At 42.4% G+C, this 277,595-nt stretch overlaps 2 protein-coding genes across 3 annotated transcripts in view; one reads left to right on the forward strand and one right to left on the reverse strand.

Annotated features, from left to right (window-relative positions):
• NRSN1 (neurensin 1) overlaps positions 1 to 13,116 on the forward strand; it is a 17,350-nt gene extending 4,234 nt beyond the window's left edge. For both annotated transcript variants that reach the window (XM_012526585.3, XM_004462054.4), the window contains exons 3-4: positions 2,493 to 2,689; positions 11,377 to 13,116. In XM_012526585.3, coding sequence (XP_012382039.1) covers positions 2,501 to 2,689; positions 11,377 to 11,775 — 588 coding nt within the window. In that variant the 5' untranslated portion in view covers positions 2,493 to 2,500 and the 3' untranslated portion in view covers positions 11,776 to 13,116. The remainder of the gene's footprint in view (positions 1 to 2,492; positions 2,690 to 11,376) is intronic.
• A 20,444-nt stretch (positions 13,117 to 33,560) lies between these two features.
• DCDC2 (doublecortin domain containing 2) lies at positions 33,561 to 221,825 on the reverse strand. The gene is made up of 10 exons (XM_004462055.4): positions 221,420 to 221,825; positions 216,447 to 216,501; positions 157,504 to 157,580; positions 157,227 to 157,358; positions 152,428 to 152,574; positions 150,745 to 150,799; positions 140,487 to 140,649; positions 70,545 to 70,645; positions 41,167 to 41,469; positions 33,561 to 38,556 (listed from the first exon to the last, which is right to left on the reverse strand). The coding sequence occupies exons 1-10, from the start codon at positions 221,704 to 221,706 to the stop codon at positions 38,452 to 38,454; spliced, it is 1,425 nt and encodes a 474-aa protein (XP_004462112.1). The 5' UTR covers positions 221,707 to 221,825; the 3' UTR covers positions 33,561 to 38,451.
• Positions 221,826 to 277,595: the final 55,770 nt, after the last annotated feature.

Consider the following 277,595-nt stretch of genomic DNA (forward strand, 5'->3'; position numbering starts at 1 on the left):
CCTGGCGCTGTGTGGTCAGCACAGCACAGATCATGTTCTTTTGCTTTGTGTTCCAGGGGGGGAAATAAAGTTTGTTGGGATTCCTTTTAAGTCATCTAACATCATTTGAAGTCCTTACCGATTTAGTGTAGAATCTTCCATTCCTCGGATTCAAAAGCATTCGTTTTAGGATACTTCCCTTCTCTTTTATGATCTTACCCATACTGTTTTTAACAAAGTTGAGCTACTGAGTATCACCATATAAAGCTGAGACATGAAACCTATTGTGCCGGAAACAGGCTGTGCAGGGAATGAGTGTGTGTCACATTGTCCTGTGCTGTGTCAATGCTGAGAAAGCATGGCTTCATCATCAAGAGAAATCGCTCTTACTGTTGCTATGAGGAATTTTTTACTCCTATCTTATCTATTTTTGTCCTTTTTCATGTTAAAATCTCTGATGTTTTATAGAAGGCCTGAAAATATATATGTAGATGAGCTGGTACTGATTATGCAAGTATGATTCAGTCCGTACTCCTGCTTGCTGTATTAATTAACTAACATCTTTCATCTGCTCCCTGACTCATGACATAACCTTTAGCAGATGATTTTCCTATGCCTCAGTTTCCTTAATGACAAAGCAGAGCTAGGAATACTAATCCCATCTCCCCTTGACTGAAATTTCATTAGAATGCCTTAAAGAAAATGCTTTTAAAATGATTCTACTTCTATAGCACTAGTAATGGGCTCTCATTAATCATCTTCATTGTATTAGCATTGACTAGAAGGTACTGAAGAGATCCTCCTGGCATTTAAAATATGAAAACCAGGTTAACATTCTTTTGCACGGTCAGACTTTGATGCTCTAATCAGGCAAAGTACATTGTAAAATCTTGATAGTTTCAAGAAATAATATCCTTCTGAAATGTTTAAAAGTGAAAAAAATATACTTCGACCTCCTCCGCACACTTTGCCCAGGTGACTGCTTTAGATGATAGCCAAACCTGAAACAGCTAGAAGGAATGAGGAGGTAGGCACTAAATGTAACACTGACCGCCTGTTAAGAAGCCAAGGCGACTTGGCCACCACCAGTAGCACCTGGCTGCTACATTTCTCTAAAAGCAGGGCCATATTTTTTGTTTCCAAATTTGGCTACACTTTCTAACCAAATCCATTTGCGGCTAAGGGCACACATTTACCAGACGTCCTTAGGAGTTCACTTTGTGACCACAGGACAAAGTAACGCCAGCACTCCTGGATTCATCTTTGATTTTAGCTCCATGGTTCTATCCAACCAAACTAAGGGCCACACATGGAACTTGACGAACTCTAGATGGCTTTAGATTGCTTTTTCCTCTTTCAGAAAAACATTACCAATTTCTTTCTTGCAAAATAATTGGGAGCGAATAAGCCTTCTGTTGGCCCTCTGCACAGGCCTTGAGAGAACCTGTAACTATGTCTACACAAGGAAAACCATCTCAAAGCTACTCAAAAAATCCAAACTAGTTCATCCTCCCAAGTACACACTTATTTGCTTCTGGAGATTAGAAAACCAAAGAAGAAAGGGAGACAGAATTCACTTACCAAAACTACCGTCCCTCCATAATTCCATATTTTCCCATGAACCAACAGCCATGTCCATATAAATTCCTATCTCTAAGCATGTTTGTTGGGTCAGGTCAAGTTGAAATTTCCATGTTAAGACAGAGTGCCAAGCAGCCTACCAAAGACATAGTTTCATGTGGCCAAACTCTGAATTCTTATTGATTCTCTGACTTTTCACAGAAAACAATGAAAGGCTAGCTCTACCCTCCACGTTACAATATAGCATCCCACGTGGACAGATGTATCCATAAATAATGACCAAAATATGTGGTGTCAGAGTTAATGAGGTGTAAGTTATTGACTAGGCCATTTGGGATTAATAAAGCATGAAGTGGAAGTTGCTCAGCGGCTTTCCAACAAAGCTTCTGTACATATCAACAATTAGTTAAAATGTCAGAGGAAGATACATAAGGTCAGAAAGCAAAATTTCTGACTGCTAAGAGGGGCACCATGTAGATTCCACAAGGGAAACCCTGAAGAACCTGAGAGCAGAGTCTGAGACAAATTCTCTCTGCAGCGAGGGAGAGCACCTGCCTAATTCTTTAACGTCTAAGTGTAAAGTCTACTGCATTCAGAAAGATTAAAGGTTTCCTGTCATGGCAATGAGAGTCTCTGCTTCTCTGCTGCCATTTTTCATGTGCCGCTAGCTTCAAAGTTTGGCGTAATTTAAGTGAGCTGCGCTGTTTGTGTCTTTGTTTCATTTATGGAGACCCAATACCCATTGTTGAGTGTGTGGGGATAATTTTGCATTAAACAAAAAAGAACAGCTTATAAGAAAGAGAGGTCTTTAAAGGTGTCTTTTAGAGAAAGAAAAGAGGCTCCTACTACTCCGCCTGGTTGTCACCTTTAATCTGCCCTTTGATCCTGAGGGCGAGCCCACAGGGCTGACCCCGTGGGTGCTGTCGTTCCAGCTGGAAGGATGAGTTCTTGCAGCAGCGCCTGTGGGTCCAAGCAGGCACAGCCTGCCACCGAGGGCGGGTACCAGCGCTACGGCGTCCGGTCCTACCTGCACCAGTTTTACGAGGACTGCACCGCCTCCATCTGGGAGTATGAGGATGATTTCCAGATCCAGAGATCACCTAACAGGTGGAGCTCCGTCTTCTGGAAGGTAAGTGAAGAGCATGCGTTTAACTCAGGAAATGGGAAAAGTCATGGATACGGCACATACTGTAGCCAGAGAGAACTGAGAGGTTTAGTACTCTCTGTGTGTGCACTGCCCCTGGTGATAGTAAATATATTTTTCTTCTCATGTAAAGAAGACTATAAATCTCAGGCAGAGGAAAATGTCTAAACACAGCACAATTGTTGATTAGTAGGTTAAACATAAATAGGTGTAATCACTCTCATTTATTATTATTATTGCTACTATTATTTACATGCCACCAAATTCATTAAGTATGAAGTCATCCATAGACAAAACATTATGTGCTGTCAACCCCCCATTCAGGCTCCATAAGTATCATTTGGCACATGCTGAAATGATTATTAAAAAGAAGTGGTTGGGTATCACAGAGAGTTAATGCCAAGACGTAGTACAGTAGTCAAGATCCCAGCTCTGCCTCTACCAGATATGTGATTGTGAGAAAGTTCATCTTTTTGAGCCTCAGCTTCCTCAAATGTAAAAAGAAGGGGACTGATTTGACAATTTGCTCAGCCCATCAATATACAGTGAGTGAACGCCTACTCTATGCCACATAGTTTCAAGGTGCTAGCGGTTAAAGCAGTAAGCAGATAGAATAAGACCCTGCCTTCATGGAACTTTTGATCTAACACAGGGAATAAACAGAAACAAAATAAACCACAAAACAGAGTATCAGGAAGTCGCAAGTGCTACAAAGACAAATCAGGACAAGGGATAGAGGGAGACGGAGAGCTGATATGTAGCTATGCTGGCTGTAGAAAGGTGCTTAGAGGAGATAGCATTTGAGCAAATATCAGAAAGAGCTGGGAGAGCAGACCTTAAAATTATCAGGCTGAAGGTCACTCCAGGCTAGGAAAGTAGCAAGTCCAAAAGCTCTGAAGTGGGGAAAAGTTTGGTGTGTTTGAAAAATACCAAGAATTCCAGTATGGTTGGGGTGAAAAGAAAGATGGGGAAGTGGCAGGTGTTGAATCCAGAACGATAATGGGGCACAGATGCTGCAGAGCTTAGTAAGAAATTTGGCTTTGACCCTGAGAAGCATAGATAAGAAGCCATCTGAAGATCTTAAGCAGAGGAGTGACACGATCCAACTAATATTTTAACAGGAGCATTCCGGCTGCTATATGGAAAGTAGGTTCTAGAAGGAGGATAGATGCAACCAGATCATTAGGAGGCTATGACGATATCCAGACAAGAGGTGATGGTGGTTTCGATAAGGGTGGTGTTAGTGGAAGTGGTAAAGAGTAGCCAGGGTTAGCCTCAAGTTTGCAGACTGGGTTGCCAGGACAAGCTAATGAATTGGGTATGGGGTATGAGAAAAAGAAGAGTCAAGGATGATTCCAAGGCTTGCAGCCTGAGCTACTTAGTGAATAGTGTTACCATTTACTGGGATGGAGAACATTGGGAGAGGAGTGGGATTGGTGGGGAAACAATTACATTGGAGATGCCTATTAGAAATCCAGTACAAATCTATAGTGGCACTTTAACTATACCAATCTGCAACTCATGGATTATGGTTTATTGACATATAGAGTGTATTTAAAGACACCAGACTAGATGAGATCACCAAGGAAGAGAATAATGACATAGAGAAGAGGGCATCAGGACAGACCACATTTAGAAATTGAAAAAAAAAAAAAGAGGAGGGTTCTGCAAGCGATACTGAGAAGATCCAGCCTTAAATGATACCGAAGGTCCCTTCCAGCCCAAACTTCCTGTGCTGATGAGGCAGCAATCATCTCCAACTTTCCTCCCAAAAGCCCAGAAGTTTTAACATTGCTATTGCCATGAATTTGCTATTTATGGGCAATAAAGTGTAACAAGAGGCAATAAAGCATAGAGATTAAGAGCATGGGCTCTGACTTCAGACTGGGTTCAAATCCCAGATTTTACACTTCATAGCCCTCTCGCCATGGATAGGTTAATTGGCCTTAATAGGCCTCAGTTTACTTATTTGTAAAATGAGGATACTTATAGTACTTCCCACATAGAGTTGTGAGAATTAAATAAGATAGTATTACAGAGGCCTTGGAGCAATGTCTGATAGACAGTGCACTGTCAGTAAATTTTGGTGGTAGTAGCTCTCATTACTAGATGCCATACAGAACACTGGGTTCTAAAATGGAACTGAGTTAGAAAGCTAGTGAATAAAGTAGAGTAACCTAGTTGTTAACGTGGGTTACCCAAGACCTCCCAGTAATATTAAAATCTAACTTGTGTGGCATACTCTGGGTTAGAGCGGGGTGACTCAGCATCCATGCCTGTAGGACTGTCATCTCTGATGCATCCTTATTGGCTTCGTAGATGAATATTTACCCAGATAAGTGGGTGGTTGCTTCCCTGTTTGTCAAAAAAACAAATATTTGCCTGACAGATCTGTTGTGCCAGGAGCTAAAATGCCACTGACATACAGAATATTGCAAGCATTCACATGGATCCAGAGCACTGGCAGTTCTGCCATCTGTGAAGCTATAAACCCACCAAATAATACACAGCTAGAGTGTAGAAGAACTCATGGTCAATTATCAGTCCAGAATTCACATTTCAGTATATCTGCCCTTCTATTTTATATAAACAAGATCCGAAAGTTTGTGTTCCCTGATGTTCCAGACTTACTTCAGAAGAAAAAAAACGCAAAAACTCCTGCCCTCGTGGGGATTATATCCCAGCAAGTTGCAATTCTGGGATTCATATCCTCATCATAAAACACTGGACAGGGAATTCAGAAAACTACAGTCAACCTGAATAACCTAAAATCTCACTGTCTTAAGAGACCTCATCTCTAGCAAGGGAATAAACCAACTCTTCTTAGATGTCCTCAAAGGGAATGTGAGAGAATTCATCCCAATGGATTTATAAAGTGCTATGTAACAGTGCAGGTGAAAGCAGTAGGTATGTACTTATGTCTACTCTGGTTTCTGTTTTGGTCTGCTAAGGCTGCCAACGTAAAATACCAGAAATAGGTTGGCTTTAATAATGGGAAATTTATTAGGGTGAAAGCCTACAGGTCCGAGGCTGCAAAAATGTCCAAATCAAGGCATCGTCACAGATGCTTTCTCACCAAAGATTAGCTGCTGATCCTGGACTTCTGCCATGAGGGGAGAGAAAATGGCAGCTCTCCATCTGGGTGTCTGCCTTCTCCTCCAGGGTGCTTTCTCTCAGAGCTCAGCTGTGGGGGATCAAGTACATGGCAGGGCTCATCTCTTCAGTTTGAGCTGCTCCATGGGCTACCCTCTTGGGGGGCCTCTTTCCTTGCCTCAGTGCTCTGACGATTTAGAGTATACACAGCCTCTGGCCTCAAGGGCCTTTCTCAACATCTCGGCACTTCGTCTTTCTGCAACTGCAGGTGATCCTCTCGCACAGGGCAGGGCCAAAATGGCCGCTATCTTTTTCTGTTTGTTTCTGCTTTTGGTTCTTGGTTACGTAAGACTCCAGAGGAGGGCAGATACCTAACCTGGGTCATGCCTCAAAGGCCCTCAAGTGATCTAATCAAAGAGATCTAATTAAAGGTCCCTTAACTGAATCTAATCAATAGACCCCATCTATACTGTATTTACAGGCAAAGGAATGGGTTAGCTTAAGAACATAACTTTCTGGGGTCCACAAAAGACAAACCAGCACAATTTTTATCATGTTTTTCCTTTCATTTCCGTTCATTTCAATCTGTGTCTCCAGATGATTCCTTAACTCAAGCCAGCACCTTTGTATAGGCAGCATGGTGTGGGGTGAGCAGGTAGAGAGAATGGAGATTGGAGTCTGTCTTAGTTTCCCACCTGCTAAAACAAATACCATACAATGGGTTGGCTTAAAAATAGGAATTTATTGGCTCATGGTTTTGAGGCTAGGAAAAGTCCAAACTTCAAGTGTCAGCAAGGTAATGCTTTCTTCTTAAAGATTGGCATTTTGAGGTTGGCTGCCAGTGATTCTTGGGGTTCCTTGAAGGCTTTTCTTTCACATGGCAATGTCCTCTCCTTTCTCTTCTGTCTTCTGTTGACTTCCAGCTTCTAGCTTCTTTTGACTTCCTCTCAGTGACCTAATCTATAAGACCTCTAGCAATGGGATTAAGACCCATCCTGATTCCATTTCAAAAGGTCCTATGTACAATGGGTTCACACCCACAGGAATGGATTACGTACCAGTTTTTTTCCAGGGTACATAACTCAATCTACTGCAGAGTCAAGTGGACCTGAGCTAGAATCACATACTGTCTACACAATAGCTACCTCACAGTGCTATGCTGCCTTTCTTTCTACAAACTTCCACATGTCGACTATGCAGTAGGCTCTGCAATCAGCTCCAGGATTCCACTGAGAGTAAGGTACTATTCTTGACCTCTGGATATGACCTGAAGGAGTTCACAGGCAAACCTGGGAGGTAGATATGTGCATGGATTGCTGCAGTACAAGGTGACAAGCACTCCCCTAAAGGTAGTCACAGTATTTGCTGAGAGCCCTGGTAGGGAAGGGGGAAAGGGGAAGAATAGGAGGAAGAGTGGGTTTCTGAAGCAGCCTGGGAAAGAAATGGATCCATGAAAGAGATTACCTGTGAACAAGGAGGAACAGAGCATCCCAGTAGCAGGAACAACATTGCAAAGGCCGAGATTTATGAGAGTACGGCACATTCAGTAGACTGTAAATAGTTCAACATGGTTGGGGTAAAAGTTTAGAAGCTGGGGGAGAGGGTCAGAATATGAAACTGGGAATCTATGCAAGAGCTAGATCACAGACAACTTTAAAGGGCTTTATAGTAGAAATTTCTCCAGAACCCTTTGGCTTGGGTACACTGAAGTGATATCTCATGATCAGGTGTAAACACACACACACACACACACACACACACATATTACACATGTTCTCTGTGCCTCAGAGGTTCTGGCTTGCTGCATGGTTGGCTTGGCCACTTCAGTTGATCCCTGTGACATGGTCCCACCTGCTCCTACCACCCATCTCTGCTGCTTGAGGATTGAAAGGGCTGTCATGAAAATTTTCTTTCTTATCTTTGTACTTGACCTTGACTGAGGCTGGTGCTCTTGATTGTCTAAGCAGCCTCAGTAGGGCAGGGACTGAGCTACTGGGAGAAGGATTCTCACCCTCAATCATTCTTCCTGCACCTCAGAGTTCTCTTCCTTCTTCCTTTCTCCTCAACCCATATTAGAAACTTCTCAGAGTCTGTGTGTAGATGCAAGGCAAGACTGCTTCCTCTGTGGCCTGAACATGAAAGTGAGTCTGGTCCTTCTCTTTCTTCTGGAGAGCCCCTTAAACCCTCCTATCTGTCCTGACAACTCCTGTTTCCCATCAGCCATTTCCCTAGGGGTGACTCAGAGTTCAAATGTTAAGTCTTAGATATCTCTTCAAAGTTTTGCTAGACAATAAGGAGTTGGATTTTATCCAAGAGATGAGGTGAGGAAGACCATTGAGAAAAGAAGCCATGTGGTATTATTTCTGTTTTTAAAAGATGTCTCAGATGGCACCTGAAGGATGAGACTAGCAATGAAGACCAGGCAGGATACTGTTGCAACAATTCAGGAAAGGTATAATAAATTCTTCACTGTAAGAGGAGCTATGGTGATGAGAAGGAGAGAAAGATTCAAGAGAATTTTATGAGGTTGCGCCCCCTGCCAAGTGCAGTGGTGCTGTGAAAGCTGTATGAGCTCAGACATGTAGAAGGACCTAGATGGTAGCCTGCCATTGGCCTTTGCTTTGTAATGCTCAATGTCCCTACAAGCAAGTAAACCCAAAAAGTAGGATCAGAGGAGCTGGAATCTTCCACCACTGCTATCAGTTGACACCACTCCAAGCTCATGCTCTGCTCAAGAGCGCTCAGCAGCAGTCCTCAGTGCTAATGAAGAAGAAGCCATTCATCCTTCTTTATGCGTCTCCTCTGAATTACCTCCAACCCAGATGGCTCCTTTCACATTTAGCTCCATCCTGCTTTTTCTCTATACATAATGTTCTTCCCTGCCACACTCGTTCCTGCTTCCAGCAGTCATTACTGCCAGAACAGCTGTGTTGCTACTGCTGCCAGCTCTGCCTGTTGGTGGAAAGTGCATGTTCTGGCCTCATTAGCTCAGTAAGATACAACCAAGAGACTGTTGGGTCAAAATAACAATAGTCTGTGTGGCCTGTATCCCCTCACCACCATAATATCTAGAATCCAAGTTCTGCTCCTTAGCCAGTCCTTCCACCAGCATGGTCTGGTGTTCATACATCCTGCCTACAACCAACAGGCTCTGCAGAGTCACAACACAAAGACTGTCCTTGCCACTGTGTTTGGGGTTTCATGACCTGGTGATGTCCTTCTCTTTCACCTTTTGTGTTGACATAGCTGCCCCACAGTTCCATGCTTCTCAGGTCTAACTGGTAAGGTGGCAGCCCTCTCCCAGAAGCATTCCAACTCTTCTGTGTGGCCCCAAATAGCTTTGCTCTATAGTCCTGGAACCATTTCAACTTAGAACTAATTCCAAAGACACTTTTTGTGATACTGCAAGGTATCTCAAAATTGTTATTCCCTCCAATACTCTACAATGCCAATAATGTACCAGGATTATGCTGACGTATCCCAACTCCCTCTCCCCACCTCCATTGTACTTGAAAGGAGTTAAGGAGCAGCCTACTCTTGATCCTTTCTTCAAGCTTGCAATCCCATCCTCTCCCTGATGTGTTTCAACAAGTTTGGATTCCCTCTATGGGCACAGAATATGCCTCCTGGAGACCTTCATTAGACTTGCATTGATGCAATGCAATCCTTCAATTCAGTTCAATTCAGAATCCTTCAATTCAGTTTTTCATTATGCCATCGTCCCCTCCAAGATGGCAGACCTCCCTCTGGTACTCTGACATAAATAGGAAGATGAGAAGGCTAAGTGAGGCCAGATATTTCCCAGTTCTTGAAATAGGCAGGAGTTCTGCCATCTGTAAGTGACATGGTTTGCCTTTTAGCATCTGAATGATATTCCAAGAGTTATGTTAATCCATAAAGCGTTGCTCAACTGAGGAGCAGACTGCTTTAAGAATCAGTCACATGGCTCCATACTCAGCGGTGTGGTGGTTTAAGCTAGTCAGTCAGGAATATTTATTGAGCCCAAAGCTGGAATGAGAGCTGTGGAGAGGGAAGAGAGAACTAGAACACAGACAGCGTTGACTTCAATTGCTCTTAAAAATCCCAGAAACGAAGATGGATACAGTTTTGTTACCCTCAGTTTTTGAGAGTTAGTGCTAGTTCTTGAGAAGGGAGAAAATTTGCTAACCTAAGACGCATGTCACCATGGATATTTAAGTTAATTTAGTTGTGTATTCAGAATTTTCAGGATAAGTTATTTTTAGAAAGTGGCAGTGGTTAGTCTTGGAGGTAAATTTATTTGTCATCATTTTTAGAAGAAGGTGAAAAATGATCCAAAATGTTATTATTTTATAATGCAGTTTTTCCTGTGGTACTTATATTTTGTGTGATTTCCATATTGTTCTTCCAGAAGATATCGTATTGACTCTTTTTGTTTGTTTTAATATATTATTAAATATATATTTGTTTAAAATAGTATATAAATCTGTCCTTATATGATGATAAAAACTCTGTTAAAACTCAAATAAAAAGTAAAATAAAATACAGAATAATAATTGAGGAAGTATTCTGGGTATAACGAAAACTGGAGGGGGCAGTCTTTAAAATCACGCAGACCAGTTATGCCCCCTACTAACTCTGGGTCTTGGGACAGTGATTCTTTGGCCCCTTAAACCTCAGTTTCTTTGTAGTTGAAATGGAGTGGAAAAAAGGTTTGTGAGAATTAAGTGAAAACCATAGGGAAAGGATCTAGCTCTATGGCTAGCTCAAAATAGATGCTCAATAAATATTAGTTCTCCTTTCCCTCCTTTTGTTATGGTGGTGGACTTACGAATATGTTTTCCTCTATTACCCCAACTTTCTTTATTATTGCGTTACCACTAAAATTTAATAAGTGCATTTTAAATGTTCAAATTAAATGGTGTTATGTGTTTGGTTGTTTTTCAAATCTTGTTTTTCTAACGAAAACCAGTTAGAAACAGGAGGAAATGAAAAAGATGTTTAAAAAAAAATAACTATATGAGTAGTTCCTTACACAAGTGTGCCCCGTAAGGAGAGCCGCCCAGCGCGAAAGAAAGTGCAGCCTGCCCAGGAATGGTACCGCACACACGGAGAGCTGACACAACAAGATGACGCAACAAAAAGAAACACAAATTCCCGTGCCACTGACAACAACAGAAGTGGACAAAGAAGAACATGCAGCAAATAGACAGAGAACAGACAACTGAGGGGTGGCGGGGAGGAGGGGAGAGAAATAAAATAAATAAATAAATCTTTAAAAAAAAAAAAAAAAGACCAAATGAGGCAATGTAAGTAAACAGGGGGCTTCACCAGCGCTAAAGCACGGCTCAACTAGAAAACAAAGGAAAAATCAAGACTCCGTGCTGCAGCTTCCGGTTGGCGTTAAACTCAGAAATGTCCTCCTTTCACCTGCCTTTTTAACTTGGGAAATCATTCATTTTTTTCCCCCGCAAATTTGGGGCCACTGGAAGTATTCACGTCTCTCAGAAAACAAGTCCCCCCACCCTCGAAGACTCAGGGGAGAGCTGAAGCGCCCGGCTTCTTACAGCTAACTTGCTTCTGTTTGTCTCTTTCACTAGGTCGGACTCATCTCTGGCACAGCCTTCGTGGTTCTTGGATTGACTGTTCTGGCAGTTGGCTTCCTTGTGCCCCCCAAAATCGAAGCCTTTGGCGAAGCCGACTTTGTGATGGTCGACACGCACGCCGCCCAGTTCAATGCCGCGCTCGACGTCTGCAAGCTGGCGGGAGCGGTGCTCTTCTGCATTGGAGGCACATCCATGGCCGGGTGCCTGCTGATGTCGGTGTTTGCCAAAAGCTACTCCAAAGAAGAAAAATTCCTCCAGCAAAGGTTTAAAGAGCGAATAGCAGACATCAAGGTCCACACGCAGCCCATGACAAAAGCTCCGGGCCCAGGGGAAACTAAGATCCCCGTCACCTTGTCCAGAGTGCACAATGTCCAGCCTCTCTCGGCAACCTGAGACATTTCCCAAGGGCCCCTCCCCACCGTGATTGTTAAAACGAGAAGGCCGGGCTGGGCGATGACCGGAATTTGGTGTTGACTTGATCCCGGCCGTGCTCTGCCACGGGCAGGGCAGTGAGCGAGCTCAGGCTAGCCCAGTTCAGGTGGCCCTGGGGAAGGTCGACGCCATTCTTCAACCTGTACACGCGCGTCCAGCTGCGTAAAACGGGTGCCTCTGTGTGCCCACCAGGAGCCCCTCTGGGTCTTTCCTCTCATGTATCGTGACTTGGTGTCGTGTCCCGTATTATTTGAAAGCGCAGAGCACTTTAGACCAGCCTTACTCGTGGCTCACACAGTCTGTTTTATTTTCCAATCTTGGTTTTTCTAATGATCCCTGCTCGGCGCCACCTTCCGTTCCTGTCTCCTTGTGTGTAAGATACTGTCATGTGTGCTCATAGACAAATGGAGTCTCCTGATTTTGACGCAGATGTTAGTCCTGTAATTATATCTTAGCAAGAGGTTCCTCAGACTGGACACATTTATCAGAGTTCTCCACACATCTTTTTGTTCTCTCCAGCTGTTTTGCCAACTTTAGAATCTTGAAACAACAACAACAACAAAAGAATATTAAGAGTTATCTGTTTACGCTGTGTTAAAAAGAGCTGAGTTAGCAACCGGGAAATTTAAGTTCCTATTACTGATCAGCTGTGTAACCTTGGGAAAGTCCTTGGACCTCCCCAGACCTGTTGCCCCATCAGTAAAATGGGGCCCTGCCTCTGAGGTCTCAGGACCCTCCTTGCCCAAACACCTGCAGTTCCTTTTTTGCCTCGTGTCTTTGTGTCTGTCCCTCAAGGATGTTCATGATTTCCTTGTGGCTCTCACCATGGGGGATTCTGTGGGGAGTCACCAAGACAGCAGCTTTGCCACAGCCCTGACCCTTAAATATCCAAATCCAGCAGTTTATACAATGCTGTCATATTTTTATAAAGACAAAAGCAAGCCATCCTCAACCTATAAAAGGGTTTTCTTTCTCAAATAAGTAGTATTTTCCCGCAAGATGGTCATCTCATCCCTTTGCACTTTAATCTGTGCATTTGAATTAGACTGAGGAAAATGGAAGAAGTGACCTTGGTAGTCTCTAAGAATTTGTGCCTCCATAGAGGTCTGTCTTTTGTTTGTTTCCCACCCACTCCCCACCCCCACTTCACCAGATAAATAAAATATAAGCAGAACCTGGAATTGCACTGTCATTCCTTCAGTGTGGCTATTTTCTCTCCAACATGTAATTTCCCATTCTAAGGTTGAATGAGCTCTGATGTTCTCCTGGCTAAATGGAAGAATAAATGAAGTAATTAATGCCTTTTGTGTACACTGTTTATTTTTCACAGTCCAGCATAAAACACAAGACAAATCAGTATCCTCAACAGCAATCACTGGCCAGATTTGGAAGAAATGTTTCCAATTTCCTCAAGTTCTCTACCTTCCTGTAGAAACACTTTTTAGTAGTTCACCTTTGATGCCTTAATACATGCCACCCAGCACCCATGAGCTTGAAGGTCCGCGTGCTTGCTTCTGTGCTATGTACCAGTGAATCTTTGAGAATGAAACTTGACCTTTGAAAGCCTCCAGCGTGAACAATAATGGCTGACTGGGCTTGGAAACGTTCAGGTTAGAGCAGCCATAAAAGAAGACACTGTGGTTCTCACACCAAAGGCCTAAAAGAAGCCAAGATACACTGAGTGGCCACTGGGCCTGAAAGAGCAATTCAGCATGCCCTGTCCTTGCTGTTCCACCCAGGCTTTGTGGAACTGGGTTCTTGTAAGAGCCCTCCCCAGCCAAAATGGCAGGAGTTGGGGGTAACTGTAGGAAAGCAGAGGAAGGAGGCAAATGCCATTAGGAGATACTGCTTGGTCTCGGGGAGGTATGCGGGCCAAGCAGCGTCAGAGGGTGGGAGCAGGGAACTGACGGCTGTAAGGCTATTGTCAGGCCTGGGCTGGGCAGACACCAGTAGCATGGCAAACTAGGATGGTCCCAGGCCTTGGTCTTGGGGTAATCGTTTGCCGCTGATCCACCTCTTCCCTCCAGTACTGAAATCTAAATCAAATGGAAACCAGATCTACAACTAGGGAGGGTGTTGGGGGAAAGGGTGCTAAGCATGCAACTGGAGAAACTTAGAGACATGCTCTGGCCTGGAGATCATGGAAGCAGAGACACGTGGAGCTGGTGGAAACCTTAGCTAATAGGAGCCTACCTCAGGCCAAAGCTCCACCTCCCCTTCCAGCCACCTCGATTTCCTTGGGCCCTTCCAGTGATTGGATGACGAGAAATGGTTATAAAACTCATCCCCGTGATTTTCCCAAAGTCTGCCCTTCCAACATTGGGCAAAATCCCATAATTCAAATTTACATGCAAGTCTAACACCTCCTAGGGGATATATTAGTATTTCTTCAGGGAGACATTTCTATATGTTCTTATTTCCTAATTTGTCCCTGTCACCTATTACATGAGGCCCCCAAAAGTATCCAAAAAGTATTTATGAGATTCCCTGCTTCTGCACAAGCATTACTTTCTATCCGCACAGTTCCTCAAGGCTGAAAACTGACCACGGAAAGCCTCAGGTGCAGCTCTTAGCTTACTCATGAGGCTTCCTGGGACCTGGCCCAGTGCCTTTCCAATTTTTTTCTGGTACATTCCCCAGAATGTGCTCTTGTCAGACTCCACCACTCCCCTGTGCTAATGTGCCTGCACTTTCAAACCCCTCTGCTTTCACTCACAGAGTTTATCCCCCCAGACATAAGCATCCGCCCATTCTCTGGCTACTGGGCTCATCGTTCAAGGCCACGTCAAGAAATAATAGCAATATACTAAGAATGAACACACATTGACTGCCAGGCACTTTCAAAACATAAGATATATATATTTATATATATAGTTATTTAATCCATATAAAGTCTTTTATAATAACAGCCATATAATAAGAATGAACACACATTGACTGCTGGGCACCATTTGAAGCATGAGAGAGATATATATATATAGTCATTTAATTCTTATAATAACCCTATGAGGTTGGGGCTACTATCATATGCCCATGCCCATTTACAGCAGGTGAAACTGAAAAAAAGAGTGGGTAACTTGTCCAGTAAGTGGCAGGGCAAGCTCCAAGCCCAGGCGGTCTGGCTCCAGAGTCTACACTGCTCTCCTGTCTGCTCTTCTGCCTCTAGAAACGCCCCCGTCATTTCCTTGCTCTCTCTTACACTCCTCCTCAGGCTTCATGACTCTCCCCTAGGTGCACCCAGCACTCTGTGCAAGGGCGTTCCAGGGCACGTACGCCTCATTTCCACATCCGCTTCTTCCATTAGAAGCTACACTGTTAGCTGCCTGCGTGCAGGGGCGCATCTCAGTTGGGGGGTGAGCACTCCCAATTGCAGTCTCACCCAGAACCAGGCAGAGCACTGGCACCAAGGACCCTGAAGGATGATGGAGAGAGGCACTAAGGTTTCCGTGTACCTAACGTGTGCGTGTGTGTGTGTACACGTGTATCGGTAAAACACAAACAGAATTTGTGGGGAGGACGGAGATTTACGGGGTGGCTATGGGCGCCCCCGGTCACAGCCCCTCTCCGTCTAACCTTGGGCGGGGGAAGCCCAGTCTCCTGGCCAGGCAGCCACTCCTGGGTCTTAAAGCACAGTCACCTGGCCCACGAGCCCTGCCCACTGAGCCCAGCACCCGGACGTCCCACTCCATGGAGAAGCTGAGAGCAAACTAGACCTGCCAGGTAAAGACCAGAGGAAATGGTCTCCAGCAGTCCTGACTTAGCAAGCTAATTCCCCATCCTTAAATAGGAAAGCATAACCAAGGACCACCAGACGCCTGAGCAGAGCCAGCAAATGGGGAGCGAAAGGCTAAGCGTAGGCAAAGAGATGCCAGAAATCATAGGAGACCCCAATTAGCAGTGAAGAAGAAATAATACCAATAAAACAAAAATAGAAAACTATGAAAAGGAACATCAAATAACTTTGTAAAACAACAAATTACTAAAAAAAAAACAAAAAAAAACAGCATTTCCCCAAATGTAAAATCTCCCTTCCCATTAAAAAAAGAAAAAAAGAAAAAAGTTAAAAGCCATAGATACCCAATCAAGAAGAAAACAAGGACAGAAAAATGGCAAAGAAAAAATTATCAATAAAATAATAAAAGATAATTTCTCCAGGCTTTAGAAAACATACATCTCCAGATTGGAAATGCCTACTCAAAATTCAGCAAAGTGATCGGTTAAAAAAATAAAGACAAATTTTTGCAAAATTTTAGGACACAGGAAATAAAAGGATATAAGCCATTTCTAGAGAGAATGGGCCACCCACAAAGTGATAAAAATCAGAATGGAAAAATGAAAGGAAGAAAATGAGATTACATTCAATAGATTAGTTGATGGTAAGGTAATTTAAAGTCTACAGGAAATACATGTTACTCTTATCAAGAAGAAAAAAGAAATGCAATAGAAACTCCAAGAAAAATTAAATCTGCACAAGAAAATCTGGGTACAAATCATAAACTAGGTTTTGGTATGTTGGGGAGGAATTGGAAAAATCCAAGACAAGAGAAGTCATTTGAAATTTGACCTTCTCAATGGGTACAATCTGCTTTTCAAGGGACAGGAGATGGGACATTGAAACCACAGAGAAAGAAAGACCCACAGTAGTTCTCCAGTGACGAATATTTACAAAGTCAAAAGAATGCAAACTCTGTTTATTTTCAACCTTCAGCATGAAATGATAGGCCTAAAGTTGGGAGGCAGAAGGAGAAAATTAGTGGAGATAATGAGTGATACTAATATCCTCATCCAATAAAATGAAGAGTCAAGTAAAGTTTGTGGAAAGACATAATGGTTTAAATTTATAACTTACAGTTACAAAGACAACCCAATGAAAGCACTAAAGAGAAAACAATGGAAGAAGGAAAAGGAATAGGATAAGATGTAGGGGAAGTAAACAAAACTCACGTCTCGCATTGTAGGAAATCAAGTTATTGTCTCAAATTAATAAGTCAAGTAGGGAGTATATTATTTAGTTATAGGAGAAGCCATAGAAGAATTTCAAACGGGAAGTGTCAAAAGAAGTTGCCTCTGAGAAGGACCAGCGAGGTCAAGAATAGGGGAGGATGTTTTTTATTCACAGAGTGAAGACTAAAGCAGATTTATATAGATTTTAAGCTAATCACTGTTGTGTTAGGTGCAATGAAAATGAGGATCCAGGGCAGAAGGGAATTTAACCTAGCTGAGGAGGTGATGCCTAATCTGAGCCTTGGAAGAAGTAGAAGTCAACCAGGAGCTAACCCTGGTTTTTAGGAAGGGGGGAGGGGAGTGATGGGAAGAAAGAAAAGGGCTTTTCAAAGCAGAGGCAGCAGGATGTGCGAACACAGAACCAAGAGTGCAGAGGGTGCTTTGAAAGGATGAACAGAAGCCCATTCTGACTGAAGCAGCCCAAGAGCGCCCTGGAGAGCGTCTGGAGGTGACGGGGCCACAGAGCTGCCCCCCTCCAGGAGCATCATCCATGGTGCTAGCAGCTCTAGAGCTGGGCAACAGGGCATAGTGGGGAGTGCGGCTGAATAATCGCCATGGGTAAGGTTTTCTACAGAAGGCAAAGATCAAATTAGAGGTGGTGAGGGAGCTGAGGATTATGGACAACACCTTACAGCACTGCCATGGGGAGGGCAGCAGGAAGCCCTCAGAAGGGAATGAAAGGTGGTGGAGATCTGGTGCTCTGAGTCCAGTCTTTGGGTGTGGTGGGCTTCTCTCAGGGTCCTAGGCTGGACCATATCTCCAACTTACAGGGGAATCATTTCTCTCATCACTTCCCTTGCCTTCTGAGGAAGGAAAACGATAGCAAGAAATGCTGTTGTTTTGTTTTTTGTTTTTTCAGAATGTGACCTCCAATAATTGCCACTCCTATATTTTGCCCCTGGGCTGATTTATTAGTTAAGGGTGGAAAAAAGGCAGGGAAAGTATCTACAGGCTTTGTTTTGCTACACATTCTCTATCCAGAGGAGAAGATGAGCTGAAGCTCAGGCAAACAGAACAGTGCAAAGAAGATAATAATAATAATAATAGCTGACATTTATCGAGGGCTTCTCTGTGCCACACAATGTGATAAACCTTTTTATGCACCTTTGCATTTACTTTTATTTAGTCTTAAAATAATTCTAAGGATGACTACTCTTACTTCTTCCATCTTATGGATGAAGAAATCTAGGCTCAGAGAGATGCAGTAATTCACCCAAGGTTACGCAGCTAGGAAGTGAGCCAACCAAGATTTAAACCAGGTATCCTGTCTCAGACTCCCTCCCTGTGCATAGATTCTGCTAGAAAGGATGAGAAAGTAGCTGCATCTCATCTCTGTTCAAAATGTCTCAGATTCTAGAGCAGACGTACATCACTATTGAAGGGTAATGGGAATATGGAGAAGCAAGAGAAAACTATAATCGGTGCAACTTATAGACTGCGGTTAACAGCAATACTATAATATTCTTGCATCAATGCCAAAGCTGTACTATGTTGATAATGGAGGTGTATGGGAAAAGTGTGCCAAATGTATGCTATGAACCGTGATTGGTAGTAATAGTCTGATGATATTATCTCATAATCTGTAACAAATGTTCCACCATGGTGTAGTGTTGTATGGGAAATCCACACATCTGTATGATCGTTTTGCAAGTTCACAACATCTGTAACAAATATGTATATATATATATATATTTTAAATAGTGTGGGTTGGGGGAAAATACACCAAATGTAAGATAAGGGCTATAGCTGGTAGTGATATTTTGACGATGCTCTTGCATAGTTTGTAATAAATGTTTCACAACAATGCAAAGTGTTGGTGGAGAGGTGATGTATGAAACCCCTGTGTGATGTTATATATGTTTATTTTGTAAGTTCACAATCTTTACTATACACTTGTTGTTCATGCGTGTTCATGTATGAATAGTATGCTTCAGCAAAAAATATATTTTGAAAACTGTCTCAGATTAAAGACCCCTTTAGTTGCAGAGTGCTGCACTTTTACAGAGCACAAAGTGGGCAGGAAATATATACATCTATTAGACTACATGGGAATTCAGTCTGAGTCCTTATGGGGAAACAAAGGCCAGACTCTTCCAAACTCAAGAGCTGAGCTTACAAAGATCAGTCCAGACTGCCAATTTTGTTTTCCCAGAAATTTTATTAAGGGTGAAGCCACTCATCTGTGAGCTCCTTGAAGAAAACAGGAGTAAAACCATGTTTTACTCATATTTCTTCCCAGCACCTAGCACAGGGTTTAATTCATACTAAAAGCTCAGTAAATGTTTGCTGGATGGAGGCATCTGGGTTCAGGAAGCTGTGGTCGCTCTTCGTAGCTCCCTGGCCTCCTGGCGACCTACAGTAAGAATCGCGTTTCCCACGCAGCACCCGAACGCACCGCAGCTGATGACCCGGCCTCGGATGCATCTGCTGAGTCCGCTGGTTGAAGGGGGCAGCCCGCCCGGGCCGGCCCTTCAGTCAGGCTCCCTGCACCCAGACTGTAGAACCTCTCTGCAGACTATAGAACCTCAGTCAAACCCTCACAGCTCCCCGTGCCTCAGTTTCCTCATCCGTCAGGAATTACAACAGCATGCACGTAGCAGGGCTGCTGTTGCGGCTAATCTGCGTGGAAAGCATTTGGAGGAAAGACTTGCACAGGGCTGCACTTAATGCTGCTGATTAGCTGGGGTGTGGCCCACTTAGAAGGCACCTGTTTAAGGCACCCGTTTAAGGCGATTTGCTTTCACCCCCCACCGCCGGGCCTGAAGTGCTTTGGAACCCGCCAGGCAGGGCGCTGACCTTTCCAACATCAAGTTTAATTAAGGCTGGCGAGTAAAGTGCGGCGCTTCCTGTCTTCCCGTGAAGTTCGTGAGAAAGATTTATTAACTCATTAAAATGTCTTCTTACTTATTTTCAGCAACTCAAAATGACCACTACTTCCAGGCAGCTACTTAGCCCAGCAAAGACCAAGCACACGATCTGACTTTATTGACTTGGGCGTCACCCGATCGTGTTACTCCAGCAGGAGGATAAAAAGCTGAAACAAATGTGGTGCTTGATGTAAACTCTGCCCTGGGAGCATGCAAAACGTTCCCAGGGTGTCAGCGCGGGGCCGTGGTGCAGGCCCCCGTGTCTCCTGCTTCTCCTTGCCCAAAAGCAGAGGAGCTGGCCAGGGGGCTGGGCAGGGCGGCTCCCGTCCACGCAGCCGGGGCTCAACTTTTCAAAGCTCAGGCCGCTGCCTGAGCCGACTACCCTTGTCTCCTGCAGACCCACTGCTGGAGCCCACCAGGCTCAAGCCAACTCGTCCATCTTCCCTTTGGCCCGTTAAACCGTTCCATTTCTGAAATGTAACCCCAGCTGCTGCCCCACCTGCCTCACCCAACTCCTTCGTCCAAGTTGCAAGCCTGTAGCCTCCTCGGAGGAAGTTCACTTTGTGGGAAGACAAAAGAAATTCTTCTCCATGTACAGTTCCTGAAATTCTATTCTCACCCCCAGCCTGCAAAGTGGGTTCAGCCCGAGCGTGCAATCGTAAACGCACGTTTACATTGCAGTCTCGGTGAGTGTTTGCTCTCATCTTCCTCATCTGGTTATATTAGAAGCAGTAGAGCACAGTGGGTAGTAAGAGGAGTAATATGAGATGGTAAGTGCAAATATTGACATTATTAACTAGTTGCATGACTTTGAGCAAATTATTTACAGTGCACCCTTCATCAATGAAATGGAAGTAATAATAGCCCCTTCCTCAAAAGACCCTTGTGAGGAGTGAATGAAAATATCCAAGTCAGGTACTATAAGAGTGCCAATCAAATAGCTAAATATTAAATTCGTAGAGTCATTTTTGTATTTGCAGCTATTTTTTTGTTATTAGTGGTGTAAGCCCCCAGTGGGCAGGGGCCCAATCGTTCACTCATACTGCCAAGCAGAGATCAATACTTAACAAATGCTCTTTTGATAATAGTTGCTGATGAGCATTAGAGAGAAGAAAATGTCAGATAAGGCCTGGATTTTTATCAAGTAAAGTAGGCAAAAAAGATTTCCCTAGCAACCAAATTTCTGAATGCATCTCCACCATCATTTCTAACTTCCTATTTATTATGACAATCTCCTGCTTTCAAACAGTGAACACTATAAACAGGAAATTAGTTTGAGGATGACAGTCTCCTGCCAAAGAGAGGAAAGCAATTTCCGTGGCAAGTAACCAGACACCCTTCCTAGGAAATTTTCTTCTGAAACTGGATGTAATGAACATGGATTTTGAAGTAATCGCAATGGACTGTAAGCCTGCAGTCCTAGGAATGAAGTTGCATTTCCTCCTTTGAAATCCCCAAATCATCACGACAATTTTGTTTTATGCTCTAACTGCAGACAGTCCGTTGGAAATGCCAAGGAGGGGCTGATGATGCAGCTGGAAGGCGATTGCTCTCTGGGGAACCCTCCTCGTTGGGGGCCACTTGATGGAAAGAAGCAGTGAGGCTGGCAGTAGGGTGACTCTGGCAGCTGGCAGTGCAGTGCTCTACCTGGCAGGCGGCTCAGCAAACGTTTCCTGGATGATGCGGATGCCAATGTTTGAAACTCCGTAGTAACGTGATGCCCAAGAAGATGCCTGGGTGCACGCTCCTATTTCACAGGGAGGGCGCCTAAGGCCTTGACTCTTCACAGTCACGCTGACATAATCGACACGTACCAGTATGCCGTTCCCGTCACCTGTGGCTGCTCCTCTTGCACCACTGGTTGGCACCAACAGTAATGAGGCTTCAGGGTAGGATGAAGACAAAACCCGATTTTTACATGCAAACGGTCTGTGGTTCAATGCTGTGAAACAGGCCAAAGCTAATGCCAAGGCAATAAAGCAGGAAGTGATAGGAGTTTGATCTACCCCCACGCTCACACCAACATCCACCATCATCGTCATCGCCATATCATCTCCCCTTTTTTGATAGAAGACATCCTGAAAATTAATCAGCAGTTCTGGTCATAGACAAAGGCCGTGAATGGACCTAGCAGGTCCCAGCTGGTACGGGGCACAGCAAAACTGAAAACAGAGCTTTGGCGAGTGTTTCTGTCAATAATAGAAAAGCATCCAAGAAAGATTCAGTTCTGACTCAAAGGTGGGTAGTAGAGAAGCAGAAAGAAGCCATGGGGAGGTGCCAGGAGTTTCAAAAGAAGATTCTAAAAACCAAGGAAAAACGAATAATCCTCATATCTAATAGTGTTGAGTACTAATTATGTGCTGAATACTGTACATGCATCCCCTTTTTAAACCCTTTCAGGTTTAAACCCTTTCAGGTTTCAAAGTAGCTGCTATTATTTTCTCTTTTGCATAAGTAAGAAAACTGAGAGTCAGAGAGGTTGAAAAATTTCTCGAAGTCATGTAGTTAACTGTTGAAGTCAAAACTCAAGCCAGGTCTGTCTGATGCTGAAAGCCTGTGTACTTAAGCACTGGGGAGAGTGGAAATGATCTAGGATCAGAAAGGAAGAGAAAGGAAGAGTAGCAAGAGCTGGGCAAGCCCTGGGAGGTCCACCATCTCTGGCAGAGGGAGGGATTTGGGCTCAGGACAGCGTGAAAAAAGCCAAGCTCACCCCTGCACGCCTGCCCATGGCACCTGTGCTAGGAGGGCTGGTCTGAGAAAGGAGCTGCCCTACGCTTCCCAGAGCTGCCATGTGCAAATCCCACTCGGGCTTTCAGGCTCAGTTTGAGTGCCTCCTCTTCCAGGAACTCTTTCCTGAATCCTCATCTTGAAATAAAATCTGCTTCTTCTGAAAGGCTTACACCCTTTCTTAGTTTGGCTGGGCTGGGATCACAAATACACAGACTGGCTTTGGCTTAAACGACAGGAGTTTACTGGCTCGTGGTTCTGGAGGCTAGAAGGCCAGCTTCTTCCCAAGGTCGGTAGCCTTCTGGCTAGCTGGCAATCCTTAGGTTCCTTGGCTTTCCCGTCACATGGCCATGTCCTCTCCTTTCTCAGCCAGGCTCCTGCTGACTTCCCCATGGCTTTTTCTCATTATGGATGAATTTTGTTCAGTTTATTAAGGACTCCTGTAAACTGGATTATGACCCAACCTGATTCAGTGGACCACACCTTAACTAAAAGTAGGAGGTGTGCTACCTCCTAGCATAGGTGTATGGGCAGGCATGCAGGCATGAGCTTGGCTTTTTTCAAGCTGTCCTGAACCCAGACCTCTCCATCTCCCAGAGATGTTGGGTCTCCCAGGGCTTGCGAGCTCTTGCTACTCCTCCTGTCTCTTCCTGTCTGATCCTGGATCATTTCCACTGTCCTAATGCTTAAGTACACCTATTTACTATAGTAAGTAGGACCATAGTAAAAAGGTCCTATTTACAATGGGTTTGTATCCACAGGAATGATTAAAAACGTGTTTCTTCTGGGTTATGTAACTCAATCTGTTTTATGTCCTTCAGCACTGTCTACATATATGACAGTTATTTAAATACATGTCACCTGCTTAAGCAAATATTGGTTACCCGTTTAGGAAATGGCTGAATTTGATGATCTCCAGTGATGACAGAGACAGACAACTAGCTGGCCACCGGAGATGCAACTCCTCTTTCATTAAGCAGAGTTGGGAAATGGCTGCCAAGCTAAGGTCTCCATTTCCCAGCCCCTCTTTCATCTGGGTGAAGTCATGCAACTGATTCTGGCCAATAGTATGTGGGCAGAAATAGCTGCATACCTCCCCCAGGCCTGGTCTTTAGGACTCTCCCATATGATTCTCCTCCCCCTCCCTCTTCTGCCATTGGCTGGCAGGACGACAATAAGCTGGGCACTGTGGGAGCCATGTGTGAAGATACAATGCCTTGGTCAGCCTGCTTCCCTGATGGACAGAGTGGAAGACAGGTCCCTAGCCCACCCCCAACACCTGGATTTTATGTGAGCATGAAATCAATTTCTATTCTGTTAAACCATTGAGATCGTACCTATTATAATCAACCAGAAGAGTAAATACAGGAGGTATCAGATCTGGACAGGACTCCTGAGCCTGGGAGCTTGACAGTTAACACACCTGTCAAGAAGGGAGCCAGACAAGGCAGAAGGGTGGAAAAGTGAGCGAGACCTCTTCCTAACATTGGATCCTTCAAACAATAGTCATTTAAGGAACGGGGACTTAGGAAGACTGCAGCTAGACACTTAGAAATATTAATAGCATGGAGACAAGGATCTCGTACTCCTCCCCTAGTGGGGTGGGGAGAATGGGGGAAGGTTTGGGAGCAGAGAAGAAAAACGTAAAATCAAGATCCAGTCCTGCTCCCCTTTCCTCCAAGGAACGGGTGAATGGAGGCAGGTGTGTAAGAGCCACTCGCATACTTGTTTCTAGCCCCTGAAGCCAGCTGCAGCCTCCGAGCCACGGAGCCGTGTTTGACCACGTATTTCAGGTTGGCCAGATCGACTGCGCTCGAATCAGGTAACATTGCTTTTTATGGACTGGTCTTCCATCTTCAGACATATGCTGGGATATTCATTAGACTACTGTTGAACTATTTTTTATCAAATGCTTTACCCCAGGCTTGTTTGTACTGGGAGTTCTGGACCAATAGTGTGTCTCCTTGTGACACAAATCTGAGCATCTGTCGATTACACAGCCTTGCCCCTCTCCAAAATGTCCCAGGCCATCCAAAATGCTATATTACGAATTAAATAAGTATATGTGTACTTGTGAAAAAATACTAGCCCTCAATGTGTATGGGAGTCTGAAATGTATACTACCCCAGCGGTCTGGGATTCTCAAAAAATTTATGTAAAACTCATCTGAGAACCATGGAATCTCTAGGGCCAATGCAAAGGAAATATGAAACCTCTCCAGAGACATTTCCACAACCCAACAACCCAGAGTACAATGGTCTCATGCAAAACAAAGAACCAAAAGACGAGCTCATGCTAAAAATGTGCAAGCCACACAGGAAAGGAGCCCTCATCCAGTGCAGTTGGCAGACACACAAACAGGGGAGAAAGTGTCCTAGACAGCAGAAATAACAGGAACAGTATTTAACATCTTAGGCAAATGTAATTAACTAAATTTAAATATGCCTAAAATGATAAAGGGAATGGAAAATATAATAAAAAAAAATGAGAGCTCCAAACAGATAAAAGAACAAATGAATTTGAAAGAAAGCCATATAGGTATCCTAGAAATGGAAAACATAGTCATTAAACTCAAAAACAAAATGAAAGAAGCAAATAACAGATCTGATCCAACTGAAAAAAATGGGGGAACTGGTAGAAAGACCTGAAGTAATATCCATAATCCAGCAATTATAGATAGGTAAAAAATATTAACAATCAAGACTTGGAAAAAGATAGAAAAGATCCAATATGTATCTATTATAAAAAGAGTTAGAGATGGAGAAAATAAATACGATGGAGATCATATTTGAAATGATAATGTCTGAGAATTTCCCAGAAATTAACTTTGAGAATTTTCCAGAATTGAAAGAGAAAAAAATTATGAAAAGTGTAGCAGTTTGATATTATTTATGAATTGAAATAGGATATTTGATTATGTTTGTACCCTTTGATTGTATTGCTTGTATTGATTGTATTGATTTGATTGCTACCCTTTGATTGTATTAGATTTGATATTATTTATGAATTGAAATAGGATATTTGATTATGTTTGTACCCTTTGATTGTATTGCTTGTATTGATTGTATTGATTTGATTGCTACCCTTTGATTGTATTAGATTCAGCTGAGATGTCTGATTCACTTATGTTCAGACTAGGGCTTTGATTCAACCATGTCATAAGGGCATACAGAGTCACCTAGGTGGACCAATAAAACAGACTCTTACACAGAAGTAGACACACGGGGAAGAAGATACACAGAGAAGAACACAGAGGAAGAGAGACAGCTCCATAGACATGGGAGAGGCCCTGGGAAGAGAGATCAGCCTCATAGTTTGCAGCTGAAGAGAAAAGAGCTGCTGAGAAGCCTGAGAGACAAACCTTATGCCAGCCTACAGTTGAGATTGGAGGAAGCTGGGACCATGGAGTCTTAAAAGGAAGGAGAAAGGCTGAACCCTCACAGACGTCGTCCGCCATCTTGCTTCAAGGCGTGGCAAATGACTTTGAGTGAGAAAGTACCTCTTATGGTACCTTGAGTTAGACTCTTTAGGGCCTTATGACTGTAAGTTTATACCCCAAATAAATACCCTTTATAAAAGACAACAGATTCCTGGCCCTTTGCATCAGCACCCCTTTTGGCTGACTAATACAAAAAGTAAATAGAAACATCAAAATATGATAAAAGAGTCAAACTACATGTAAATTGAGTAAACCTCTCTTTTTAAAAGGTTACAGGTGAAAAAATTTTTAATTAAAAGTTTAAACGATCCAACGCATAAGTTGTATTTTTTTAAAATCCCATTATATGCCATTTATAAGGCATTCTTATAACATGATGACAGAGAAAGATAAAGGTAAAAGAGTGGAAAACAATATGGTCAATCTAATACTCACCAAGAAAAGCTGGAGCAGTAATAATAAAGTTTAAAATAAACTTTAAGGGAAAAAAAATCATGTTATGATGATGGTTATACAAAAGAGTTGAACATACAAGGTCAACTGGACCAAATAGACAAGCCATAGGACTTTGACAGATGTGCTTCAGAATGTCTTGAATGAGGTAATGGGGAAGTCCAAAGGGTGACTAAGGAAAGAGGGTGACTGATTTTGCATAAATATGTAAATCCAAGCCTGCTCTCTAAAGACTGTGTGGGTACTGCAGAGTCAGTGCCTCCCATTAACCTTGTCAGTGCGAACGCATCAGTATTTGCAGTATTCTCCTAAGTCTGCAGGAGAAAAGAACCTTTTGAATACTGCCAATGAGTCCCTCTGAATTTCACACTGTGTTTTAAATTGTTTTTTAATAGATCTGAGCCTGTCATTTTCTCTCTTCAATGCTTATGGGACACTTAGCAAGAGCCACCTAATTCCATAGTCCTCAGAGTTAGTCTTTCCCACACACACTTTTCCAATTCCAGAGACATTGCACCATCCAGTGCAGGGGCTCTTAACCTTTTTTGTTCCACAGATCCCTTTGCCAGTCAGGTGAAAACCACAGACCACTTACTAAGTTCACACTCTACTGTGTATTATTTAATAAATATCTCACACTTGCACCAACACATCCCCAAAAGAATCATGTTTTTTTGAATTTCAATTCAAGCTCACAGATCCCTTGTTAAGAACCCCTGCTCTAGTGCATCCCTTCCCACCTATAAACTATCCCAGGTTATCACAGGGGGAAATCTTAGCCATCACACCACTGCAGCATTCCAGAGATTATCAAAACTCCACCTACCCCCAGTCGTGGGGTGCCCATTGTTGCCTAGCCAGCAAGTGATTCATTCCAGAAATCCATCCTAATAATTTATATCTAAAGCACAGGTTAATTCTGCTACCCCTGTTTTTATTGTATCCCCTAGAGAAAAGAGATGGAGATTCTTGTATGACTCATTGAGGAGTGTTCTTAGAAGAGAAGTGGGAGAAGTACAATAGGGTAGGGGGAGGAGCTTAGCAAGGATTTGACTCAGCTGAGCAAATTGTACCAGATTAGTCCAATGTTAAGTCATGATAATTTTTCCTTCTATGTCAGCCAGTTATTGCCAGCAAGCTAGTAATACCTCCTGGGTAAGGGAGCTTTCATTGGGCTGAAGGCAATTCTCTTTGGAACATGGTAGCTTTGAGCCATTACCATTCAACATGCACAGCCTTTGGTAGAAGAGAACACCAGCCAAATAAAATGGGATCTGGATGGGACACCAGCATCATCCCCTACCCATACCCTAACCACCTTTGAAATAACTCATCAGTTGATACAGAAGTCATAGGGGGGAATTACAAAATCCATTTGGAGCCAAATGAAAATAAAATAATTTATATCAAAACTTATGAGAGAGATGGGGGGCAAGATGGCAACTGAGTAAGGCATTCCAAGACTCAACTCATCCTATAGGAAAGTTAGTAATCTAAACAGAGCTATGTAAAGCATCTGTTTCGGGCGCCCAGGAGACCAGAAAAGCATCCTACAATACACTTGGAAGAGTGGAAGGAGGAGACTGCCCAAGTGCAGAGAAGATTCATGAGTAGAGCACTCCACACAAAGGAGGCCAGTATCCATCCTCCAGTGGTGGTGCAAGGTGCCTCAGAAGCTATTCTGTGGCTGGACTTGGAAGCTCTATTTACCAAAAACAGGGGAGGAAGAGATGGTTGGGCACCAACTTCAGCTACTGATTAGTAACTTCGGTGGGCTAAAGTGTAATCCTAAGAACAGCGGAAGTTTGAACCTATCCAAGTCGGAAAGAGGCCATGAGGGGAAGCAGAGCTGATTTAAAATCACAGTGATGGTAGGGATGGCCTTCTTCCCAGGCAGATGAGATTGCTGCCCTAGCCTAGGCTCCAGCCCTACCTCTGGCAGGGAAGAAGCTGGAGGGGCCTGCATCAGCCTCTCCCGGTAACTGCAAGCACTTTCAGCCAGCACAGGGTGAATAGACAGACTGTCTTGTGCATGACTTGGATTATTACACATGGCTGTAACTCTGTCCCTAACTCTGGAAGAGGAGAGAGGTGGGAGAAGCTTCATCAGTTCCTGGGGCGATGTGGGCAGCTTCAGCCTCCATAGCTTACAGCACCAACTACACCCTTGGCTTCTACTACACAAACAGCAAGGGAGAAAGGGCAGGAAAGCCCTAAACTAAAGAGAAAAACTGCACCCAGAATAAATACATGTAGGAAGCCAGATGCCAAGACACCAACAAAAAATTACAATCCACACCAAGAAACAGGAAGATGTGGCCCAGTTAAAGGTTCAAAATAAGTTTAAAGGAAGCAAGAAAACTTATCATAGATGGTCATCTCTCCTTAATAAATTCAATGAGATGGCTAAAGAGATTAAGGCTATTAAGACGACACTGGGTGAGCACAAAGATTTTGAAAGCATGCATAGAAAAATAGCAGATCTTATGGGAATAAAAGGCACTATAAATGAAATTTAAAATGCATTGGAGGTTTGTGGGAAGATGGCATTGAATTAGGCAGATTCAACTCTAACAGAAACAAGAGGGAAAGAGCCGAAAGTTGCCCAAGGGACCTGCTCTGGGGGTCAGCAGACCAGGACAATGCTACACAACTCCCAGGAGGGTGAGGGACAGAGAGACAAGGAACCCAAAACAACAAACTATGAGTTACTAAACCTCCTGGCCAAAGGGAAAGGCTCCCCTCCCCTAACCCAGAGACGTTCCATGTGGGTAAAGCCCCTGCTCATTGCAGTTGCCTGAGGAGGGAGCCGATGTTTTCCCCCGTCACTGTTATGCAGGAAAAGGGAGGGGAAGTCAGGGGGCTTTTCTTCAGTGAATTCAGCCAGCAGAGCCTACTCTGAATCTCAGTTCTGGCCAGACCAAAACAAGGGAAACTGAGAGACATACTCCTCCATGGAAAGGTACACTGACAAGCATCATCCCCTGGCCCATCTGGAAATTGCATGGCCAAAAACTGCAATGGGCTCTCTCTGTTCTCTAACTTTTGGGAGAAATCTGTGCCCTATTAGAGAGTCCCTGACATGATTGTGATAATTTAAGCTGGGCAATTTTAAAGACTTAGGATAAGTTGAACCAAATTTCAGAGAAGATATGTGAAAAAATAACAATAGGAAGAGAGAAAATTACCCATCCATAAATTCACCAACATATCAGATGCCTAGACATCAACAAAAAATTACAAGCCATCTTAGGAAACAGGAAGACATGGCCCACCCAAAGGAACAAACCAAATATGCTGAAGAGATACAGGATTTGAGAAAATTAATCAATGATAATTTTACATGACTCTCCTAATCAATTTAAAGAACTGAAAGAAAATATGATTAAAGAGATAAAGCATATTAAGACAACACTGGGTGAGCATAAAAAAATTTGAGAGTCTCAAATAAAAGTAATAGACCTTATGGGAATGAAAGACACAATTGATGAGAATAAAAATACATTAGAGGTACGTAAGAGCAGATCTGAATTGTTCAAAAGCAGAATTAATAATTTCAAAGACAGAACATCTTAACTGGAAAAGACAGAACAGAAAAAGAAGAGAATGGAAAAAATGGAACAGCGTCTCAGGGAATTGAATGACAATGTGAAATGCACAGACATTTGTGTTACTTGTGTCCCAGGAGGAGAAGAGAATGGAAAAAGAAAGAATATTTGAGGAAATAATGCCTGAAAACTTCCCAACCCTTATGAAAGACAAATACCAATATCCAAGAAGGATGACACACCCCAAAGAAAGTAACTCCAAATAAACCTACCCCAAGACACCTACTATTCAGAATGACAAATATCAGAGATAAAGAGAAGATTCTGAAGGCAAGAAGATAAAAGCAAAGCATCACATACAAGGGAAGCTCAATAAGGTTGAGTGCTGACCTCTCATCAGAAACCATGGAAGAGAAAAGAAAGTGGTATGGTGTATTTGAGGTACTGAGAGAGAAAAACTGCCAACCAAGAACTCTGTGTCCAGCAAAGCTGTCCTTCAAAAATAAAGAATAGTTCAAAGTCTTCACAGACAAACAAAAACTGGTAAAATACGTTACCAAAAGGCCATAATTACAATACACTAAAGGGAATGCTGCAGCCTGAAACAAAAAAACAAGGGTGAGAGACTTGGAGAAGAGTGTAGAAATTAACATTATTAGAAAGGGTAAGTTAAAGGATAAAAAGGGTAATGAACATTATTAGAAAAAGGTAAGTTAAAGAGTAAAAAGTAGTATGGTATGACAACAGAAAGCCAAAGGTCAAAATAGATGAAGTAATGCCTTACTTCAAGTAATAACATTGAATGTTGATAGCCTGAAGTCCCAAATCAAAAGACAGACTGATAGAATGGATTCAAAAGATAGGAGTCATCTATATGTTGTCTACAAGAGACTCAGCTCAGACATAAGTGTACAACCAGGTTAAAAGTGAAAGGTTGTTTGAGGGAAGTGGATGTGGCTCAAAAGATAGAGCATCCTCCTACCACATAGGAGGTCCAAGGGTTCGATACCCAGGGCCTCCTGGCTCATGTGGTGAGCTGGCCCATGCGCAGTGCTGCTGCACACAAGGAGTGCCAGCCCGTGCAGGGATGCCCCCACATAAGAGTGGCCCCCATGCAGGGAGAGCCACACCACGTGAAACTGCAGCCCACCCAGGAGTGGTGCCACACACATGGAGAGCTGATGCAGCAAGATGACACAACAAAAAGAGACATAGATCCCCAGTGCTGCCTGATGAGAATACAAGTGGACACAGAAGAAAACACAGCGAATGAACACAGAGAACAGACAATGGGGGGGGGGGGGAGGGTGGGAAGAGAGAAATAAATTAAAAATATCCTTAAAAAAAAAAGTGAAAGTTTGGGATAAAATGCTTCACAAAAATAGTAACTAAAAAAGGGCTGCAGTAGCAATACTAATATCAGACAAAAGAGATTTGAAATGCGAAACCATTGAAAGGGATGAGGAAGGTCATAACATATTATAAAAGGGACAATTCAGCAAGAAGAAATTATTAAATATTTACGAACCTAACCTCAGTGCCCCAAGATATATGAAGCATAGGCTGGCAAAACTGAAGGGAGAAATAGATGTCTCTACAATAATAGTTGGAGACTTCAATACACCATTCTCAGTATTGGATAGAACATCTGGACAGAGGATAGGAGAGCTTGAGTAATATGATAAATGAACTAGACCCCAAAACAGCAGGATGTACATTCTTTTCAAGAGCTCATGGATTCTTCTCCAAGATAGACCACATGCTGGGTCACAAGAAAAGCCAGCCTTGCCAATATCTAGATTTTGGACTTCTCCTAGGCTCAAACAGCTTTGGCAAACTAAGACAATCCTCATGTCCAATAAACATACAAAAATATATTCAACCTTAATAGAGATCAGGAAAAAAATGTGCATTAAAACACAGTGAGCTAACATTTCTAAAGCATCTGATAAACAAAAACTGGAACTTAATGGCTCATGTGACAAAGAAAGATGGGAATTGAAAAAGAGGACTCCTGGGTTTCTAGGTAGGGTGGTGACTGACATTGTTACCCAGAATGGGCAATACAGAAGTAGAAATGCATAGAACATTTGACCTTGGTACCAATGGGAGATCTACTTGAGATATACATGCTGTCGTGGAGCTCAAAGGGCAAGGTCTGCCTTGGAGATACTGATCTGGGAGTCGGGAGCACATACGTGACTGTGTGGCTTGCCCAAGGACACTATGAGGATTTTAAGAGAAGGACAGAAGCCACTGAATTTTCAGCCAGAGTCAGGGGAGAGTCAGAACAATACTAACAACAGAAATCTTTATCTAAGAAGAGCAAATGCAGTGACACAGAGAGCATCCCTACATCATTTGTCTTTTTAATGGAAGATCAAGATGGTCGAGGGCATTTGAGAGACCTGTACACAATGATTTAGTAGATTAAGGAGATGAAGGTCCCATTGAGGGGGAGAGAGAAACACAAACCTCCAGGGAAGCCCTATGTTTATTTTTGTAAATAAGTGTTTTATAACACATGCATGCCAGCAGTTTTGTAACACCTTCTAGAAATTACAGTCATTGTTGGGCAGGTTAAATTTCTAATGCCAATGATTAATTGGCATTTGCCCAAGAGATTTGACTCTGGCAATTGAGATGCCTTCTTTAAAGCGAAGGTTTGCCTTTTCACCCTCTGGACTAGCAAGGTCACGTGCACAAGAGGTATACTCACATACTCTCCTTAGTCATGGTACCCAAATCACACAAATCTTGCTATTACATACCAAGAAGGGGTGGCGGACTTGGCCCAGTGGTTAGGGCGTCAGTCTACCACATGGGAGGTCCACGGTTCAAACCCCGGGCCTCCTTGACCCATGTGGAGCTGGCCCATGCGCAGTGCTGATGCATGCAAGGAGTGCCGTGCCTTGCAGAGGTGTCCCCCGCGTAGGGGAGCCCCATGCGCAAGGAGTGCGCCCTGTAAGGAAAGCCACCCAGTGCGAAAGAAAGTGCAGCCTGCCCAGGAATGGCGCTGCACACACAGAGAGCTGACACAAGATGACGCAACCAAAAGAAACACAGATTCCTGTGCCGCTGACAACAACAGAAACAGACAAAGAAACAAGACGCAGCAAATAGTCACAGAGAACTGACAACCGGGGTTGGGGGGGGAAGGGGAGAGAAATACATAAATCTTTAAAAATAAAAAACAGAAACAAACATACCAAGAAGGCAAAATGCTTTTTGCTTAACTCTTTTTCTTAAACATAGAGGGAAAAACAGAACTATTTTAATAGAATAAAAGCAATGACTATGCCACAAACTGAAGCAGAATTTTAGCCAAGCTCTCTTAATACACCTGTAAATTTGTATATTTATTCCTACAGATATATGTACATAAAACAATTAACATATATAATCTGTTAAGGATATCTTTATCATAATGAAAATTGTGGACCTGTGACTGTTCTAATTTTTTCATAAAAGAAAAAAACCACTGATTGATTCGAAATATACTCCAGACCTTTTATCCATTAAACATGTATAAAAACCTATTAAAAATTTCTCTTACATAATGAAGTTTAATATCCATGTCAAATGAAGTAACTTTTAATGTGCTCAATTTCCATGTGGTTTAGATCAAAACAATTTCTATCATGTCTGTGAAAAATGTCACGCCAAAAGGTTAATACCTGAAATATTAGCAACACATCATAAACAATAAACCATCCAAACACATTTTAATTATATAAAATACAGATCTATTTACTCAAAGGATACAGTAAACTTTTGTATGGTAGAGTGATCAGTGATACAGAAATAAAACCTAAATACCCATAATTCAATCCAAAACACAATTTTACTTACAAAGAGAAGTTATAAACATAATAAACGATAAAAAAAAAATGAGCTCCACTTAATCTTTACTCCTAACATCAATGAGCACGCATTATCATTGTACATATTGAAGATTTAAGGCACAGGAAAAAGATAAAAACAAAAAAAACAGGCTTTCCCCAAATTTCTAAAATTGACTACAGTCATTCACCTTTCTCATATGTCATTACTTTTGTGATAATAACTGAAACACTCAAACTATTTGATTTAAGCTGACAAAACTACAGACAACCCATTTGGTCCCATTCAAAGACTAAAGTTAACTAGTTGTTGGCTTAAGTCAATCAAGCGCCATTAGTTACTGCCTGGTTATAAAAATGCTTTATGGATATCCAGACATTTTTTAACTGTTCCCTAATCCCCCAACTCCTATGAAAGTTATGGTTCTTCAAAAACAGTATTTTTTCCTCACCAACATATGGGAACCTTCCTTCATTCTTTATCTGAATCACTCAGACTTCCTTGGTAAGAGATAGACAAATTTCAGGTGATAGGAACAAAAATCAGACCCATCTCTGTAATGGAACATTTAACATTTTTAAAAGGTAAAAATTCTTATGGTATTCAGTGATGAATGCACAAATATGTGATTATACTGAATACCATTGATTGTGCACTTTGGATGGATTTAGGTTTCATTAGTATGTATCAATAAAATTAACTTTTAAACATTTAAAAAGGGTATTTAATAACAAAGAACTGTATGTACTCATCGCTTCAAAAAACAGACTAACCTTAAAAAAAAAAGGTTCCATTCCAGGAGGATATTAGAGTTCCAGAACATGTGAACAGGCTTCTGCACTGAGTATGAATATTAGATAAACTACTGTACTGATAGTTAGAATTTTATTCTATTTTTAATAACACCTGGCTACTTTGTACCAAAAAGGGCCCTCAATAAACTCATATAAATCATACACACACATTCACAAACAGTAATGAAAGCCTTTCAGCAGAGCCTGTGTTGCATGAAATATTCTGTACCTACAGTGTACTGGACTTGAGGCTGAAGATAAAGAAAGGTACTCTGTAGTTACTTCAGGGAAACAAGATACATAAATATCCTGGAGGAAACTAGATCACATTTTAAAAACACCTAATTTAATACCCTTCCCTAGAATAAAGACTTCCTTTACATGCTGGTAGTTTTCTTATTTTGAGAAGAATTTTAAGTTTTCGTCTTCTTGAAGTCTCAGGCAACTAAGTTTTAAAGCACCATGATAGCTATCATTTCTTAGCATTTCCTCTCTACATTTTTAGGCATGTTTCTCTCAGCTTCACCCAAAAGATTCTTATTCTATTAATAATGCTGTGCCTGATCAGGACATTTTTAATGTTTTAAAGTGTGTAAGTGCATCATTGGTCTAAATATTTTATACAAATAAGTTTACCTATATACTATATTTTGTCAAGATTGGCAACAGTTCAGCTATGATGCTTTCTGTTTAACAATTAATCTACTTTTTTAAACTTTGGTTTTGCTACCTATTGAGAAAAAAAAAAATCAAGAGTAGGGCTAATTCTTTAGGAAAGTCAGTTAACAAGTAAGCTTCACCTTTGTGGATAAGATAAGGCCCCTGGATGGTAAATTTTGTCAATGTTGGTTTTTTATCTATAAAGTGGAAGAGTTAGCATGAATAATTCCCTCCTAGTACAGATTCACATTCTTGAGCTTACAAAGATAGCTGCCTGACTCCAAGTCACAATTACAATGGATGGTTGCCTCTATAGACCCACAATAGGGAATAAAATTTGGGAGTAACAAAAGGCATGAGTCTAGTAAACTAAGTTTGTCCCTGAAAGCATAAGAAAAAAAAAAAAATCTTAATTAAAAGTTATCCCATGACTTTTGAGCAAAAAGAAACTCATCTTTTGAGCACAGTCTCCTATTTTATAACCTGCAAGTCCAAGAGCAAGCAATAGCTATTTTAACAGAAGACAGACCGGGTGAAATGTTCTCAGCATGAACATGACTTTACTTATCATCTTCATTTGCTCTGCAAAACGCTTATGTTCCAATTCCACTAACAAGTTATTTGCAAGTGTGCTAAAGTTCAAGTAGGGTTAAGAAAATAGTTCCATAAAATTAAAACCGTGACATGTACAGAGCATCACAAAGAACATTTGAAGATATTTTATTGGTTGCTATGTAAAAGCTACCACGAGTTCTTCACAGCACCCTCTCTACATAAAACAATACATGAAGCCTACCCAAGATCTCTTGGGCCCATTCCCATAATCGGTTCACAAATCTGTCCAGAAGTATCATTTAATTTGTGGAGCTAGTTTGTCATGGAAGACATCAGCGCCAGGAGAAAACTTCCACATGTGGGAGGTGAATTAACTTTCAACATTTATGTTAATGTCATCTCCAAAATGAAGGCCAAAATTTCAGTTCTCTGTAAATGATTTCTTCCATGGGTGGATGACATATTTATTTTTTTAAATAACATATATCTGCAAAGTGTTTTAAATTGATTAATTAGTTGTTATTCATTCCTTCAAGGTAGGCCACAATTAAATCTTCTTGAAAAGTTGTAAAATACACACAAAGAAAAACAAGTCATTTTATCTTTGTGCTACAGTTCTTGTGGTCGATTACTTTTTTAAAGCATCCTTGAATTATCTAACTTGCTTTCATGTGAAAGAGCAGTATTGTGCCTCAGTGAAATGACTCTTCAAGAGTTCCTTAAAACTAAGCTTTATAGTATAATGAAGAAAGAGACAAGAAGAAAAAAAGAGAAAGAATATCTTTATTAAAGAAGATAAACCCTATATATTGTCTGTAACATTTATGTAATAGAAGTATCTTTTAAAAAATAAAAAAAAGTAGGGAAAAAGGAAGATAGAGAAACACTTAAAGAGAATAACCTTGGTGATTAGTTATAATTTCTTGTTTTTATAAACCTATAAAATTATTAACCTCAGGCCCAGTAATGGTATGGGACTTCAACATTATTAGAACAGTTTGTCTGTTTCCCTAACCACCAAGATTATTGCTTACAGGTCACAAGTGCTTTATAGTGTCCCATGAGAAAGCCTACCAGTAGAAAGCACAATCGACATTTTTCACTAGAAATACAGTACCGCGTGTACAATTCATCCTCCCAGATTAATATATCCTTATAGCGTTATCTCTTGCCAATACTGTTACATTATAGTTTCTGCTTATACTTCCTATATGTAGCAAATATTAAAATAGTCACTAGAGAAAGCACATCTGTTTTCTGTAGTATTATTAAGTTCTTATATAACCACCAACTACCTTGATTCCAAATAGTCGGTTATGAAACCTAGAGCAGGAGAAGCCTTTAAACTTATGATTAATAATGAATCTTATGAAAGCATGAGAAGTTAAATTTCAAATCTACAACCTCTACATGATTAATAAAATATTCTTTAATAGAGAAAATATATTATGTCTCTATTTAAGGAAGAAAAGCAACATCTGATAAGAATTCAACAAAACTAGTTCAATTATATTTTCCCTATATGTACTTCACAAGGCAACTGTACCTAAATTTAAATAGCCTACACAATGTGTAATCAGGAGATGGTTTCATTTGGACAATTTTTTACTTTTTCCAACAATTTCTATCAGATAACTTCTAATTATACAGAAAGGAGTCTGCTTGAAGGCTCAAATATAACAAACCTTGAAAATAAATATTTGCTGATATACCCAGGGGCAAAAATATGACAAAGGCAGACTTAACAAAAATAAGGCACAGAGCAAATAAACTTGAGCAGTGACCAACTCTTCTTACAACCTACTCTCTTCTTTCTATTGTGTTGTCTTTTGTTTTCTCTAAAAAATTATTTGGGTAGAATTCAATTTTTGGAGTAACCCAAATCGAATTTTCTAATATAACAAGATGAGGGCGGACAGAAGGTATTTTGGTAAAGCGAGACTGGATCAGTAAAAATCCATAGGATACCAGCGCCTGCAGACCAGCTAGCCAGCCTTGCTGTAATCTAATCAGGTGCTCTGTTATAATTCTTTCCTGAGTGTGTGCCATTAAAAGCCATAACCATTAAAACCTAAAAGCACTAAAGAGCAGGGCATGACAATATTAACCACTAACACTCTGAAAGAATGCTTCCTCCCTTCCACAAAATGAGTACCTTCCTTTTTTTTTTTTTTTTTAAGTGCATTTAAGGTGGATTTGGGTTAAGGAGGAAGATACAAGGAACATCAACAAGTGGTGGAAGCATTTCACTCTGTTGCCACCTCCAAATTATCTCTGAAACTAAATGGGTAATTTGTTCATTAAGAGTTTATTGCTTAAGAAAATATTACATGTTTTCCTATTACCATTTCTTTAAAATTCTTTGCCTTCCTATATAAGTGCTTGAAAATAAGTCGCCATCTAATCATCTGGGCGTCTAAATTTTTAAGGAGTATACAATAGGAGTTATCCTATTCTTTTTCATCCTTTACAAACAGGAGGGGTCAACTGTCTTCCAGTGCGAATTCCCCACTGTCCTCCTATTAATTCTTCTACATGACTTTTAAAAACACGTCCCACAAAATAAGTCACTTCCCTCTAGTAGCATTGTCTATTCTTTCCATTCGGCCCTGAATTTTACAGTTCAGCAGGTAGTATTCAACCACATTGTCACGTTATGTTTAGCAGTAACTACATGCTTATTTTTCAAGTATTTGGAGCCTTCATTTTTCTTATAATCCATAGATCCTTTTTTTCTTTTTAATCATCTACGCCACGACAGCATAGTCCTTGTTTTGCTCGTTGTTATCATTTTCTTGTGGACCAGTGATTTTTACTTCAGGCCTTGGTGGTGCTTGAGGTTCTAAATCAGCCTGGAGGAAAACAAATCAAAACACAGACTCTCAGTTTGCAAAGATAATAAAGTTTACAGGGAAAAAAACATACAAGATCCCATTAAGTCATATAAATAGTCAACTCAACGCAGGTGGTTGGGCTCCCTCTGCTTCTTGGTCTGTCCTTACCCAGTGGACATGTCATTCCCAACACCTTCTGGGACCGTAACCCAGTATGTGTGCTAAGGACACAAACTTATTTCTTATGCTTTATTTTCCTCATTTTTTTTTCTTATTTCCCTGAGGTTTTTTTTTTCAACAGCACATTTATTCTTTTCATTATTGCATATTCAGAGAAAAGAGAAAAATGCAGAAACCATGTCACCCCATAACATGGTTGTCCCTGCCACCCTTCAACTTCTCATTTGTTATAAGTAATATTGTCTCAATTACAAGTTTTCTTTCCCCCCTTAGACTGAAAGCTGAGGTGGGGGAGATTAGAATTAGTGGTTTTCAAATCCTGCTCTTTAGAATCCTGGGGATTCCCATCAGGGACACCCACCTGGAGGAAACAGGAAGGCAGCTACGGGCCACAATTTATGTACCAAAAAGGAGAAAAAAAAATACTCCAAGGACTAGAGTTAGTTTACACTGTTATCCTGTTATCCTATGAAGTGTCTTAAATACAACCTTGAATATATAAATGTCAATTGCCTATTGTGTGTGTGTTACGTATTCCCCACCGTTTCCTACAGTCATAGCTCACTTAGCACAAGAGATGTTTCATGGAACAAAGTGTTCCATAGGAAACTGAATTTTGAATGATGTAAGAATTTTTTTTTAAGTTAATTATTAAATTCTGATTTACAATTCATATAAATCTGGGTTTTTTATGTATTTGCTTTGTTTAAAGAATAGCTGTACATTAATACATTAGGGAAAACAAAAATAAAAGATATTTTCGTTATAAGAGAGACGAGTCAAATAATACTGAATCGCTTTGTGGATAAATGCTTTAAATTTGGCATAATATTCCCTAACTCATCACATATAGGGACATATAAGGATTCCTAAGAATCTGGATTTGTCTTCCATACATACCACAAATATCTGTACTTCAGAGGCCCTTGCCAAATTATATAATCTCAAATTGATGCTCGTTTCCTATCAAAGGCCTATTATGAAGAGTTATATTTATGGAAGATGGAAGGACAGATAATCCATTCATCTCTGTGAAATCAATTTTAGGTTATAACATTGGATTAACCTAGTCTATTGGGAAAACGCATACTCAGATCTTATCTATGGGTCCCACATAGATATGCACTTTAGTCTCATGCTATAAACTTTCACCCAAGGCCACAACTAAGAGCTCCATGAAAATTACTATTGCAGCTACTATATAAACAACACTGAGGAACTGCCCCCTACTTTGTTTCCTATATGACTCCAATAGCCAAGAGATTTAGCGCCCCTCGAGAAACTTTTTATTTTTTGCTCTTCTCAAGAGAAGCTCATTTTTTTCTTATGAAGAGAAAGAGAATCATATAATTGACTGGGTTTTTCTTTTCCTTCTAACTACCAACAAATTTGAGATCTAAATTTTAGCTAAATTTTAAGAACTATATAAAACTACTTATGGGGACTTTTTTTTACAGAATAAGACTGTGATTATCTTGCTTTGAGAAAAGACACAGTGAAAGGTTGAGTACTTTCATCTACATGTTAAGAATGTTTTCATATAAAATATACAGTGGATTACAGATTAACTTTGTACTGGTCATTGAAACCTGACCACAAGAACATTTTGCCATTACTAACTTGGGTCTCTCTGAGCAAGATAAATTGGATGAATCAATGATAAGGAATCAAGAAGGTCCCATTCATCTTGCTAAGTGTCAGGAATAAAAAGACCAAGGCCCCCTTTAGAGGTTACACTCTGGAGGGTATGGACCCTAATGCAATAGAAATAAGGGAAAATGCTGTAGATTACACCCTGCCTTGTCAGATGAGGCTACGGGCCTCATCTCCAACCTGGCAGCACATCATTTCATCTCTGCTATGAAAGAATGCCAGGACTTGAGAATACCAGTGGTCATCAGCACAGGCTAGAATTGGAGGCTTTATCACCTATTTCTTTATCCTCTCTATATATTAAACAGAACTGTATATTACTGCATATCTGGTGTATTGAATGCTTATTCAATTAATCCATGCAAGGAGAACTAAACAAACTAGTGTGTAATATCTCTAAGGAGCAAAGAGGCCACCACACCTATTATGTTTGTTCTCTTCACATCACGGCTGCCTTGATAGGCTTTTCTGGTTTGTATTTTCCCTGTGCTTGACTTATTTTTATCTGTCATTTACATTTTCTTTTTTATTGTGTATGTTCTTAGAATGAGGAATGAGGAATGCATGAACAGAAGGCTTGATGGATGTCCAAAGGACCGACACACAAACTATCAGCTAGATAGATGGCAGTCCTTGTTAACTGACAAGTAATGTGGACAGTGCACGGTGCTGGATAGTTCTCTACTCATAAGTATTTCAAATGCAAGTGCTAAGTGCTTAGGTTCCCGTAATCACACACGTGCGCACACACACATTTCACACATACACACAGAGGAGCAAAAGCAACAGAAGTACCTCATCTTGTCTACCGCCGGCTCCTTGAGACTTTGTTTCTTCATCGCCTCCTGGTTGCAGCTCATCAGTAACCTGGTCTAGCTCCTCACCATTTTCTTCATTGGTGCCTCCACTTCCATGAGCAGGACCTGCCTGCTCCTCACTGCCATCCAGGGTCTCCTCAGTTTGCTCAGGGTCCTCTGTAGCCCCCCTGCCTCCTTCATCTTCAACTTCACCATTCATTCCTGAAAAATCTTCTTTCTGTTCTGCATCCTTGTTTTCTTTCTCTCCATCTTCTTCCTCATCTACTATTTCTGCTGGCCTCTGCGGATCAAAAGGAATAGTAAACCAAAACCAAGTAGTATCACATTTTCTACCACACAGTACAACAGTTTCATCATTACTGACTTGCGGTCAAGGAAAACGTCCTTGCGTTTGTACTGCACTTTACAGGATATAATGTGCTAACCTGCACTGAATGCCTGCTGTGTGTCACACTTCACAAGTCTTTTCGCATTTAAGACTTATAACAGTCCTGTGAGGCTGGTATTATTCCCATTTTGCAGGTGAGAAACCTAAGGCACAGAGAGACACAGATCTACTCCAAGGTCCTACTGCTTATAGGTGGAGAAGCCAAGATTTGAGCTAAGCATGTGGCTCCAGAACCACTGTTCTCAATTCCTAGGCCAGGGAGGAAATGGAGCCACAGCGCCCTGTGACCAGTGTCTCGGGGGGTGTCTGGCCCAGGGAGTCTTTGCAGAAAGATCCTCATCCTTCCCACTGAGGGCGACTCTGCCAAGATGCACAGTCAGGTTGTCTGACGCCAACTGGGGAAAGCTGTCCACGTGGTGCCTACAAAAGCTTGACCGTGCATCTCTAAAAGCAAAAACCGTCATGCCGATCCAAAGCCAAGAAACTAGATGACCTTTCTATGGTACTACTGAATGCTAAAGTACATTATAAGCACTAATTCAGTATTTTTACTCATAGTTGGATACATTTAAATCTGCTTTAAAAGAGACCAGGAGCCCGAGCTCAAGCGCCAAGTCTTTAGAGAGAGGAAGGCCCAGGTTCAAGTCCTGACCAGACCCTTACAGGCCGTTTTCTAACTGCTGTGAGTTTCAGATTACCCACTCATAAAGTGGGACTATAATAAAACTTCTGTGCTGACTAAATGAGATTAGAGATGAGAAGTGCCAAGCAAAATATCTGGGAGATCGCAGGTCCTAAAAAAAAATCATTAAAATTCCTTCCCTTTTGTTATGATACATTCTCTTCTGTAATTATATTCCTTAAACCACCATCGCCACCACCACCCCTGCAAGGATGGGGTGGAAAGAACACACGATTTGTTTGAAATCCCATACCTTTAATATCTAGAACACAGAAAGAATTCCTACAATGCAACATTAAAAAAGACAAATAATCCAAATAAAATATGGGCAAAGGACTTGAATAGACAAAGAAGATATACCAATGGCCAATAAGCATATGAAAAGATTATCAATATCGTTGATATTGACATCATCAGGGAAATTCGAACAAAACCACAATGAGACACCACTTCACACTCACTAAAATGGTTATTATTAAAAAAAAAAAAAATAGGGAAGTCAATGTGGTTCAAGCGATTGGGCTCCCGTCTACCATATGGGAGGTCCAGGGTTCAATTCCCGGGGCCTCCTGGTGAAGGCAAGCTGGCCCGCGCAGTGCTGGCCCACACAGGAGTACTGGCCCAAGCGGGGAGTTGGCACAGCAAGATGACCCAACAAAAAGAGACACAGAGGAGAGACAATAAGAGACACAGCAGACCAAGGAGCCAAGGTGGCGCAAGAGATCGAGCGCCTCTCTCCCACCCCAGAAGGTCCCAGGATTGGTTCCCAGTGCCACCTAAAGAGAAAACAAGCAGACACAGAGGAACACACAGCGAATGGACACTGAGAGCAGATGGGGCAGGGGGGATAAGTAAGTAAATAAATAAATCTTTTTAAACATTAAAAAAGAAAACAAAAGGAAAGTAACAAGTGTTGTCAAGGATGGAAAGAAACAGGAACTTTTGTACATTGTTGATGGAATGTAAAATGGTGGCCCACTGTGGAAAACAGTTTGATGCTTCCTCAGAAAGTTAAACATAGAATTACCATATGACTCAGCAACCCCACTTCTAGGTATATACCCCAAAGAATTGAAAACAGAGACTTGAACAGATATTTGGACACCAAGTATTATTCACAACTGCCAAAAAGTGGAAGCAACCCAAGTGTCCAGCAACAGATGAATGGGTAAACAAAATGTGGTATACCCACACCACGGCATACCATAAAAAATGACGTTCTACACCACAGATGAACTGTGATGACATCAGGTTGAGTGAAACAAACCAGATACCAATGGACAAGTACTATATGATTCCACTTGCAGGAAAGTGCTAGAATATGTAAATTCAGAGACAAAGCAGATTACATGCCTCCAGGGTAGTGAGGGAGGAGGGGAGGGGGGGATATTGCTTAATGGGCTGTTTGGGGTGATAAAAAGTTTTGGCAGTGGATTGTAGTGATGATAACACAATATTGTCAATGTAATTAATGCCACTGAATTGTACATTTAAAATAGTTAAAATATACCACTGTTGGAAAACCAATAAAGATTAAAAAACATAATGGATACTCAGCAAACATAGAATGTAAGTGTGTGTTGATAAGAAGTCAATTAAATAAACATTTAATATTACTAAAAATATTTTTGTGTTATATATGTGCTACCATAATTTTTAAAATATTTTTTTTAATTAAAAAAAGAATCCCAGTCCTGCCTTTTTCTAAAGTCTGACCTTGGACAGGTCACGTAATCCTCCCACCTCTGTATACTACAGGCTTGGGACTCAATCGTCTCCACCCTGCCTTCCAGCTCTGGAAGTCCATTCTCCTCTAAATTGCCTGAATAATTGTTATGGGCCCATTAATGGTCTTCGCATAAAGGTTAATACAATGCTCTCAGTTTGGGAAGTAAAGAAGGCAGGAAATGAAAGGAAGTAGAATAAATGTTCAGGATAAAATGCCACACAACGTGATTCTGAAGCGGAAAGAGCAGGAACTATTAATTCTTATATCCTGTCAAAAAAAAAAGTCTCAAATTTGATTACAAGATACCTAAGATGCACTTAGAAAAATGAAGGGAATTAATTAGTTATTCTTAGGGTGATCCAAAAACCACCATGTGTGGTCCATGGGCTAACAGAGCACAGGGGGGTCCTGGCCAGCTGGACCGCAGGGTCCAGGGCTTGGCCCTTGGGGAGACCCGCGCTGGACGGAAACTCGGGTGGGAGACGGGGATCTGCGGCCTGTGCCGCCCAACAGGCCAGAGCTTGTGGCCTGCGACCCCCGGTGCTCTGGGAGGACTTCCTGGTTTTTAGGGGTGAGACCCAAGTGACTGGAGGTGACAAAATCTGCAGCCTCCGAAGAGGAAAACAGTATCTTTCCATCCCCGCCCCGCACCCCTGCCCCACCCTCTTGGCAAGGCCTCGAGGAACCCCCTAGAAGGGCTGCTGGAGGGCTGGCCGGGGAGGTGGGGGCAGAGGCTGGAGAGGAAGCGGCCCCCGGGCCTCAGGGAGGAGAGCAGGGAAATCCCAGCACCAGAAGGTCCAGGGGCTTCCTCTCCGCGGACTGAGGCTGAGGGTGGGCTCCACAGGGCGGGCAGCGGCCCTTCAGGCAGGGTCACCGGATTTCGTTTAGGTTCTTGGCAGAAATGAATTCCAAGAGCACGTTGGGTGAGTTAAGCCAGTAATTTATTCAGGGAGGGAGGGAAGAGAAATGTTAGAAAATAACAGAGCAGGGGTCCCACAAAGAAATGAACGGGTAGAAAAGTGATAAAGAGGGTTGATTTACAGGCAACATTCCCCCATTATAGGTTATAAATGCCCAGGTTTACTTGCGTGGCCACGTGGCAAAGGAAAAATGGCGAGAGCGGCACGCAGACGGCAGGAACAAGTCCAGAGACAAGAGAATGGGGTGCGAGAGCTCGTTCAGGGGCGCTTGGCCTTTTCAACTGTTAATCATCCCACCCCTTTGCTAATGGCAGGGGAGGGACTCCAGCTGTTTGCTGTTGGAATTGATTACGCCACCCATCCATCCCTTAGTGAGGACCCAATGATAAAGTCCCTAGGGAACATCCAGGGCTTTTCTTTACATCCAGAAGAAGTCTTTGTTCTGGAGAGCAGAATCCTGGGGGTGGGGTCTTCCAGCAGCCACCTTGGGGGTTCCAGATGTCTACATGGACTCTCTGCCAGATTCCAGATCCGCCTTTGATTCCCTACCTTACTACCCTGCTTCAGTAGTGGGGGCAGCCTGCAGCCAGAGCTCACACGTTCTGGTCACTGAGGCCTCAAAAGCCCAGGTGTCGACAGTGTTTGCAGAAGGAGGGTCACCACGCTCAGTGCACACGCATTCGTGCTTTCATTCAGTCCACACAATAGCCCTGTGAGGCGCATTTCTTGGACCTGTCACACAAATGAGGGACGTGAGAAATAGCACAGCAGGTGAATGCGTCGGGTGGGGATTTGAACCAGAGCTGTCTCAGCACAAAAGCTTCATACTCTGCCGCAAACGGGGGACACAAAAAGTTACTTCACCCACGTACTGCTCCAAGGACATTCGTGTGTGCTGGCAATGGTCAGAAAATATAAAGCTGCTGCTGGCAAAGTTACTTTTACTGTTTAAAGAATTGCCAACCTGTGCACAACACATTTCTTGATGCCCATTGAAGACTTTTGGAGTGATATAGAGAGGGAACGTTATGAAGATTGTTAGGCAGAGTACTTGAAGCAATGCACAATAAACACACAAAAATATTAGTGTGCATAAAAGATAGAATGCTAATAGCCTAAGAGCAGATTTCTCAAAATTTTCTTTGAAAACTGGATAATCATTAATCACTCTCCGAGAAATTGTTTTGATTCTCCCTGCATTTAAACTTGCCCTACTTAGAGCAACTTTTATTTTTCATTTTAAAAAGAAGTTACGGTGTTTTTCTTAATCAAAAATAATGAACAATAATAACAGAGAACACTCATCATTTCCTGGGATTATTTTGGAATCTAGCTAAGTTCCTTGCCTGCAAATACATTAGGAAAGCTTGCTAAAGCCTACTGAAGCATCCACTTCTAAGAAGTAAAAAGCCTGTTTTCTTAACATCTGATTTTATGCCTAAAAATTGCAAAATGATCACATTATTTTTAGCTTTTAATTTTGCATTTTTCCACCTCCCCCTTGCCTCACCCACAATCTCTAAACACACAAGCATTTTCCTTCCTTTAATGCAGGGCACTATCATATACATTAATCCCTTCTAAAAGAAGGTACAGCAAAGTGGAATACAGCAGCCAGAAACCCAGGCTTCTGTTCTCTTCACCACTATTACCTCGACTACTAACAAGCAGTATCATGTTTTCATCCCATTATTTTTATTAGACTCTCCCAGCACTGCTACTTCAGTAGTCATCAAATGAAGCCACATCTGGTTAGCTCACCTTTAAGAAAAACAAGGTTATAGTGCAGAAATACAAATCTGACCAATTTAAATAAGACAGTAACATTAGTTAAAAGGCTTATAATCCTTTAAAATACCCTGAGTCTGGAGCAAAATTTATTACACTACGACACTGCAATTCAGGGGGAAAAAATGCCGCTGTGACAGATCTGTAATGAATAAATGAAAAGCAATGTGCTTTTTGGTGTAATCTCCTTTGAAGCAGGCATTAAATTATTTAAGATGTTTCCAGTGTATACATCAATCAAATCACCCCCAGAAGGAACAGTGGGCTTTACGCCCATACATACAAGCACAGATGCAATCTATACCATGGTGAAGGCCTGCAAAGAAGTGAAAAAGGGCACTCCCTGCACAAGAGGGTGGGTGTCCGTGGTGGGAGGCAGCTGTTCTTTAGGGTAAAAAGAAATGCAAGGTGTAAAGAGGAGCAAGCTGCACACCTCCTCAACCCCTTTTCTAAGTAACCCCCAACTCCTGCAGCGGGACTCTCACTAAGAACGAGCCAGGGCAAGTGGCCCCCCTGGGAGGCCACGGCAAACCACGACTTCCATCACTTCCTGCCTACAACAGCCGGCCTGGGAGTCGGGCAGTGAGTTAAAGAGCTCAACGCCAAGCCACGTGCACGACCTTTGGGTTCAACAGAATCTGACTCAGAGCAGGCAAACCCGCAGAAAGCCGACTTGTGGTTGGCAGGGGCTGGCGGGGGGTGGGGGGCGTCACTGCTTAATGGAGGCTGGGTTTTGGGGGGAGCTGATGTTAATTTCTTGGACCTGGATAAAAATGATGGCTGCACAATATAGTAAATGTACTAAATGTCAAGACGTGTACACTTCAAAGTGGCTGATGATAAATGTCATGAGAATCCTACCTCAATTTAAAAAATTAAAACACTCTTGACCACCAGGTGCAGCTCTGTGGCCCCTCACTGTGATCTCCTAAATCACCCACAGAATGAGTCGCTTAACTGATGCAGCAGGCTTCTAGTTATTGCCCTGCTTTATTCTACCATTTGACTCCTTTATTACATTTTATGTAATTTGAAAAAAAAATCACAAATAAAATAAATTATGGAGGCATTAGTTGAATCAGTTTGATTCTTGACAGCCATCTTCCCAGGCCAGGTATAAAAAGTTTCCCTTCACAAAATATCTACTGATTCTTAGTAGGAAGTCCATGATGTGGTTGAATGAATGAGAAAACTGAATGAATGTACAAATAGACCTGAGAATATCAGCTTACTTAGAATTAAAATATATAAACGCCAAAAAATATTTATTAGATAACTATATTAAATTTTTTAAAGAGTCCACCATCCTGCTGCTACCAAAAACATAAAGAATAAAAAAACTTTGCAAATTTTTAAATGCCTCAAAATTCTCAACTGGTTCTCAAGCTTCATCCACCTAGGAGGTTACAGGCCAAGCTGCCCGACGTCAGGGCTCAGCCGCTGGGGCAGGAGGTACTGCGTGCACACCATCCCATGCTCCACCCCATCTCCAAGAATCCTGCAAAGGTCTTTGGTGATGTTAAAAATGTTAACAGTCGAATTTAAAATTTCAACAGAATGACGGGAACAGAGCAGCCAAAAGGGAGGAGCTAGGCGACGTGGGGAGAAAGGAATAGAGACAGCCAAAGGAGAGGTGAGGACTTCCGGGGAAGGTGGCAGAGCAGGGAGCTGCAGGACTCAGTCCTTCCACCACCACAACTGTTAACCAGGCAGGAACTCGCTCACACAGCTGTTTTGAACCTCCAGAGGCCGGAAGAACAAGAAGAGCAGAAAGGCGAGGCTGGTATATCACGGTCCCGCACTGTAAGTTGCTCTCTCCATGTGGCGGCTGCTGGCGCCCATCCCACTTCTCACCACAAGCCTGGCGAGTGGCTCTTGACAGGAAGGGACGGAAGAATCCTCTTCCGAGAGCGTGGGTGTGCGCGGCTGACGACGGCTGTCACCTGGTGAATTTAGGTTGCCGGGCCCTGGCTCAGAGGGCGGCTACTGTTTCAACATGCCCTGGACAGAGCGGGCAGCAGCCGCTGTTTCAGCCCTCGCAGGATGGGGCAGAGGCCGTGGGGACTGGAAGACAAGGGGCCTCCTCAGAGCTCCTGGGGAAAGTCAGCCGAAGGGCTGCGTTTGCTGGGCAGGCCAGGACAGCTCGGTTTTGGGGAGCTGGTGGAGCAGTTTCTGGGCGCCCCTCCTGACCCCCTCCACAGGGCACTCTGGAGCAGTCTACACCTGATTCGTGCATCCCTGGCCCTTTTTGGCTGGAAAAGACAGAATCCGGAAAATGGTGCCCACGGCGATCCTCCTCCAGAATTGGCCCTCTGGGCAAGCTGTGCAAGACAACGAAAGGAGCATAAAGAACTCTAGAGGCAGAAAGTCAGGGACAACGGCCCACAGGCTTCAGGTACTGGGGAGCAGGAGGTGTGGCCCTGGGAAACAGAGGGGACAGCCAAACTTCTGTCAACAGGGGAACTCCAAAGCAACTAACATGCAAAAGCCCAGGACAAGACAGAGGCCAAACAGGACAGGGGAAAACACTGCACGCTGCATTCGCCTTGGGCGAACCTTCCTAATAGGAGGGCTGAAGCTCAAGAAAATCTCTACCTTACCACCAGCTGGCTGCAAAACAAAAAATCAGACATCCCAGGGTGTAAATCCCAGAGTTAATTAACACTTTAAAATATTAAAATGTTCAGTGTGCAACAAGAGTATAAGACAAACAGAGGAACAGGAAATGATGGCTCAGCCAAAGGAAAAGGATGAAAACAAAGAAAACACCAAAGAAGAAGATGAGAGTGTGGGTATACCAAACAACATCTTTTAAAAGACAATCTTAAACTTGCTTAAGGAGAGGAAGGAAAGTACAGAGAAAAAACTACAGGATATCAGGAAAACAATGAATGAACAATATGAGAGTCTAAGTAAAGAAATAGAAATTTTAAAAAGGAACCAAACGGAACTACTAGTGTTGAAGACCAAAATAACAGAAATGAAAAATGCTGAGGAGGGTTTCAAAAGCAGATTGGAGCTGGCAGAAAAAAAAATCTGTGAACTCAAAGACAAGACACTTGAAACGAGTCAGGCTGAGGAGCAGAAAGAAAAAAGAAATATTGAAAGTGTAAGTAGCCTAAGAAAGCTTTGGGACTCCATCAAGTGCTAGAGTATATGTATTATGGGAGTCCCAGAAGGAGAAGAAAGAAAGGGACAGAAGAAATAATCAAAGAAATAATGATGGAGAACTTCCCAAACTTAGCAGAAGATGAGTATGCACATCCAAGAAGTTCAGAGAACAACAAACAGGATAAACATGAAGAAAAATACACCCAGTCATATACTGACCACTAAGAAATGCAAGGGACAAGTAGAGAGTTCTGAAAGCTGCAAGAGAAAAGCAATGTGTTCCATACAAAAAAGTCCCAATAAGATTGAGTGCTGATTTCTCATCGGAAATCATAGAGGTAAGAAGGCAGAGGGTTGAAATACTTAAAGTGCTGAAGGAAAACAACTGCAAGCCAAGAATTTTATATCTGGTGCAACTCTCTTTCCAAAATGAGGGAGAATTCTGGGGAACTCTGCTGCACTCTCTAATGAAGCAGCAACAACCCTCCAAGTGCAAGGCAAAGACCAGTTAAGAAGAATGGTCCAGGGATGGGCCCTTGATACTGATGACTATGCTTGGGAAATTGTGTGCTGGAAATTTCAACTAGGCCGAGAGCTGCAGGGTGCCTAAGAGTTACCTCCTGAGAGCCTCCATGTTGCTCAAATATGTCCACTCTCTAAGCCAAACTCAGCAAGTAAATGCATTTACCTTCCCCCCGCAGCGTGGGACATGACTTCCAGTGATGAACTTCCCTGGTGTGAGGGATTTCTACCAAGCACCGGCTGGTGATGCAACTAGAAAAAGACATTGAATAAAAGGGGGAAATGGTGGATACAAATGAGTTTATATGGCTAAGAGACTTCAAAGTGAGTGGGGAGGTCATCAAAGGGGTTGCACTTATGTACACCTCAGCAGGATCTCAGAGACAGACAAAATAGATGGAACCCCAAGTACTTGTGCTCCTGAGGGCTACGGGGACACCCAGGTCCTACCATCATGACAAATGGCTCTGGAGTTCACTGCCTTGCCAGTAGGTTCTACTTTGTGATTGGCGCTGGGGTTTGCATATGCTCAGGAGACTTGAATCTCTGGACTGTCCACAGGCCAGCAGGGCCCTGAGACTCAGCAGAGTTGCAATACCTACTCTCTGGGTCACTGGACTTGCCCATGTCAGCTGGTGGGGGGTGGGGATGGTCAGCCACCACCCTGGGGAGCCGAGAGTCTATAGCTGCAAGAAATAGAGTTCCATCCATCAGCCATGTGGGATCTAAGCCGCCTCTCAAGTTAGAGGCAGAGTGGGCATCGCCATCCCAGGGTCCTCAGGATGGAGGAAGGGAGTATGGATTAGAGTGGACTTGCTGGTATTCTACTATAGAATTATTGTGACTCTGGTGGGGGGGACACTCTATCATTGGTATGGAGACAGTGGCCACAGGGGTTGCTGGGTACAGGGGGAGGGAGGAAGAGGTGTGATATGGGGGCATTTTCAGGAGTTGTCCTGGATGGTATTGCAGAGACAGATGCAGGGCATCATGTATCCTGCCATAACCCACTGAATGGACTGGGGGGAGAGGGTAAACTATAATGTAAACTATAGTCTAAACTGTGTAGCAGTGCTCCAAAATGTTATTCATCAGATGCAACGAATATGCCACACTGATGAGGTAATTTGATGATGTGGGAGGAATAGAGGGGTGGGGAGTGGGGGTATATGGAATCATCTTATATTTTTTTAATGTAACATTTTGTATGATCTATGTATCTTTAAAAATATTAAATGAAAAATTTTTAATAAAATTTTAAAAAAACACCATGATATTTTAAGAACAGTTTCACTTAAAATCACTCCTGCCACCTAAATAGCCATTTTAAAACCAACCATTATTTAAGTCACTGTGCATTTATAAAAATGTGAAAGGAAAAAAAATGAGGGCGAGATTAAAACACTCTCAGATAAACAAAAGCTGAGGGAGGTTATCACCGCTAGACCTACCCTACAAGCAATGCTAAAGGGAGTTCTTCAGTCCAAAACATAAGGATACTAAACAGCAGTTCAAAAAAACATAAAGGAAGACCTGTGGTAATGGTAATAATTTTGGTATTTACAAATGCCAGTGTTGTTGTATTGTATTGTTTGGTATGTAACTCTGCTTACTTACTTCCTTCAGGTGCTAAAATGCAATGCATAAAAAGTGTATTTTAAATCTATGTTTTGGACATGCAATGTACAAAGAGAAAAGTGGTAAAAAGTACAAAAAAATGCTGATGGGATAGAAGGGTATAGGAAAAGTTTATGTGCATGCTATTGAAGTTAAGTTGGTATCAAATCAAATATAATTGTTATATATTTAGTATGTCAATCTTTAACCCTATGGTAATCACAAGAAAAACAGATGAAAAAAATATACAGACATAAATGAGAAGACACTCAATATGGTACAACACAAGAGAACAAAAAGATAAAAGTATGCTTTAAAGGAAATTATGGACAAAAAGGTATAAGACTTATAAAGGCTAAATAGCAAAATGGCAGAGGAAAGACCTTTATTATCAGTAGTGACTTACAAGGTAAATGGATTAAACTCTCCGGTCAAAAGGCAGAGATTGGCAGAATGGGCAATGACAAGATCATATGCTGTCTGCAAGAGACTTACCTTAGAGTCAAAGATACAAGGAGGGTGACAGTGAAAAAATATATCATGCACGTAGTAACCAAAAGAGAGCTGGGGTGGCTATACTAATAAAGGATAAAATAGACTTTAAGTCAAAAACAGTTATGAGGGACAAAGATGGTCATTACATACTGATAAAGGGGCCACTTCAACAGAAAGATGCAAAAATTATAAATATATATGCACCTAGCAGGAGAGCTCCAAAATATATGAAGCAAATACTGACCGATTTAAAGGGAGAAACTGATGGTTCTACATTAACAGTAGGAGACTCTAACACATCACTCTCAATATTAGAATATCTAGTCAGAAGATCAGTAAGAAGTATAGTACTTGATTGATACACTAACCAACTGGACCTAAAACACATACACAATACACTGCACCCAGCAAAAACAGAATACACCTTCTTCTCGAGTGCACATGGAACATTCCCCAGGATAGACCGTATGTTGGGTAACAAAACAAGTTTCAATAAGTTAAAAAATATTGAAATCATATAATGTATATTCTCCAACAACAGAATGAAGCTAGAAACCAATAACAAAAGGAGAAAGGGAAAATATGTGGAAATTAAACAACATACTCATATACAATTAATGGGTTAAAGAGAAATCAGAAGCAAAATTAGGAAATACTTTGAGGTGAATGAAAATGAAAAAACAACATACTAAAACTTATGGGATGCAAAGAAGGCAGGGCTAAAAGGGAAATTTATAGCTTTAAATGCTTACATTTTAAAAAAAAAAAAAAGAAGAAAGGGAAGCAGATGTGGCTCAAGCAACTGAGCTCCCACCTACCACATGGGAGGTCCCAGGTTCAGTTCCTGGTGCCTCCTGGAGAAGACAAGCAAGACAGTGAGCTGGCACAACGGGCAGGCACAGTGAGCTGATGCAACAAAGAGACACAAAGCAGGCACCTGAAGTGCTCAAGCAATTGAGTGCCTCTCTCCCACACAGGAGGTCCCAGGTTCAGTTTCTAGTGCCTCCTAAAGAGAAGACAAGCAGACACAGAGAGCATGCAATAAATGGACACAGAGAGCAGACAGCGTAAACAACAAAGGCAGGGAGGGAATAAATAAAAGTAAATCTTAAAAAAAAAAAAAAGACTTAAAGCAAGCAGAAAGAAGGAAATAAGAAAGATCAGAGTAGAGATAAATGAAATAGGAAGAAAAAAAAAAAAACCAATAGAATCAACAAAACCAAAAGTTGGTTCTTTGAAAAGATCAACAAAATCAACAACCTTTTATTTAAGACTGACAAAGAAAAAGAGAGAGAGGATACAAATAAAGAAAATCAGCAATGAAAAGGGGGCATTACTACCAACTCCCCTGAATTAAAAAGGACTAAGTAGATACTGTGAACACCTATATGCGAATAAATTAGATAACCTAGATGAAATGGACACATTCTTAGAAACACATAAACTACCTATACATGGACTCAAAAAGAAAGAGAACATCTCAACAAATCGATTGCTAGTAAAAAGATTAAATCAGTAACCAAAAACCTCTCAACAAAGTAAAGCCTGAGATCAGATGGCTTCACAGGGGAATTCTACCACACATTCCGAGAAGACTTAATAGCAATTCTACTTGAACTCTTAAAAACAAACAAAAAAAACACTGAAGAGGAAGGAACACTCCCTAACTCATTCTACAAGGCCACCATCATCCTCATACCAAAGCTGGATAAAGATACCACAAGAAAACTATAGACCAGTCTACCTTAGGAATATAGATACAAAAATCCTCAACAAAATACTAGCAAAACGAATCCATTCACACATAAAAGAACTATACACCATGGTCAAGTGAGATTTATCCCTGGTTTGCAAAGCTGGTTCAACATAAGAACGTCTGTTAATATAATATACCACATTAACAGAATGAAGGAAAAAACCACATGATGATCTCAAATGATGCAGAAAACTTATCTGACAAAATGTAGCACACTTTCTTGATAAAAACTCTTAGAGCTTTATCCCTCATTGCACCCTGAGAGCAAGATGGGTCACCAGCAGCTCTACCGCAGCCATCCACAAAAATTCAGCCAGGGTTCCTGCTCTTCCCGTGTCTGCTCAAACCAACATGGCTTGATCTGGAAACATGGTCTCAATATGTGCCACCAGTGTTTCCGTCAGTACACAAAGGATATAGACTTCATCAAGTGGGACTAATTGATCTTCCTTGACTGGACTATTCAAGACATCTACCTGACTGAAACAATGCTAGGTCTTTGTATATGAAATAAAACTAAATAAAAATAAAAATTAAAAAAGAATTCTTACAACACTAGGAATAGAAGGACACTTCTTCAACATTATAAAGGGCATATATGAAAAGCCCACAGCTAACCTTCTACTTAATGGTGAAAGACTGAACGCTTTCCCTCTAAGATCAGGAAGAAGGCAAGGATGCCCACTGTTACCACTTAACATTGTAATAGAAATTTTTACCAGAGCAATTAGGCAAGAAAAAGAAATGCAAGGCATGCAAGTTGGAAAAAAAGAATTTAGCCTATTTGCAGTTGATATGCTCCTATATAAAGAAAATCCTAAAAAGTCCACAACAAAGCTCCTAGAGCTAATAAGTGGATTTGGGAAAGTGGCAGGGTTTAAGATCAACACCCAAAAATCAGCAGTGTTTCTATATACAAGCAATGAACCATCGGAAGAAGAAATCAAGAAAAAAATTCCATTCACAATAGCAACTAAAAGAATCAAATATCTAGGAATAAATCTAACCAGTGATGTAAAGGACTTGCATACCAGAAAACTACAAAACATTGCTAAAGGAAATTAAGGAAGACCTAAATTAATGGAAGGATATTCCTTGTTCATGGAGTAGAAGACTAAATATTGCTAAGTTGCCAATATGACGCAAAGCAATTTATAGATTCAATGCAACCCTAATAAAAATGCCAACAACTTTCTTTGCAGAAATGGAAAAGCCAGTCATCAAATCTATATGGAAGGGCAAAGGGACTCAAATAGTTGAAGCCATCTTGAAAAAGAAGAATGAAGTTCTTCACACTTTCCTATCTTCGAATTTATTACAAAACCACAGTAATTAAAATAGCACGGTGTAAGCTATAGACTATAGGTAGCAGTAATATTTTGATGATGTTCTTTCATCATTTGTAACAAGTGTTCCATAACAATTCAATGTGCTGGTGGTGGGGTAATGCCTGGGACACCTGTATGTTATGCATGATTGTTAGGTAAGTTCATAACTTTTCTAATTTATTAAAAACAGCATGATACTGGCACAAGGACAGACATATAGACCAAAGGAGTAGAAATGGAAGCTCAGAAACCAACCCTCTCATTCATGAACATATAATTTCTGACAAGGCGGCAAAGACCACTTGATTGGGAAAGAATAGTCTCTTCAACAAATGGTGCTGGGAAAACTGGAGCACCATTTGCAAAAAAATAAAATAAAATAAAAAGAGGACCCCCTACCTCACACTATATACAAAAATCAACTCAAAATATATCAAAGACCTTAATATAAGAGCCAGAACTATCAAACTCCTATAAGAAAACATAGGGAAGCATCTTCAGGACTTTGTTAGACAATGGTTTCTTAAACTTTACACCTAAAACACAAGCAACAAAAGAAAAAATAGATAATTGGAACCTCATCAAAGTTAAAAACTTTCGTTCCTCAAAAGACTTTATCATGAAAGTAAAAATGACAACCTACAAAACAGGAAAAAATATTTGCAAACTACATATCTGATAAAGGATTGCTATCTAGTACATACAGAGAAATCCTTCAATTTAACAACAAAATGACAAACAATGCAATTAAAGAATGGGTAAAAAAATTGAATAGACATCTCTCAAAAAAAGATATACAAACAGTTCATGAAAGATGCCCAACATCATTAGCCATCAGGGAAATGCAAAGCAAAACCACAATCAGATACCATTTCATACCCACTAGAATAGCTGCTAGAGAGGAGGTAAGGGAAGGGATTGGAAGGGGAAGGGGGAGAGGAGGGACATGGGGGAGGGAGGGAGAGACAGAGGGAGGAAGGAAGGAAGAGAGGAAGGAAGGAAGGAAATAACAAGTGTTGGAGAGGATGTGGACAAATAGGAACACTCATTCATTACTGCTGGCAATGTAAAATGGTGCAGCCTCTGTGGAAGACACTTTGACAGTTCCTCAGAAAGGTAAGCATAGAATTACCATATGACCCAGCAATCCCACTACTAGATATATACCCAAAAGAATTGAAAGTAGGGCTTCAGACAGGTATTTGCACACCAATGGTCTAACAGCAATATTCACAATGGCCAAATGATGGAAGCTACCCAATTATCCATCAACAGATGAATGGATAAATAAAACAAGGTATATGCATACAATGGAATATTACTCTGTCATTAAAAAAGAATGAAGTCTTAATATATGCAACAATATGGATGAACCTTGAAGACATCATGTTGAGTGAAATAAGCCAGACACAAAAGGACAAATATTCTATGAGCTCATTGATTTGAACCAATTAGAATAAGCAAACTCATAGGATCAGAATCTGAATAGAGTTTACAAGCAGATGGAGTAGGAATAGGGAATGGGAAGTTTCTATTGGAATGCTGGAAATATTTTGGTAAAGGATGGCAGTAATGGTAGCACAACACTGTGAGCATAATTCAGAGCACTGAAATATATATCTGAATATAAGTGTGATTGTATATATGGTAACAGAATAATTTTTTTAAATCTATGGACCTATACCATACAAACAGTAACCCTAAGTTAAACCATGGTCTTTAATTAATAGTACAATTTCAAAAATGTGCTATCAATTGTAACAAATGTTCCACACTGATGCAAGGTGGTAGTGGTGGAGGGATGGGATAGCAGTTTGAAGTTATTTTATGAACCCTCAAAATAGAAAGATTATGTTCTTGAATTAATCTATACCAGTGGGAGTGAAGCCCTTTTGACTGGACTACGTCAATGAAGCAGGACACAGATTGGGTTTCCACCCTCTTGCTGAGCCTTATATAAACTATGAGACCCAAAGGAGGAGACACAGGGAAAAAGGAAGCTGCTATGTGTGAGAGAGAACCCGAGGATCTCTAGCAGCCAAAGCTTACGCAAGAAGGCCTAAGAGGCTGGGCCCCCAGAGCAGCTCATGGCTGAAGAGATGATCCATAGGCTGATAGCCCACAGCTGAACTTGGGAAGCAAGCTGGGCAGCCGAGCCTGAGAAGGGAGGTCCAGAAAGAGGGAAGCCCTGGGCCAGGTTCCCCACAGTTGAGCTCCAGGAGCCAGTAGATTCGGGAGGAAAGACAGGGACCTCCACGGAGGACAGCCGCCATCTTCAGCACACGGCAGGACCCCAGGATCACCAGCAGCAGACTCTGATGAGAAACCATCTCTGATGGTGCCTTGATTTGATTTCATGGCCTTGGGAGTGTAAGATATTCCTCTAATAAAATTCCCATTATAACAAAACCAAAAATATAAAATAAAATTCCCATTATAAAAATCAACCCATTTCTGGTACTTTCCATCAGCAACCCCACGGCAAACTAAGCAGGTAGTATATGGGAATCCTGTATTTTATGCATGATTGTTCTGTAAACCCACAACTTGACTAATAAAGGAAAGAAAATAATAACTTAAAAAATAAGAAAGGAAAAAATAGGAAATAGCAAATTCAAGTTGAAGGGATGGGGGAAGAAAATGGAAGGAGAAACAGAAGGGAAAACCCCTCTTCCCAGGACCAGTCACGCTGTCATTTTCCAGTGAAGGAATGCAGAGCTTCCATTTGTGGCTTCACCCCCCCTCCCTCTAGAGCCCATTCTAACCCTATCCCAAGAGAACATGTTCATATGTGGGGAACATCACTGGAGAGTTCCAGGACAGGATTTATGCCTGATGATGGTTCCTGCAATGGTGAAGTCAACTGGTAAACCCAACTGGTAAAACTGTGCAGGCTGAGGTGGTATGGTTTGATGGAAAGGCAAGGGCTGAGAGTTAGGACCCCAGCTCAGCAATGCCCACCTCTCGCTCTTCCCTGAATTCACCTGCCCTGGCCTCAGAGTCCCTACTGGAATTTGAGGATGCGGTAACAAGGACAGAGGACTGCAGTAAAGACCAATTAAATGGTACATGGGAAAGACCACTGTAAACCGAACAAACTACAGAAATGCTTGTTGTTGTTAGCCCTACATTTTTCTTGCCATTTAATGGAAAGAGTTGGGAGGTTCTCTGATGGAAAATTCTAGTACAGGGTTAGTACTAAGAAGACTGTTTTCCAGTAGGCCACTTACAGCAAGCATCACTTCAAAACCTTGCTCACATGAAAAGAAACCAACAAAAAATGATACCAAGAACTTATCAATTGTCTTGCCCTTTGGGGTTAATACAGTTAAAACACAGTTTGATGCTCAAATTGTGGTCCATTCAGACCATTAAGTCTGATTTTCTTACTAATCAACCTTGCTCTAAGTTATATGTTTCTTCTTTTATTCCAATTTCCCTGGCGTGCATTTTTTTGTGACAAATAAAATAAATCTTTAAAAAAAAATAAAAGCTTTTTGTTGTTTCTCTACTGCTATAGCACTTTCCAAAGTCCTACAAACGTGTCAGCAAAATACACCAAACAGGGATAATTTCTATAAATTAGTATGAACACTTAGATTACATACAACTTTGTCTTCAATTGGAATGATAGGTTGGCAGTAGTCAGTTAAGGGTATCGAAATGCCAGACATTTAGATAGCCCTTTAGGCTTCTCAAAGTGCTTTCCTGTATATTTTCTCATTTCACCTTGTCAAATGGAGAAGCAGGCATTATTTTCTCCATTGTCTAGAATGAGAAACTGAGGCCGAAGAACAGTCAAGCACCTTGACAAGGGTTACAAAGCAATGCGTAACAAAGTCTTTCAAGAGCATCATAAAAATAAACAAACACAGGTTCCAACTGAAGACGGCTGTCCCTGGAGTTTATAAATTGGTCACCATGGTAACCAGGAGTGGATAAGCCCCACCCTAACATATGACTAATGAGGCAGAGGGGCCAGCTGAGTTTGAGTCCATCGCTGCCCCCCTCCTTTCCTCTCGTTGCTGATCATCTTTCTTAAAAGTCAGCTTCTCTCCGTGATTATTATTCTTTTGACCTATTAGGCAGCATCCAATCAGACAAGGCCTCTTTCTTACCAAGCATCACCTTCCCTTCCCTCCTGACTCGCACACCTATCTATATTCATTCTCTCTCTCCTTCTCTGTCTCTCTCTATACATCTATATATATTTCCTTAAAGAGCACTGCAGCACAAACTAGGGAAGTTGGGTTCTGCAATAAAGGGAAGAGGGCTGGCTGGACATGGCCAGGAAGGTGGGTTCTGCAATAAAGGGAAGAGGGCTGGCTGGACATGGCCAGGAAGGAGGATCAAACCCAGGCCTTCCGAGACACAAGAGCCCAGAGATCTTGTGTGGGAGGAGCTGAGCAGAGCCAAGGCTGCTCCCCCAGCACCTACTGTCATTCAGCCTGTGCCTTGTGCCTTACTGGATGGCTCTTCCCCTTTGTTAGAGACACCTCCTCCGTGAAGCCCTCCCGGCTCCCTCGGGCAGTTGTGGCTCCTCATCTGTGCTCCCACAACGCTTGTTAAATTCCTTTAGTCTACTCGAACCACGTTGTGCAGTTATTCTCTTATTTGTACGTGATAGAAAATACTGAACATACATTGCTCCAGAGTGGGAACCTCAAAATATGTTTGCAATGATTGTGAAATAATGGGAAAATATCAGCCCAGACTCTTTAGAGACCTCTGGAAGTTTCTGGAAGGCAAGGAGTCTTTTTTTAACCTTCTTTATGTCTATCGCCAGATTCCCTGCAGGTCCTTGCCTACTGTCCTGAATTAAACACGAATGTGCCTCCTAAAGACAGAAAGCGAGCGCAGTGTGCGGCTTCAGGAAAGGATTGATAAGGCGCAGCCTCACGGTTAGTGAGCTCTCCCCAGGTACCGGCAACGATGCCCCAGGCACCTTATATGCATAATCCTACTTAAGCCAACCTCACAGCAATTATTTGAGGAAAATACTACTGTTATCCCTTTTTGCAGATAATGAAACTTAAGAATAAGAAGTTAGGTAAACTTGGCCAAAGTCCCGAGAGTAGTGAGTGGCAGAGGGATTTGAATTCTCGTGTGTGGGCCAGACTACAAGGACACGGGGAGCCAAGGAAGAACTTGCGCTGAGCTCCTACAGAGGGACTCCCTGCCTAGCGGCTCCTGAGCCAGGGCTTCCTCCTCACTCCGGGACCTGATGGAACGCCAATTCGGCCGCGGGGGGCCTGAGCCTCTGCACGCGCAGCAGCCCTCAGCCGTGGCGAGGCTGCTGGGTCCCACTTGGCTCCAAACGACACGGAGCATGAAGCGGCCAGAAATGCACCACTCCACCACCACTCCACGCAAAACTTCCGGTTAAGACTTCTAATTGAAGTAGTGCCTGGAAATAAAGTCTTTAAAGGAAGTAAGAAGGCATTTCAATCTTTAAAAATATCAGTCAATAATTTATTGAAAGCTGGGAGAACACAGAAGGACCGACTGTTGAAAGAGTGATTTGGGGCCAGGAAGACAGTTCTGCCATTTATGTGAATTACAGCCCCAGGCCAGCGTTCATCAAAGAGGGACCCATCGTTGCTAAGGCCATCAATCAGGAAGACAGTTTCATCTATACTTAAGGTCTTCTCCCCTGGCATTTATGTCAAATTTTAGTTCATCAGAGACCAAAATTTTAGGAGAACCAGTTTTCGGGTAGGAATTGTTTCTACTTGAAACAATCCAACCTGAAATTTCAGATGTAGCTCATAGATTATCTAACTATGTAACACCATATTCTATATGACGCTCACGTCATATGTTCCACTGGAGTCAAAACGGGTATTCCTTACGCTCCGTCTTCTATGCTCGCTAAACTGGTAGTAGGCATGATAACATAATGAGCAGAGGCACCTCAGTGTGGAGGATTCCAGCCTCACCACCCAGGGGGCGGCCAGATGGAGGGACACAGCACACACAGACGTACAATTACAGATGGGCACGCTGACCTAAGAGGCTTTTACAAGAAAGTGGAGATGTTTACCTTTTAAAAAGCACGCTATTTATCATCCGTAAGTGCTCCTAATATTTGTTATTAGCAAAATTCCCAGATTTTCTCCTGACCGTGATGCTGGCTTTGGCATTTCGAGCGCATTCTGCCTGAGTGTTGACCACTTGCCTGTCTTGATATTTCTTTTCTTAACTGGCATCCTGAGGAAATGGTTGATGGGTATGGCAAGACAGAAAAGGTCTGGTGGTTACTACATCTGGGTACCCACTAGCGGGGACAGCTCAAGGGAAGCCCTAAGTATTGAGATTTTCTAGAGAACATGCAAGCAGTGATGGAGGTTAATGCGGGATCCCTGAGTGGTGAAAGCAAAGAAGATGGAACATGGAAATCATATGGAAATAAGCCACAGCATATCAAAAGCATCAATTACTTGGAAGGCATTTTCACAGACAGATTGGGCTGCCTAAATGACTTGCACTTTAAACTCACAGCACTCCTCTGGCAACCACAGCAGCACCAAATTTAGAAATGGGAAAGGCATCCAAACAGAGACTACAGCTAATGCCCTGCCACTTTAGAAGTCAACGTTGACTGTCCCAAGGACGCATTTTAATGTTTAATCCCTTTGGTATCTAAGATAAAGGCACAAGTGAGAACTCCTAGGCAAGGCAGCCTTCTCACTACCCAACCCTCCTCCCCATTCTCCCTATCGATTTTTCCTAGATCTGGAAATTGGACATAAGAATGAAAAAAGAGAAAAGAAAAGAAAAAACTACCTTTGATGCCCATTTCTCCATGTAAAGTTTGCTACATTTGAAATCTGGGAAAGCGTGTGGATTTATGACAGGCTTTTGGACAGAAGGGGTGGCTGTGGATTTTATGGCAGGGTACAGACAAGGAAATGGAAAGTACAGAAGTTATCGCACTTGTTTTTATTTCTGTTCCCATGGAAACTAAAATCATCTCCTGCCCAAGTTGAATGAGGTGTTTTGAAATAATCAGTTTCAATTTTTCATGATAGCAAAGTACTGCAAAGGACTGCTTCTTGTTTTCAGCTTTCAGAGGCTTACTTTCACAGGGAAAAAAAATAGTTTAGAAATGGTTTGAAGGCACAAAGACCTACTGAAAAGTGTGCTTTCACTAAGAGCCATGGCTCTGGAAGGACAGAAGGAAAGGGAAATTTTGGCCAGCCGCCTGCTGAAGCTGTGACAGCCAGGCCCGTCCAAACTCAAGTTCCTGTGACACCCTCAGAAGAATATACAATACATTGCAAACTTATATTTAGATAGCATGCGCATACTTACTCGTCATTAGAAAAAACATCCCCCTTTAAATATTCTCACATTAGAAGTAAATGTTGACTTTCTTTTATTTACATCACAAATCCCTGCCAGCTACATTTAAATGTTTAACACCATTTCTATCAATTAAACACAAATCTACAAACACAATGTCACGAAAAGCCTTGCTGATGGTGCACTGAGAAATTAAGAGCCCAGCTTAGCCCTGTATTCTCTCCTCCGGCTCTGCACAGTGCTGAGAGCACCAAACATGAATAGGATTCACTAAGGGGGGAAGGCTTGAAAATAAAGGAGGGCAAACCCGCTGTTTGTAATTCCTCGCGGTGCAAGGAAAGCAGGATGAGTGGTCCTCCACCCAGACAGAATATGTAGCTATATATGGGAAAATTGGGAGCCCCAAACCTCGCTCCCGCCCTTCCGTGAGGTTGGGAACACAGGGGAGGGTACCCCACCGGAAGCCAGGACTCCTGAGCACTGTGTGGCTCCACATCAGCCGACTGTGTATCTGTGGGGAAGTGGCTTCCCCAGCTGTGGAGCTGGTGTGTCCAAGGGCAATGTAAGGAGTGAGTGCCAAGCTCCCTTTTGGACTAGACATTTTGTAATTCTGCTGCCAATGACGGCAGACCTGAGAGGCTGATCTCTCGGCCCGCAGGAAGAAGCAGCAGCAAAGCCAGACCCCACACTTGAAACCTGGAACAGGCCTGGGGATCAAGGCACCATCTGTCTCTGGCAGAAGGGGCACAGGTGTAGCAGGAGACAGGTAGACTGGTTTAAAGTCTTTAAAAGAAACAGAAGAGGGAAGCGGATGTGGTTCGGCCAGTTTGGTGCCCACCTATCACACGGGAGGTCCCAGGTTCAGGTTCCGGTGCCTCCTAAAAGAAAACCAGCAGATGCCGCTTGCACTGCAAAGAGCAAGATGCTGCCCTTGCCTCAATGAACAGATGCCACAAACCAGCAGATGCCACAGCCCACAGGGAGCAGATGTGGCTCAGGCCGTTGGGCACTGGCCTCTCATGTGGGAAGTCCTGGGTTCGGTTCCCAGTGCCTCCTGGAAAAGACGAGGAGACAGAAGAAAGAACTATGTGGAGAAGAGGGAGGGGAGATAAAAAAGTAAATAAATAAATCTTTAAAAGAAAGAAAAAGAAGAACCCAAGATGCCCTCTCTTGCCTTCAAGGCTTAGCCCTGGAGATGACCTATTGGGAAGCAGGCCTCAGGCAGAGCTGAGAAGAAGGGTGCTGCAATCAAATCTAGAAGAATAAATCTCCTTATTTAATGGGGAGGCCCTCCAGCTCCCTTCCCACCGAACCCAAAATGCTGACTGCAGGCTCAGCCAACCCCAGGCAAGAGACTGAAAGACTTCTCCCTTGAGCAAACCAACGGGCCCAAAAAAGAAAAGTACTTACAGAAAGTAAGTGAAAATTGGGGGCTCTGCCAATGAAATGGCCAAAACCAATCACTCCCAACCTAAGTTTGCCTCTGCACACAGTTTTCTCAATGCTGCACTCTAAAATCTGAACAGCAAATGAAAGCCTCTGACCTGGAGACAGAGAGCAAAGCATATAAGGAAACAAAAAAAAGAAAAAAAAGACACTCAGAAGAAACAAAGTGCAGGAAAAGAAAATTTAAAATGATGTAGCATTAATCCTTGGAGAGATAAGGGAAGATAGCACATCTATAAAACAAAATAGAATGCTATAAAAAGGAACTTTCAGAGAACACGAAAGAATTCTTAGAAATTAAAATATGATGGCTGGAAAAAGATCAATAGAAGGGAGATACAAGTTGAGGAACTCTCCCAGAAAGAATTTAAAAAGATCTACAGAGGAGGTCCTATATCCCAATACTTGGGTTCCAGAAAGAAAATAGACAAATGTAAGGAAGGAAGTTATCAAATAAATAATTCAATATATTTTACAGATCGGTAAAACAAGTTTCAGGAATAAAAATGTCCACCAAGAAGATGGACAGAGTTGATGGTAGCACATTATAGTGAGTAAAACTAATGCCCAGGTTTATAAATGGGATTGTGACTGAAAAGGGTAGTCTAGGGAAGTAAATGTCAATTGAAAGAAAGCTAGAAAATAATCCAGGGACTGAATAACACAGTGAACCTAGAGACCGATGAGAATTGGGGTTGATGGTACAGTTAAAAGAGTGTTCTTTGTGAACTAGAAAAGATGTGCCTCACTATTGCAGGGTGGTGGGAATGTGGAGAAGTATGGGAAAAATACAATTAATGTAACCTATGAACTAGAGTTCACAGCAATACTGTACTATTCTTGCATCAATGCCAAAGATGTATTGTGTCAGTAATAAGGAGTATAGGAACATACACTACAGACCACTGGCAGTGGTAACATTCTATGGTGTGGTGTGTTGGGGAAAGGGTGCTGTATGGGAATTCTACACATGTGCAGGATTATTTTGTAAGTTTACAACTTCAGTAATAAAAATGTGTATATTTTTAAAAGTCTACAAAATACTCAGCCCAGAGATTTAAACAAAAAGACTATACCAGAACACAACATTGGAAAATTTCAGAATACCAGGAACAAAGAAAGGACCCTAAAAGCTACCAGAGAAAGAAAAGGGGTCACAGTTACAAAGCTTTGGGACATGGATTGGCATCAAACCTCACCACAACCATTCTGGATGAGAAAGACGATTGAACAAGGCCTTCAAAATTCTGAGAGACATTATTTCCAACCCACAATTTAATACCTGACAGAATTTGTAGTCAATTTTGAGTAGAGGGGAAAAAAAAAAACATTTTCAGATAAGCAAGGTCTCAAAAAATTGTGGCTCCTATGAAGGCTTCCTCAAGAGGCTACTAGAGGGAAGCAGACTTGGCCCAGTGGTTAGGGCATCCATCTACCACATGGGAGGTCCAGGGTTCAAACCCCAGGCCTCCTTGACCCGTGTGGAGCTGGCCCATGCGCAGTGCTGATGCCCGCAAGGAGTGCCCTGCCATGCAGGGGTGTCCCCCGCGTAGGGGAGCCCCACGCACAAGGAGTGCGCCCCGTAAGGAGAGCCACCCAGCGTGAAAGAAAGTTCAGCCTGTCCAGGAATGGCGCCGCCCACACAGAGAGCTGACACAGCAAGATGACACAACAAAAAGGGACACAGATTCCTGATGCCGCTGATAAGGATAGAAGCGGTCACAGAAGAGCACACAGCAAATGGACACAGAGAGCAGACAACTGGGGGGGGTGGCGGGAAGGGGAGAGAAATAAATTAAAAAAAAAAAAAGAGGCTACCAGAGGTGCACTCCGTGAGAAAAGAAGTGTCATCAAGAACGAAGACGGCATGGCAGGGAATTCAGGAAATGGGGGCCAACGCTGGAGAACAAAGGAAGTAACGGTGAAGGAAAAATACCACGGAAATCAGATCTAGAGGCAGAAGTCTGGAGAACTTGAGAAGCTGAGAGGCCATTGGATGTGTCTGAATGTGTGGAGGGATTAACAGCGCCAGCAGACTTTGGGGATGGCTGAGTTAACAGGTACACAGGAAACTACGCAAATGAAGGGGGCGGGGAATTGGTAGTTACTAACCTAGGAAGGAGGAAAAACAGGATTGCACAAGAAAAGAACCTAGAGTTCACTATATGACTCAGCTAAGAACAGTACTTACTGAAAATAATGGAAAGAGCAAATAATCGATTTAGCAAAAATTTATTATAAAACTATATTACATTTATTTGTGAGCATGTGGCCTTAATGGGGCAGGGGAACTGTTAAGAAATCTAAATAATCATTTTCCATAGTCATTAGATAGTAAGTTAATAAATAGCATCTAAATTTGAAGAATAAAATCAAGAAATAAGCATGTTGCCATATCTGAGATGCCACCGATTAAAAGGATCTCCGTTATTTTTATGTCTCTCAAAGAATCGAAAAAAAAAAGCCAAGTAAACCATGACCGCAATCTCAGTAGCTAAAACTGGAGACAGGAAGGAAGGAATGGCTTAGAAACATGGCTCTGTATTCCATGGGACATGGCTTAACCGTTCACATCGGTTACCTCTGAGAAGCAGGAACAGAACTGAGGGACTAGGGCAGGTGCCTTTTATTTTTATTATTATCCTTGTTGACTTTTTAAAATATTACATGTACAACTTTGATTATTTAAAAGTAAATTTCAAATACATAGATCAGAAAATAGAATAAACTGCAACCTCTCCTAAAGGAAAAACAAAAAGCTGCTTCCATTGCTTTAATGTTGACGCTGGGTTAAATGTTATTTAATGATAACTACTTAGCATAAAAACATTCTGCACTTATTATTTTACTACTCAGAACCAACTAACCACGATGGGAAAAGCTATAAGACAACAATGCAAAACCACTCTAAAGTTGCAGATTTTAACTGTCACCATCTTCTGTTCTCTTCTGTCCAACGGAGCAAAATAATTGCTAATAGCATTTCTTTGCCCGTGTTTCTGAGATGCCGGATTCTCTTGCCTGATGCTTCCTTGGGGCAGTTTGCTGAAAGAAATGGAGCAGCCTTATTTCTTGCCTCTACAGCTTTAGAAAAGCATCATTTTCTCAATGGAGCTTGGAGCATTGTCTTCTAAGAGTCGCAGGGTGGTCAATGCCGGGTAGGAACCTGGAAATCAGGCTTTGGCTCCAGTGCTTTTTCTCCTAAGACCTCAACTCTCCCCTAAGAAAGGTAAAGGAACATGAACATCCTTCTGTTTCCCCTTGAATTTGGAAGTAGTCCGAGAGCTCTGATCATTAACTTCTCTCTAACGCAGGGAGAGTCTGGGCCGTGGGGCAGAGTTCTGCCTCTTTCTTAGCTGTTGTTATTCCGCACTGCCTGACGGCGTGTAGTCATACATTCAAACACATGTCAAAGAACTGTGCAAGGTCTGAAATTTTACCCTACTTGCCCGCAAACAAACAAGTCTGCCGCAGCTTCACAGATGCTGGCAGAAAACACGAGTCTACTGGATCAGAGAGAAAGGACTCTAATACTCTCAGCTATAGCAGCAGGATTTGCGCCTACTCCCCAAGGGCTGATTCCCACAGGCCACGCAAAGGGGAAGAGCCAAGCCTAGGAATTCTGCTCCTTTATAATGGGAAGTCGACCTACCCGACCTTCGTTCCACATAGAGACACCGTCTTTATCACACTGGACAGTGGACAGCCCTGGCCCTTGTGTTCTCAGTCTCAGCACTACCGACATTTGGGGCTGGACAGTGCTTTGTCGTGGGAGGCGATCCTGTGCACTGCAAGGTATTGGGCAGCATTCCTGTAAATCCACTAAATTCCATGCTATGATGACCGAAAATGTCTGCAGACATTGCTAAATGTCCCCATGGAGGCAAAGTTGCTCCCCGTTGAGAACGTGTGTTCCAAAGGAGATCACGGGCTCTGTCTTCCAAGGCTATTCACTACACAAATGTCCTTAAAAGGATGGTCTGAACGAAGGGCACGAGATGTGCAGAAGCACAAGAGGTCTGGAGAACTGTCCCAACAGGAGCCTTCAAGCATTATTTTCTTCTAAAATTCAATCTGCTCTTCAAGCATAGATAAATTACTTGACCGCTTTGTGTGTGCTATTTACACACACACATACACATTCTCTTCTACATGGTCCTTGGACTGAAATTACAACTTGAATCATTTAAATGAAGGGAACCAGTTCAAAGAGGTTAACCAGGTACTGCCTGAGAATGAGTGTGTTATTTACAGCTGAGCCATGTAGTATACTATGGCTATGTTTCATTTCTTTTGCAGGATCTCTTTTTCCCTCCCTAGGCTAATAACCAGCTGGCTTTTTTACACTTAATACTCTCCCCTCAGATCACTCTTCTGCTTTGACCCGAGTAAAAATCCCATCTCCTCTACTCAGCAAGTAACCTTAGGCAAGTTATTTCACCCATTTGAGCTTATTTTTTTTCTAAATATACAATGGGGTGATAAGACCTCTATCACAGGGTTACCAGCATAACTGTATGTGCTCAAAGTGCCTAGCACAGTGTCGGGCACTCAACAGACACTTAGTGAATGGGAATAATTGTTTAATGAAGATCACCATTAGGACAGATCCTTGGGGTGGTTCTTACTACAATGGAGGTGATAGGTATTATGCTAATTTCTCCACATTCTCACTTAGTTCTTCACAATATTTATAACAAAAAGGTCACTAGATCATAAAGAAAATTACTCCAAGACCTGCCTTCATGGGTGCCTCATGCAAACCAACTGAGCTAGACAATCCAAACTCCATCACCAGTAGGGTCAACAAAGAAAGTAATTCTGACCTTTCGTTACCTGGTTTTATTTCCTTCAATCTGACATCAATTTGTTGATTTTGCCCAGCTTTTACCAGTCCAATTAATCATTCTCTCTTGTGTAGCTGCATTTTAATAAGCTAGCACTCTCAAGCAGAATGAAAAATCAAGCTGTGCAGGCCCCTTATCCAAGGCTGTTCAAGTATTACCAGAGATCAAGTCTCCCTCCCAACTCCTTTTCCTTGTGACCATCAAATTTATCCATAAAGAAACACCCATCACAGATTGTGCAATTTGTTAAATCAGTGATTAACCAAGAGATTACTCTTTTGTTAATAATGCTATGATTTTCTCTTGATATTTGGCATTTTGACTTTGGAATATAAATTAGTCTTGGTTTCTGAAGCTATTAGGTATTATATATACATGATGATTACCCTTCCTTGTCTAAAAATATAATTACTATAGGTTCACAGAAGACTTAAAATTCCATTTTCCCTTGAGAAAAAATATCTACAACGGGAGTTTACGAAAAATGATTAGCTATGGCTAATCCTGGATAATAAATTGGATTTTTGAAATCTGTGTGATTTTAACATGTTAGGTTTTTCATCAGGAAGGTGATGCTGGCAGAAAATGCCTGTGGGATAATCAAGCAGCAATTTCAATGCCTCGCTGTTAAGACAAATATAATTGAGAAGAGCATCTGTGGAATTTGCTGGATTGTGAAATTTACTTTTTGAAAAGGAAATATCATATAATAGGGAGAGGACAAGCGGCAATTCCTCAAGCCTCCTCCCCATTCCCCTGAGCCTGGGATTATGATTGCCCCCTCCTCCTCTAAATTTCAACCCTTCACTTAGGATGGTAAGAAACACTGTTGAATTGTAGTAAAAAGCATGTGACTTTTATTTCTTGTATTATTTAACCAGAATTAACTCCACTCAATCCCTGTTACAAGCACATGTTAGCATTGTACTACTGGCCTAAAGAAGAAAATCCATATACACATAGCCAATACTTGTGTTGCATTTAGAGAAGCAATTCCTTATGAAAAACAGATTCGGACCACAACCATTTTAAGGACTAAAGGAGAGAATATCATGGCATTTAAAAAAATTTTTTTTTCGAATAAGAAAAGGACTTATTTTCCAGATAAAGACCCCAAGCCCATCCTCTTTACTGTATCAAACTTTCCCCCTTTGTCTCTCATACCTAACTCCATCCCATCTTGCTTTTCAAGGTTTTTTATTAAAGGTACCATCTTCCATGATTAAAGACGACAGTCTAAATGGTTGTTCTTTCTAGGAAAACTAGGGAGAACTAAAAGGTGTTTTGTCTTTCAGATCGTCAGCCACATAGCACCTGAGTGTTCAACTAACAGACATGCAGGAATGGCATGGAGCAGTGAGCACAAAACTTAAAACCACAACAGTAGGAATCGGCTTATACGTGTTTTTCAAAGGCATTACCTGATCGACTGGAATCTCAACCTGAGTATCTTCATCTTCTTGGACTTCTGCTGCCCCCCGCATTTCAGACCTCTCCGCTCCAGCTTTGAAAACGCCTTCATCTATTAGTTGAGACAAACGCAGAGCGAGAATCAAAATCCAATACTGACATCTTGTGGCTGCTTGTTGAAATTACAATCGAATACCTAATGGAGGTTTCTTGTTTGTTTAATAGGTGTTTTGGGTTCCCTTTTTAAGGACAGGATTTTTGGACCCCTCAGTTCTTCTACATTCTCAGTGGCAAAGATTCAGTGGCCAAAACAGGGGTCGTCCTGCAGAAAAGACTCCTGTCCAAAGCTCTGCCTAATCCTTCGTCTACTGATGTGATAGCACAACCATGTGCAGGTATTGAGATGGGAAGGATTTCACACCTATCCCCTCAGTACCACTGAAGTGAAATATACACTTCTTATAACACACTGGAATAATCTCCCTAGTTGGAGAAATATACTAAATATACTGCAACAAAATCATAGAGCTGACTTTCCCCATCTCCGAGGGACCAGTATCTCTCTTCTGTTTTGCAGATTTCCAAAAGATTTTCACAACTTATGACCTAAAATCCTCAACTATAAAATGTAATCAAAATCTCTAAGACTTTAGGTGAAGTTTGTCCATACTCTAAGCAATAATAGCCTTTTTCCTTATGTGCGATAGTTGTAACGTCTTCCTCAGCCTTCTCTTCTTCAAGCTAAGTAATCACGCAATCGTGGGACCATTTGTCATTTCGTCCATCTACTTGCCTCCAGACAGGTTTAATGCTTAAACCATTCCTACAGATGTTTCCTCTAATTTTTAAGGATCTCCAGGGATGGAGATTTTACCTCCTTCTCTGATAATCTATTGCAGTATTTGAATACCCTTACAATCTAGAAAACATGTTTTTATCTTTTGCCTTAAAATCCCCTCTATTTCACTAACGGCAGCTTGTTTCCCAGACAGCAATTATTCAGCACATTTCCCATAACAAGACTTTATGTTTTAAAGTTATGAAATCAGTCCAATATAAAATCTGTTTTTATATTTCCTGGTAACCGAATATGTGTAAGCCACGGCATGCACCGCAGTGACATCCTGAGGCACGAATGAGATGTAGTTTCTTCCCTGAGGTGGCTGAGGAAACAGATACGTAAACCACTACCAGGGCAAACTGAGGTAAGTACACTATACTAGTTAATGGGCTATTTCAGAGAAGATGTAAGAATGTAGGCTGAGAAGATGCAGCAAGGTGAACAAAAGGGATGGAGCGATCAAGAGAAAAAGAGGGAGGGAGGAAAAGAGGGAGGGAACCAAACTCAAGACTTTTTGTTTTTCCCTACAGACACTGTTTTCCTTTTTATGGACTCTCTTTGTAACTCCTGACTGGGTGTTGGGTTCTTGACTCTTTTTAGGAATCAGCGCCAACAGAGCTACCCTCAGAGCTGATCATGCATGTTAGATTAATTCACATGGGTTAATTCATTTTGAGGATTATCTACAAGACTGGTTTTTCTCACCACTCAGCAGAATCTTTCCATTTGTCAACTCCTGTATGCTCCTCAAGCTAAAGTAAACTTGTATTCACTAGACTTTGCTGGGCTAAATTATGTTCCGTGTGTATGTAAGTTGAAAAGATACATGCAGGAGACAGGAAAAGATCGTTACCGGAGGAGTTCAGTGCCGGAAGTTGTTTGGGATCTTCTCTATCGCCAACCGCCCCCAAGCACGTGGCGCCGCATGTTGGAGGGCTACAGTCTACCTCCATCATCCCTCACAACTGAGCACAAGGGTCCAAAATGCCATCGCGGCCACACGGAAAGCAAAGCAGGGGGCAGGGCCGTGTTCTCACATTTGCAGGCCTGGAGTAAGAGTGCGAGCACTTGGCCACGCACTCAATGAGGCAACCCCTGGGCTAAGAAAAGAACAGGCAAGGCCGATGGAAAATTGGGGGCTAGGAAAACAGGTTACAACCCTTCTGTCCTAAATGAGGATAAACAAGCACGAGTAACCCAAATCTATGCATCTGCAGTCAATGGGGACTGCAAAAGCCGATACTCATCTCTTACATCAAATTTTGGAACTTGGAACTCAAGGAAATAATGGCAAAAACAAAAAGAGCAGTAATATCTGCTTTATAAAAAGCACGTGCGGTTTGTAACTCAGAATTTGCAGAGACGGAATTAAAATAATTTCAAACAAGGGGTGAGACAAGTTATCAAATGTTATCTCAAAATGGGGTAAGAAGGGGAATTAGGTACGTTTGACATTCCTGTCTACCTTCTGAATCATGCTCACCCACAAAACTCCCCCCGGGTCCATCTTCAGAGACAGATGCTGGACTCAGTGGACTAGGGTTCGGACCTAAGCACGTGAATTTTTGGATGACATTTGGTAACAAGTGTTGTACTTGCTTACAAAGAGAATAGAGAAACCTACAGATACAAAAGGAATCTATTCTTAATACTCACATTCGATGGAATGTTTAGCTCTAGTACCCAACCGAGCTATGAATGCTTTGAAATCTGTTTTGAAATAAACATTTACCCGGAAAGAAGAATAAGATCAATAATAACAAATAAAACAAAATTGAAAGGGCCCTGGAATGGAAAACGGCAACCATAAGAATATAAACAGCAAGCAGACAAGCTGACAATGCTCAACGGTGTGTACAGTGACACGAGAATTCAAAGATAAAAGCGTCTGCTGGGGGGTGGGGGGCTTAGTTCATCAGTGGATCGAGCTATGTACGCCATCTGCTCTAGCAGCAAGAAATGAAGGTCAGAAAGAAATTCATGGGAATAAACGGGCAAAAAGAGGAGGAACACTGGAAAGTTATTTGTCATAGAGGAAAGACAATTACGGTTTTGATATCTAGTATAAATGTAATATGAAATTAAGATAACATGAACTTTCAAAAGAAAACAATTTTCAAAGTAACATTTTTCTGATTATAAATTTAATGCATATGCATTTTAGAAAATTCGGAAAATGAAGAAAACAGATATCCTTCTAACCCCTGTCCCAGAGATGACTGCCATCAGGATCATCACCTCTGCCTCCAGCTCGCTCGTGCACTCTCTCCATCTCTCCCTCCCCCCTTACACACACACACACTTACACTTACACTCTCACGATACCTACACACAAACACGCATCATTTTTAAAGTCTTTTTTCCCTCTGAGATATCATGAGCATTTCTAAAGCCGTTAAAAGTCACTTGAAAACGTAATGGATGGCTACGTGTGGAGGTATTGTGCTGTAATTAATGGACGAGACGGTGTAGTAAAAAATAGGAATTTTAAAGGAATAGGTAGATTTTCTTCATTTTCTTCATTTTATTGGTTGGTAAATATACATGAAGGCCTATGATCTCATCGACACTCTGGGAAACAGGAAATGGCTGTTCTTTCAGGGCTTATGATGTCACGGGGTGATAGCCCAGAGACGGGGCTCTGTGCCCCTCGGCACTCACACTCACGTCCTGTAGCTCCTTGACTGCCTTAGGAGAGCTCGTGTTTCCAAGGCTGAGCAGCTGCGCGGAGCACGAGGAGTCCTCGGTGAGTGCTGGTGGAGAGGGAAGGCCAGTGGCGGCTTCAGGTCCCCTTGCTGACGTGCTGTGCCCTTTCCTGCGCGGTGCGCCCCGCCACCCCATCCTCACACGCGGCCCAGCTGCTCACTGTACTTCCCCTGAGCTGGGCGCTCTGGCATCCTGGGTTTGACACAAGCCGCTCCCCTAACTCCTCAGCCTCCTCACTAGTGGTGCCGGGCTGGCGCCACCTCACCTCAGAGGAAGCCCCGGCAAGCTCTCTCCATCCCTATCCTACCTTCTGAGGGACGCCAAGGGCTGTGTGAGGAGCCATTCCTCTCCGCGGCCTGAATACTTGGCTTTCCAACTCCACTGACCATCCCCTCACCTCTACCTTACCACAAATCCTTTTCATCCCATGGAGTGGCTCCAGTCTAGCGTCTTAAATCACAGCCAGCACCAGAGAGCTTGCAGGTGATGGTACCACAGTGCCATCTCCAGCCCCAGGCCTTCGCCCTCACAGAGCAGTTGGCTGCCTCTGCCCCTGACCCTCCGTGGCTGCCCGCTGTGATCCTAGGCATGGTTCAAGATTCTATTCAGCTGCCACGTCCCTAGGAAAATTGCCTCTGATCTTACTCGGTAACCCTCCCGACCCATCTTAACCAATAACTCCCACCTCAGCTCCATGTCATCTCACATAGTTCATTTGGTCATGTAGCACGCTGACTTTTTACCTCTGCTAGATTATAAGCTCCTTCGGGCACAGACCGTCACTTCTGTCTTTTTAAATCTTGTGCCAAGCGGTATCTCAGGCCACGTAATAGGTTTTGAGAAGATGTTTGTCAAACTGAACTAACAGTATAAAGCATTACATAAATACCAACCTTTTGGCATTGCCTAGAAGGGTTATTTGTAATAGAATTTGTATGTGCACATACTTCATTGGGGGCCAAGGTCAGAGGGTCGGTGAGAATGTCCGAAAGTGTACTGCCTTATACCAGAAGATGAAAATCATTTTAATACCCAAGGATGGCCACCAACATCCAAACCACAACAGAAAAGAGTTTGAATACTACAATAAGATCATGTTCCCCTCTGTTAATGCCATAGTAAAAAGCAACACCCCTGCAAGAAGTCCAAGTGAAACACTGAAAATTTAAAACACTCGCTTGCAAGGACAGATTGCACAGGAAATCCGCACAGGCATTAAGTGATTCATCACAGGCAATACCGGTGGAGCACACTGAAATCTTACCACTGTTGCTCTACTACTACTAATTTAAATTTGCATAGGAAATTGGTGAATTTACATCGTAATGGCAATAATTTTGTGGAATGATTGTGTAGTCATGGCTATAGCAGCTTCAGACCTCTAACCACCACTCTCTAGGCGCAGGTGCTCTCTAAGGTCCGGGGTATTTAGCCTCCAATGGAACACTGTACTTTTAGAGTCTTTCAGGGTTTTTGTAAAAACTATAAGAAGTTGGGTTTCCTCATTTCCTGGGTCAACAGATAAGTAATTCTTTTTGCCACAGACCACCTAGCTGTGAACTTTTGGCAGACCAAAAACAGTCCTGCACATATTCAAGATTTCTTCTACTCCTCTTTGTAACAAGCATTAGTACTCATGGAATTTTCACACACTCGTGGATTTATTTGTTTATTTAAAGTCTTAACAATTTGGTTTCTTCTAAAGTTAATTGTATATGGTAAGTGTGAAAAATAATGCCTTCAACACCAGATAGAAGCAAACTTTCCTTCCTATAGCTAAGGCAGTACGTTCTTGGGTAGAGTGATTATAGGATACTGCTTCGTCCTGAAATGTCCTGCTCTCATAGAGTCTGTCCTGCTTCGCTGACTGAAGTCAGTCTCCATCCCTCACCCACACACTTTCTAGTCTCTCTTCCATACCAGCACCGCCTAGCGACTGCTCTTGTCAAAATTATCAATGATCTCAATGGTCAATGATCAGCTTTATGCTTTCATCTTACTTGATCTCTTAGCAGCTTTTAATACAGTTGATTACTACCCCCCCACCACCCCCGTTTCCCTCCTACGTCACCTGCCACTTCTCAGCCTCCTTGGCCAGCCCTTCCTCATCTTACAGCTTCTAAGTATTGGACACCCCAGAGCTGCAACATGGGTCAACTTCTCTAACTCCACTCCCTAGATAATCTCATCAGGACCATGGTTTTAAACAGATCTTCAGCCCCAACATCTTTTTGGATTCCAAAACTTTTCTGTCCATCTAAATGCCTAACTTGTCATCTCTGCTTGGATGTCTACCAGGCGTCTCAGCTTTAACATGGCCGGATAGAACTCTGATTTCTCACCCTCAAGCCCCATGTTCCCCACAGGAAATGGCACCATCGCTTAATCCCAAAATGTGGGAATTATCATTGATATCTATTCTCCTTTATAATATGGAATTATCCCCGCTTTCTATATTCATTCTATTGTTAAACCTCATTAATTCAATCTCCTTTTAAATATCTCCCAAATATAATCATTTATTTCCATCTCCCCTGCTATCAACTCAGTCCAATTACCATAATCTGTTGAGTGGGCTATTGCTACAAATTCATTCTCTTCTTGCATTCTTGCTCTCTTATAATCCATCCTCCACATATAGTCTAGTATAAACTTACTAGATTATAAAATTATTTAATATCATTTTGCACCCTAAAAATCCATCACACGTAGAGTCCAAGCTTCTTTCTACGGCTTATAGAGAGGTGATTTGGCACTGAATTCCCTCTTGAACCGCATTTCATTCTATTTTCCCTTGCTCACTAAGCCCCAAGCCTCTGTTCCTCCAAAAGAAATTTCATTTCTACCTTATAGCTTTGTACTTCCTACACTCTGCCTAAGTGCTCTTTCCCCTTGTGACACATGACTGGCTGCTCCCTGTCACTCACACTCAGGAAACGCCCTTCCTTCCAATCCCATTAGTTTGCCAGTCGCTCACACTGCCCTGTTTTAATTCCCTGCCTAGCACTTATTAGTAGCTGATACATTTCTTGTTTATTCGTTGATTCTGTTTGTTGGCCTCCTCTAAAATGTTACAAGAGAGCAGGTGGCATGCCCATATTGTTCACTGCCCTATCCCCAACACCGAACAAATCTCAGCTGGTAGAAAGTGCTCCAAGGTATTTGTTGAGAAGGGTAGGCAATTCAAAAACATTTGCTGCATTGCAAAAGAACATAAGGAGCCAACAAGTAAAAGCCACTAGTTCAGTGGATTCATTGTGATGGTCTTGGATTTTGCCCCAACCCGGTCACACTTGGCAGTAACAGCATTTGGTTGGGGAGACCGGGGAAAAGGAGCATTGAAGAGAAAGAAGTTGGAGTCCAGCCTACGCAGAGATCAACAGATCATGCCATGTGTAACAGGCAGAACAACGCTCCCCAAGACACCCACCTCCTGATCCCCTGAAACTGTGACTATTTCACGTCACATGGCAGAGGGGAATGAAGGTTGCTGATCCGGTGGCCCTAGGTGGGGAGGTGACCCTGGGTTACCCGGGTGGGCAGGATGTAATCAGTGAACGAGAGGAGCAGGATACTCAGTGTCCGCGATGTGCCGTGAGCAAGACTTGATCCGCTGCTGCTGGCTTGAAGGTGGAAGGGGCCACCAACCAAGGGACGAGGGCAGTGTTTAGAGGCCAGAACAGGCTCGGGCATGGATTCTCCTGAGTCTCCAGAAGAAACGCAGCCCTGCCCACAACATTTAGCCCAAGGAGACCCACTTCAGACTTCCAACCTCCAGGATTGTAAGATAAGAGGTATTGTTTCAAGCCGCCATGTCGGTGGCCATTTGTTATAGCAGCAATAGGGAACTAATACACCATGTACCCAGAAATCACTGCCTAGAGAGACCATCAATGCAGGAGCCCCTGCAAATCCCTGTTCTGACCTGCAGAACCTGCTGGGCCAGGGCCCTGTCGGCCCACCTGCTACTGAGGCAGGGCTGCAACTCCACTGCCTTCTTTCCTTCCCCAGCTGTCATTATCTCTTCCCCAAAATGCACCACCACCACCCCCAAGACACCCATATGTGTGCCCAAGGAAAAGGGATTCAATTTTCCTTTGTTTCCCCCTCCCCTAAAATCTTTGTAATGAAAGCCATTCGCTAACAAACCAAACAGCAAGGATAAATTTGATACACAATACTGCTCGCATTCAATTACCCTATTAAGGATCAAATTCAATGCTTGGATGCACACTACAGCCAAATTCAGCTCTAATCTTTTTTCTTTGAATCGTGAACAGACATTTTAGTGTATATTACACACTAAAGCAATAACAAACACTCTAGCAAAAATAAAAATGCTCCTCGATTACTTTTCACTTATCCCTTATGAATTTTATTGCCTAAAAAATGAAAGCAGAGCTGCTGAGGTAGGGCAGTCAAATCATCACTGTGATGCGCATAATAAATATGAATCTGTTTCCCCTACAGAAACATGAAGTAAATGCTTGTGTATTTTGAACCTTTCTGCAACTAGAACAGCTGAAATGAAAGCATTTCTTACTTTACATGCACCATTTTTTAAGTTGAGCAATACCACAATTTTATGTTCTCAAATAAGGGAAGTTAACAAATAATAAATGAACACATCTTCAAGTAATTGTTGATAACCAGTATTCAAGCCCACCAATCTTTTTAAAAAATACATTCTCACTAGATTCTTAAAAAAAAAATTTAAAGTAGCACTGCAAGCCATATTTTTGTATTTTTTGTAAGACATATTTTAAGGTACTTAATGTCTGAAACTGACTGAGCTTAAGTAGGACAAATAAGAAAATATATAATAACGCACATTCTGAATATTTTATGGAAATCTTAGATATCTATTAACCAGAGGCTCCATAGGTAAGCAAGAAAGTTTAATGTGACTATCAACATTTTGCTATGATTTACTTCTGAGACAGCCTCATAAAAATGTTAATTCAAATTTAAAACAAGATTTTAAGGTAATTCATTAAATCCAGTGGATTACTAGAAAAATGTGGGTAACAAGCAGTTTCTGGCTTTGTGTATATTAGATAATATTCTATGAAGGAGAAAAATGTAGATCTATTTACCATACAAAAAAAAATCATCTACTCATTATATGGGTCATATCAGTCACCAGAGGCAGAATTAAAATTAAAGTTGGTAAGAAGGTGATATAAAAATGATTTTCATTAGCTTAACATTAATGTGGTCTACATTCATATACGAAAACATGTTGGATTTCTAATATAACTCTTCACAGAAACAGATTTTTGTCAACACAACATCTCATTGAAAATTAAAGAAAGCACTTCCAAAAGCTGACCCAATATGAAGCAGTCTTTATGAAGTTTAGCAAGTTGTGAGCAAGAGAGGAAGAGAAAATTCACATTTCTCTAAGAAACACTTGCTTATGAAAGGATCTCAGCCAGCCCAAATCTGATCCTTGTTATAACTTGTATATTATCATTAGGAAGAATGAAAAATTAATCAAATGACAGCTAACATTTTAAGTGCATCTAATTTAATAAAGTGATATAACCCAAATGTTCTTTAATCACTAATTTCCATCATCTGTTTTCATGCAGGCCCATAAACTCAAATGTGCAAATGCTACAGAATCAAGACTATAACAATTGGCAATTTAGATTACCTGAAAATAATTTTACCCATACACTTCACTGCAGTTTAAAATATTTGGCTTCTTTCTATTCCTACTCTCTCCCACTCCAGGGCATTAAATATAGTCTGTTATGCATTTGAAATATAAATTTAACTATTAACTCTTTGCAGAGAATTGGTATTAACCACTATGGGATTTCACCTTGACTTCAAATGGGTGTAACAAAATTTTCTAAGTATAGAGGAAAAGCAAAAGCGGGATTATTATCATTGATTTCCTCAGATCATGGGTAATTTTGTTCTTATCCCAACATTTCCACTTTATTCTTTTTAGATACAGATGTTTTAGATTTTCATCAGAATCAGAAATATTCAGAGTACAATGAGTAAAGCACATATTTGTAAAATGTATAATTCATGACTCCTACTTATTTTAATACCTGCATAAATCTTTGATATAATTTCAAAGTCTATACGAGATATGTGAGACTGAGAATAATAAAATACCTCTGAGCAGGTTTACCTAAACCAACAAGTATATACAGTTCTACTTTTATATTTCTAATTTTGTATCCTTATAAAAAGTACTCTGCAAACTCATCAAAATAATTGAATTGTACCACCCCAGTGGCTTGCAGTTACTTGAAAGTGGCCTAAAATTCATGATTCAGGTTCTTTATTCTAGCTGGGCCAACTACCTCTAAATTCCCTTGCACATTCCAGTCTATAAAAGAGCTAGCAATGTTTCTCTATTCCAGAAAGTTTATCGTGGTAACAAATAGAGTATTTGCATATAACAGAAACATGATGCTCTTTTTTTTATTATTAAAGAAGTTGTGAGTTTACAAAACAATCATGCATTTCATATGGGATTCCATATATCATCCCACCAACACCTTACATTGTTGTGACACATTTGTTAAAAATGATGAAAGAACATCGTCCCAATATTACTATCTATACTCCATAGCTTATATTTGGTGTATTTTCCCACAAACCATCCCGTTATTAACACCATGTATTAGTACTGTGCCCTTGTTACACTTCCTGAGAGAACATTCTCCAGTCGTACTGTTAACCACAGCCCGTCACCCACCACGGGGCTCACTGTGTTGCACGGTTCCCTGCCTTGCAAATCCATGCAAAGTGCACATCAGCGGTTCTCAGCTTCATCCCACAGTCGGGCTGTCATTAGTTCATTTCAGAACATTTTCACATAACGCTCTTTCAAAACCCTCAATTTTTGATTTGTGCATTTAATATCCCATACAAGCGTTTCATGGGTCTCAGCGTGGAAAGACGAATAAGACACTGGCCACAGGAGGCTTATAATCTACAGGGGGTTAAACGTGGAGCCCGGCGGCACAGAACGATGTACACAAGCTGCTGGGGAGTGCACAGAAGTGGGAAATGGGAATGGAAGAGGAGGGCAGTCAAAGGAGCTTCCGAGGGCAGGAAGCTCAGCGAGGGAAGAACGAGGAAGGGGCCTCCGGGCCAAAAGCTCAGCGCATGTCCAGGCTTGGTGTCTTCCAGGAGCTGCAGGCGATCGGCAGGGGCCACATCAAGATGACGGGGCAGGAGGGCGGCAGGTGCAGACGAGACTGAGTCAGAAAACCCTGCCTGCTGTGACCAAGAGCATGAACCTGAGCCTGGAGATGATGATGAGTGACTGAAGGGCCTTGAGCACGGAGCCGGGCCCTGGAAATCGGGCTGCCTGGGCAGGTGGAGGGGGGACCCGCCGCGAGGACATGGAGAAGGAAGCTAGGGAAGATGACCCAAGGCAGCCCAGGACAACACTGCTGAGGCCGAGATGCCAAGTCAGAGGGCGGAGACAAGCCGAGCCTGCAGGAGGGCAAGCCTGGAATGTGGGTCACGCTGTAGGAAAAAAGGCAAGATTACAGAAGGGGGGCAGTGGGGTAGTCTGCAGCATAGACCGGTCAAAGGAGTGGGCTGAGAGCAGCAGCATGGAATGACGGGCTGGAGAGGCGCGGGCAGAGAGAAGGACGGGGGGGACACGAAGGTGGGATCGGCAGGAGCCCCTGACTGGTGGATGTGGAAGGTGAGGGAGATGAAGAGCTCAAGGAGGACCCTAAGGTTTGCGTCGAAGGGGCAAGCAGTGATAGCCACCAAGACTGGCAGACAAGGGAAGGAAGAGAACGAGTTGGTATGAAGGGAGTGGCTCAGTTCTGATTCTGATGCATCCTGATAGCCATGTCCAGTAAGCGGGTGGAAATACAAGCCTGTTATTGAGGATGAAGTTCTGAGATGAGGATACAGGGTGTGCACTTCTGAACATCGGTTACTAATCCCAACTATTACTGAAAACACAGCTTCAATAATCCAAGGTGCCAACAAAGACTTTCAACCACTAGCAGCAAGACGCTTAGCAACGCCAATACTACTGTAGTAGAGAGTAAGAATCGAGCCCTTTTGGGGTAGGTCTAATCCTGATTCGGTGCTAGGGGTTTTATGAGCTGCAGTCCTCACTCAGAGTAAAGTGACCAAGTGCGCATCAGCCACTTACAATAAAGGGACTGGGGTCTTTCTTACCAAATATAATTGGCATGGGTAACATGCCTGAATTGTTCATTAAATCTGAGTGAGGAAAACGATAAATCTTTAAAAAAAAACCAGGGAAACGGACTTGGTCCAGTGGTTAGGGCGTCCGTCTACCACATGGGAGGTCCGCGGTTCAAGCCCCGGGCCTCCTTGACCCATGTGGTGCTGGCTCATGCGCAGTGCTGATGCGCACAAGGAGTGCCCTGCCACGCAGGGGTGTCCCCACATAGGGGAGCCCCACGCGCAGGGAGTGCGCCCCGTGAGGAGAGCCGCCCAGCGCGAAAGAAGGTGCGGCCTGCCCAGGAATGGCGCCGCCCACACTTCCCGTGCCGCTGACGACAACAGAAGCGGACAAAGAAACAAGACGCAGCAAATAGACACAGAGAACAGACAACCGGGGTGGGGGTGGGGGGATTAAATAAATAAATCTTTAAAAAACAAAAACAAAAACAAATTTAAAAAAAAACAAAAAACAATCTGAGTGAGGGCGTTCTCAATTTAATCATTTCAGCGTTCCACAGATCAGTATACTTCTATATGCTTTAGACAAAGCAAGTTCTTCTGAATGCTTAGCAGGTGTTTCTATCTGCTCCATAGTAATTTTTGAAGAGGATGATACATTTTTATCACAGTAGATATCTTGGTAAAAATATAACTTTGGTAGCTAATCTTCTATCTTAAAATGGAAGTTAACAACATTCTCAGATTAGCATATCTCCTTCGGCTATGCATAAATACTACAATTCAAGGAACTGCTGACACTAAATGCCAGTTAAAAACAATTTTTTTCATAAAATTTTCTGAGCAACATCTACCATATTCAAACCTTTATTCAAAATAGCCTGAGATAAGACCATTTAAATAATTCCTTTAGACTCCATTTTAAGTTGATCACCTAACCACAAATAAGCCCAGATATCAGCAACTGATGTAGACATTTGGATATAAAATACACCAATTTAGTACCAAACCTGAGAGACCAGTTAAAACTAAAATGCCAAACATCAATGGGAAAAAGAGCTCTCAAGAGCCTCAATTAATGACAGGAAGCAGACAAATAAGATATGAATTAATATTATTTATAACAAAATTATCAAAGTAGAAAGTTCAAAACAAATCAGCCAGCATTCTTCCCATTTTGGTTTACTGTTCAAACAGGGAGTATTAAGCAGCCACCGGGTACTGTGCTCTTTTTATGTGGCGTGATAACCTGTCAGTTTCGTCTATATCTCTAACAGAAATGCATGGATGCTGTATTTTAGCAAAGACAGAAAACATTCTCCTCTAGCTTTTTAACCTACCATGGGAGTTGATCATCTAATAATTTCATTTGCTAAGTAATAATTTGGGTTCCTTAAATTCAAGGAAAGCATTTTTCAGATATCCTTGCTTCTCCCTTTAACTGATAGTTGAAAAATACTAATTATCCACTTGTTTTAATCCTGTGGGGAGGGAAAGAAATAAAGTAATCTTACTTTGGACTTCTCATTAAACTACAATTTTAAAAATATTTCCATTGTATGAAGTGTGATGTAAATTAACTTTCATTCAGTTAATATAATATTTCACGTACTTCCAGATAAGAAAAAATACAAATATTGGTAAACCTAAGAAAATATCTAATTTAAGATGTCTGGAAATGCTATTGAGTCAAGAAGCATTTCTTTAGCTTTTATCTACAGCAAGACATAAATTAATAATAGTAACAATGCTAAGGATGATTAGCTAATACTTATTGGATGTTTATTATATGATAAACATTGTTCTAACCATGTTACATGTATTAGCTCATTTAATTCCCATAAAAACTTTATGGGGAAGCAGATGTGGCTCAAGCGACTGAACTCCTGCCTACCACACGGGAGGTCCTAGGTTCAGTTTCTGGTGCCTCCTAAAGAAGAGCAAGACAGTGAGCTGATGCAATGGGCTGGCAAGGTGAGTGACACAACAAGATGATGTAATAAGAGGCACAAGGAGGAAAACATAATGAGACACAATAAAGCAGGGAGCAGAGGTGGCTCCAGCGATTAGGTGCCTTCCCCACACATAGGAGGTCCCGGGTTCAGTTCCCCATGCCTCCTAAAAAGACGACCAGCACACAACAAACAGACACAGCAAAATGCAAGCAAGAAGGGGGTGGTAAGAAACAAATGACACAACTCTTAAAAAAAAAACTTTATGAGTAATTGCTCTTTTCTATATTTTACACATAGATGTAACTATAACTGAGATGCTCTCAAGTTCATATACAGCAATCTGAGTCCAGAGTCCACACTTTTAACTTTACCAGTGTGATTTCTACTCACAGATTGTGACATCAGTTTCATGGGTTGCAACTAGCATTTTTAAATGAAATGGAATAATCTAAAAAAATAGAACATAGCACCCTGGTGGGCTTCACTGGCCTGAGAACTGTGCACAGAGAAAGACCCCGTGCTTGGTTTAGCGTCCTGCTGTTGCCATCTTGAAATCCTTAAAAATTTTATCTTTGAACTTCTTTCTGTAAGTGAAATCCAATGGGACAACAAAGCATGTGCGTGAGAAGAGGAGATAGGAGCAATACGCAGGCGCACTGCTCCTTGCCCCTCCACTCGCGCAGTCGTGTTTGCGATGCCCCTTGAGTCTAGAATTCTGGTGGATTCTAAGTGAACCTAAGGTAAGCATGGTATGCCTGCATCTGAGGAAACCAAAGACCACGCTTCCCATTGGAACCAGGAAGGCAGTGGCATTCTAAGGAACAAGAACGACAGGGAACTCTACCGTGCTTTCTCCCCTGACTACTTCCCTGTACTCGCCAGCCACTGAAGCTGAAGGAAACCAGGAGACAGGGCAGCCGCAGCTGCTTTTGTCTTTGGGACTTCCTTACTCATCAGTAAGCTGGAAATACAGTGTTGAGTTAGTTTTGTGCAGCGTTTCCTCTTTTCCGGTAAGAAAAAAAACATGTATGTACGAGCTATGAAAGATGAATTGTGCAATTTCAATTTTAAGGACAAAAACATGCATGTATGAGCTATGAAATATGAATTATGCAATTTTGACTGTAAGAACAAAAACATGCGTGTATGAGCTATGAAATACAAATTGTGTGATTTCGGTGATTCCACACGAGTCAAATGCTCTTATGTTTGCATTTAAAATTGGCATGGCACAATATAAGGATAAATGGTAAAATCCATGCTAATAATTGAAAGTTTTCACTTAATTTATCTTTTCTTAGAATGTCATTAAATAGTAAATAAAAAACGCTACAACAAGTCAAGGGAGAGACCATGGGAGAAAGCTTTCTATTACAGTACCATTAACAGCGTTCATTTCCTGCTTTTTAAGCCAGGGGTCCCACGTTTTCATTTTGCACAGGACCCGGCAAATTATGGAGTCGACCCTATGCAGTAAACACAGTAATGATAAATATTGTTTCACAAAAATTTTATTTCATGAAACAAATATACGTAAGCAAATGTGAGGGGAGTGAGGTAAAATTTTTTTCCTACTGTGGGTCACAGTCAGAAAGTTTAAAAACCATTTTACGATGAAAAACATTTTACGGAGAAAAACAAAAAGGATGCAAACCCTCTCTCCTTGTCACCCTGGAAAATATCCACTTAAGAGAACAATAGGGTAACCAGAATTCCAGCTTCTGTTATGTTGTAGAGCCTGCCTAAATGCTTCTTTTTTTTTTTTTAATATTTTGCCAATGTTCTTTATTTTTTTTTAAGATTTTTTAAAATTGTTTTCCCTCCCCCCTGCCCAGTTGTCTGCTCTCTGTGTCCATTTGTTGTATGTTCTCCTGTGACCACTTCTATCCTTAGCAGCAGCACCAGGAATCTGTGTTTCTTTTTGGTGCATCATCTTGCTGTGTCAGCTCTCCGTGTGTGAGGCACCATTTCCTGGGCAGGCTGCACTTTCTTTCGCGCTGGGTGGCTTCTCCTTACGGGGTGCACTCCTTGCACGTGAGGCTCCCCTACGCGGGGACAACCCTTCGTGGCAGGGCACTCCTTGGAAGCCCGGGGTTTCAACCACAGACCTCCCATGTGGTAGGCAGACGCCCTAACCACTGGGCCAAGTCCACTTACCCCTAAATGCTTCTAAGAGCATCCTAATCTGACCTGACTTCACCTTTCCAACACATCCCACTCCTCTGCAGCTTGACCCCAACTCCAGGGGCCCCGTGATTGCTGCTCACTTCCTGCCCTCACGCCCCTCCCCCAGTCTTCAAGCAGCCCAGCTCCTGCTCACCTCTGCACCTCAACTTCTGCCATGACCCCAAGGCCGCAGGGCCTGCGCCCTCTTCTCCGGCCTCCAAGACTCAGCGCTAAGGCTACCTCCCCAGAAGCCGTTGACTGCCCTGAGAGTTTTATCCTTACTATCGTACCCTAAAGAGTACCCCATTATAGAAAATTTAGATACTGACAGAGAAAGACAATTTAGATATTGATTGATTGGCAGGTTGATAGCGAGAAACGAGCCCGTGACACTCAACGTGCTAAAGCGACACACAGCATTCCATACGGGGCTAGGAGAGGGAAGAGAGACTTAGGCTTTCGAGCGCCTACTTGGGCTAAGCACTTTCCTCCGCGATTGCCCTGTGAGGCAGGGATAATGATCACACTTCTGGAGGAGGAGCTTAAGGTTCAAATAAACTTGCCCGAGATTGCACAGCGAGACAGTGGTGGGCCCAAGCTGCCCCCACCACAATGCCCTTCAAAGGGCACCTGCCATTACCTCCAGGCCCTCTGGGAAAGCTGCACCACTATGAGGATACCGGACTGCAAATTACTCCAGTTAGATCCACCTGAACAAACACTTTAAGAGTTACCAGGGAGAGATAACTTCATTTTTAATTTTCAGGTCGTCTTCTAAGTTACAGCAAGAAGAAGCATATTCAAAAGTTAACAGTGGAAGTGACAGCCTTGAGTGGGGCGGTGAGGAAGGGGGAGTCATTTTGAGTTCATTTTGGATAAACAAATGAGAAAAAAGAGAAGGATACCATTATTTTAAAACAGATCAAGTGGAGAGGGTATAGCTCAGTGGTTGAGCACCTGCTTTCCATTTATGAGGTCCTGGGTTCAATCCCCAGTACTTCATTTAAAAAAAGAATCAAAATTTTAAATAAAGAAATTAAACTTTGGATGAACAAGGGGGAACAGAGAGCTGTCAAATAATGGGGGGAAATGGCAACTCAGACGCAGAACACAAGTCATGATTTTAAGTCTGATGTGTGCCTTGGAGAGAACTGGAGAAAATAAAGTTTCATTGGTTTTCTGTTTAATGGATAGGAAGTCAAGAAGTCTATCTGTGTGCTTTGCTTATAATTTTTTAAACTATTATTGAATCTTTCAACCGTCTTTTAGGATAATTTTTCTTCCAGATGAAGTAAAACTATATTTTTTCCTAACTTAAGGTTTTACTGTTGGATTCCTTCCACAAAAGGCATAATTGCCAAAATAACCACAGGTTTAATACTTGATTATATCAGAAACCCCAGTGGAAATAAAAATGTAAATGTGGATATGAGTGTAGCATGCACTAATGCACAGTATGAGAACATCCATAACAATTTTATTCTTAGCTCAAAACTGAAAAACAAGAGATTAATTTCAGGGTAAAGAAATTCTGAAAAACCATCTGTTTTCCTTAAGTGTTCCTGAAGTTTATATGCATTCTTTGTCATTGAAAGGAGAGTTAAACCTAAGGAGAGGATAACAAGCTTAGCTACAGATATAATAACAGCATACCTATAAGGCAAAAGAATAAACCGGAATACAAAATAAAAACAATCAAAACTTGAATAACTCTTGAAACAGTGAATTCACAAGTTTCCGTCTTAATCAAAGTCATTTTTATTTCCAATCATTTTTGCTTATTTAAATAGACTTTTCATCTACTGGGGAAAAAAGCTAAATTTTTATGAAAAAGACTGATTAAAATGTGTATTTTCATACACACATTTTATTAAAAAAATGATTTACTCCTTTGCAAAAAGTCAGCAGCCAAATGAATTAGCATACATTAATGAATTCCACAGCTGGGTTTAAATGGAATCTGGCAAACCTCTATCAGAAAACTTTTGGAAAAAACCTTTTAAGGGAAGAGGGAGCTCACAATATTGAAACCGTGTCTAACTGAATTGACTTCGTTATGAATCCTATTCTAAGAATATTCACACAATCCAATTTTACATTTAAATGTACCATATGCTGTTCTTAAGTACATTTTAAGCTGCACATTTTAAAACGTGATGATGAAACCACATGCAGTGTTCTGTGTGGGTACGAAGGGGGCAGGAGAGCTTGCATTTCTGTACACGCATGAGGGGGACTCACTCCCTACCAACAGACAAGAGAGTGCCCCATTTATCCTGTTCAAATGGCGACCACAAACCCCACATTTGTTTATCAAGCATCCACTCTCGCTTTCGCGATTTATCTCTTTTGCAGGGCTGTTTTACAGGTTGCAACCATTTTACCTTAACTTTGGAGAGAAAATGAAATGAAATGAAAAGCTACATAAACAAATGCATAAATAACAGATGGCCCCCAAAAGAAAGTTCTCCATTAAATAAACAATCCGTGTAAATGTTTTGCACATCTGACTTAGCCCTTGAATTTATTAGCTTTCAAAATGAAGCCATAAATTGCACGGCATAGCAATTGCGCCAACCAGGCTTCTTGTATATTATCACGTGTCTGAGGATTTGCAGCCAGGAATATTTGCCATACTTGTCTGTGTGTGGCACTGACAAAGTAAACTAACGTTGCCAGAGTGTGATAATGGCGAAAACTACCAGTCATATGAAAGAGTTTAAAAGTAAAAACTGTTCTTAAATTTCACTCTTCTGAGAAGTTGCTTTTTCTAATGCACTAATTGACCTTGGCTTCATCCTTGACCGTCCTCTTAACACGAAGAATTGAGACCAACTGAATCATCTGCAGATGCCCACCCAGCACACAAACTCCCACAAACCCTCTAGAGAAAGAAAAGAAGAGTTCAAGAAGGTTTCTCCCAGATAGCCAGCATGGAACTACATTTCCCCAGGAGCTCTATGTGCAGGTTGTACCTCATAAGAACTTCCATTCATTCATTCATTCATGGGAGCATTCTCTGGTGGTATGCCAGGTCCATACCACCCATGGCTGCTTTTCTTCAGGTGCTGAGGATACAAAGAAAACGACTGAGACCTTGCCCTACGGGGAAATGGCTATGTTTTCATATTAGCACACTAAGACTTCTGGTGGTCTGAGGGACGTCTGCTTGGGGCACAATAATGCACAAAGGAGAGAATGATGGCACATCCAAGGAGAAGGGGTGAGAGGAGATGCTGCTTAAGCTGGTGTGGAAGAAAGGGCAGCATGAGCAAGGCTGCGAGGGTTACAGCAGCCACTTGGTGAGGTTCACGGGAGGAACGGCCAAGGCTCCTCACGGATGAAGCACGGGGAGAGCGGAGTGGCAGGTGTTGAGTGATAAGGCCTGCAGGGTGGGCTGGGACCAGATAGTGGAAGCAGCTTTGTAAGCCCCAGAAGAGAGCTCGGTCTACATCCTGTCATGGGGCGCCCCTGGCAAGATTTTAAGCAGAGGAGGGACATGCTGAGAATGGACTTTTAGGAAGACCACTCTGGAAGCAGTTTAGATCCGAGCTCCTACCATCTGGTTTCTTGGACTTAACCTGGCCAGCTGAAAGGGAGGTGAAGAGGGTCAACCACCACACCAGGAAGCTAAGAGTGCCTACAGCTGCCAGCAGGAGAACTGCATCCATCATCCAAGTGGAATCTAAGCCCCCTCTTGATGTAGAGCAGGACTGGACATAGCCATCCCAGGTCCACAGGATGGAGGAATAGAGTATGGATTAGAGTGGACTTACTGATATTCTACTATGAAGTATTGTGATTAGTAAGGGAAGAAATTGTAGTAGCGATGTGGAGAGGGTGGCCACAGTGGCTGCTGATGATCAGGAGAGGGAAGAAGAGAGATGGTGTGGGGGCATTTTCAGGATTTGGAGTTGTCCTAGGTGGTGCTGCAGGGATGGATGCCAGACGTTGTGTGTCCTGTCGTGGCCCACTGGGTGGCCTGGGGGAGAGTGTGGACTACAATGTGGACCATTGTCCATGTGCTGCAGCGGTGCTCCAGAATATATTCGCCAGGTGCAGTGGATGTGCTGCAATGATGGAAGAGGTTGTTGATGTGGGAGGGGTGGGGGGTATATGGGGACCTCATATTTTTTGAATGTGGCACTTAAAAGAAAATGAAAAAATAATAAAGGAAAAAAAAAAGAAGGATACAGTAAATGTGACCAATGTTAAATTGGTGGATCTGGGTATCGGGGGGCTGGGGGGTGTTGGAGTCTCTATATGGGGTTGGTATTATTTTTGCAATTGCCCCCTAAGTTTGACAGTCTTTCAAAATAAAAGGTTAAGAAAAATCATACGCGCTCCCATTATTCCCAGAGCAACCAGCACAGTACGTTCCTGCGAGCCATAACGCAGGGAGTCTGCATACGTCTGTGCATCACGGCGACACGCTGGCATCTCCACATCTGCCCCCTCCATCCCACTTTCTCTAGCTTATATCCTTAAGTACAAATTAGTCGACAAGTGTTTATTTAGTCTCTGTCCCGTGCACTCAGCATTGCATAAAGACGAAAGAAGTTTACGACATAATACTTGCCCATAGTGGATTTCTATTCCAACGGGAAGCCCATTGCCAGCGCTTCATAGACTTTTATTGAGGTCCCCACTCCCCAGGACCCAGGTATTGAGCTGGTAGCACTTGGGATGCCAAGATGGAAAGAAGTCTTAGGCCCTCAATACATAGGCTTTACATGGACTCCAGGGATATACACCAAGTGCTTACGGGTGCCACAGCGCGCTAAAGAGACCGGGCCCGCTCTTGGAAACAGCTCTGAGAAAGGCAGGGGGATGGCCGTGTCTGTTCTAGAACAGTCGATTGTGAAAGGCCAGCCGCCTGCAGAGAGGACCTGATCTAGGGCAACGGCAGTGGGATCAAGGGTGGAAAGTGACTCCAGGGATGGGTGGAAATGCACCAACCTGCACCTGCTGGGTGGAGAGTGAAGGCCCAGGGGCTCAAAGAGGACCCTGCAGGACTCACGTCGGCATCCGAGGAGGCTCTACTGAGGAATCCGCAGAGAACCGGTGGGATTCGGGATTTGCGGGGGAGGGCTGTGGGGGCAGCTGGGCCGCGGGGCCGGTCTCCAGGGAGCTACGGAGGCTGCGGCGGTAGAAGCCAGGGCCCCGTTTAAAGGAAGGTAGACAAGGGGCCGACCTGCTTCTCCACCTGAAATTGAACAGGAAGAGAAACCAGCAGACCAGAGCTTCCCAACAGCCGCGGGAAGGTGGCCGCGAACTCACAAAACCACCGTCCGAGACACTATTTAATGAAGCCGTAATAGCCCCGACCCCTTTCTGAGGACGTTGATACCTGTTTTGTGGCACAGGTAAGTAAATGTAAAAGGTTCAGATCAGCGTGGGCGGGGGTTACAGAGGCTTCCCAGGGGAAGTGGCTCTTAATCCCAGCCTTGCGAGTCTGCAGATGAGGGAAGAGAAATGGGGGGGGGGGGGGGCAGGACCTTCCAGGAAGGAATTAAAATCTGAACAAAGCGCTGGGGGACCAGGGATCACCAAGGAGCCTAACTCCGGCGACCAGGCCTCTTGGATCAACGTGGGGGGGCAGCAGGAGCTGCCGCAGGGCTGGTGCCAAGAGCTCTCTAGTGGGAGCTTTCAGAGTCAAGTGGCGACGCCACACGCATTCAAGGTCAGGCTGCAGCTGGCCCCCCGCGGCCCATCAGCCAGGAGGTCCCTGCCCTGAACCAATTGCCCACCACAAGAGCCCCAAATTATTCCTGTCGGCTCTCCCCATCCTGGCTCCTGACCTGATAACCATCTGGGCACGAAGACAGAGTCCGTCTGGTGACGTCTCTATAAAATCACACCGTTTTCCAACGGGCCCTGCCTGTCGGGGGTTCACAACCAGCTGACTGTACCCCTTCATCTGGTAAACAGAAAGGGGGCAGGTCAAAGGTCTGCAGCGCTTGCTTACCTCTTGGAAATTCTGATTAATCTAGCAAAAGAAGGAAGAGATAGACGACTTTTATTTTCTTTATTTCTTTTATTTGCTTTTAATTTGCTCAAAGGTGGTGATTCGGATACCTACCAGGTTTTATCTTAAAAGAGCCTTACAAGGCAAGAAAGAGCAATGTTCTCTCTTTCTCCTACCCTCTTTCTTCTCTTCTATGGTTCACACACACAAAAAAAATTACACCCTTGTTTTAATTCATAGGTAGAATGTTGGCAAACTCCGACAATCTTCTTTCACAATTCCTCCTAAACACACATGGCAGCAGATTATATGTGAATTATCAGTAATCTTAAATAACCGTACCTAATAAATGGAAAGGGGTTTACCTCTTAAATAATTAGGTGAGAATCAGTTCTGGGTTCTTTTTGGAATCTGGAAGGCTCCTTCTACCGCAGACAGGAGCAAAAGGTTACAGTAAATTTGAAGAAATATCTGCACCCAGCTTGGAGAAATTTACACATTGGCTTTTTAAATGAAGGCACTTTTACGGCATTAATTGGAGATTTTAAGCAGCAGGTGGTGGGATTTCATTTTATTTTGTAAGGAAAAGTTTAACAGTTGTCAAATGGCCTGGGTAGAAGTGAATTATTTTGAGTTTTTTCTCAACCTCTCTGAAATGAAGCTTTTACTGCCTGCCGCGTAATGGCCTTCTTTTGCCATGTAAATGTGGGATCAATCTACTTTTAAACAGAAGGATTTTTCTAATGCATTTTTGGTATTTTTCAAGCTGTGATACAGCTGATAGGCGTTCTTATAAAATGTGAATTACAGGAAATTCATATTTATAAGCTTCTGCAAGTAATTCTGGAGCACTGACTTTTAAACATCTGCTAATGAAGAATTCCAAGAGCAGCCCTGCACGCTCGTGCCTAAAATTCCTTACGCACACCTCTCCCCTGACTCAGGCCCTGGTGATGCAATCGCATTCTGAGGCCTGCCTGGCCTGAGTCACATTTTTGGCCGCTGTCCGAGGTGTGAGTGCGACCTGGGGCAAAGAGGGCGCAGCGGCGGCAAGGGGGCCACCTTTCCTAGAGGGGGGTCTGATTCCCTTCAGGTTCTGTAGTGGGCACGGCCAGACTGGACAGCACATACTCCTAACCACCTTGTGGTTTTGCTTTTACTTATAACCAGCCCTTGGAGGACACTTGAAATCACGGCATTGGAAAGTATCAGTTTCCTCTTGCTGCTATAATAAGTAACTAGAAAATTGGCAGCTTATCTTGCAGCCCTGAAGGTGAGAAGTCTAAAATGGGTCTTCCTGGGCTAAAATCAAGGGGTTTGCAGGGCTGATTCCTCTCTGGGGGCTCCAGGGAAGAGGGCTTCTTCTGGGTTTCTCCTCATTCCCTGGCTCATGGTCTCCTTCCATCTTGATGAAGATGGCATCGTCTTTCTCTCGGTGCCATCTCCCTTCTGGTTGTGACTCTTCTATCTCCCTCTTCCACATTTAAAAGACCCCTGTGATTCCACTGGGCCCATCAGGATAATCTTATCGTGGGACCAGCCAATTAGCAACCTTCCCTCCCTTTGCCATGTAACCTAATATTGTCACAGGGGTAGGGTTAGGACACTCGTCTTTGGGAGCCATTAGTCTGCCCACCATACCTGCATTTAATCTTCTAGGAAAACGGCATAAAATGTTTTCATAGTAGACATTTTAAAGTAAACCAGTGAGTCAAACAGAAAAGCTCGTTTAGTCCACAGAAGCTGTCCCCTCAGGATGCTCCCATTATGATATTATCAAAAGTCCCAACGCTTGTGCCCATGTCATCATACAACCTGGAAATAAAGGCGACTGTAAATGGCTTCTCGATTATGTTATTTTATATGCATGTCCCTCAGAACAAAATAACCAGATGGATGAAATTCATTTTCACATTTGTACCTGACTGCCTCTCAGGACTGAGGACGGTAGGAGAAATCAGAGTCACTTATCGCAAACTCCCCACAACGGCAGCTCCCAGTCACATCATTATCTTTTTAAAAGGCCTCTGGGGATCAGAACAGATTTAGCAGCTCTCTCCCAACCAAAAGGCAAAGAAACAGCCCTAGGGAGATTTTCCTAAGAGACGTTACTGTTCTGGATACTTAAGAAAATAAAGACAAAAATTTTCATTATTCCAACAACATATACTGAGCACCTAAAATTCATCTGAATTCAAAGGGACTAGATCTGATCTTTTCAAAATAGAAAAATTTTCCCCTGCAGCCATCTCCACATTTCTTGCCTCCGTCCAATCCATTTCTCTAACCATCAACAGGTCTGCCGAGCTCATGGTCCACTTAATAAGTGGGGATCCCAGCACCACGGACCTAAGAGGAACTGGAAGAAGTCATCACCGAGGAGGCTAAATGGCACCCAACAGGGGGCTTGCCCAAGACGTGCCTCAGCTCGTGCGCTCCCTCTTACAGGCAGAACTGCCAGTGCAGAAGAGGGGACCAAGAGAAGGGCTCCTGCTGCTCCACGCGCGCGGCTCTCGGCTCTCGCCTTCTTCCCGCGCCTGTGCCCTCCTCTGCTGCCTGCCTCCCACGCCTGAACGATGCTCTGAGAGCAGGGGTCTAGTCTGACTTGTTCACCCCCTCCGCCGAGTCACCAAGGGGCCGGCTGGCCCAGGGTGGTGGTCAGTAACAACAGCCGGGGCATGCTCTTCCTCAGGAGCCTTGGTTGTGCAAGGAGACCCACGAGGAGGGGAAGGCATCACGTCCAGAGTGGATTCTTTCTCTGGAAAAATACTGCAATTTCTACATGCGAGAAGTTTACTTTTAAAAAAGTACGAAGGGAAGCGGATACGGCTCAGCTGGTAGAGCGTCCACCTACCATCTGGAGGGTCCAGGGTTCAAACCCCAGACCTCCTTGACCCGTATGGTGAGCTGGCCCACGCGCAGTGCTCATGCGCGCAAGGAGTGCCATGCCACGCAGGGGTGTCCCCCATGCAGGGGAGCCCCATGCGCAAAGAGTGCGCCCTGTAAGGAGAGCCGCCCAGCGCAAAAGAAAGTGCAGCCTGCCCAGGAATGGCGCCGCACACACGGAGAGCTGACACAGCAAGATGACGCAACAAAAAGAGACACAGATTCCCAGTGCTGCCGGCTAATGCAAGCGGACATAGAAGAACACACAGTGAATGGACACAGCAGACAAAGTGGGGAAGGGGAGAAAATAAATAAAATAAATCTTTAAAAAGAAAAGTATGAAGAAGAGAGGAGAAGAGCATACACCTGTTTCCCAAGGCAATCCTTTCCAGCTTACTCAGATCTGGGTCCTATTAGCGCACCCCCCGCCCACCTCACCCCCATCCAGGGCCTGCCTTTGGTCAATACTTGGGGAAATCTTCATCTGAGGACAGTGCTCTCCTTCCTCCCTCGAAGAGAAAGCGCTTGCCAGGGAGAGGGAAGCAACGGCAGGAGGCATTAAAAACACAGAACTGTAATTATTTATGTGCCGAAGAGATTGTTCTTGGGATGCTGTGCAGAGGCACACTGTGACAGAACTATTCCCATCACATTAATAATAATAATAAAATGCCTTCACCTCCCATGACAAGAAGTTGCAAATCTAAATAATTTTATCTTCTCCTCTGAATATTTCCCAGGGTACAAGAGCAGCTCTCAGGCAGAGAGAAATTATTCACTAGCACATTAAAATACTCCCTTTCAAAAACGACTTCAAGATAATATTTATTATGTGCCTTTGGTAATTTTACATAAATATATGTATGTATACACACAAACACATGTATGTATATATTCACAAGCACCAATGTATAAACTTTTATAAACATAGCATATATATGTTTCTTTTACTAAAATGCTCAATTTTGTTGATGGAGCAGTTCAAACTTTATACAGTAATTTAATCCACTATAACAGAGATAAAAATATATATAGCTATGTCATGTCTGAAACATCAGTAACATCCATGTACTCAAGCAGTGCTTTTAAAGATTTATTCATATAATTTGCCATAAAATCAAAGTACCACACCTCAGTTAAACAGGCCTAGAAATGTTTTAACTATTTTCCTATAGCATAATAAATATTAGTTCATTAAGTTTTCAAACACCTTATTAATGAAAGTTTATTCCTTCCCTACACATACAAGGATGTTGTCTTGCTGAAATTAACTCATCGTTATGATTCTGTTTCAGAACTTTATCTTTTTGCAAATTCACAAAGTCAACTCAAATCAGCATGACCGGACATTAAACAAACTCACAAATACCAAAGTGTAAGCCAGAAGGCCGCCAAAATTAATTAGATCATTATATTTTAGAGCCTCAGAGGACCCTATAAAGCAAATAGTTCAACTCTTTCATTTTACTTGAGACGGAACTGTTGAAAAATTTGCCCAAGGCATGACTAGACCCCTGCTTCTCATTTACATAGTCAATGCTCTTTAATTTACAATAGGCTATATCTGATTGGTAAACAAAATATTTTGGGGGGAAGGGAAGGGGTGGGACATGGGAACGTAATTCATGTTGTTGATTTAGCAACCATGGAACTATCTCTATAACTTAATACAGTGCCTTCCAGAGATGAGTGCTCAATAAATTATTGCCAAACATGAATGAATGGACAGATGGATGGATGGAATTGGAATTCCTTTAAAAATATTTGCTTCAAAGTATACTTCCTTCTGACCGTAGGAAAACCTAGCCAATCTTCCTTCCTGTGCCTGCTTAGGAGCAATTTCGCAGTGCTCCCAGTCTAAAGCACGTCAGAGTATACCTATCTTGGGCAGCCCTGGATGGTTTTCTCCAAGTTGAGTTCTTTTTTTCTATGTTTAATATTTCAAAGGGATATGAACTCTGCAGTCATAAGCTGGTTCCAATGGCTATCAGACTTCATCACAGAGTTCTAATAAAATTGTGCCCCCCATTCCAAATGTGTAATTTTTAAATTTAGGTGCACTCACTCATTTCTAGAACTCTTATTTGCCTCACAATTAGTTCAACAAGAAATCAAGGGAGGTTCTATTTCTTAGACTTTTGCCTGATTCCCTTTATAAATAATTTATACTCTTATCAGTAGCCTCTGCCCACTCATTATGTGCTATTGTGTTCGGTTTGTTTTTTGTTTGTTTAAATCACCACTGTTTCACAAGAATGCTGGACTCACAGTCTGTACCATTCTACTTGATACCTGCCCACCTGCTGTATTTTCCCGTTACCTGTTTCAGGGGTGTACCCCCTTCCCCCTATGAGATGATACTCAGTTTAGTGTCGGGGGCCATGACTTAACAATGCCACAGTGAGGACTCAATAAATCCATCTTGTTTTGCCACAGGTTTAATTGTTTAGCGTTATTGGAGAGAGTCATGTAAAAACTTCCCTCCAATGAGACAGTTTAATTAGAAACACACTCCTTTCAGACTTGTTTGTGAGCATTTAGGAAAGGATGAAACAAAATAAGTTCACTTAAGATGTCATTAATGAGAAAACTCATTTCTTTTTTTTAAAACAGCGTTATGAGTTTGACGAAGACAATGTCAAACATACAGAATACTTGCATTTCAACATAATAGCTACTGGATTCACGAGCCCACCAATCCACATATCTTTATGTAAATGATGGTGAAATTTCGGTTGGGAAATAAGATGACTGTGTGGACTTAAGTAGATTCATTCATCCATTTACTCAACAAATACTGACTACCTACTAAATTCCAGGTTCAGTCTAAACTATACCAAAATGAATGAGCCAAAGACAACATCCTTAAATAGCTCACATTCTAATAAGCAGTAAACATAAAATAGTAACAGCATTATGCACAAAGGCATATACTAGAAAGCAATAAACCTGACTGGGAGGGAAGCAGGAGTTAGGCTACACAAGAAAGGTCTGGGAATATTTTGGCTTATTTAGGGAAGAAGAACCTTTGGGGAAAAAGAACGAGTAAGTTTTGAAAAAATGAAGTTGGGGGTAGCAGCATGAGTGGAGAGAATTTCAAAGGAGACCATAAAAACAAAGACATAGCACCGGGCGTGGAGGAAACTGCAAGCCAAATTTAGTGTTGTGACAACATCAAGCCTAGCTCAGGAAGCACTGGAAGATCATGACGCAAAAGAGTGATATCATGACCTTGAGTGCTCTGTTGAAGACTTGGATTTTTTCCTGTGGGTGACAGCGAGCCATTGGAGAGTTTTCAACGTGAACTGCACAAGTGAATTTGTGTTTCAGGCAGGTGACACTGGAAATAGCGACGAACAGAGTTTAGGGGGAGAGGACACCTGATAGGGGGCTACTATCATCTGTTCAAGGAAACGGAGAGCGTAAACAAGGGCTGTGGCAGAGAGAGGAACATAAGGAAACTTTCCTAATGTTTACCAACTGAAGTCAGTGAGATCTGGTGAACAATCAGGGATATGCGGTAAGGAGGAAGAAGAAATCAAGACTGTGAATAGCAATGACCTCTACCAAGATAGAAAGTTTTGGGTGGAAAACGGTTGGTTCCGTTTTAGACATATTAGATGCAAGGTCTTTGAACCAATGTCCATGTGTCCCAAGAAAACTGTCTCTCGTTGACCCCCATTTATTAAAAAAATAAATAAAAATAAAAATAATTGGATACCACTTGGACAGCACACCTACCAAGTATCCAGATTATGGTAATCTGGAAGGGATAACAAATAAATAAATATAATCATGGGGCCCAGTGATCCTGACAAGCCGAAATAGAGATCAAGATTAAACTGAAGAGGAAAACATGAAAAATCCTGCATTACAGGATGAGAAGACAGGACTTGACACCTGTTTGTGTGAAAATAAATGGGAATTTTAGCAGAATTTAACCTATATTCAGTCTGAAAATTTGGAATCCATTCAAAAGAATGTTAATACATTTTTTTAACAAAAGAATTTTCAGATCAGGGTGGGCCACAGAACCCTTGGAGTCACATCAAAATATTTCAGTGACCCCCACAGCATATGGGGGAAAACAGCACGGGCAGGTGGGCATCCCCACCTGTGTAGAAACTCCCCTTCAACCAGAGAAGATTCACATTTATTTATTTTGCAAAGTGGATTTTATGTAAAAACTTTTAACAGAAGGGTCCCGCTTCCAAAACTAATCATTGTAATCATAGAGCATAAACATCTCATGGTAAATTCTGCACAAGTCAAACCACCTCTTGAGTATTTGTGCTCAGTTCCAGGCATCTCAGACTTAGGTGGCTGTTGACAGACCAAAAGTTTGCAGACAGAACGAGACCAGGAAGGGAGAATCCAAAAAACCTTCTTGCTGAAGAATGGCTAAAAGAATGAGAGATGTCTCAACTGGAGAAGACAAAGGTGAGCATAAACATCAGGCTCCAAACGTCTAAAGGACCATCAGATGGAAGAGACGTGTTCTTCAAGGAGCTCTTTTGATAGCTCCATCAGGAGCAAAAGGTGGAGGGTTGGGTGTGGGCCACTACAGGAAGGGTTTGCTCACATTCAGAGTAATAGAATGACTGCCTAGAAGGAAGGAAGGGTCCCAGAGGTATGCGGCCAATTCTGTCTTCTCTAGAAAAGATGGTTAGCTTTAAGAGTTTTGTGTTGTGATTCTAAAGTAAAAGACATGCATAATCCAACTATATTCCCATTATATGTCTCGACTTTGTGACGGGCAGCTGTACTTCCCAAGTCATTCATTCAGCAAGTGTTGAGTACTATGAGGGCTATTTTCAGAGTTACAAACTTGAGGAAGGCCTGGTGGCGGCACTCAAGTGGCTCTGAGTCAGGGAACAGGGGAGACCTGCGGACAAATTATTACAGTACCCAGACGAGGTACAGTACCTGCTCTGAGGAGGAATAACGCGAACGCCCTTCCCTTCGGGACAAAGCGAAGAGGGACAGGATGCCCTCCTCCCACCTGACCCAAGTCCCTGAGAGGTGCACCTCTCCTCAGCATCAATCTTATTTTCCATTGGAGGTGGACCTTCCCAGGCGGGCCTAGGTCTCACTGCACATGTCTGCTGCGGGCACTACCAGGGATTGCCGTCTGGCCCCCAGGCATTCCTCTTTCCTTCTGGTCATCAATGCTGCCCCTCCAAACACTGAGGCGGGCTCGTGGCCCAGCTCATCTTCAGTCATCAGCCCGGCCACGATAGATCCAAAGGGTGGGCATGTGATATGTAGCTGGGCCAGTCGGAATCCTTCCTTTGACCTGAAGTTAAAAGAGGAATGTTCTCTCTATTCTCAGGTTCCTGGGCTAAAGGCACATAATCCAAGAGCTGCCTGTCACCGTGTTGCCCTCACGGGAAGAAAGTCTGTCTGGAAAAAGGGGGAACAAAGCCAGGAGGCTAGAAGAATTCTAAAGGAAAGATGCTGAGGGAGTGCTGTTGGTGTTTGTGTCCCTGGCCCCAGTTTCTGAGGTTTATGGCTCTGCCCTGGTCTTTAAAAGACATTTTCAGGAGGCGGATGTGACTCAACTGATAGAGCGTCCGTCTACCATATGGAGGGTCCAGGGTTCGATCTCCAGGGCCTCCTGACCCATGTGCTGAGCTGGCCCACGCACAGTGCTGCCACGCGTAAGGAGTGCCGTGCCACGCGGGGGCGCCCTCGGGTAGGGGTGCCCCACGCACAAGGAGTGCACCCCGCAGGAGAGCTGCTCAGTGTGAAAGAAAGTACAGCTGGCCCAGGAGTGGCACCGCACACATGGAAAGCTGATGCAGCACGATGACCCAACAAAAAAGAGATGCAGTTTCCCAGTGCTGCCGGATAATGCAAGCAGACACAGAAGAACACAGCAAATGCACACAGAGAGCAGACAGTGGGGGGAAGGGGAGAAATCTTCAAAAAATCTTTTAAAAAAAGATTTCAATTCTGTACATTACCCATTTCAATATTCAAAGTCACTAGTAACCAGAAGGCACTGACAAAAACATACATATAATGAGGTCATTATATAAAACAAAGCAAGCTGGTGTGAGATAGATGAAAGCTAAAAAATACAATAGAAATAAAGAGCTTATATGTTTTCATTTGTTCAGTGAAAACATTTCTGAGCACCCACGTGGTGGGTAACACATGGGTGCAGAGGATAGAGTGGAGAAAACAGAGATGTAAACCAGGAAGACACAGTGATGTACAATACGAGTGGAGACTGATTTGGGTGTAATATAATGAAGTTAAAAAATGGATAAAGGTGTATTGTATACATATGAGATAATATAAATGGCATTATCTGTAGGGTAAAAACGGAAAATAAATTAGAACCAATACAACACCGATACTGACCAGCTAGAAAATCATAAACGACTGGTGTGGCTACTGGCCATACTGATGGGCCCCAGCTGAATATCAGCCCTGATGATATGTCAGATTACTTCTTTTAACTCACCCTAGAAATCAATTATCAGCCCTGAATCCTCAGTGGCTTTAAAGGAATACATCAGAAAGCAGGAGGAGGTTAGAGGTAGTAATTGAACATTGAGTTTATGCCAGTTTTTCTGATTACAGGCATCTTGCAATTTATCTCCTGCCAATTGAACTGTAGCGTTTTTTCCCATGGGGATTTGGGGCCAACTTTGGAATTGGTGGACTTTTCCAAAATTATGTGGTCAACAAGGTAAGAAGGTCCATGCAGTCGCATTGCTGTATAAAGACACTGCCACCAACTAATTTACATAGTGAGCCTAGGTAGTAGGAAATCATTATTGTTATTGTTTTGGAATAAATGATTTTCAGACCAGGGAACCAGCCAATTTCAAAATCAAAGTAATCCCAAGCGGCTAATCAGTGCTCCAGCATCACAGGCTGGATTGAAAGAACATGGTTCATAGCATCACGCTGTGGACAGAAACAAGAGGCAGGACACACAGAGAAAGAGCAGTGAGACAAGGAATCAATCCCTCGCGCAGCGGAGGGTTTAGGATATCCATAAAGCTTCCACTGCCCAAGAGCAGCGGGGGTAACTTCACTTCAACTAAAGAGACTGGGGAAAAAATTGAATATTACACCAAGATAATGGGCTACTGCTTGTGCCCGACTCTTTGTGCGAGGTCTGAAGGTCTGCTCCCAAAGCTCTTGCTACTGAGATCAAGACAGTGAGTAACGAGGAAAGTACTTTAGAAATGCTGCTCGGGCATAGTTAATTTTAGCTAGTTGCAGGAGAGGAGAACATGTCACTGCTCTAGAGGACAGACAGAAGTTTCCCCCGCAGTTTATCAACCCTGTGGCCATCAGTCAGCTGGAGAGAGAAAGGCATCACTTCTCTTACTTAGCTACGCAGGGTGCACTGTTCACCAAATAAATATTAAAAGGGGGGAAACGGCCCTTGTGTTTGACTCTGGTTCTCCTACAGGCCTTTCCAAGACCATGACAAAATTTTTAAAATAACCCAAATACAAAAGAACTGTGAGTCTTAAACTTCTACAATGCTAGTATTTTCTCCATGGAGCCTTCAGGAGCATGGGACATTTCGAGTAAATATCTTTCACGTACTCACGTACCACTAATACTTGGCCATTTCGCAAGATCAGTTTCCATTTACATGTGACAATAAAAGAGTCAATCACCAGCTTTCTTGCTATTTTTATGAGAAGGCTTCAATGAAGAACTAAAACTTAAAAGATTTGATGAAGAAAATAAGCAGTGAATCATATTTTTAAAAACACACATCCTCTGGAATTTTCAAATAATTTCTAGTATCTTCCCCATCTACAAAAACAAGGAAAAAAAAGCAATTTTTCCATATTCATAAAAAGCACACTAGGGAGACCATCGAGATGTCCTCTGGCAGTGTTTTTAAAGGCTTACAAGGCACTCCGAGAGTAATCCTCAAAGAACTTATTTAAATAGGCCATCCTCTAAAAAGTTCTTCCAACCTGGGGTTGTTTATTTTATGTCTCTCTACATTTTAATGCTTGGTTCCTAAAGGCTAGTAGGATTTATGAGTGTGCTTCATATTTTATTGACTTTTCAGCAGGAAATACAATCTTCTCAAAAAGAAATCAGCCCCAAATATCAAAGTAATAGTTTGTGGCACTGTTAAATTACATATCAATTATTTACTATCTAGTGGCGCCCCATCCTTTGTAAAAGCCAGGTTCCTTCTCCAGGTACCTGGGGCCCTCGGGTTCTAGGCTCGGCCTCCTGTCCCAGCTTCAACGTACCCTGCCCCATCCCATGCCCCACAATGGCCAGCCCCCAGCACAGGGGGCACATGTTAAAGTGGATGGCTCTGGGCATCTGCAGGCTGGGGGTACAGTGGAGTGGGCTGTATGGAGCTTGTATTATTTCAAAATTAAAAAACATTTTTTTAAAAGAGTCACCTTCCCTGTGAAGCCCTCCCTGACTTCTCCCTGCCCCTCTGCCCCACCCGAGGCAGAGCCGCCATTAGGAATCTCCTACCACACAGAAGCCCACCCTTAATTCCTCACGGGAGGCCGTGAGCTCCCTGAGGACGGGCACTGCACTTTGTCCACTCAGCACAGAGCCTGACCTAGACACTCGGTCAACCAACACCGAATGAATGAATGAATGGATGGATGAATGAATGGATGGATGAATGAATTGATGGATGGATGAATGAGTGGATGGATGAATAGATGGATGGAGGGATGGATGGATGGATGAATGGATGGATGGATGGATGAGTGGATGGATGGATGAATGAATGGATAGATGGATGGATGAATGGATGGATGGATGGATAGATGGATGGATGAATGAATGGATAGATGGATGCATGAGTGGATGAACAAATATAGACCACTGTGAGAAGGTCCTGGAGACTTCTAGGCAAGCCAACCTGGGGTCTCTCCTCTGAGGTATCTCTGCTCCTACAAACACCTAACAGTGAGAGAGAAGACACCAAAAAACAGAGCCAGACTCAAAAACAAAACAAACCTCTCAGTAATCAAAAACAGGCCAGAGAATCAAAGTGGTGAGCAGGGTTGAAACCCTGGGCCTATGCATACCTTGTGATGGGACAAGGGGGCAGGGGACAGGAAGTCCCACACCTAAGGAGAAACCAAGGCTTACCACACATGTGATAAGGGGCCAGAGCCGAGCCTGAAGTGAGCCCACACAGCTCTTCAGAGTCAGAAAGAACACATTTCAATCCAAGCCCCAACACCTTCTAGCCAGGTGGTTCTGGGCAAGTAACCGAACCCATCTGTGCCTCAGTCTCCTCGTTTGCAAGATGAGACTAATAAGAGTCCTACCTCATAGGGTTCTTAAGAGGAGTTCATGTGTGTAAAGTGCCCAGAACAATACCTGGCACATAGCCAATGCTTTACAAGAGTTGGCCATTATCATGACTACTGCTAATGTTTTTTTTAAAGATTTATTTTTATTTTATTTATCCCCCCCCACCCCCATGGCTTACTTGCTGTCTGCTCTCTGTGTCCATTCACTGTGCATTCTTGTGTCTGCTTATCTCCCTTTGTTCCATTATCTTGCTGCGCCAGCTCTCCATGGGCATGGGGCCATCAGCTCTCCTTGGGCACGGGCCGTCGGCTCTCTGCGGGCCATCAGTTCTCCGTGGGCGCGAGCCAGCTCACCTTACCAGGAGGCCCTGGGACGTGAAGCCCGGGCCTCCCACATGGTAGATGGGAGTCCAATCGATTTAGCCACAGCCGCTTCCCTACTGCTAAGGTTTTGATATTATCATTGTCCCTGTTAAGAGGATGACGGAACCCTTTCTTGCCTTCTGCTGCCAGGAACTCTGGCATCGACGGAGCTGAGGATCTAGTCTGGACGGGAGACCCAAGCAGAGCCTGTGACCATAAGCAGAACCAAGATTTCACCAGTTCCATGGCTGATCCTGCCATCCTGGGAAACTTTTATGGGACAGGAAACTTGGACTTCTGAGGTAAGTCCAATTCTGGTCTGCAGGGTCAAATAAGCAGAGAGAGGCAACCCAAAAGCCATAAGAATGGGAGTGGGAGTTCAAGCAAGGAAGAGATCAGGAAAGAGGCAGGGGAGAAAAATGGACAATCATAAGGGTCTAGAAATAAAACTCGGTTTGTCCTCACAGTCTGCTTCATGATTTAATATTTCCTTCCAGGATCAACACCCATTTTTCACTTCAAAAGTTTACATCTAGGATGCACACTAATAAGGCCATATTATATGGCCTCCTACTAAAGAGAACCTTCTAATCAACATACACAATATCATCCCAAAGACAACAATAAGCAACCAAAGTTTCTCCTTTAGTAGTAAATCGTTGTCATAAACAGAAAAGTACCAACCTATGAGGTAAAATCCAGGAGGGCTTCAAAATGAACACACCATATAGTTGTTGACAATTGAAATCAACTTCTGTTCCTAACATCCCTAAAGGAAAATTAAGCAATAGTGACCTTAAAAAGATGATAATGTCTTGTCCCAATCCAGAAGGCAGAATGAGCGGCTTCAGGGCTCTGCTCCCTGCAGAAGCTTTGAAGAACAAGCAAGAACTGGCAAAAACATCTTTCTCCAAGCTCCAGAATAAAGGACTGCAGTAACAGGATGAGTGCCAAAAAAAGAATAAGGCCACTCAAAAGAGGTAGGATATCCTGGCATCCTGACAGTTCCCTCTCCCCTTCCCTCAACAGCTCCCGGGATCCACACTCCCAGTGCAGATCCCTGGTCCCGGTTCTGGAGGGAGCAGAGTAGCCCTCATACTGGGAGCATGCATGCTCAATCTGTCTAGCAGTGGGCTGAGGGGCTCGCTGCCCCAGAACGTGCCTGAGTGTAGAAGGCAGTTCACGGGGCTCTCCACAGAACACTGTGGGGCAGCCGTCCAATAGCTGCCTGGGGCAAGGGATTGTTGACTGTCTTATATACAGGGCAGTGCCTGGGGTTGTGAGAAAACTGTTTCCTAGAGAAGAGGGGGCATTAGTATCTGTGTAAATGGGGAAATTCCTAGGGCCACACTTGCATGCCCAAGACAAGAAGCATGCACCAAAAGGATCAGGGAGGCCGTCACACTTTTACCTGGAGCTATTCCCTAAATTCACTGTATGGATAAATTCTGAAGGAATACACTTGCACAGGTCAACCTGCAAAGACTGGGAAAGGTATTTTTTTTCATCCTCCTTTTTTTGTTGTTAGCTCCTAGAATTCAAGGAAAGTTCTGTCATAAACTCTGGCTGGATACAAACTTAAGGAAGAGATGCCTCAGAAACTATATCCCATTGATAACAAATTAAAATATCAAAATGTCCAGGTTTCAAGGAAAGACTACAAAACATACAAAGACACAGGAAGCAATGGCCCAGACAAAGAATATTAAAGCACTAGAGACCATCAAAGAGAAGGATCAGACCTGGAACATTACGAAGATTTTTTAAGTGGTTCTAAATATGTTCAAAGAGAGCAAGGAAATCAGGGACAAGACCTAAACAAAATCAGGAACATGATAAATGAACACAAAGAGAATCCACACAGAGATGGAAATGATGAAAGAACCAAAGCTGAAGACCAGAGTAATAGAAATTTTTAATTCCCTAGAGGAGTTCAACAGCAGATTGGACCTGGCAGATGAAAGAATCAGTGAACCTGAAGATAAGGCAATTGAAATCATCCAGTCTGAGGAGCAGAAAGAAGAAAAGTGCACAGAATTTGAAGAACTTGTGGGACACCATCAAGCATAGCAATAAATGCATTATGGGAGTCCCAGAAGAAAAAGAGAGAGAGAATATTCAAAGAAATATAGCTGAAAACTTTCTAAACTTAACAAAAGACTTGAAGATACAAATCTAAGATGCTCAGTGAACTGCAAACAGGCTAAACCCAATAGACCAACACCATGCCATGTTATAATCAAACTGTAGAATGCCAAAGATAAAGAGAGAATTCTGAAAACCCCAAGAGAGAAGCAACATGTCACATACAAGGGAGTCTCTATAAGATGAAGCACCAATTTCTCATCAAAAACCATGGAGGGAAGAATGCAGTGGGAAGACAAATTCAAAGTGCTGGAAGCAAAAACTACCAACCAAAAGAGGTATTAAGACATTCCCAGATAAACAAAAGCTGAGGAATTCCACACCACTAGACCAGCTCTACCAAAAAAAAAAAAAAGCTGAGGGAAATTCTACAAGTTGAAATGAAATGACAATAAATGGCTAAAGCCACATGAAGAAACAAAGACCTTTGGTATTTCTGGTATAAATAATGACATAGGTAACTAGAAATACCAGTACTATTCAGTACTATTTTTTTTTTATTTTGTAACTTCATTTATTACTTACTACAGGATCTAAAAGGCAAATGCATAAAACGTTATGATAAATCAATGGTTTGGGACTCATAAATGTGTACTTTGAGCCAATAACTACATGAAAGTGGGGGCGGGAAGAAGGAGGGGTATAGGAACACAGTTTATATATGCTCTGAAGTTAAGTTGGTGTCAACTCAAATCAGATTGTGATAGATTAAGGGTATTAAATTTAACACCCATTGTAACCACAGAGAAAATGTCAGAGAATATGCAAAGTCACAGAGACAAAAAGTAGAGTACAGGTCATTAGCAGGGGGTGAGAGTAGGGGCAATGAGTGGTAACGCCAGTGGGTACAGGGTTTCTGTTTGGAATAAAAGGAAAGTTTTAGTAATGGATGGGAGAGGGGACACTGCAGCAGAGTGACTGTGATGAATCACCCTGAATGGTGTGCTTGGGAGGGGTTGGGACGGGAAGGTTTATGTTGTATATGTGTTTATATATGTTCCCACAATTTAAATAGAAATGAAAGAGATAATGACAATTAAATGCAATATATGATACTTGTTGGGATCTAAGAATGAGGGAAAAAAGGCTCAAAAGGACATAAGAAAATACGGACATACACAATGTAACCTTTATACCGATGTTAAATTCCTGAACTTGATAACCATACTTAAGGTGATTATGTAAGGGAATATACTTGTTCTTAGAAAATGTGGGTGGAACTATTAATGTGTTCAAGGAATATGTGTGCAACCTGCTCTCAAATGTTTTGAAGACAGAGACAGACAGATGATTGGTGAGAGAGACAGACACAGATAGATAGGTAGACAGAAAGATGAAAGAAAATGAGATAATATCGTAAATATGGCATAAATGTGGTGGCTCTGGTATGTGGGGGCAGACAGGAGTATGGGGGAGTTCTTTTTTCGGGGTTTGTATCATTTTTGCAACTGTTCTGTAAGTTGGAAATTATTTCAAAATTTAAAATTTTTTTCTTTGAAGAAAAAAAATAGCGACCTTCCGTATTTGCTCTTAATAGTCCAAGTGAAAATATAGGTAAGTATAAAAGGATTTAGAATCAAGAAGCCTAATCAGAAGATTTTTCTTCAAAGAAAAAAGAGTTTGTGAGCTTAGCTTAGAAATAAGTCAGGGGTGATAGGGAAAGGCCAGAAAAATGTACCCACTGTCAAAGTGCATGAGATTACTAGAAAGCACCCTGACCTTTCCAGCAAGAAGGCAGATCATACCACTGTCTCTGAGGCCTTGGGCTCTCCTTCGTTTGATCTGGCTGAGTAAATGTTACCGTGCTCAATGAGAAAAGCAAATTCAGGGTCGGGAAGACGAGAGCAGAGTAACCCTTAAGCAGAAGTGTAAAGGGCCCCGGGCGCTCCAGCCTCCCTTCTGTTCCTTGCCTACTTTTCTTCTCCACTCCCCACCCTGACAAACAGTCCTCCCTTGTTCCCACCCCAGCTCCTGTCAATCCCCTCGGGATATCCCAGCCTGGCATTCCTTGGCGGCGCCTCATGCCCCAAATCATTCTTTCCTCCCCACCAAACTCCAACAAAATCCTTCAGTAGCAAATCTCATGTGGCTGAAGCTTAAAGTAAAACTGCAGACTGGGGTGACATTGACCATCTCATGCTACACGCACATTGAAATGCAGATGAAATGTGAACTCAAAAAAGTTTGTAATTGGCAAGCTCAAAAGAAAGTGCATTCCCTAAAGGAAGAAGGGTATCTCAGAAAGGGAAATAGAGAGAAAGTTAGGCTCTAGGGCAGGGGTTCTTAACCTTTTTTGTTCCATGGACCCCTTTGCCAGTCAGATAAAATGAACACTATTATAATTTATGTATTGCATACATTCATAAGTGAAGGAAATGCTAGATTTCAGTTAGCGGTCAGAGAAAATAAAGATTTTTTTTTTCAATCCAAGCTCATGGACCCTTTAAAATTTGAGGGGACTCTGTGGACCCCTGGACAGAACTGGGTCCATTCCAGAGGTTCCCAAATCCTGTTAAGTGTATTTTAAAATGATCCACTAAATCAGGGAGAAGCAAGAAAGCCTGGTATCTTTCCAAGGCCCTTCAGGAATCAAAACTCAATGTACAAGGCTATAAGATCTAAATGTAAACAACTCGAGTAGTGAATAAATCACCAGCCAGGAAAGAAACCTGAAAACTGGTCCAAGCTTTTGCAGCATCTACTGCAAGAAGATCATTCTCATCAACCAGACTGTCAGCATTACAGAAATACTAACACTAAGCTGAAGGGATGTGTAGTTATTGTGAGGGTCCCAGAGGAATCCTGCAGAGGGATTTCCATCACATCAATGGAGAACTCAGTCTCCTTGGGAAGAAAAAGAAGAGGCTTTGCATGGACCAGTGGTGGGAAACTCGACTATGGTAACATACAGAACAGGATCAAGGGCATTACACTGGCTTCCCTTACAAGATGAGGTGCCTGCTCACATCCTCATCAATGCCATTTATTCAGGAAAGTGGGACTCTCAGTGCAATCCAAAATGGGTAAAAAATATATCTGCAGGGTTCAGGTGAGACTAGGTGTTGTTTGCTCAGTAACTCAGTCCCAGAAAGGTGAGTTAATTCTTGAAGGAAATGACATGAACCTGTATCAAGTTGAGCTGCTTTGCTTCAACAAGCCACAGCAGTTAAAACCTAGGCATCAGAAAATTGAGGGATATATCTATGTCTCCGTCACAGGAACAGTTCAGCGGGCTGATTAATAAGACTTAAGAGTTGTCCAGACACAGAAAGAAAACAAGATGCTAGACTTATTTGTGATATTTTAAAGATGCAATATAATTCATCTATTGAAAAAGAAAATGGTCCAAAACCAGGAAAATCTCACAGCCTGAACAGAAGCAAAAGCAAAACACTCTGAAGGGATGCCTCCTCAATCCTAAGACAGACAGGACTGTCACAGGAAAACAAAGAAAACTTCCTGTTGAAGACTAGCTCACCATCGAAATTTACAAATGACACAAGGAAGGTAACCACCATGAGCGAAAATCAGCAGACACAACAAATAACTTCAGGGTGCCTAAGAGTTACCTCCTGACAGCCTCCCATGTTGCTCAAATGTGGCCACTCTGTAAGCCAAACTCAGCATGTAAGGCACTACCTTCCCCCAGCGTGCCATGACTCCCAGGGATGAGCCTCCTTGGAGCCAAGGGATTACTACCAATCACTAACTGATGATGCAACTAGAAAAAGACCTTGAATAAAAGGGGGAAATGGTAAAGACAAATGAGTTTATATGGCTAAGAGTTGTCAAAAAAGAGTTGGGTGGTGCCAGAGGAGTTGCGCTTATGCACGTCTCAGCAGGATCCCAGAGAGAGCCAAAGTAGATACAACCCCAGGTACTGGTGCTCCTGAGGGCTATGGAGACACATGACTACAGTCATGGCAGATGGCTCTGGAGTTCAGTGCCTTGTCAGTGGGCCCTACTTTGGAATTTGTGCTCCTGAGTGTGATGGAGTTGGACTCAGATGTGACATTTCTACACATGCCTCTTCTGTCACTTTTACTGAACCTGTAGTTGGTGCTGGGGTTGGGGTATATTCAGGAGACTTGAATCTCCGGACTGGCCATGTGCCAGCTGGGCAGAGCCGCAGTAAAGTTGCAACTCCTACTCTCCGGTTTGTTGGTCTTACCCAGGTCAACTAAGGAGGAGGTAAAGATGGTCAACCACCACACCAGGGAATGGAGAGTGCCTACAACTGCAAACAGAAGAATCACATCCATCAACCATGTGGGATCTAAGCCCCCTCTCGATTTAGACGTGGAGTGGACATCAGCAACCCAGGGTCCACAGGATTGAGGAATAAAATATGGATTAGAGTGGACTTACTGGTATTCTATAGAACGTACTGGCATTCTATAGAACTATCATGACTAGTAATGGAAGAAATCGTAGCATTTATATGGAGAAAGTGTCCACAGTAGTTGCTGAGGGCAGGGAGAGGGAAGAAGAGATGTGATGTGGGGGCATTTTTGGGACTTAGAGTTGTCCTAAATGATATTGCAGGGACAGGTGCTGGACATTACATATCCTGCCATAACCCACTGAATGGATTGGGGGAGAATGTAAACTACACTGTAAACTATTATCCATGTGGTGCAGAAGTGCTCCAAAATGTATTCACCAAATGCAATGAATGTGCTACAATGATGAAAGAAGTTGTTAATGTGGGAGGGGTGGGGTGGGGTGGGTATGAGATATAAGGGAGCCTCTTATATTTTTTAATGTAACATTTTTTGTGATCTATGTATCTTCAAAAAGATACAATTTAAAAATGAATGAATAAATAAATAAATAAGGGGGAAAAACGAAAATTAGCACTCCTAAGGGCAGGAAGATAACAGAACACTTTTTAAAGAGATAATTAAAAAGCATATCAAAATGATTAGAGAACTAAAAGACAAACTGCTGAAAAATAAGAGCAGTGTAAACAAAAGAACTAGCAGATTTGGGAAATGTTCAAGTAGAACTTCTAGAAATGAAAATACTATCCTTGAAATTGAAAACTCAGTGGACAGATTAAATACTAAATGGACTGATTAAACAGATTATCCCAGCTGAAGAGAGTATTAGAAATCTAGAAGATAGTTCTAAGGGAATCACCATAATACAACACACAAAAAAAGAGGAAAACCAGGAGATTATTGATTTCACCTAGCCAAATTCTAAGAAAGCAAGCTGTTTTTCCAAGAGATAGCAATATCATGAAACCATGTACTGTGTTTACTCCCTGAGGATTATATATTTTTAAAAGCTTATTACTCCAAATAACTAGATTTTTAATGGTAAAATTTTGAAGAAAATTAATCCCCAAATCCCTTTAAATTATGTGTCATCTCAGAGATATTCACCTAAGGAACCTCTCCATAAAATCTTAGATTGGATGAAAAATTCTAATTTAGTAAATTGGTTATTGTTGTTTAAATTACCTCTTGGCCTTCCTCGATCCATATACAAACTTCCCCTTGCTATGTTTCATGGAGTTTTATAACGAAATGAAGGGAAACTGTGAAATCAGTCAGCATTTTCTCACAAATTTTCATTATAAAATCAGAAGTATACACCCATGGGAAAAAGGCAAGCCCCAAAAGAGACGAAAACAGCTTGTTAAATAGTTGCCTGGGTCGCGAGCTGGTCTTAATCTACCTGAAGAGTGTCATCTACTAATATGTTTTGAAGAATCCCAATAAAACCACATGAAAATTTTATTCCAGCTGATGCCTACTACCAGGGTATCTACTAAAATTATCCCAGCAAATGCCCATAGCTCTGGGAAAAGCCAAACAGGAAGACATTATTATTTATAACGGTGTGACAGAGCTCATCCCAGCCTTTTCAGCATGTAATTTTATTGGAGAGAAAAGGGAACTAGAGATGGCTTGGGAGCCCTTCTCACCTAAAGACGGAGCGTACTATAGAAGGGGTACGCTAAGGAAGAGAAGCAGAATTGAAACAGGAGGGAGAGTGACCCAAACAAACCTTCCACATAAAACCCCAATCAGTCATGCACAAAGATATGCTGGGCTCTCCTCAATTCAGATAAGGATTGGTTGTGAATCACAAGCTGTCTCATTAGCACAAGGAAGAACTGGTTGAAGTGGGCAGCCTGGAAAACAGGAAAAGCAGTGGGCTTTGGAACCAGAGCCATCTGTTTCCAAACTCAGCTGAGTCTTGATGGCCGTGTAAATTGAGGATGTTGATTAACCTCTCTCCAGCTCAGCTTCCATATCAGCAGGCTGGAAATAAAACAGCTAGAGCTGCCAGTGGATATTAAGTGAAAACACGTTGTCAAGTGCCTAGTGGAACCCCAGCCCTCAGCAGCTGCTCAGTACGTGCACCTATTACTGTTATTGCAAGAGCTGGGACGGAAGCGTTCTGGGGAGCAGGGGCTTTGGATTCAAACCCCAAGCCCTTTACTACCCACCCAGGACGGTAAACACAAGTGACTCCATCTGAGCCTCGGATTCCTGAGATAATACCCACCTCGTGACAATGTTATGAAAATTAAATTATACGACATGTAGAAAGAGCTTAGCATAGTGCCTGGCACACAGGAGTCCCTCCATCAGGGTAGGCATTTTGACTAATTTTAGGCACAATCTGATAAAACCAGTTTAACTGTCAGGGGATGTGTGATTAAGCAAAGGTCACTGGATGACCTTTGGAATATGAAGACACCAAGAGGCGAATTTTAATTTGTAAACTCCCTCAGGGACAGGAGCATCTGTCTGCCACGTGCCAGGTACTCTGTGTATGATGCCGCACCCAGGTAAAGGGATGTGCCGACCTACCTCCTAGAAAAGGCATAACAAATAAAGGTGACTACCAACATTTTCCAAGTGTGAACTTCTGCATAAATGTTAAATTAAAATGGGAGCTCAAGAGGGAACAATAATAAGATGTTTGAAAATACAAAGCATCTGTCTTCACATTATGCCAATTAACCTAATGCCCTTACGCCTTTAAAACCGCAACTACCAATTACCATCGCTCCACCCTGGGGGCAGCTTTAGTTTCTTTTTTCGCCTTCCTTCATTTTAGCTATTTGTTTTCAGAAATGAAATAAAAACGTGTAAAATGAGGTGACCATACTGGATCATCTCGAGGTCCTGTCTCCTTCTGATTTCCAGTATTCCTTATGCAATACGTTAAAACTTAGTCCTAAAATACGCCATTCATTCTAAAATGGCTCACTTAAGAAAACTCTACAACTTCCTAAATGAAGAAATTAGCAGTGCAAAAACCTCTGCTTTATGATTCCATATCAAAGAAAGTTAATGTGAGCTGATTGCTTTCAGTGCTTCTGAAATTAAAAATTCCTACAATCACAGCTCTGTGGAGATGGGTTTGACTTGCTAAGACCCACTTAACTAATATAAATTGCTCAAATTCACCTTGGGGATCTGATAGTTTGAGTCCCACATAGAACAATTCTCTACTCACTAAGATACTTTTTTTTTTCCTTCAAAGGGAAATTCAATCCAGCATCTTCTTCTGCACTTCTAAAATAGTAAAGCCCCAACTCTATGACATACAGTAGCCTAGGCTTTCTTAAGGAATAATTTCAGAAGTTTCAAGATAAGGTGGGGGTGCATTAGTTGCAAAATGCCTACGTTTTCTATTTCTATTTTCACCTATCCCTGGGTGTATTTTATGTTAAATAAACCTAACAAAAAGTGTTAAATTTTTTAAGAAATGTTAAGAAAGGGAGAGTGAAGACAGCGTCATTTTATTGACTATCACCTGTTTTGGAAACCACATCAAATGCTCCATCTCCTACCTGCCCTGGGCGCAGAGCTTGGAGCTGGCAGATATTCTCTAGAGGCTTGTTGAGTGATTTCCCTTTACGATAACTCTATTTTCTTTGAATTGTAACTTTGAGAGTGATAACTGCTGTTTCGAATGGGATCCTAGGCTAACAGGATGAAATAGACTTCTCAGGTTAAGACTGGCTGAGTCGAGAGAGAGGTGGGTCAATCACTTGCCGCAGAGGAGAGAGCGGTATGTTTTGAGCACACCTGAAATTTAAGTGGCTCACTGTGTGACTTGCCACGTTTTGACCCTAGTTCCTGGGGACCCCCTCCCTCATCCTCTGGACCCAGTTTGATAATCCGTCCCCCAGGGAATAAGTGAGGGGAGGGAGTGGGGGGGGGGGAAGAGGCTGACTTGCAAAGGTGCCTCCAGGCAAGCTGGAATCCAGTAAGCCAGAGGTAACTAAAAGCACAGAGACCAAAATCAGATCATCAGATCCGGGTTTCCAAGTCCAAAGGAGAGAACCGGGGGGGGGTCAAAGGTAAGCAGAGAGTGACCTGGGCCTCTTACTTATCACGGGCCCTTGTCTGTAGCTGCTAATTATGGATGACAAAGCACAGTCCAAGAGGGGTCCAGCTGTGCTCACCAGGCAAAGACAAAAGGGACCCTTACAGAGGTAACCATTTTGCAAATACTATACACTTTCCCTGAGGGCAATGGAAAATGTGTTCTGCGCATACACAGATTCCGTGTAATCCATTTATAAAAGCATGTTGTGCTTTCTAGTGCTATGAGGCAAAAGTTGTAACACACATAATCTGTATAAACAAATACATAAAATATGTGATTAATTCTAAAAGACAGACTGCTAAAGGAGGATGCAAATAATACAGATTATTCTGCAAAACGTCATTTCCCAACTTACAACCCAACCCTTAACCCTAGCCTATTAATTCAGTAATAAAAACATAACAACAAAAAAACAGAAACTATGAATCATACCTTAGAGCACTACTACACCAGGCACCAAAATTACATAGCATGATGATGCATAATTATGGCATTTTCAAACAGCATTTGAGAGCGTGTCACAAGCGATGAAAAATGTAATTTATTTCTACTGACAGATATTAATTGCTCTGTGTTAGAAAATTTTTGAACCATTACCGATATGCAGAAATGGTATCATAAATGCCCTGAAACCAACTGAAAGGAAAAAGGTATAGTTCTAATCATAAAAACTCCCATAGCAGAAGGAAAGGCAATTTCTCAAAGAGGACATCTAATATTAAAATTTGTAAATTGTTACCATGACACAGTAGGAGGAAGCTCAGAATTGAAGTCGCTTCTAGCAGGTCTGAAGTGTGATTAATCTGATAGCACTGGCTAATTCGAGTTTAGGATTTTGTCCTGGTTCCTGGGCAAACCGTCTTTGTTAAATTGGACAGTTGCAGGGGAACCTTCAAAAAAAGGGAGGATATATGTAGAATAGATGATTCCTTTAAAACTGGACCCTAACTGGTGATAAATGAATTCCACTGTGGCTTGGGAGGGTTGAGATCTTCCCTTAGTACTATCTTCAGTGCTACAATTACTATCAATTGACTTGTCTCTTACTCCAGAAATTATGAAATTTGTGACAGCGATGTTTATATTGGCTTCCAGAACTGGTGTGGCGAAACGCGTCTTTACGAATCTCTTAGTTTGTGCTTTGTTCAAGATAACTCTGGATGGGCTCTTCCCATCCACCATCTTCACCTCCCAATATACCTACCTTAATTCCTATGCTCTCTGCACTCTCAGCAACGGCCCGAGCTAAATCTCACCCAAGGGCAAGGCTTCTACTTCTCTGCACCTAGCCAGCATTCCCAGGCCCCACTTGTGCTCTGCATCCTTACTTTATTTCTGCCACTTGAACCACTGGTCTCTTTAAAACTTCTGCTGAATTCTGCTGAATCCACCTTCTCTTTTCCCAGAATGAAAATAAGGTAAATCAAAACTTGTTGGGATATACCTAAAGCTTTCCTTAGAAATTATAGTTTTAAATTCATACGTAAGAAAAAGGCTGAAAACCAAGGCTATAAACATCCACCTAAAGAAACAGAAAAATATAACAAGTCAAAGGAAGTTGAAGAAAGAATAAAAGGTCAAAACTTAAATGAAAAATAAAGCAAATGTACAATAGACAAAAATCAACATAGTCAAAAGTTAATTCTTTTAGAGACTAAAATTGATAAACCTTTAGCAAGACTGTTTATGGGGGGGGAAGAGCATAAATAAATATGGGGCATGAAAAATAGTATATTACTACAGATCCTATAGATGCTTTTTTAAAATGAGGATACACTAATAGGATTCAGTGACATGAACTTTAAATACACAGTTTACCAAAACCGACACTGGAAGAAATAAAAAATATAAGTATCACTGTAGCTTTTAAAGAAATTGAACCTAAAATTTTTTTAAAAATTCACATAAAGAAAACATCCCCCAAGTGCAACGTCAAAGACCAACAAAGAAGGATTTTCCAGCAATGAGCTCTTGATACTGATGACTATGATTATGAGTCTGTGTGCCTGAAATATGAACTAGGTCTAGAGCTGCAGGGTGCCTAAGAGTTACCTCCTGAGCGCCTCCGTGTTGCTCAAATGTGCCCACTTTCTAAGCCAAGCTCAGTATGTAAATGCATTACATTCCCCCAGCGTGGGACATGATTCCTGGGGATGAGCCTTCCTGGCACTGAGGGATTACTACCAAGCACCAGCTGGTGATGTCAATAGAAAAAGACCTTGAGTAAAAGGGTCAACTCAGACCAGCAGAATATCTCAGCCCACATGTAGGATCACATGTTAAAAACTGCTTTTTGACCTTGAAAAAAGGGGGAAATGGCAAAGACAAATGAGTTTATATGGCTAAGAGTCTTCAAAAAAGAGGCAGGAAGTAATCAGAGGGGTCACACTTACGCACTCTTCAGGAGGACCCCAGAAACAGCCAAAGTGGATACAACCTCAGGTACTGGTTCTCCTGAGGGCTAGAGACCCACAGGGATATGGTCATGGCAGATAGTTCTGGAGTTCAGTACCATGTCAGTGGGCCCTACTTTGGAATTTGTTTCCCTGAATGTGATGGACTTGGACTCAGATGTGAAATTCTACACATGCCTCTTCTGTCACTTCTACTGAACCTTTGGTTGGTGCTAGGGTTGGTGTATACTCAGGAGACTTGAATCTCTGGACTGTCCATGTGCCAGCTGAGCCCTGAGCCTCAGCAGAGTTGCAACTCCTACTCTCTGGTTCATTGGTCTTATCCAGGTCAACTAAGAAGGAGGTGAAGGTGGTCAACCACCACACCAGGGAACTGAGAGTGGTCAACCACCACACCAGGGAAATGAGAGTGCCTATAACTGCAAGCGGGAGAACTGCATCCATCATCCATGTGGAATCTAAGCCCCCTCTCACTATAGAGGTGAAGTGGACATCACCATCCCAGGGCCCACAGAATGGAAGAATAAAATATGGATTAGAGTGGACTTACTGATATTCTACTATAGAACTATTGTGACTACTAATAGAAGAAATTGTATCATTGACAGGGAGAAAGTGGTCACAGTAGTTGATGAGGGCAAGAAATGGGAAGAAGAGATGTGATGAGGGAGCATTTTTGGGACTTTGGAGTTGTTCTAAATGATATTGCAAGGTCAGATGCTGGACATTATATATCCTGCCATAACCCACTGAACGGACTGGGGGAGAGTGTGAACTACGGGGTAAGCTACTATCCACGTGGTGCAGCAGTAATCCAAAATGTGTTCACCGAGTGCAATGCGTGTGCCACAGTGATGGGGGAGGATGTTGGTGTGGGAGGAGTGGGGTGGGGGAGTGGGGGGTATACAGGAACCTCTTCTGTTTTTTACAATGTGACCTTTTTTGTGATGTATGTATATTCAAAAACATACAATTTACAAAAATGATGGGGGTGGGAGGTGGGTTAGAGGAGAATCTCATGTTTTTTTAATGTAACATTCTATGTGATCTATTAACTTTAATTTTTAAAAAGTGTTATTAAAAAAAAGAAATCTCAAGGCCTAAGTGAACATGGCAGTGAGATATCAAAAGCATAAGACATATAACCAACTTGAATTTGTTCAAAAACTGCAAGTTTAGTTGATAATCCAAAAGTCAATGTAATTTACATTATAAGAATAAAAGAGAAAATTATAAAAATCATCTCAACAGATACAGAAAAAGGCATTTAAAAGGATTCAACACCCATTCTATTTAAATAATATATATATTAGCAAACTAAGAAGGGAACTTCCCTAATAATAGAACCCTTAATTCTGACAAAAAGATATGTAAAAAATCTTAGAACAAACATCTTTCTTTTTAAAGATTTATTTTTTTATTTATTTCTCTCCCCCTCCTCCCCTCCAACTGCCTGCTCTCTGTGTCCATTTGCTGTGTTTTTCTGTGACCACTTCTAACCTTATCAGCGGCACCAAGAATCTGTGTTTCTTTTAGTTGCATCATCTTGTTGTGTCAGCTCTCCGTGTGGGCGGCGCCATTCCTGGGCAGGCTGCACTTTCTTTTGCGCTGGGCGGCTCTCCTTACGGGGCGTACTCCTTGCATGTGGGGCTCCCCTATGCAGGGGACACCCCCTGCGGGGCACAGCACTCCTTGTGCGCATCAGCCCTGCACATGGGCCAGCTCCACACGGGTCAAGGAGGCCCGGGGTTTGAACCCCGGACCTCCCATGTGGTAAACAGACGCCCTATCCATTGGGCCAAGTCCGCTTCCCCAAACATCATACTTAATGGTGAAATACTGAAGGCTTTCCCCCTAAGATCAAGAATGAGATGTTTGCTATCATTAATCCACTAATGCTACCCAGTTTTGTACCAGAAACTCAAAATGGAAGGAAAACAGCTATAAGATTAAAAAGAAAGAAGTAAAACTGTCATTATTTGCAAATGAAATTATTTTTCATTTAGACAATCCAAAAGAATCCACAGAATCTCTTCTGAGTAATAATTGAATTTATCAATATTACTGGAAACGAGGTCAAATATACAAAAATCTATTGTATTTCTATACACCAGCAACAAATAATTAGAAATAACATTTCCAATAACAGCAGAAAGCATAAAATATCAATGAATATATAAACAATACATAAAAATATAAAACTGAGAAAAATTAAAAGTAAACAAATAGAGGGCTATGCCATGTTCACATACTATTTGACCCAATATTTTAAAGACTGATCTATAGATTTAATTCCAAACCAAAATCCCAGTGGGTGTTTTTATGGAAATTAGGAAGTTGATTCTGAAATATATATATGAAATTAAAAGGACCTAGAATAGAGACAGTAATCTTAAAGAATACAGCAAGCTAGAGGATTTATACTATACTACATCAAGACTTACTATAAAGCTAAAATTAAGACAGTATAGCACAAACAACAGACCAATGGAACAGAATAAACAGGACAGAAACATATTTTTACATAGATAAACATCAATTCAACACAAAGTTGACATCACAATTCAGAGGAAAGTGATGGAATTTTCAAGAAAAGTGGTACATCAACTGGATTTTCATATGGGAAAAAACTAATCTTGATTCATACTTCATATCATATACAAAAATCAATTCCAGACAACTTGTGGCTTTAAAAGTAGAAAATAAAGCAGTAATCTTCCAGAAGAAAATAAAGGAGTTCTTGGCACAGGCAAAGATCTTTTTAAACAGGATACAGAAAGTACTAATCCTAGGAGAAATACTAATAAATTGGACTCCATTAAGATTAAGGACTTCTGTTCCACAAAAGAAACCATAAAGAGAGTGACAAGTCACAAAACAGGAGACTATATTCTCAATACATATATGCAACAGAGGACTCAGATGTTAATTCCTGCAAATCAGTATGAAAAAGGCAGACAATCCAACAGAAAATGAGCAAAAGACTTGAATAGTAATATTAGTTTCCCAGCTGCTAAAACAAATACTATACAATGAGTTGACTTAAAAATAGGAATGTTCTGGCTCACAGTTTTGGGGCTAGAAGTCCAGAATCGAGGCATCAGCAAGGCGATGCTTTCTCCCCAAGACCATGGAATTCAGGGCTGACTATTGGTGATCCTAGACTCTTGGCTTTTCTGTCATATAGCAATGTACATGCTAGACTCTTCCCCTTTCTCTTCTGTGTTCTGTTGACTTCCAGCTGCTGCTGCTTCTCATGCCTTTCTTTGCTTATAAGAACTTTAGCCATATTGGATTAAGGCCCATCCACCTTCAGTTTGGGCACAGCTTAAGTAAAAACCTCTTCAAAAATCCTGCTGACAAATGGGTTCACACCCACAGGACCAGGGATTGGGATCTGAAAGTGCCTTTTATAGGGAACATGATTCAGTCCTCAGCGGTAACTTTACTAAAAAGATGCCAGAATGGTCAAAAGACATAGGAAAAGTTGCTCAACTTCATTAATCATCAGAAAAATTCAAAATAAAACCACAATGAGTTACCCACTAGTTACCCAGCAGAATGACTAACATCTTTAAAACTGACAATAACAAACACTGACAAAGCTGTACAGCAATCTGAATTCTCCTACACTGTTGATGGGAGTGGACAGTGGTACAACCACTTTGGAATATTGTTTGGCAATATCTATTAAAGATGGTGCATATCATACAACTGGCAATTCAACAGAAATACTTACATTCACCAAAGGATATAAAGAAAAATATTTATAGCAGCGCTACTCATTAAAGCCCCAAAAGTCCATCAACGGAGAAATGGATAAAGAACAGAATATCACGCTGCAATGAGAAGAGCAAGCTTTGGGTACATGCTATAAAATGGATGAATCTCACAAACACAATTTTGAGTGGAAAGAGGCCAAACATAAAGGGTTAGTACAAATTAGAGGATTCTATTTTTAAAAATTCAAAAACAAGAAACACCGATCTATGACAATAGAAGTCAAAATAATGGTGTTCTTCGGGGGAGATGGCTGGAAGGGCACAGGGGGGCTTCTGAGTTGCTCATAATGTTCTATAGCATTTCTTGATCTGGCTGCTGTTTGCCTAGGTCTATTCAATTTGTAAAGATTCCCCAAGATGCCTCCTTATGATCTAACGCTCTTCTGCATGTATGTCTGTAATATAATATTTCATAAGTGCTGTTGTGACACAATTTTGAAGGTCCAGCTAAAATCTCTCAGTTCTCTCTCATGGGCCGTTTACTAAGCTCACACCCAGCCGACTCTGCTAGGAGTTTCTAACGCTCCTAGGCTATACCACACACACCCAACGGCCAGAAGCCCCAGATGGTAAACATCTGGCAAGTTCCCTTTTCCCTACAGCCCCGGGAATTATTCAAAATACCCAATCAGCAAAAAGTGTATATAATTAACCCTGCCCAAGTTGCCATACATAAGCCACTTCCTACAATTCCATCGTGCGGGCACCCCTTCTCTGGGTGCCACTCCCTGTGTGACTGTAGGTAACCAAGAGCTCTTTCACCTATTCAAGTGCTTTTGTGTTATAGCCTGCCATCCGAAAATCCTATATTCGTACCTAATGTCATATGATTATAAAGCAATGTTTTACAGCAGTAAAATGTTTATTTTTTTAGAAATTATGCCCATGTGTGTGTGTTTCTGTGTAGCTACTCTCCCTCCAGGCCATCAGCTAGATGCTCAGGTCAAGAGAAGAAGAGCACAGGCATTTCTGCTAGTTGGCATCCAAGAGCACAGAGCACAAGAAAACCTAAAATGAAATAAATAGAGGCGCATGAGTGCCCTGAGTCTGTGTGCAAATAGGAAAGGGAGTAATCAGAAGGCTAAGAGTTGTGCCTTTATAAAATTGTATTGGAGGGACCACCGTTTAAAAGTTGTGCCCCATCATTTAATGTGAGAAATTAGAAATATAAATAATCTTTACTCCAAAGTGGCTTCTAAATCCTCTAATAATGGAAAATCCAATATCACATAGATAGCACCACATGAGGAATAATTTCTCATTCTAAATTGAGGAAATTGCATCAACTCAGCTTGGTTATAATAGCCGCCTTTTGTTTTTTTTCCTGGTATCTTCCCAAGGCTGTTATCTTGGCAGCACAGTACGCCGATTCAGGGACCATTCAACCACATTGACTTTTATATTAAATTATAACAAGACTAATGTTCCGTTTCCCCCACACAGAGCCGTATATGGCACCTAAGCTCTAATATTGATTTTTTTAAGTCAAATAAGCAGTCTTTACTCCAACTTATCCCTTCTTGAATATGAATGAATTAAATGCCCCCAGCTTTCACTGGGAAATATCAACTCTGTCTCAACATTACAAAGTGAGCTTGTGGCAGGCAGCGACCCTGTCGTTTTAATCTGCATGCCACTGGGACATGGTTGATTAGCAAATCTGCTTTAATCAAGTCAGCCTTGATTAAGATCTACCATCATAAATAATTGCGATGCCTAACTTCAAGTGAAAACACAGCAAAAATCACAGAACATTCAGAAAAATCGAGTCCTTCTCTCATCAGACTTTACAGAGAGGTAACCTATTGCTAGAAACTGAGCTCAATGATGGCAAGGAGTAAGAGTTCTGGCCCTGAAAGAGTGCACAGACCAGAAGGGAAGAAGAGCGGGAGAGCAGATGGTTCTATTGCCGCGTCAGCCACACCCTTCTAAAGCAGGTACCGCTGTGGAGGCAGAGAAGAGTGCTGGGAGGGCAGGAGAGATTTTACAGACAAGATGGTGCCATGGTGAGTCTTAAGGAGAATAAAGTTGATGGAAACTGGGAAATGACTCTAGGCACATGCAATCAAGGAACTCTAGAAAGTTTCTTGAGTGAGAGAGAGAAGCACAGGAAGGAAATTCATCACAAGAGTTTTGTGCTTTTAGAGAATCACTCCACAGAGTTGTGAAGGCTACGCGGGGAGGGGGCCAGTGAGGGAGTCCACCTAGAAGGCTCCGGAGTCTGTGTGGAAAACAAGAATGCGCTTAAATCAGGAGGGGAGAGGAAGGGCCAGATTCAACGGAATCTGAGAAGGTCAAACTCCACGGAAATTAGCCCTCCATTGGGCGTGGAGAATGAGGGAGATGGAGAAGACTCGGCTGGCTCTTGAGTTACCGTGATGAAAATGGACAGATCTGAAAGGACTGGGGCAGGCTGGGCGCCTCCCAAGCTGTCACTGTGCACTGAGGGAAACGTAGGATCCCCTCTGCGGTCCCCTCACCACCACGGATGACTCGCAGCTTTCCAGCCTGATGATACTCTGAGATGGGACGTGTGATGGAGACTAAGTACAGAGGAGGAACTCAGGGCTTGGAGGTTTATGTTTAATACAGGCCTGGGAGAAATCAAGGTAGAAATTTCAGGTAGTCGAGATAGACAAGAAAAGCAGCTGGGCCTGGAGATACATTTTAAAGTCATCTCTGCAAAGAGGCTGTTGAGAACGTGTCAAGGGTGTTTTAATGAGGGATAAAAAATATTGAAAAATCAAAGTCTACTAGTCACTTTAAGGAAAAGTGGGAAATTGGGGTATTCTTTTGGTAATGGGTGACATCCTTTAGTTCACTGTTATGGTTATGATTTTTAAGAAGAGTGCCTGGTAACTTCTGACCTCATCTGAGAAAGGATATAAAATATTAAAAGGTTAAACCATAAGGGAAAAGTACCGTCCTCCAAAAAATTACAGCAAGTCTCTATTGTCCAATAAATACATTTCTGAACAATCCCTCCCTTTCCCTGCATATATTAAATTACTATTGCAGTTTGGGGGATTAATTTATATTTAATCACTCTAGATTTAATGTGTATTCAAGATTTAAATGCTGAAATTGGTCCTGGCTTTATTATCAACATTTTTTCCCAAATTCTATGCCTAGAACTTCTTCTCAAATAAATATTAATTCCCACTCTCAGAACGTAGACTTAACCTCTCTCCCTTTTGCTCTCAAAGCCTTCCATCTGTACTCTCTTTGCTTGCCATATTCTACCTTGACTTAGAATTACTTTTGAATCTTCAACTAAGTTTAAGCTTTATGAGAAGGAAACCATGTTTCTTCCCCATTTTTATGCCTTTCCTCCAGGGAGAGTCAGCACCATGTCCACAGTAAAATGCGGTGAGTTTAAGAAAAGGGAAATCATCCCAGAATTTAACTGGCGTGAAAGAGAATTAATACTTAAGAGTATTTTTAGTTTTTAAAATTATTATCAGAACAAGAATTGTTTTTGTCTGCCCAGCAAATTCCCCCCTCTCTTTCCTTTTGCTCCTTTTTCATATGACTGACCCTTTGAACTCCTTTATTATTCTTCAAAGAGATACATTAAGTTTTTGGCTTCAGACTACAGAGTGGCAACTGGTCTTGGAATGGAGAGAAGGAATAAAAAGGCAGCTACCTGAGAAAACACAAATTAATAATGGATACTCCTCTCCACCCATCTCCAGCTCTCCAATTCCAGGTACTAAAATTCCTCATTTCTGACTAGGAGGCCAGGCCAAATGAATTCCTATCTCCTGATAGAGATGTTACAATTAACCAATGGCCTCTTTAAGCACTTTGCTACTTTGCAAAAGTGTCTTCTCATTCATTTTCATTAATGTTCCATTACCATAAAAATGCTAAAGAACCGTAATCCTGCTTCTAAATGATAACCTTAGGGTGAGTCTGGGAATAAAATCTAAAGAGGATATGATTATTCTCACAACTAATTTCTAAAAATTAAACAGACAACTTGCATCACAATTGAGCAGCTGCCTCATATCCATCCATCTATTAAAGAAAGTTTATTCCTTTGTCCCTTTTCTTTTCTGAGACGTGCTCGGAAAATAAAATTCCTAAGATGTGAACTCATCATCTGAAAGTTACCCAGTGCTGTACTAATTAGATTTGGAACTCTGTTTTAGTTAACAAACCTTACCAAATTGAAAGGTATTAAATCTCAAACACGCTGGGACGACAAGCGTCGGGGACAATCTGGAGACCATTTGTCATTCACGGTGCACTTTGGCACTTTGTAAGTTTTTGTCCTTCGAGGCTACTCTTCTTGGTTGCCAGAACAAGGCGGTCCATACCGTTTCCTCCCCAAATTAGATGGGATTATTAAGAACTTAGGTTCCAGTGAAGGATAAAAGATAGTTTTATTTAGTTAAGAAAACCAGCCTTTGTTCCCTTTTGCTCTGAGTACATCCTTGGGCTAGTCTGACCTGGGAACCGTCTGTTCTTTCACTTGGATCTTTTTGGTAGTCTTACAGCAAAGAGGAGCAGGCATTCATCTTAAGATGGCAAAATCTTCAACTCATACAAGAAGAACAATTTTAGAATTCTCAGCTATTGTCTTCTCCCTATCCCTCGTTAAAGTACAGTTTAAATCCATTTTCTGGCTATTGTTTTTCTGGTTTTCATCTCTTCACAGGGATTCCATCTCCAATCTGAGATGTCAACGCTTTCTGCCTTTTGCTGGTACTATGCACACGAGGTGGATACTCTACTAGGTCCAATGGACGGATGGGACCGAGGGTTAGGGGCCTTCCAATCCAGTCTTGGTCTTCATATCAAATGTACGTAGATTCTCTCCAGCACGTTTAGACTCCGGTCAACTATAAAATCTGGTTATGGCCACTGGGAACATGGGAAAAAGCTCTACACTTGGGGGCAAGGGCCTTGGTTCATTTCCCTGCTGTGGCACCCTGGAAATTAAATAGCTGTCATTTACTGAATGCCTCTGGCCTGCAGCAGATTGCAAGACTCTAAGCCTTCTATACTTTCATTTTTAGATCTGTAAAATGCAAAGCAGAAACAACTCCTACCTCTCATTGTTTGTCCTATAAAGCAAGTGGGGCGATTAGAGGTGAAAGTGCTATGCGGACGCTTTTTATTTCTTTGCCACCTCTTCCTCTACTAGCTCCTCACGGGCCAGAGCTGCTCCTTCTCTCCTCAGGCTATGTCCTCCCTACAGCATCTTCTCCCCGACCATGGCTTCTGCCATCATCTATTGGGTGGTGACCCCCAGATCTACACCTGCAAGGGGAGCCTTCCTCCCAACTCACTTCCATTTGATACATGTCCAGCTCCACCCAGATGCCACATAAGTCCCTGCAGCTCAATATGTACAGTCTTTCCCTCTTTGCATAGACACTCCCTCTGAGTTAAGGTCACCATTCGTCCCCCATGTTGTCCAGGCAAGAAGACTCAGTGTCTCCTTGGGCCCCACTTCCTCTCTCACACCTTCCATAGGCTCTCAGGTCAGATCCATTCTGCCTCCCACCGACTCCTCAAACCCACCCTCTCCTCTCTAGTCCACTTCCGGGCTGCCAAATCCATCAGCACCCCTGCCCTTGTTGACTGAAGGTCTTCCAGACTTCCACACCTTGAGGGAATTCCCCTCGAATCCACAGTCCACAGGGCAAGCCGGCTTCAGCTCTCTCTCCAAAACACAGTTTAGGCATTTCGTTTTTCTCTAGGGCATGGGTATTTGGGGAAACTATGTGGGAGAGCTAGCAAGAAGCAAACCAATTCATGCTGCAGAACTCTGAAAAGGGTTGGGAACCGGAAGCATTAAGCACCACTGAAGACTAAGGTGCAACAGGGGCTCAAACTGGAAGGATTAGATTAAAGGATGCAGGCGGAGTTAGACTCCCAGAGCGCTTCCCAGTCCTGCTTAGGCAGCTGGCGAAGCTGACCTGCAAAGGGCCTGGAATGGAGAGCACTAGATGCAGCTCTGGGCTACTGTGGGGCACCTTACTCAAAACAAGGGGTGAGATAAAATTAAATAAGATTCTGCATCCAGAAAGATGAACTCCTCAGCGTTTCCCCGACCTCAGCTCGCAGAATGCCAGGCTTCCACCCTCTTGCACCACCACCTCCCATCCACCATGGTGTGGGAAACTGGCTTACCTGTTCCTTACTGTAAGTGTTACACCTGTTCTATTGTAGATGTTGCAGTTGTTCCCTATTGTAGATGATGTTGCAGTTTTAATAGCAAACAGCTGCTCGGTACTTTCCAATAAATACGAGGTGGAAACTAGGGTCGAGGCTCTCAGTTCCAGAAGCTGTGAGTCCCCTGGTCGCAGCTTTATCCCCTCTCTTGTGTCTCTCTCTTTGTCCCTGTATTTCGTAAAGTTGCCTTCCCTTCGAGCTAACCTATTATGAGCTGACTGCAGCACCACCAGGCAGGAAACTGGAAGATTCCTCTCTGAACAACCTGTCCCGTCCAAGAGAAAAGGCCCCCTGATACTGATGGGCTGCAATTCCTCAGTGATGCGGCCAGTCCCTGCCCTTCCAGCCACAGCCAATAAGCCCACCCACGCACACAGTCCCGTCAACTTGCTAGTGCCTCACACTTACACAGGCACGGATTGCCAAGGACGAGCACATTGGAGGAAAGCCTCTGTAGGAAACATACACACAGGAGGAAAGGGAGGGTTCAGAGGGACAGAGCAACACAGGGAGCAAGAGTGGACTTCAAAAATATATAGTTAAGGGAAGTGGATATGGCTCAGCCAGTTGGGCACCTGCCTACCACATGGGAGGTCCCAGGTTAGTGTCCCAGTGCCTCCTAAAAGGAGAGGAGCAGATGCCGCCCCTGCCGCAACAAGCTGGACTCCACCCCTGCCCCAAGGAGCAGATGCCACAAGCCAGCAGATGCCACGCCCCATGGGGAACAGATGTGGCTCAGGCCATTGGGCACTCGCCTCCCATGTGGGAGGTCCCAGGTTCAGTTCCTGGTGCCTCCTGGAGAAGGCGAACAAATGATGAGCAGATGAGGGAACCATCTTGGGGAAGGGAGCATAAATAAAGAAAAATAAAAGGAAATAAATCTTTAAAAATTATACATAAATAATTAAGAAACTTACAGAGTCAAAGGAAGCTATTACCTCCTTCCTACAAGAACAGAATGTTCTTTTCAAAATTCTAGCAACACAAAACATGAGAAGCAGACTTGGCTCAATGGAAAGAGCATCTGCCTACCATATGGGAGGTCCGCGGTTCAAACCCCGGGCCTCCTTAACCCATGTGGAGCTGGCCCATGCGCTGTGCTGATGCGCACAAGGAGTACCATGCCACACAGGGGTGTCCCCGCGTAGGGGAGCACAACGTGCAAGGAGTACACCCCGCAAGGAGAGCTGCCCAGCATGGAAAAAGTGCAGCCTGCCCAGGAGTGGTGCCGCACATACAGAGAGCTAATGCAGCAAGATGATGCAACAACAACAACAAAAAAGACACAGATTCCCAGTGCCACTGACAAGATTACAAGCAGACACAGAACACACAGCAAATGGACACAGAGAGCAGACAACTGGGGCGGGGAGAGAGAAATAAATAAAAATAAAAAACATCTCTTGGAAATTAAAAAGATAATAGTGAAAAAAAAAATGAATAGAAGGATTGGAAGATAAAGCTGAGGACACCTCCCTGAGGATAGAGCAAAAAGATAAAAGTTGGAAAATTAGAGGGAAAAAAAAAGAAGAATATGAAAGTACTAGTCCAAGAGGGCCCTCTTCTATCAGAAATTCAGAGAAGAATAGATAAAATAGAGGGGAGGAAATCATCAATAATTGAAATACAAGAAATACAAGAAAATTTCTCAGGATTGAAGGATGTGAGTTTCCAAACTTAAAGGCCCCATCAAGTGTCAAAAACAATGAATAATAAAAGCACTGCACCATGGCAGTCATGGTGACAGTTCATGAAAGTAGAGGTTTTTAAAAATGTCCCAAACATTTTGATGAGGAAAAAAAATCATTCCCAAACAGCTGGAACCCAGACCCGGGCCCTAGCTGCCCACAGCAGTAACTTATCCCATCACCCTCCCCATCAGCTTTCCTCCCTTCTCTGTCCACCTGCCCGTGCTGTCTAAATGAACTAGTTATGCCTAAATCCTGTTCTCAGATCCTCACTTATTAAGCAAAGCTTTTTAAGAGAGAGAGGAATCAGCATTGCATCAGACTTCTTAACAGCGGCAATCACAATAAAAAGACGGGGAAGTGATACATTTAAAATTCTGAGTGAAAAGTATTCTAAGAATTCTATGTCTTTGCGAACTAAAGATTAGGTATGAGAGCATGATGAAGACATTTTCAGATACACTGGATCTCAAAAAATAATTACCATCTCTATTAGTCAGCCATACCAGAAATTGGCTGGTTTTTATAAAGGGTATTTATTTGGGGTAGGAGCTTCAGATACCAGGTCAGAAAGCATAAGTTACTTCCCTCACCAAAGTCTATTTTCACATGTTGGAGCAAGATGGCTGCCGACGTCTGCGAGGGTTCAGGCTTCCTAGGTTCCTCCCTTTCAGGGTCTTGCTTCTGTCTGGGCTCAAGGTTCCTTTCTTCCTGGGGCTGGCTTCTCTTTCCTCTGGGTGCTGACTTCCCAGGTCAAACTGCTACACCATCTCTCTACCCATTCTCAGAAAACCACTGGAAGATTTGTCCTTCCAAAATGGAGTCAACCGAGAAACAGGTAGGTGTGAGGCCCTAGAAACAGGAATCTCACACAGAAGGGAAACAAAAGAAACCCCCAGAATGATGGTGAAGGGAAATCCAAGACACTGTACATGCTGCAGGTCAAGAGAGCAGCAGACTGGAACCAGAGCTGATGGCTCCACCAGGGAGGGTTTCAAGAAAATAACAATGAAACGGATAGGCTACCTGCTCTCGTTTGCTAACGGGTGTGAGGCAATATACCAGAAGTATTAATGTAAGAGCTTTAAGTCCCAAGGCCGTGAAAATGTCCAAATCAAGGCTTCATTGGATGACAAGGCAGAGAAGCCTCTTCTCCCTAAGGACCAGTGGCTGAGGTTCCTGGACTCCTTTCCTGTGGCAAGGCACAGTGGTGGCGTCTGCTGGTCTCTACCTTCTCCTCCAGGCTCCACTGCTTTCGGCTTCTTGCTCCCAGGTTCCTCTCTGTCTCTGCAGCTTTTCTCTTTATCTGCAGCTTTTTAGTCCTCTGTTTATAAAGGACTCCAGTGATTAAGACCCACCCTGGGTCATGCAATCTAATCAAAGGCCCTGAACTGAAGTGATTTAATCAAAAAGTCCCACCTACCATAGGTTTACCCACACAGGAGTGGATGAGCCCTAAGCACATGATTTTCTGGGGTCTACAAAAGCTACAAACTGCCACACCACCTCAGGGGTTTTGCCCTATAAAGTTGGTAATGCAACAACGCAAAGAGCCCCACTCTCCAGCTGCTACATCTCAGAATGGCCTACTGAAAGATGATGTTCAATCTTGTGGTTGTTTTTAGAAAGAGCTTGATTTGGCTGCTAACCCAGCATAAGGGAACCCTTTGTGAAATCTTGCCCCAGTGATCCAGAATTTGAAACATCACGATTCAAGCTGTGCATATCTATCTGTCAATGACTGTGTGGTCTCTGAATGCAGGTGCAACTTAGAGGAACCCAAGGTGCTGAGTAAGGGAGGGTGAGAGTGACGGCGGTGGTGGGTGCATATGTGTGTATATGTGTGTGTGCACGTGTGTGTGTGTGTGTATGTGTGTGTGGTATATGAGAGAGAGGGTAAAAAGGGAAGGGAAGGCCTACCCTGCAGAAGGGTCATGGAGGAAGAGATTTCCTCACTTGACCCTGGATCCAGCTCTTAATCACAGAGGGTGTTACACCTTCCCTCTCCCCTCATGAAATGCCATTAAATTCCTTTCTAGCCAGTGAGGGAGCCCAAGCAAGGTGAGGCAGGGCTCAAAATCAACAGCGACCCTGCCTCCTGTTCTAACTGAACAATCTTCTCTATTCTTTAAAAGTGACAAATACAGTATTAGTCCCAATTCTGCACAAAGGAGCTGTGGATTATTAGGCAGTTTGCTTATCAACTGGGCAGGAGACAGGGGCCCTGAGCAGCTCAGGACACAGGGCCAGGCTGTCTGGTGTCTGTCTCACCGGCCGAGAGAGGGACCTGCAGGCTGGAACCGCCCGTCTGAGCTCCCACCGCGGGCCACTTGCTCGAGCACCTGCAGGCTGCTGAACCCCGCAGGGCTGGAGCTTCTTTGTCAGGTGGTAATAATAATAACGCCTACCCCATAGGGCTGCTGGGAGGATTAAAGGAGAAGAAATATGAACGTGCTCAGTCCCTGGCACAAGACCTCAGAAAACGTTAGCTGTCGTGTCGGCATCTGACCTGGTCAGACCCACACAAGAGGAAGGGCTCTCATTTTTTCTTCAGAAATTTTCCCAAATCGCAGACGCTTCAGGGAAGCAGTGAGGTGGGCAACACCCTGCCTGCCTGACACCGAGGCTCCTCAAAATGTACTCTAGGGAACGATAATCCTATCAGATGCTCCTCGGTCACAGAGAGCCACAGTTGGGGGAAAAAAAAAAGCATGAAATAGTCCCATATTACAGGCTCTGAGAAGGCCTGTATTGAAGAAACCTGCTTAACATTGTGTACCAATATTTCCTAAATTCATGTTTGCGCATGGAACTCTTATTACAAGATACACCTAGTGAGAGCCCGTGAAGCCACCACTCCATGCAACCCCCTTCAGGAAAGGACCTTAAGTTCCCTGGGCAAGAGGCTTCACCCTAAGAAGAGCTTCACCCAAAAGCAGCGTGTGACCTCGGGGAGTTGTGAAGCAGCGGGGGCCGCTGGTCTGCCCGGCCCAGACCTCGCACTCATCTCCCGTGACTTAGGTGGAAACGTCCTGTCCTCACTACGGCACCAACATCCTCCATAAAAGGGCTTCTGCTTGGGGCTGGCAGCCTTATATCCAGCAAAGCCAGGACCGGGGGGGACATCAGCTCGCACGGGTCCACAAGTAACAGGCACATGCTCTGAGTGTGTAGAAGGCGCAGGAGGGGCCTGATAGCTCTGCTCACACCCAGGCCTTCCAGCAGGTTCATACGTCCTCTTACAGGGACTGGAAACTTGCCCAATTCCACGGAGACAATTTGGTTTTATCATCCAATTGTATACAATAAGAACAAATGAATAACTTTACACCCAAGAAGCTCAAAGCACTTTGTAAATATAATCTCCTCATCCCCTTTGTGATGGGGGCACTGCAGGGTGGCTTGCAGGAAAGGTTATATCTTACTCTAAAGGCAATTAGAAAAGAATAAAAATAGAATCCGTATATAAAATAGGCCACAGTCTACAAAGGAATCCCAGTACATTAGATGAATGGGGAAATAACCTCCCTCTCTTACACACCAAGTAGCATGTAGTAATAGTCCCAGATGCCACTCTAAATACACTGAAGCAGAAATGGCCTTGTTCTCTGGTGAGATACTGCTATTTTTAACTGGAAAAATCAGTACAGAGGCCAAGGAGGTGACTTAACACCAAGAAGGAAAAAGTGGCACTGCTTACAAAGTAAACACATTTTGGCACTTATGGGTGGTGAATGGAGTTTGGTCATTGAAATGGATGGAAAATGAAAATTGCTTCTACTTCATCGAAGAAAATTCCTTGATGGAGCTATACTTAGGACAACTGGAAGAAAATGTGTAAGTGCTGAGCAATTAGTACCAAAGAGAGAAAATGGAGTTCTCCCTGGTGATGCGCAAAGTGCATGCTACCTGGGAGGCACTCAAGAAACGTGCACGGAAGAAATGCCAGTGGCTATGCAAGAAAGGGAATGGGGGCCCAGGTCTAAAGACGCATGAAACACAGAGGAGGAGGGGCTTCGGCTAAGTCTTAGGATACTCACGTAACTAAAAAAACTAGCATTTGGTCCTCTGAGAGATAAACTAGAAGCCAGCCTTAAAAATATCCACCTTCTTCAAGATTCCCAAACCCTTAAAAAAAAAAAAAACAATGGCTCTGGACGCTGAAGACTTAGACTCAGTCCCAGCCTGCGGTGTGTGAGAGAAGACCACTACCAGCCAGGACTGTGAAAAAGGAAAGGCTCCTTGTTAGCAAGAACTAACTCCTATCAGTCACAAAACAGAAGGGTCTCAAATCAGTTCTCCCCATTTTACAAACAGAAAATGAAAACACTGAAGAATGGAAGAGGAGAAAATCGGGGAACCCCCCCAAATCTCTCAGATAAGCCCAGAACGTGAGAACACATCGACGTCTGCACCGCTGAAGAGACGCCCCCTCCCGCAGACCTGTGGACATCAGCAGGTAAATCAGAACCGCACGGGAGCACCTACCCCTCGGCCGGCTACGCGTCAGTGCGGCAATTTCCAGAAATCACTAGCCAGGCACACACCCTTTCACTCTGGGTAAACTGAGGTTTCTCTTTTTTCCCCCATATGCAAAACTAATCAAATGCTCTTCATCTCTTCTGAGGATTTGGAGATGCCACTTATAGCCCCAATTGAGACATTGTAATGAATAGATATCAAAATGTGTACCATTATTGCAACTGGTAGCCCTTAATCTTAATGGTCACCGCAGATACAGGCATACTTGACCCTACACAAACACACACACACACACATATGTGCAAATGTGCACACGCATGCCCACTCGCACGCCGAGTGTACTCTGTGCGGGTTCCTCAGCTGGGTGCATATCTACATCCTTTCCATGTGGCTGATGGCCAAGGAAAGGCTGTACCAAAAAGCAGGTAATGCCCCACCTGGTGCCCCGACACTAACACACCTGAGACCAGGCCCCCCAGGGTTTCTTTCATCCCAGGCCTGGCAGAGGAGGGAGGAGGGTGGGGAGGGGGGAGGGCAGTAAGTCCCCTGGCTGCCTTCTCCTCCTCCCGCACCCTGCCACCCCCCACCCGTGCCCAGCATCGCATGGGCATTCCCGACAGCCCCTCCCTAACCGTGCCTTGACTGAGGTCCTGCCTCAGCTCCCAAGGTGACCCCGTTTTAGTTCTGAAAAGTAGATGAACCAGGCTTCAGTCCTTGGTGTGCCAGAAACACCGAGGTGTGGATCCATGTTGTACGATAGCGAGCACCGGAAAGGTTCAGAGCTGGCCTGGGGGGCAGGAGAATTAAGGAAATGCTGTGACACTTGCCGGGGTCCTCGGTGGACTGACAAGGAAAGAGGCACTGCGTGCCTGCAGCATCTAGGGAAAGGGAGTCTGGCAAGCCGAACCCTGGAGCTGGGGGAGAAAATAAAGATGCACCCACCCCCACGAATCCTCTTGCAGGGTCGCAGTTACTCACAACCCTCAGTCACGTGCCAGCCCCAAGCCCCGTAAGCCCAGCTGTGGCCGCTTACCCCTTCCGTTCTGCTCAGGCCCAAGCCCTGGCGGACCCCTGGCCCTCACCTGGGATTTGACTGCAGGCTATTTTGAATCCCTCTGCCACGGGGAAGGGCACTGAGTGCTGGGCATCCTGAACCGCAGCTCCTAACTCATTTCCCGTTAGAAACGTTACTGCGGACAGTGGGTACCTTGTAAGGTATCTTGAGTGCAATGCCATAATTAAGACACATTATGAGTTACACAGAATAGTATGGGCTATTTCTATGGAGAACGTGATGTGAGTACCAAAGCAACTATTTAAAAAAAAATTTCTGGATTAGAGTTTCTCAGGTTTAGAAATACCTATACAATCCAATAGCTCCTCAGACACTTCTTTTGAAAACAAACAGCCTCTTCATAGCCCAGTCCTGGTCTATATTTTTTTTAAAAAGGCCCAAAAGGAATTTATCAAAGAGGCCTCAACCCTACATGAGCTGCAAAAGAATGGTTCTCTCACGGTGCTTCTCAGTGCAGTGGATGAAGTCTGTAAGAGCGCCACATGTGGAAACAATCCTTTTCTAGAAATGCCTAGTAGTATTTTACTCCACTCAAGACGACCCATACATCTCACTGGTATTCAGGCAGCCCCCAATTTTTCAATCCCTCAGCACTGTAGTAGATGGCAAAGAATAAATTCTGAAACATGTTTATCGGTAGAATTTGCCTACCACACTAAACCCTCAAGAAATTCCTAAAACCCCTTGCTGTACTAGACTGTTGTTGCACAATACGTCATTGTGATTAGTGGCTCATTAGGGCTTGGAAAACGGCTCATCTTAAGAATTTGTATTAGTACTTGATGTGGTCCAATTTGACCACATGCACACATTGCCATTGAGGTACAAAGACCAATGAAGGAATATAAAACCATTTCCCTGTCCCAGGGTGAATGTGATGGCAACAGACACCAACAAATCCTAAGTCTTACCTTAGCTTACTACACAAAACCAGCACCACACTTTGTGAAAGCATCTTGGTGCCTCCTACCATGTTTTCTGCAAGTACAAACCCCCCTGAGAGAGCTAGACTTGGGGGAGCAAGTTCAAGCACTTGGGAAACGAGCATCCTCTTTTATCTTCAGCAGCTCTTGTGGCAGAACCATGCAAGTGCCTGAGCACTTGGCGGAAGCAAAGGGGTTCAGGTGGCAGCGCCGCTGTGACTTGGGGATGGATGGCGATCATGGTTCAAGCTCAGTGCCACGCTGGTGAACCACGTGCAGGTTGTAGCTATTAGGAAATTCAAGAGCGTGACAGCTCAAGGGCAGTCAGCCTTCCAGCGGCCCCGCACCTGCTGCCTATCGTTCATCAGGACTCTCAACTATCGCAGGTGCTTTGGGAACCATCGCAGAACGACACCGGGAGGAAGGCAGGAGCTGCGTCGAGCAGCACACGGCTTGCGTGTGTGCGTGCATGTGTGTGCCCGTGTGGAGGGAGAGGCGGAGAGCCACAGCCTTCACGAGGAGACTTAATTGTGCTTGCATTTCAGTACTCTGCCTTCAGCGTATTTATAATCAGCAATACGACATGAGCTGGAGCAATGTAAACCAGGCTATTCTCTCTGAAGGGGGGCCCACATTTCGAAGGAGCCCGAAATGCACATTGCATGTTCTAAAAATGCGAAATTTTTCCATGTGCCACGTATTAAAAATAATAAATGAATACAATCAGTTATCCAAAATGCTTCTTCAAAACAATCATCATTACTACTTTGCTCATAGTGGGAAGGGTAGCTAGTTAACAGCCTCTACAGGCACTGTAATTGAAGTGGAAGTATAACAAAAACAGGCACTGGCCAGTTAAGCTGGTATTTAAATGTAGTACTAAAAATGCATTTCACACCCAACTTCATCAATCACCAACCAATCTTACTTTACATCTTGGCTACCAAAAGAAAATGGAATTTGTTTCCCTGAAGAAATATGTCACTGCTCTGCTTGAATTATTAGAGAGAAACAGTCAAAAAAAAAAAAAAGAAGAAAACGGCAGGGAGGAGGGCGTGGGAATAAAATCAGATCCAGATTGCCATCTACAGACTAATAACAGCACTGCTCCTTCATATAGCATTAGCTATCAAAACATAGCAGTATCGCAAAACAAAAATGTATGACTACAACCTTAATTACTTTTTCTTAAATCGAGATAGTCTACAAAGACTTTTGCAAAACTGCAAAGGTAAAGAACACTGGGTCAAAAATTTGCACAATTTAACATATGCTCTCAAATGATCGCATTCACATTAATCCTGAAATTTAACCTCTGAAATAAAATTGAACAGCTTATTTAATGCCAACTTAAAAACATACTTTAAGTAGGAAAACTACAGAGCTCATCTCTAAATTCTCCCATTTTTGCTCATTATCCTTACCTTCCACACCCTTTGCTTCCTCTTTGCTTCAAATCTTCATTGCTCTGCCTATATCAGAGCCCTTTTGAGGCACGAATATCCAAAAGCCAGCCCTTGCTTCTAATTATTAACATAACGGGCATTTTAAAAAGCAGGGTCAATAATAACTGAATATGAAGGCTAAATTAATAAGTAAAAAAGAGATACTTTATGTGATGATTTAGAAACATTTTATAGCTAAAGACATCTGGAGGACGATCCATTAAGGAAAAATAGCTCAAATTTCAATAGTATGGATTTAAGCTAATATGCTTAAAAACGCATCAAGTGATGGTTTAATCTACTGAACTACACAATACCTTCTTTCATTGTACCAGGAAAAGTTGTTTTTGGAAGTCAAGATTCATTTCCCAGGTTACATGTTCTATCAAAAAGAAAAGATGCAAAATGCTTCATGTAAACTTTAAATATGCTTCTAGATGAGTGGTACAAACTTCTACTAGGAAAAATCCTTAGGCTCCAAATTCTTCACTCAAAAGACCCTGCAGTTGTAACTATGACATCCAGCAGTTAAAATTTGCAAAGTATCAAAGTGCATCAGAAAATATACACTTAAAATGGGCAACTATCCACAACTGCAGGATTCTCTAAAAGTGTGGAAAGAATAGCTGAGGGCCTCCATCTTTTCCAAACATTTTAAAAGTACGCCTTGCCTCAGTGTTAACCACAGTTTTGTTGCTCTCAAGAAGGGAAATGTTAAGGCAGCCTTTTGCTTTCCAGGTACTTTTGCTACTGAAAGTAGGAGCTGGAAAGGAAAACAATGACAGGGATTTTCACAAGCTAGTGTGAGTTTCACAGAAAACAACAAAAATGACGTTCTACCAAAGCCTTTTAATCAAAAACAATTCATGAAAAGTTCATAATGGGTTCTGTTTCTGAGTGGATTTTAGAGTACTACAGAGACATATTTTTAATGTCCATCATTCATTCATTTATTGAGTGTATCAGACCTGAGCCAGTTGTCCGGGATGAAAAAACTAGTAAGACAGACTCTGTGACCTTGGAAGTGTCACAGTCTAGTATATAATGTTTAAAATAAGCCTTGGAGGAAGAAGCTGTGGCTCAAGCAGTTGAGCACCTGCCTCCCACACAAAAGGTCCCAGGTCCAGTGCCCAGTGCCTCGTAACGAAGACAAACAAACAACCAGCAGACAATGAGCAGACATCGAGCAAAATCAATGAGCAGACAACAAACAAAAACAAACAGGGAGCTGATGTGGCTCAAGCAGTTGAGCACCCGCCTCACACATGGGAGGCTCTGAGTTCAGGTGCCCGCCCCTCCTAAAAAAAAACAAACAAACAAGCAAAAACAATAAGGCAACGAGTAAAAAACAACAAGCAAACAGACGAGAGAGCCATCTCAGGGGAAAAAATTAAAAACCCAATAAAATAAAGCCTCTGTTACTTTCAAAGCTCAAGCAATGGCATGTTCTTCCATGCTAACTTTTTTTTAAATCACTGGTATCTGCCTCATAATAGGCTCTCAATAAATATTTGCTCAAATGACTGCATTTCGACTTGGTTCCTGCTTCATGATCTACTGAAAAGAATTGTATAAACTTAAACAGAACTTTAAAGATAAAGCTTAGCCTGAACCCACTTTCTGCAGACAAATAATGGGGCCAAAGATAGCAGAACAGGGACAAGAATCTGTGGCTCCTGACTTCCAGGTAACCGTCATCGTTTAAATCACTGAGGACAGGAGTCCCCTTCCACACTTGCCTCTGAGTGTCATTGGTTCATTGATTTAGCCTGTTCTTTTAACCTGGTCTCAAACGTTTTTCTTTTGGCTCTTTAATCATCTGTACAACTTCGTCTTAACCCTCACGAGAGCTCAGGCCGGCTCCCTCAGCTGTGAAGCGCACATTAGCTATAATTCTAAGGCGACGCCTCGGATCAGTTTTAAACCAGCCAGTGCACCCTGGAAGAGGAAGGGGCTCTGTCCGTGAATCTGTAATCTTACCCCATCCATCCGCCTCCTGGGCTCCCACCATGTCCCACCCTGGACCCCAGGGGCGATGGACAAGCAGCCACCCCTCCCTCCCCACAGCGGCTCTTTTTTTTTTTAAAGATTTATTTTTTATTTATTTCTCTCCCCTTCCCCCCTCCCCAGTTGTCTGCTCTCTGTGTCCATTCGCTGTGTGCTCTTTTGTGACCGCTTTTATCCTTACCAGCAGCACAGGAATCTGTGTTTCTTTTTGTTGCGTCATCTTGCTGTGTCAGCTCTCCGTGTGTGCGGCACCACTCCTGGGCAGGCTGCACTTTCTTTCGCGCTGGGCAGCTCTCCTTATAGGGCGCACTCCTTGCACGTGGGGCACCCCTATGCGGGGGACACCCTGCGTGGCAGGGCACTCCTTGCACGCATCAGCACTGCGCATGGGCCAGCTCCACACAGGTCAAGGAGACCCAGTGTTTGAACCTTGGACCTCCCATGTGGTAGGCAGACGCCCTAACCACTGGGCCAAGTCCATTTCCCCCCACAGCATCTCTTACTCTCACGCACTCACCCCCCTGAGAACAGGCTTGGAATGAGAGCAGAAATAGTCCCTCTTCACAAAAACCTAGTGTATTCCTGAAATCTTGTGTCAATGAAAAAAAAAAAATTAATACTCTTTATCATCTCTCACCTGGTGATAAAAGATAAAACAACATAACTAGTAAAGTTTTGTGTGCAGTTAGCATTCTCTTAACTACCAGAATTAGTCAAAGTCTGGAAAAGTGATCTGTGATGAAAAATAAATCCTAGTAAATGTGGACAAGGGTTGTGGACACAAATAAGGGAAACACATCGATAGCAGTTGGTTAAAATGTTAACAGAGTGCCATCAGAGCAGAAGGTGGTAAACGTTCCTTTTTTTTTTTTTTTTAATACGGCCACCACTTGAAATATTTGACCCCAAAACAAATGTCCTTATGGCACAACACCTAACTACAAATACAAATTGAGCAAGTACAGCAGCAGCTTCCCTCACACACAAAAATCCTTTCTTGAAAACCCTCACAATTGACAATAAGAAATGCCTTCTGTGGGCCCAGGAAAATTAATGGGCTATTAAGTAAAAACTGTATCACAGCCTTAAGCTAGCCATAGAAATCATTAGTAACACCAATAAACTTACCACTGTTTGCAACTGTTTGTGGTGAATTCTTTAGCTTCACATTCTGTTTCGCTTTCGTGGGCTTTTCTGGGTTCACGTCGTCTTTTCTCCCTTTCCTCTTTGGGGGTTGAGGAGATGAATTGTCACTGGATCCCACCGTTGACTTAGACTGACGGTCGTTTCCCTAAATGGCAAGAGATCAGATCCTTACGGTTGGCTAACGAGCTGCCGAAGTACTTCCCAGGAAATGGGCCATTCGCCGGCAGCGAAGGGTGCAGAGCGGGAGAAGGGCAGGATGTATTGTGCTGCTTGTCCTACTGTGCGCTCTGACGCAGACCCCAACCCCAGATTATCCTCCCCTGGGCAGAAGGTGGGTGTAGCAGAGGAAGGAAGCAAAAGTAACAGCTGGCGGTTGTTTAGTAGATAAACTTAACATATAGCAGGTCATCCACAGAACTATTTCCTTTAATCCTCACCGCCCCCGTGTGATCACTGGCATCTGTCCCGGCTGCCGAGGTGTGGAAAGGAGGCTGGGCAGCCCGTCCCCTGCCCTGGGCACCCCCTCAGTCCTGCACCATGCTGAGGAATCAGGCAGGCATGTGGCAGAGGGAGCGGGACAGCATGCCCTACTGCTGTCAGGGTCAACGGAGAGGTGCCTCCTACAAGCAGGCGCACGCTGTGCCTGGGGACATCCTCCGGGATTAATCGTGGGATGGCTGACCTCTGTGGTTCCCATGCATCACAAGCCCAGAGTGACAGCAGACACGGTGCAGGAGCTCAGCCCCGAGGCAGCCGTGCAGCCTGCGGGACCAGGTCCCCGCGGGCCGCTGGCAGTGGAGGCTCTGCCTCTGCCAGCAGTGGGCACCTCAGTGCCGGGGGGAGGTGGAGTGTCGGGGCCGTCGCTGTCCCCCGCAGATGAAGCCGCTACAGCGGTGGCTACGGCGAGCGCTCTGGGCACAGCGGGCTGGCCCTCCACCACTGCTTGGCCCTGCTAGTGAAAGGCCAGCCCTGGCTCACGGAGGCTCAGGTGTTAAACTCACCTGAGTGTGAGAGGTGGGAGGCTGCAGGGAGCAGAGAGAATGCAAGCTTTGGTGACCCAAAAAACCTGGGTCAGAGCCACTGCTCTGAGGCTAAGCCCCTCGGGGTCCTCAGCTAACTCATTCTCTGCTTCCTTGAATCTCAATTTCCCCCATTCCTCGAATGGGGTTAATATACTCGCTTTTAGGTCTACCGCGTGCATGAAATGGGAAAGCTTAGAAGGTAAGCAGGACTGTGCCTGGCCTATCATATTTGTCCCATGAGTATGAGAGAGCTTTCCCCAAGGAGCAGAGATTTAATATCTTTGTCTTAAAAATCATATTAAACTCATACCATATTGGTTGCAATCTTTATGCAACATCTGTACTATGCTAGCATCTGAAAATAAATGTAAAAAGATTAAATAAACAGTTCTGCCTAGAAACCTATTATAACTGCTCATTTTAAACATTTATATATTCAGTCATGCAGAGGCATTTAAACAGTTTTAGCCATCACCCAATTAAGACTTAAGAATAGAAAAACTCTCAGTTTTACAAATGAAGTTATTTATGCTATTTTGTCATAGCCTACAAGAAAATGAATTATGCATAGATGTATTAACAGCAAGAAAATTTGTCCAAATTTTTTAACACTTTTTAAATATAATTTCCTATTCCAACTGCAATTCAAACAGAGTTTCCATTTAATTATTTCATTAACTGCAACCAGAGCTCTTTTTTTCTTTTCCAATGATTTTTTTTCTCACAAGGTCATAAACTGCCTGACCACGGAAATAGATCATACAATAATAATGTAGATTCCCAAATCATCAGGCAGGTCTCATATTCCAGCCTGTTTTCAATGGAATCTCTTTATCCTGGGAATTTTAAAATTTTTAAAGCCTCGGATGAGAGGTACAACCCTTCCCAAGCAATTAGCCTGCCTACGAGAATGTTCAGAGCCGCTGTTGAACTTGCAAGGTCCAAGATGGAAGCTGGTAAATGAGGCACCCTGGATCTCGTTGTGTTTATTCACAGAAGGGTATATATAACAAGGGAGAAGCTGAAGGCCCACCCTGGAGTACCTGGTGATTAATATAATCTGAAAAATCAACATTTGTTGATTTTTAATGGGTGTCATCACTGATTGATTCATCCCCCAACAGATATTTATTGAGTGTATATTATGTCCCAGGCACTGTTCTTGTGCTTGGAGTTACACAATCCAGAGAAAAACACTAAAAACATATGGCGCTTACATTCCAGAGGAGGAGATAAACGAACAAATGAACAAAAAATATATTAATCAGGGATAAGCATGAAGGAAAATACACCTAGATACAGGAAGAGAAAGTGAGAGAGCTTGCTATTTTTAAGAAGGCGTCTTTGTCACATTTTAGTGGAAGTTCTCACAAAGCCTGTTTAGTGACTGACCAGCGGGGAGCCCACCGAGAAAACATGTAGACAAATCGAAATTCACAAAATCGATTTTTAATAGAAGGATTCATTTACTCCTCTCCTTCAATTCATTCCCGGGAGAATGGACGCATTTCATAGATCCACTGGTTGGCTCTGGGGGGGTGCGAGTGAAGGCGGTTGTGTGCGGAGACCCAGCAGAGACCTTGAGGCCGCACTGCCAGGGCTTGGGGACCCCGAGCTTGAGGTGTGACTCAAGGGGGCGTGGGACTGGATGCTTAGACATCACTGCTTCCCCAGCGCTCCAGGAACGGCTCTGCTGCGTGAAGGGGCGCGCGGGCGGAGGCTGCGGGGGCCGCAGGGGTCCCTGGTGTGTGACTCAGAAGGCCCCCCGTGGGGGGGAGCGTGGCCCGCGGGGGCCTGGGGGACACAACGACGCTGCCAGCGGCGCCAGGACGAGCCCAGAAGCCGCCCCTCGAATGGGCCGGGAGAGCCGCGGAGATTTTAATGGGTGATTTTTGAGCATTAAGAAAGACTTGTTTCGAATAAATACATAAGGCAAATCGATGGTAAGTGAAACTATTGCATTCAGTTACTGAGTGACAAACCAGGCACTTTGTAAGAACTCAACTAAACTGAACGAAAGGGAGAATGGTTGTTTAATTAGAAATTTGGAAATAATTTAGAGTGATTCATCTAAAGTGTTCATAAATTTTAAATAAACGTGTAATTACATAACAATATAAATTACATATTCATATCATTTATTCATCGTATTATATAGATTGCATAAAATATGTAAATAACGTATAAATATAAAGAGTGGCAGAGAGGATTCTTTTCCTTTTTGCGGGCTTCCACATGTGGCACAGGTACATACATAGTCTTCCTCTCTTTCTCTGTCCATACATCCCAACATACATGGGGCAGAGGGGACAGGGAAGCTTCCCGGGTGCACAGAGCTGGCCAGCTGATAATGATATTATTGAACACCTCGTGATCTGAGACCACATAAATACTAATAATGATCAGAAAAAGAAAAAAAAAAAGCCCAACTGTGTGTGAATTATCACCAATTCATAGGTAACAGAATTAACGCAGATGCACACCTGCCCTGAGCCAAGGGCCGAGAAGGGACGTGGCTCCGCAGGCCTCGCCTTTCCCTTCCGCCAAGGCCTCGCCACCTCGGGGAGAGGAGAAGCACCTGCACAGCGCGGGTGCCTAAAGCAGCCGGCCCGGGAGGAGCGTCAGGCCGCGCGCCCGAGGCAGGGAGTCAGCGCGGCAGCTCCGCCTCGCGGGCGCCCGCGGGAACCAGGCCCCGTGGGACGCTTCGCCCCATCCGCGTCTCTCGTGGGGACAGCAAACTCAAGAGCAGAGGCGGCCGTGGCCGTGGCCGGCGGCCCGCGCGGCTGAGTTCACGTCTGCGTCGCTAGGGGGCGCGCTGGCTCCGCGGGGCACCCGCCTCCCCCACGGCTCAGCTTGTAGACTCGGCACAGCCCCGCGGCTCCCGCTTCCTTCTGCTTTTAAGGCCAGGGCCACGGCGGAAACGACGCTGCGCCTGTCGTCTCCGCGGCTCTCCCGGCCCATTCGAGGGGCGGCTTCTGGGCTCGTCCTGGCGCCGCTGGCAGCGTCGTTGTGTCCCCCAGGCCCCCGCGGGCCACGCTCCCCGCCACGGGGGGGACCTTCTGAGTCACACACCAGGGACCCCTGCGGCCCCCGCAGCCTCCGCCCGCGCGCCCCTTCACGCAGCAGAGCCGTTCCTGGAGCGCTGGGGAAGCAGTGATGTCTAAGCATCCAGTCCCGCGCCCCCTTGAGTCACACCTCAAGCTCGGGGTCCCCAAGCCCTGGCAGTGCGGCCTCAAGGTCTCTGCTGGGTCTCCGCACACAACCGCCTTCACTCGCACCCCCTCAGAGCCAACCAGTGGATCTATAAAATGCGTCCATTCTCCTGGGAATGAATTGAAGGAGAGGAGTAAAAGAATCCTTCTACTAAAAATCAATATTGTGAATTTCGATTTGTCTACATGTTTTCTCCCTGGACTCCCGGCCGGTCAGTCACTAAACAGGCTTTGCGAGAACTTCTGCTAAAATGTGACAGAGAAGACGCCTTCTCAAACAGAGCAAGCTCTCTCACTGTCTCTTCTGTATCTAGGTGTATTTTCCTTCACGCTTATCCCTGATTAATATATTTTTTGTTCATTCGTTCGTTTATCTCCTCCTGTGGAATGTAAGCGCCATATGTTTTTAGTGTTTTTCTCTGGATTGCATAACTACAAGCACAAGAACAGTGCCTAGGACATAATATACACTCAATAAATATCTGTTGGGGGATGAATCGATCAGTGATGACAGACAGTTACAAGGTATTCAAAGAAGAATGACGGATGTCCATCTCCACCCCTGCCACCTGCTTCACAGAAGTCCAACCCCACCCCTGCCACCTGGCCCACGTCCCCTGCCTCACCTGCCTGGACCCCACAGCCTCCTGCTTCACGGACGTCCACCTCCGCCCCTGCCACCTGGCCCACGTCCCCTGCCTCACCTGCCTGGACCCCACAGCCTCCTGCTTCACGGACGTCCACCTCCGCCCCTGCCACCTGGCCCACGTCCCCTGCCTCACCTGCCTGGACCCCATGGCCTCCTGCTTCACGGACGTCCACCTCCGCCCCTGCCACCTGGCCCACATCTCCCGCCTCACCTGCCCGGACCCCACGGCCTCCTGCTTCACGGGCATCCACCTCCACTCCTGCCACCTGGCCCACGTCTCCTGCCTCACCTGCCTGGACTCTAGCCTTCCCCTGCCTCCTGCTTCACGGGCATCCACCTCCACTCCTGCCCCTTGGGCCACGTCCCCCGCCTCACCTGCCCAGACCCCACGGCCTCCTGCTTCAACTCTCACTCCAGCCCAGCTCTCTGCAGACACCACAGCCAGAAGGAGCTCTTAAATCAAATGGTGCCGTCCCTTCCCAGAACCCTCAAGTGGCTTCTTGCCAAGGAAAAGAAACCCCATCTCCCCGCCTGGCCGACAGCCCTGCACGCAGCCCGACCCATCTCGGCCGCCCTGGCCCCCTTCCCTCCCCCGCACGTGCCAGGCCCCCCGCCCCGGGCCCTGGGCCCCCGCTGCTCTGCCTTGCAGCACCCTTCTCCCTCGCCCACCCCTGCACGACTGCGCCTTCCTATCCTGGGATGCTCACGGTCAGGAACTGCGTGTAAAATGGTGCCCTGCCACCACTTATTTTCCTCAGAGTGCCTACCGCCGCCGGAAATTACGTTATTCCAGTTTGTTCCAGTTAACAGTCTTCCCTCCCTCCCCCTGCACACACACACGTGCACACACACGCACACACACATGCACACACATGCACACACACACTAGAATAAGACACCTGTAAGGTCCCAGGCCATCTTCAGTTCACTGCTGTACTCCCAGGCTTTGAGCAGTTCCTGGCACTTAGTAAGTGCTCAATAAACACTTTCCGAGTGGAGGATGACTGAGGGAGGGAAGGAGGGAGGGAGGGATGTATGGAGGACTGGGAGGCATTGTGCCAGAGGGGCACGCTGTGCTGTCCCGTCATTTCTAAAAGTCATAGCCTGGAAATGTATTTCATTAGCTGGAGCCTTTGTTGAAAGCTCACTTCCTCAAAGCCTTTCTAGAGCTCTCCTTGGGTTGCCTCTCATCTACCTCTGCATTTCTCTTTCATTTTGCTCACTCTTCCTAATTCTACATTTATCTGCAGACTCGTTGGTTTAACGCTCATCTCCCCAAGTGGCCTGGGAGCCCCGGAAGTGCGCGCGGCACGTCTCTTTGCCCGTCACCGTCTCCCTGGGGCGGGGTCCCGCGCCAAGCACCGGGGAAACCAGTCGGTCGTCATCAGCGGAGCGGGCTGGCCCGGTCCAGGCTCTGCAAACACTTCCCAGCGCGGGCGCTGTGAAAGCAGGACCCACGTGCGCCATCTAAGTGAGACGCTGAGAGAGTCCCAACTCCAGGACAGCAAACGCTTCACTGCCGTTCGGTGACGGCAACTCCAGAGCCTTGAGCTCTGGCCCCCCACCCCCCAGAGCCTGGCTCGGCATTCAGAGACACAGGGCGCCTATTTAGCCACCAGCCCTCCAGCTGGACTGCGAGGAAGAGCGGGTGTCTGCGGGGCACCCATTAGGGGCTCCCCTACGAGGTGCTGAAGAAGAGCAAGGGACAGGATACAAGGCTGGAGCCGTCACTCCCAGGTCTCTGCTGTGTGGTGGCTGAAATCCGCTGTTCAGCTACGGACAGGTCTCCTCACTCCTCTTCTAGGGTACCTGGGGCGTCGGGCCAGTGTGGCTGGTCCAGCCCCCCCCCACACTCCATCAGGAGGACGGCATGGCTCCAGGCAGGGCTGGGACCCTCTGTCTGCCCTCAGGCAACAACCATCCTGAGGATCATCTTGCAAATGGTTCTGTCCCCAACATCCCCTTCAGCCTCCAACCTCTGCCACGTGCAAATGCTCGCTGGATGCTTTCAAGTATTTTTTTTTCTCTCCCCTTCTCCCCCACCCCCACCCCGGTTGTCTGTTCTCTGTGTCTTTGCTGCATCTTCTTCATCCGCCTCTGTTGTTGTCAGTAGCACGGGAATCTGTGTTTCTTTTTGCTGTGTCATCTTGCTATGTCATCTCTCCGTGTGGGCGGCGCCATTCCTGGGCAGGCTGCACTTTTTTTCGCGCTGGGCGGCTCTCCTTACGGGGTGCACTCCTTGCGCGTGGGGCTCCCCTACGCGGGGGACACCCCTGCGTGGCACAGCACTCCTTGCGCGCATCAGCACTGCGCATGGGGCAGCTCCACACGGGTCAAGGAGGCCCGGGCTTTGAACCGCGGACCTCCCATGTGGTAGACGGACGCCCTAACCACTGGGCCAAGTCCGCCGCCCAAGTACATTTCTCCAGGGCACCTCCAGCTCAGCGTCTTGAAAGTCAATAGTGCTGCCATTTTTCAGGCAAACTAGCTGAAAAACCTCAGTGGCATCTGGCTCCAACCTGTCCATCATCCCCATGTACCGGATCACCAAGCGAGCCCTTTATTTCCGTATGGATACATAGGTCCTGCTGCTTCTGCCCCCTCCCTAGGCAGCTCCTAGGCCTCCCACCCCACCAAGTCTTCTCCACGTTTAAAAACAAGTGCGGCCTTCCTAGACAGGGCATGGGTTGAAGCCTCACGCCTCTAACCGCCCACGCTCACCAGCTGCCCTGCAGCCAAGGACAAGGACTGGACGCCTCGTCGTGGCGATCAAGGTCCTCTAAGCTCCGCCACCGCCCACGGCTTCGGGTGCCTCACCCTCCACGCCTGGGTGGACCCCAGTCCCGTCGGCCTGCAGGATTCCTTGTCTCCCGGGGCCAGACCCACAGCCCAGGGGGTCTCTGGACTCCGCCCTCCCCGGCCACCTGCTGCCTGGAGGCCCACGTCTCCTCTCTGCGCTTCCTTTTCTCGGTGTTGAAGCGAGGACGGCAGCTGACCTGGCTTGTCTGTAGGGAGCCTGGCACGGGGCCGAGCCCTCGAGGGTCCCCTAACACCAGCCAGCCCGCTGCCCCTTCCCCGCACAGCTCTGCTCCCCTCACTCATCCACTCCACCTGCAGCCCCTCCCTCCACCTGCAGCCCCTCCCTCCACCTGAAGCCCCTTCCTCCACCTGCAGCCCCCTCCTCCACCTGAAGCCCCCTCCTCTCCACCTGAAGACCCTCCTCTCTACCTGAAGACCCTCCCTCCACCTGAAGCCCCCTCCTCCACCTGCAGCCCCCTCCTCCACCTGAAGCCCCTCCCTCCACCTGAAGCCCCTCCCTCCACCTGAAGCCCCTCCCTCCACCTGAAGCCCCTCCCTCCACCTGCAGCCCCTTCCTCCACCTGCAGGCCCCTCCTCCACCTGAAGCCCCCTCCTCTCCACCTGAAGCCCCTCCCTCCACCTGAAGCCCCTCCTCCACCTGAAGCCCCCTCCTCCACCTGAAGCCCCTCCCTCCACCTGAAGCCCCCTCCTCCACCTGAAGCCCCCTCCTCCACCTGAAGCCCCCTCCTCCACCTGACGCCCCTCCTCCACCTGAAGCCCCCTCCCTCTACCTGATACCCCCTCCTCCACCTGAAGCCCCCTCCTCTCCACCTGAAGCCCCTCCTCCACCTGACGCCCCCTTCCTCTCCACCTGACGCCCCCTTCCTCTCCACCTGACGCCCCCTTCCTCTCCACCTGGAGCCCCTCCCTCCACCTGAAGCCCCTCCCTCCACCTGAAGCCCCTCCCTCCACCTGGAGCCCCTCCCTCCACCTGAAGCCCCTCCCTCCACCTGGAGCCCCTCCCTCCACCTGAAGCCCCTCCCTCTACCTGACACCCCCTCCTCCACCTGACGCCCCCTTCCTCTCCGCCTGGAGCCCCTTCCTCTACGCAGCCTTTAAAGGAACCTTTAAGGCAGAGCTTCCAAATTCTGCTTCTTCCATGAACTGTCACCCACCATGCCTCCCTTCTCTCTCGCTCACCTAATCTGCTAATCTCACCGCCTATCTGGGGTTTAGCTTTAGCTTCTGAGTTACCTTTTCAAGCTACGTTCTCTATTTCAATTACATTTTTTGTTTTCAGGTCAAGGACGATGCCCATAAACAGGACAACAGTCTCAGCCAATGAGCGGGTAGTAAACAGCGGCTTGCTGTGCTGAGCTCAGCACCACTCAGTATGCAAAATTATTTTTCTTGTTTCAAGAGTTTTACACGATATAACTAACAGAAAAGGAAGGGAGAGAGACATCTAAATCACCACTAGCAGATAGTAGAACTGCCCCAAAATCACTTATTTTACTAAGCACTTTTGCTTAGTTAATTCAGAGGGGAGACGGTCAAATCAGTTCTGGTCAACACTGCTCAGGAGACACAATCGAAAGACCAGAACGGCCCATCCAGCCGCGACTCCAGCCTGACATGAAGCTCATCCCCCAAGGGGCGTGGACTGAAAATACAAACAGGTTAAGAAGTTACCTGCAAAAGGCCTGTCATCTTTCCCACATCAAAGGCGTTTAATGAATGTAAAGAATAAATGAGTGAAAAATGGACGAAAAAGTTTTAGTAACGATGCACAGTTCTGTGAATCTAATTAACACCACTGAACTGTATACTTGAAAGTCGTTAAAATGGGAAAATTTATGTTGCATACATGTTGCCCCAATAAAAATTAAAACACAAGCAAAAACACAGAACTGGATGATACAAAGAGTACACCCTAATGTACACTATGGACTTTAACTGATAATTATAATAATATCAGTTCACGAAGTGTAACAAATGCACTGCACTAATGCAAAATGTTAATAATAGGGAAAACTGGGAGGCGGAAGTAAATGGGAGCTCTACTTTCTGCTTGATTTTTCTGTATAACTACAACCGCTCTAAAAAATAAATTTTTTAAAAAATGGATGGGCAACTAAATAATTGGAATGATACTCAATCTTTGGAAGGAATACAATTGAAGATTACCCATTTTCTTACCAAAACCTTCTTTTTGGTTTTCATCAGAGAGAGAGAGCAAAACTGGATAGACCGCTGACATGACCTAGCCCAGCATCCCTTATAGTTTCACGTATTATGGGCTCAATTTCAACCATGTACATCAGGTATATATATATGGAAAAAATATATTGATTTTAAAGCCACATATTTTAAGTGTTAGTTCTCTGTTTGAGGGCCTTAATTGTAGCATTAAAGTTCTAGTGTTGTCTCATATAATTGCCTATATACCACAAGACAGCTCAGTTTTATTTCTTCATATTTAATTGAAACCCAAAGGACAGTCTCTCTGTGTCGTATAGAAATATAGAACATTAATTAGTAAAGCATCTGATACTTACACTCCCTTTAGACTTTCTCGATCCTACGATAGGAGGTAGTGAAGAGGCTTTCTGACTGTAGAAACAAATTGCAATTTAGAAATCTGAATGTTATTTACAAATAATACATAGTGCAAAGTAATTATCCTCCCAGCTTGGAAAGAAACTACTCACTGACATCTGTGTTTCACAAAAAGTACTGTATATTTTCCCAGTTTCTTAAACAATACCACAAACTTTTCAAATTTAGTTCCTAAAGAGTTCTAATGTTTCACTATCAAACTATACTATTTTAGTTGATGCTTGCTTACAAATAAACTTTTAGTAAGACCTCAAATATTTTCATAGCATTCCTGTTTGAATTCTAAAATTTTCTATTTGCATTTCGAAAATCCATTCCCCAGGCTAAATAATGATTTTGCCAAATTGAGTTAAAAAAATGCACTTCCCTTGTTTTTATAATATCTGCCATGTCTATCTCTGATAGAGAAGCAGAAGAGTAAAATGTTGGTGTTTATGTTCAGAGAGGTGTTTTGTTGGTTTTTCGTTTTTCTTTAGGAGGTACCAGGAATTGAACCCAGGACCTCATCTGGTCAACCAGGTGCTCAACCCCTGAGCTACCTCTGCTCTGCTATATTCAGAGAGTTTTTAAACCAGCCATTCTCAGCAAAAAATTAAAATTAAAAATTCTCTTAGACTGTAAGAATAAATTACTTCACAGATGTCTATATTAATAGGAAAAGACCCAACTTTATGCAGCCTCTCCAAAAAATAGGAGGCCATATATATGGAGTAAATATTACTGTTTGTATGAGAAAGGCCAACGTGCGTATAGTTTTCTTATTACCCTCAAGTCCACACTGTAGCTCACAGCAGGTTAATCCAGGGTTCCTTAGCAGAAAGTTAAAGGATTCCATTTCATGGATGGCTAAGGATGGCTAGCAATGAGTCTGCTGGTAAATGATTCTAAAGTACTGGAAAACCAAGTGCTCTTACATAGTTCAAACACCGCCCCTGAAATTCCATCTCATCTCTTACTCATTTAGAAACCCTTTGGCTTGCCTCTCCATAGAGCTATACAAATTCTGAATTAATACAGAACAAATTGGTGACATGCTGCTCTATCTCTGCAAGTGCCACCCACCCTGGCAGAAGACAACCACAAAAAATGTTGGTTTCCAGTGGCAAAGTGGCCACTGAATTTCTACAAAAAGCAGCAGAGATGGATCTCAGGACACGGAGGCATCCCGGCATCTGCCAGGGCCCCGGCCCCTTTGTGGCTGAAATAAAGCATCTTTCACAAATAAATGACATTTCACAGAGAAAAAACTTTCACAGTGCAATTAAAAGTGTAATCCTTAAATATCTGCATGTTTCAAATGCATACACAGCCTTTCTATTTATTTGCACAAGCTCATGCCCTATCTCTTCTTCACAACACTAAATCTTTATATTTATTATAGGTTCTGTGTATGGTAAGATAAAATACTATCTAGTCTTTCATAGAGTCTCAAAAATTATATGTTTGTGCAGAAGCTCTCAATCTCCCATCAAGACAACCCAGACTAGTTTATGTCTTACATGCTTTCTATTTTATCTGGAAAGACTGTCCTTTACATAAGCCATACTCATGGTCAGCAAAAGACACAGTGATATTTTAAGTGATAACCAAAACATGTGACACGAATAAGGACAAAGACTTACCCATAAGGCCTTCTCATTGTTGACTTGTCAAAAAGCAATTCACTATAAGGCAATTTCTTAAACTTATCTCTGCCAACAGCCACATAAAACTGCCCGTTCTCCAACTCTGCCCCACTTTCCACAAGTTTTCCTTCTAGCGTATAAAGTCTGCCAAAACAGTAAGGCCAACCATTAGAATTTTAACAGGCATTATAAGAACTGCTTAAAATTCAGAAGTAAATAAAAGCATTCTGTTCTTAATGTGGTTTATTACTTACGCCTCTAATGACTTAATTCTAAAAGTCTCAAAGTCATTAAATTCAACTAAGTGTCAACATTCTAGTGCAAACCCAGCCTTAAGAGTGTTTCATCCCAACGAGCTTGACAAGCTGGCACAAGGATCTCCTATTACTGCCACGCTAAGAATTTAGAAGGGAAAAAAGGAACTTGTGCAGGATGTGGTGCTTGAAATAAAGCTCGGCTTCCACGGACGATTATTTCCTCTACTTAAATTTTGTGGCCTCTTTTAAAAATTTATTTCCTTAGTGTGTTCATCACAGTGGCAGAGCCTCCGGCCACATTCTGGGTGAGAACAACCTCCAGCCAGACTGTTCTAATGCATCCAAACAAACCCAGAACTGGGTCAGAGAAGAGAGGTGAGAGGCGGGAGGTCAAAGAGCCCATTCCCAGCCTCGGCCATGCAGAACGGGCAGCATTCCAGCCTCTTTCCTGTTTTGCCATCCCTCCCAGGCGAGAGGGCGAGCAATATATCTCCCCAGAATCAGGGGGTTTCACAAGAACCTCCCTTTACTGTAAAACTTCTGCTACAAACGGCAGTTAATATGTTACTGATTAAAAGAACAGTGAAAATTTTACCAGATGATTTAAAGCGTCCACAGAATTTTTAAAGAACAGGAAAAAGCAGACTATTAGGAAACTTCAACTAGAAAGATAACGCACATTTTTGAAGGTTATAAACAAGTGTTAGTACATGGAAGGATTTCAAGTTAATCATTTAAAAAAAGATTCCTCGGACTTCTAATCTTATATATTAAATATCTTATACAATAATTAAATATCTTATATCATTTTGACTGCCATCGAAATTCAAATATCTTTATGCAAAATGAAACATAAAGAGTATCAAAAATATAAACTGGACCTGTATGATGTTATGCATGTTTGTTTTGAAAGCTCACAACTTTTACTATTGTTCATGTATGTTTACTTATTGTTTATGTATGTTCATGTATGAATGGTATCTTCAATCATTTTCTAATGGAAAAAAGAGATAAACTGGAAATGTATTTAAACACACATGAGAAAGAGCCAATTTCCCTAACATGTAAAGAGTTCCTATAAATCAATAAGATAAACGTACAAAGGTCATGGCAGACAGTTCACATATAGTGGAATATAAACACGTGGCTCTTACTTGCAGCATAGCTTCATAGTTAAGAGCACAGGTTCTGAAGCCAGACTACTGACTAGGCTGGAATCCCGGCCCAGCTACTCTACCCTTCTGTGTCTCACATTTCTTGTCTATCAAAAGAGAAGTTCAGGAAGTGGATGTGGCTCAAGCAATTGGGCTCCCCTCTACCATATGGGGGATCCTGGGTTCAGTTGCTGGGGCCTCCTGGTAAAGGCAAGCTAGCCCATGCCGCGAGCTGATGCAACAAGATGATGCAACAAAAAAGAGACACAGAGGAAAGACAACGAAAGACACGGCAGACCAGGGAGCCGTGGTGGCTCAAGTGACGGATTGCCTCTCTCCTACTTCCAAAGTCCCAGAATCGGTTCCCAGTGCCTCCTACAGAGAAGCAAAAAGAGAAGACAAGCAGATACAGAAGAGCAGACAGCAGATGGACAGAGAGAGCAGACAGAGCACAGGTGGTGAGGGGAGGAGAGAATAAATAAAAATTTAAAAACAAAGAATCTTAAAAAAAATAAAAATAAAAATAAAAAAAAATAAAAATAAAAACAAAGAATCTTCTTAAAAAAAGAGAGAATGACAAGAGTACTTGCCTCATCAGTTTGCAAAGTTGATTAAGTTAAAAATGTAAAGCACTTGGAATGTCTGGCACAAAAAATGATCAACAGATGTTGCATATTAAATAAATAAGTAGAATAAAAAACAATGAAGTACTATTTTTACCCAAAATAAGTGAAAAGATGAAAGGATTGTTAGTTTGATAGTACAGTGGAATGGGTGAAAAAATAGATCCTCCTATTTGCTTTTTTGGTGAGAGTGTAAATTAGAACAAACTTTGCAGGGCACCTGCATGTATCTATTCACAATTTTAAATGCATACACCACTTGACACAGCAAGTCAACTTCTAGACTTCAGTCGACTGATAAATTCTGCTTATATAGGAAGATATGTACATGTAATAGCAAAAGATTGGAAATGACCTAAATTTCCATCAAGAGGAGACTATTAAAATAAATTAGGGTACACCCATAAAATGTACTACTTTGTAGGCACTAAAAATAATAAGAGCTATTTATTATAAGGGGTGAAAAAAAATCAAGGTACCTACATGTGTTCCCATTTGTGTTTAAAGAAATAAAAGATGCCCCCTATATTTCTGATTAACATTTATGTAATTTAAAGCTTTTGTAAAAATTAAAAAATTAAATAAAAATAAAACAGGGGACTAAAATATGCTATGGGCTGTAGTTTGCCAAACCATGGGCAAGATCTCCAAACAAAAACAGGCACTGCTGACCCGGGGCGTGTCTGCCCATCAAATGCTTTATAAGAGGGCAGAGGGGACTCAAGCAATTAGGCGTCTCACTCCCACACAGGATGGTCCTGGGTTCGGTTCCCAGTGCCTCCTAAAAAAGAAAGAAGAGCACACAACAACAGACATAGAGACCAGACAGCGAGTGCAAAAAAACAAGGGTGGGGAGAAGAAATAAATCTTAAATTTTTAAAAATCCCTGCCCTCACTGTATAGCATAGTGAAATCTCATGTGAAATAAGAACATGGGTAATATTGCAGATATGACTGTTTTTCTTTGAAACTGAACAAATGTATGTTAATGTTTCAAGATGATAAAGGCAAAAATACAACCAAAGCAAAATATGGACAGTAGTGTAGAGTGACATATTAATAATCTTCCATTTTGTATGACCTATGTATCTTTTTTTTTTTAATTTTAAGAATCTATAAAAAAGACAAAAAAAACCCACAAAAGTCAGGAATAGGGTGGAGGTGGGGGACTTCTTTCCAAAAAGAAAAAGGCAGTGAAAAAAAAAATCTTCCATTAAGGGGGAAAAAAAGGAAATACACTACGTGAAGGAAATTAGAAAAAAGGTACTACATATGGGTTGACTCTATCTATACAAAATATAAGTACAAATAAATTAGAAAGATGGACATGCAGAGCAGATATCATGGTAGGGGAAGCATAGAAATTGAGAGGTCATAAGGCATAGAGCTTTTTTGTTATATTTTTGAATAATAAAAATGCCCTAATAACGACTGAAGTAATGAATGTGCATCTATATGAATACACTAAATACCATTCTTTGTACACTTTGGATGAATTGCATGCTTTATTAATATGTATCAATAAAACTGATTAGAAAATAAATTGTTTATCTATATATAATTCATGAATAATGAGAAAATAAAATTTTAAAAGAAAAATAAAAGATGAATATACTTGCATATGCAAAGAATATTTCTGGAGTAATGCAAAAAAGCCTGAAAAGAGGGACTGGGAGGCCTGGGGTGGGAGAGAAACTTACTTTTTTTTATACCCTTATCCTACATGAACTGATTTACTATAATCAAATACAATTTTTAACTAAAACACCTAATTACATTTGAAATCCCAAAAGTTATATCAAACTGTGTATATTAATATATGTAAACATACATTCCTTAATCTATGCGTACGTTTAATGGAAAGATGTAAGAAACCATTTAATAACTTGCTTATCCTGTTATATATATCTGTAGAGACATGTATGAAAATAGGCATTAGCAACCTGAAAGGAAGTGTGTACTTTATTAACAGCATATGATAGACTAGGGTTAAGGAAGGATTCAAGAATTACCAGAAAGTTCTTGATTGAATTTAACATCTGTGTGTATATGTTTATATATGTATTACTAATATGCTGCATACATGTGTATATTACATATTATCTGTCCACCTAAAGGAAAATAAGTTAGCCTCCATCAACGGTTTATCTCATATGCTTCACAATTTAATCTTCACTTAAATTTCGGAACCTGGGAAAAATGCTTTTGATTTCTCAAATTAGACCACCTCACTTCATTATCCACCCTCTCCAGCATCGTCCTCAAACCAGCACCTCCTGATGTCTCTCTTACCCTTAGGGAAATAATTTGGACTATCAAACTGTGAAAAGTATCTCCTATATAAGAAGGAGTTGAGAATCAAGAAACTGGCTCTCTCAGAAAATGTTCTGCTCAACTTTAAAAAATGTTGATGCTTGCCTATTTGCTCTGAAAAAAAAGAATAAAAATAGTTAATCTATGGTGATGTGCTACTATGTGCCAAGGATTGTTTAATCTCTTTACATGAATTACTTTGTTTCTTAAAACAATTCTGTGGGGAGCGGATGTAGCTCAAGTGGTTGAGCACCTGCTTCCCATGCACGAGGTCCTGGGTTCCATTCCTGGTACCTCCAAAAAAAAAAAATTCCTCTGATGCCAGTGCTCTTCTATGTCCGTGATACTGATAAGGAAACGGGGGTAAACAGTGCCTAGCTGGTGACGGGAATCCCAGTCCTCAACAGTTTGGAAAGCCACCGGCTTGCAAGAGGGTCACTCTGATCTACCTGTGCACGGCCCCGCTCCTCAGGGTGATTTTTTCCGTAATCATTTGTAGCACATGATCCCACTGAGTCAGGGCTTTCCTCGGGATGAGGAGGCGGGAAGCTGGGCTGATGAGGTCTCCATTTGCAATCAAGCTGGAAAAAGCAAAGGAAGAGCAAAGCCAGGTGGGACCAAATCACTTGCAACAGTTCTGCCGTTGAAACTACCAAACAAATCCCAAAGCAAAAAGGAAAGCCCCAAGCCACTGTCAACTCCAGGCAGGAAAAGGCTCCAACTTACAAGATAGTGCAGGGCTCCTGACGTGGTTTTCTAAAGCGAGCTGACACATTGATCCTGCTGTGGGTTACTGGTTTCACCTAGAAAAGAAAAGAAAAGAAATATACATTGCTGAGCTTAGGTGAGTTTTTCTCTATGAGGAGACACTATGGGTTTCCAGACCAGCTAAGACCTGCATGCTCCTTGGTAAAACCTTGCCTTTTCTCCACTTACTATAAACACTCTCGACTCACCCTCTGTCAATATTACTTGCCTTTAACAAAGCTCTGAAGAAAAGAAGAGCAAAATTTCCCATGGGCCCGGGGCAAACTGCTCACAATCTTTGCAGACCAAGGGAACTGATGGGTTATTGGGAGAATTTTTTTTTTAAAGATTTATTTATTTTATTTATTTCTCTCCCCTTCCCCGCCCCTCCTCACCCCAGTTGTCTGTTCTCTGTGTCTATTTGCTGCATCTTCTTTGTCCACTTCTGTTGTTGTCAGCTGCACGGGAATCTGTGTTTCTTTTTGTTGCGTCATCTCGTTGTGTCAGCTCTCTGTGTGTGCGGCACCATTCTTGGGCAGGCTGCATTTTCTTTCCAACTGAGCAGCTCTCCTTACAGGACACACTCCTTGAGCGTGGGGCTCCCCTATGCGAGGGACACCCCTGCGTGGCAGGGCACTCCTTGCGCGCATCAGCACTGCACGTGGGCCGGCTCCACATGGGTCAAGGAGGCCCAGGGTTTGAACCGCGGACCTCCCATCGGGTGGATGGATGCCCTAACCACTGGGCCAAGTCCACTTCCCTTACTGGGAGAATTTTAAGTGAACTTTTTAAACAATGCTTTCTGTAAAACTCCAATACAGTAATCCTATAAAATGTTGAACCCTAAAATGCCCTCCTCCTCGGGCCACAACCTGCTGTCCTCTGGCTTCCTCCTCTCCCACTCTCGTCACACCTGCCTCTGACCCCATTGCCCCACCAGGCCCCCAACCCCACCCTCTTCCCTGAAGGTGCCCTGTCCACTTGCCTGGCTCCGCCCCCTCCCCCAGCCAGCAGCTGCCCTCCCAGGCAGCCTGCACCTCTGAGCCACTTTGCCTCTCCCTTGGCCTCCAGGGCACAGGCTGCTGCTGGAGGATCCCAGGCCGGCCGAGTGTCCTGCCTCAGACAGGGCTGCAGCACCAGCCGGACCTCGGTGCTGCGTGGTCATTCGGCCACGCACGCCTCCCAAGCCAACCGTTTTTCCCATTTCCTACAGCGGCTAATTCAAAACTTCGCCTCTCATCCTGTATCCCACTCCTGGCGTGCTCACCCTCAGCGGATCACTTCCTTCTGAACTTCGGGGAAACAGTGGCCTCCAGGCACACAGCCCTTCAACCTCTCTTCCCTCCACAACCCAACTCGCCTGCACCCTCCCCAGCCCTCTCCTTTTCATCCCATCTCGGGAGAAACTGTGTGTGCATGGCTTTACAAGGCCACTCCCACCCCTGGACTCTTCATTTTGTCCCCTGCTGCCTCCACTGGCTCTGTTAATACCCTAGACCCAGCATCCCTGGCTCGTGCCTTTGGTTTCTCCCTTGGTCATAGGGTCCTTGCAAGTACTACCCACCCATCATCCCCACCTCTCCTCTCATCATGCAAATCCCTACTTCCTCCCTCCCTCTCCTCTCCTCAGTCTTCTGCAGACTGGTTTCCCCTACACACTGAAAGACAGCCCTGCTCTTAAGTACAAGAATCCACGGGACTGGCCACTGAGTGGTGATCTGAAGCTATATGGACCCCAGAAAAGTATGTTCTTAACCCTTTCCTGTGTGTGTAAAGTAAGGCTTTGAAGAGGTTACTTCAGTTAAGGCATGGTCCAGGGTGGGTCTTAATCCTCTTACCAGTGTGCCTTGTAAATAAGAGAATGTAATTCAGAGAGATGGGGGAGAAAGCCATGGACGCAAGAAGCTGGGAGCAACAAAGCCTGGAAGAGATGGGAGAGCCCAGCAGATGCCACCGTGGGCCCTGCCTTGTGTAGAGATGCCCACGACCACCAGCAGCCGGTTTTCAGGAAGAAAGCACCACCTGCGGGTGCCTTGATGTGGACATTTTTCTCAGCCTCGAAAGTGTAAAGTTGTCAACTAATAAATTCCCACTGTTAAAAGACAACCCATTTTATAGTATCTGCCTGAGAGGCTGTAGCAGACTTAAGACACAGTACGCCCTTGGTTCCCTCCTCGCCCGGCAACACTCCTTCCACTCTGTCCAACCAGCCAACTCCCCTCCGTTCCCAAAGCACACCCTGCTTCCATGCCTTCACTCATCTTCACTCATCTTGTCCCCTCTTCCTAATATGCCCTCCCCAATTCTGCACCTGCTGAAATTCCATTTGCTAGTCAAGGCCCAACTCAGAGACCCCAGTCCTTCCCTGCTCATTTTTCTTTTATGTTTTGGTTTTTTTTCCTTATTTATTTATGTATGTATGTTTCGCTCTTTCTTCTTTAGCGTTCTACTCTGTTACAACTACAGCTACAGCTACTGTGATAGCACTTCTGTTTTGAGGATGTTTTTCCTAATCTATAAGGGAAACTTAGCAGCAAAGGGAACTAATAAGAAAAATAGGTAGCATTTATTGTACTTTATTTCACGACAAGCACTGTACTAAATAATTGATGTGCATTATATATCATGTAATCACTAAATAAATGCCCTGAAATAAGTACTATTACTTATAGCCCCATTGTGCAAATGAAGACACTGAAACTTGGTTCATTTGGCTGAGATCACACAAAATAAGGGGCAGAGTTTTTAGTGACTCCATATCCATGAGCCTCTACCTTTCACCATGCACTTTGGTGGTTATTTCACAGCTCTAATATAACCCCTAAATTACTTCTGAGACTGCTCCTCTGTCAGATTATGCCATCTTGGAGAGGAACCCAGAGACTCTCCTAGTTCAGAGAGAACCCTCTTTTCATTTAAAATGCATTTTTCAGGAAGCGGACTTGGCCCAGTGGATGGGGCATCTGTCTACCACATGCGAGGTCCGTGGTTCAAACCCCGGGCCTTCTTGACCTGTGTGCAGCTGGCCCATGCGCAGTGCTGATGCGCGCAAGGAGTGCCGTGCCACGCAGGGGTGTCCCCCACACAGGGGAGCCCCATGTGCAAGGAGTGCGCCCCACACAGAGAGCCACCCAGCATGAAAGAAAGTGGAGCCTGCCCAGGAGTGATGCGACACACACAGAGAGCTGACACAAGATGGAGAGCTGACACAAGACAACACAACAAAAAGAGACACAGATTCCCTTGCCACTGACAACAACAGAAGTGGACAAAGAACATGCAGCAAATAGACACAGAGAACAGACAACTGGGGTGCGGGGCGGGGGAGATAAATAAATAAATCTTTAAAAAATAAAATAAAATGCATTTTTCTAATTGATAGGGCTTTTTTTTTCTTTTTACTTTATTTCAACTTCAAAAAATGAAATAACAGAGAAGAGGCTGCTTAACAAATTATGGAAGCACTCCTTTAAAAAACCCTGTCCACGGGGAGCCGGTATGCCTCATTGGTTGAGCGCCTGCTTCCCATGTACAAGGTCCCAGTTTCAATCCCTGGTATCTCCTAAAAATATATTTTTTTTAAATCACTTGGCCATAGATGTGAGAGTCTATTTCCAAACTCTTTAAGCAGACAATGAGCAGACAGACAGGGGTACCATCTCAGGGTAGGGGGGAGAAGGGAATAAAATAAAAATTTTAAAATCCTGTCCATGCCCATTTATCTTATTTAATCCTAATAACAAGCTCAACTGTTTCTCCAGTGTTCTGAAAGATGAATAAATGAGTACAGATTGGTTGAATGGAATGACAAAGTTCTCCTTGTTAATGAAATTTTTAAAAAATGTTTGATCATATTTACATCTCATAAAATTATATCCCATATTCTTTTACCTTTAACAATGATATAGCACCTTCTTTGCCTTTGCTACAAAAATATTACAATATTATTGTTAACTATAGTCTATCAGTTGCATTAGTTCTATTTTCCCCATGTATAACCATATTCTTAACACCTTGTAATAGAGAAACATTCTTCTATTTGCACAGTTAACCACAGTCCTCATCTACTGCCAAAATCACTATATTCTACAGTCCCTGGATTATATACTAGTTGTCTTTCAATTAACATTAACCTCCCTAGACAACACTTTCACCCACATTCTCAGTTATAAATCAGCAATGCTGTTATATTATACTCATTGCTGATTTATAAAATGATTTATAAGTGCTACCATCAACTCTATCTTCCACATAGTTATAATCAATTTTATTAAACATTCTATATGCATTCAACATCAGATCCCCCTTCTCAATCCACATTCTGTCTCCTGCTGTCCTTAGTTTAAATCCATGTTTACTCATTGCATTTAGTTCATATCAGTGAGACCATAAAATAGTCATCCTTTTATGTCTGACTTATTGCACTCAACAGAATATCCTCAAGGTTCATTTCATATGCATCCCAACTTCATTTTCTCTTACAGCTGAATAGTATTCCATATTGATCTACACAAAGTTGCAGTGAATGGATACCTAGGGATGGAGAAAACAGAGTACTCCCACTTAGGCAACTAGGTACCCATTGATGGATCTCATTGGTGAGCAGGGTGACCACTGTTGTGTAATCTGTGGCTAGGGAACCAAATCAAATGAAAAGGTGTCAATGCAAAGCTCAAACTCCCATTTTATCCCCAACAGAGCTAATGCTCCTAGTTGAACTGTCACTTGATAAGGGAACTACCACCACCAAGCAAAAGCAAGACATGCTGATAACAGACCTCTTGTCTTGATTCTGCAATGGGTTCAACATTGTCTTGGAAAAAGTTTATTTGGATATTGAAAAGCAGGTTAGTCTAGTGAATCAGATAGAAGAATCATACTAGAGAAGAAGTTAGAGAGGCTAAAGTACCCTCATTTCTACTCCCTGAATAGAGATTAGATAGATGATGGATGGATGGATGGATGGATGGATGGATGGATGGATGGATGGATGGACGGATGGATGGAAAGAGATATGACATGATATGATATGATATATGGATAGAAATGATGGATGGATAGATGACTGGTAAATAATTAGATGCATAAATAAGAGAGAGAGTGACACAGACACATAGTGAATTGACTAAATAGTTGGCTAATATTATCTTGGAAGTACTTCCAAAGTCAAAGGCGGCAAAGTGACTTAACCACATTCACCTACTAGAATGGGTGAGCCAGGCGCCATTGCAGGTCTTTGGATACAACTAACATGCACCTTCCAATATATCATATTGTCTCTGGTATCATATTTAGATTTTATGTAGCAGACTATGTCATAAAAATTAAATGCTTTGTGTCAACTTAAGTTCAAGGGAGTAATTTAACTCAAGTTCCAAATTTCCACATGACACTTAGTGGGATAATATCATAACTGGGACAACCAACATTCATGTTAAAACCTGCATGACTCAAAAATATGAATTTGATTTTTAGAAAAATAAACTCAACGAAACAAACTGTTGCTTTGGAAATATATACTGGGAATGACAAGATCAAAGTCTACAAACTGAGTAACAGACTAAAGGTCTGAAATTCTGAACACAGGACTGATTGTGGAACTTTCTATGTGAACCAGTTCAATGCCTCACACTTCATTTTGTTGATTTGTAAAAATAGGGATAATCCCACTAAACTTGCCCAAAGGGATACTGCATGGACTAATTAATGAAGTGGCAATACCACTCCCTGGGGCCGTTAGGCTGAATGCTTCGGAGAATCCACCTACCGCAGATCTCAGCTCTCTTCACTCTTGAAACCCTGGGCCAAGAAAACCAAACTCTCCCTAAGGACTTGCAGACATAATGCTGTTAATTGATACCATCACAAAAATCTGACTACTGACCTCTAGAAAAAAATGGATGATACAATTTTAAAACTCCATTTTAAATCACTTCTTTTTAAAAACCAGTGTCAGATTTTTGTGACTGTCAGTAAGATGAACTAGACACTTAGGGGGGAAAATGTACTGAAGCTATTTATTTGCAAAATAAAGGCCAACATACACAATGAGGCTCCTAACTTCATTCACCCTTTTGCACACATTTAGGAGAAAGTGGGTTCTTGAAATGGTAATCTTTAAGGGAACATTCGTTACTTTGCAAAGACAACACACAAGATTAAAGAGGAGAAAAAGTTCCTTACAAAATATTTAATCAATTAGCCACTTTTTGATGAACAAGAATAAAAGGGCCAAATATTCTTAAAAGGCACCAGAGCAGAAAATAATTTGCCTCAAGGTCAGTATACCAGAAACATCCAAACTACAGACTGTTCTAAAGAGACTTTTATAAATAACCTTTTTTTTCAATATTAATATTTTTTCACTGGAAGAATGACTAAGTTATCTAATGGGTGGTGATATTTTACCTATCAGGGAATTAGAAAGTGCCTCTTTCCAGAGGATATTTTGTGCTGAGAATATCTAATACACGTCATAGCATAAAGCCATTTATCATAGAGATACACTAGATGTATGGACTTAAAGAGAAATTTGAAAACAATTGCTGAGGACATTGACCAATCTTTCCAAAGGAATAGTTGATTCACTTCTCCTTGGACTTTTACAAGTGGTGTTACATCCAATCCTAATAACTAGGGATTTAGACATACTCCAATCTGAAGATCAACACAGATCTTTAGGAACACAAAAATGACATAGTTTTGCTATCATGATCTGCCACTCTTTACTATCTAAGGAAATAAATTCTGATAATTGGTTCGAATTTTGATAAAGTGTATTTCCTATGTTTATGTCATTCAAGTTGTATTTCCATCACAAAACAGTTATTTACTTACCTATATACTTATTTATTTATTTATTTATTTATTTGCATTTTCAAGTAAATTCAGATATGGTTCCATTACTTGTTAGCAAGTAGATGGTCATAAGAGACTAATGTTCCTATTATAACAACAAGAACTAAGAAATAAGCTAAAATCATAGCTTTTTTAAAATCCATCAAAGAATTTAAGATATAAAGAAGTCTAAAGGAACTAAATTCCAGAGAGAGAGAAACCCTTTCTACATGAGACCTACAGCTCGCTTCCTACCCAGGAGCACAGCAGGTAGAGGAACAAACGGTCCACAGCCAGCCAGCCAAACTTTTAACAACAGTGCGTGGGCTGGCATGCAGAGGAGGCCCAGATCTAGAGCAAGTGCAGTGCCCACCAATTCCTTCCCATGGGCCTCATTCCAGTGCACAGAAGTGTAGCAAAATCTAGGCGCAGGATGCAAAATCTAGAGAAAGATGGCCCATGGTGTGGAAAGCTGGGGATGTGTCTGGAGAGCAGAAAGAGATGTGCAGTGGTGTAAAAAGCTAAGACCTGGGCTAAAAGCAGCAAAAGATCTCTCGAGTCCTACAATATTGAATTCCAGGCCCGGCTAGAAGGAGAAGTCTGAATTCACCTTCTGAATATTTGACACCAATGATGAACCAAACAAACCTAACTAAAGCTGCAGTCCATTCTATACCAGCTCAACTGTAGATTATACTATTGGGGGGCGGGGGGGAGGCAGGGGGGGTTAATATTAGCTACTTTCAGTTTCTACTATTCTTTTATACAAAAAGACCAGTATACAATAAAAACTCAGAAACATGAAAATAAAGGGGGAAATGTGAGCCATTATCAAGAGGAAAAACATCAAACCCACAAATAACCAGGATGTTGAAATTAGCAAATAAGATCTTTAAAATTATTACAAATCAATAAAGGATCCAGTACATATATTAGATAGATCATTTGTCTTACATATCTCTGATGTTCTGATCGGTTTTCATTTTTTGTGCTTTGCTTTGGATAACCTCTTCGAGTTGACTCATTCTTTCTCCTATTGTATCTAATCTGTTGAGCACAGCATCAGAGACATATAAGACAGTGGTCTAACATATGTGTAGTTGGAGTCCAAGGAAAACAGAGAGAGAGAATGGGCCAGAAGTATTAGTAGAAAAAATGGCCAAACATTTCCAAAATTGATGAAAGATATCAACTTACAGATCAAAGAAGTTCACCAGGATTACTACAACAGAACCACACCTAGACACATTACAGTCAAACTGCAACTTGAGAGAATGCCACATTAAAGTCAGGGGAACAATAACAAAAATGATCATTGGCTTCTCATCAGAAACAATGTAAGACAGAAAATAATGGAAGGGAAATAATACCAGATGGAAGCCTGGTTCTGCAGGAGAGACCGAAGGACACCAGAAGGGTAAACACGTGAATAGTGTGGCAGTTTGAGATTATTTCACAAATCCCAAAAAAAAGAAAGATTATCTTTGTAAACTAATCTATTCCTCTGGGTATCATACCCTTTGATTACATTAAATTCATCTTTGGGGACTCTGATTCGATTATCTGATAAGATTGCTTTGGGCTTTTGATTTCACTGTCAGTGGGCATGACTCCAGTTGAGTCCCTGCCCTCCTTGCAAGGTCTGATATAAATGGACACTCACACAGACACAAGAAGAAAGAGCACTGTCATATTTGATCCTGCCATGTGACAGAAGGCTCAAAAGCTGAGGCCCCAGGGAGAGATGAGCCATTTTGCCTGATAGCTTATATCAGCCATTTTGCCTGATAGCTGCAAGAATACAGAGAAGACCCAGAAAGAAATAAGCCCTATCTCAGGAGAGAGAGGACTACAGGATCACTTAAGGACAAAGCCCCAAGAGGCTGGGCCCAAGATGAAAAGGAAGTCAGGAGAGATCAGCCAGAGATCACCTGCCATCTTGCTTCAACATATGGCAAGTAAGAAAGCACCTCTTATGGTGCCTTGAGTTGGACTTTCCATGGCCTCTGGACTGTAAGTTTTTACCCCAAATAAATACCCTTTATAAAAGCCAACAGATTACTGGTATTTTTCAATGGCAGCCCTTTGGCAGACTAATACAAGTAGTTATAAAAGACGTTTTATAATTTTATTTTTAAAACAAAACTTTTAAGACAAAGCAAAAATAATCATGATTCATGAGGTTGTAACATATGCAGAAGTAAAATATTTAATATCAGATCACAAAGGGTAGAAGTAAAGGCCTGTGGAATTACACCGTTGTTAAGTTCTTCCTTGTTCATGAGCTGATATAATATTATTTAAAGGCAAACTACACTGAGTTAAGGATCATATTACAAGCTCTAGAGTAACCACTGGAGGGGCGGGGGAGGGGGGAGCCATAAAGAAAGAAATCTAAAAAGCCAATAGATAAAATAGAGTAATTTTTTAAAAATATTTGATTAATCTAAAGAAGGCGGGAAAGAAGAAACAAAAATCAAATATTAGATGGAACAAAAAATAAGATGGTAGATATAAATCTAGTCATTCCAATAATTTATTATATATAAATGGACTAAATATTTCAATTAAAGTACAGATGGTCAAACTATGTAAATAAACAAGATCCAACTATATACTCTTAACAAGAGACACACTTTAAACATAAGGTTACGAGCAGATTGAAAGTGAAAGGATGGAAAAAGATATACCATGCAAATACTAATCAAATAAACAACACAGATGCTTTTGAGCAATACAAAATTACAAGAGATACATACTGCCTATTTCCACTATTCAATTTAATAGTGGAAATTGAATAACAGTTTTATATTACAAGGGTTTTTTGTAGACAAATGCACTTTTTTAAACTTGGATATTTCTTACCAAACATACACTGCACAATATGACATGCTAAAATATCTGTTTTTCTAGTACTGTGCTCTTTTGAACTTTTCCTGTGACCAGCATCGTTTCTCTTTCATCCACCTACTTCTAAATTAGCCTTTCTGAAGCACAGACCCAAATGTGTAACTTCCCTAAGCAAACACCTTCAGAGGTTCCCACTACCCTCCAGTAAAATCCACGTGTCTTGGCCTGATATTTGAGATCATACTTGAGTTTGATGCCCTCTTCCCAAACTCTAATCTTATATCTCACTATTCTACTTATGACTTTCTCTAGCCATAAGTTTTTTTCCTAACCCAGCTCACATGCCACCTCCTCTGTGAAAACCTCACTCAGCTGGGGCATAATTTCTCTTCTCAGAAATTCCACATTATCTTGTCTGGATCTCTCACAAAGTGTTCATAGATATAGTTCCCTTACTTTGATAATGTTTATGCAGATCACATCTCTATTTATTTGCTTACTTATTTTAGTAAACTTCCTCACCTGTAACCCAAAGACTCATTCACAGTACTTTGTGCATATAACTCATTCAGTATATACTTTAATTAGACAAAAATTAGGACCATGTTTTGAGCATGCCCAGAACTTTGTGTATTTTCTTGATTTCTTACAATAGCTTTATTTTGATATTGATATTTGTAAGATAAAATAATTATCTTATATTATTGCTAAGTTATAATTTAAGATAGTTATTTTCAAAAAGTTTACACCTAAGAATTTATAAAATGTTTTCATTAATATTCACATTTGTTCTTCAAAATAATTTTATGAGGTTAGTATTATTATTCCAATTGTATAAATGGGAAAAGATGAGCCTCCCCATCTTCAAGGTCACATAGTAAGCAAAGAAGCAGCCATCCAATCTACTTCTGATTCCCAATCCAGGGTTTTTCCTAAAAGAAGCCTGTAAATGTTGCTCAAGAAAAAATTAGCCACTAACAGAAAAGAGTGGGCATATATTTGTACCCATTTAAATATGGCATTTCTTGAACTGTGTATTATTGAATATATTAAAATATTTATGTATGTTTGCATATCTACACCACACTCATTCATTGGACCCAATATCTTTTCAAAATCACTCAAGATTTTCTCCCTTTGGCTGCTATTTGTCAAATAGTCTTTGCATGATTATAGCACTGTAATTTATTTCCAACCCCAGTGGGATGAAAAATGAAATATGTTAACCCCCCAAAATCTTCTAGAAATTCCAGAAAGGCATGGTGACAAAATCAGGCCACCCTCAGAAATACTTTGGAGAGAATATTTTCATCAACATTGTTATATATTAAAAAAAAATATTCCAACCTAACTTCAGCGAGAACCTAGTTATAGAAGACATCTCTAATTATAATGAACAAGCTGTTTAGAACATTCCCAGAAGAGTCCAATTAGTTTCCGTGAGCTGATGAAACCACTCATCTCTAACCAGGTCCCCTACAAGTCCCCACTGTTGTACCCAGTCCAGGTACTGGTTCCCAAAGGAAGGGTTCATCTTTCAGCTGTGGATTTACCATCTTTTATTCAGAGGATTAGTTTTTGCTAATAATGGATACCATAGCATCAGTTTGAAGATATGACTTTTGAGCTATTCTCTAAAGTAATGCCTCCTTTAATTGAAGGAGGAAAACAATTCAAAACAAATGAACACACAAATAAATGATCATGGCTATTCTAAACAGCAAATGAAAGGATTTCTTTTCAGCCTAAAAGTGACTAAAAAAGTAAGATACCCATCACAAATAACACCTTCCTTAGAAAACTACTGAGTGTACGCATATATTTAAATAAACATTAACACTGCTGTCTTCTTAAGAAAAAAAAGGAATCCCATCAATTTTCCGCAACTTTTGATCCATTTAATCAATTTCCCGGCAATACTGAGGTCTAAAGCTATTGTCATCCTGGATTAATTTTCTCTTTATTGCACTTTGTGAAATATTTTAAAAGATTAAATCATTCTAAATATTCTGAATATGTAATGTTGAACATAAAGTTCATTAACTTCATTCTAAAATAATTATTTGCAATGGGCACTTTACCTTATAGAAAAACTAAACAGGACTGGAATACTTGTTAAGGCACTGGTAAGACTAAGTCTGCATGGGTTTTTCTATTGCTATGCTGAAGAGAATAATATGACCTCCATAAAGTTAAAAAATAACTGATTAACCCAGAAGAATTCTTTGGGGAAATTACGGGAACTACCACTAACCAAGTACTGGTGGGGGGTAAAAAAGTATTTTTAAATTTTCTTTTCTTTTGTATTCCCTCTTAATTTCCTAATACATCTTGCTTACTGGTTTACCACTGTCAATTTCTTCATTTTCCCCAAAGGGATTTGGTAACCAAACCACCTAGGCAGTGGAATGCAAAATTTCCACTAAGAATGAGAAGCAGCTGGAAATGTGTACATGACAATGCAAGATGAAAATGAGCAATGCTGGGTATGCAGGGCGCAGTCCATTCGGTGGAGTGCAGCTTCTCTCTGCATTTAAATAAGTCACTTTGGCCCCAGGATTTCCACCGAAGAATGTGCCTACTGTACATGATCTACAGTGAGTCTTCTATAGATGCTAAGAAGGCTGGATTAACCCACCACCAGAAGCTAACTTTGTGAGGGACTTTTAGTTTTTCACTCACTATGAGCTGACACTGTGTCCAGTGCTGAGAATTTAGCTTGGAAGGGGGCAGGAAAAGACCTGACCCTTAAAGTGAGGTTAAAGGGGACTTGCAGGACAGGGAGGTGGAGGTGAGGGCAGAAACAGAGTAAACAAATGAACAAAGCAGCATGGCATTATTCAGGAGCACTGGACTGGAAGTCAGCTTCAAGTTCAAGGTCAGCTCCTCACTATGCTACCTGAGTCAAGTCACTTTGCCGATCTGAGTAAGCAAATCTAGGCAGATATAGGATGAAGGAACTACAACTGTATTTTGAAAATCTCTCAATTCCCTTCAAGTTCCAAGAGTTTCTGAAAATATCAAGGTGTCATTAGAATGAAATTTATCTGGAAAATAAGAGCTTTTAAAATTAACTATTTAAACATAGGTGTCTATCTTAATGACCTCAGAGTTGGCAAGGATTTTATTTATGACACCCAAAGTGCAAGCAACGAAAGAAAAAAATAGATGAATTGGACTTCATCAAAATTGAAAATTTTTGTGCATCAAAGGACCTTATCAAGATGATGAAAAGACAACCTACAGAATGGGAGAACATATTTGAAAATCATTTAGCTGATAAGGGTCTACTAACTAGAATATGTACATAACTCTTACAACGCAATGACAAAAAGACAAACACAAATTTTTTTCAGGGACATGCAAATCAAAATCACAATAAGATCCCACTTCACACCTGGTAGGATGTTTATTATTTAGTAAATAAGAAAAAAACTAGTGTTGGTGAATACGTAGAGAAATTGGAACCCTCGTGCACTGTTGGTAGGAATATAAAATGGTGCAACCACTGGACAACAGTTTGATGGTTCCTCAATAAGTTAAACAAAGTATAACCATATGACCCAGCAATTCCACTCCTAAGAATATACCTGCCAAAACTGAAAATAGGTACTCAAACGAATACTTGTACACAAATATTCATAGCAGCATTATTCACAATAATCAAAAGGTGGAAATAATCCAAAGCGGATGAATGGATAAACAAAATGTGGTATAGCCATACAATTTAATATTATTAAGTTATGAAAAGGAATGTGATGCACACAGTATGAATGAATCTTGAAAACATTATGCTAAGTGAAAGAGGGAGACATCAAAGGCATAAATTATATGATTTCATAATTCCATACCTACCCCCAAAATAGGTAAATTCATGATAGCAAATTGGTAGCTGCCAGGGGCTGATGAGGAGTGATTGTTTAATGGTTTTCACGGGAAAGGGGTTTTCTTTTGGAGTGATGAAAATGCTTTGTAAATAGATAGAGGTGGTGATTGCACAGTATTGTGAATATACTAAATGCCACCGAATTGTTCACTCTAAAAGCATTACCTTTATGTTATATGAACTTGATCTTAATTTAAAAAATTGAACTATTAAAAAATATACAAAACTGGGAAACTTATAATACTTGTGTAAACTCTGGAAAAGTTTAAATGGGATGTTATTTTGATGGCTTAAGTTTCAGTCACATTTTATTGTGATCAGAATTTTATCAATGTGTTAAACTTTCCTTGTTAAAAAAAAAACTGTTTTGGCATAAAATACTGTCAATAATCACAGTATTTATTTCCCAAGACTATTATAAATGTGCAGACTTAGGTTTACTACTAAGGGAAATATTATTCATAAAATGATAATAGGAAGATAACCTTGATTCCACTGAGAATCTTAAGTCCTCATAAAATTTACTAGAAAAATAGTTTTCTTCTACTGCTGAAGTGTCTTTGTGTAAACAGTAAGCTTTCTAAAAGAGAAAACATAAAGGAGAAATTAAATGTGTAATTTACCTATATATTTAGAGATTGCATAAAAATTCTTAAAGGCAAATATATATATATATATATGTATATATGACCTTGCTACCTAAGTATCGTGTAATTACTAAGGCAATAGAGCTCTCCAGGATTTGGAACAATATACATCACAATGCAAGTCAAATGGGATCTAATAGAGGTGTCCCATTTCCTCTGATAACTGTTAGAACAACATAGCATTATAACAACATAACTACATATATATATATAAACAATGTAACAATGTAACATGAACTTGGTGTTTTTTAACTAGGTTTTTAAATAAAATCATCTATACACTGCTGACTAGATGCAATATCTGCAAACATTCATTTCACACAGTAAAGACTCAGTGTTAAAAGTGCCCTGCAGGGCAGAACTCCCTGACCTGGTTACAATATGATCTACTGTTGGCTCTCCTAAATCGTTTAAAGGTAGTTTAAAGGTTCCATGTCCTTAGCCAAATCTAATTGATGCATGAGTGTTGAATGCGTGAGACACTTCCAAAGAAATATTTTTAAGAATGGAGGCATGTTTCCCTCTCAAATCAATCCAGTCTCAAGAGTTCATGTTTCTTTTTCCTATTTTATTTATAATAGTTATACTCCTCAGCTAGAAATACTGGCGAAATACGCTTTGATTTCTAGAAATTCACTTTAAGGCAGTGCTTCAGGATGTAAAACGATACGTATCTAGCTATGCTTTCTTCAGATCATCAGTCCCATAAATAACGCATATTTCTGCAGCCCCTTGGTGAGCACTGAGGGGACCTCCCAGGAGCGGAATTGGCCACAGCGACCAGCAGCCATATGGCAGCGGCGGGGGACAGCATGAAGCTCCCCAGTGTGGAACAGAATGGAAAGTCTCCCGTGGACGACACCCGCCTTTGAAACGGAGAGAGAGTCCCTCAAGGACGCCCCACGTTCTGAACTCCAAAGGAGTCTGCAGGAAAATCCTCTATACCCCCAAAGCTTGTTTACTTTCCGCATAGGGGGTTCATTCGCACGTGACCTCTCTTGGTGGTCTACTGCGTGCCAGGCACTGGGCCAAGGGCTGTGAGTCCAGTGGTGAATAAAGCAGCCAAGACTCCTGCACTTACGAAGCCCATTAATAGTAGACTCAGTCTTCCCTCTTGCCCTTTACTAACCAGCCTCAATTTAGTACAGGGAGAGAGCGGATTTCCAGCCTCCCTTGAAAAAGAGCAGCAGCTGAACTGAAGGAGCCAAACAAGGGCAGAATCTTGAGGTTGTCCAAGCAGAAGGGGGCTCTTTCTCCTGATGCAGTGGGTTTCCAAAGAGAGAAAGCGTTTGTATGTTTGCGCAGAGAAGAACAGTGGCCCAATGACCCAAAAGGGCCTCCCTGAGCTTTAGGATTTTCGGGGTTTTGTGTATTCAAACAAGGGAGGGTGGAGTGGTAACCATCACAATAGAAAGTGTACACAGAGTGAGGCTAGTCTAGAGTAATCCTAAGCAGGGGTGAGGCCGGCTGAGAGTAACCATCACAAAAGAGAGTGTACACCCGGGGATGAGCCTCCCTGGCAACGAGGGACCACTATCAACTACCAACTGATGATGCAACTGGAAAATGACCTTATACGGAAGGTTCAATGCGGATCAGCAGAATATCCATGTCTACATAAAATACCATGACTTTAAATTGCTGTTTGACCTAAAGTAAGGGGGAAATGGAAAGGAGAAATGAGTTTATATGGCTACGAGTTTCTAAAAAAGAGTCTGGAGGCTGGCAGAAGGTTTGCCCTCATGCACAACTGAGCAGAGTCAGAGAGACAGATAAAGCAGATACAACCCCCAGATATTGGTTCCTTTGAGGGCTAAAGAGACCCATGGGAGTTATGGTCATGGCCGATGGGGTTAACTACCAGGGCAGATGGCCCCTCTTTGGAAATGGTGTTTATATGTGATGAATCTGGACTCAGATGGGATCTCCCTTCATAAGACTTTCATGCTAATGTGCTGGAGGTGCAGTTAATGTTGGGGTTTAAGATATATTTAGGGGATTTGAATCTCTGGACTGACAATGTGATAGCCAGATCCTGAGCCTCAACAGACTCCAGCACCTACAATCTGATTTATTGGACTTACCACACTCAGCTAAGATGGAGGTGAAGAAGGACAACCACCACACCATGGAGCCTAGAGTGATTACAACTGAAAATGGGAGGATTGCATCCAGCATCCAGGTGGAATCTGAGCCTCCTCTTGACATAAAGGTGCAATGGACACAACCAATCCAGTGTCCACATAGAAGAGGTGGCATTGGATTGGGAAAAGTGGACATAATGGACAAAGGGTATGGGGAAAGGCAGGAAGAGATGAGAGGTGGAGGCGTCTTCGGGACATGGAGCTGCCCTGGATGGTGCTTCAGAGGTAATCACCGGACACTGTAAATCCTCACAGGGCCTACATGATGGAATAGAGGAGAGTATGGGCCATGATGTGAACCAATGTATATGAGGTGCAGAGGTGCCCAAAGATGTACTTACCAAATCCAATGGATGTGTCATGATGATGGGAACGAGTGTTGTTGGGGGGTGGGAGAGGGGGGGTGGGGGGGTGGGGTTGAATGGGACCTCACATATATATTTTTAATGTAATATTATTACAAAGTCAATAAAAAATAAAAAAATTAAAAAAAAAGAGAGTGTACACAAGGATGAGGCTAGTCTAGAGTAACCCTAAACAGGGATTAGACTAGTCTAGTTAGTTTCGGTAGTTTCAGGCATTCATTTCTGGCTATTCTGCAGTATAGTGGAAAAATAAGGAAAAATGTCTATATGATGATTTAGTAACCATAAGCATTTGTTAATTAACTTGCCGATATGCACAGTTAAATGTCAAGTACATTGGGTCATCAATGAGCAAGGAGTGGTCTGCATGGGGTTTAATGACCAGGAGGGGCACAGAGTAGGTCGACAGGCAGAGGAGAGGGAAGATGTGCCCGTGAGAGCAAGTGCCCACTTCTCACGGAGGCAGTTGGCTGAATCATACAACATAACTGTACTCTGGAAAACTCACACTAAATTACTAGTCCATTTCCTTTTCCTTTTCCTAAGGGACTGCTTGAACCGTTTCAATAAACAATTAAGAGAAACAAATGCCAAAATTCTGCTAAATTCAGACTGCGCGAAGGAAGTCTAAGTACTGCATATTCTTGAGAATATTTTTTAAAAAACGTTCTTTCAATGTTAGGAAATTTGGGGCAAAACTATATTGCTGCTAACATTTTAAATGAATGGAGCAAAAACAATGGAAGTTATCTAAATATAATTGTGTTAAGTAACTTATGGCATCAACTCAATAAAATAGTTTATATTGCCATCTCAGTATATTTTCTCATAGTACACAAAAACTATCTATATGTGAAATATGTAACAGAGGCAATAAAAATGAAACATAAGTGAAAAAGCTTTGCATACAAAAAAGGATTCTATAACCACAACTCTGCCTGCATGTTTGTACGGAAGGAGTTCTAACACTACCCAGAGTTAAGGCAAACTTTACACGTTAGGGGCACACTCGTCCACAAGGCTACCCTCACTTTGGACACCAGCCACAAGTTGGGGGGTTCCCAGGGCCACCCTCACTTCTGACAAACTTGCTACAAATTTAGGGATTCCCACTACACCCTCGGGATCAATATTTCACTAGAATGATATGGAATTCAGGAAAGCGCTATACTTAACAATTAAAATTTTATTATAGCAAAAATGATACAAATTATTTACAACAAAAAGGAAGCAGTCAGAAGAGATGCGTAGACTGAGGTCTGGAAGAGTCTTAAACTCGAAGTTTCTTTTGTCCTCTCCCAGTGGAGTCGGGAGACATCACCCTCCCCATCAAGATGTATAAGTGCACTCTAAGAAGTCTGCCAGCCAGGGAAGCGTGCCCATGCTTCCATCCCGAGTTTTTATTAGGGTTTCATTAGGAGACACGATTAAAGCAGTGGCCAGGTCCCTCTCCCTCCCTGGAGGCTGAGCTGCTCTGTCCCAGCTCCAAGCACCAGCCTCTAATCACCCCTGTGGCTGGCCCCCGCTGGGGCATCTCCTTAGCCCTACCCAGCAGGAATATTAAAGACCCTTCCACTGAGTGGGAAGTCCCAAGGGTTGAGAGCAGGGCTTCTGAACCAGGGTTCCAAAGGCTTGAATTGAAATTCAAGAAACATGATTCTTGTGGGGACGTGCTGGTGCGGGTGTGATGTACTTATTAAAGACTACACAGTAGAGTGTGGACTTAGTAAGGGGTCCGTGGTTTTCACCTGACTGGCGAAGGGGTCCGTGGAACAAAAGGTTAAGAGCCCCTGGTTTAGAGTTTATTTCCCAGGGGCTTGGACCAAGGCCATACCTCTCTTTGTGAGGGGTCCATGTTCCTTGTCCTGGCGATGTGTGTAGCACAATTACATGGCAAAAAAACACCATGTGTACATACAGATAAACACACATCCATCCATACACACACGCAGACATGCATACACAGGTAAGGAGAAAAACTGAAGGAGAATGCACAAAAATGAAATCCAATTTTTTGAAGGATGAGCTTAGGGGCAATATAATTTTTGTTTAAAAGAATCTTTTACTTTTTCTAACCTATACTTTTTACAACTGTTAAACTGTAATGTTAAAAACTAATTTTGTCAAGGTGGCACTTAAGCACAAATAGACAAACAGACGACTGGAATTGACCTGAAAACTCAAAAAATAGACCACAGTAAGTTCATATGGAAATTTAGTATATGATATAAGTGGCATCTCAAATGCAAAGATGGGTTTTTTAATAAATGGTGCTGGGACAATGTGGAAAAAGAATTAGATCCTTATACTCTACACAAGAGTAAACTACAATCAGATTGGTGGTCGAAAACTTAAAAATAAAACTACGTAAGTACTAGAAGAAAATGTGTGCATTCCTCTTTAACCCTGGTATTGGGAAAGGATATCTAATTATGACTCCAAATCCAGAAGCAATAAAAGACGGATAAATTTGAAAACATAAAAATAGAAAAATAGTTTTCATGGCAAAAAAACAACACAAAATCCAAAGACAACTGGAAAAACTGGGGAAAAAACATGTGCAACATATACCATAAACAAGAGAGCAGATGTGGCTCAAGCAACTGGACACCCACCTCCTACATGGGAGTTCCTGGGTTCAGTTCCCAGTATCTTCTAAAGAAGAGGAACAGATGAAGCAACCAGCAGATGCCGCAGCCAACAGACGCCACAACCAGGAGACACCACAAACAGCAGATGCTGCAACAATCAGGGAGCGGAAGTGGTTCAAGTGGTTGGGCTCTCACCTCCCACATGCGAGGTCCTACATTCGGTTCCCGGCGCCTCCAAAGAGGACGAGCAGACAACGAGCAGACAGATGAGGGAGCCATGGGGGGTGGGGGATAAAAAACATGTTATCTCCTCATCCAAATATTATAACTACATGAATTCACCAAAAATGCTTTAAAAAAACATATACCACAAAGCCCTAATATCCCAATATATAAAGAAATCTTTCTAAGAAATGAGAAACAAAAGACCAAAAACCTGATTTTAAAATAATAGAAGAAGGCATGAAAGGAGGAGGGGGGCGAAGAAAGGACACTTGAACATATGAAAATGCTCAAACTTAAAACTAGAGAACTGAAAATTAAAACAATTCTGAGATTTCATTTCTCACCTAGCAGATGGGCAAAAATTTAGAAGTATGACATTACATTCTTAGTTTTCAAGGCTGTGGAGATAGGCACTCTCATACACTGATGATGGGAACACAAACTGACACAAGGCTTCCAGAGAAATTTGGCAATATTGAATAAGAACTACATATTCCCTTATCTTTTGGCCCAGCGGTTCTACTTCCAGGACTCTACCGTGAACATAATACCTCCAACAATACAAAAATGCATCTGTGCAAGGTGATTTATTGCAGCATGGTTTGTAATTGCATAATATTGGAAACAACATCAACGTTCATACGTAGGGGAGTAGTTGAATAAACCATAGTGCTTCATGCAATGGAGTGCTCTGAAGCTATAACAAAGAGTGCAAAAGAGCTCTATCCACAGATATGAAGCAAGGTCTCATGCCTGATGCACACAGACGTCAAAGCCTGGACACTGGGATTTTGAGAAAAGAAAGAGTTTTCTCACAAGTCAACTGCATGGCAACAGGTGCTCCCTGTTCAATATGCTCAAATATGTCTCCCGAGTCTAAAGAGTTTATTATGGGTTTTGGGAGGCGAACTTGGCTCAACAGATAGGATGTCCGCCTACCACATGGGAGGTCCAGGGTTTAAACCCCAGGCCTCCTTGACCCGTGTGGAGCTGGCCCATGTGCAGTGCTGATGCGTGCAAAGAGTGCCGTGCCACGCGGGGTGTCCCCCATGTAGGGGAGCCCCACGTGCAAGGAGTGAGCCCGTAAGGAGAGCCGCCCAGCATGAAAGAAAGTGCAGCCTGCCCAGGAATGGCGCCGCACACACAAGAGAGCTGACAAAGCAAGATGGCACAACAAAAGGAGACACGGATTCCGGGTGCCGCTGACAAAAATATAAGTGGACACAGAAGAGCATGCAGTGAGAGGACACAGAGAGCAGACAACTGGAAGAGGGGGGGAGAGAAATAAATAAAAATAAATAAATCTTTAAAAAAAAAGCAGTTTATGGGTTTTATGGAATTCAAACAAGGGGAGGACTTATTACCGTTAGAATAACAAGTATAAATCATTCAGTTAACCATTACAATAACAAATAAAACCACTGAAGTCAGTGATTACAATCGTGTTAAGTTAAAGAATAGCAAAGTACAAAAGAATACCTATAATATGTGTTAGAGGTTTACAATGATTACCAGGTCATAAGAATGTAGCTCCATTCTGATCGACAGAGCAAGCTGCCTACGTCTGGAAGACAGCATCTCTCCCCCCAAGAACGAGCCATATCACCGTGGGAATGGAGCAGATAAGGACCCTCACCTTCTCCAGGCCATCAAACCCTCCTGCGTTCCAATAAAACCCCACTTCCTAGCCCACCACCCCCAAGCCATACACAAAGAGAATTCCCTTCACGTCCTTTATTGACCCAAGGCTGGACTCTGGACCCTAACCCCTTCCCAATGAACTAATAGTTTCCTGCCTACTGACAGACTGTATAAATTCACATCTGCACCTTCCACGAGTGGGCTGAGGTCTCTCTTCAGACCCCCACCATGCTGGTGGGGGAACTAAAGCCTGTTCTTCAGACCTATTCTGTTGGGAGGGCCTCTCAATAAACACATTTTCTGCCTGTGGTCAATCAGTCTCCGTGTCCCAGTGAATGCCGTTTTTCTCCAACAGTGTAGAACCCTTCACGTGGTAAAGGGAAATATAAAACAAACATACACACGTATCCGCTCATTTGTGAAAAGTACAGAAAGGATAAACCAGAAACTAAGAAGATTGGTTTCTTACAGGGAGGGGCCAGGAAGCAGGTGGAAGGAATAAGCAGATAGGAACTGAGTAGTAGGGCGGGGAGAGGGGTGACGCTTTTCTCAGGATACCCTTACACAGCTTGTGACTTCTAGAAACATAGCAGATAATTCAGATCAACCAGGATGTGGGACATAAACAGTAGCAAATGAACCTAACTGTATTACAAATGAATGACACAACCACAACGAAAGCAGAGAGGAGACTCTCCAAAAAAAAAGAAGCAGAGCTCCTTGGAGAAATTATTAAATCCAGGATTGGGGAATGGAAATCACAAGCTGAGCCTGGAACGGCTCTTGGTGCTGCAAAGTAAGAAGTGCTCAAAACATAGGCGAGGCATGCTGAAATGACCCAGAAGGCATCGTGAAAGAGTCCCCAGTGACCAAAAATGGGATAATTTAAGAAACAAAGTAAATAATTATAGTATTGGGTTTTAACCCATGGAATGAAACAAATATCCATGAGTCCATTCTGATAAAAATGATTGATTGAATAAATAAATAAATTTGGCAGACAGGACTGATTTTTGTTACAGTAGAATCCTAATTAACAAATGTGGATGAAATCCTGGAAACAGAAAACTACCATGTGGCAAATACCATGGTAATAATTGCAGGCAAGAAACAGCTATAGGTGCTAAAAGTTGTGGGTGAAACACTGAATGATGAGAAACAGAACAGCAGTCTCAAAGTATCTCCCACAAGCAGTGGAAAGCGAAGACACCACCTTAACCAACCAATCACAGTTCCTATCACCAGCACTGACCCAGATGGCAGTATGTACACCCAGACAGGATGCGCAGAGAAGGGCACATCGCATCCTGCAATTCTTGCCAAAAAAGGAAAACCTCACCCCAATCATAAGAAACAGCAGGCCAACCTAAATAGAGGGGTATTCTACAAAATATCTGACCTTGGGAAGGGTCAAGGTCATGGAAACCTAAGGAACACTCACAGATAGGGAAAGACTAGAGACAGGACAACCAAATGCAAAATGGGGTCCTGGGCTAAAAACAAAGATACTAGTGGGAAAACAGGCAATATTTGAATAAGGTCTATAGAGTAAGTAAATACATTGTACTGACTTTACTGGTTTACTCCCTAACTATGGTTATGTAAGATGCTAACATTAGAGGAAGCCGAGTGAAGGGCAGAATATAGGGATTCTTGTTCTATTTTTGCAACTTTTCTCTAAAAAAAAATTTTTTAATGAAAAGTTAAATAAATATTATGTTTAATACTCAGTGTAACTAAAGATCTAATATATGAGTGTCCCTCTCCCATCTCAACTCTGCACCTGCAATGTAAGAAAACAAACAAAAAAACCTGAGACTACCTAAAATAGTCTTCATTTATAACTACATTAAATTTAAGTACATTTGGTCATGTAATTAATTTGGTTTTTCATTTGGTTTCAAGAAACTTGACCCTCTATTGCTTTGTTAAGCCAAGAGGTGAGTTTCAAAGAAGAACAACAAAAATACTCAAGCTAAAAATGTGACACCAAATTAATCATTTCTTTCATCACTGAAAACAAAGAAGAAAGCAGTTATCTCCTGAAAATCAGTCATGGATTTTGTCACGAAAATGCATCTGGGGAGGGAGGATCTTTTTTCACATACCAATCTTACTAGCTCAGAACCTTAAGAAACAATGATTTGTTGTTAACCAGTGAACCTCACTTAATTGGGAAAATATTGCATTCCCTAAAGGGTAGAACTAGGCGAGAAAAACTTCCACATCAAAACTCACCATCCAGGAGGTCGAAGCACATGATGCAGATAAAGAAGAATGTTCCAGGTTCAGTGAGGTTTTTCCTCAATTAACAGTGTCAGAAACCTCAAAAAAGTAACTCTTCAAGACTATCAATGCCACAGTGACATGCCCCCAAATCCATTTATGCAATTAGTAAGCTGTGAGCTTATCTGCAACCTACCTGAATGAAACACATTTACCTGAGATCGGAAAATGAGAGCTCAGCCATTTCAAGGAAAACACTCAAAGTAATGAAACCTGTATTTGATCTGCAAAAACCCAACAGTTTATGATACATGTCTCATTTGCAAATGATGGTTAGCAAGAAAACCAATGTGTTCCCTCTTTGTCCCAACCCTTTTGTATTTCACTTCCTTCTCTATCTAGATTGCTTTGGTGAGGGTAGCATATGAAAAAGCAATGGCATGGTGTCTAAAATATTTTGAGTAAATCAAGGACAACCCCTGATGGAGAAGAAAGCGTTCCACTCAATTTCATCTTACTCCAAATCTGTCGACAGCAGGGTGAAACAATGGCCATATAGAAATTAGAACTCTGACCCACTATCTGCAGCAACCAGTCCAGGAAGCCAAACCCCAATCTTTGTAATAACTGACCCCAAATAGCCAGGACTTTATCAACTAACAGCTTCCATAGTTCTCCACCCACCCATCCCCTCACCTCTAGACTCTCCTTCCAGCCAACCCCTGCTTCCAATTTAGGAATAACTGGAAGAGGTCAAATATGCTCCCCTAACCAATCACAGAGGCTGCCCTGCTCCCAGCTGGCCTGCCTCCAGCCTCCCTGTGCCATCAGCCTCCCATCACACTGTACCTGAAGCCTCCCCTACTTTCTATTATAAAGCCTCCCACACTTCTGCCTGCCTTTGAGTCTCTGCCAAACTCAAGTGATGGTGAAACCAAGGGTAAAGAATTAACAAATAATTTATGATAATTTAATCATTATATAGATGCCTTTCTATTCTAAAATAGCAAAGGTTAATACTGGAAATTACTGAAGCTAGCTAGAGTGGCTCCACCCCTGTTATTCTAGAGTTAATCTGACCCTAGTGTGGGCTTACCATGGGGTTGGTGCCAGTCCACCCACCTGTTTAATAGCCAATGGAAAGACCTTGGAACTGACCTTGGTTCTGGAGAGTCCAGATCCTTGAGGCTAACCCTGGTTTGCTACCACACCCTGCTATCGTGTTCAGCCCCTTAGTGTTTACTAATGTTTATAATGAAGGAACCTGCATCCACCTCCATCCCAATTACTCATTACCATCCTGATGTTCTAAAATATTAGTGTTTCTACAGATCTGAGAGGTAGTCTGGGGCCATTAGGCCATTGTGCTTCTTTGCTTGTGCAACCTAATAAACTCTCTCTCTTTGAAACCCCAGTGTCTCTGGAATTGGCTTTAAAGGCACATCAGGAGAAAAGAGCTCTCTTTTGCTCAGTATCAGTGGTGGCTGACTTCCTTACTAAAACAGGCTCTGAATAAATAACCTTCGCTGGATCTCACTTGGGGGTTTTTCATTCATTCCCACAAGGGAAAGTCTTGGAATCAGCAGGCTGACCTTGATGTGAACCTTGCCTCTACTAATAATCTAAAACCAGAATCTCCAGAGCCTGCCTGGTCCAAACCAAGCCACCATCTAAGAGTGAGCGAGCAAGGTGTCACAGTCTGGCCCTTTATTCTGAAATAAATTGCTCACCTGATGGGCCATCATCTTTAATTATGACATTAACGGTTTTGCATTACAGAAATAAGCAAATCATCAAGTCCTCCCAGTGATGGAAATATCAGCATGGAATGCTGGTGATTTTGTCCTATGGAGGAACTCTTAAGAGTCTCAATTAACAGCCCTTCTTGGAAAAATAACTTAGATCTTGGTTTCCATCTCACAAAAACAGTGAGGATTTTGCCCTCTATACTCAGAAATAAGTAGGCCCCCATATTCTGAGGACATTACAAGGAAGTCCTTGTATCTCACCCCATTTCTGCAAAGTCAGTCAAAGCACAAAATGAATTAAAGAGTTCAGTTACATTAACACCATGTTCTAGATCAGAAGTTTTCAACAATTGTGTTTCACAAACTTTTCTCAAATTCCAATGTGCATTTATTTTTTAAAATAAATGACTTGCAAAAATCCACAATCTTCCCAGTCTGACTCTTCAACATCACCCTCAATGCTCAGCCTATAGCAGAGTTTGTTCCTTAGTACAATACCTTAGTACAATTTTTCCAAACAATAAATACCATACAAGGAAGTGGAAAATGAATCACATTTATTTTACCACGTCTCTGATGTTTTAACAAAATTAAAAAGACCCAAACTGTTTTTAAGTGTCACAGGCGCCCTATTCTTACCACCATGAAATGTACTTACTATTATTTCCCAAAATCTCACATAATTTTTCTTTATTACTAACATATGTGGGAAGATAGAATTAAAATTGTCAATTAAGTTTCATATACAGTACCAAAAACCTTAAAAAATAAAATAAAGAGAATGTTTGTTCTGATTAACTGACATACTATATGATGCCTAAGTATCTACGAAAAAGTACAATTTTGTCTGTTAGCACACATACACACAACTTCCAATTTTCCCTGCTGATGGAGAAGAGAAGGGATATGGATAATCAAAGCTCTGGCTAATCCACAAGTCTATTAAAATTCCTTGAATCAGCCCTCGTCCCTCTGCCACCCCATTTACCATCTCCCTTTTGAAAGCAGGCTAATGGTAAAATGACTCTGCCTTTTGAGAAAAGCACCAACCAACAAAGGGACACCCCCTCCTAGCTCCCAGGATAATGGAAAATCAATACAAACTGTCAAGTTTACTGCAGATGGCCCGTAATAGCAATAATCACACCAAGCTTGTTAAGAGCTGGCTGGCCATGTAGCATAGCAATAGAGAGAACAGATACAGACAAGGAGCTCAGGTTCATCTAACAGGGTTTTGGATAAAGCACCTTCATTCATCATCGGTGAAAGCTAAGAATCTGTGAAGATCTCTCACTTACGTTCTCAGTTAGCTTTTGCTACACTATATTCTGGTCACAGTATCTGTTCGCTGCAGTCCCCCCAGATGGACAGTTCATGCCATCTGCGTCTTAGCCATCCTCATGCTTCAGAGCAGCGCAGTGCTTGGCATGACGTGGGCAACCATGGCAAATATCTATGGAACCCTCCAGTGGCCGGCCACATGGGGGGTCCCGGCCTTTCAGAGCTGACGATTAACTGGACGGTCTGTATTTAATGAGTGGAGTCTAGGTTAGGGCCGGTATCGCTGTCCTCACCAGTTCAGTTGAGGAAACTGAGGCCCTAAGCAACCCAGCCCAGGACCTGTGACTATAAACCCTGAGGTTTTTCCACTTGGCATGAGCATGTTGCTTTAATTCCCATAGATCTGTCTTTGTTATCCCTGCCTACTTGAAACGAATTTCTTCAAATATCTTCAGGGTCTCTGGTACCTGGCAGCGTGTGATGTGTCTGAATTTCACATATATAATTAGTTTTCACCGCAGCCATGCACGTTCAGTCAATCTGTTAACATTATAATCTTATAATGAGACTATGAGGTGTTCCTAGGAAACCAAAGGAGTATTATTTAAGCAGAAGAATTTTTTAAAAGCCTAGTGAATGTGCTAATTTGTCTTTCCCCTCGCAGTTATTAGTCTCTTCTTAATACATACTTGATTTACACTTTACTGCCGAACATTTGTTGTTATCCAACAGATGGCAAGCACCAGAAAACAAGAGGTAGATTAATGTCCTGCTATTTCCAAGGGAAAAAGCATAGACGGCTTTCTGAGGGAAGTATCAATTCCCTGACAATTAACAAGAGTGGCTTGTATGTAAAAAATAAAACTCGAATAAATGTTTATTGTTCTGGAATGAAACAGGAATACTTTTTCCAAGGACATATATCTCCTCCATAAAGACAGAAACTTGACAAGCTCTCCTGCCCAGGTTACAGAGTAATTCTGAATCTTGGCACTGAGTTGTCGACAACTGAGGATTATAAAGTGGATTCCCCTGTGTAGATTTACCTATCCCATTATTAGCTCTCTAGGTAGTAAAGAGTTTAGATTCCTGTAAAGTGCACACTATGCAGGGAATGTTGAAATTGGCTGTGCCTTGGGCATCTGAATATGCAGTGTTTACGAATTCATCTGAGGCCATAATTTGTAACAGAGTATTTTGGGGGGAAGGAAAGTTGTATAGTTTGACTATCTCAAGAGTTGAGAATCACTACATTAGGGACTTAGTATAGCCAAAGCCAAAGTGTGTCAAATAGCAGTCCAGGGCTATCATACCCAGGAGGTCTGCTGACCAAACCAGTGGCCAGTGCAGCTATGAAATTCTATACCTCTATGTCCCTGTTCCTCTCACCTTCTTATCCAATCTCCAGTATGTCTACTGAGCTATGGATTTCTCAAGGTCTAGTTCCTTTCTGAAATGTCCTTTCCCTGATGTGAATGCAACATTGTGCTTAAATACTGTGGTGCACTTACCACATTTTCCTTCCGTTGTTTACATGCACAGCTACAAATCTGGCTCTTTCCTGAAGAGCGGGGGCCACAGCATTTACATTTTTCATCCCAATCATCCAGTTCAGCAGCTGATACATAGTAGGTGTTCACTTCATATTTTTTTGATAATTATAGCTCCAAGACAGGTATTACCTTCTTCCATTTTACCAATGAAGAAACTGTACTTTAGGCCCCAGAATCAGGATTTAAACTCAGGCCTATCTGGTTCCAAAACCCATGTTCTTTCCACTAGGCCATGCCTTTTCTCTTTTCTTTTTTATGAAGATTTATTTTATTTATTTATGCCCCTCCCCTTCCCCCAATGTTTGCACTCGCTGTCTGCTCTCTGTGCCCATTCACTGTCTGCTCTGTGTCCATTTGCTGTGTGCTCTCTGTGTCTGCTCTGTGTCTTCTCTTTAGGAGGCAATGAGAACCAAACCTGGGACCTCCATGTGGGAGAGGGGCATTCAATCACTTGTACCAACTCAGTTCCCTGGTTTATTGTGTCTCTCATTGTCTTTCCTCTTTGTGTCTCTTTGTTGTGTTACCTTGTTGTGTCAGCTCGCTGTGCCTGCCCATCGTGCCAGCTCACTGTCTTGCTCATCTACAGGAGGCACCGGGAACTGAACCTGGGTCCTCCCACGTGGCAGGCAGTAGCTCAGTCACTTGAGCCATGTCCACTTCCCCATGCCCTCTCTCAATGATGAACACTAAACTGAAGTCTTCAAATGAAAACAGAGGGGCACTCTCTACTGATGGAAACATAAATTAAGGTTTAGAGATAATTCAAGCTAAAGAAGCTAGTCGCCCCAAATATATGGAGATGCATAGTAAGAAGGGAGATATATACAAAATAATAAATAACAAAATCGAAGGAGAAGTTTGATCCTCATTCCCTTTACACAGAAGATAGACTTCTTGCAAAGTCTTTATCAAGCTTTTTTTTGTCTGAACATAAAGCATGAATATTAAGAAGAAAAACAAATATCTCTTTCTAAGCTAGATTAATTGAAGGGTTGGCTGGGAAAAAAAAAACTTCACTGGAGCCATTTTTGCTCCTTTCAACTCCTCTTTCACACCCTGCAGTTCAAAATTATAAAAGTTAAGTTGAGAAAGAATGATGACATCTTGAATTCAGATTATGTTGAAATAGACAACTTGGGCCACAACTTAACATCTGCCTTCTAACGTTGCAAACAAGTGAGGGATCAGGGCACGGAGGGATTTGCTCTACAACCCCACATTGGAACCAACCTACATGTTTCCAGGACTCATCTACATTTGCAGTAAGAGGCCTGGCTCTTCACTACGAGTAAGTCAAGCTAAAATCAGTACTACACAATCACTGAATCTTCCCTGCGCTGTCTTCCATTCTACTGTTACTCATTTTTTAACACCACAATGAAGACATGAGTGAAAAACTGGGGAGGGGTTTGTGTTCAAATTTCCATGTGGTTTTCCTTCCATTTAATTGTGATTCATACAAAAATATGACAAAGCTGGGGGCAAAAATTATTTAAGAAAACAAGCCCCCTACTAATTTCTTGGCTGAGAAGAACAGCAGCTACTTTGCCCTTCGAATTAAAAAGATTAATATTTCACCCAGCCTGACAGTCCCAATTAGAATCTTAAGGGAACGCATTACCAAAGATGATGGAATTAAATGGAAAAAAAAAAAAATTCCACTGCACATGCTCCAGAATTAAGGGACCCCAAATAGCACTAAGCACGAACCAGAAGCCAGTTTGGTTTGCAAGGCTCTCTAGTCAATTGCTGGCAGCTCCCTCCTCCTCCTTTCATCAAGAGCACTCAGAAGAATAACTGTGTTTGGATGGCTTGTTGTTGTAATTTGGTTTCCAGGTTACCAACTACCAAACAACCCTGGGCTGAATGCAACTTCCAGACAAGCCGTTCCAAAAACCTTAAGCCTGCCGTAGGCATCAAAAGAGAAACCGCAATCTTCGCACCCGTGGGGGGCAGAACAATAAATCGAAGTGAAGGGTCAGGCTGTACAAACAGCGTTGGCTGGGCAATCTTGCACTGCAAGGTCATTCTGCTGAGCTTCAAAGGAGGAGGAATTTGGCCTCCGTAAGCATTTATCTGAAAACTTGGCCTTCTGAAAGAGACCACCACGAAGAACACTGAAGAAATTTTATCTTGTAAATTTGCTTTGTGCCTATGTCAGGCAGGCCCTCTTCTTGGACCCAAACTGATCCTTCTCCTTCTGGATTACTGTGTGGAGACAGGGTCGCATGACCCAAGGACAGCCAGAATTTGGAGAGGAAATAAATCTTGAAGAGCCACAGGAACCATGAGGCCTGATTTCTTACCGTGGCACTATTCAGTCTGAATAAGTGAGGGCTAGGCAGCGGTTTAATAATAGTTTTTCAACCCTATGATGAAACTTTAACCCAAACGCTGTTGCCCAGTTGTGTTAAAAAAAAAAAAAAAAAGATATTTTCATCATTAAAATGAATTACAGTGAAAAGAAACTGAAATATTTTCTCTTCTCTAAATACAATATTTGGGGGGGAAAGGAATACTGAAATTAAAAATCTGATGACCTTCCTTTGTTCTTTCCAGGATGACAAAAATACATATTGGCATAAGGCAGCTCACCTTCTTCTATTCCCACTCTTCCAGATGTCCCCTTCTTTTACTTGAACAGTTACTGTAATCTTTACCCATCCTATAAAATCTCTCCTAATAGCAGATGTGAGGAGAATTCCCTCTGGTAACATGTAATTCTCAAAGCTCTCCCTTCATTCAGCGCTCCATAGTATGCATCCAGCCATGATTTATGCAAAATGTTAACAAATCAAAGTGAAGTCTTGGTTTTAACATTTTTTATCTATATACCTTTATCAACATTACCTATTTTACAAGTAACTAAATGATGCCAACCTCTCTTTTTGGGTAAACAGCCTAGAACAGCATTGTGATAACTTTAAAAGATCCACAGAAAGGGACAAATTTGCCCACATGAAGTGCAAATGGCCTAATATATACAGCTTTATTTTGTAATTCCATGTGAACATATTTATTAATCTGTTCAAATAACACTTGACAGATATCTGCCTCAGGAAAAGAAAATGTACCTCATATCAATTAGGAAAAAAAATCCTTCGGTGGTTTAAATAACAAACAAAAATGACATCTTTTTTACAGTTGCATTCTAAGGATCTTTAATTCTTCATGAAGTTTTAAATTGTATACACCATCTATCCTATTTGAAGGAAACAGGAATTAGGTTTGCCAAATTATTAGGGAATTCTCTACATGTCTTCTAATTAGGTAGAACAGATTTCAAATCATATATACTTCTATGCATGCCCAAGTATTTTCAGCAAGACAACCTTCAAAAATTGTCAGCTGTAAAATTCTATTTCCTCTCATTAGAATGGATGACATATTATATATTAAATTTTAATATTTTAAATCTAATCTTTTATGCGATAAAGTCACTGATATTCAAATAAGAATGATATTCTAAGGAGTTACACAACCACTCATCCACTCATTGTTTCATTAATTAAACAGTCCTTTCACTTATAAACCATAATTGGTTTAATCTCATCGATTGTGTTGACTCTAAAAACAGCTTACTGAAATGTTCTGGAATATTTTTTTTGCCAAAATTAACATATCAGTAAAATATTATCAAGAACAGAGAGCCCTACTTCCAGGGATGATGGCCGAGTAGGGACTTCCAGGAGTCAGTCCTTCCACCAAAACAACTATTGAACAGGCAGGAACTGTCTGAAACAACTATTTTGAACCTCCAGAGGCCAAAAGAACAGCATCCAGGGAAGAGCGGGAGGAAGAGGCTGATAAATTGCAGTAAGGAACTGTCGACGGCTCTCATCGCGCAGCGGCTCCCTGCACCCATCCCCCACTCTCGCAGCAGGCCACCACGGAGCCCAGTCCCTGGCTAGCAGCTGGTGACACAAAGGGATCTAAGACTCCTCCTCCTCCAGAACACGGATGGCAGAGCAGGTATAGCTCAGTGGTTGTGTCCCTGCTTTGCATGTATGAGTTCCTGGGTTCAATCCCTAGTCCCTCCAAAAAAAAGAGAGAGAAAAAAAGAACAGGGGTATGCACAACCAATCACTGATCACAGCTTTTGATGATCAAATTTGGGTCTTTGGGTCCTAACTCTGAGGCAGCCATTGTTTCAACCCTCTCTGGACAGGGGCAGAGGTGGTCAATATTTAAGGGTGCAAGGCTCCCGTAGGACTGTGGGGAGCAGTTAGCTGAAGGGCTACATTTGCTGGACAGGCCAGGAAAGCACAGCTTTGGGGAGTCACTGAAGGAGCTTCTGTCACTCTTCCTGCGATTAGGTTACCAGGTTAGGTTACACAGGGTAATGTGGACACCGTCTGTGCCTTCTAGGAGTCCCTGGTCATTTGGCTGGGAAAGAATGAATTGGAAACGTCTTCCTTGGGGGACCATCCTCCCAGAATTTGCCTTCCCGGTAAAAGCAGCATGAAACAACAAAAGGAGTTTTTAAAACTGTAGAGTTGGACAGTCTGGGAAAAGGCCTTCTGCTTTCAGATACCTGGCGGAGGGAGGTTTATCCCCTGGGAAACAGAGAGGAAAACCAAACTCCTATAAACAGGGAATTCCAAAACAGCTAACAAGCAAAAGCCCAGGATAAGACAAAGGGCTAGTCAGACAGGGAAAACCCTGCACAGTGCATTCACTTTGGCAGACCATTCCAATAGGAGGGCTGAAGTTCAAGAAAATCTCTGTCTTCTTACCTGATGGTTACAAAACCAGGAAATGGACATCCTAGGGAGTAAATTCCAGAGTTAATATTTTAAAATATTAAAATGTACAGTGTGAAACAAGAGTACAAGATGAACAAAGGAACAGGAAATGGTGGTCCAACCAAAGGAAAACAATAAAAATACAGAAAACACCAATGAAGAAGATGAGAATGTGGACATACTGAACAAACCTTCTAAAAAATTGATATTAAAAATGCTTAAGAAGATGAAGGAAAGTACACAGAGAAAGAACTACAGGATTCAAGAAAACAATGAATGAACAATATGAGAATCTAAGTAAAGACGTACAAATGTTAAAAAGGAACCAAACACAATTACTGGAGTTGAAGATCACAATAACCGAAATAAAAACCAGGAGGGTTTCAAGAGCAAAGGGGAGCTAACAGAAGAAAGAGTCAGTGAACTTGAAGACAAGACACTTGAAATGAATCAGGCTGAGGAACAGAAAGGAAAAAGAAATATTAAAAGCAAAAACATTTTGTGGGATCCATGTATCTTAAAAAAAAAAAAAAAGATTTTTTTTAAATTTAAAAAAAAGCAAAAACAGTCTAAGACAGCTATGGGGCATGGTAAAGTGCACCGATCTATGTGTTATAGGAGTCTGAGGGAGAGGAAAGAGAGAATGAGGCAGAAGGAATAGTCAAAGAAACAATGGCAGAGAACTTCCCAAACTTAGCAGAAGACATAAATATGTACATCCAAGAAGCTCAGAAAATACCAAACAGGATAAACATGAAAAAAATATACCCTGTCATGTGTTGATTACACTGTCAAATGAAAAGGACAAGGAGAGAGTTCTGAAAGCTGCAAGGGAAAAGCAACATGTTACATACAAGGCAGACCCAATAAGACTGAGTGCCAATTTCTCATCAGAAATCACACAGGCAAAAAGGCAGTGGGCTGAAATACTTAAAGTGCATAAGGAAAACAACTGCCAACAAGAACTGCATACTTGGTCAGACTCTCTTTCAAAAATGAGGGAGATTAAGACATTCTCAGATAAACAAAAACTGAGGGAGTTCATCACCACTAGACTTGCCCTATAAGCAACGCTAAAAGAAGTTCTTCAGACTGAAACAAAAGGACATTAGACAATTATTCAAAGCAGCATAAAGAAATAAAGACCTCCGGTAAAGGTAATCATTTGTGTAATGATAAATGTCAGCATTATTTTATTGTATTGTATCGTTTGGTATGTAAAACTACTTTCTTCCTACAGGTGCTAAAATGCAAATGAATAAAAACTAATTATGAATCTTTGTTTTTGTACAAACAATGTACAAAGATGTAAGTGGTAACAAGTAAAAAAAATGGTGGGGGGACAGAGAGCTATAGGAAAAGTGTATGTTCACGCTATTGAAGTTAGGTTGATATGAAACCAGATATAATTGTTATATATTTGGGATGTTAAATTTTAATCCTATGGTAACCAAAAGGAAAAAAGAGATGAAAAATACATCCAGATAGAAATGAGAAGGCATTCAGCATGGTACAACATCAGAGACAAAGGGACAAAAAAGGTATAAGACTTACAAAGGCCAAATAGCAAAATGACAGAAAAAAGATTTCTGTTATCAAGTAGTGACTTTAAATGTAAATGGATTAAACTCTCCAGTCAAAAGGTAGAGATTGGCAGAATGGATAAAAAAGTATGACCCAACTATATGCTGCCTCCAAGAGACTTATCTTAAAGTCAAAGATACAGGTAGGCTGATAGTAAAAGGATGGGTAAAAAAGATACCATACAAGTAGTAACCCAAAGAAAGTTGGGGTAGTTATACTAATATTTGATAAAATAGACTTTAAGTAAAAAACAGTTACAAGGGACAACAATGGTCATTACATACTGATAAAGGGGACAATTCAACATGAAGGTGTAACAATTATAAATACATATGCACCTAACAGCAGAGCCCAAAACATATGACACAAAAATTGAAATATTTGAAGGAAGAAATTGACAGTTCTACATTAACAGTAGGAGACTTAAACACATTTGCAATAATGGAGAGAACATCTAGTCAGAAGATCAATAAAGAAGTACAGTACTTGAATGATACTCTAAACAAACTAGAGCTAATAGAGATATATAGAACACTGCAGTCCACAACAACAGAATATGCATTCTTCTTCAGTGCATGTGGATCATTCTCCAGTATAGACCATGTGTTGGGTTATAAAACAAGTCTAAATAAATTTAAAAATATTGGAATCATATAATGTATATTGTCTGACCATAACAGAATGAAGCTAGAAATCAGTAATAGGGAGAACAGGAAAATTCACAAATATGTGGAAATTAAACAACATACTCTTAAGCAACCCAAGGGTTAAAGAAGAAATCAGAACCAAAATTAGAAAATAACCTGAGGCAAGTGAAAATGAAAATACAACATATCAAAATATATGAGATCCAGCAGCAAAGGCAGTGCTGAGAGCAAAATTTACAGTGCTAAATGCTTACATTAAAAAAGAAGAAAAACTTAAAATCAGAGATCTAACCTCAAAACTGGAAGAACTAGAAAAAGAGCAAACTAAACCCGAAGCAGATTCTAGAAGGAAATAAAACCAAGATTGCAGAGGAGATAAATGAAATAGAAACAAGACAAACCAAAAAAAGCGGTAAAGAGAACAAAACTGAAAGTTGGTTCTTTAACAGATCATCAAGATGGACAACTCTTTAGGAGAGACTGACAAAGAAGAAAAGGGAGTACATACAAATAAAATCATAAATGAAAAGGGGGGCATTACTACTGATCCCACTGAAATCAAAAGAATATGGTAGAAAATGTTAAGATTCAACGGATTTAATTCTGCATGTTGCTAATATGTTTCTACTTAGTTTTGGTGACAAATCACATTTCAGGAGATCAAATTAAATGGCTCCTTGTGTTCTTTTTCCTGTATTTGCAGTTCTAAAAACATAGAGGGGCTTTCTCAGCAATCAGAAAGAATGAGGAAGATGAATATAATTGTAATTGTTTATGGATTGGAGTAAACCAGTTACCTAACTATAAAGTATCTGTACTTTATTCTGGAAACAATTGGGGGGGGGGGGGGAATCAGTTCTTCATTTCAGGTTCCTAAAAAACAAGAGGTATGGAAAGGAAGGGAGCCTATGTGCAAATTATCAGATATACTGACATCTGGATGTATGCAATAACATATCCAAATACTCTAGCTAAAACAAATTCTCAGAGTAGCAGACTCTATTTCCTGGAAGTGGGTATTTCCAGCCCTGGAACTTCTGAAAGCTTCAAGAGAAAGGTAACATGTTAATACAAGGGAGTCCCAATAAGGGACCTTGCCCTGAACTTTGTCACTCATGGTAAGAGATAGAGTCTATTTCTCTCACTCTCACTTGCCCTTGGAATCCTGCCACCATTATTTCCACAGCCCAATCTAGGCCACAGGGAGAGACCCCACAGAAAAAGCAGGTAAAGAGGAACCAAGGCCTGACCAATGGCCAACATCAACCGCCATTCAAGTGACTGAAGGAGCTTTCAGGTAATTCCAGCATCCAGGTTTTGGGGCTTCAGCTCAGGCTCCATACATTACGATGCCAAGAAAATCCATCTATGTGAGCAAAATAAATAGGTATTTAATGCCAGTAAATTGTGGGGTAATTTATAACAAACACTTTGTTTTAAAAAAACCCGAGAAATTTTAAAACATCAAGAAAACAGAACAATTTAAAGCAAAACGGATCACAGCCAATTTCACATACTAGGAAAGCAGCATAGTTACTATCCACTCAAAAAAATATTTCTGTGTGCCAGGCACTGTGTTTGAGGCCCAGGTGGTACAAAGATGAGTACAAATGTTGTGATACATGACCTCTTAGAGTTTACAGTCTGATAGGAGAGATGGACTTCAATCACCTATTCAATCCCACAAAGGTAAAATTCACCTGTAACAAGTACTGCAAGGGAGAAAGGCCCTGTGAGTACCCACAGTAGGGGGATTTGACCTGGTTAGGAACGTCAGTGAGGAAATGAACTTGAGCTTTGGTAAATGTGAATGAAAGTGATGAAGGGAGATGTGGAAATTTGGAGCTACATACCCAAAAAAATATGTTCTTAAACTTAATGCATTCCTGTGGGTATGAATCCATTGTAAGTAGGAACTTTGATAAGACTACTTCAGTTAAGGTGTGACCCACTTAATTAGGATGGGTCTTAAGGCTATTGCTGGAGTCCTTTATAAGTAGAATGAAATTCAGGCAGAGAAAGAGAGCCATGGGGAGCAAGAATTGAAGATCAGCAGAATCCAGAAGAGAAAAAAGAGGCCAGAGGGGCCGCATGTGCATTGCCATGTGACAGAGGAGCCCAGGACCAGGGATCGCCAGCAGCCAGCCCCAGAACCCAGTCTTCAGGAAGAAAGCATCGCCTTGATGATGGCCTGATTTGGACTTTTTCCAGCCTCATAACTGTGAGCTAATAAAGTCCCATTGTTTAAGCCAACCCATTGCATGGTATTTGCTTAAACAGTCAAGGAAACTAAAACGGGAAAAATGGGAGAGACTGTTTCGACCCCAGGGAATAGCCACGTGCAAAGGCGCTGAGATAAGAGGGTGCCTGACCTACACCGTGGACCAAGGGAAGGAGAGCTGGAGAAGAGGCAGAAAGGGAAGTGTTGAAAGAGCAGACCCTGGGAGGATATGGAGGCACCAGAACACATAGGGCAATATCGTTCAGACTTTTATTTACCACAACTCAGAGTAAGGAATACATCTCACAGTGCAACCCAATTCACACACATGCTTAATCAAAATCACAGCTTCACAAAACAGTACTTACGCTTGCTACCTAAAGTGCCACCTGATATCTTCTACTATTTTTTGTATTAATTTGTCACAACTGACTAAACTGATTTTCAACACACTAAAGGGTCATGACCTGAGGCTTGAAAAGCACTGCTACAAGACGAAGTTGGCATGTTGATCTCCATGGTAAGAATCATGGGAAGTCGCTGAGGGGCTTAAAACTTAATGGTAACAGGATCAGATTGTGTTTCCCCAAAAAACAGAACACTGAAGAAGCACAATGGGTACAAGGAGACCAGGTAAGAGAATATGGTGCTAAGTCAGGCAAGATATGATGATCACTTGAATTATGGTGACAGTGGTGCTAGAGATAGAGAGAAACAGATGAATGTGAGAAATACTTAGGAGTTATAACTGATGGAACATGGTGATTGATTAAATATGGGGGGAGTGAAGATTGAGGAAAGTTTCTGACTCTCAAAACAGAATAGATAGTGGGTCATTCTCTGAGAAGGAAAGGAATAAGGAGGAGCATGAGAAAAAGGCCAAATTTAGGGCAGGGAAGAAATCCTAAACTCAGTGTTAAACCTACTGAATTTGAACTATCTCTTAGACACAGAAAAAAAGGATTTCAATTATCATCAGAAATAAGTCCAGAGCTTAGAAGAGAGTCCTGGGCCAAAAATAGAAATTTGAAAGTATCTGCATTAGTGTTGTGATTAAAAAAATGGGTATGAATGTGTTTTCTAGGAAGAGAACAAAAGGTAAAAGGGAGAGGGCCTGGAGTGGAAATGAGAAACATCTATCATTTAATGCCTAGGCCAAAAAAAGTAAATCTGTAACAGAGATTGTGGAGGGTGCAGAGAAGTGGGAGAAAAATTAGGACAGTAGGTTTTCAGAAAAGCCAAGGAAAGGGAGTATTTAAGAGGAAGAAATGGTCAGCAGTGTCCCATTCTGATGCAAGAGTAAGATGTTGTGGGATTTTACATCATGGTGGACATTGATGATCTCAGTAGACCCTGTTCTGGAGAAGAGATGAGAACAGAAATAGAGTAAGAGCACTGAAAGTAAGTGGAAGGTAGGAAAATGAAACAATGTGTATGACTAAATATTCTGAGAAATTTGCGAAGGGGGAAAGAGAGGGCTGTGGATGGAGGAGATTTCTGTCCAATCAAGACTTCTTTGGAAAAAAAAGAAGAAAAAATCCCAAGAATTATAAATATATAAGAAAGCCATTGGGAAGATACAATTGAAAAGCGAGATTGAGTAGCACACTAGAGAAGTGAACAAAGGTCAGTCTACAGTGTAAAATTCTTGAGAATGAGAGGAGACGGGCTCCAAAGTACCAGTGACGGGAAGAGCCTTAGAGAGGACACGAGACAGTTCTTCCATCTCCACAGGAGGGAGGGATGAGGCCACTACAGATGGTACATGGGGTGTGTCTGGTATAAGAAAAGTGAGGGAGTGTCCATGGGCTGGTTTCTCTTTTCTTTATAAATTAGATGTCTCATCTCTAATCCAGTCTCAGTATATGATATCAGGTACGAGGAAACTAGAGAAAATCTGATACAGTCATTGTGGTGAACTGAAGAGTGATTTTTTAAAAGCAGCAGATTGCTGGGTAGTAAGAAAAGTCCACTTGAGGTTGGGGGTCACAGATTTATAGCAAATCACACTGCCCAGGTATGTGGCTCTCTCCTGAAAGGCACTGAGAATGTGAATATTTGGATTTTGCCTGAACGAACATTAAGAAAATAGAGGGCAAGAAAGTTCAGGATACTGCTGAAATGACAGGCCTTGAATCCATGCTGCAGAGGGAGAGAAGAAAGGAGAGAGGGCTGACAGACTGGACAAAAGGGTTTTTTGGGTTTTTGTTTTGTTTTGTTTTGTTATTAGGAAGTATGTGGGGTTGAACCCAGGACCTTGTACACGGGAAGCTGGTGCTCTACCACTTGGGCTACATCTGCTCCCCTGGGCAAAAAATTGAAGGCCATCTGGAGGCCCCCAGTGAAGTCAGAGAATGTCCCCGATGGGTCATTTCCAGGTGTACCTTAAAGTCAAACGTGTGACTAAGGGTGTGGATGGTGGACACAAAGGAGATGGCTGAGGGTGAAGAGCTGAGGAACTGCAGGGCCGTAAGGGTCGCCCATGACGATGGCAGGATGGAGAGCGAAGGGATCTGTAAGCCCTGGGGAGACCTGGAGGTGACATCCATGCAGCTGAAGGGCAGGCGCCTCAGAGAAGCACGTCTTCCAGCGAGAGATGGAAGAAAGTAGAAGTAGCGACAGGAAGCAAGGAGGACCCCAGCCCCACCTAGGAGGACGAAGAGTGTGAAAGGGGAGCCCTCTCCCAGAGCACGGGCTCACCGCGCGGGATGCCATTGGTGTTCCAAAGGCACCAGTCTTCATTCTGCAGGGCTGCCTGCACAATGACAGACACGAGGGTCTCTGCCCCTGGGGGCACTGACTACTCATAGCACCCCCCATGCCAGTCCTTGTGACAACCGAAATTGTCCCCGTATGCCAAAGTCCCCTGGGAGAGCAAAACTGGCCTCTGATGGAGAACCACTGGAAAGAAGCAGAAAACAAAGGGAACACCGTGGTCGGCTGAGTCATGTACCCCAAGGGGAAGAAAACCCACCATGCTCTTAATGGTATCCCTTTCCTGTGGGGTGAACCCATCATAAAGGGACCTTTGGATGGTGCTAGTTGTAGTTACACTTGGCCAGCTGAATCAGCTGCATCCGTAATCTTATTACTGGAGGACTTGGCCAAAGAGAAAGCCAGGGGAGGAGCCAGAGGCCAGAAGTCAGGGGAACGTGGAGGGCGTCACCCACGACAGGGAAAGCCAACGGGCCCAACGACTGCTGGCAGCCAGCAGGAGAACATCACAGTCTTCTGGGAGAAAGCATCACCTGCGCACACACCGTGATTTTGGACAGTGTCCACGGTAAGTGGCTCCAAACCGTGAGCCACTAAATTCCCACGGGTTAAGCCAGCCCCTTCTGTGGTATTTGTCTTAGAAACCCGGGACACTAAGACAAACACCAAATAGAGCATCACACACACACAAAGTGACAAGAATTTGGTCACTGAAAACTGGTAGCTAGGAAAGGGACAAAAGGGACTTATGGGAAAGAAAAGCCTAAATGATAGTAAGGCACAGAGATGCATAAATCCTTGGAAATTCCCTTTGGTAGAGATTGGGAATAAATGTTTAATACAACATTGTCATAATCAATTTATTTTTTAAAGATTTATTTTTATTTTATTTCTCTCCCCTTCTCCCTCCCCCCACCCCCAGTTGTCTGTTCTCTGTGACCATTTGCTGTGTGTTCTTCTTTATCCGCTTCTGTTGTTGTCAGCAGCACAGGAATCTGTGTTTCTTTTTGTTGCGTCATCTTGTGTCAGCTCTCCATGTGTGCGGCACCATTCTTAGGCAGGCTGCACTTTCTTTCGTGCTGGGCAGCTCTCCTTACGGGGCGCACTCTTTGCACATGGGGCTTCCCTACGTGGAGGACACCCCTGAGTGGCTGGGCACTCCTTGCACACATTAGCACTGCGCATGGGCCAGCTCCACGCGGGTCAAGGAGGCCCGGGGTTTGAACCGCGGACCTCCCATGGGGTAGGCAGACGCCCTAACCACTGGGCCAAGTCCGCTTCTCTGTCATATTCAATTTTAAGCTGTTGCCTTTCAGAAGGAGTTTGTCAGCCCTGGGCTTGAGGGACTCTGGACTAATGAAAGAACTGTAGGTAAAACCTATGGTGGGATTTATTTAGAAAGCAGTAACCATTACAGGAGTCAAGGTGCAGAGGAGAGGAAGAAAACCTAAAGAAGCAGAAAACGGGAGCAAGAAATGACCAGGAGAACACTGCCTGGTGAGGTTTCTGGACTTTGACTGCACATGGGTTGAGGACTAGAGGACTTCACAGTCACATAGATGGTTCCACAGATACACATGAACATTCCTCACTGACATGCACCCACTGGATTATGAAGGCCCCTCTCCTTATTAGAATTATTCTACTATGCCCACTCTGACATGGTAACTAACAGTCGCGCAGAGTTTTCGGTGGTGATGACACATGCGTGAGTCCTTACAGCCCGCAAATGACTAGGCGCCACCCCCAGATTCATCTTGTGCGTGTCCCTCTTTTTTTTTTCCTGCCATTTTAATCCAGACCCTCATCGTGTCCCAATGGACTGTGGCAGTCCCTCTGTCCTTAGAAATGCACAGTCCTGCCCGGGATGTTCCTTCTCCCACTAAGTGCAGGAAATTCTTACTAATTTAAGTCCCAGTGCAAGTGCAGTTCACGGTTTTCCTGACGTCCCAAGCAGACTTCCACACACATTCCCTTATGATCCTAATGCCCTCCTACAGAAATCATCACATAGTATCAAAATTGTTTTTCTTGTTTTAACATACTCTCCTTGAGGACAGATGTGTTATTTCACCTTTGCCTTCCACAACATCCCTTGCATGCACTATAATGAAAGAATGCTTGTGAAATCAATGAGATGGATGTATTCACTGGGGGATACTGTTTCAATTTGGAGGCCTCTGTCATCTCTAGATTTCTAAACATAAACAAAAGAAAAGACTGGGAACAAGAAGAAAATAATAACAGTAAGACATGGAAGTTTGCAGTTGGTGTAAGGGTCAGAGGAGAAGGCACAGGAATTAAAATGATATGTAGTGGGGATGGTTTTTTCAAGCACATTAATGATACTCTCTCAGCAATAAAAATTTACTCCCAATCTATGCTTTACTTTATTATGCTGATGAGAATAATGATATACACTTAAGAATTCTAAGGACTCGTCTAACTTTTGATTGCTACTGCTACAATCTATGTATCTAATTAAGACTAAGTATCTCATCATTGGCTTTTTAAATGATCAAATCAAGATATATTGTTGATAAAATATAATCAAAGCAATGACTGTAAATCTATTTTTAGGACCTAATTCAGTATTTTGTTGTCTAAAAACTCAACTGGTTTCTCTTGCATTGTCACAGCATATATAGCCTTCAGATTTTGTATCAATGAAAGTTTAAAAAGAAAGACTGACATACTCTTAAATCCTAGTTTTTTTGGTCATATGCTCTATTTGGAGGGCTAGGTTCTTACCCTGAAAAAAACGAAACTGACAGCTGTAGTGGTATATACGTAGAATGGCACAAAATGAAAAGAGGGCTTGAATAGTCAAATCTATAATCTTCTATATTTTACCAAATAATAAATTTAGACAATTATCTACTTGGTTTTATTTTTTTTCTGAGTTTCCTACCAGTTTTGTTTTTGCTTGTTTGTTTAGGCAAGGGAGAAAAAAGTTTATTACGAAACAGGAAAATGCGAAAAGTACACAGTCAGAGGCATAGCCTGCAGCCATGAAACACGCCCTTACCAGCATTTAATATGACTTTTCTTTAAAGGGGAAATTATTTTCACCACTTCTTTACCTTCTTGATTAAGGATTTGAGGAGTAATCTTACCAAATGGTCAAAACTTTTTCTGAACTTAAAGTGTGTGTAGCAGCTCTGTTATATAAGCAGCAATGAAAAAGCATTAGGTGCGTTCATGCACGCAATTCAGGAGGCAAAAGATACTCACTAAAATACTGGTCATTGGGAAGCGGACTTGGCCCAGTGGTTAGGGCATCCGTCTACCACATGGGAGGTCCATGGTTCAAGCCCCGGGCCTCCTTGACCCGTGTGCAGCTGGCCCATGCACAGTGCTGATGCGCTCAAGGAGTGCCCCTGCCACGCGGGGGTGTCCCCCGCGTAGGGGAGCCCCACGCGCAAGGAGTGCGCCCCGTAAGGAGAGCCACCCAGCGCGAAAGAAAGTGCAGCCTGCCCAGGAATGGCGCCACACACATAGAGAGCTACACAACAAGATGATGCAACAAAAAAAGAAAAACAGATTCCCATGCCACTGACAACAGAAGCAGACAAAGAAGACACAGCAAATAGACACAGAGAACAGACAACCGGGGTGGGGGGGGGAAGGGGAGAGAAATAAATAAATAAATATATACATCTTTTTAAAAAATAACATAAAATACTGGTCATCACTATGAGCATGATATTGAACTACACAGATGAGCATGCTATAGAGGACACATGGGGTTCTTCTGGCCCTCTGTTTAGATAACCGGAATTCCTTACCCAACACGTCCTGCCACCAGCCATGAAAGGTGACGAGGCCACCTACTTACTTTCCACTGCCCCATATAAACAAGGCATGGCATGTGGCCCAAGTTTGGCTAGAAACTAGCACTGTACTTGGGAGCTAACAGCAAAAAGAAAATGAGGTACAGAGAATTAATTTTAGTTGTGGTGATAACAAGTTACTCTACAATTTCCAGAAATGGCAGTTACAGTAGTTCCGGGAGGGGGGACAGACGTTCTGTGTCGGCAATGGTGGAGGTAAAACAACATGTGGCAGCCAGTTCTTGGGGCGGGAGCTGGTACAGTAGCAATGGTAACTTTGTGAAATAGTTCTGTGGCCCAGTTTTCCCCATGGTTCTAGCTGTCCAGGCTCCATTGTTGCGGAGCTTTGTTTCTGAGCCTGAATTTCCAAATCAGCCAAATCTGAGAGTTACTCTCCACCCTCCCAGTAAATTCCTTTTCTGCTTGTAAGAGCCATTAATTAGTTGCCTGTAACTAAGAATACTAGTAATACAGAAATAAATTCCAAAGGTAACTGTGGACGACAGACCTTCAGGAAAATGGAAGAAGCCTAGAACATGTTGTCAGGGAGGCTGGGGCGAAAGGCAGTGGAAATCCAAATAGCATGAACAGATGGGAACTTGGGAGCCCATGGCATGCTGTAGTAAAATAGCTAAGCTATCACTAGTTACCACCTAGAAAGAAGGGCTACAGGAGGGAAACAGATGTGGTTCGACCAACTGGGCTCCCGTCTAGCATATAGGAGGTCCAGGGTTCAATACCCAGGGCCTCCTGGTGAGAGCAAGCTGGCCCACACAGAGTGCCACCCCCCACGGGAAAGCCGCCACTCACAGGAGTGCCGGCCAACGTGGAGACCTGGCGCAGCAAGGTAACGCAACAAGAGACACAGAGGAGAACACTTTGATTTATTGGACTTACTCCACTTAGCTAACATGGAGTTGAAGAAGGTCAACCACCACAACATGGAGCCTAGAGTGTCTACAACTGGAAGTGGGAGGAGTGCATCCAGTACCCATATGGAATCTAAGCCCTCACTTGACATAGATGTACAATGGACACAACCAATCCAATGTCCACAGAGAAAATGTGGAATGGGTGTGGGAACGGTAGCCATGGTGGCTGCTGGGTGTGGGGAACGGGAGGAAGAGATGAGATGTGGAGGCGTTTTCCGGACGTGGAGTTGTCCTGGATAGTGCTTCACGGACAATTATGGGACATTATAGATCCCCCCAGGGCCCACTGGATGGAACGTGAGAGAGTCTGGGCTATGATGTGGACCATTGACTATGGGGTGCAGTGATGCTCAGAGATGAACTTACCAGGTGCAATGGATGTGTCATGATGATGGGAAAGAGTGTTGCTGTGGGGGGAGTGGGGGGCGGGGGCGGTGGGGTTGAATGGGACCTCATATTTTTCATAATGTAATTTTAAAAAATAATAATAATAAAAAAAAAAAGAGACACAGAGGAGAGAAAATAAGAAGACGTAGCAGAACAGGGAGCTGAGGTGGCGCAAGAGAGTAACAGCCTCCCTCCCTCTCTGGAGGGTCCCAGGATTGGTTCCCAGAGCCGCCTAATGAGAAGACAAGCAGACACAGGAGAACACACAGTGAATGGACATGAAGAGCGGGGAAGGGGGGAATGGAGGGAATACTGGGGAGAAATAAAATAAATCTTAAAAAAAAAGGAGGGCTACAGGAGCTTAAGTTTTGGGGAATGATCTACCTGTCAGAGATTAACAAGAAGAATATGAAATTCAAGAGCTTCAAATGAACTAGCTATTTTTGAAGATAATGGAGAGTGTAAATGAGAGAACGGCAAGTTCAAATCCCTGCATGGTGAACACACTGCATTTAACACAGGCTCTCTGGTTTCAATGGGGTATCAGGTCCCAAGGTGGCAGAAAATGAGTAGCAGCACTTACTCCTCAGAGACCAGGCAGGTGCAGTGTTTTAGTTTCCTTGCTGCTCAAGCAAATACCATGCAGAGCGCTGGCTGAAACAATGGGAATTTAATAGGTTAACACTGAGATTAGGAAAAATGTCCAAACCAAGGCATTGCCTTCCTCCCGAAGAACGTGGGGCTCTGGGGCTGGCTGCAGAGATGCCTGGTTTCTAGTTTGTCACGTGGCAAGGCTCATGGCAGCCTCTCCTGGTCTCTTCTCCTCTTCTGGGTTCCACTGACGTCAGCTTCTGGCTGCTCTGTCTGTGGCTTTCTGTGCGTGTGTGAGCTTCACTCCGCCTCTAAAGGACTCCAGCGATAGGGTTAAGATTCATCCTGATCAAGGTGGACCACACCTTAGCAGGATCATCTCCTCAAAAGCACCTGCTTACAGTGAGCTCACACCCATGGCATTCTGGGGCACACACAGCTCCTAACCATCACACCTGGTAACCCAGGGGCAGCAGAGTCCATGGGCAACACAGTGACCTGGTCTGTAAGGACCTGTGATGGCTGCCGACTGATGGTGGGTTTCAAAGACTAAGAGAGTTGAACAACCTTCTCCTTGACCTGCCTAACAAAAATCTCCACACCTTGTCATTAGCACCTGATTTAAACTACCAGTCATCACAACCCCAAAGTCATTGACCAGACCTGATAGAACCCAGTGTAAAGGGGAGGCCTGGCTTAGAAGTAGTCTACAATAACGCCACTAACGATACTGAGTCTTCCTCAAAGCCTTCTGAAAGGGAGCTGGGCAATTCACCAGCGTGATGTGCTCTAGGAGCAGGGACAGGGGGAGCCCACCGAGGCACTAACAAACATCGGCTCTCAGCAGACGCAGTTTTCAACCCTGAATGTTGCTTTCCTCATAAGTATATAGCTCTTAGGGAGAAGCCCTTGCTAATATACACTGAGATAAGTATAGAAATAGCCACAAGAGTACTGTTCATAATTCTAGAAAGGAAAGTAGCAGGAAGGGAGGGAGGGAGGGAGGGAGGGAGGGAGGAAGGAAGGAAGGAAGGAAGGAAGAAGTGACATTTATAATTTAGCGTGCAGGTTCTAAAATACTGAAATAGGATCATAGCAGAACTAGAGAAAGAGCAGGCATCGCCCACACACTCCAAGCTGGACAGGATGTGGCAACTAAGGAGACATCGGTTTGCCTACGCTGGAAGAGGGTGAGTGTATTTTCAGAGGTATGACTGAGGTTAATGATTTTGGCATGAACGAAGCAGCTGAGCGCACGTTCTGTTTGAAAGGAATCCTCACTCTTCGAATCCTGGAGGGAGGCCGGTCCCCCCAGCACCCCCAGGGTGGAGAGCCTGTATGTCCTCCTCGGCCCTCTGGAAGCTGTGCCATCAGAACAGGACCCGAGCCTGGCCCAGCGGCCCACGCAGGGCTTTCCCACCAGTGCTGATGAGGCAACAGAGCAGAGAAGGTAGAAGCGGCTCCATCGGCAGAAGCAACGCCGGGTCTCTAAGGGGGTGGCAGTGGCAGCTGTCGAGGGACTGGTCTGAGGGGCTGGAAGTCTCCTTCGTTCACTGGTAGGGGCAGGCCCTCCCCCAGGGGTCTGGTCCTATGGCCAGTTCTGGCTGCCTGGACTCCCTTGTAACTGCTCGTTTCCGGAGTTTAGTTTTCAAGCCCTATCAGAGATAGTTTCAAAAATTCCTTTTCTGCTCAAATAAGCCACAGACATTTTATTTTACTTCCTGCAAAAAAAACCCTCGAATTCACATCTGTATTCTTCACTCTCTCCATAGCTCGGTCTTTGTGAAATTACTAAGTCCTCAATATCTGGAGAACGACTCCAAGACTGAGTGACATGCTACTTGATTGGGTGAAATAGTTCCCTTTTCATGTATTTATCTAATAATGATCTATACAACTTATCCAACATCTAGTCTGGGGTGACCACGGTCACAAGTAACGCTGAGTGCCACCAAGCGTCTGTAGAGGGTGTGGAGGCTGGTCAAGCACTAACATGTAGAGTTTCTCTTTGGGGAAAGCAGCCACGTGACGTCCATGGCCCTCTCTCAACATCAGCCACAACCTGCAAACGTTCCATCCACTGGGTCCCAACTACACATCCGCACAGCGTCAGGAGGTGAACATACATCAGTGCACTTCTCATCCTCACAGCAAAGCTTGAAGGGAGGCGCTGGCATTCCCATATTTCAGATAAAGAAAATGAGGCCCCCAGAGGTCAAGTGCTTACACATTGTGATTTGGGGGGGAAAGGCAGTGTGTCTCCAACACATGATTCCCTTCTTCCCACTGTGCAATTTACTTTGTCTCACAAAACATCTGGTCAGAACAGCTAAAGAAACCAAATGGCCCTTTGACAGGAACCACAATGAAAATAAATAAAAACTCCTTCCATGGGTCTTGGCTCCGCATCTCTTTCTCTAATCTCTTCACCCTCTATGGTAAATTTCCATATAAAAATATTTTGGGCTTCCTGTGGGAGCCTGTTCGTAAGCAGACATGCCAAAGTCATTTCAAGTACTGTATTGGAAACATTCAACACAAATATCCTCTCCTACGGGGACCATTAGCAAAGGCAAAAGAACTGTCAATTGAGAATACAACAAAAATAACTCTGGGCAAGACTTGGTGACTAATGATGACTTGTTACAGAAGGATATTAAGGAACCTAGAAGAAAACTGTGCCCCCTGTTCTAGATTCACTTCCTAATTTTTAGTTTTTCTCATATATCATCTGCCTCCTATCAAATCATGATGTGATAAATAAATAAAACACCTTACATCCCTTCAAGCAAAAAAGATACTGCTTTCCTTTGCACTAACACAAATTACATTAACGCACATTCCTCTTGATGTGAGCTCCACATCAAGTCATCCATTTCCTCCTCTAAAATGCAAATAATAAATCCCTTCTCAGTAAGGTTGTTGTGAGTCTTAAATGAGATAAGCTTTGTAAATTGCTTAGTAAAGAATCTCTCTCTTTTCCTTCTCCCTCTCTCTCCCCCTCTCCCTCTCCTTCTCTCTCGCAGGTGGGTTCCAGTTTTGCATATTTCCCAACATTTAGGTTGGCTTAATATTCAATCAGTTAATACTTCAAAGGCTTCGGACTCTCGCTGTTGTCAAAAAACAAACAAACTGTGTCCCCTGCGATGATGAAGGAAATGCCGTCTCCCCAGCTACCCAGGACAGAACCCCAAGAACCATATGACCTCCTTCCACATCCAACCAGTCACCTCGTCCCGCCCCTCAAGGCTCTGTCCCGGCCACCTGGCCTCCTGGCCTCCAGGCCACCTGGCCTCCAGCCTGGCTGTGGCCTCAAGAGTGAGGCCGTCGACTCCTGCTGAACCCCTCCAGCAGCTTCCAGGGGGCTAAGAGAAAGCCAAAACTCCTTCACGCAAACCCGCTAGGGCTCCTACTTCCCAAGCCTCACCTCTCACATTTCTCCATTCCCACCCTCCACCCCACCGGCTTCCCACACTTCAGCCACACAGAATCTGTGTTCACTCCTCGAATGCACCATTCGCCCTCTCCTCCGCGGACATGCACACGTGCCATCCTCTCCTCCCGGCTTGCCTGGCTAACATAAGGTAACACACTTACCCTTTCAGGTCTCAACATAAATGTCACTTCTTCCAGGAAGCTTCTGAGGATTGCCCTGGCCCACGGCAGCTGCCTCTTGCACGCTGTACCTCCTCTATTCTCACAGCTTCACTATGATGGCGTGTTTACAACCTGTCTTTTCTACCAGACAACAAATGTCAGGAAGTTCCAGGACTGTGTCCAGCTTACTTGCCAATGAGAAGCCAACTAGCACGATGCCTGGCACATAAAAAGATTTACTTGATGAAATAATTATCAAAAAGCAAGAGTGAAAAGTGTGTGATTAGCATCACTCCTTGGAGCTCCAAATCCTCCCACCTGAAAGGGACTTAAAATAATAGCAATTCATCTCCAGGCTCCATCTCTGCCGCAAACAACACAGCCCTCTTCTACAACCCTTTAGAGTTACTTAGATGGAGCACTGGAAGAGGGTCACTGTACGTTCATAATGCTGTCTATATACCTGGAGTAACGGCATGGTGTCGGGGAGACACAAGCTAAAATAACATTGGCACAGAGTAACCAAGATTAGCCTTCCATTTGTAACAAGTGTGGGGCAGGTTCTCCTGACACCAAATTTGATGCACACAATTCCACTAAAGACGATAAGAGAAAAGGGGCAAAGGGATTTCCTAAACAAATATAAAATTACCATTTGAATATGGTAATCTATAAGCTAGTGACTAGGGGAAGTGGAAAAGGCAATAGAGTTCAGGAATAAATTAAAGAGTCACTAAGTAAAACTGCTGAAAATTCCCAATAGACAAATCACAGCACTAGATACATATGCAGGTGTATGTGTTTAGAGAGATAGGTGAGGAAAGCCAACCAAAGTGAATCAATACTATTGACAAAACAAATGAGCTAGAAATAACACAAGGGAAAGACAATGCGACTTGAAGTGCAGGCTATGGGAAAGGTAATTTAATCCAATTTTCATATACTCTTAGACTAAATTAAATATCAGCCAATTGAGCTTTCATGAGAAGCAAACTATACATTTGCAAAAAAAAAACACCAAAATAATCTCTTTGATATAGTGGCAAAAAGTATAACAAAGAAGTTGACTTTTTTTTTCTTCAAGCCATTTTCAAAAACCAGCTGTAGAAAATCACATACTAATTAATGCAAAATTTGTAGTACTGGAAATTGAATCATTGATTTATTTCTAGGAAAACAGGGTGTGATTATGGAGTTTTATTCACTAGCATATAATTTACAAATGCAACTTGGATAATATTAGATGACTTGCAGAAAACATTTCTGAAAGTTGGCAACCCAGTTTACATTAGGTGATATAATTTGAAATAGCAAGACTGTCTGTGGAGGTTCATAAATCTTTGAAACTCAAAGCTATCTACTGCTAAAAGAGAAGCGAAGAGGAAGAGAAGAGAAGAGAAGAGAAGAGAAGAGAAGAGAAGAGAAGAGAAGAGAAGAGAAGAGAAGAGAAGAGAAGAGAAGAGAAGAGAAGAGAAGAGAAGAGAAGAGAAGAGAAGAGAAGAGAAAGGAAGGAGGAAGGAAGGGAGAGAGGGAAAGAAATACAGAAAGAGAGAAAGAAAGAAAAGGAAGGAAAGAAAGGAAAACTGCATTAGAAATTTCCTAGAGAGAAATGTTCCAGGTTAAACATTAGACACTGCAAATATACCAAGTCAATTTATTTGTCTCTCTCCCACAATCCTTCGCCACTAAGAATTTTCTCCCTGGATAAGAGGCTGGATGATATCAGCCTTATTTCAACAAACCAAACATCCAAACTATGTAATCATAGGCTGACATCTGAGCTTGATCTGGCTGGCTGCTTATAAAGGAGGCTTTCACAACACTAAATGGGAATTTTCATTGTTGACCAAGGCAGACGCCGAAGCGCACACCTGCATACTTCACCCGGAAATAAATCAAGTGCAAATCAATAGCCCTCCTTCTAAAAAATGCCTCCATCCGTTCTGAAGGACCCTGAAACTGACTGTGCTCTGTGCTTCAAAACAAGGCTGTTGGCGGCTACTGGAAAGACTCAGACCCTCACGGTCGTCGCTAGTGTGGCGACAGATCAGCTGAGGGACCCACATGTGTTCGAGGGACACGGACTTGAGAGACAATGATGGCTCTTCAGGGGACAGTCTGGGCCGGGCACCGGAGTGGGACTAACAGTTCCAGGGACCCAAGCCCAAGTCCTTGACGGCACAGGCACCGCGCTGTCACCGTGCTGCCTCTCAAGGAAGGGTCCAAGGGTTTACTGCCACTGCGTGCTCCTGGGGACCTCAGGGGAAGTGTCCCACAGCCCAAAGCCACTTCTCCACGAGTCAGGTACTTAAGATGACACACACACACAACCTATTTTAAGTAACGAGAAATCCAGTTTAAACCATCTAAGCCGACACGTTTCTATGCCCTCATCAAGAGCGAGTGCAGCGTCGCAAATGCCTTTGTGTGCTGGTTTCTTACTAACGAGTCCGAGTCCTCTGAGGGTCAAGTCCCTTGTTCTTTGAACACGTCTCTCTCTTGGGTTCTCTTTTCTCAACACAGAGTGTGTGGAAAAATTTCAAACATTTTTTTACGATGGTTGCTCTGTCGGTCAGGGTGATTTGCTACCTTCGGTTCCAAATACAAAACCACACTTCCAGAAAGGAACACTCTCCAAACACTTGACTTTCATGGTGTTACTTAAAAAAAGAAAAAAATTTTTTTTTTTTAATCCTGACTGGAAGAGTCAGCAAATCACAGGGCCATGTGCTGACTTAAATCCAAGAACTCTGAAACTTGGGAAGGCGTGACAGAAGGTACCAACGTGGTCTGCTGCCAGGCACACTAACCGTTTTCTCCCACACTCTGTGTCTGACAACCTGGCCAGGGGACCTTCTGTTTCCCAGGAAAGTTCCGGCAAGACCTCATATCAGAGCGCATTTTTAATACAATCTCAAGTCACCTCTCCCGCTCTGGGGGACAACTGAAATTGCTAAGTCAGAAGAATTTTTTGCTTAGTGTATTTAGTTTATATATAAATATGAAATAAACTTTATTTTTAAAGAGGTTTTAGATTACAGAAAAGTTATATAAAAAGTGTAAGGGATTCCCACAAAGCCCATCCTTTCCCACCCACATCTTTCCCTATGAATAACATCTTACAGTGTGTGATACGTTTGCTACAATTGATGAATACTGAAGCACTGCTACTAACCAAGGTCTATAGTTTGCATTGTAGTTTACACTTAATTCTAATGCCCTATGTTCTACTTATTATTCCCTCCCCCTCCCCTCAGAACCTCTGGTAAACACTATCTTTATTTCAAAGGTACTATTCTTCCATTGCTATAATATTGAGAAGTTTACTTTGTCCATGACTGCTTTCCCATATTTATTTATTTATATTTTTTATTCCTCCCCTCCCTGAGGTGGCTCCCTCTTCCATTTGTTCGGGGGTTTTTTTGCTCGTTGTGTGTGCTCATTGCTCGTTGTGTTTTTCCTCATTGTCTGTTGTGGGTTGTTGTTTTTTTTCTTTAGGAGGCACTGGGAACAAAACCTGGGACCTCCCATGTGGGAGGTAGGCACCCAACTGCTTGAGCCACATCTGTTCCCCCCATATTTATTTTTAAAAATAATTATGAAGATCTGACACATCCTTTCAAAAAGCATAATCTTCAGCAATTACAAAAGAGGAAAAACCTTCCTTCAATCTGACTTAAATTCTTCACCCTTCACACTATGGCTTAATTCTGTTTTCCCTCTTGGTGCCCAGCTGTGATAGAAAAAAGCTGGCCACCACAATCTTTGTAAGCACTGAAGACAATAATTAAGTAGGTCTAATTCATTTACATCTACTGGATTAACAAACTCTGGTATTATTTTCCAATCTTTTTTATTCTTTTTCATATATCTTATTTTTGAAAGCTCTTTCCAGAGTCCTCTACAATAACTGCCTTGCAGTAATTTCTGACTGATACATGGCAAGTGTCTTCATATATCTGCATTGCTAGAATGGAGGCCACTATCTGGCTTTTGGCAGACTCTCAATAAATATTCTTGAGAGAATATGAAACCATACAAAAGCATCAGTCAATAAATGGTTGGGCATAATTTATTTGTTTTCCTGGGCTAGATTTTGCTATTTATTTCATTGCATTTCCCTATCCTTCCTACCATATTGGAAATAATCACACATACATCCTGATCAGTTCCTCTGGCTTCACCAGAACACACATAAGTATATTCTAACAATTATCCTAAAATGCAAACCCAAGTATTGGTTTTCTAGAAGGTGCCCAAGTATTTAAACTGTCCCATCAATTGAAAGGTCAGTATACTTTGACACAACCTCAAATCATGCTACATAACCCTAAAATTTCATCATATCTATATCAAGCCTGAATCCCATGCAGAACAAGAAGTTCTTTTCTATTTAATGGGTGCTCTTATTTTAATGAGGACTTAATTTTATTGAGTCATCAATGAGGACATAATCAAATGAAATGTGTTATTGAGAATAGTTTGGTACTTTAATTAAGTGATATTTTAAAACATACACATTTAGTTAACTATTTTATGTTCAAATTTTTAAAGGGTTGGTAATTTTATATATGTTTGTCTCCTAAGTGTATGTCATTGTTTGGAACAATTTACCACTATAAATAAAAAATCATATATGCTCTAATTCTGAGTTCTGCCAACTTAACAGTCTCCTAGAATCATGTCTAAAAGATGCAAGATATTTGGAACAAATGCTATGATACTTGTCAATGGCCAAATTAAAATCACCAACCTTTTAACTTTCAGTCAGACCTGATTACAAAATTATCAATAGATATTTTTCATTAGATAAATATTTTCCAGATTGACATAAAAACTTCTTTCTCATTCACATGTACATACAAACACAGCTCAATACAGGGAGGGAGGACGTAAAACAAGAAAACGTGGAAAAAAAAAATAGAATATAGTCCATTGTTATTCTTTTACAGGAAACTTGGCCCTCATAAATCCTCGGCAAGTTCATACATACCTTGGAATCACCATGATCACTGAGGTGATCTAGGGGTCCTTAAAGGAATGGTTCTTACTTAGCAATTATATTACCAAGGTAGGGGAAAGGTGTAGAAACAAAAGATTGGGGGAGAGGCACTTCAGTTACTATTGGAAGAATATGTAAAAGCAAGTTTTATTTTCTTTGATTCTTCAATCAATTAATAAACGTGAGAAACACAATCTAAAAAGCTTCCCATAAGTTAAAGAACTATTTAGGAGTTTGACTATTTAGTAGTGGCCCTTTGAACCCAAAATTCCCAAGCTAAAGATTAGTGAGTTAAACCACAGAGCCCCATACCTTCCTGCAGTGAGGTTAATAATTACTTTTGATTTGATGTCTAGAATCCCAATCCCAACCAACATTTGTTAAGTGGGCATGATCTCTAATGAAACACTGAAATCTGATAACTATGAAACTGAAATGTCACGGTTTAATAGTGATATTCAAGCCTAACGGACATGCACCTGAGTAATCAACATGAACCTGGCTCACACAAACTTTTCAGACAGGCAAAGCTTCAAGATTTTTAAAACTCTCTTCCTCTCTCCTCCTCCTCATGGTCCTCCTGGAGGGGCCCACCGCCCAAAGAAGCAGCACAGTTAACCCCAATTCTCCAAAATGGAAGATCTACAGTGGGGCAGGCGGATGCAACTGGACCCACTGTGACGGCTCATCCAACAGGGAGGCTCCTTGGGCAGACACTTACTGAGCTCCTAGCTCAGATTTTAATTCACAGATTGCTTTTGAAGACAGCATTTCTCCAAACTGTAGAGAGCACACTCATTTATGGATGGATTACTTAGAATAAGGTAAGCCTGCCCTTCTACTCTCTTTTGCCTGTGACTTCCAGCAGGTGAGGAGGGAAGATAAAAGGAGGGGAATCTCAAAACAGACCCTCAAATTTATATCTTAAAAAAGAAGAAATGTGAGGAAGGGGGGTAAAAATGATCTTTACTGCTGATCTGAGAACATAAATTAACAAGATTCAAGAAAACAAAATAAAGTACTTGTGATGGTTTGGAGCTGTATCTTCTTAACTTAATCCATTCCTGTGGCTTGAGCCCATTGGAAGGAGAACCTTTTGATGAAGCTACTCCAGTTAAGGTGTGGCCCACCTCAATCAGGATGGGTCAGAAGCCTACTACTGGAGTCCTTTATAGACCGAATTAAATTCAGACAGATAAAGAGAAAGGCCACAGAGGGAGAAATCAGAAGCTGAATGCCAACAGAACCCAGGAGAGAAGGGAGAGGCCAGGAGAGGCCGCCATATGCATTGCCATATGACAGAGGAGCCCAGGACCAAGTCACTGCAGCCAGCCCACAACACTAGTCCTCGAGACTCCCTAGCCTCAAAACCATGAGCCAATAAATTCCCATTGTTTCAGCCAACCCAGTGCATGCCATTGGCTTGAGCAGCCCAGGAAACTAAAACAGCACTAGACTGTCCTGTGTTAGAAATCAACAGGCGAGCAGATATGGCTCAAGCGACTGAGCTCCCATCTACCATACTGGAGGACCCAGGTTCGATTCCTGGGGCCTCCTGGTGAAGGCAAGTTGGCCCACACCATGGAGAACTGACAGCCTGGGCCACAGAGAGCTAGCGCAGCAAAATGATGTAACAAAGAGAGATGCAGAGAAGAGACAATGAGAGACACAACAGACCAGGGAGCTGAGGGGGCTCAAGCAATTGAGTGCTTCTTTCTTATACCGGAAGGTCCTGGGATTGGTTCCTGGTGCCTCCTAAAGAAAAGACAAGCAGACACAGAAGAATGCACGGTGAATGGGCACAGAGTATAGACAGCGAGAGCAAGCAGCAAGGGCGGGGGGTAATAACAATTTCTTTAAAAAAGAAATCAATAGGAACTTGCAGTATGGATAGAGCAGAGAAGAGAGCAGAGGAGAGAGAGAAAAGAGAGGGGCCAAGAAGCAAGGCCAAAGGCTGGAGCCCGGACTGGCATGCAAGACCAAGGTCCTTTGAAGAATGGGAAGGTCTGGTAGTAACTTGTAAGTTGTGGGCACTTCTGCATAACCTCCGTACCCCTACTCCATTTCTACGAATTTTACTACACGTGAAGTTGTGAGACTGGGGTATTTGTGTGGACATCAATGGAAGATTTCATCTCTGGGTTGATGGGCTCTTAAACAGCAACACCCTACAAAAGGGGACAAGTCGGTCCATTAACTCAATCACTATTTTGGAAGCTGAAGCTCAGAAGAGGAGGTGAGTATAAGATAATAATCCCTGCAGGAATTCACAGAAATCTTGGGAAGAACACTGGACATTCCAAAGGCTATGGAATGCAGGCTGAAACCAATTATATCCTGATCATAAAGAGGACAACCTCAGCTGTTAAACAGTTTATAACTAGTATCTGAGGTATTTATAATTCAAGGAAAATTGGATGATAAAACCTTAATTCCTGGGAAATTAGTCCCATTATCCCTCTGACCCATTCGCAATAATAAAGTTAAAAAAAAAGGTTGAGGGAGCAGATGCAGCTTGCGTGGTTGAGCACCTGCCTCCCACACGGAAGGTCCTGGGTTCAATTCCCAGTACCTCCTAAAAATAAAAACAAACAAGCAAGAAAACCAATTCAGGGAAGCCAATGTAGTTCAGCAGTTGAGCGCTGGCTTCCCACATTCGAGGTCCCAGATTCAAACTACGGCCCTGGGACCTCAAAAAAAAAACAAAACTGTTATAGTTACTGAACCAAAGAAATCTGCCTTACACCAAGTTCTCCAAAAAAGACCAATGGCATAGGGTAAAAATCAACACATGCCAGGCAAAGAAGACCCAAAGCAGTAAGCTCCAGGAGGACAGGGACCACGTGCATTTGGTCTCCCCCTCAGAAGTACAAAGCCTGGCACACAATAAACGCTTGTTGAATCAACAGCTTTCATTAAACACAACTCCAAATTACACTAGAGAGGCAATAAATGAATCACACTAATTTCACCCCTGAAATAAAATCTAAACAGGCAGGGGCCATGAAGATTTTTAAAGTATTTGAGACTTCCCACCCAGATGTGAACAGCAAAATAATCAGGCATGCACAAGGCAAGAGGAAGAGGTGGGAAGAAATTACCAGGGATAACTAGGGCAGAAGAGGTGCAATCTTCTATTTGGAGGGTCAGGGTGAGTCTTTCACATGTAAGATGCACATTTATAAGTCAGAATTTGTCTGTGTGACTCCTGCATAGGCCCGGATGAAGAGGAAACAACAGCTACTGCCCCCAAAGTGAGAGAACAATTAGCAAATGTAATTGATGAGCCCTTGTGAATGTTTTCCATTTCTTCATCTTTTAAGAAAAAAGTATATTCGTTAAGTTTGTTGTATACCTATTGCACTTTGCCAGGCAAAGATGTCTTCACCAAAGACAGTGGAATCCACAATAAAGATGCTGTTCTCACACTTTTAAGGAATTCACACATGTTGAATTCTATTGCAGAAATACAGGTTTGCACCAAAAACGTGCATAGACGCCTACTTCAAACAAGTGATATTGCTAATTCACTAATCTGTCCTTTGTTACTCCTTGCTATAGCTATTAACTGGTGGTCGTTTCTTAGCTATAACATAAACACAACCTGAAAAATCTCTACCTCTGTTCACTTTAAGTGACGTCTGTTACTTTCATGAACAATTTGCCCAACATTGGCATTCAAAATAGAAACAAGAATATTAATTACTTTAAACAATGTCTGGGAATAGCTGCTCTTTCAACAAATAATTGCAGTAATGAATTTAACCCCACCTCCTTCAAGGACTGCACAATTAGACTTCTTCTTATGTGCGTTTCCTTTCTAGAAAGACCTCTTTGGTCCTATTGGGCATAAGCACAATGTGAGAAGAAATGCTGAGAGCTGAGGAGAGCCTCTCTGGAGATCTGGACTACAAACGAGAAAAACTGCTTATCCTGTCAGTCGTTTCTCCCCACAGGAAGTGAAAATGGGAAGAGGGGCAGCCTGGGCTGCTGAGCAGAGTCTTGGTCTGGGTCGAACTATAATTTTCCAACTCTGTCTCCCTGGGCCATTTAAGGCCGCTCCCTTAACTTTGTTTCTAATGTTGGCTTCATCTACACACTAAGCAATAACGAGCTAAAAGATACCTGAAAATTCCATTAGGGTTTCAGAAACTACGTGGAATGTGGTGTTCAGGATGTCTACTTCACAAGACTTATTTGCAGCCTCCATGCAAGCTTTCACTGACAACGTTGGAGAGAACTTGGATGCCAGCTGAAATGGGGGGTGTTTCCCTGCACATACAGAACGGCTGAGGCACCCGGGGTGACCCTGGTTTCAAACCCTGGGCTGTCAGAAGCAGATTAGGACAGGGGATGCAGTGCTGGTAAAGACTTATATAACAATGCTCAGTCTCTTTGCACTTTCCAGGGAAAATCTCTATGGATTTCAACCAGAGAACACTTGGCTAGAAAACGGGAAAATATGAACACGTTGCTTTTGATCCTACATGTCATGGTCTCTTCGTTTCTGATACTTATCCAAAGAAAGGGTCACCTTTACTTAAAATATATAATGTCTAAATTAGAAAACTCATCACTTATGATGAGAATGCCACCAAATCTCTAAGACACACAGTTAAAACACAAGAATGGCACTGTTCTTTATTTGAACCTGCAAAATATTATTCACATTACCTCTGTATTGGCAAGCTCCATTGGTCTTTTCTTGGTTTCCCCGATGTCCAAGTAACTGGGGGAAGAAAAAGAGAAAAAGAACAATCAGGTTGCTTTCATAACTTCTGAGTCGGTTATATCAATTTCTTCCTAAAAAATACTAAAAATTAAAGCAAGCCATAGGAAATACTTAAGCCTAAAGCAAAAATCAATAGCTTCTCATTTAAAAAAATGCTAGCAGCAAGAACTGCTGTCAGCATCCCCAACCAGAACTGAGCCGTATTTATATAAAATTTCAAAGGAACAGAAATCTTAGAAATACATACTTCTATTAGGAAACATTTTGTTTTTTTACCTACTACGGGTACTCACTATATATATTGCATTTCTAATTCATATATGAATTTGATGTAGAGATTGGTTTGCCACTCAAGCTGTTTAACAGACCCGTTAACTGATTTTAAATCAAATAAAGCAAAGAAAGCAGTGATAGTGTGCATGAGGGTAACTGCTGGGAAAGGCTAGGAAATCTTTTTCCCTATGAGAACACTTTAATGATACAGAAATGCTCAGCCATATGGGGTGGTTTTGGTATTGATTCAGCTAAGAGACCAATGAGTCGTTTGGTTAACCCCTGGAGATCCCTACTATTCCATTACCATTTGCTGCAGATACTAACTAGTGAACATTCTTCAGCTGTAACGTAAGCACAATCTGAAAACTTCATACTTTGTGAACTTAAACTGGAAGTCCATCACTGTGTACTCCTTCCAGATTTATATGGTCTCTTGTATTATACCTCATACATAGAAGGTAATAAATAAACATTTCAACTTAACAAATAAATAAAAATCTCTATAAATATAAACCTAGCTCCCAATTTCTATATGTGTGTATAAATTGATCCTTACCTAAACTACTATAACTGCTGAGTTGCCAAAAAAAAAGTTTATATTGGAATTAATTTTGGCTTTTGGCTATTGGAAGGTGGTTTGCTTTTTTGGATAGAAGGTTTTAGTTAAATCCATACCTCTGGAAATGATCACCCATTTCTCCCACACAAAATGTTTACATAAAACAGTGCAAATACTCCTTCTGTCGTGGCAATAAAATGGCTCATTTGTGAATCTGCAAGGATGTTTTCTGTTTAAATCTCAAGACATTCTAACTGTGTAAGTATGAGACTACTAGAAACGAGGCTAGAGAAACTCACAGGCAACAGGTTAATTCTTTGCACAGAGCCTGGGAGATCAGGCACGATGGGGCCTTAGTGGCCACATGGTCTTTGGGGCACACCGGCCCAGGGCAGAGCTCTTCCAAGCATTGGGTGACCCAAGACATGCATGGGGTCGAAGGGCAATCAGAAGAGCATAAGGGTTTGGCAGAAGTCCCAAAAAGTAAATGTGAGGGGACTAAAGCTCCGCTGCAAGGGAATCAACATGCAAATGCTCCTAAGATGCAAGACGCACCTGGGAACCACCGGGCAGAGTTGATGGCAGGGTGGTGCTTTTAGGATGGTTCGACCTTGAAGAGAATGTCAAGTCCAAGACTTTTCACTTACTGGTGAGGCCCTCGGTGATCCCCACGCAGCAAAAAACAAAGATTGGTGATTACGAGGTGGAACGTGTGACATGGGCATCACCTCGGAACTAGTTAGAAATGCAGAAAAACCAGGCCCTACCCCAGGTATGCAGAATTCAAACCTGCCGTCCAACAAGATTCCCAAGTGATGTGTGTGCACACTCAAGTTTGAGTGGCACTGTCAAGTCGATTTTGACTTGAAGTCAAGTTTGACTTCACTAAAGCAGGTGGAAGAGGACTGGTAATAAAATAAGATACGATTGTGTTTTACATATTGTAACCAATAACATCTGGGCTTCAGTAAATAGTCATTTTTAAACTACAAAGCAAAGCAAGACATCATCATGCGCAGGAAAGTGATCTGATATCTTCAAGAATAATTCAGTTGAGTCAACTTCCCAAATGTCCAGGGAAAGTTCGGAAGAAACTTTCTAGAATTCTGCCACCACAAAATAAAGGCTTAATAGTTACCTGGAGTTTGATCATGGGATCAAACATTTCAGGAAATTTTAAGTGAAAGAAACTCAAGAGGAAACTTGATAATTTTCATTTGAAATGTATGTTTTCATTGTTGTTGTCTTCCCCAAAATCATTTAGGGTCTAAATGAAAGTATAAGAATCACCCTCAATACCACTGAAATATTGCTTCATTTATTATATGAACTTAGAAGTGTTGAGCTACAAATACATTCAGCCATTAAATCTCCTTGGCTTTTATCATTATAATTATAGATACTATCACTTTAGCACACATAAAATAAACTATTCCCCTGTCAGCATAGAAAACTGACAACCATGGACAATGTTATAAAAAACTAAGCTTTTGTTGTGAATTAAAAGCAAAAGTAAGCATGCAAATCACTTGTACACATAAAGAGTGACCTCTCCTATATACTTGAAAGCTAAGATTGACGTGCATTTTAGTTTGGTTTGGAATTGTATCTGTTTTTACCTTTGGGTTGGTAATGGCAAATAAACAATAGAGCATATGAGTTTCTAAAGTGATTTAAATATTTTCAGGCAGTTAATAGACTCTGAACCACATTTCCATCACCATGAAAATACTTTACATGGAAATTATTCAATGAAAAACAAAGTGTGTGATGAAAGGAACTGGACACAGAGGAGCTTTGCATATATATAATTCTTTGGTGTTTTCAAAACAAGTTCACTTCCATAGCATTTACGTTTCAAAACAAACTTTTGAGGTAGAAATGGTTATGTTCCTTTTCTGTATTAGAAAACTGATTAAGTCAGGTGATTTACCCAGGAATACAGAGCTATAAATAGCTCGGTTTCAAGTCTTCTGGTTTTAAGGCCCTAAGTTTCTTTGAAGCACACAAATATGAATTTGTTCTTTACTACTAAGTTAAGCAAAGCACCCTCAAGAGGAAGTTCAGGGAAGGAAAAAAAATAAACCCAAATATATCCTTCACCTGCCATAAAAAGAATGTCTGGTATAACAAAAGGCAGGACCCAGAGAACTCAATTTAAACAAACAGAGGAAAGGGAGGTTGATTTTAGACAAACTTAGTGATACAGAGTTAAGAATAGAATTCACAAGCCTAGATCTTATGGTAAAGCTCCTGAGGCCCAAGCTGAATTTAAAATATATATATATATTATATTCAAAAACTATGGAATGTAGAGTTACCATGTGACTCAGCAATTCCACACCTAGATACATATCCAATTGAAATGAAAACATATGTCCACACAAAAACTTCAACATGAAGGCTCACAGCAGCATTAGTCACAACAACTAAAAAGTGAAACAACCCTAATATCCATCAGCTGATGTATGGATAAACAAAATGTGGTATATGGGACCATGGGTTATTATTCCTCAATAAAGAGAAGTACTGATGCACGCTACAACGTGGATGAACCTTGAAAACATGATGCTAAGAAACCAGTCAAAAAGACTTCATCTTATATGAGTCTAGGTATGCAAAAATCCTGAACAGGCAAATTTATAAAGGCGGAAAAGAGATTAGCTGTTGCCCAGGGTTGGGGGGTGGGAAGGAATGGCAAGTGCCTGCAAACGGGTACAGAGTTCTTTCTGAGGTGTTGCAAACGTTGTATAATTAGATTGCCGCGATGGCTGCACAACTCGGTGAATATCCTGAAAACCCCTGAAATGGATGAATAGCATGGTATGTGAAATATGCCTCAATAAAAGCAGTGATTAAAAAATCAACTATGGAATATAAAATTCTGCCTGAGCTTTAACGCCCACCCCCGCCTCTTAACTCCACAGAACTTTAGCTACGTTTCTAATTGTGCTCCTCGCTTTGACTCTGTATTAAAATGACCAGTGTGCAGGTAGCCCCTCTCCTGTTAAGACTGTGAGCTCCCAAGGATGGGATCCCAGGCTTTGTCCATCCTTCAGGGATCCAAGCACAAGTCTGCCGATTCACGGGTCGCCCACACTAAGCACACTGCCCCCAGGAACTGGGACAAGCACCAACAGGCCACCCCAGGTCTTGAAGGTCAAGCCGTCAGGTACCTGGACTAACGAAGGCCCTGCAAGAAACTTTCCGAGGGCTATGCTAGTAGCCGTGGGAGGAGGATCCCAGGAGCCGGGCTTGGTACATTGCACTTGGAATGAAAGGTCCAAAGAGTTTTTAAAACTGGAGGAGGAGGGGGGAGAAAAGGCAGAAAATTTTCTCCTCTCTCTCGTGATAATAAAATATCCAAGACTTAGAACAATATTCTCAGTAAGAGGGATTTTCAGGAAATCTTTATTGAGCTAAAAGAGTTTACAAGAAAAAGAAAGAGGGGGAGAGAAAAAGGGGAGGGAGAGGAACACAAAGTGCTAAAGTATCAGTCACCCACCTTGTTAAGAAGACTCTTTTAAAGCGCTCTCTGTATCTTTTAAAAGTAAATAAAACTTTTTTTTTTAAGAAAGCAAGCCACCAACACCAGAAGCCTGAAGGATTAAAGCAAAAATTCCAATATAGTGACAATGCCTGAAAGAGATGACAGCTATTTCAGGACAGAGGACTTGGGGGGAGAAAGAGCTATACGTGGCTGATCACTGGGTTATTCTGAAGCGGCGTGTGCAGTACGATCTGCTAGGCTGTGTGGAGAAGGTATAGTTTGTACTTACATGCATGCTTTATTCGGAAAATAAGAAAGCAAAATAAATAAAAAAGAAAGAAATCAAAGTTCACAATAATTTAAATAATGATAGATGCTGGAAAGAAAAGGAAAAAAAAAAAAAAAGATTCCTGTTGTTCAGACGCCAACGCTAAGTCTGTCCCCACTGCTCCCGCAGTGAAATTCCTTCTCCACTCACTTCCTCGCCGGCTGCACAGGGGCCGGGGGCCGCCCGGCCGAGCCCCTCGCTCGCCGGGGCCGCGGGGGTGGCCCCTACCTCTCCGCACGCCCGCCCCGCGCCCGCAACTCACTTGAGTTTCTTGAAGGCCTCCTGGCCGCCGGCCACGTAGTTGCCGCCGCTCTGGATCTGCTCGAGCTTGCGGATGCGGTGGCCGCTGCGCGGCGTGTAGATGTTCCTGACGGCCCCGAAGGGCGCCTGGACGCCGCCCGTCACCTCCTTCAGGAAGACGTCGAAGCTGGACACCTTCTTCTCGTGGATGACGACGCGGCGGCCCGCGAAGAAGGGGTCCCCGTTGCGGTACACCAGCACGCTCTTCACCACCGGCTGCGACAGGTGGCTGGAGCGGGCGCCGCTCATCTTCCCGGGGACGCGGCGCCGCGCCTGGCGGCGACGGCGACGGGAGGAGGCCGAGGGTGAGCGCCGGGGGGCCGCCGTGCGCCCCGCGTCCGGCCCGCGCACACCCGACGGGCCGCCGGGCCCCGGGCGGACGTTCAAGGCTTCCCCCGGGTCCGCGCAGCCAATCAGCGCGCGCGCTGCCCGCGCACCTGCCGGCGCGCTCCCGGCGGGATCCAGGTGGGCCCGGAGCCGGGGCGCGCGCGCGGGGCCCGCACCCGGGGGGAAGGCCGCCAACGGCCGCCGCGCGCACCCCGCGCTCTGCAGGGGGCTCTGCGCGCCCTCCCGCGGCCTGGCCCCCGAGCTCCTGCCTGCGCCCCACTTGGAGCGGGAGCCGGGCTGCGGGCGCTCAGGCGTGTCCGCACCGGTTCAAAGCAACCCTGAGCTGCCGGCGGCGCAGTGCTGGCCGCAGACGCGGGGGGCCGCCGCCGGGGGCCGAGGGCGCGGGGCGCAGACGACGGGGACCCCGGGGCGGCCGCGGCGGGGAGGCGCCCCCGGGGTGGGACCCGCCGCCCCTCGAGGGCGGGCGCGGGCGGGGGCACCTGGCCGGCTTGCGCCCTTCCTCCCGCTGCGGTTACCTCTGCGGGCCTCGCTGGTCCCGGGGAGATAGGGGGACGGAGTTGTCAGGTCCCTCCGTTTCCCTAGCAACCGCAGTCACACGCGGGTAGCCGAGTGCGTGCAACAGGGCCCCGCGCGCGCCTGCGGCCCTCGGGCTCTGCCGGCTGCCACGAGGCCGAGGCGCGGAAGACGTGCGGGGAGCGGGGGCGAAGCGATGGGCTGGGTGGCATTGCCACGGGCGCGTTCCCTTAAGTGGGTGCCTGCTGGGTGCCCGGCGATTTTGAGAGCCTGCCTTCGGCCTAGCGCCACGCCTGCAACGGGACTTTTTGCTGCCTGCAAAGAGGGTCACATGGCTCCAGGGTGGGCTGCGCCCGGGATGCCACATCCATGCTGGTGGTGCACAGCCTAGACCGGCCTTTGGGGCAAGATGGGGGAGAGGCGCTTTGAGAACGGTATGAATCACAGAAGAGAGGGCTTTTGTCCAATTCAGTCTGGGGCACACATATTTGGGGACCAGGGAAATTATCTTAAAAAGAGGAAAGCTTCCAGCTGGTGTCTGCCAGTATTCCCTCTCTCCTAAGATCTTCCCGCCGAGAGTCAGGTGCAGACTTCACTACTGGGTGTTCCTCAATCAATCACACATGAATAAAAATAATATTAACGACCATCAGTTGAGAACTCACCACGAGCCAGGCGTGATGTTATGGGCTTCACATAAGACTATCTAATTTGGTATTCAGAGTAACCTTCCGAGGTAAATATCCTTTTCTCAGATGAGAAAATGAGGCGTAGAGAAATCAAAGACGTTGACCCAAGGTCACCCACATGCATTGGCTGATTCCAGTTACTGGGTTCCTAGCCACCGTGGCATACCAACATGAAAAGTAAATCTGTGGGAAACTTGATCTCCTGCGGAAATATTTTTATCAAAGTCACTTAGTACATTCAGGCCTTCAGAGTTAACAATTTTCAAAAGGCGAAAGAGGAGAACAATACAAAGAGAAAAGAGAAGATGGAAATTCTGTGAGCTGGTGGTAGGGAATACACAGGTTGAGGGAATGGATGGGGAAAATGTGAATATGTGCTAATCAGTGGGTGACTAAGACAGAATAACACTTTGAGAGATGGAGGGCAGTAAATCAAGCAACTGCCCCCCTGACCCACGAACTCCATACCACCTACACAGGACTAGCTATATAATTTCTAAGGCCCAGTGCAAACTGAAAAAGCATGGCTCTGATTTCAAAACGTAAGAATTTCACATGGGCAACCACAGAGCAGTAAGGCCAGCACCGGGACCTTCCAGTGCTGTACCTTGTCACACTCCCACGAAACCGGCCCTGCACCTACAGTCTGATGCCTCCTGCTGTGGTGACCTCCAGCTTAGATTTCTCTTTTGAGCCCAGACTCATGGATCCAGCTGCCTCCTGGACAGTATGATAAGAAAGGCTTAACGACCTGCTCTCGTGAGGGGAAAGAAAGGACTCAACACAGAGCATTTGCAATTTCTGTAGTTTATACACTCTAGACATGGCTGATGTCTACTCAGCTGACATCACTGAATGCAAGAGGTGTGCATGCACACCCCGTTCTGATAGAACAGAGATAACTCGAGCACAGATAATAGTAAAATGCAGGAGGTGATGAGTTTCGAGTATCATCTTTGCTTATAATGTAGTTTATTCAGTTGTATGCTTATACAAGTTAATTTTTAAGAAGGCCATGTTTAGCAACCAACTTGCAGAATTCCTGAAAAGTTAACAATTGGCTCTCACAAGCCAGGACTAGGTGGCTCCCAGCACCCCACTGTTCCTGGACAGCTGCCCTGGGCTATCTAAAAGGCCACTCAGGGGAGCAGAGGCACCTCAAGGGCTTGAGTGCCTGCTTCTCATGTGCGAGGTCCTGGGTTCAATCTCCGGCACCTCCTAAAAACAAAACAAATGAAGAAATCAACTCATTAGAGAGTGGGTGTAGCTAAATGGTGAACACCTGCTTCCCATATCCTGGGTCCTGGGTTCCATCCCTGGTACCTTCTTAAAAAAAAGAAAGCAGCTCAGACCCCAAATAGTCAAATGATCTCAGGTTTTCCTGAAAGCTCTGTTCCTGTGTTCCATATCTCCACAAAACAGACCCCCATTGCTACCCATTTGCTCAAAGCAGAAACATAAACACTTCTCTTCCTCGCAGAGCTGGTGTAACTGTGGCCAGCCATTTGCCCTCTCCCTCCCGCTGCTTTTGCTCTCTGGCCAGAAGGAGTATTGCTTGCTGTATTGGCTCTGGAGCTCTTCTCTCCTGTGCAGAATCCCCAACAATGGGCAGAAGAAGAAAGATTTAAGAAGCCAGGAAGGTTAGACAAGCCCAGCTCATAAGGAGCCAAGACAGACCGAGAAGCCCCTTCAGACAGATGCTGGGAAGCATTTGAGAGCACACAGAAAGGGGGAAGAAAGAGTTTTGTTTTTAAAGCTTCTTCCTGAGTGTGTGAGAAACATTGAGTGTGAGAGAGGAAAAGAGGATTCTGAGCACTAAAAATAATACCACCAAGGTACCTGGCCTTCCTCAAGTCCAAGTAAAGCTCTGAATTACTTCCAATTATATTTTCCTGGTGAAACGATAGTTATTATAACATGATATTGTACTGAAACCAGACTACATAGCACCCCAGGTTTGTAAAGGTCAATAACCAAGTTCTACCAACTCTACCTACCTGGATCAATTCACTTATCTCCAAACTCTAATTTTGGTGGGGCACCAGCATCCCCTAAAAGCTCACTCAGTCTCAAGTTTTGCTTCCCTATGTATTAGTCAGCCAAAGGGGTGCTGATGCAAAATACCAGAAACTGGTTGGTTTTTATAAAGGGTATTTGGGTAGGAGCTTACAGATACCAGGCCATAAAGCCTAAGTTACTTCCCTCATCAAAGTCTATTTGGAGCAAGATGGCTGCTGATGTCTGCGAGGGTTCAGGCTTCCTGGGTTCCTATGTTCCTGGGGCTTGCTTCTCTCTGGGTTCAAGGTTCCTTTCTTCCTTGGGCTGGCTTCTCTTTCCTCTGTGAGCTTACTTCCCAGGGCTCCAGCTTAAGTCTTCAGCATCAAACTCCAACATCAAAACTCCAACATCAGAAACCCCCAACTCTGTTCTTTGCCATGCCTTTTATCTGGGAGTCCCCACCCACCAAGGGGTGGGGACTCAACACCCTAATTAAACTCACTCATGCCCAGGTACAGATCAAATTACAAGCATAATCCAATATTTCTTTTTGGAATTCTTCAATAATATCAAACTGCTACACCTACTATCCATTCTGCATACAACAGAGTGAAAGATCTTTGAAAACCATCAATCAATGTCACTCCCCAGCTTAAAATTCTTCAGGTACTCCCGAATTTTCTTTAGATAAAACCCAAGATCATCCACATTGATTACAAAGCCCCTGTTGTCTCTATTCCCATTTCTTCTCACACAACTCTCCCTATGGCCCACCCAAATCAAGACTAATCCTTCCACGTCCTTGAATGCCTTTGCACATGCTTCATTGACCCCCACCTCCCGTTACAATTTATTTGACTCCTTATTCTCCAAGTCCCAACTTGAATGTCACTTCTTCAGGAAACCTTTTCTACCCCACTTCCCCGATCAGAATAGCCTCCCACATATTACATATTTTTCCTCCAGAGTTCTTACTGATTTAATTATCTTTGCACAATTATATGTTTAATAGCAAATCTTCATATAATTCTATGTTTAATGTTTGTTCAATCATATGGGGATTTTTTACTATTTTTTATATAATTTTAAAAGTTGTAGGTGTATAGAACAATCATATATAAAATACAGGATTCCCATATACCACCCCACCACCAGCACCTTGCATTGGTGAGGAACATTTGCTACAACTGATCATAGTACGTTTTCATAACTGTACTGTTATTTAAAGTACATAGTTTAAGACTTCAGCTCCTACACTCTGATTTATTGGACTTACCCCACTCAGCTAACATGGAGTTGAAGAAGGTCAACCAGAACACCATGGAGCCTAGAGGGCCTACAACTGAAAGCAGGAGGATTGCATCCAGTATCCATGTGGAATCTAAGCCCCCACTTGACATAGATGTGCAATGGACACAACCAATCCAATGTCCACAGAGAAAATGTGGCATTGGTGTGGGAAGGGTAGCCATGGTGGCTACTGAGTGCGGGGAATGGGAGGAAGAGATGAGATGGGGAGGCATTTTCGGGACGTGGAGTTGTCCTGGGTGGTGCTTCACGGACAATTACGGGACATTGTAGATCCCCCCAGGGCCCACTGGATGGAAGGTGGGAGAGTGTGGGCTATGATGTGGACCATTGACTATGGGGTGCAGCGATGCCCAGAGATGTACTTACCAGGTGCAATGGATGTGTCATGATGATGGGGGAGAGTGTTGCTGTGGGGGGAGTGGGGGGTGGTGGGGGTGGGGTTGAATGGGATCTCATATTTTTTGAATGTAATATTTTTTTAAAAATGAATTAAAAAAATAAAATAAAATTTTAAAAAAGTACATAGTTTAACTTAGGGTTCACTGGGTATTGTAGTTCCATGGATTTTTAAAAATTATTTTTACCATATATACCTTCTAACATTTCCCCTTTAAATCATGTTCAGATATATATTTTAGTGCTGTTAACTGCATTCACAATACTGTATTGCTATCATCACCATCTATTCCCAAAACATTTCCATCATTCCAAATAGGAACCCTGTGCATTTTAACCCTTACCTGCCCTATCTCCACCCCACCCCTACCTATATTCTGGATTCTGACTCTAAGAGCTTCCTTATTTTAATTATTTAAAATCAGTGACATCATACAATATTTGTCCTTTTGTGTCTGGTTTATTTCACTCAACATGATGTCTTCAAGGTTCATCCATGTCATATGTATCAGGACTTCATTCTTTTTTACAGCTGAATAATAGTCACATAAATTGCTGTAGGTGGCATTGACACCTTAATGATAGTCTTCCAATCCATGAGCAGGGAGTATCCTTCCATTTACTTAGGTCTTCATTAGTTTCTTCTGGCAATGTTTTGTAGTTTTCTGTATGTAAGTCCTCTACCTCCTTGGTTAGATTTATCCCTACATATCTGATTCCTTTAGTTGCTGTGGTGAATGACATTTTTTCCTCATTTCTTCTTCTGAAAGTTCAGTATAGAAACACTATTGATTTTGGGGTGTTGATATGCATATGTTTAATCTTTGTACAACCAAATGTTTATATATATATATATATATATATAAAGTCCATAAGGGAAAGGAGTATGCCCATTTTATGCATAAATATATCCCAGTGCCTACATGGTAATGAACACATAGTAAGTACTTAATAATTTGTTGATGAGTGAATGCACAAAAAATATATCCATAATTAAAATTAAGAAAAAACTTCAAAAGATTCAGAAAATATCCTGTGGAGCCAGGATATTTTCATATCAGCAAATAGAAAAGTACTTGGTAACTAAAGCCATTCTAAAACTAATCACTTGGCCTTAAAACAGAAACTACAGAGCCGTAGGCAGAGAGAGCACCTGTGCTGGGAAGCCCAGCTCTCCTACCCCTGTGCTCGGGTACTGAGCTTCATTATTCTTTCAAGGCAGTAGCAGTATATATGAAGCACATCTTCTGCTCGCTTTCCTTAGAGCTATTGTCAGCTTCATAGATGGTTTTTGTATGGCAGCCTGCTGGGAGGCGAGGTTTCATGGAGCACAATGGACAGCGCTGGCAGTTTCCAGTGGGCCCTGAGCCCCTCTGGTCAAGCTAAGTCAGGTGGTTCTGGCCACGGCTCAGCTCTCCTCCAGGGGCCTGTGCTGGGTGCCCACCTCCGTTGCTGTACTAACAGCGCTCAGTATTGACTGGAAGAGGGATCATCCTCATCTCATGCGCGACTCATCACTGACTCTTGGAGGTTTTACCTGTTAACGTCTTAAGTCTCTCTGCTTCTCCCCATCTCCATGTTCCTGTCTTGGTTCAGGACTTAGGCAGGAATGCTTGCTCTGTAAACCGTCACATATCTAAAGAGGTAAGAATAACGAAAGTGATCGCCTGCTTCTTCATTTTTCCTATTTAGAGTGAGAGATGCTTAATAATGGAGAGTGGTTTTTCCTAACAGTACAACATGCTGATACTAAGCACACCTTTCTTCAGTGTAATCACGACCCCTTGAAACAGTAAACACTGAATCCTCCTCTTATTTTTTTATGAGCATTTATTTTTATTGTATTTTTTGAAGATACACAGATCACAAACACATTGAAAGATATAAGAGGTTCCCACATACCCCATACCCCATCCCACTTCACTCCTCCCACATCAACAACCTCTTTCATCATTGTGGCATACCCATTGCATTTGGTGAATATAGTTTGGAGCACTGTTGCATCGCACGGATTATAGTTCACATTGTAGTTTACACTCTCCCCCAGTACAGTCAGTGGGTTATGGCAGAATTTTTTTTTTATGTTGCTTCTTGCTATGAAGTAAAACCCACAGAAACCCATTGCTACTTATTTTTAAATTTGGAATAAACCAAATACCTGCAGGTTTTTCTGAAAAACACATACAATTTCATGTTGAGACATTTGCTACCAGCAAAAAACACTTAGTAGTTCACTAAAGTGTGATCTGCAATCCCAGTGTTAAAATGGCAACTTTAAAGGTAGAGGCATGGAAACTTAAAGAGAGTTCACACAGAGAGCATCCATTTTCTCTGTGCTGCGGAAGGAAATATTAACTTGCCTGGATGTTCCAATACTTAGCATCACAGTAGAGATCAATGTTTAATAAATATTTGTTGAACAAATTAGTCCAGTACATGCATGAAGGCAGAAGGAAGGCACCTTGAGGAGAGGTGGGGAGTCTGAATAGCTACTTTGATGTGCCCAGCATTGTGTCAGATGCTGTTTGGAAATATGTGTGTTGTATATAGTATCTGTCTTTAAGGATCCTTTAAAGAGAACATCCATAGTGCAACAACACGGTAAGATGGTGAGTTAGATATCCTGAATGATGCTCCTTCTAAAAAAAAAAAAAAGGAAAAAAAACTCGATTAAAAAAAAGTTTAAATCTTTTACAATACTTTGCTAATTTCACAAGAATGGGAGGAATTCAGAAAAACCAAACACCAGTGAACACAGAAACCCTGGGTGGTAAGCAAGCACTGGAATGAGGTTTAACCCTTGGCATACCTGCCACGTCCTGTGACCTAGAACTGTTGTTTTGGTGGCTGCAGAGGGAGGGAGACTGATGTCTAGGGCTTCCCCAAGGCAGAGAGCGTAGGAGGGGACCCAATGTGACTCTGGAACCGAAGTGTAATGGTGACCAAGAAATGACCCTTCACAGAGCAAGTCAAGCAAGGAAACGTCCTTATTTACCTTTGTGCTAAAGTGAGGGGTTGTGCTAAAGGTGGGGATACTGCTCTATTTCTCCCTGGCAATTATAGGGTAATTCGTCTTAAAAGTAGGTAGCTTTTAAGACTAACTCTGTTCTTAAAAATATGAAGCAGAGTATTAAATGTAAAGAGATTCTGGATTGGAAATGCGCTCAGATGACCAGCGTAAATCCTATCTGTAAGAGCCCTTCTACTTGGTCCTCAGAGAATTTCCACAAAGTTCCAAGAACATGAGCTCGAAGTAAAAAAAAAACGTAAACTTTTAAGAAAGCAGGAATGAGAACCCAACAAAACAACAAATGAAATATCAGACCTGCAGAGATTTCAGATATTGGAATGACCAGAGGCAGAATATAAAATAATTATGTTTAATTGGTTTTTTAAAAATTGAAATGATTGAAAATATGAATAAGGAGCAAGAAACAAAAAAAAGCTAAGCAAAGTTTTAAAAAATAATAAATAAGAGGTCTAAAAATGCAAAACGAAAAATAGTAACAAAAAACTCAACAAAGAGGTTAAAGAGCAAATTAGTCATATCCAGAGAGAGAATTATTAAACTAGAAAATATATTCAAAGAATTGATCCAGCAGACAGCACAGACAGATAAATGGATGGACAATATTAAAGACAGGTTGGAGGCTAAAATAAGACTATTTAACATACCTCTAATTAAAATTGCAGCAGGAAAATGAAGCAGAGCCTTTTTCAAAGAGCTGAATTGTTGAATTGTTGAAAGGTCCAAATCATATGCAGAAAATCAAGTGAATCCCAAAGAGGATAACTACAAACAATTAATTCCCAGGGCCATCATAGTGAATCTGTCATACAAAATAGACCAAAAGAAGATCTTAACAGTAGCTAGTAGGAAAATACCAATTATCAACAAAGGAAAGGCAATTAGTTTAATGACATGTTTCTCAAAATCAACAACAGAAAACAGTGAAAGAAGATCTTTGATGTGTTGGGAAAATAATTGTCAATGTGGAATTTGTACCCCGCAAAATTATCTTTATCAACAATGAGTGCAGGAGAGCAGATGTAGCTCACGTGGTTGAGCACCTGCTTCTCATGTACAAGTGCCAGGTTTGATTCCCAGTACCTCCTAATATAAAAAACAAACAAATAACAAAACCAACTCAGGGGAGCTGGTGTAGTTCAGTCAGTGACCCCCAGTTTCCCACATATGAGGTCCCAGATTCGATCTCCTACCCGGGTACCTCAAAAAAGAATGATTGTAAAATCAGAACATTTACCACCAATAGAAGTTCACTACAGGAAATTCTAAAAAACTTAGCATAGGCAGAAAAAAGAAAACCAGACCTTGAATGTAAGTCCGAGGGGCAAAAAGGAATGGGACACAAAAACACTGGTAACTATGTGGTAAATATTTTTAATGACTGCATAAAACAATAATAACAATGCCTGACATGTGAGATTTATGCTATAAATAGAACTAAAATTCTAGAAAACAATAGCATATAAATGGTGACCAGAGTTTAAGAATCATAAGACTGTCTTCTGAAAGTGAATAAAAGTAATAAAAACTTGGGCTACTGTTATATATGCATGTACTAAGCCAAACATTTAAAATAATACACATACTGAATATAGCATCCATCTGGGGTAAGGTGGAATGAAGAAATAGAAAAATAGTTTTAATCCAAAGAAAGAAAAAAAATTTAAAGTGTAACATATATAAAGCACGAAATTTGTCATCAAATAAATCCAAGGAGGTCAATAATCACAATTAAAGAAAATGTACTAAATGTATTAAGTAAAAAAAAAGCATTGTTAGACTGGGAGAAAAAATCCAGCTCTATGCTTTTTTACAAGGGACATACCAGATACTAAAGAACACAGAAGCTACAACTTCACACCAACTTGGATGGCCATAATTTATGCAAACAGAAAATGACAAGTATTGGCAAAGACGTGCAGAAACTGGAGCCCCCACACATTTCTGGTGGGAATGTAAAATGGTGTGGCCACTGTGGAATACAGTTTACCAGTTTTTCAAAAATATCTACATATACATGCTGAGTTACATGACCCAGCAATTCTACTTGTATGCCTGTACCCAAGAGGATCGAAAACTTATGTCCGCACAAACCTTATTTATGAATGTTCACAGCAGCATTATCCGTAACAGTCCAAAGTGGAAACAGCCCAAGTGTCCACTTTTGGTGAATTCATTGGTGAATGGATAAAGAAAGTGAGGCACAGCCACACAGTGGAATAGTGTGCAGCCATAAAAGGGAGTGAAATACTAGTATATGCTGTAACATGGATGGGCCATGAAAACTTTATGCTCAGTGAATTAAGCCAGATACAAAGGCCAGATATAGTTTGATTCTATTTATATTAAATATCCAGGATAAGCAAATCCATAAGGACAGAAAGTAGATTAGTAGTTGCCAGAAGATGAGGATATTGGGAAATTGGGAGGGATGGGGATTCTTTATGGAGCAGTAAAAATGTCCTGGAATTAGATAGTAGTGATGACTGTACAACATGTGACTATACTAAAAACCACTGACTTATACATTTTAACATAGTTAAAATGGTGAGTTTTATTGCAATAAAAAAAAGAACCTCAAGACAGAAGAATGGGAAAATATATATCAGATATGCCATAAAAAGACTAGCCATGGGGAAAGCTAGAACTGCTATATTAACAGCAGACAGACACTTTAAATCAAGAAAGAAGATATTCTCCTAATGATGAAGAGTTCAATTCACCAGGAAGATAACACAATTTTGTATTTGCATTAATCATATACCATCATATATCCAAAATAAAGCAAAATAGAACTTCAAAGACAAATTAAGAAACCTACTATTTTAATGGTAATTTATAATGTCTTTCAATAATTGACAGAAAAAACAGATTTTTTAAAGATTTATTTTTTATTTCTCTCCCATTCCCACCCCCCAACAGTTGTCTGCTCTCTGTGTCCATTCGCTGTGTGTTCTTCTGTGACCGCTTCTATCCGTATCAGCGGCACCAGGAATTTGTGTCTCTTTTTGTTGTATCATCTTGCTGTGTCAGCTCTCAGTGTGTGTGGCACCATTCCTGGGCAGGCTGCACTTTCTTTGGCGCTGGGCAGCTCTCCTTATGGGGCGCACTCCTTGTTCATGGGGCTCCCCTATGCAGGGGACACCCCTATGTGGCAGGGCACTCCTTGCGCGCATCAGCACTGCACATGGCCCAGCTTCACACGGGTCAAGGAGGCCTGGAGTTTGAACCGTGGACCTCCTGTGTGGTAGGCGGACGCCCTAACCACTGGGTCAAGTCCACTTCCCCCAGATTTTTTTTTTTAAAGTTAGGACAATGAATATTTGAATGTCTCAATTAATGATCTTGACCTAATAATGGGTCAGCAAACTTTTTCTGTAAGGTGCCAGACAATAAATAGTTTAGGCTTTGAGGTCCAAAAGGTCACTATAACAACTTCTGCCATTGTAGCACAGAAGATATAAACAAAACATAAACAAATGGGTTGTAACTGTATTTCAATAACATTTTATTTAAAAAAATAAGCAATGGGCCACATTTTGTTCATTGACCCTAGCTTGCCAACCTCTGATAATAGAGAGATATAGAAAGGCTAAAAATACAAACCATCTTATGAAGTTGTAAAAACAATAGTAAAATAAAGGAAAAAAGGAAGAAAATTGTCTTAAGAAGCAGAAATAAATGAAATAAGAAAAAAAGTCATACCATAGAGACAATCAACAAAGCTGAAAGTTGGTTCTTTGAAAAGGCTGATAAAATTAATAAAACTCCAGTGAGATTAATTAAAGGAGTAAAAGTGTAAAGAAACAATGGCAAAATGGAAAAACGAAACATATCCCATACGTGCGCAGACCTTTAAAAGATAATAAAAAGATAAACAACTTTGCCAATAATTTGAAAAAGGATGAAATGGACATATTCCCCAAAATATATAACTCGCCAAGTCTTATTAAAACGAAACCTAAAATAGCTAACAGGACCCAAAAGACTTCACTAGTGATTTCACTGGTGAATTCTGACAAACATTTAAGGAACTATAATTCTACTCTAATACAAATATTTTTCTGAAGCTAAGATAAATTTTCCACCAAAATCTGGACAGAACAATAAAAGAAAAAAAAGTGACATAAAAGCAAAAATTCTAAACTAAATATTGGCAAACAAAATCTAGGGTGATATATCATAACCAAGTTGGATTTATTCCAGGAACACAAAGTTTGTTTGATATTAGAAAAATCAATTAATTTAATTCCTTGAAAGCATGCTCGAGATAGAGACTAAAATGAAGATGTCTGCTAGGCTATTTCTCTTTAAAAATGACCTGTAGTTCGTAGGCAATACAGAAGAAATAAATAAATAAATAAATAAATAACATGTATATAGGTTGGAAAGAAACTAAATTTTTCTTCTTCCCAGGTAATATGAATGTATTTGCAGAAAATCCAAAATAATCTATGAATAGTTATTAGAATTAATAAAGGAGCTTAGCAAGGTTTCTAGACACAAATATAAAGTTCTGTTACATTTCTATACATTGTTATCAATAAACAAAATAAATTTATGAAAAGATATCACTTCATGAGTCAGATTATCAAGTAATACATTTTGAGAATTTTTATTTTATTGGTTTTCAAATATATTGGTGTAATGTTGCACATAAGATCCTTTTATTGCCTTTTCTGTAATTTAGCACCTGTGATTATGTCCAAAAGGACCAAAAACAACGAAGACACCTTTCAAAAGGAAGAAAAATGTGGTAGAATGTGGCCCACAGGCTATCAGGACTTACTATAAACCTGTAATACTTAGGATTGCATAGGTTTACTGCAGTCCTAGACAAATGGGCCAATGGAACAGAATGGAAGGCTCAGAAACAGATCTACATTATAGTTAAAACACTTGATACCCAACAGAGGTAATAGTGCATTACTAGAGGAAGATGGATGATACAATAAATGATGCTGGAACAACTGGTCATTCACATGAATAAAAAGAAATTGGATCCCTCTCACAACACATACAAAAATCAATTCCTGGTGTATTAAAATTAAAGAGGCAAAACTTGACATCTTTTGTAAGGTAATACAGGAGACTCTCATTAAGGCCTCAAGGTAGAAAGAATTTCTTAAACAATACACCAAAAAAAGCACAAAGGAAAAGATTTATAAATCCAAGTTAATTAAAATTAAGAAACTGTTCAAAGAAGTTAGCCACAGAGGGAGAAAATAAAAGACACAAACTGGGAGGTGATATTTGCAAAACATATGACCAATAAATGACTACTACTGACAGTATAGAAAGAACAATTATGCCTTCAAAAAGGGAGGGGAGAAAACACTTGGGGTCCTGCTCAAGACAGGTTCTTAACAAAAGAGAAAATCTAAATGGCCAATAAACATATAAAAAGATGTTTAGCTTCGTTGGGATTCTGAGAAATTCAAACTATTATAAATTTACCACCAGACTGGCAAAAATTAAGCATGTCATGAAGGATGAAGGATACAGAAACTCTCACCCACTACCGGTGAGGTTGTGAACTGGGACCCCCACTTTGGAAATCATTTGGCATTTCCTATAAAGTCGAAGATGTCCTGCCCTTAGGTGTATCTCTTAGAGAAACTCCTGCACGTATTCATCAGGAGACTTGTATAAGAATGTTTACAGAAGCATGTCTCATGAGAGGAAAAAGAAACAAGCAATCCAAATGTCAAACAAGAGGAGAATGGATAAATAAAGATGCATTCCTACAGCGGAGCACTAGACGGCAATGAAAACGAATTCCATGGCACGCATTGCCACAAAGATTCTCACAAACGTTTATAAGAAAAAAGAGCGAGACACAGAAGAGTTTATTTGGTCTAATCCCATTTGTATAAAATCCAAATGCATGCAGAACAAAATAACTCGCTGTTTAAGAATTCGAAGTGATAAAACTATAAAGAGTGATGGGTATAAAATTCGGGATAATGGTTACCCACTGGGGTAGGGGGTTAAAGAGGATAGAACCTGGCAGGAGCATACTGAGATCTTGTTGGAAAATGGTAAGATTCTCATTCCTGAGATGGGGGCGGGTGGTACCTGTGTCCCTACATGGTGATTGTTTATGTCCTTCATATATGGGATAAATCGTCTTGGTATATTTTTAATAGTCATTCTTTAAAAAAAAAAAAGGTCAAGATAAATAGGCTAATTCTAATTGAGAAGGAAGGAAGGGGAGAGGGAGGGAGAAAGGAGAGAGGGAGGAAGAGAAAGAGAGAAAGAGGGAGGAGAAAGAAAGGAAGGAGGGAGAGAATAGGAACTACCAAGAGGGTACAGGTAGGATTTCTAGGTTCATATTGGCCTGCGGGAAGGAAGAGATTAATGGGAGCAATTGGGGCAGATCTTGAGCTGGTCATTGAAGAACTGATTGAACCTGATACCATGTATAAGAAAGGGAGAGAAAACTAAAGGAGTCCTCGAGAGGGGAAGACAGTGAGCAGAGACCGTGTGGAGGAGCAGGCAACCACTGCGCGCTGGACGCCCCTGAGGCTGCAGGAGCTCGAGACTCAAGGACAGCGACACAAATCCCTGCATGGGCAGGGAGGGCCTGGAGAGTCGGGGAAAATAGGTGAGGAGGCCCCAGCCCGCGCAGAGGGGGAGGGAGCCTGACCTGCACGGGGTGCTGGAGGGTGCTGGTGGCCTCCCTTCTCCCGCAGCCCTCTTGGGGAGGCCAGCTTTTACACCCCGACAACTTGGAGAGGCCCGTGGTGACAGGAGCTTGATTGTGTGGGAGCCAGGATTCCCACGCCAGGGGCCTGGGGCGGCCCCCCGGCTCCCCCCGGCTGAGCCTGCACCGGGCTGCCAGTTCCCTGGAGCCCCCCTCCCTAGGGAAGGAGGCCGGGGACCCTGAAAACCATATGCCCAGAGGCCTCATTAGCAGGAACGGCGACTTGGGGCTGCGGCTGTGCCCCAGGAGGACCTGCAGGGGAGCCCTGGAGCGCAGGGCCCTGTGATACGGGGTCCTGCCCGAGACGGGCTCCCCTGGCAGAGCCGGGAGAGGGGCGAACCGGCCGGCCTGGGCTCTGGGTGGAAGCCCACTTCTTACATCTTGAGGGGCAAGGGCAGCCCTGGAGGGGCCTTATAACAATCGAATAGCATGACATACTATACCATACCATAACACGAAAGCGTGGCTATTTCCACCATGCGCAGTGCTGACTTGCAGGCTCTTTGCACAGCTGGACTCAGCTCTCAGCTGAACGCCGACCTCATCACAAAGACCTTCCTGATCGCCCCCTAGAATAGCCCTGGTCTCCGTGGCAGCCCCTGCGACCTGCCCTGGTTCACAGCACTCCGTGCTCTCTAAAACGCTCAGGGAGGCCGGACTTGGCCTTGGCACTGCTCTGCCCCAATTGCCTGGAACAGCGCCTGGCTGGTAGTTGGTGCTCGGTGAATGACTGCCACACGTGCATCTAAAAAGGACGGAGACAGAAAGGGCGAGCGGGAGAGAGGAGGTAAGGGAGGCCGAGAGGAGAAGGAAGGGAGACACCCTCCGCTGCGTCCGCTGCAGGAAGTCATGGCAGACCCGGGGATCGTACTTTTATGAGAAGTCGAGGCATCTCCAGAGGGGAAAAAGTCATCCTAAAGTAAAAGGGAACCAGAGCATAAACTCCGTGCCAGTAACAAAGCCTAGACCACGGGAGAAGGACAGCCTTAAGTAGCCTCACATTTGTCACCTTCCCATCCCCAGGGACTCGCATGGGGCACTGGTCATGGCTGCGGGGAGCCCTGAAATCAGGGTTTCACCTCCAAAGGCCATAAAGAATCACGCACCTGTAACAGCACTCTGCGCCCATCTAAAAAGAACACGGGCCAGGGAGGCAGTCGTGCCCGGGCGGGGAGCAGAGGCTCGTTGGCAGAGCCCCTGGGACCTGGCACCGATGGCAGGGGCCAGTGTCACCGGCGAGGGGACAGTGCCCGGAGCCCGGAGTTGGACGTGGATGACAGCACCGAAAAGGCCTGAGCAGGGAAGGAGCCACAGGCAGAGGCCATGCAGGATCCTTCCGGAGCTCCCTCCCTGGAAACTCCTAGAAATAACTGAGGGGGGGGGCCGGGTACTTTTCACATGGAAGCAAGAGCCTGGCAAGCCTTACTGTCTCCACCTCTTGGAGCCCCTGGCCTGACATGGCCCAGGAAAATGGGGGTTAGAGGTCTATACCCAAAAAAAAAAGAAAATCAATAGAAGCTAGTAACATTGAAAAAGATGCAGGTAGAAACTATTTTAAATATGTTTGGGCTTAAGCTGAGAAACGAGGTTCTGCCCTAGAGACACGAAGCATCACGGCTCCTCTGCAATTCCCTTCGCAAACAGGCCCACTTGTGGAGATCCTATTCTAAGGGACGGGATTAATGAGATTCTCTTACCAAGAAGGCCACTGTAACGGCAGACCTCCTCAGAGGGTTCATCAGCGCCCCGTGCCTTCGGGAGGCATGTAACTAGCCGCCTGGAGGATCCTCCCGTCCCCAGACAATCGTTTCACCGCAAGGGAAAACACTGCCTCAAGTTTTCAGCAGGAGGGCAGGGGCCACAGTCCTTTGGACTCACTGAGTCCTTTGGACTCATCCTTTGGAGTCACTGAAAGTGTGGGAGGGACCCCATCGCTGGCCCTGGTCAGGCACAAAACTTCCCTCTTGAAGGATTGCTCTTCTCCTATGCTCAGACATCACATAGATGTCACCAAAAACTTAGGTATTCCAGATGGCCCATCTTTTTTCAGGCCTTTTTTCAGATTCTGACTCACTCAATATTCATTGGTAATGAGACTCTTACTAGAAGAGAAGATTTAAGAAAATCGCCCACTAGAGATTTTTTTTTTTTTTAATACTTACACTTTCAGACGCACTCATCATGATGTGGGGGCTATGGGTGGGAGGCTCTTCGTCTCTTTGGAGATAACCTTAACCTAAGCTGTCTGTCCTGACTTGTGGGTGTGGGATGGTGAGAGGCTGCAGCCCTGCCCTTGGTAACCATGGCAACGACTCCAGTCCCAGGAAACAGTTTATCAACGCAAACTCTATAAACTTTAAATATTCAGGGGAAATGCAAACCAAATGTGCTGAAAACTTATCTAGAATGTGTGAAGTCCATGCTAAAAGCTTACGTAGGATGTGGAAGATATATGCTAATTCAAACCTATTGAGCACTGAAACAAAGAACCATTTGGCCTTTCCTCTCTGTATAAAAGGGACTCAAAAATCTTGTTCAGGACTCAGGTTCCAAACAGAAAGCTCCCGAGTCTGGCCGGCTGAAAATCCGTCAGTAAACCATTTTTCCTTCTTGAAATCATTCCTAAGTCCTGGCCTTTCTATACACAAATAATTGAACCTAGAATCAAGTTCTACAACAATCAAAGTATTTCAATCCCTTAACTTAGTAAAGGTTTGTACCATTTCACAGGGATAGTCTCAATATTGATTTTAAATCACTTTCCTGAACCTGCCCCTATACTTCAAAGTAGATTGGTTGTATTGCTTTATTGATCCATGACACTCGTAGCCTCATTTTGAATACTGGCTCCGGTCGTGGGGTTACTGTGGGTCTGTGACTTAACTTCTCTAAGCCCTAGTTTCCTCATCCATAAAATGGGCAAGAAAAGCCTACCCCTGTGGGTTTAGAGATAATGAACGTGCGGTGCTTTCACGAGGGCCTGGCGCACAGTAAGCCCCCACTACATATTCTCTCATATTTTTAAGGTATATCTTCTTCTCTCATCCGGAGGAGTGTGGCAAATTCTAGATACTACGTTTACAACACTTGGTTGGACCCAGCAGAAGACAACAGAGTGGAGAGAAAATAGCCCTACCTTGGACTGTCTTAAAGCCCTTTGCCTCCCCACCCACAGGGGCCCCACTTCGTGTGCCCCACCCCTGGCTTCTTGTGCCGACACCTGTGACCCTTCTTTGGCAGGCTAGTGGCTATTTTCAAGAAGGGTATCCACCGTAATTTGGGGTTTGACGCGTCTCTACGTCCTGGGGATGCTTCACGGCACCAGCACGTTGTGCACCTGGTCCTGGAGAACCCATCGTGCCGACGGTGTCTTGGAATGGGGAGGGGGGTAACTGGCATTTAACAACCTCCACGTGCCCGGACGCACTGTGCTAGGTACTTCACACGTCTTTCGTTTTTTTTTTAAGATTTTTTTAATTTTTAATTTTTAAAATTTATTTCTCTCCCCTTCCCCTCCCCCACCAGTTGTTGCTCTCTCTGTCCATTCTCTGTGTGTTCTTCTGTGACCACTTCTATCCTTATCAGCGGCACCAGCAATCTGTGTCTCTTTTTGTTGCATCATCTTGTTGCTTCAGCTCTCCATGTGTGCGCCGCCATTGGGCAGGCCGCGCTTTCTTTCGCGTTGGGCGGCTCTCCTTACGGGGTGCACTCCTTGCACGTGGGGCTCCCCTACGTGGGGGACACCCCTGCGTGGCAGGGCACTCCTTGCGTGCATCAGCACTGCACGTGAGCCAGCTCCACACGGGTCAAGGAGGCCCGGGGTTTGAACTGCAGACCTCCCATGTGGAGTTCTATCCACATGGGACGCCCTATCCACTGGGCCAAGTCCACTTCCCTTTACATGTCTTTTGAAACAAATAATGTACTGGTTGAAAGAGTGAGCTCCAAAGCCAGACTGCTCGGAATGAATTCAGGTTCTGCATGTTGGGCGAGTCACTTAAAGACACTGAAGACAGTGTCCCCAATATTCTCACCTGTAAAGTGGAAGTAAGAGCATTAGCCAGCTCATAGGGTCACGTAAATGAGATAATACATGTAGACCTTGGTACAGCCAATAATAAAAGATAGTGCTTGTTATATCTGGGGGAAAGAGTGGTCTATTAGTTCTTTTCCTAAATGCTGTGTCAAAGAAATTTTCAACGTAAAAATTACTTGTTTCCCAAAATGTCTTTTTGTGTGCACATACTCATAAGGAAAAAGCGTGTAAGAAATGAATGATGGTGGTGCGCTAAGGTAGCCTACCATAGCCTACAATATGGCTCAAATACTACATATTTACGGTTTAAGAGAAAAGCAATTTTGAGTTTCTAAAGTGAGAGAGTACTCTACAGTGTCTTCCTATTTTCAGAATATTTGCACACCCATTATTTGTAATTTGAGCCGTGCCAATTCTAGCCAACGATCACCCTCTGTGTTTTGCTGACTGTTCTGAAATGTGTCTGGTACACACTTATTACTTAAATTCATTTCCTTCCTTTCTGGGAAAGAGGGTAGACCTATGTCCTAGAGTGGACTGAAGTTGAATTGAAAGCCAGAGGTGAATGAAACACAAACCACTGAACATCTCAACAAGTCTTTAAATGATCATTCGGTTGCATGAGCTACCAGGGAAGGATGTGGCGGAAGCTGGGACAGAAGTGATGATCAATTCATTCACTCTTTGATTTGTTCCGGTGTATTTACTGGCAATATGCATACTTGGTATCATAGACTTGTTTTGCTCTTGTACACTCTCGTTTCTGGAAACCGAAGAACAAAGTATTGCACTAGTGTTACCGAAACCCAGAACCCAGTGGGAATTGATTAATTACGATGAGTGAGGACTAGAGTAGGAATTGGCTTTTTAAATGATTTCTGCCTCAGTGGGAAGGTGTTAAAAGCTGTTAGGCTGACTTTACTTGCCTGCTGGGTAGCTGGAAGTAGATAGGATATTGAAACTTTCCTTTGAATAATTCCACTTGTGGGCACAATTTACTCTCCCATACAAGGAGTTTGTTGTAATACTTTGATTTTTTGCACAGAAAAGCTATTTAAACAAAGTAATTTCTTCCCCATGGTGATTAAATAGTCCAGCTATGGGGGAAAGAAAACTTTCACGAAACTAGGCAACCTAATGCAAAATCCTTTCAACACTTCAGGCAATTCCCCGTTCCCTTCACTTACATTTAAATGATTCTGGTAACTCTCCCTAAGAGCAAGCCTTTCTTCAATTCCAAATTAATAAAATTGTAACTCATTTCCCTGTGCTTGGCTTTACTAACGACTCTGACAACTAAACACCTTAGGAATGGTTTTGCTAATGTCAAACTGAGCTTTCCTTTTCTCTCTCTCTGTTCTCAGTTCTTCACATGCATAATCATTAAATAAGTAGGTATACATATTTTATTTACATAAGTGGTGTTTATAAAAATAAATGGAACAAGAGTATATTAAGGCAGTTAATAGGTATTTTCATTTTTTTCCTCAAGACTTCAAGGTACTCTGGGTCAATGTTTTGACTTGCTGCTTATCCAATTACTACCAGATTTCATTAAAGTAAAAATTAGAGTTGTGCATACCTGAGGTTGTTGACTTTTTGAGGGGGTTAAACTGTGCTAATCCTTGGGCGATTTATTTTTTTTTGTAATTCAGGTTTTGAGCAATATAATAATGCAATGAAACTGGATCAGGCCTGTTGCAAATATTCCAGGGGCTTCTTTCATAGTTTCACACTATCGACAGGCTAAATTTTTTCACTGACACAACCTCAGAACAAATATTGCTTTTTTAAAAATTACAAAAGAACCTCACCATTTAATCCCAACCAGTGTACTCAAACAACTCTGCCTCCAGCTCCATCAGCATCAAAAAGCTATTTTGGGCGGTAAGGTGGGGAGAGCAAATGTAGCTCAGTGGTTGAGCACCTGCTTCCCATGTATAAGGTCCTGGGTTCAATCCCCCATACCTCTTAAAAAAAAAAAGTCCTGTGCCAGGAAAATTTTTAGATGTTCAGTTTGGACTATAGTTTTTCAGTTAGTTCTTTCAAGGATTTTCTTTAATTCACTGACAGTTACTGAAGTAAAACAGTCCTATTTCTTACGACCTGGAAGGGTGTTTTGTTTTAGTTTTGGGTAAAATGTCCTAAGTCACTGTGAATAATAATAAATAAAAGACTTTCAGGGAAGAAAACTACCCCCTCCTGTGAACAAGTAAGAAGTTAAACATTACAAAAGAATGATTTTGCAGGAAATTATGTCACTGATAGAGAAGTTATTGGTTAACAGCTGTCCAGTTTGTGGAATTAATGGAAAGAACTGCCTTAGTGTACTCTGATGTCCTGATGTCACTCAGAGTTCAGTAATTCTAATTAAGAAACTGTGTAGCAATCAATAAGACCACGGAGATGAGTATTCTTAAAACATTCTAATATTTTCTACTCACACACATTGATTTCTAACTTAATTTTAAAGCAATAAAAGATTTTTGGGTGTTTTCACAATACAGCATTTTTCAGTCCCGTAGTTTTATGTTCGATTTGATTATTTTCCAGTGACGTTTTTATTTTTTATTAATTTTTAAATTGATTTTGTAAAAATATTGCATTAAAAAAATATATGAGGACCCCTTCAACCCCACCATCCCCACCCCACCACTCCCCCCCCAGCAACACTCATTCCCATCATCATGACACATCCATTGCATTTGGTAAGTACATCTCTAGGCACCTCTGCACCTCATGGTCAATGGTCCACATCATGGCCCATACTCTCCCCCATTCCATCCAGTGGGCCCTGTGAGGATTTACAATGTCCGGTGATTGCCGCTGAAGCACCATCCAGGGCAGCTCCAAGTCCCTAAGACGCCTCCACATCTCGATCCAGTGACGTTTTTAAATACCCAGTGAAACCATACTGGGTATAGATTTGACAAGTGCCTTTAAAACATTTATGTGAATAAATAAAGTGATTTCAAGAGCACTTAAATTAAAACACAGTAAAATCTTACCTAGTAAGAACCTGACATGCCCTGCATCTACCCTATCTAAATTTTCTCATGATTTACTCAGTTTTAATCTGAAGGAGAAAGATGACAAAACAAGTTCATTTCAGGAATTTACTCAAGCCAGAAGAAGGTGAAGGAGAAGAAGGAAAACACAAATCACCACATTTTGTTTATTCTAAAATGTATGTTTTTTCCCCATATCTTTAAATCCATGAAATCAGGATGTGTCTCACAGTCAAGGAAGTCTTACAATTGCCATGAGCCAGGTCTGGGAATGATGTAGTTGTATGGCATGAGCAAATGAGAACTTGGTCATATACGGCTCACATTGTCACCACTTCCACCGAGTTATGTGCATGGCTGTTAAGTTTAGTCTAGTTTTAAAATGAGTTTTTAAAGATTACACTATGGAGCTTTTCTTTTTGGAGTAATGAAATCATTCTAAAATTTTTTGTGGTGATGAATGCACAACATTGTGATTATACTAAAAGCCATTGATTTATACACTTTGGATAGATTGTATGGTATGTGAATATAGCTCAATAAAACTGCTTTTTAAAAAAAAGATTACACTATGATCTGGCATTGAAACAAAGTTTTATAAATGCCTTAACCAAATTATTTTGCTGACATTCTCTCTTTTATATATAAGAATGGTATATGATCTATGTCTAAATAAATCTAAAAGACTACTTTCAATGAACATACAATTTTTTAAATCTATGTGATATAAAGCATTGTTTCATGATTGATTTGGAAATGTTTTTTTCTGTTAGGGGTGCATGAAATAATGGTGTGCCTTGTAATAAAAGGTCTCAATTGGAAAAAGTAGCTTCATTCCAAGTCATAGGATCAGTACTCAAAATCTCTCCTACAGTTTTACATTTATAGCTGGAGCCCCAGCCACTTGGTATTCCTGACAGATGGACTTCCTAGTTGCCACTGCCATTTCCCCACCCCCCAAATAATGGAGTTTCCCAGTAGAGGAGGAAGCAAAGTGGCAACTGCTTTCTCAGGATCCGTCCACCACCCTCTACTCTCACCAGCGCACTCTGATTGTAAGATATTACGGGAATCAAAAAGAACTTTACCAGGTGTAAGACCTAGTTCTGCAGTATAACTCAGTAATAAATTATGTTTAGAATTATAGTCCAAATTACCAAAGATCTGCTGTTTGCTATGGTAGAAAAAGAATAATAATACAGTTTGGGGGAAACGGACTTTGGCCCAGTGGTTAGGGTGTCCGTCTACCATATGGGAGGTCCGCGGTTCAAGCCCCGGGCCTCCTTGACCCGTGTGGAGCTGGCCATGCGCAGCGCTGATGCGCGCAAGGAGTGCCGTGCCACACAAGGGTGTCCCCCGCGTGGGGGAGCCCCACGCGCAAGGAGTGCGCCTGTGAGGAAAGCCGCCCAGCGTGAAAAAAAAGAAAGAGCAGCCTGCCCAGGAATGGCACCGCCCACACTTCCCGTGCCGCTGGTGACAACAGAAGCGGACAAAGAAACAAGACGCAGCAAATAGACACCTAGAACAGACAACCAGGGGAGGGGGGGAAATTAAATAAATAAATAAAATCTTAAAAAAAAAAAAAAATACAGTTTGGAAACATTCCAAATAAGAAGAGTTGAAACAAAAAGAGGAAGCTAGTGAACTATCTGTTTCAGTTTGCCCAAGGGGATGCCAATGCAAAGTATCAGAAATGGGTTATTTGGGATAAAAGCTTACTATGCCAAGGCCGTGAAAAGTCCAAACCAATGAACCATCAGAGATGGTTTCTCACCAAATTCACTGTTGATTCCAGAGTTCCCACATGGTGAAACAAGATGGCCGACAATCTCTGCCCAGGTTTTAGCCTTGCCCTCAGGGTTCATCCTTTGCTCTTTATTTTTTTCAAGATTTATTTATTTATTTATGCTTTCCCTCCCCTGCCATTGTCCGCTCTCTGTGTTCATTCACTGTACCTTCTTCTGTGTCTGCTTGTCTTTTCTTTAGGTGGCACTGGGAACTGATCCTAGAAACTTCCATAGTGGGAGAGAGGTGCTTAATCACTTGTGCCACCTCAGCTCCCTGGTCTGCTGAATCTCTTATTGTCTCTCCTCTGTGTCTCTTTTTGTTGTGTCATCTTGCTGCTCCAGCTCTCAGTTTGGGCCAGCTTACCATACAGACCAGCACTTCATGTGGACCAGTACACTGCATGGGTCAGCTCGCCATGTGGGCCAGCTTCCTTCAACAGGAGACCCTGGGAATTGAAACCTGGACCTCCCATATGGTATACAGGACCCCAATTGCTTGAGCCACATCTGCTTCCCTCACCCTTTTCTCTTGAACTGCTCTGTGGGCCCAGCCTCTTGGGGCTTCATGGTTAAGTGATCCTGTAGTCCTGCCTGTTGCACGGTAGGTTCCTTTTCCTGTGTCTGTCTGAGTGAATCTCTTTCTGTGTTTCCATTTATATCAAACCCAGCAACAGTGCAGGGACTCAACCTGAGTCAGCCTCACTGACAAAAGCCCTAAAGTGATCTTATCAAGTAATCAAATCAAAGGCTCCACACCTGAATTTAATGTAATCAAAGGGTATCACACTCGGAAGAATAGATTAGTTTGCAAACATAATATTTCTCTTTTGGGGATTCGTTTCAAACTGCCACATACCAGCTAAGTCTGGAACGTTATTCTCTGCACTTTCTTGTTAGCTTAAGTCCTGCCATACGGTATTGAAACTTCAACACTAGGAGAATTTTCCATAGGTATTGGCTATATTAAAACATACAGATGCATCTTTATCAGTTTCAAATTTTCACTTCCACATTTGAGAAACTGGGGAAGGTCTAGAATCCTTTCCAATCTTCCCAGAAGAGTGCTACATTAAAATTCTTTTCACATCATCATAGATGAGACATATCTGAACAAGGATTCACACTGTGTCTTAGTTTTCAGGCTTCAATCACAAATACCACACAATGCAGTTGCTTAAACAACAGGAATTTATTGGCTCATGGTTTCAGAGGTTGGAAGGCTTGCTTCTTCCTGGGGTTGGAATCCTCGAGTTTCTTGGTTTTCCTGTTTCATGGCCATGGTTTCTCCTTTCTCTTCAGGTTTCCACTGACTTCCAACTTCCAGCTTCCAGCTCATCCTCCTGGTTTTTTCTCTATATGGCCTCCAGTTACAGGATTAAGACCCATTCTGATTCAGTTGCCCACACCTTTACTAAAAACTAACATTTTCAAAGTCCTATTTACAATAGGCTCATACCCCCAAGTATGGGACTAAAATTATGAACATGTTTTTTCCTCAGTTACCTAATTGAACCTGCCACAGTAGTTAGTCTAGTTTCATTTTTCAAAGGGTAAAATGTATGGCATGCTATGCCATACACCATTTGACTCTACTTTAACTCTATCTCCCCAATATAAATTCCTTTAAAGGATTTTTTCCTCAAATTATTATGTAATTCTTTGCTAATATCTAGAGCCTGCACGTTTATTTTTTAGAAGCATACAGATGTTCACTTGCTAAGATTTACTATCTTCACAAGCCAAAATCTCATTTTGACAGACGTTACATCTTTATAAAAACTAAAAATGCTTGGGAAGTGAATTTGGCTCAACAGATAGAGCATCTGCCTACCACATGGGAGGTCCAGGGTTCAAACCTAGGGCCTCCTGACCTGTGTGATGAGTTGGCCCACGTGCAGTGCTGATGCACACAAAGAGTGCCCTGCCACGTGGGGGTGTCCCCCACAGAGGGGAGCCCCACACACAAGGAGTGTGTCCCGTAAGGAGAGCCACTCAGTGCAAAAAAAGTGCAGCCTGCCCAGGAGGGGTACTGCACACGTGGAGAGCTGACAGAGTAAGACGATACAACAAAAAGAGACATAGATTCCTGGTGCCGCTGACAAGAATCCAAGTGGACACAGAACACACAGTGAAGGGACACAGAGAGCAGACAAGTGGCGGGGGGCGGGGGAAGGGAAGGTGAGAGAAATAAATAAAAAATAAATCTTTAAATAAAATAAAATAAAATAAAAATGCTGCCTTACATGTAATATCTTCTCAAAAAACCTGTAGATACTATATAAAGGTAGAGGTTGCAGTAAATATCAGATGTCACCATATCCCATGTATTTTCTTCAAAGGAGGGGATGTTGGTTTTAACACTTTTGTTCTGAGAAATTCTTTAGAACAGCTGTGTGGTACAATGATCTTTAATCTACAGGCACTGTCTTATGGAAACTGACTTCAAAAAATTGGAAAAGGAATGCAGTGGCAGGTGGGCATGCTCGCAAATTAAATGAATGTGGATGTGATTAGATTATATATGTATAATTTATCTCTATTTCTGATTTCTAGATTAGGAATTACCTGCATCATTTAATTGTTCCTGAGAAGCATGTATCAAAATAATCAATCAATAAACAAGCAAGCAAGCATAGGAAGAGTGCTCCCCTCTGTGGCCAAATTCCTTGAAGAATATTCAAACATGGCAAAGCTATGTGTTGCAGACCCAGGTGGATCATGGACCAAGGCCCCAGAGAAGCCCACCTACCACTGTAGATGCAATAGACAGGAACAAGACTTTAAAAGCTGGGATTCAGTTTGGAGTAATAAAATGAGTAATCTTCAAATAAACCATGAATGCATTTTTTAATAATATATTTTTATTTGAGTATATCATTCATACATGAGCATGCATAAAGAGTAAGTATATAGTAAAGATTGTGAACTGATAAAATAAACATGCACAACATCATGCAGGGGTCTCATACATCACCCTTCCACCAACACCTTGCATTGTTGTGAGACATTTGTTATAAACTATGCAAGAGCATCATCAAAATATTACTACTAACTATAGTCCCTATCTTAAATTTGGTGTATTTTTCCCCAACCCACCCTATTTTTAAAAAATATATTTTTGCTATATGTAGAATTCCCATACAACACGCCTTCACCAACACACCGTGGTGGCATATTTGTTACAGATTATGGGATAATATCTTGAGACTAATACTATCAACCATGGTCCATAGCATACATTTGGCACACTTTTTCCATATACTCCATTACCAACACAGTATATCTTTGGCATTGATGTAAGAATATTATAGTAATACTGTTGACCACAGTCTATAGGTCACATCGGTTGTAGTTTTCCCATGCTTCTCCACATTCCCACCACACTGCAATAGTGATGTATATCTACTCTAGTTCATAGAAGAACACTCTTGCATTTGTATCCTCAACCACAATTCTCATGCACCTCTGGGTTCACTTGTTACTCAGTCCCTAGATTATTCTCAAACTTTCTTTCAATTGACATTTACTTCCCCAGACTATCCTTTTCAGTCACAATCCTGTTTATAAACCAGCTGCTACTCACTATAATATGTTACCATCAACTCTATCCATTTCCACACTTTTACAGTCAAGTTAATTAAAATTTCTACATATATTAAGCATCAGTAGTTCTTCTCAACTCTCTTCTTATCTCCTAATAACCTGTTCTCTAGGTTTTAACTAAATGTGTTTATTCTTCATATTTAGTTCATATTAATGAGACCATGCAATATTGGCCTTTGTGTCTGGCTTACTTCACTTAGTATAATGTCTTCAAGATTCATCTATGTTATTATATGTGTCCCAATTTCACTTCTTCTTATTGCAGCATTGTATTCCATTGTATGTATATACCACATTTTGTTTATACTTTCTTTGGTTGAAGGACACCTGGGGTGTTTCCATCCTTTGGCAATTGTGGATAATGCTGCTATGAACATCAGTGTGCAGGTGTCTGTTCATGTCATAGTTTTTAGTTCTTCAGATATATTCCTAGTAGAGGAATTGCTGGGTCATATGGCAATTCTATATTTAGCTTCCTGAGGAACTGAAAACTGTCTTCCACAAAGCTTGCACCATTTTACCATCCCACCAATGGTGAAGGAATGTTCCTATATCTCCACATCCTTCCCAGTACTTTCTTTTGTCTTGTTTTTAAAAATAATGGCCATTCTACGTAGTGTTAGATGATATCTCATTGTTGTTTTGATTTGAATTTCCCTAATAACTAGTGACATGGAACATTTTTTCATGTGCTTTTTGGCCATTTGTATTTCCTCTTTGGAGAAGTCTATTTAAATCTTTTGCCCATTTTTTAATTGGATTGCTTGCTCTTTTTGATGAAGTCCCTTGAATTACAAAAGTTTTTAAGTTTGAGGAGGCCCCATTTATCCATGTTTTCTTTTGTAGCCTGTGCTTTTGGTGTAAGGTTTAAGAATCCACCACCTACCACAAGGTCTTGAAGATGTTTCCCAACATTTTATTTTAGGAGCATTATGGTACTTGCTCATATATTTAGGCCCTTGATCAATTTTGAGTTAATTTTTGTATAAGGTGTGAGATAGGGGTCTTCTTTCTTTCTTTTGGCTATAGATATCCAGTTCTCACAGTACAATTTGTTGAATAGACTGTTCTGTCCCAGGTGGGTGGGTTTCACTGGCTTGGAAAAAATCATTTGGCCATACATTGGAGGATCTGTTTCTGAACCATCAATTTAATTCCATTTGTCTATCTTTATGCCAATACCATGTTGTTTTCACCACTTTAGGTAGGTAATATGAATTAAAGTCTGGAAATAGGAGTCTTCCAACTTCACTTTTCCTTTCTAAGATGTTTTTGGCTATTTGTGGCCTCTTACCCTTCCAGATAAATTTAATAATTGTGTCTAAAAAACGCTGGTGAAATTTTTATTGGGATTGCATTGAATCTGTACATCAACTCAGGTAGAATTGACATGTTAATGATGTTTAGTCTTCCAATCCATGAGCACAGAATGTTCTTCCAATCATTTAGGTCCTTTTTTATTTCTTATAGTTTTCTGAATACAAGTGCTTTACATCCTTGGTTAGGTTTATTCCTAAATATTTGATTCTCTTAGTTACTATTGTAAATGGAATTTTTTTCCTGACTTCCTCCTCAGATTGTACATTACAACTGTATAGAAACAGCACTGATTTTTTAGAAAAGATTTTATTTATTTATTTATTATTTATTTCTCTCCCCTCCCTCCATTGTCTGCTCTCTGTGTCCATTCGCTGTGTGTTCTTCTATGTCTGCTTGTATTCTTATTAGGTGGCTCTGGAAACTGATCCTGGGACCTTCTTGAGTGGGAGAGAAGTGATCACTCTCTTGTGCCATCTCAGTTCCCTGATTTGCTGCATCTCTTATTCTCCGTTCTCTGTGTTTCTTTTTTTTGTTATTGTTGCATCATCTTGCTGTTCCAGCACTCCTGCGAGGGGCAGCACTCCTGCACAGGTCAGTAATTCATGTAGCCCAGCACTCTGCACAGGCCAGCATGCCTTCAGCAGGAGACCCTGGGCATTGAATCTTGGACCTCCTATATGGTAGACAGGAGCCCAATTGCTTGAGCCACATCGCTTCTCAAACACCACTGATTTTTGTGTATTGATCTTGTATCCTGACACTTAACTGAAATCATTTATTAGCTTTAGCAGCTCTGTTGCAGATTTTTTGGGACTTTCTAGATATAGGATCATATCATCTGTGAATAGTGAAAGTTTTACTTCTTCCATTCAGATTTGAATGCCTTTTATTTCTTTTTCTTGCCTGATTGCTCAGGCTAGAACCTCTAGAACTATATTGAACAAGAGTGGTGACAATGGGCATCCTTGTCTTGTCCCTGATCTCAACGGGAAAACTTTCAGTCTTTCACCATCAAGTATAATGTTAGCTGTGGGTTTTTCATATATGGCCTTTATCATGTTGAGAACATTTTCTTCAGTTTCTATCTTTTGTAGTATTTTTATCAAGAAAGTATGCTGTATTTTGTCAAATGCCTTTTCTGTATCAATTGATAAGATCATATGATTTTTCTTCTTTGATTAATGTGGTTTATTATGCTGATTGATTTTCTTGTGTTGACCCAACCTTGCATACCTGGTATAAATACCATTTGATAATGATGTATAATTATTTTAATATGTTGTTGGGTTCAATTACCAAGTATTTTATTGAGGATTTTTTCATCTGTAGTCATTAGAGAAATGGGTCTGTAATTTTCTTTTTTCATAGTATCTTTATCTGGCTTTGGTATTAGGGTGATACTGGCTTCAAAGAATGAGTTTGGTAGTGTTCCTTCTTGTTCAATTTTTTAGAAGGGCTTAAGTAAGACTGGAATTAAATCTTCTTTCAATACTTGATAGAACTTATCTGTGAAACCATCTGGCCCTGGGCTTTTCTCATTTTGGGGAGCTGTTTGATAACTGTTTCAATCTCTTTACTTGTGATTGGTTTGCTGAGGTCTTCTATTTCTTCTAGGGTCACTATAGGTTGTTTGTACATTTCTAGGAATTTTTTCATTTTGTCTACATTATGTAGTTGTTTGGCATAAAGTTGTTCATAGTATCTTCTTATGATCTCTCTTATTTCTGTGGGGTCATAGTAATGTTTCCATTTTCATTTTTCATTCCATTTATTTGCATCTTCTCTCTTTTTTCCTTAGTCAGTCGAGCTAAGAGTTTGTTGATTTTGTTAATCTTCTCAAATACCCAAGTTTTGGTTTGTTAATTCTCTCTGTTGTTTTTTGTTCTCAATTTCATTTATTTCTGCCCTGATCTTTGTTATTTCATTTCTTCTACTTGCTTTGGGATTAGTTTGCTGTTCTTTTTCTAGTTCCTCCAGCTGTGCAGTTAGGTCATTGATTTTAGCTCTTTTTCTTTTTTAATGTAAGCACTGAGGGCTATAAATTTTCCTCTCAGCACTGCCTTCACTGCATCCCATAGGTTTTTTTTTTTTTTTTTAAAGATTTATTTATTTATTTAATTTCCCCCCCTCCCCTGGTTGTCTGTTCTTGGTGTCTATTTGCTGCGTCTTGTTTCTTTGTCCGCTTCTGTTGTCGTCAGCAGCACGGGAAGTGTGGGCGGCGCCATTCCTGGGCAGGCTGCTCTTTCTTTTCACGCTGGGCGACTCTCCTTATGGGTGTACTCCTTGCACGTGGGGCTCCCCCACGCGGGGGACACCCTTGCGTGGCACGGCACTCCTTGCGCGCATCAGCGCTGCACATGGCCAGCTCCACACGGGTCAAGGAGGCCCGGGGTTTGAACCGCGGGCCTCCCATATGGTAGACGGACGCCCTAACCACTGGGCCAAAGTCCGTTTCCCTCCCATAGGTTTTGATATGTTGCATTCTCATTGTCATTTGTCTCTAGATATTTATTGATTTTGCTTGAAATTTCTTTTTGACCCATGATTATTTAAGACTGTATTGTTTAATCTCTCTATATATGTGAATTTTCCCTTTTCTACCACTTGTTGATTTCCAGCTTTATTCCATTATGATCAGAGAAAGTGATTTGCATAATTTTTATTTTGTTGCATTTATTGAGCTCTGCTTTGTGACCCAACATATGGTCTATTCTGAAGAAAGATCCATGAGCACTTGAGAAGAATGTATATCCTGCAGTTTTGGAGTGCAGTGTTCTGTTATAGGTTTAGTCCATTTATCATATTATTCAAGCTCTCTCTTTCTTTATTGATCCTCTGCCCAGATGTTCTATCCAATGTGTATTGAAGTCTCCAACTATTATTGTAGAGATGTCTATTTCTCCTTTCAGTTTTGCCAGTGTTTACCTCATGTATCTTGAGGCATCCTGGTTAGGTGCACATACATTTATGATGGTTATTTCTTCTTGGTGAACCATCCCTTTTATTAATATGCAATATCCTTTCTCATCTCTAATAGCAGTTATGCTTTTAAAGTCTATATCATCTGATATAAGTATAGCTACCCCAGCTTTTTGGTTAATGCATGTGTGGAAGATGTTTTTCGAACCTTTCACTTTCAATTTATCCTAGGGCCGAAGGTGAGTCTCTTGCAGAGAATATATAGCTGGCTCATATTTTCTTATCCATTCCACCAGACTGTGTCTTTTGACTGGGGAGTTTAATCCATTAGAATTTAATGCTATTACTGTAAAGGCAGTTCTTATTTCATCCATCTTGACACTTAGGTTTTATCTGTCATTTTATTTTCACCACTGTTTTGACACTTTTAGTTACTATTACTGATAGTCATCATTTCTAAACTCTCTTTGAAGCCTTTCTCTCCTGTCTTTTCTTTTCAGGCTGTAACACTCCCTTTAGTATTTCCTGCAAAGCTGTTTTTTTGTTGTAAACTCTCCCAGTTTCTGCTTATCTGTGAATATTCTAATCTCACTCTCATTTCTGAAAGATAATCTTGCCAGATATAAAATTCTTGGCCGGTAGTTTTTCTTTTGCAGTATCTTAAATATATCATATTTCTGCCTCCATGGTTTCTGATGAGAAATCAGCACTTAATCTTATTGGGTATCCCTTATATATTATGCATTACTTTTCTCTTGCTGCTCTCAGTATTCTCTTATTGTCTTTGGCATTTGACATTCTGATTAGCATGTGTCTCAGAGTTGGTCTATTCAGATTTATTCAGATGGGAGGATGTTGTGCTTCTGGACATGGATATCTATGTCCTTCAATAAGGTTGGGAAATTTCTCACCATTATTTCTTCAAATATTCCTTCTGCCCCTTTTCCTTTCTCTTCTCCTTCTGGGACACCCATGACACATATGTTTGCCTATCTCTTGCCGTCACTGGTTCCCTGAGACCCTGTTCCAATTTTTTCCATTTTTCATCTATTCTTTTGTATGTTTGCTTTCAGAGGCCATGTCTCACCAAACCTTTTCTCTGCTTCCTCAAATCTGCTGTTATATGTCTCCAGTGTATTTTTAATTTCATTCATTGCACCTTTTATTCCCATAAGGTCTGCTATTTTTCTATGCATGCTTTCAAATTCTTCTTTGTGCTCCCCCAGTGTCTTCTCAACATCCTTAATCTCTTCGCCATCTCATTGAATTTATTAAGGAGATTTGTTTGAACATCTGTAATTAGTTGTCTCAACTCCTTTATGTCATCTGCAGGCTTATCTTCTTCCTTTAAGTGGACCATATCTTCCTGTTTCTTGGTATAGATTGTAACTTTTTTGTTGATTTTCCACATCAAGCTTGTTGATATATTTATTCTGGGTGCAGTTTCTCCCTTTATTTTAGGGCTTTCTTGTCTATTCTCCCTTGCTCATTGTGCACTAGGAGTTGAGGATGTAGTTGGTGCTGTAAGCCATGGAGGCTGAAGCTGCCCACATTGCCCCAGGAATTGATGAAGCTTCTCCCACCTTTCTCCTCTGTCAGGGATAGGGACACAGCTGCAGCTGTGCATAATACTCCAAGTTGGGCAGGACAAGACTGTCTGTAGTTGCCTGGAGAGACTGATGAAGTTTCACACCCCTTCTTCCCCTACCTTGGGCAGGGATGGAGCTATGTTGTGGGAAGCAATCTATGCTGTGTGGGTCCAAAATGACCACAGTTGCCCAGGTAAACTGACGTAGCACCAGACACCCTCCCTGCCAGAGGTGGGGATGGACCCTCCAGAATGCCCAACAATCTAATCTGTGTGGGCCAAATATGCCTGCAGATGCCCTGAGAGCCTGAGGGAGTTCTGTCCCTTCTGGCCTTTAGGGGGTGGGAATGGAACTACCAATGCTCAACAGTTTAGTCCCTTTAGGCCGAGAGTACCTGCCATTGTCTGGAGAGACTGAGAAAACACTGGCCCCCTCCTATCCTACTAGGACATGGGGTTGGATCCACAGGCCCCCAACAGTTCAGCCTCTGTAGGGCGAAAGTACCTGCCATTGTCCTGAGAGGCTGTGGTGACACCAGACACCTCCTTTCCCATTGAGGGATGAGGGTGGATCCACAAATACCCACTAGTCCAGGCTGTGTGGGCAAAGCACCTGCAGTTACTCAGAGAAGCTGGGCAAACACAGTCCGTCTCTTGTCCTTTTGGGGGTGGGGGTGTAGCCACAGATGCCCAATGATCCAGTTTGTGCAGGCCAAAAGTGCCTGCAGGTGGACTGAGAGGCTGAGGGAACACCTGCCCCCTCCTATCCTACGGGGAGCAGAAGTGGAGATGGACTCAAAGGCACACAACAAACCAGTTCGTGTTGGCTGAAACACCTGCGTTGTCCAGGAAGACCGAGGAAGCCCCACTCCTCTCCTATCCTTATTGGGGTGTGGGGATGCAGCCCCAGGTGACAGACTATTTAGTCTATGCTGGTGGCAGGCACCTGCAGTTACCTGGAGAGCCTGGCGCAGGCCCCTCCTCCCCCCAGCTTCCTCTCTGCTGGAGGTAGGGCTGGAGCCTAGGCTAGGGCTGCAGGCCAGTCTCGGTGGAAAGAAGCCAGTCCCTGACTTCACTGGGTTCTCAGTCAGCCAGGCTCCCCCTCGTGCCAGGGACAGAGTCAAAATGGTGGCTATGGCCTCTTTCCAAAATGGACAGACAGGCTTAGACACTAGCTGTTGCTAGGATTATACTTTAGCCAGCCAAGTTCACTAATCAGTAGCTGAGGTAGGTGGACAACTGTCTCCTCCTCCACTGGTTATGAGAAATGAAGCTTCTAACTCCAGCCACAGTATAGCTCCTGAGGCAGCCTGTGCCGCTAGAGTAGGATGAGCACCAGCCTCGGCGCGTGGCTTGCAGTTTTCCAGAGAGGTGGTGCAGGTCCCCCCAGCTTCCTCCCTGCCAGAGGTGGGGCTGGGGTGTAGGCTGGAGCTGCAACCCGACTTGGATGGAAAGAAGCCAGTCCCAACCAGCACTGGGATTCTCAGTCCATTCTGCTTCGCCTCATGCCAGGGAGGAGTCAAAATGGCAGCTCCCAGCCTTCTTCCGACCTGGACAGGCTCAAAGTTTAGCTGTTCCTACAACCCGCTGAATTTACTAATCAGTAGCTCAAGTTGGTCTTCCTCCCCCATGTTTTTGGAAATAGAATTTCCAATTTTCAACTGAAGCTGCAGAATAGCTCCCAAGGCAGCTGCGCCATAGGCACCAACTTCCGTGGCATGGAGGGCTCTACTTATGAGTCTTCTCTGCAGATGGACAGTCTCCTTCTTCCATTCCTTCAAGGATGTGGCAGAATGCTCTTCTGGTTTCCTGGGCCCCCCAAGCAGGTGCTTTAGGTAGCACTGGGTGACTCCAAGAGCTCCTTACTCTGCCGCCACCTTGGCTTCCCCTCTCATGAATGCATTTTTAAGTCATAAAGTCATTTTAAAAAAATAGAATTTAACTAGTCTGGTAACATTAGGTTTGCACTTTTTAATGTGTACCATAAAAGATGAAAATGTTTACAATCTTTAAAGGGATATGTCTTCTAAAGGATGAAAAATGGTCCTGAGGTTTGTGGACACACAACACAATTGGTTTCAATCAGGAATGGTTCTGCATACACACCTTCTCCCAGGGGACATTACACAACATCTGGAGACACTCTCGATTGTCAGAATTGGGTGGGCAGAGCACTGCTGGCATCTAGTGGATAGAGGAATGTTGCTAAAAATCCTACACTGTACAGGTTATCCCCCAAGAATTATTTGGCTTAAAATGTCAGTAGTGCTGAAGGTAACACTAACAGAAGAGAATAGTCTATAATCCTTTACATGTGCAATTTACAAATTTCAAGCCCTGCAAATTGTTTATTAAATGTAGAACCAAATGCATTTTGACTAAAATTCCAGCAATACAAATCAGAGTATCAGAAAGTATGATTCTTATTAATTCAGTCTGATGTTTGAGTACACTCTTTGGAGTTATATATATTTTTCTTATGCATTGATATATTTACAACGCCGAGCTCCTGTTTTTCAAAATAGAAAATATATTTGAGATTTTTGGTTGACAGCCACCATGAGACACAAATTTAGATATTCCTGTCCCTTGGAGAAATACTAGATGATTGAAATTGATCCAAATGGGTCTGAATGTTTTCAACAGAGTAACATGCCTGCTAGAGAAAGGTGCATGATGAACAGGAAAGGAGCAAGAAATGAACAGTCATCCCTCCAGCAACCAAGGGAAAGTGATTCTTTTAGGACCAGGATCGACAGCCTGTGATCCCCAATGCTTAGGCTCTATGACAGTTAGGAGAGGGTGAATGCTATTTTCAACATTTCAAAAATGATTTAATAGTCCTTGAACTTTTATCCACAATAAAATGTCATAGGCTCACTAAAATAGAAAACTCAGGATATTACATACAAGGTTTATGTTGATCTTTATAAAATCAATTTTGGGAAGAAAGAATATGAGGAGTCCTTGGTGGTTTATCAAAAGTTGGAAACTACTGTTCTAAGGAAACCTGGCAGTTGTGAACAACACGCGTGGAAAAGAAGAATCATAATACAATATTGTATGAATTTTATCCCCCAGTTTGCAACTTGCAATATTTCTTAGCATAGTATTTGGTATATAACTATAAGCTCAAAAAACATTCAGGGAATGAATAAATAAATACATAAACAAATTTTTGCATTCCTAGTATACCATACCAGAGCTCCAGAGCCTGCTTTTTTCCAAGGTCCTACAAATTTTCTTAATGATACTTAGGTAAATACTGAATTGTTAAAAAAAAAAAATACTGAACTGTTTTTATTTTAAAGCCATTCTATTGAGACATATTCACATACCATACAATCTATCCAAAGTGTATAATCAATGGCTTTTAGTATAATCACAATGTTGTACATTCATCACCACAAAAAAACTATACAATGGTTTCATTACTCAAAAAGGAAAAACACCATACCCCTTCACAGTCATTTCTCAATTCATCTATCCTTCCCTAGCCCTACATAACCACTAATCTAATTTCATCTTTATAAATTGATTTATATTAACATACAAATGGAATTATAAAATACATAATACTTTGTGTCTGGTTTCTTTAACTTAGCATAATGGATTTTTTGTCTGATATTAATATCTTGTAACATTTGTTCAGTTTCAAAGAAAAATAGTCTTATATATGCAATATTGTGTAGCAGTTTGATATTATTTATGAATTCCAAAAAGAAGGATTATGTTTGTAAACTGGTCTGTTTCTCTGGGTGTGCTCCCCCTTGACTGTATTAGATTCAGCTGAGATATCCTCAGCTAGATTAAGTTATGATTAGGGCTTTCACTCGACGTGTCGGTAAGGTATAACTCAGGGTTGAGTTCCTGCTCCCTTGGTGAGCTGATACTCAAGAAGAGACACAGAAGAGGATACACAGGGAGAGAGAGAGAGCTTCATAGACACAAAAGAGGAGAGAACTTGGCCATTTCGGTCCTGCCACATGAGAGCAAGGAGAAGGCTCAGGCAGCTAAAGCCTGGGGAAGAGAGACAAGCCCTGTGCTGAACTACAGCTGAGATCAGAAGAAGCTGGGCCCACGGAGCCTAAAGAGGAAGAAGGAAGGAGAGACCAGGCAGAGACCGCCCGCCATCTTGCTTCAACACATGGCAACTGACTTTGGTGAGAAAGTTTGTAACTGTAAGCTTTTACCCCAAATAAATACCCTTTATAAAAGCCACAACTTTGGCTGACTAATATAATTACCCATATTCTCGTTTCACATGAGGTTTTACTATGCCATGTTACATTTTCAGCTTTCCTTTTAGTAATTTACATGACCTTAGACTTTCCCTTTCAACCACTGTCCTATGCATATAATAACACTGCTAGCTACAATCATTATATTGTGCTTTCACCATTTCTATTCATTTCCAAAGATTAACACACATCCTTTTTTTTAACGAATTCTGCACTAGGTAACCCTCAGCTTTCCACTCTCTACCTTTATTCTACTCTCTGGTGACTCAAACTCAAGTTATTAACTTCAGAATATTACTCAATATATTTAGTTCATAATAGCACAATCATACCCGTGTATGTCCTTTCGTATCTGGCTTGCTTCGTTCAATATACTGTCCTCCAGGTTTATCCATGTTGTAGTACGTTTTACAACTTCATTTCTACTTACAAATGCATAATATTTCACCATGTAATACTGAATTTTGAGAAGAATGGAACTTCTACCCTTAATTATCCCAGGTAATTTAGATGATACCTCCAGGAATTTTTGATTAAGGAAAGTCACAAGAACTAGAATTTGAATAGTTTGGGAAAGAAAAACGCAGGTAGAACCATTAAAATTCAGATACATGGAGACTGAATTAGGTTCTGTGCAATTGTCCTATAGTAATTTTCAAGTGCCGATTATTAGGAGTCTTTTTAAACACAAGCCTCGCTGTGATATACAATGACCACCAGCTTCATGTATGTCTCCCGTGGATGGTAAATTTACTGTATTCTGATATGGTTAGTTTATTGAGGCCATACCCCCTTGAGCAAGGGTGAGGTATCACCTTAAGTGAGTAGATACTTTCAGAGTCAGTTATCCAAGGAAAAAGAAGGTTCGCAGACAGGAACCAGGAACCAGGAAAGTTGTCTGACACAAGCAAGAGTGGAAATTCCAGCTTTACTCTTGCCATTTGGACTAAGCACTCCTGAATGGTAGAGAGATGTCTTGTCACATGGAGTCGGGGCAGGATCTGTGTGTGGATCCTACTAACTCCAAATAAGTATACCGTGTTTCATAAAGGAGATTATCTAGATTAATTGCCCTTTGCATTTCTTAAGCAATTCTCTAAAAAATGGTATGAAGGCACCTGCATCAAAAGCTTTAAAAGAGATCCTTAAATGCAGATTCCTGGGCCTCACCTCAAACCTCCTTAATCAGAGTATCTGCAAATTGGATTCTCCAGATATAAAATCATATTTCAATATTCCAGTTTTGAATCAAATTTGCTAAGGAACTTGAAAGGGAAGGAGAACCACCTCACACCAACTGGAACGGCTATTATTTTTAAAATGGAAAATGAATGCTTTCAAGGATGTGGAGAAATAGGACGACTTGTACATTGTTGGTGGGAATGTAAAATCATGCACCTGCTATGGAAAAAGTTTGGTTGTTCCTCAAAAAGTTAAACATAGAACTACCATATGATCCAGCAATCCCACTTCTTTTTTTTTTTTTTTTTTTTGATTATCACTTCTTTTATTGGTTTGAATCATTTTTCTTACTTTTTTTGTCTTTTTTTAAAATGTTACATTTAAAAAAATGAGGTCCCCATATACCCCCCCACCCCCCTCACCCCACTCCTCCCTCCATAACAACAACCTCCTCCATCATCATGAGACATTCATTGCACTTGGTGAATACATCTCTGAGCACCGCTGCACCTCATGATCAATGGTCCACACCATAGCCCACACTCTCCCACAGTCCACCCAGTGGGCCATGGGAGGACATACAATGTCCTGTAACTGTCCCTGCAGCACCACCCAGGACAACTCCAAGTCCTGAAAATGCCCCCACATCACATCTCTTCCTCCCACTCCCTGCCCCCAGCAGCCACCATGGCCACTTTCTCCACACCAATGCCACATTTTATTTGATTACTAATCACAATAGTTCATGAATAGAATATCAATAAGTTCACTCTAATCCATACTCTATTTCTCCATCCTGTGGACCTTAAATGGTTGTGTCCACTCCACATCTATATCAAGAGGAGGCTTAGATTCCACATGGATGCTGGATGCGATTCTCCTGCTTTCAGTTGAAGGCACTCTTGGCTGGCTGGTGTGGTGGTTGACCTTCTTCACCTCCCTGTTAGCTGAGTGGGGTAAGTCCAATAAACTAGAGGGTAGGAGCTGAAGTTTGTTGAGGATCAGGGCCTGGCTATCACATGGTCAGCCCAGAGGTTCAGGTCCCCTGGGTATACACTAAACCCCAGCACCAAACACAGATCCAGTAAAAGTAACAGGAGAGGCTTATGGACAAAGATCACATCTGAGTCCAGCTCCATCACACAAAAACACAAACTCCAAAGTAGGGCCAACTGACATGGCACTGAACTCCATCTGCCATGACCATAGAACCTGTGGATTTCTGTAGCCCTCAGAAGAACCAATACCTGGGGTTGTATCTACTTTATCTGTTTCTGGGACTCTGCTGAGGTGTGCATAAGGGCTCTTTTTGGAGACTCATAGCCATATAAACTCATTTGTCCTTTCCATTTCCCCCTTTTATTCAGGTCAAAAAGCACTTTTAACTCCTGTTATTATATGTAGACTGAGATATTCTGCTGGTCCGAGTTGACCCTTTTATTCAAGGTCATTTTCTAGTTACATCATCAGCTGGTACTTGGTAGTAATCCCTCAGTGCCAGGGAGGCTCATCCTCGGGAGTCATGTCCCATGCTGGGGGGAAGGCAACACATTTACATGCTGAGTTTGGCTTCGAGACTGGCCACATTTGAGCAACATGGAGGCTCTCAGGAGGTAACTCTTAGGCACCCTGCAGCTCTGGGCCTTGTTCTTATTTCAGGTGCACAGGCTAACAAGCATAGTCATTAGTATCAAGGGCTCATTGTTGGACCTTCCTTCTTTTTTGGTCTTTGCCGTTGCACTTGGGGGATTGTTGCTGTTCCTTTAGGGACTGTGATAGAGCTCCCCTGGCTAGGAACTCAGCACTCCCTCAGTTGTTGTTTTTAATTGTAACCATTATGAAAATATCCAAACATTTTTATGTACCCTGGATATAAGCCCTGGAGAATTCACTGCCAACCGTGTGGCCTGTCAGTAACATCCCACACCAGTATTCCTCCCCTGCCATTGTTGAACCTCTCTGTGATCCAAAACTTCTTCAAAAATGAAACCCAATATATTGCCAGGTTCCATTAATAGTAAAATGGAATACAGTGATGAGTTTAAAGGTTAGATATAGAATACATATTAATTTAGAAAAATTAAGGTAAAAATAAATTGGGTATCAAAAAATTTAAAAATGCAAAAGCTTTGTTTTTGATGTTTTGCCTTCCATCACTGCAATAAGTGTTGCCCTGTATGCAAATTGGCAAGGCAACTTCTTCCATCTTTTCCTCAGTGTCTATGTCTTTTCTTTTTCTTTTTTTCCCTAATTATTAAGCTTATCTTCACAAAAGTTTTAGATCACAGTAATTCATATATACAATATACAGTACTCCCACATATCCAACATAAAACCCTTTTCCCTTCCACAGCAATAATCTTTTTACATGTTCATGCTACATTTACTGAAACTGATGTACAGATATTGAGACAATAGCGTTCAAACAAGGTAACATTTGGGTTTACATTGTGGTTTATATTTTAGACTATACAATTTTCTAAATTTTTAGTTATCTTATGCTTCACATTATGATTTACATTTTAGCCTATCAGCCCCTATACATTTTTGGTGTAATTTAACATGTCTTATATCCATCCTTGCGTAATCTTGTGGAACACTTCTATTGCCCACATAGTTACATGGATTCCATCTATTCAATACCTCTTTCCCACTCCCTTCAGGGCCCACAGTGACAGTCAATCTTCATTACTTGAAGGGCCATGCTCAGAGATAGTTGCAACAGTGTTAAGGGCTTGACATGCTCAACTGCCCTAATGCATTGGGAGCCACCATTTCTCTCAAGAGATACAATTCACTCTATTTGAGAACATCAATTCTCCCCAGGATGTGGGTATACCTTCACTCTCATTATATGGGTCTCTATCCAATCATATAATCCACTATGGCAAAATGAGCAGTCACACACTCCCTAGAAGCCTGTCCTGCATCAGATTATCCCCTTTAAGTGTCTTAAACAGGTAACCTTCCTTATTATATATATATTTTTAAGTTTTCTCAGCATTATACTCTCAACCAAATATCAGACAATCTCTTATATTCGTATGATCCCCCACCCTCCCCCCAATTTCTTGGGCAATATTAACCATGCTCCCATCCCTAGCCCCCCTCAAGTCCACAAAGCCCCACCCAAAGGTAACCCTATGCCCCCATTTTATCCCTTCCTTGTACAAATACTTAACTCTAGCTTATCATAGATTTCACCCGTGTAGGTGTCAGCTTACATCCTTCCTTTACCCCCCAATTTCCTTTAAGCCTATCATCCAGTCTCTAGCTCTCTGAGGCAGCTTGGTTTACTTATTTAATATCATTGAGGTCATGTAGTATTTGTCCTTCAATTCCTGGGTTGCTTCACTCAACATAAGGTTCTCAAGATTCATCCATGTTATCACATGCGTTTGTAGTGTATTTGTTCTTAAAGCTGAGTAGTATTCCATTGTATGTATATACCACATTTTATTTATCCATTCATCTGTTGATGGGCATTTGGGTTGATTCCAACTTTTGGCAATAGTGAACAATGCTGCTATGAACATTGGTGTGCATATATCAGTTTTGTGTCCTTGTTTTCAGTTCTACTGGGTATATACCCAGCAGTGGAATTGCTGGGTCATATGGCAAATCTATAGCTAGTTTTTTGAGAAACCGCCAAACTGTCCTCCAGAATGGCAGAATCCTTCTGCATTCCCACCAGCAGTGGATTAGTGTTCCCATTCTTCCACATCCTGTCCAGCATTTGTAGTCTTCTGTTTTTTTCATAGCTGCCAATCTTATGGGAGTAAGATGGTATCTCATTGTAGTTTTGATTTGCATTTCCCTAATAGCTAGAAATTTGAAGTATTTTTTCATGTGTTTTTTGGCCATTTGTATTTCTTTTTTGGAGAAGTGTCTAATTAAATCTTTTTTCCATTTTTTAAATGGGTTGTCTTTTTATTTTCAAGATATAGGAGTTCTTTGTATATGCAGGTTATAAGTCTCCTATCAGATATATGGTTACCAAATATTTTCTCCCATTGTGTAGGCTCTCTTCTCACTTTCTTGACAAACTCCTTTGAGGTTCAGAAGGCTTTAATTTTGAGGAAGTCCCATTTATCTATTTGTTCTTTTGCTGTTTGTGCTTTTGGTGTGAAGTTCATGAAGCCATTTCCTATTACAAGATCTTGTAGATGCTTCCCTACACTGCTTTCCAAAGTCTGTATGGTCTTGGCTCTTATATTTAGGTCTTTGATTCATCTTGAGTTGATTTTTGTATAAGGTGTGAGATGGTAATCCTCTTTCATTCTTTTACATATGGATATCCAGTTTTCCAGGCACCATTTGTTGAATAGGTCATTCTCTCCCAGTTGAGAGGGTTTGGTGGCTTTATCAAATATTATATGACTATATATATGAGGGTCTATATCAGAACTCTCAATTCAGTTCCATTGGTCTGTGTGTCTCTCCTTGTGCCAATACCATGCTGTTTTCACTACTGTAGCTTTGTAGTATGTTTTGAAGTACGATAATGTGATTCCTCCAATTTCGTTTTTCTTTTCAATATGTCTTTGGCTATTCGGGGCCTCTTTCCTTTCCAAATAAATTTCATAGCTAGTTTTTCTAGTTCCTTAAAGAATGCTGTGTTGATTTTTATTGGGATTGCATTGAATCTGTACATCAGTTTTGGTAGGACAGACATCTTAATGTTTAGTCTTCCTATCCATGAACAGGGAATATTCTTCCATTTACTTAAGTCTTCTTTGATTTCCTTGAACAGTGTTGTGTAATTCTCTGTGTTTTTTTACATCTTTACTTAAATTTATTCCTATATATTTGATTTTTTTATTGACTATTGTAAATGGTATTTGTTTCTTGATTACCTCCTGAGCTTGCTCATTATTGGTGTACACAAATGATTTTTGTGCATTGATCTTAAAACCTGCGACTTTACTAAACTCATTTATTTGTTCTAGAAGCTTTGTTGTAGACCTCTCAGGATTTTCTATGTATAGGATCATGTCATCTGCAAATAATGAAATTTTTACTTCTTCCTTTCCAATTTGAATGCCTTTTGTATCTGGTTTTTGCCTCAATGTTCAAGCAAGTACTTCTAAGACAATGTTAAATAGAAGAGGTGATAGTGGGCATCCTTGTCTTGTTCCTGATCTTAGAGGGAAAGATTTTAGGATTTCACCATTGTAAATGATGTTGGCTGTGGGTTTTTCACATATACTCTTTATCATGTTCAGAAAATTTCCTTGTATTCCAATCTTTTGCAGTGTTTTTATCAAGAAAGGGTGCTGTATTCTGTCAAATGCTTTTTCTGCATCTATAGATATAATCATGTCATTTTTTTCCTTCAATTGGTTTATATGGTGTATTACAGTGACCATTTTTCTTATGTTGAACCATCCTTGCATACACAGCATGAATTCCACTTGGTCATGGTGTATAATTCTTTAATGTGTTGTTGAATATGATTAGCAAGTATTTTGTTGAGAATTTTTGCGTCTAGGTTCATTAGAGAAATTGATCTGTAATTTTCCTTTCTTGTGGTGTCTTTGTTTGGCTTTGGTACTAGGGTAATGTTGGCAATATATATAGAATGAGTTAGGTAATGTTCCTTCTGTTTCGATTTTTTGGAAGAGTTTCAGCAAGATTGGCATTAGTTCTTTCCGGAATGTTTTGTAGAATTCACCTGTGAAGCCGTCTGTCCTGGAGGTTTTTAATGACTGATTCTATCTCTTTACTTATGATTGGTTTGTTGAGATCATCAATTTCTTCTTTTGTCAATATAGGCTGCTTATGTGTTTCTAGGAATTTGTCCATTTCCTCTGAATTGTCATTTTTGTTGGAATATAGTTTTTCAAAGTATCTTCTTATGATAGTCTTTATTTCTGTGGGGTCAGTGGTGATATCTCCTTTCTCATTTCTTACTTTGTGTATTTGCATCTTCTCTTTTTTTCTTTGTTAGTCTAGCTAAGGGTTTGTCAATTTTATTGAACTTCTCAAAGAACAAGCTCTTGGTTTTGTTTATCTTTTCAAGTGGTTTCTTAATTTCTATTTCATTTAGTTCTGCTCTTATCTTTGTTATTTCTTTCTTTCTTCTTCCTGTGGGGTTACTTTGTTGTTTTTTTACTAATTCCTCCAAATGTGCGGTTAGTTCTTCCATTTTTGCTCTTTCTTCTTTTTTGATGTATGAATTTATGGCTATAAATTTCCCTCTCAGTACTGCTCTTGCTGCATCCCATAAGGTTTGGTATGTTGTTTTATCATTTTCATTAGTTTCAAGGTAGTTATTAATTTCTTTTGAGATTTCCTCTTTGACCCACTGTTTTTCTAAGGGTGTGCTGTTTAATTTCCATATCTCAGTGTGAAACCTGGGCCTCTGGTCCTTGCAGATTTCCAGCTTCACTCCACTGTGGTCAGAGATATTACTTTGTATGATTTCGATCTTTCTGAATTCACTGAGCCTTTCTTTGTGGCCTAGCATATGGTCTATCTTGGCGAATGATCCATGTGCACTTGAGAAAAATATATATCCTGCTGTATTCAGGTGTAATGATCTGTATATGTCTATTAGGTCCAGCTCCTCTAATATACTGTTCAAAGGTTTGTTTATTGATTCTCTTTTTAGATGTTCTGTCCAAAGTCGATAGTGGTGATTAAAGTCCCCCACTATAATTGTAGAGGCATCTATTCTTTCACTTAGTTTTTCCAGTGTTTGCCTCACATATTTGGAGGCGCCCTTGTTAGGAGCATAAATATTTATGATTGTTCATTCTTCTTGAAAGATTATCCCTTTCACTAATATGTAGTATCCATCTTTGTCTCTCACAATTGTTTTGCATTTAAAGTCTATTTTGTCTGGTATTAATATAGCTACTCCTGCCTTTTTTTTTTTGGTTATTGTTTGTTTGTAAGATTGCTTTCCAGCCATTCACTTTCAACTTCCTTGAATCCCTGGGTCTAAGATGTGTTTCTTGTAGACAGCATATAGATGGGTCATATTTCCTTATCCAATCTTCCAGTCTGAATCTTTTGACAGGTGAGTTTAATCCATTTACATTGTGTTATTACTTTCAAGGAATTATTTATGTTAGTCATATTTTGTTTGTTTTTTTTCCTTTTCTTTTTGTCTTTTTTGTTGCTCTTACACTCTCCTCCAACTCAGCCTCTCCTGTTTTTTTGTTTCTTCCTGCAGAACTCCCTTTAGTATTTCTTGAAGGGCAGGGTTCTTTTTGGCATACTCTTTTAATTTCTGTTTATCTGTGAATATTTTTAACTCTCCATCATTTTTGAATGCTAGCTTAGCTGGGTAGAATATTCTTGGTTGGAAATTTTTTCTTTTAGTACCTTGACTATATCATACCACTGCCTTCTTGCCTCCATGGTTTCAGATGAGAAATCAGCACTTAATCTTATGGAGCCTCCCTTGTATGTGATGGTTCTCTTTTCTCTTGCTGCTTTTAGAATTTTCTCTTTGTCTTGAGCATTAGATAATTTGACAAGTATATGTCTTGGGGTCAGCCTGTTGGGGTTTATGATGTTTGGGGTGCATTGGGCTTCCTGGACATGTACATCCATCTCTCTCAGTATATTTGGGAAGTTTTCAGCCATTATTTCCTCCAACACCCCTTCTGTCCCCTTTCCCTTCTCTTCTTCTTCTGGGATGCCTTTAATACATGTGTTTGTGCATTTTGCATTGTCCTTCATGTCCCTAAGTCCCAGCTGGATTTTTTCTATCCTTTTATCAATCAGTTCTACTATCTGTTTGATTTCAGATGTACTGTCTTCCACGTTGCTAATTCTCTCCTCTGCCTCTTCTAATCTGCTGCTATTTGCTGAGAGTGTATTTTTGATTTCTTGAACTGTGGTATTCATCACCATCATATCTGTTATCTTTTTGCATATGTCTGCAATTTCTTCTGTATTCTCTCCAAGTGTTTTCTTCATATTGTTAATCTCTTCCTTTACTTCATTAAGTTGGTCTCTACTATATGTTTTGAGATCTTCAATTACTTGTCCAATGTTCTGCTCCTCTTCCTGGTTTTTAGTTTGTTCATTGGATTTGGCCATGTTTTCCTGATTATTGATTTGGTTTGTAGTTTTTTGTTGCTGTCTGGTCATCATTTTATCTTGACGCGCTTAATCAGTTCCTTAGCTTCTTTGTCTGGTCTTGGGAATTAATTAGTTGTTGTTCATGCATAAGTGTTATGTCTTCTCTTTGTCACTTTGTTCTTCTTACTCTATTTTCTTGTTGCTGGCTAAGTTCACTTTGAAGGAAAATATTAGAGCCAGGGAAAGCAAAATGAGTAAGAAAAGAAAATGTATATAGTATTGGTAATAAATGTTAACAGAGCAACAATGTGAGATCTAGGAGAATGGATATTAGACTCATGTAAGTTGTGTAGAGTTATAGCAGTAAGTAGAGTACCTATAATGAGACAGTCAACTGAATATGGGGAGGAATATAGTATGAATTAAAAGGCCAGTGTTTTCATGAGAGAGGGAATGAGAAAAGAAAGACAATAATATCAAGAGTGCAAGAGTGGATAAAAGACAGAAAACAGAACAAAGGTATTAGAAATAAAAAGTCAGACAATTTGGGTGCCAAAGAAAGGTAGGTGGAATGTAAGAAAGCAGTAGATGATGGAGGATAAAAAGATGTAGGGAAAAGGGGATAGTGTAGGTTGCCAAAATCAATACATGCAGAAAAGAGGAAATGGAAGATGAGGAAACACAGCAAATGTGAAGCGTTCCTTGCAGCACCTATTATATAAAGAAAATAAAATTAAAAAGAAGAAAAAGAGAGAAAAGGAAAAAAAAAGAGAAGAGAAGGGGGGCAAAGAAAAGGGGGAGAAACAAGCAAGAAAAAGAGAAAAAAACTAAATAAATGAAAAAGGACCTTGGGGGATGAAATGGGAGAAAAGACCAGGAAACAATGCAATATTATCAACCACGACAAAAAAAAAAAGAAAAGAAAACCAACATTTCAAGCTAGGAATCCTCTTTGCAGTTAAATACAATGCTTAGGGATCTGACCTTCCCCCTTTCTCCCTTCTTCACTTCTGTCTCTCCCAGGGCAGCAGGAAAGCCGCCCAGTAGGAGCTTCAAGTGGGTCCTTGTTGAACCAACTCAACACAGAAGACAATGACTCTTTATTTCCAGTGTGAGAGCACCTACACCTCGCCAGAAACCCCAAATATACTATTGGAAACTTGGATAGCACATCCTACAGTCCCTCCCCTTTAGGTGTGCTAGGGGAGGTCTAATTAATTTTCTGACTCCACTTTCTCCCAGACCAAGTTTCCTATCCCAGGATGTCTAGGTAAATTGGGCTTCCTCAGCAGATTTGCCTCTCCTTTCTTCCCAAACTCTCCCCAGGTAAGCTGGTACACTCCTCCAAGCTCAAGGAGAAGAAAAAAAGAAACCCCAAAACACGGAGGGCTAGGGTAATCAAGGACCTCAGATGGACCTCAGGGCACAGTGGAATCAGGGATGGGAGTCCGTGATATTGCAGACTCAAGGTGTGTGAGTCTCTGGAGTGTGCGCTACCAGGGTTTAGGGGATACAGACCTGGGAACCACGTATCTGGTTAACACTGGGTTTGGGAACACCACAGCACAATAAAGCCTTCAGGGATCACCACGGCCGGGCCACCAGCCCTAGTGGGAGGGGTCCTACCCACAACTTCTGACCTCCATGTCAGAAACCCAAAATTCCACCTCTCACAAGAATCTCTTCTGTCACTGTCTCACCAAATCGACATCCAGACACCTCCTGCCCTGCAAGCCCCCAAAACAGCCTGCTCAGGGTTTGGGAACACCGCAGCACAACGAAGTTTTCAGGGATCACTGCAGCCAGGCCGCCAGCCCTAGGGGGAAGGATCCTGCCCACAACTTCTGACCTTGGTGTCAGAAACCCAAAATTCCACCTCTTGCAAGAATCTCTTCTGTCACTGTCTCACCAAATCGACGTCCAGACACCTCCTGCCCTGCTAGCACCCAAAACAGCCCTGTCCAGCAGGACTCCAACCCTACTCAGCCGCTTCTTTGCAGGAGAGATTATGAGGTGCACTCACTCAGACGCCATCTTGCCCCCAGCAATCCCACTTCTAAGGACATACCCAAAAGAACTGAAAGCAAGGACTCAGACAAATACTTGTACACCGAAGTTCACAGCAGCATTATCCACAATAGCCGAAAGAAAGAAACCATTCAAATACCCATCCCCAGATAACTGGATAAACCAAATGTGGCATATACATACAATGGAATATTACTCAGTCTTAAAAAATGAAGTTCTGACACATGCTACAACAGGATGAACCTTGAAGATATCGTGTTGAGTGAAGTAAGTCAGGCACAAAGGACAGATATTGTCTGATTCTACTTATATAAAGTAGCTAGAACATGCAAATGCAGAGAGACAGAAAGCAGAGTCCAGGTTTCCAGGGGCTGGGGAAGGCGAACATGGAGTTATTGCATGGTGGGTAGTTTCTGTTTGGGGTGATGCTGGTAATGGGTGGTGGTGGGGGTAGCACAACACTGTGAAAGTGATTAATCCCAGTAAACGGGAGGCTTGGGAGTGGTTAAGATAGGAAGGTTTATGTTGTATATATGTTTCTACGATTTAAAAACAGTGACTAAATAGACAATGGCAGTTAAATGCAATACATATCCTGAACTTGATCTAATAATGGAAGAGAAATAGACTAAAGGGGCATAATTTAGGCATACAAGGAAAAAACGGGATATAAACTGAAAGCTTTATATCAATATTAAAGTGTACTTAAGGTGGTTACATAAAAGAATATTCTTGTTCTTAGAAAATATTCATGGAAGTATGTTTTCAAGGAGCATAGTGCATACAACCCACTCTCTCTGTTTGGAAAATGATAGATAATAGATAGACGGATGGATGGATGGATGGATGGATGGATGGATGGATGGATGGATGGATGGAAGGATAGGGTAACACGGTAAACAGGACAAAATGTTAAAGTTGGTGGATTTGGGGGTTGGGGTATGTGGGAGTTCTCTATATGAATTTTGCATATATATTTTTTTGCAACTGTTTTGTAAGTTTGAATTATTTCAAAATAAAAAGCTTACAGGAAAAAGAAAGGCAGCAGAGCCCCCGATTCAGTTCAGAATTGTGGCGACGGCAGTAAGGAATCCCCAGGGACACAGGAGAAGAGCCCTGAGGCCAGCCCTCTAAGCTTCAGGGCCACTCCTCAGCCTCCACCCTTGAGGCTCCACATTTGCTTTTATTAAGGAGACCCATTTGTTGTTTCCACAGGGAGCTACAGTGATTCCCAGACTCTTCCACAACCAGCCACCATCACTGCTCCACCACCACAGCCCAAAGCACTGTGGACTCGGAGCTGCCCCACTGTTCACTGGCAGTGACTGCTGTTTCAACGAGTATGTGCTGGGGACAGACAGCACCCACCCTCGGCGACCTTGGCTGGCTCCACCTCCATCCCCGTAGTGTTGGCTCCTGTGCCTCAGAGACTGCGATCTAGGCCCTTTTCTCTTTCTCACACTCCCCTTGGGAAATCTCCTGCACCTCCATAGCTGCACCTACTATCTATTGGCCCAAAGACTCCCACACTTAGATATCTAGCCTAGACCCTCTTCCCAGCCCCAGACCAATGCCTCCTGTTGCTTGTTCAGTTGGATAGTTACTTGGCAATCATGTCCAAAAAGCAACTCCGATCTTCCCTCCAAACCACCTCTTCTTCCGGAGTTCTCTTACTCAGGATATGGCACCATAATTCACTGTATTAGTCAACCAAAGGGCTGCTGATGCAAAATACCAGAAATTGGTTGGTTTTTATAAAGGCTCTTTATTTGGGGTAGGAGCTTACAGATACCAGCCCATAAAGCATGTTACTTCTCTCACCAAAGTCTATTTTCACGTGTTGGAGCAAGATGGCTGCCAACGTCTGTGAGGGTTCAGGCTTCCTGGGTTCCTCTGGGCTTAGCTCCTCTGTTTTCTCCACAAGGTCAGCTGCAGAATATCCGGTGAACAGCTCTGTCTCTCTCCCTGGGGCTCCAGCTTCTGCATCAACCTCCAACATCAAAACTCCAATATTCAAAACCACCAACTCGGTCCTTTGCCTTGCCTTTTATCTGTGAGTCCCCACCCACCAAAGGGTGGAGACTCAACGCCCTATTGGCACAAGAGGTTTACATGATTACTTAATCAAGCAAACCTCTGAATCCAATATAATTTCATATGCCCAGAGGAAAAGATCCGTTTACAAACATAATCCAGTATTTCTTTTTGGAATTGATCAATAATATCAAACTGCTACATTCACCATCTTGCTTCTGCCATAGCCATAGGTTTCATCTTTACCTTCTCGCTCTTGTCAATTACCAAGTTCTACCCATTTTCTACTTCCCAAAGCTCTCTCCAGACTCTGGTCTCCAAAACCATTGCACCTGCCCTGGTCCCTGCCCACCCTGCACCCCCATCCAATCTTTTAGGGATGCCTGCAGCAGCCTTCCAATGGTTTTCCTGCTTCTGCTCTTGCCTTCATACAATCCATTCCCAAAGGGAAACCAGAGTGATCATTTAAAAAGGAAAATGCAATGCTCCCACTGGTTCAAAAATCATCAACAGCTCCCCACTGGTGGAGTCCAACCTCCTCAACATGGCTGGCAAAGCCCACCCAGCACAATGGAGCCCCTGCCTACCCTCTAGATGGGCCTCACCTAGAATCACTGAACTCCTCACCCACCGCTCCAGGCAGTTACCTCTCACAGTTCTTTTAATGCACCAAGCAACAATAGTTTCCCCAGATGTTTCCCGCCTTGTTGCAAGTTTTTCTTAGCCCCTCCATTTCATCTGGCTGATGCTTACACATCCTTCTGCTCTCAGCCAAAAGGCCACTTCCTAAGAGAGGCTGTCCCTGACCTCGCAGGTTAGGGTCACCTCTAATAAGTCCCCACAGAACCCTGCAGTGCTCTTTCAGCACTTGTCACAGCTGAAATTAAATAATTATTTGTATAATCATGTTTTTAATGTCGGTCTCTGACATGAAACTCCTTGAGGTTAGGTATCACGTTGCTCTTTGCATTCCCAGGGTCTGGCACATTTCCTGGAACATTATTTGTTGAAGGAATGAAGGATGACCAGAAAGCATTTTTGCTTCCAAGAAATACAGGTAAGGACACAGGGAATATAATTTACTTTCCTTGAAGGCCCAACATACTATAGGAGAAGGCTTTGATTTGAATTTTAAAGCCAAATATTGAAGAACCATAAAAGCCGAACATAGAGCAAATGATGCTAGATGAGAGTATGAAACTATTATATGTATCATTTGCTTAGTATTTGTTTCAGTGTATTTCCTGACACTGTATAATTATTTTGCACCATAAATGAGTAGAAATTACTCAATCTGCTAAGAGAATGGAAATTGGATGGAATAAGGGGCTTGAGGATACCAGCAAAACTTTAAAGGAGGTTACCAGCAAAAGGAAACTAAGAGAGGACCAACAGAGAGCAAGTAAAATAATTGACAGGCAGAACTGAGAGCACAGCTGAGCACATACATTTACAGTGTCCCCAATTAACTAGAATGTAAGGTAAATGACGGCAGAGACTTTGTTGTGTTCACTCCTCCACTGTTGGTGTCCAGAATGACGCCTGGCCCAGAGTTAGGCTCAATAACTATCTGTGTAATGAATGACTGCGTTAACAAATGAAGACCGAGTGCAAAAGGCTCAAAGGTGCTTCAACTGAGGTGCCAAGATTGGCTATCAGTCATCAGGGTCGCTGCCACACAGGCTACCAGATGCAAATCCCAAAGGAAATCATCTGAAAATCCATTATACAATTGTTGGACCTCTCACCCAGATGGAAGATACGAAAGGGTGGAAAGACCATAAAGATTTGAGGTGGAAATTGGAAATATTTGGAAGAAGCTGTGCCATGAGTCTCACCCTCACTAGGACCATGAAGAGGAAGTGATGAGGGTAGTGGCTGCCCACACTAACGTCAAGTCTAAGAAGAGGAGCTTTCTAAGGCCACTCCAAGCAAGTGAGAGCAGCTCTTTGCTGGGCAAGTAACTGCACTCCCCTCCAGCGGGGGTGGTCAAAGGTGCAAAAACCCTGGGATCCAGGTGTGACATTAGGAATATCAGCCAGGGGTGGTTTGAACAAAGATCCTCCCCATTTAGAGCCTCACTGAGACTTCTTCCCCTTCTGCCCTGTATCTCACAAGCTGCTAGAAGAGCCTGAGGGCCCCATCATTTGGTGCCAGTGGGATATTCAAACCATACAGGTCTCAGCCCTTGCCCAGGAAACCTCACTCCAGCTGCAGTCCCACCCCTTAACCAAAAGAAAAGACAAGTCCCTCTCCTTTCCCCGCTCTCTCAGCCTGTTCTCCACTTAGGTTTGTAATAAATCTTTTCATCCTCCTCCATTCCCAAAACTATCCTGCTCAAAAGAGCAGCTGTCAAGGAAAGAACCAGACCAGTGGAAACAAGAAGAGGCAGAAGCTCAGCATGACCAGAAGTGGCCCGCAATGAGGGAGGGAGGGAGTGGCAACCTGGCTTAATGCAAGTCTGAGAGACCAGAAAAGTCGTGAAAACTGACCCAAGTTTTCACCAAGGGGCAGGGGAAGGACCAGCCCCACTGAGCAACATTAAAGGGACTGTGAGGGACAAAAATGCAGTGGCTTTTGTGATTACAGCCCATGAGTTTCAAAGCTCCAAGAACCAGCCATAGTGGTTTCAGATGATCAGTCACGGAATCCTGGTTGAGTAGAGAAGGAAGCCCAGCCAGAAGGGCTCTGCAAGGAGAAAATAATCACTGTGGGTGTGAAGGCTTGAAGAGAGTATGGTCAGGAAGTGGGTAACTGGTATAATATTTCTGAGCTGAAACCGTTTGGATGAGAACACAATACAGGCTCTGAGTCTGGGACTAGGAAACTGTTTTAGTTTCCAGCTGCTAAAACAAATACAATTGTTTAGGTTAAACAGTGGGAATTTACTGGCTCACGGCTCTTAGGCTAGAAGTCCAACTCAACATCAGCAAGCAAGGTGATGCATTCTCCCCGAAGACTGTGGCATTCTAGTGTTACCAGATTTCATTTAGGTTCTTTGACTATGCTGTAGAAATGAATTTCAAGAGCACGTTGGGTGAGTTAGGCCAGTAATTTATTCATGTAGGGAGGGAAGAGAAATGGGAGAAAATAACAGAGCAGGGGTCCCAGGTAGAGAGGAAGGGGCTGAAATGTGATAAAGAGGGCTGATTTATAGGCTACAATTCCCCATTATAGGTTATTAATGCCTAGTTTTTACTTGTGTGGTGATCCAAGCAGGGAAGAAGCATCTGGAGGCCGGGTCTAGAGGCAAGAGAGCATGAAAGAGAACTCACCCTGTGCTGCTTTTTAAACTGCTAATTATCCCACCCCTTTGCTAATGGCAGGGGAGAAGTTCCAGCTGTTCACTGGTTTGATTGCTTATTTCCCCCATCAATCTCCCAGGAGGGCCGAATGATAAGTCCTTGGGGAATATCTGGGGCTACTCCTGGTTCCAGAGAAAGTCTTCTTCTGAGTGGCAGAATCTTGAGGGAGGGTCTTGCAGCAGCCATCTTGGGGTTGCTGATGTCCACATGGACTTCTTGCCAGTTTCCAGATCCCTCTATTAATTCCCTATCTTACTAGCCTGCTTCACTGGGGCTGGCCTCTGGTCATCACCGGTCCCTGATTTTTCTTTCACATGGCAGTGCATATGGCGGCAGCATCCTTTTCTCTTCTGTGTCTCATTGACTTCCAGCTTCTGGCAGTCCCCTTTGTCTTCCTCTCCGTCCAATTTCCTTTGCTTACAAGGACTTCAGCCATTTTGGATTAAGGCCCATCCTCCTTCAGTTCGGACACATCTTAACTAAGGGCATGTTCTCCAGTCCTGTTTACCAATGGGTTCACACATATAGGACCAGAGGTTAAGGCATTTGTGAGGACATGATTCAATCCCCAACAGTAACCAATGTGCTATGGAGCCAAAGAGGTAAGAAAAGAGACCAAGGAATTTTAAGGTTAAGTCGTTATATAGGTACCGAAGTCTTCTGGGTTTTGGCCACATCATAGGATACAAAGAAAGAGGGTGATGAGGTCCTATTTCTTACCACCCTACTAAAACTGCTCTTATCTAGATCCCCAGTAAGCTCCACAGTGTCACATCCAAAGTAGGCAATTCTCACTTCTCATCTTATCTATTGTAGGTCTACCTATCAGTAGAATTTAACATAATTGGTCACTTTCTCATTCTTGAAACACTTCTTATGGTTTCTAGGACCCCACCCTTTTTTAATTTTATTTCTACTTCCTGCCTATTCGTTCTTGTATTCTGCTAGATTCATCTCCTCTTCCTGACCATTAAATATGGGAGAATCTAGCACTCTCTCTTAGGACCTTTCCTCTCTGCTGTCTAATTTACTTCCTAATAGGTCTTATTCAAGCTTACAGCTTCAAAAGATTCTATATAATTCCCTGGAATTTTATAAAATGCTTAACTGATATCTATACTTAAATATCTGTCTAGTAGCTTCTTAATTTAGCATGTCCAAAACCAAACATCATGCCGTAACCTGCTCTCCATCCAAACTTGCTCCTGTCCAAAATTCCTCTTAGTAAGCAATGCTGCAGCTCTCAGCCAGATGTGCTCAAAGGACCAATTCCTGAGACACCACGGTATCAATGGGAGAAAGAGTTTGTTGCTAGGCGGCTTTGCAAGGAGATGGGATGGCCTAGGGGCCTAAAGGAGTGGAGCTAAGTCAAAGTAACCATTACAATAGCAAGTATAAACAACTATAGTACCTATGTAGATGGATGGAACTAAGTTAGAACTAACCTAAACTAACCATTACAATATCAAGTGCAAACACTGTAGTCAGCAGTTACAGCACCACCATTATCCAGCTGTTTTCAGGCCAAAAAAAATTGAAATCAACTTTATACCTCTTCCTCTCGATTCCCATCTGCAAATCTTATCAACTCAATCTTCACTACATAGCTCCAAGCTCATTCCTTCTCCCCTCCTTTTATCTTATGCCTACTCTATCTACTGTCTTCCTACTCCACTTCTAACACCAGTAACCTGCAGAATAAATGGTTTTCTCCTGTATTTCCTTAGCTCTGTTTATACATGGTGATTGAATGGAAATCTGTGACACTCGTAGTAGCCTTATTTCTGTGGAAGGGACAACAAATCTATTAACTCACATTTTAAAAATATGCATCTGTATTTATTTAATCAGTTCTAAGACTCACCTTTTTTAGTTTTTTTAACCAGAAGTGGAATGCACATTACAATTGTTGAAATTGGAATATGCCTTCCAATTACTGTAATTAGGAAAGCACAGTTTTCTAATTACTTTAATTGCTTTTTCCTTCTTGGCATTACATAGAATAATTGTTATCTTGACTTTGATGTTAACTCAGATTTGACTGAACACGTAATATACGGA

Source organism: Dasypus novemcinctus, chromosome 22 (genome assembly GCF_030445035.2).
Source record: "Dasypus novemcinctus isolate mDasNov1 chromosome 22, mDasNov1.1.hap2, whole genome shotgun sequence".
NCBI classification, from domain to species: domain Eukaryota; kingdom Metazoa; phylum Chordata; class Mammalia; order Cingulata; family Dasypodidae; genus Dasypus; species Dasypus novemcinctus.

What these genes read in the sequence shown, in the direction of transcription:
- DCDC2 (XM_004462055.4), bottom strand. Translation starts at nt 221,706, where the DNA reads ATGAGCGGCGCCCGCTCCAGCCACCTGTCGCAGCCGGTGGTGAAGAGC. An exon ending in ACAAACAGTTGCAAACAGTG is followed by an intron (nt 70,646 to 140,486) that starts GTAAGTTTATTG and finishes CTCAACTAATAG; the next exon opens with ATGAAGGCGTTTTCAAAGCT. An exon ending in CCGGCGGTAGACAAGATGAG is followed by an intron (nt 38,557 to 41,166) that starts GTACTTCTGTTG and finishes GTTTTCCTCCAG; the next exon opens with GCTGATTTAGAACCTCAAGC.